The sequence below is a fragment of the Carassius auratus genome, chromosome 8, assembly GCF_003368295.1.
Source record: "Carassius auratus strain Wakin chromosome 8, ASM336829v1, whole genome shotgun sequence".
Lineage (NCBI taxonomy): Eukaryota > Metazoa > Chordata > Actinopteri > Cypriniformes > Cyprinidae > Carassius > Carassius auratus.
The window spans coordinates 21,238,389-21,461,740 of NC_039250.1; the positions used below are offsets into that span (position 1 = coordinate 21,238,389).

Here is a 223,352-nt window from a genome sequence, read left to right on the forward strand (position 1 = left end):
GGATTTTTTTACTCTTTCACCTAGACTGTGTCAGTTCCCCGAACTAGAAAATACAAAAAACGTCCAAACCAAGTTAAGATTAACAATTTAATTGAGGTTCAAAAAATAAAAAACAGATGCAATATGGATAAACAAATGATAAAGCTTGGCTTATTAATTATCAGATCCCTTTCTACGAAAACACTTTTCGTAAATAATATGATCACTGATCATAATATACATGTGCTCTGTTTTACAGAAAACCTGGCTAAAACCTGATGATTACATTATTTTAAATGAGTCCACCCCCCAAGATTAGTGTTATACTCATGAGCCGCGCCTAAAAGGCAAAGGGGGAGGTGTTGCTTCAATTTATAACAATGTTTTCAGGATTTCTCAGAGGGCAGGCTTCAAGTATAACTCGTCTGAAGTAATGGTGCTTCATATAACATTATCCAGAGAAACAAATGTTAATGATAAATCCTCTGTTATGTTTGTACTGGCTACTGTATACAGGCCACCAGGGCACCATACAGACTTTATTAAAGAGTTCGGTGATTTTACATCCGAGTTAGTTCTGGCTGCAGATAAAGTTTTAATAGTTGGTGATTTTAATATCCATGTTGATAATGAAAAAGATGCATTGGGATCATTATTTATAGACATTCTGAACTCTACTGGGGTTAGACAACACGTTTCAGTACTCATTGTCGAAATCATACTCTAGATTTAATACTGTCACATGGATTTGATGTTGATAGTGTTGCAATTATGCTGCCAAGTGATGATATCTCAGATCATTTTTTAGTTCTGTGCAAACTTCATATAGCCAACATTGTAAATTCTACTTCTTGTTACAAGTATGGAAGAACCATCACTTCTACAACAAAAGACTGCTTTTTAAGTTATCTTCCTGATGTGTCCAAATTCCTTAGCATATCCAAAACCTCAGAACAACTTGATGATGTAACAGAAACTATGGACTCTCTCTTTTCTAGCACTTTAAATACAGTTGCTCCTTTACGCTTAAGGAGGGTTAAGGAAAACAGATTGACACCATGGTATAATGAGCATACTCGCACCCTAAAGAGAGCAGACCCTATCCCATCTAAGCTACTAAAAGAGGTGCTTCCAGAAGTCATAGATCCTCTTCTGAATATTATTAATTCCTCATTGTCATTAGGATATGTCCCCAAAACCTTCAAACTGGCTGTTATTAAGCCTCTTATAAAAAAAAACACAATTTGACCCCAAAGAACTAGTTAATTATAGAGCAATCTCGAATCTCCCTTTTCTGTCCAAGATACTAGAAAAGGTGGTATCCTCACAATTATATTCCTTCCTAGAGAAAAATGGTATATGTGAGGATTTCCAGTCAGGATTTAGACCGTATCATAGTACTGAGACGGCTCTCCTTAGAGTTACAAATGATCTGCTCTTATCATCTGATTGTGGGTGTATCTCTATTAGTTTTATTGGATCTTAGTGCTGCGTTTGACACAATTGACCACAACATTCTTTTGCATAGACTTGAACACTTTGTTGGCATTAATAGAAGTGCATTAGCATGGTTTAAATCGTACTTATGTGACCACCATCAGTTCGTAGCAGTGAATGAAGATGTATGGAGTACCTCAAGGCTCAGTACTAGGGCCGCTACTCTTCATGCTTTATCTGTTACCCTTGTGAAATATCACCAGGAAACATGGTGTTAGCTTTCACTGTTATGCTGATGATACTCAGCTCTATATTTCTTTGCGGCCCGGTGAAACACACCAATTTGAAAAACTAATGGAATGAATAGTCAATATAAAAAACTGGATGACGAGCATTTTCTTACTGCTAAATTCTGAAAAAGCAGAAGTGTTAATTATAGTACCTAAAAAACTTCCCCACGGTGTCTGTCACTTTATGATCACATTCCTCACGTTCTCTGCTTAATTATCGCACCCAGCTGTCACTAGTTACCAATCATCACACTCTGTCTATTTCCCATTAGCGTTTGTCTCTCCTTGTGTATTTAACCCGGTCTATCTTAGCATGTGTCACGGAGTCCTTGTTAATTCATGTCCGTCAGTTCATGCCCTTGCCCTGTGTTCATGTTTAGTTTATGTTTGGATTGATGTTTTGGATTCAACTCATGCCTGGACTGTTTATTCTCTTTGGATTTCCCCTTAATAAAAACTTACTCTCAATTGGTTCTCTCTCCTTGAATCCTTGTATCCCGGTCGTGACAGAAGGACTCCGTCACACAGAGAACCAGGGGTATGTCTGCTTGTGTCTCCTCCCCAGCCACAGAGCGGAGGAGGAATGGGTTTGAGGGAACTCGCCTGGTGGTTTTTCGGGGGACCAGGGGAGGTCGCCGAGGCGGGAGTGGTCGAGTGGAGGCTCAGCATCGCTCTCAGCCATGGCCTCCCTTCGACCTGGGGCTCGTCTGGGATGGATCAGAGCCACCGTCTCACCATGCTGGAAGGAGAGGGGAGAAGAAGCGCACGTCCACCATTGTGGCGCCACTGCCCACGATGGCCGCTAGACCAGCGCCATGAGGCAGGATGGATGCCAACACAGCGCCACAGCACAAAGTGGTCACCAGTCCAGCACCACGGTGCAAGATGGCCGCCAGCTCATCGCCAACGCCCAAGATGGCCGCTGACACATTGCTGGATTATTTCTCCACGCTGTCAAAGGTCCTAGAGACTCCCAAAACTGTTCACGTCATTGCTGCTGAGCCAGCACCACAGCCCAAGATTGCCGCCAGCCCAGCGCCACAACACCAGGTGGTCGCCAGCCCAGCACCACAGCACAAGATGGCCGCTAACCCAGCGCCAATGCCCAAGATGGCCACTGGTCCAGAGCCATGGTCCAAGATGGCTGCCCGTCCAGAGTCATGGCCTAGGATGGCCGCCAATCCAGCGCCACAGCACAAGATGGCTGCCAGCCCAGTGCCACAGCACAAGATGGCCACTAACCCATCGCCAATGCCCAAGTTGGCCACCGGTCCAGAGCCACGGTCCAAGATGACCGCCCGTCCGGAGTCATGGCCCAAGATGGCCACCAATCCAGCACCATGGCACAAGATGGCCACCTGTCCAGAGTCATGGCCCAAGAGGGCTGCTTGCCCAGTGCCGCTGCACAAGATGACAGTCACAGCTGACCCTCCAGAGTCGAGTCAGGTTCCAGTTGACCCTCCAGAGTCGAGTCAGGTTCCAGTGAACTCTCCAGAGTCGAGTCAGGTTCCAGTGAACTCTACAGAGTCGAGTCAGATTCCAGTGAACTCTCCAGAGTTGAATCAGGTTCCTATTGACCCTCCAGAGTCGAGTCAGGTGTTCGTGGACCCTTCAGAGTAAGGGGCTAGTCACCGATGACCCTCCAGAGTCAGGGCTAGTCACCGATGACCTTCCAGAGTCAGGGCTAGTAACCGATGACCCTCCAGAGTCAGGGCTAGTCACTGATGACCCTCCAGAGTCAGGGCTACTCACCAGAGTCCAGTAGAAACACCAGGGTATTACCAGAGTTTCATCACACGGTTGTGGTCATCGAGTTTCATCACATGGTTGTGGTGGTCTTCTGTTCCACCCTGGGGGGCATTCATCTTGACCACATGGTTGTGGAGGTCTTCTGCCCTGCCCTGGGGGGCTCTCATCCTGGCCATACGGCTGTGGTGGTCTTCTGCTCCGCCCTGGGGGGCTTCTGCCCTGACCACATGGTTGTGGTGGTCTTCTGCTCCGCCCTGGGGGACTCTCGTCCTGACCACACGGTTGTGGTGCTCTTCTGTTCCACCCCGGGGGGCTACCGCCCTAAAACCAAGGTTGTGGTGGTCTTCTGATCCACCCTGGGGGGGACTCTGCCTTGACCACAGGGTTGTGGTCGCCTTCTGTTCCGCCCTGGTGGGCACCACGTGATGTCCTTAATGGACTTATGTTTTGTGGTTTTTGTTTTCTGTTGTGTTTTCTGTCTGTTCCCCTCTGTTAGCCTGGCGCTCTGTCCCTCCCCCTGAACCTCCTCCGGTCCACCTCCCTCCTGGTCTCCCTGTTTTTTGTCTGTTCCCCATGTTTTTTTTCTGGCCCTCCGTGCCTCCCCCTGAGCCTCCACCTGTCCTCCTCCCTCCTGGTCTCTGTTTTGTGTCATGGAGCATCTGGGAGCCGCTCCGTAGAGGGGGGGTATTGTCACAGTGTCTGGGTTGTGTTCCCTGGGAATCCACTAGATGTCCTCCTTCCCCACGGTGTCTGTCACTTTATGATCACATTCCTCATGTTCTCTGCTTAATTATCGCACCCAGCTGTCAATAGTTACCAATCATCACACTCTGTCTATTTCCCATTAGCGTTTGTCTCTCCTTGTGTATTTAACCCGGACTGTCTTAGCATGTGTCACTTTAAAATATTGCTTATTACTTATAAAGCCCTGAATGGTTTAGCACCTCAGTATTTGAATGAGCTCCTTTTATATTATAATCCTCTACGTCCGCTACGTTCTCAAAACTCAGGTATTTTTTTAATACCTATAATATCAAAATCAACTGCAGGGGCAGATCCTTTTCCTATTTGGCGCCTAAACTCTGGAATAACCTACCTAACATTGTTCGGGAGGCAGACACACACTTACAGTTTAAATCTAGATTGAAGACCCATCTCTTTAACCTGGCTTACACATAACATCCTAATATGCTTTTAATATCCAAATCCATTAAAGGGTTATTTCGCCCAAAAATGACCGGTTTATTGAATCGAACTGTCCGAAAGAACTACTGGTGATCCGAACACCGATGCAACCGGTTCTTCATTCCTGAAGGATTCAATCTATTGTTCGTTATCTGGCTCGGCTCGGTGTTCATCACAGCAGTTCAGTCAATGTACTGTTTGAGTACATTAATTACTCCGGGATATTGGTTTGTTTGAACTCAGAGGGAGTGTCAGCCACATTAAAAAAGTTAACAGCTTAAGTCATTTGTGGATTAATGCGTATTAGAGATGCGAACTGTTTAAAATGATTCAGTTCGATTTGGTGAACTGAATGATTTGTTCGCGAACCGGAAATCCAGCTGCTTTGATTTGAACTCTCTCTCACACAGACACGGAAAAGAAGACAATGCTGAATAAAGTCGTTGTTTTTGCTATTTTTGGACCAAAATGTATTTTCGATGCTTCAAAAAATTCCAACGGACCCTCTGATGTCACATGGACTACTTTGATGATGTTTTTCTTACCTTTCTGGACATGAACAGTATACCGTACACACAGCTTCAATGGAGGGACTGAGAGCTCTCTGACTAAATCTAAAATATCTTAAACTGTGTTCCGAAGATAAAAGAAGGCCTTACATGTTTGGAACAGCATAAGGGTGAGTTATTAATGACATAATTTTCATTTTTGGGCGAACTAACCCTTTAAAGGATTTTTAGGCTGCATTAATTAGGTAAACCGGTACCGGGAACACTTCCCATAACACCCTATGTACTTGCTACATCATTAGAAGAATGGCATCTACGCTAATATTTGTCTGTTTCTCTCTTATTCCGAGGTCACCGTAGCCACCAGATCCAGTCTGTATCCAGATCAGAGGGCCACTGCAGCCACCCGGATCCAGTACGTATCCAGACCAGATGGTGGATCAGCACCTAGAAAGGACCTCTACATCCCTGAAAGAAAGCGGAGACCAGGACAACTAGAGCCCCAGATACAGATCCCCTGTAAAGACCTTGTCTCAGAGGACCACCAGGACAAGACCACAGGAAACAGATGATTCTTCTGCACAATCTGACTTTGCTGCAGCCTGGAATTGAACTACTGGTTTCGTCTGGTCAGAGGAGAACTGGCCCCCCAACTGAGCCTGGTTTCTCCCAAGGTTTTTTTTCTCCATTCTGTCACCGATGGAGTTTCGGTTCCTTGCCGCTGTCGCCTCTGGCTTGCTTAGTTGGGGTCACTTCATCTACAGCGGTATCGTTGACTTATAAATGCACAGACACTATTTAAACTGAACAGAAATGACATCACTGATTTCAATAATGAACTGCCTTTTTTACTGCATTTTGCATTATTGACACATTGTTTTCCTAATGAATGTTGTTCAGTTGCTTTGACGCAATGTATTTTGTTTAAAGCGCTATATAAATAAAGGTGACTTGACTTGACTATAAAGTTGGGTTAGGGGTTATAAAATATGTGGGAGAAAGCAGGGGTTTGTGGGTAATTGTGTGTTGTGGTAAGAAGTGGGATTAGAAGATCAGTGCTTTGTTAAGGTTAACTGCAAGCATTTGGACAAAACCATTAGACATTGTAATCCATGTTAAGCAAACATGCTGTATTTTTTATTATTAATTTTAGACACCATTTTGTCACAATTTCAAGTCATTCATGGCCAAATATTTTCAAGCCTCAAGTTTGAGTGCAAATAAATCCAAAATCCCTTTTGATAGTTTAATGTGCTACAAGTTTTATGAACCAAGGCAATTAATTTAATGTATTTGTAATGTATAATTTCCTGATTAATTAAGTCATGTTTGTCAAAAAAAAAAGTGTGTGAAAAGTCAATAAATGGTTTTTACCAAAAACAGCTACTGTATTAGAAAGGTCAGGAATCTTCACTGAGACTATACACCACATAGCACAAGATGTAATTCCTATGCATATACTGTAAATCCATTTAAGGAGAGCAAAAGTATACGTTTTAAAGGTGTAATAAAGAAAACAAAGGCAAAGTATGAAAAACGGTATTCACACACACACACACGTTTGTTTTTGTGAAAAGTGGGTTCATCCCATAGGCGTAATGGTTTTTATACTGTACAAACTGTATATTCTATCGCCCTTCACCAACCCTACACCTAACCCTAACCCTCACAGGAAACTGTGTGCGTTTTTACTTTTTCCAAAAAAAAAATGGGGACATGGGTTATGTCCTCATAAGTCACCCTCTCCTTGTAATACCCGTGTCATACCCATGTCATTATACAGAGTTGTGTCCTGATATGTCACAAAAACAAGAGCACACACACACACACACACACACACAAGGCATTATGCCAGTGTTTGCAGGCACATTGCCATTTGGTCACATTTTAAGCTATAATAAAAATATTTATTTAAAAAATTTTGTGTGATTATCGTCATCAAACAAGATGTTGTCACACAAAGACTAGCATTTTGACACGAATTAGCTTATATGACACATGTGGGGCCTCAGTCACAGCAAGATATTGTTGTAATGCCTTGAAAGGTAAAACAAAGCTTTATACAGGCCTCAAAACACTAAGGGCCATATTTTAACGATCTAAACACAAAGTGTAAATAGCACAGCGCAGGTGCACTCAGGGCTTATCCAAATCCACTTTTGCTATTTTAACGACTGAAAAACAGTTGGCGCGCTCGGGCATATGGTCTAAACGTGTTGTCCCTATTCTCTTAAAGAGTAATGGGGTTTTTTTGGGCGTAACATGCAATAAACCAATTAGAGTCTCATCTTCCATTCCCATTCCCCAAGTCCTAGTTGTGCTTGTGCCATGATAGGTTTGCTATTTACATTTGGCAAGCGCAAAGACAGAACACGTCTCCAGGATGAAACGGAGTTGTTCGTGTGCGAGCAAATAGCCTAATTCTGATACATGTGATGACTATCCATTCATATATAAAAAAATCTTATGCATTGCAATCCTTTAATTTTTAATATTTGGCATGTTTGTGTACTGCTGTGCGTCCCTGTGTTTAATAAGCAGCATGTACGCTCCTTAAATAACAAAGAAAAAACATTGCGCCAGACTTTAGACCAGGTTTGAGTTGGTCTATGGCGCATTCTATTTTCCGCTCCTTAAAATAGCAATGCACCAGCAATGTGCCTGAACACACCTCTTTTTTAGACCAGCACACCCATGTGCGCAAAAATGAGAGTAAATGGGTGTGCTAATTAAACGATGTGGCGCTGGACGGGAAAATGCGAACGGTGCCGGACTGAAACTAGCAAACACACTTGCGCTGCGCCTTGCATCACATTGTGTCAGGTGTATTATAGAGTCCTAGATATTATAAAGTCTAATTGACTGAAATGGTATAACCGGTCACAAAGTACCATTACGTACTGTTGACGTGAAACACCTTTATGCCAAAGTGGAACTGAAATCCTACAGGTCTGATGCATTTTAAACCAGTAAAGTGGCTTTTGAAGCTCTGACTATATGTGGAAAACAAAACAGTTGCAAAGAAATGTGATGCATAATATTCAATCTTATTCCATCACTTCAACCACTATTCACCCCACATCCTGTCCACATCTCAAGTGAATCCAGTGAAGCTGAAATTTGTGTGTGAGAATTGGCATATAGTGCCACTGTAAACAAGGGATATTCAAATTTATATACTCGCGGATCTTAGGCAGAGTGACTGTTCTGTTGTGGACTACTCTATCGAATTCCGAACGCTGGCAGTAGAGTTCAAATGGAACGAGGAATCGGAGTGGGATATGTTCCTGCATGGTCTGTCCGACCTTGTTCAAAGAGATTTATATGCTGGATTTACCTCCTAGACTCAATGGATTGATTGACTTGGCTCTACGGGTTGATGCCCACATTGATCAGCTGCAGCAACGCACTCGATTCACACGCACTCCGGAAGCACTGGAGTTCGAGGCAGCAGTACGGAAAACACGGTCGATCCCGTCATCAATCACGAGCACATGCAGGTGGGGAGAGCTTGGCTCCCCAACATAACACTTACTACTGGTCCCATAAGCCTAATCACCTCCGGCACTCACACAGAGACCATTCCAGTCCTCCTCCTGGACTCCCCTGTTGCACCCATTGTTTTAGGCCATCCTTGGTTTGTGAAACATAATCCTCAGGTGGATTGGCGCTTGAACTCCATAACCATGTGGAGCGAACACTGTCACCAGTCCTGTCCGTTGTCTGCTTGTTTGCCTGTGTCTGGTTTTGTGTTTCAGGAGAAGGCACCGGTTCTGTCAAACGTTCCCGCAGAGTACCTGGACCTAAAGGAGGTGTTCAGTAAGCCTTGCACTGCTTCTCTTCCTCCTCATCATCCCTATGACTGTGCTATAGAGTTATTACTAGGGAAGTCTTCATCTAAATGTAAACTTCCCTTGCTTTCTATCCCTGAATAGAAAGCCACTTTCATCACCCCCAGAGGGCTTTTTGAATATTTGGTTATGACATTCAGGCTCTCCAAATCCCCAGCGGTTTTTCAGGCACTCGTAAATGACGTGTTGAGAGACATGGTAGATCAATTCATATGTTTACCTTGATGACATAGATTTTTTCTTTGTCTCTCCAGGAACAAGTTCAACACGTTAGGCGAGTGCTTCAGAGGTGGCTAGAAAATGGACTTTTTGTCAAGGCGGAGAAATGCATTTTTCATGCACAGTCTGTTTCATTTCTAGGTTACATATTCTCTTCTGAGGGAGTGCACATGGATCCTGACAAGGTTAAGGCTCTGGTAGATTGGCCAAGTCCAGATTCCCGTAAGGCCCTACAGCTGTGTCTGGGATTCGCCAACTTCTATTGGCGTTTCATTTTTAACTTCAGCCAACTAGCCACACCTCTGACCGCCTTGACCTCCCCCAGAATTATGTTCAGGTGGTCCGATACAGCCGCCCCTGATCCCACACGTCAGTTCATGGTGGAGGTCGATGCATTGGGGGGTAGGTGCAGTTCTTTCCCAACATGCTTCCTCAGACGACCAGAAGCATCCTTGTGTCTTTTTTGTCCTATCGTCTATCATCTGCCGAACATAACTATGACATTGGTTACAGAATTGCTGGCCGTGAAGTTGGCGGAATGGTGTCATTGGCGGAATGGTGTCATTGGTTAGAAGGGTCGGAGGTAACTTTTTATCATTTGGACCGACTAATCAGACTCTTTAATATATAGATCTGCTAAAAGACTCCATTCCCGGCAAGCTTGGTGGGCACTTTTTTTTTATTCGGATGTTTTGTTTTGATGAGTTGGGTACCTGCTAGGGACATCCTGGATCACTCCCTTATTGATGATTACAATCGACAGGTAGGTTCGTCTGGGAATTCCAGGAGGCGTTGTTTGTCAGATCGTTGTTTGAACGTCAACGTCAGATCGTTGTTTGAAGTCTCCCATGTTCGTGCCTGGTCTTTTAGTCCCTGTTTCCTGTCTCTCTCAAGATGGATCTACTCCCTCCCGTGCTCACCATTGGTTCTTCACTCGTCAGGATCACCCGTCTCAATCCCTGCATCACGCTCACCTGCTGTCTGGTTCTGGACCTGATCTCTGGCGGGGAGAGATCTGCTCTATATTCATCATGTGGCTTTCTGTTTATTCTCTGATGTTCTGTGTGAACTTGGTTCATTACACTTGCATTTGCTTCCGCTCCTATTTTGTAATTACATCTATATAAAGAAATCATTGGACAACTGTCCACTATGTTGTTTATTCTGACATAGTGTTGAGGGAATAACTGAGAGATAATGTAGTTTTCTTACCTTTTAATACTTTAATTACAGTTTTTCCTTAATTACAGTTAATACTGCAAACTAAACACACTCTTATGCTGGTGAAACCGTTAAGTATTCACTGTACAATGAAACACAGCATTTTGTTCTAGTAATGCATTTATTAAAATTCAATATTAACATCAAAACTAAAAGTGTGTTCTCTATTGATTTTATAACAAATTCAGCTAAAGATTCACAAAGAAATAAATGAAAATACATGTTTTTCATTAAGTTCTTTAATGAGGAGTTCAGGTGTATAACAATAAGTTGTCACGCCACACACACAAAAATATATATATAATGCAAATAAGTACATAGGTAAATAAAAAATAAAGTGATACATGTACTGCATTCATTGAATCAGTTATTTTATTGATCATGCCTCTCAATTACATCTGACCAGAGAGTTTCATCAACATCACAGAAAATATTTTCACGAGTCATGCTTGTACCCCAATATCTCCACAGGCCTCTTCCATTGCTTGAAGAAGACTTACTTGGTTGTAAGGGTTGCGATCATATACTTTCCATCTCCAAGAGGAGAAGAATTCCTCAGTAGGATTCAGGAAAGGAGAATATGGTGGAAGAAACACCATCCTGAATTGTGGGTGATTCTCAAACCACTCTCGCACTAGTGCTGAATGGTGGAATAGTATGGAGTAATTTTAACGCAGTATATATATATACGCAAAAATAATTATGTTTTGCAAAAGAAAATAAAGTTTTGCAAATGATAATAAAGTTTTTCAAACGAAAATTAAAGTATTAAGGAAAATAAATTTTCTTTTTGCAAACAAAAATTTTTAATTGCAAAACAATGATTTTAACACTTGATGATCACTTTTCTGCACGTCTCTCTTTGGCACTGTTTTGACGCGGGGGTGGAGTCAAGGGACGGGGACATGTACAACATGCCTCCCTGGAAGTGACGTCATGGGCCCGAGACGCAGCTCATTGATCCAGGTCCTGTCATGATGAGCAGAGACTTTCGAGTGGATCGTTTCATTTTATTCAATAGCATAAAACTGTAAAAAAAAAAATCAATATAGGGAACAAAAAAAATCTTCCAGTGTATATTAAAAAGAGAACAATTATGGTTTGGTACTCCTAGATGGTTCTTGAGTATGGCATCTAATACAGATAGATGTATTGAAAGGGAAAAGGGAGCTTTTAGCCATGCCTTCAGTTATGAAAAAAAGTGGGACTTCCAGTTTGTCTTGCCCGCCTTCTCAAGTCAGTTGTTCTGAATCTCATTTCTCTTTCTTTTTCTTTGTGTGTACATACCTAGGAAGCGAGCTAAATCAGACAAAACCTCATTATGAAGGAATCTTATTCTTGATTGGGAGAAAAAAAATTGACCATGTTCTGTTTAATTAAGGGCATCATCCAGGAATGTGAACTTTTTTTTCTAAATGTTTATTGTGAGCATTCTACTCACATTATTTGAAGTATTGAATAGTGCATAAATATGTGAATTGGGATAATCCTCTTCTGTTGCAGTTTTACTGCTTTTGGCTTTGTAAGGCAGAACAGTAAAGGAATGTGACGCTTCTGGCCAGGATTTTCAATGAAGCTCATTTATTTGGTATTTAACAGACAAACAGTAGGCTTGTAGAAGAGACAGTCTCTCAAGGGCACAGTGCTGAAAAGGCTCTCTGTAACTTTCCAGTCATCACCTCTCAAGGCATCTAGTCAGAAACCCCAAAAGCACCTCTTTACTAGTTCTATAAACTCATAGTTCTGCATGCAGAGAAAGGTGATATTTTAATTCTCCCATGCAACATTTATGTACAGTAGGCTGTGTCATCTAACATGGATAGATAAAAAATCTGTGGTGTATGGTAAAACCAAGAAGTTTCAAATCCTCATTATTTAAGGATCATCTTCATTTGCACAACTTTCTTAATATGTTACATTTGTTAAAAGCAGTATTCTCTCATCAACATAATAAGAAGCATGCATCTAATATTTAATTGTAAATGTATTTTGTCATACTGGTACACTTTAACAAAAGCTGTCACTGGGGTGGTAGTTACCCTCTTAAAATGTACTAACATTTGGGTACCGATATGTACATATTTAGGGACTGATATGTATCCTTTAGGTATTAATATTTACCTTCAGAGTACTAATATTGTACTCTTTAAATGTATCTTTTGATAGGGTACCACCCGAATCTTTGTACCTAATTCTTTCTGAGAGTGGAATGTTCTGCAGCTGTACCTCACCTGTCCGCGTGTGAATAGTCACTCATGATGGTTTGGAGGCTGATCTAGTGTCCAGACTTCTTTGAACAATAGCGCCCTCGGATGGGGATGTGTTAAATTGAACAGCTGTTACAGTTGTTACCACAGCAGTGGTTTCGATTCTTTTCAATCCTTCAGTCCTTCATACAAACCCTACTAAAACTAAAATAACTAAACGAAAATTCCAATATCACCATATTAAAAAACAAAAAAACAAAAAACAAAAACGTATCTATTGAAAAAATAAGTGACCTTGGTAAAACTGACATGACAAAGAGTCAGGTCGTTGTAAGTAGTTACGTGTTTTATTATGTTATACATTTACACATTTCTATTATTTATTATGATTTATTTATTTAATTTACCTAAAAAAAGCCTATTGTTTTTTTTCCCTTACATTGTTTTGTCAAGAACTTATTTTAATACATTTTACAAAGAAATATTTAGTCTGATAGCTATACCTTGAGTCCCTTCTGAAAATCATACATTTTTCTTCGATTTTATTCTTTGACCATATAAACAGAACTTTCTTCTGTTGTTGCTGCTATTGTTTTAGTCAAAAATGGGTATTTGTTTTACATTTCAATAAAACACAAACAAATATATACCTATATCAGTGTTCAGGCATAAAATAAAAAATGTATTTATAAAATGTATGGATGAAATGAAGAATAATTGTTTTCAGTAGGTCAGTTAATCAAGGAAATGTTGATAAAAAGTATCTAATTTTAATAATTATATTTTAGAAGACATAAAGGGGACTTTTATTTTCTTCTCTTTTCCACTCAAGCACAAACCCGGAAGACGGAAATAATGTCCGTCGTCGTCCACTAGAGCAAGTCAGTTTGAGGTCGAGTGGAAGGTAAGTAAACAAGGATTATTTCAAACAAACACATTGTTTACAAGAAGGTAATAGTTTGTTTTCGGTAGTTGTTTATACTTTGCCAAAGTCACTTGAGCTCTTATTAGAAATTAAGCTGGATCTCAGCCGTTTCACACTTTGCTTTGAGAGCAGACGACTCTGAACAGACAGTTAACGTTAGCGGCTGCTGCTAGCACACTGACAGTCTTACTAAGTGAGAATAGTTCTTGTGTTTTTACTTTACATAGTTTCTCTTTAGGACTGTAATTATTATAATTATAAGAATTTATTAGCCTTGGTTTTGCTTTTAAAACGGCATAAATGTTAAATAAAAAAAACCACTAAAAGCGTGGCTTTGCATGCACTGACAAACTTAAGTATGCGTGGTTACGGTGTTTGTTTCTGTCCGTTTTTCTGTTTGTTGTGTCTTTCCATGATGGACTTTATTAGTATTAAGTTTTGTTCATCCGATGGTATGTTTATGTCATTATGATATTCGTTGTCAACTTGGTTTCATTTCATTTTATTAGTCAGACGATTTATTCAGAGTAAAATTCCCCTTGCTGTCTGCAAACGCCTCTTCCCCAGACCTCAGTCTCAGTGACATCAGCTGTGGAAGTTGAGTCCGATGACAAATATAGCGTTTGTTTGAATTTCCAAGCAGAAATGTACACAAATGTACGTTTTTAGCCGGTATTTAATGCTTGTTTTGGCCACGGCGCAACAAAGGTCCAGTCAGACCTTACAGGCGTGGAGCTTCTGGGAAGTGGAAGATTGAGTGTTAAAAGACTGTGGCTTGCTGTGTAAATGTTGTTAAATGCTGCCTTTCACTTTCAAGAAGCCCCTGGGAAGCTGGTTATGGAAAGCATGGTGGTATTTGGGGGTCCATGGCATCTGAAAACCCCTCATAGATTGAAGACTGGGAGGCATTGTATCTAACCATATCAGATTCAGAGCTCTGATTTGTGAAGTGTTAAAACGACCTGGGCTATTTTGTGTCCTTTTTGTAGTTATAAACATGTCTAATTTTGTCCATTCTGATGTAACATGGTTTTCCTGTCCAGTTTACCATGGCGATGACAAGTCAGACGTCCTGCTCCTCGATGAGCAACCACACTAAGGAAAGGGTCACCATGGCCAAAGTGACTCTGGAGAATTTTTATAGCAACCTGATCTCACAGCATGAGGAAAGGGAAATGAGGTGAGACCCAAAAAGGCAAAAGACTTTTCATTTGTTTTCATGTTATTTTTAGATATAGACTTTTCCATTTTCCCATTTAACATTTGTTGTAGCCCATGTGCTAGTTAAAATAAGTGACACACATGTAGTTTTGAAACTTTCGCTAGTGAACAGGTTTGGCGGGTCTAAATGAATCCGTAAGCATTTGGACACATGCATATAATTCTTCACATACTGTAGGTTTGAGTCAATATGGTGTGACGACTATCTGTCATTATCACACATTGTTTCTTTAAGAACCTCCCAGATTCCAGGGGCCCTTTTAGACGTTCGGTTTTGTCCCTCTTGAAATGATGTCAGACTAGAAGACCACACCTTTCATTGGTGCGGTGAAGCAATCTGCCTCTTGCTGCTAGTGTTTCATCACATGTCTGAACGTTATTCTTTATGTCTTACAGGCAGCAGAAATTGGAGAAGGTCATGGACCAAGAGGGACTAGGTGATGAAGAGGTGAGCATTTCTGAAATGCTGGCCTTTTTTTCTGAAACCATTTCCTCGCTTACATTAACAAACATCTTGGTCTAGATACTGGTGGTTTTGTTACATTTTAAAGGTGGGGTAAGTGATTTCTGGTAGTCCAGTGTTGATATTTCAAATCACAGAAGATGGTTTCCCTTTTTATTTTTTGTTTTATCCGCCATCTCTATCTTTCTGTTGTCGCTCGGCTCGGCTGCACTCATGAGTAGACACGCCCCTTACTGCTGATTGGCTACAAGTTTGTTTTGGTATTTGGCCTGACTCCGTTTTCAAAAAGCGTTTTTGAAAAAATACACCCCATCGGTTAAAAAAAATCGGTTCAGAATGTAATTTCATGTGATCGGTCGATTTAATTTCTGCCTTTTCTGCTCCTGCAGAAGCGTCTCCGGCGGTCTGAGCATGCTAGGAAAGAGACAGAGTTCCTTCGTCTCAAACGAACACGGCTTGGATTAGAGGACTTTGAGTCACTCAAAGTGATTGGCCGAGGAGCTTTCGGAGAAGTATGAGTTTCTTTCTGTTATAGACCTCATTAAATTTTTTTTTTTTTTGTCGTATTTGGCATATATGTTATATATGTTTGTGTATACTCTGCCATCGTATTATAATTTTTTCAATATTAAAATAGAAAATTTTAACTATATATTACTGTTTTTACTGAATATAAATGCAGCTTTCGTGACCATGAAATACTTTTTCATAAAAAAAAAAAAAAAAAAACCAGAACTGTAGTGTATTTTGTGATTTTAGCACATTTAAAATCCTCTTTATTTCTCTAGGTGCGGTTAGTTCAGAAGAAGGACACAGGACACGTTTATGCCATGAAAATCTTGCGTAAGGCTGATATGCTTGAGAAAGAACAGGTAAGTCTTCACTGATGGAGTCACTTATGTTCAAAGATGTCATTTAAAATGTCATGAAACCCCCCTGTTTCAGCACTGGTCTTTCACCAGGGAAGCTTGCTCTGGTCTGGATGTGAACTATTATGATCCACACAGTGACTCATTACAGTGTTCTGCGCAGAAACCACTCATGCATGCTCCACATGTTGTTGCATATTAAATATTGTCAGATTTCAATTCTTTGTTGTAAAATAACCTCATGCATAATACAGCACAGTGATTGAATCAACATGGGAAAAACTTTGGAAACCGCTGACGTAGACACGTACTCTGCAGCCACGGCCGCCAATCACCACTCTGAACTAACACATATACATCACTTTTTGTATATGAAACTTTTCTTTTGCTCCAAAAAAATTTACAAATAACCACTTTTCCCTTAATAGACATAATGAGTGCTATTGTTGTTTTCACTGATGTGCAACCTGTCCACATATCAAAAAAATAGTTTTAGGGTTTCATGACACTTTAAAGTTCTTTGATCTGTTAACAGGTCTCTGTTTTCTGTTCAAGGTTGGCCATATTCGAGCAGAAAGAGACATCCTTGTAGAGGCAGACAGTCTTTGGGTGGTGAAGATGTTCTACAGCTTTCAGGATAAGATGAACCTCTACCTCATCATGGAGTTTCTGCCTGGAGGTGAGTGCAGGATGTCAGATCTCTTTACAGTCAAAATGATGGTAGGAAAGCCACCCCAAAGGATGACTGATATATGCATGTGTGTGTTTGCCCAGGTGATATGATGACTCTACTGATGAAGAAAGACACTTTAACAGAGGAGGCCACACAGTTTTATATCGCAGAGACTGTGCTGGCTATTGACTCCATTCACCAGATGGGCTTCATCCACAGAGACATCAAACCAGACAATCTCCTGCTGGACTCAAGGGTAAAAAGATATATATATATATATATATATATATATATATATATATTAAACTGTATTTGAATGTATATTGAAAATATAGGTAAAATGTGACAGTGTGACATTATAGCTCAATCTAATGGTCTAGCAGGGTCACATAGCTTTGATCTAATGAGTGATTCTCATTCACAATGTCATTTTGCTCTTTCAGGGTCACGTGAAGTTGTCTGATTTTGGCCTATGCACTGGTCTGAAGAAAGCTCACCGCACAGAGTTCTACAGAAACCTTAACCACAGCCTTCCCAGCGACTTCAGTAAGACTTATCACGGTCCATAACTCCTGTCACATTATCATTCAGAAATCATCCTAATGTCCTGATTTTCTGCTCAAGAAACTTTTCTGATTATTATCGATATTGAAAACCGTTGTGCTGCTTCATTTTTATGGAATCCATGATTCTTTTTTTTCTGGATGCTTAAAAACAAACTGCATTTATTTGAAATATATATTTTTGTAGCATTAAAACTGTCTTTTCAGCAGTTTAAATGTAATGCATGCTTGCTCAAAAAAAAAAATATATATATATATTTTTTTTTTCAGCATTACAGAACATGAACTCAAAGAGGAAAGCAGAAACATGGAAACGAAACCGGAGACAGTTGGTAAGAGATTCCTCTTGACCTAGCACTGTTCTATACACAGTGGGTGGGTACAGATTAATCCAGTGTTTTAGGAAGTTATTGTGAAATGAACATGTTCTTAATATGGTAGACGATTGTAGAAGTACCATGGAAGGGGTTACGATGTACTCTTGTGTAATCCAGTAGATCTCACAATGTTTCTTGTGTTGCATCAGAAGAAAAAGAGTAGACAAATTATTTGTGGTTTTTCAGGCTTTCTCCACTGTTGGAACCCCTGACTACATCGCTCCAGAAGTGTTTATGCAAAATGGGTACAACAAGCTTTGTGATTGGTGGAGTTTGGGCGTCATTATGTATGAAATGCTGATAGGTGAGTTGATTTTTGGTTCAAAAATAAAATGAGTATTTTAGATACCGTATATTGCTAAAGTGTTTGTGTGGGTTTTTTCAGGTTACCCTCCATTTTGCTCTGAGACGCCTCAGGAAACTTACAGGAAAGTGATGAACTGGAGGGAAACTTTGACATTTCCACCTGAGGTTCCCATTTCAGAAAAGGCCAAGGATCTTATCCTCAGGTTTAGCCTCGTCACTGCCTATCATTCTCCCATTCTTCATGTTCATCACTTTTTGCTGTGGTTATTTTGTACTCTATCTTAGCTGTAGCACTTCTCTCAACCCAGTGGATTTTGCTTTCATTAACCATGTTGTGAAACTACACCAGACGTGGTTTATATTTAGCAGGCTGTTTTTCTTCGTGTTTTGTTGTCTTCCACCAGGTTCTGCTGTGAGAGTGAACACAGGATTGGAGCCACTGGAGTGGAGGAGATCAAAACGAACCCTTTCTTTGAGGGAGTGGACTATGACCATATCAGGTAAACTGTCATCACACACAGATTAAACTGGAATCATCTTACTATTCATGCATAATGTCTTTTGCGTTTTAATTATAAATATTTTAAACCGTTAATATGCTACATTGTCAAATGATCCCTCTTAATTTGTCACATGACCTTGACACATTGCATGTTTAATTCAGCACGTAGTATCCAGTATCTAGTTATTCAAGAAATGGTTTTAAGTTATTTATTTAATTTATTTTTATTTTTTATTCCAGTTTTGTTCAAAAATTATTTTGTTCTAATAATCAGACAGGAAGAAAACAGTAATTTTAGGGCTTGTATTACTGCTCTTTCATTCATGCTACAATTAGAAGCTCAGGTAGAGCACATTGCACTGTGGGATACATTGTTTCATGCAGTGTGCTCTTTAAATGTGGATACTGCTTATTTTGCTGAATCTAGGTTATATGGCTACTCTATGTCTGACATCTGTAAAGCAAAAATTTTGTTTGAATAATTTTTTTTTCCAACAAGACTACATAGTCTTCAGTGTCACATGATCTTTCAGAAATCATTCCGGTATGCTTATTTGCTTCTCAATTTCCCCCCCTAGGGAGAGACCAGCGGCTATTCCAATTGAGATCAAAAGCATTGACGACACCTCCAACTTTGACGAGTTTCCTGATTCGGACATCCTCCAGCCTTCAGGTTTGTTTTTAGTGCTTTCTAAAGTACATAACATTTCTTTGGAGCTGTTATGTATTTCAAAACATCTTATTCTTACTGTCCCTCCCTCTTTCTCTAAAGTCGCTCCTGTGTCCAACCACACTGAGGCAGATCTGAAGAGTAAAGACTGGGTGTTCATCAACTACACATACAAGCGCTTTGAGGGGCTGACAGCACGAGGAGGCATCCCATCGTACATGAAAACTGGGAAGAGATAGGCTTCGACAGCACTTGAGAACTTGCTGCACTCTTTCAGTGGTTGTTTTCCCAAAATGAGACGTTCTCCATTGCTCCTCCTCGCATCTCTAGGATCCTACATCATCCGTTTCCTGTTTAGACTCGCCCATTTATGGATGTGGACTTCGCCCACACTCAATCCATAGAAAGACAAAAGTTTTATCTAAGGGCTTCTTTTCCTTTAACACCCTGAATGTGCTCATTTCATCCCTGAGCTTTTGGTTTTATACTTCTTAAGGATCTAACATTTAAGGCAATCATATTTTAGGTTGCCAGATTTTATACATTTTGGAATGGAGATATTTTAGTACTCTGACACTGGTAAAAAAAAAAAAAAAAAAAAAAAGGGCTTGACCAGAAGCTAGTTAAACCTCCTGCACTCATAATTGGTTTTAATTGCATTAGCAGAGGTGGATCATCAGTTGGTTATATCCATAAACTAGTATTTGTGGTAGAAGCCCTGTCTCAGCATTTTTCAAGTCCACGTCTGCTGTACACATTTTAAAGGCTGAAAACTTCCATTGTGTCCAATAAGATGGATTTTTTGAAAAATCCATACTTACTTTTTTTTCTCGTGGTCACCATCCAAGATCTCAGCGACAGTGGAAAACATGGGGCTTCATAATCAGTCTTTTCTGAATGTGATACACACAAACCCCCGGAGCTGCAGATGATGCCTTACATACGGATCCTTCCTATACACCAGCAGAAACATCATGAATGCATTTGCCAATCAAACCAAATTGTTCATCAGCTTGCTAGCAAACATTACCAGCTGATGTCAAAGACCAAGCAAACTCTAGCAAACGGACAAGCGTTTGTTTTTTATTTAATGGGTCATTTTAGCCACTGACTGATTCAGAAGTTGCTTGGTGCTAATACTGTCGTTTCTCTTGAGAAATGGTTTCATTGCTGATGTTTGGGGAACAAAGTCTCATTTTTTTGCATCTTGAGGAAAATAACAACACTATTCAGGGATTTGAATTTGATCGAGTCTTCCATTTTGATATTGGGGATGATATTACCAAAGAGGCGCCACTTTTGATCGGCTTTATGGGCTTGACTCTCGATGTTGTTTGGTCGTGGATGCTTAAGCTTTCATACAGCATTAATTATACGTTCTTAAGCTGTTAACGTATAAACTTGTAGCAAAAGATTCATTCCATAATGGTTCCAGTCAGTCTGCGTTATTGGATGCTGCTTGTATCAGCATGTTGCTTGTGATGGCTGACTTTGTAAAAAATCAAACAAAGGTGTCAAGTACAATTTTCAGAAGTGTGTGAGTTTCCAGACAGAGAATGACTGAGTCATATTTCAACAATCAGGACCCATATGTCTTCTTTCTGTGACCAAATTGAATGTATCTTGAAGATTTAAATAGGCTTCTAGAAGTTGCATTTGTTAAGGATTGGCTGCCCTGGAATGATCGGAGATTCCCCTGAATGCTTGAGTGAATGATTTGATGACTAAACAGCATGACAAAGGTTTTGTATATGGAATTGCTTGTTAGATCTCGAGCTGAGCAGCTGTTGAACACAATATACTGCAAGAGAAATATTATCACAAGTAACAGATTACTGTATCGCAGAATGCTACAAATAGAAGTAGCATGAAATTGTGATTGAATAGTGTTTTTTATCCTTAGAGCAATATGTGACCGTCTTAGGTCTGGATGTGTATTATTATTATTATTATTATTATTATTATCCTTTTTTAATATATAAGAGTGGCTGGAGATTTTCATGCTGTCTGAGAGTCGGCCTGTTGCATGTTTTTTTGTGCTGGACAAATCAAAAGAGCTATGAATGAGTTGGAGAATTTGTATTTAGATTTTTCTTTTTGCTGCTTTGTTTATTTGTTTCACTTGTTCTACTGTTTTTGAATGGGAATATGTGAGGGTGATTTCATGGTTATCGCTTATGAAAGATGGCTTGATGAAATGATACACTGTCTACAAGAAGCAGATCACAGGCTGGGCTGCTTTGTATCTCTTGATGCTGTATCTCGCATGCTGAAAATGACCATGAAACCAGCGTGTCATAATGATAGTGTGTCTGTTTTCAAATCTCACCTATTTTTCTGTGGGTTTCTTGCTTGCAACCTTGTCCTAATGTGAGGATACTCTCTTTGAATGAGAAAAATTACTTTTTCTTTTTTCTTTTCAAAGATTAACAATGCACCTTTTGCTAGTTGTGATGTCATGTATATTTAAAACACACACACACACATTGACACATGGCAGGTTGTTAAATACACACTGAATGACTGTTGTGTTGTTTGCCTGTAAAAGTTTGTATTTCTTTTTGCAACTTTTTTTCACCTAACCGGATGTAGACTAGTCTTAAGATTTCTGGGGTCTACATTTACTTGCTTAGAGCTAAAGAAATAACTACACCAATGTGTATAAAGGAGTTTATTCACACTGGCACTAGTCCTTACAAACTATCCAATGTTTTGCTGTTAATCCAGTGCTGATGGAGGAACTGCACTCCTGCTTCTGGATGGTTTGAACACCGTTCCAGTTTTCACTGATGTCACATTCTGCTGTGGGAGGTGGACGTTATTCCTCTCTCTGCCTTAAGTTTGAGTTGTAGAGTGTTTGTGGATTTTTCCTGCGCTCACAGAGCACCTTTCACTGGTTTATTTGTTTGATAGAGAGTTTGTTTTTGAGGTGTGGGCACACTTTGACCTATTAAACGTCCTGAATAAAATTCCAGTTCATTTAAATGAGTGTGAGGCTCTTCTGTTCCTCTTACATAGGAACATTTTGTTCCTTAAAACGTATATTATACATTTTTTATTCATTTTAAAAAGTCCCCTCAACTATTCTAACAAAGTGAATAAATCTATCTTATTAAGACTTTTTTTTTCTTCTTTTTGAAGAACATACCGTGCTAGAAATGTATTTTAATCTGAAAATCGTTATGGTTAATTTATCTTTTGTCAACTGAATTATCAACCGCTGTTATAATGCATGTGATTGTTTTAAAGTAAGGCTGCTTTAAGAACAATTTAAAGGGATAGTTTACCCAAAAAAGTTATTTGGTCATCATTTACTCAGCCTCAAGTTGTTCCAAACCTGTAGGAGTTTCTTTTGCTAAACACAAAAAAAGATAGTTTGAATACTGTTGATTAATCAAGTTAATGGCTACTGTCAACATTCTTAAAAATATATTTTGTGCTAAATGGAAAAAAGTAACTTGTGTACGTTTGGAACAACTTTTGAGGGTGAGCAAGTGAATATTTTAAGCATTCTTTCCTGGCATCCAAATTAGGAACCTGTGACTATACTCAACCCATTGTTGATGCCGTGAACTCTCTGACCTTTTAACACAAATGTAATGTGAATGTTTTCAGTTCACAGTTCATTAACAGCTCTGCTCTATAAATAGCACACAGATAGTCTGAACATGTTTTTCAATCGCATGCATTTATGACTTGGTCAAACTCATTCTTAACACTTTGCATCAGTGACTAAGGACTTTTTTAATCTTTTAAGCGTTTTCAAACATTGTTCTGGGAAAGTTGAGCTGTTCTTCTAAGTGTTATCCGGTAAAATCCCCACAAGAGCAGAAGGATGAGTGCTGCTATTGCAGCAGATACGGACACACTTATCAGTGCCATGTTTCGGACGATGCTGCTGGGATACGGGTTTCCTGTGCTCGTCGTGTTAGGAAACAGACTCTCAGGGTTTTCCCAGTGAATCAGACCTTTAGCAAAGTCTAAACTCACTTCTTTAGGTGATAAAACTTTCACCCCTTTATACATCCTCTTCACTCTTCGTTTGCCGGTGTCTAGTACGTCACAGCGGTATGTCCCAGAATCCTCTTCTCTAAGGGGGTCTAGCACCACCTTGTCCAGGCTCAGGGCTTCATAGCGGCTGAATAACGAGTCATCAGAAGTGATGATTCCACCGGCGAAGCGCCAAGACACCACAAATGCAAAGCGGCCCATGGCTTCCATCACTTCCTCTAAGCAGTCTAGCACCAGGCGCTGACCAGCAGTAGTTGTTTGGGTCTTTAGTCCACACTGCCAGGTGTCTAGGCAGCGGATGGTCCTCATCTTGCAGGAGGTGCTGGAGATGTTTCGGTTTCCCCCAGTAGGGCAGAGCTCTTGAGTGCGGAGGCCAAGTCCGCAGGTGGCACTGCAGGGAAAACTGCGGGTGATGACCCAGGTGCTGATCATCTCCAGTTCTTGCAGTTCGGCTTGGGTTAAATTGTTACACTTGCTTGGAGATTGGAGGAACATCCAGTGCAACAACACCAGCCAAAGTGCTGAATGTGCCATTGTGACTTCTGACACTGCTGCCAGAAAATATCCAGAATGAGAATCTGTAAGCCCAAATATTAATATTAATTAATGAATTAATGTATGTATATATAAATGTGTATATATATATATATATATATATATATATATATATATATATATATATATATATAAGATTCTGATCATCAAACCAGTTTTAATACCGCACAAAGATAATGCAAGTAAATACAAAATGCAGTTTTTAAATTATGATTTAATTTATTAAGGGAAAAAAGTTGTTTTAACATTTTAACATACCTGAAAAAAGAATTGCCCCCTTCTGTTAAATCATGAAAGAAATGTAAGTAACCCCATTATTTAAAAAAGCAGAGTAAAATTTCACTACCCACACCTGGGCATAATTACTGCCGGACCTGCTGAATCAAGAAATCATAAATAGAACCTGTCTGCCAAAGTGAAGCATGCTTGAAGAGCAACACATCATGACACGATCTAAAGAAATTCAAGAAGACATGAGAAAAAAAAAACAGTTTACATGTATCAGTCTGGAAAGGGTTATAAAGCCATTTCTAAGTTCAGAACCACGGTCAGAATCTTTATCCACAAATAGAGAAAACTTGGAACAGTGCTGAACCGTCCCAGGTGTGGCCGGCCTACCAAAATTACTCCAAGAGCGCACAGACGAAGAACACAACAACATCTAAAGAACTGCAGGCCTCACTTGCCTCAATTAAAGTCAGTGTTCATGATTCAACAATAAGAAAGAGTCTGAGCAAAAACGGCATCCATGGGAGAGTTCCAAATGAAATGGACTGATGAGACAAGTGTTTTTTTTTTGTTTTTTAAAAAAAAAATTTTATTTATGTATTTTTTGGGAAGGTGTTTGTACCATTACATCTGGCGTAAACCAACACAGCATTTCATAAAAAGAACATCATACCAACAGTCAAACGTGGTGTGATGGTCTGGGGCTGCTTTGCAGCTTCAGGACCTGAACGACTTGCCATAATTGATGGAACCATTAAGTCTGCAGTCTATCAGAAAATCCTGAAGGAGAATGTCCGGCCATCAGTTTGTGACCTCAACGTTGTGAAAGACTCATTGCCAGATATTGTAAATGCTGCAGTTGTTACTGCAAAGGGTGCAAACAACCAGTTATTATATTTAGGAAGCATTTACTTTTTCATGCAGGGCCAGGCAGGTTCTTAATAAATGAAGTAATTATTTCAAAACTGCATTTTCTACTTAAATAGGTTATATTTGTGTAATATTAAAATTTAATTTGTACAAACATTCTTAGCATACATGTATTAAATCAACATATTACCAAATGTAAACATATCTATAGCACACCTGAATATTTATAGTTGTGGCCATAAGTTTACATTATCTGCATTCTGTATACTGTGTTGTTACTTGGATGATCCTTGGATCAAGAATCATGTGTATGTAAACTTTTGAATGGGTTAATTTTTATGAGTTAAATTATTATTTTCTGTTGTGGATTATATGTTCATGTATTTTATGTGAAAAATCTTATACAGGTCAGTACTAAATAAAAAAAAAACATGCATTTTGTATGATCCCTCTAATTTTGGGAAAATAATTACAATTTTGCAGATATTGTGGAAAGAAAAAGATGTATTTGATATGTTCACTTATCATTCAAAAACAAGAATATATGGGCCTTACCTTAATTGCGGTGTTCAAAAGATATGAGAAGTTAAGATAAAAAAAAAAGATAAAAAGATAACCCTGCAACTTTTAAGATTCGATTCTGCATTCTCTTTATCGCGTCATATTGGACGTCTGTTGCGTCTATCACGTGCGCTTGGATTAAGTCGGGAAAGCACGTGCTTAAAATAATATTTTGCTGTAACTGTCGGATGAAACATGTTTATTTGTTGTTAACAGTTAATATATTTTATTTGATGAATATTGAATAGTGTTTTTTTTGTTTTTTTTTACAACGTTTGTTTTCGATCTTGCCACAAGATGGCGCTCAGTCTCACAGAACGAATGCAGTGTGATTAAATGGTTTGGATTACGGTTGTAGTCGTGATAAAATAACTGTTGATGATATTATCTCTGTGTCACCTATATTAGTTTAAGTTACTGGTAAATCACACATTTTTAAGTTATGTCAAAGCATGCAGTGGTAACTATAAGGCTACTCTACAGTTAGTGTAGGCAGCCCTTAAGCCAAGTAAAGCAGAACTAGAGGTTACTGACACCTCTCAAATGTCAGACAGCAATGATGCCTGGGGCTGAAAGACTCCTGTGGGGTAATAGTGATTCAGACCAGGCCAACGAGTCATTCTTACCCTTTAAATTTTTGCCCATTCATTTGGTGGAGCCTGGTGGTTTGGTGGCCATATAAGTTGTGTGTTAGAGAGGGATAGATAACTTAGTCTTTTGTGATGGGGTAAACAGGATGTGGACAGGCTCTGATGGCTGTTTTTTTATCATGCTGAGGAAGCATCACCTCAAGGGCACAGACAGTACGAAGAAAGAAAGACAGACCAAACAAGCATTAAAGGAGTAGTTCAGCCCCGAAGAAAATTCTGTCATCATTTACTCACCCTCATGTTCTTCCAAACCTGTATGTTTTTCAATGTTCTGTAAATCACAAAAGAACACACACACACACACACACATACATACACATACCGTATACATGCAAACAATGCTAAAATTAATTGTTTTCACTTTTCTCACTAGAACTAGTAAAAAAACTGGATTTTAAAACCTTCTTACTCTGTTTAGCCCTCTTACCATTAAGGAAAATACATTCTTGATGGCTTTAATGATTAAATTAAACATATCTGAGTGTTCATATTTAATTCTGTGGAAACTTTTTTTTTCACTTGATTTTTGCTTACAGAAGTGTTTTGAGCTTTGTCCAAAATAAAAAGCACATTTTAGATAGTATGATGAATGCATGTACTATGTAATACAGATGAAAGATACATTTGTCTTGTTGAAATTGTCATGTGGCCTGCAATTCCAGCATTGCTGCTCAGCAATTAAAACTTCTCTTCCATTGCCTCATGGGATAGTAAAGAATAGTAAAGTATAAACTCTTAAGAATCTTGCCAGAAGTATTCCAGATACTTTCTGTCTACTTTTTTATGAATACTGTAAATTCAGACATGCTGCCCCTTTTAAATACTCTTTTTTACCTTATATATATAGTATGAACGTGCATATTTGGAGGCAGCCTTTGTTCACATCACTGGTTCACATTTGTCTCAATAGTAGGCTACAAACAGGATTTAGGTTTAGATATACTGACACCTATTGGCCTGCATGCATTCAAGTTTATGCACCTCTAACTGCTGTGGTTTTACACCAAAACAGTTTGTTTACTCATTAAAAATTTCATTAAATTTTTGTTATTCATTATTGGCGTTTTGTGCTGGTACATGGAAGGTCATTTGATATTAACATGGTGGCACCATGTTAAAACAATTATGTCTAAACTAGAGTCTTCATCTCATGCTAGTGAATATCATTTTAAACGCTATTCACTTTTATTTTATTTTTTCTTAATATATTAAATAAATAAATAAATAAATAAAATACTGAATGCATCAGATGTGATGCCAGAGATGAAAAGAAACTATCTTCTCACAACACTTACACATCTAAAGATAGCAAGGGATCAGTTCATCAATTCAAGAAGACGTGATTTTTAAAGCGGTGCAACTTGCAGACGGTCCCTATAGCGGCAGACTCGCTTCTCTCTCTACAGCTCCCACAACCGACTCGCTTTTCATGTAGTCCACACTGAGCTCTCGTGATCTCACTATTTTGGCTTTTACTGCACGGTTTTGCCAGTGATTTCATGGTTGCTGATCGTTTCAAGTGCACTGCTTTTTTTATTTTTAACATCATTTCGCTCTGGCCACTTTCATCTTTTATGCTGCATGCAGTTGGTGGGCTACTTCTCTAGTTGATCTTTTAATCGGAAAGTGTTTTAATGAGATGCAATTTGCTTTACGATTGAATTCGATGTTGCGAGTTGCTACTTTTACAGAAGTTTCTTCAGTTTCAATATAACATTTTCCCTCGCCGCATCCTGGTTGTTTGCAGCGCGCGACGGATCAATGGATTAATTATCACATCTTCACATCAGTTTACACTCAACTGGCGTGTACTCTTGTTTGTTTGTAAGACTCTCTCTCTAAGGGTTTTTAAAAATGAGCGAAATAAACACCGAGGAGGACAGTCAACAAGAAAACGGAGACCTCGGCAGCAAGGACTCGGAGCGTCAGCTTCGCCTGAGACTGTGCGTTTTAAACGAGATATTGAACACTGAACGGGATTACGTGAGAAACTTGGCATTTCTGCAGTCGGTAAGTAGACTGAGTTCAATCTAAACTCTGTGAATGTTGCAGTTTGAGCACCCATGTGGCTGGTGACATGTTGCAGTGGTGCGGTTATTGTTACAGTCTCGTTTACAGTCTCATAAACTGGAGATAAGGTGAAGCTGTCAAGCTGTGTTTTAGTCACTGTACTGGCGTCAAGAAAGAGGAAGAGGGAGAATATGTGAAACGGACAGCTTTTCTAAAACAAACAGTGTTGTCAAGGGTTTTTTTGTGTGACATTTTATAACAAAACAAAAAAACAAGGGACTGTTTTGCAGAGGGACTTCTTGGGGGTTCATTAATGATGCTTTAAAAGGACTCGAATGTTGTTTTTCCAAGTGGGTGTTTTAACTCAACCTTATTTTGCTTCATATAGCCTACAGCCCAAACAATAAGGCACAAGTACCAATTCCAACATTTATTTTATTAAACACACACAAAAATGATTCTGTGGGTAAAACATTTTTCAAAAATTGAAATCAAAAGCCCCTTTAAACCGTATTACACACACATCTGATTAAGAATAACTTTTTAACTGACTCATTCTTATTTGTTGTACTTTTCCGTTCACCGTAGGTTGGAGATGACTGAAGTGTGAACACTTTCAAACCGAGAAACAAGAGTCTGTCACTTTTACTGCCTTTTTAGTCATTCAAACGAGCTCTCTTACATTAGAATATATTTCCTGGTCATGTGCCATTTCCTTTTATAAGCTCTATCTCATAAAATCAGCAGCGACTCACGTAAGAGGTGGGATTTTCAGGGTCTAGTAAATCCCCTGTAACTTTCAGAACACTTCTTTTTTCTTTTTTTTGGTAAGACCGGTTGTGCTCAGCTCAGAGCCTGTGTTCTATAGTGACAACCCTCCTGGAGCATCACTGACCCTCCACAGTATTTCAATGCCCTGATAACGTTTCTTAACAAGTAAAAAAATAAACACAGAAAATGTTTGAAGTCTCCAGATAGTAATTTGGCACACTTGACATGTGTTTTCTTGCTCTGATTAGCATCTGATCAAGACATAGCATGCCTGGATTTAAGAACAGACAATCGTGAGCCCATTCATATTCCAACCTTACTACATATTTCAGTGTTTCAGAACTTAAATAAACCCTGTTCTTCAGTTTTTCGTGCGTTCTCAAATGCATTTCTCACATTCCACACCAGCACATTTGTCCCAGTCCAAAACCTCTTGATCCTGGGATAAATTTAACAAGATCAAAGCAACTTGAGGGGTTTTACAAACACGCCAATGAAGGGTTAGCAGCCTTACAGTTATTAAACCAGTTTTATAACAATCCCTCATAATCATATTGGCCTGTTAAGCTTCTGGAGTACAGTGGCTTTGTGTGGAAGCTGCCAGTTGATGACGTCGAGACGACTGTGGCAGTTTAAGATTTAGGAAAGGCACTGTTTCTGGTTTGCTGTGAGAGGATGGGTTCACTTGTCCTAGTTATTGTTCTTTCTCTGCATATGGGAAGAATCTTAGGTCCCTGTCATCTGCTGAGTCTCAGAGGGATTCATCTCCCAAGCGGTGCGTTTGATGTTATCTGATCTGGAAGCATTAAGTGAAGCGCGACCAATCAAATTAGTCCCTGCAGATGCACCTGACGGCCTCTCGTCAAGATGTGCTGACGCAGGTGAAGCGAAGCGGACAGGGGTGCATCAGGTGAAAGGGAGAGGAAGCCGCTTCGTCTTTCAGCATCTGTGTCTTTCCAAGGGCCTCGGTGTGAAAAACAAGGCCATGCTTGAGATCGATATCAGAGACGTCTGCCTTTCAACTCATGGATGGCACTCTTGGTGGTCTTAATGCTCCTTTGTCAGCACGCACAGTCATTCCAAACTTCACTGGCTGCCACACTCTAGGGAGACTGATAATTGCTTCATGAATTTGTTTAGATATTTAAGTAAGATACCCAAACAACTTTTATTAGACCGAAAGGTTTCAGGGCTGTGGCTTTGTTGCTCCCTGAATGGCTCTTCATGCATCTGTTTATCTGTGGAATTCCTCAAGGAATCGCAAAGATATCACAAAAGGATAATGTCATGGTTTCAAAGCAAGAAACCAGGCTGTGATGTGAAAACAGTTGGCAGAACCAAATATTCCCTGATGAGTCTTGTTTAGGCATTATGCCAAATAATGATTTTTTTTTTAATTTTGTATATATATACATACAGAGTAAGGTTTAGATTTTAGGATTAGGAAAACATTCTAACCAGCACATTTTTAATGTTTTTTAGAATGTGCAATCTTCTATTTACTCTGAGTGAGATGTAGGGAAAGGGGTGTGTAGAAGAATTGAGTCAAAAGTTCAAGTTGCTTCCAGAGTGACCTGTCCAATCAATGGCATTTTTTTTTTACTCCAATGATCAAAATTTTTGGCAATATTATTAAGAAAAGCAGATGGCAAATGCTTTTTACAATTAAAATATTATTAATAATTTATTATAATTTATTGCTTTAGTATTTTGAATAATTGATTAAATATTGTAATGTTAAATTATTTATTTGAAAATGAATTATATTGTTTTATTTAAACAAGCTTTTTTGAGCATCTACAGCGTTCACGTGGCCATGTAAAACTGTAGCCTTTTTATTTTTATGTGTGAATTATTTAATTGATAAATCATTACTACATCTTATCCTTGAAAAAAAGTGAAGGAAATAGTGAATGCATTACAATTCAAAACTTTGTTTTTTGAAAAGATCTCTTATATGCTCAACAAAGCTTCATGAATTTGATCAAAAATACTGTAAAAACTGTGATATTGTGAAATATTATTTTAATATGAGAATTTATATTAATATTTTGATGGTAAAGCTGAATATCCAGCAGTCATGCCTACAGTCTTCAGTGTCACATAATCCTTCACAAATCATTTTAATATGCTGCTTTGGTGCTCCGAAATTAATAATAATTTGTGCCATTATCAGTAATATTTACTTTCACTTTCATCAATTTAATGCATCCTTATGCATGAGCCCAATATTAAATCCTTTATTAGTAGGCTACATCCCATTCAACAGACCTTTTAAACAATTAAGATAAGCTGATTTCAGGGAAAGTTTCCCTGGAGAAACCTGAGGGTTAACGGTCTTCCACGGGTAAAAAAAAAAAAAGTAGGAGATTGTGATTCAGTTAACTTTTGAGTTCCTAAATGTAAGAGCTTCAGTGTTTGTATATGACCGGGATCCGTTTCCTGTGTTGGGATCTGTGCCCCCTCTAATATCTTTGCTGCCTGTGCAGCTGTTGTTAGTTTGTGTGGCCCAGCTGGGCTCCTGTGGACAAGAGTCTGTTCACCCAAACAGAATGACATGAATGTATAGAGGAGCAGGGGAGGAAGCCAACCTGGCGCTTCCCGCTTGCTGATGATGTCTCTGTCTGAGTCCTTGCAGGAGGGACGCACAAGTGTAGGCTTTCTGTTTTCATTTACAGACTTGATCAGCACCACAGTGTCACAACCTGCTATCCAGCAACCATATGGCTCAGCGGGATACACGTCTGCGCCCGCCAAACTATGGAAACAATCCTCAGCTTAGATAAACTGGTATTTTATATTTTCTGTGTAAGCTGCAACTCTATAGACCAGATGCCCAAACCAGGGCCTGTGGGCCAGAGTTAGCCTGTGATGACATGTGTCATTCCATTGTCTTGAGGACCTGTTTCTCTATGCATTTATAAGTAGTTCAGATTTATAAACCGTTAATTGCCGGTCCTTTGCAGTTATTTATGAAATTTACTACACCAGATTGTTTCAGTGTATTATTGCCTGCCTGATGTGTTTTAGAGGCTTAGATGGATGTACAGAATTAATCCATAAGAAGCTTAGATGGATGTATAGAATTAATCCATGAGAAGTTTTTTGCATGCTAAACTTGGGTTCTCTGACCCCTGTGGACCCTCCAGATGCACAGTAGTACTGATGATCATCAGTAGCGGCACCTGTATTAAAACAGTCTGCAGCTGTGAGCTCCTGCCGCAAGCTCTGCCGATTACTCTACTATATCCTTTAAAATGTCAGATTATCAGTGTTTTAAAGCTGTGACAAATCATGCGTTATAAGCCTAGCCCAGGACACAGAGGAACAAGTCAGCACCAGGAATTTCAGGAATCCCTTTAACTTTTCCTGAGTTCAGTTAGCTTGGTAGACCTTTCCTCGTGTTCAAGCATCTGATATCAAACAAACACAGGGATAATGTTGCTAATTATAGCCTCATTTTTAATGCTGACAAGATTTGTGGAGGGGGTTGAGTTTCCTCATGTTCTACTCTGATAACGCATCACTTGAGGGAAAAACAGTTGAAGGAAAAGTGCTTTTGTAGTTTGAGCTGTTTCCGATGACTTTTATGATGTCTGTACTCCGTAACACCCAAAGACCCAAGGATATCTGGAAAAGAACCAAACACAAGCATTCATTTCTACAGTAGTCGTTTGGTTCTGGAGAATTCTATAATCAGTCACCTGAGCCATCTCTGTAATGCAGGGATGTCCAAACCTGCTCATAGAAGTCTAGTGTCCTGCAAAGTGTAGCACTAATTTGTCACAATATACTATACCTGCCTGGAAGATTTGATTAATTATGAAGAATTTGATCAGCAGGTTCTGGTGTGTGTAATTGGGGTTGGACACTGACCCTCCAAAAACAGGATTTTATACCCCTGCTGTAATTAGATAAATCACTCGAGAGCCACAGGACTGTGTGAAAACTGATTGGTTGATGGTATCCCAGGAATGCACACAGTCCCAATCTACAGCATAGACCTTACAGATAACAATCTAATATGCTGATTTGATGCTCAAGAAACATTTATTTTCAGTATGAATGTTGAAAACAGTTCTTTGATGAATAGAAGGTTCAGAAAACCATTTATTTGAAATATAAATCTTTTTACATTTCTTAAAGCATTGTACATTTCTTTATTTGACACTTTTGATCAATTTATCACATCCTAGCTGAATAAAAAATAATAAGCATACTGCCTCCAAATTTATGAATGGTAGTGTATGTTCCCTGCAAGTGATTTTATCAGAAAACACAGCTAATTTTGAATTGTCTATGGAGCGAAGAGTTTGTGGTGTCTACCATCGAATCCGCACAGTCAAACATATTTAATATTCTGTTATGTGTTGAAAGATTTTGGGCCAATGATTGTTTGGCTGTTATACAGTATTAACGCCTGTATAGCTGAGTGGATTAAGCGTGCAGCGGTGGAAAATACACAAGCTTATACAATATACATTTAATTACTGAAAACTTTATAATTCAGTCGTATATGTGAAAAACAAGTAAGTAAAACAATGCACAAGTTACTTAACAGTAGTGAGGAAGAAAGGGAGGGAGAGAGAGAGAGAGAGAGGGAGAGAGAGCACACTCACGCACTTCTGTTGTGTGATCTTTGATGTTCACTCACTTAGCACACATTTGGATTATAACTAAATCGTAAAAAAAAAAAAAAGACAGTTTATAGGGGCATTCACTAAAAATATCATTTATTTTCAACCTTAGGCAGACTCTGGCAAAAGTGTATCTATCAACCTGTGTGTAATGCGCTAGACAGTACGTTACCACTGTCCCTATCGTATGCCCAGGAGACTACAGGCTGTCATTAAGGCTAAGGGTTGCCCGTCTAAGTATTGATAGTAAATACTAACAGCTGTATGAATAATTTTTTGTTCATTGTAATCCATTGCATACCTTTCTATCACAGTTATCAAACATTATCAAGATGAATTTGTTCTGAGACAGTTTAACTATGAGTTCTTGTCATATTTTATTACCATCTTCTAAGCTATAGAGAATAAATTGTGATCATGTAAAATGTTGAAGGTGTCTGAACAAATTTTGGTTTGACTATATATTTAACAAATTAAGTTGACCAGCTTTTTACAAATGTAATAAAAATATCGGTATCAGTACTCGGTATCGGCAATTACCAAAAATAAAAGTATCGTATTGGGCGAGTACTGGAAAAAGTGGTATCGGTGCATCGCTACTGATTGGTGAGTCACTGTGAGGTAACGAGCACAGCATGAAACTGATACAGTCATCTGTGTTCCTGACCACGCTGACAGAGGCCTGAGAGAGGTGTCGATGAGTTATTTATTCAGATATCAAAAACAGAAACACATTTGGATATGTAACCAGCCAATGGTGTAATAACTGTCCCCTGCTCTCACTAGATTCACACCTCTGATTTAATCGCATCTACCTAAACATGTGAATAAGGTATGCCTGTTGGCACCTCTTCATCTTTAACAAAAAAGCTGACAGCAAACAAAGCCATGTGTTCGATATTATGAATGCTATCAGACGGAGGAGAGGTATGCAGACCACAGGCATATGGGATAAGACTTTTAGCAGATGTTCCCAAAATGTTCAATAAACTTCGGATTACGGCTTGCAGCATTACACTGACACTTACATAACTCTGCTTTAAGCAGGTCTGTTTTATGTTCCTGGCTGTTTAATTATTTAGGTGATGAGGATTTATGTGCATGTATGGGGTTTGTTTTCCTTTGGATCTCTTTGTGGGATAGTGGCTGTGATTATTTACTTGAATCTGATACAATACTTGTGCTTTCTCACTCTCTCTTGACCGCCAATAGCCTTGATTGTGACCCCATCACAAACATTACTTTTGCAGCTATAGACAATAGCCACCTACTGGAGAGGCATGTTTTGCAAAGAGAAAGGCAGCAGTAAATAAAAGGCCATAATTGAAGTATCGACCCTTGACACCTTTGTCCAGAAGAGCTCTAAGGAATTCCTCAGTTGTCCTCAGGGAATTGCCCCTGCGGTTTGTGGCCAGGGGCCGGCCGTAGTGTCATGACTCTTGAGATATTTTTTGCGGGGGGATCTTCAGATGTAGGCTATAGCTTATTCAGTTGCTTCTGAAAGGGAAGAAATATGAACAGCGTGATGTTAACTTATCCCACTTACCTCATCATTGGACAAACAAAGGAGCGTGTAGTATTGATGGATGTGAATTGTGTCAGAATGATTGGAACTGAATTATTTACTTGAGTCCTAAAGAACACTTGAAGATGGAATTAGGCCAGTTAGCTTGAACTAATGCTTGCTTAAAAATTCATTAAAGGTCATTAATTTAGGTAACTAAATAAGATATATATCAGAGAGCTTAACTAAAGTAAGCCATTGGAATTCATTGACATAATGTTTACTGATTCTTAAAAAAAAAGGGATATTTCACCTAAAAATTGGTCTTCTTTTTGTATTTTTTTTGTATTTATTTTTTAATTGAATCACTTTCATGTTATTCATGTCACTTTTATTTTTAGGAAGCGATTGATAAAGGATAAAGAAAGCAGCGGTGAATTTGAAAACTGTGAATCAGACTTCTCACAACATATTCCAAATGTATTATGTTTCAGATCAGTAGGCGGAGAATAGACTTTTGGGTTTGAACACATTTAGTCACAAGTGTTTCTGTGCTATGAAAGAAAACCTCTGAAAGTGGAAAATCTCAAATGGTTTTAGACACCGTTCACACTTAGATTTTGTTGTGTCGATTTACATATGTATATTAATACCAAGTGTAAACAGGGCTATTGTGTCAACGAGTTCAAGGCTGGATCAAGTCCAATTTGTGAACAAATCATTTGTTTGCGCTAGTTCTAGTTTGCTCAGGTTCCAAAATTAGAAGAACCATTTGTGCACAAATGAATTAGTTGTTAATGGCTTAAATTTGGGGTTGTTCCCCATGTAATGATACTGCATATAATCAAAAAGCCTGGAATCTACTAGAAAAACAAGGAATTCTTTAGTTATTTTTGGAGCTTATTACAAGTGTGGAAAAAATCTAAATGAAGATTATTTAAAATATTAAATCATATCAGTCATGTGGAATTAGTGAACTGTCATTTTTGTATCATATATAGAACTTCAAGCAAAACCTGCTGTTTGATTGAATTATTACTGTTTGATAATGAATGAACTCATTCAATCTGTACTTTAATCTGTCATAACCCTTTAACGGATGTAAAGCATCCGATGTTTTGTAATCTTGTGGGTGTATTTCCTGTGGTAAGATGGAAGAGTCTTGTCCAGCCACCAAAGCCACTCTTAGGATGATAATCAATGAAGAAATGACAGAAATCGTGCATTTGTAATTTGACTCTAATGAAGCAATACTGCAATAATGATGATACACTTTGTGGCTTTTGGGCTGAATGTGCGTCAGTGATATTGAATCCATTATTCTAGAGGGAAGTAGGAATGACACATCAGTAAATTAGATAATATGCACACACGCATATGAGCCTGTGGTAAATGACAAAGTAAGCTGCTGCAGTTGTTCAAGGCCAAATAAATACCATTATGCGTCAGTACACTCCAAAGGTAATTAAACAGTATGTGTTTGTTTGAGTACTCATGCAAGTGTCTCTCTATGTGAAGTGATAATGATTGCTGTCTGTTGTTGTCGTATGGGCTAGCTCAGGGACCACTCTGTCCTTTCCCCCCTGTGGTGATTGAACCCCTGGCTCTCATGGCACCTTTCCATGTGCTCAATCACTCTTCCATGGAGAGGAGCCCAAATGCCTTCCAGATGGCCAATCCAATCTGAACTGAGATCTTATCTGTACTACCACATGTCAGCACCAATCGTTTGTAGCATTACTGTTCAACGGTCAACCAGTGTTGGATTTTCCATACCCTCAAGCTTCTTAATGATATAGTAGGGTCACAGACAGGAGTTTTTCTTGTGAATGAAGCCATTTTGCGTAATGCAATGTACACAACTACCTCACATTGGAAGCATATCTTTAATTATTTTTGCTTGGCAGATGAGAGAAAACAGGTGGAAAAATCTCATTACATTAAAGGGTAGATCAAAACCATATTCCATAGGGCTGTGACGGTGGCAGATTTTTACTACTGTTGTGGTAATGGATCAACAACCGCTGGTGGAGTGGTGTTGATATTAGTGGTCAACTGATATGTGTTTTTTGACAGATAATGCTGATGTCTTGGAAAGCAGGGGGGGCGATACAACAAAATACTTATTATAATCACTGATGCTACACTGAATACACTTGTCCTATTTATGAGCTACTGACAAATGTCCTGTAGACACAAGACAGACTCAACCTGTAGTGACGCGGCGGTGTCAGGTGCCAGTCATTTGCATCTTGGGAACTTATACAAACGCGGATGTGTGAACCACTCAAACCATCCTAGCAACAACTCAGAAGATCATAGGCAAGCACCACTCACAACATCCTCAGAGAATCTAGTTTGGAAAGTCATCTTAATCGGGCCTTGTCCAGATTGCCATTAGGTTATGTAGCATAATCTCGCTCCGTGCATCAGTGCTGAGTGTCTCGTCCCTTGTCACCCTCATTTTTTTCTGTCTCTCTTCATGTCATGTCGTGCCATGGCTCGTTTCCACCCATGTGTGCAGCTCAAACAGCCGTGAACTTTGAAGCCCCTCATAGCGGAAGTGCGTGACAGGGGGTCGAACTCAAAGAGGACTTTGTTACAGCAGCCGCTGCTTGAGGGGTGGTGGGGAATCAGAGTCATGAAGAAAGAGGGCAGAGCTCGGATCCCCTCTTTCAAACCTCATCCTCCTGTTACTGGGCTCTTTGTCTCCATTAGCTGGGTTGCGGCCACAAAGAGGAACCCCCCACCCCACCACCCCAGTTTATTTATTCAATTTCACGCCATGCCGGCCAAAATGGCCCCTTCCTTGCGTCCAAAACTACTTCATACCCTTTTGCAGCTAGGCAGATTCTCACAGAGAGCCATGAAAGGGCCCTTTGGAATGGCTGGGGTGTGTTTTTAGCTGGGCATTCACAGGAAGCGTGAGCATCAGATTCAGTGTATTTTGCTGTTGCTCACGTTGTGGGAACCAGTTCGGGTTGTAAAGATTCTCCTCACTTGTTCTGGAAAAAGAGGACAAATGTGTGGTTTTGAGAACCTCGGGGTTCTTATGTGACCCTTTATTGTTCATTCAAAGTTAAAGTACTAGCAAGTAAACACCACTGTTTGTATAAAGCTGGAAAAATCACCTTTAGGCAGGATGCTGTTAGTCCTGACATGTGCTGAGACATTTAACTTGAGGAAGGCTGAGTGAGTTAATGTCTAAGGATGTCCTAGAGTGGACATCCTATAGGTTAACATCCTGTCACTTAGCAGTACCCATAATATCAGACTGGATGAGTTTTTCATCAGGTACCTTCAGCCCTCATAGTGACACACATGGTGCTGTGGGTTTATAGTCAACATGAAATCAAAACTAACCATCTTTACTTTCATTACATATTCCTGGGCTTTTTGCAAGTGGTTCAGCAGTACGTTATTCCAAAGAAAAAATGTGTTTTTTTTCTTTCTAATGTTCTTCTTCTGAAATGACTTTCTTTTTCCACTGATGTCAAGCACGTTGCACAGGCCAGTGGATGATGTTGACATTTAGACATTGTTTTATTAAACACACATTTGATCTGACTTTATTCTGGTATGTAACGCCCACTTTTCACAATCCAATCAGTTCCTGATGGGTCACTGAATATCCTTATCCATTGTTAAATAAATCAAATTATAGTGTTGGTGTTTCACTTTGTAAAGTAAGGTGGGTTGGTTTTGTTGTCTTTTCAGTTATTTACTCTACTGTACATGTGCAATTTTTGTAGCCTGGTGAATTCTGAACATTCAGATGAATTTGGCTTTTATTTCAAACTTTTTATTATATGCATGTATGTACATGTATTTCCTTCAAACTGTCTTAGTTTTTTTCAGAATGCCTGAGCTCACTTTCTTGTTGTGCATTTGAAACTCCTCATTGTTGCTGCTGTAAAATTACTGCTGAATGAAAGCAACTATCAGGCAAATTGACTGTTAGCAAAGTGTCTGCAGAAATGTCTGCCGTCTATTTCTGCCTGAACGCTGAGTAATCACATTCAGTTTGTGATTGCTATAGAGTCTGAGACAGTAGTCTAAAGGTACTATACTTTGAACGTAGAACTTTTGATTTATTCATACAACGATTAATTGTTATTGGAAAAAGTGTTGCCAATATTCAGGGTTGCTATGTTTACATTCACTGGAGATGATCTGGGGTTGTAAATGTGAAGATATGTGTAAATGTGAAACATTCATGTTTGATGTGTCAATATACATTAGTCTTACCCTGACAGAGAAAGAAGTTTGACATGCTTTTATATCATCTCAGCCCCTTAATAGTAGTGTAAGACATGGTTCACTTTGGTTCTCGCTTTTTAGTGTAAACGTGATAAAATGAACTGAGAAACCAAAATTCTCTTGATCTTTTGACATATAAGAGGTCATTGTGTTATAAAAACATCCTGTAAGTTCCAGAACTCAAAACTTTGACTCAAACTTTTGACAAAAACATTTTATATTGAAGGAAGTCTGCCAAAACAACAGATTGTGGAATGTTCTACTCTATGATGTAATGGGTGTGGATAAACCCGGCCTCTTGATTCGCACATAATGTTTAAGAGGGGGGTGAATACGCAGGTCTATGTGGAAACCAAAAGATAAAGATGGCTCTGAAGGAAAGAAGATGCTGTGCATTGCCAAGTTGTGGGAAAAAACTGTCTTTGCATTGCATTCCTTCTGATCCCAACTTTAGGAAAGATTGAATGAACTTTACTCAACCTTTTTTTAAATGAAGTTCTAGACTGTCAGTAAGAACTCTGTGTGTTCACTTCTTTTTTTACTGCGGATTTGTTTACAATACAAGGCACAATTAGACGCAGAATTTTCAAAAATAAAATTAACATTATTATGTGATTTATTATTGCTTTGTCTGTTAAACAGATCATTTGATATGTCGTGAGTATTTATGCATCTATCTGTGAAGGATGTAGACTTTCAAACATACACAAGTGTTAGCCAGTTACTGCAGTGGGGGTTTACTTTCGAGTCTACTATCTGCCACGCCTATTCAAACAGAGCGTTCAGATGAGGGGGGTCAAAAACAGGACAGAAAATTACTATTACTTCTAAATCATGATGTTTTTTCTGTGTAAAAGTCTTGATAACATTTTAAGTGGGCCTCTGAGAACAATACAAAAAAAAACTCCTTTTAAAGTCATATGATGCGATTTCAAATTTTCCTTTCTCTTTGGAGTTTTACAAGTTGTTCGTGAATAGATAAGGTGTAAAGTTGCAAAGACTAAAATCTCAAACACAAAGAGATATTCTTTCTAAAAGTTAAGACTTGTCCATGCCCTCCTAAAATGCCTCATTTAACCATTCTAACCATGTCTACATCTATGTCACTGTGTGGGAAGATTTGCATAACACCACCCAAATGTTTACGCAAAGAAAGAAGGCGTAACTTTTATTCTTGCTGTAGTATTGTTGTTGCCGCCACAGCAATGTTGTGGAGACCCTGTGTGTTTCATTGTGAAAACTAAACTACTTTGTTTAGCCTTCTAAAAGAGGACGATATCTGCTTTATCATGCCTATATCTGATCCATGCTGGTCACTGAGGAAATACATCAACTTCGCTTCGACTTTAACCATGGACGGAATGGAGTCCAGCCCCAGGGTCATCACATGTGGTTGCTGCAAGCCTGCCGGCCACTCCTTTGTCGAATCTGCCGGCCGCGCCATTCTCAAGCCCACCATGTGTGACACTGTGTGTTTAGTCTTCCAAAAGAGGACACAACTAGAAATCAGTGGTTAAGTTGTATTTACAACGCCGTTCCAGAACAGGTTAACCCAAATATTCAGATGTGTGCAGCGCATTTTATGAACCTGTTTCCTGAACCTGCAGAGTAGCAGGTTCAGGAAAAGTTCGTTCTGTGAAGTGGGGCAGTTCCAACTTTGCAAGGGCAGTCTGGCGCATCTGAGTCACAGTCTGTAAGTAAGTTTTTTATATTTAAAGAATTTGACACTGACAATTCAAACACAAGTTTTGAGCAGTGTGGAGTAGTGCTTGTTGTTTGTCGTTTCTCCAATCACAAATGCAGAGAAGGTTTTAAGTTTATGCTGAGCGATATGGAACACGTAAAAAGACATTATAATCCATAATTTTGTCCCGACTGTATGCTACAATTGCCTCATTTGTAATGGGTTTTATTGTTTTTGTTTCATCTTGCTGGGACATGGAAATTTATTTAATTTTTTTATTTTTTACTTTAAACCACATAAACGCACTGCATTACACCAAATACACAACATAATCTACTTTGAAGCAACGTCATGTGACCCCTTAAAATGGGCCATTTTTGCATCTTATTTGAAAGCTTAAAGTATTAGAATATAATTTGATTATCATTTGTTGGACCAGGATGTGACCTGTAGGCTTAATGTTTAGCTTTGTTAGTTCAGAAATTGTACTTGTACACATTGTTCTGTGTAGCGCCTGTTAAAACCGCATATCACGGTTTTTCAAATGTCTCACTTCTGTTTCTTTGTTCAATTTAGTTGAAATCACATGCTACAGTAAAGGCTTAGAAGTGTGCCTTAATGCTTTTGCGTTTCTGCATCTTTTTTCCTGATCTGTAGCTTCCCTTGTGGTGTTGAGCAATTTAGGCTCATCCAGACCAATGTTTTCTTGCTGATTTTGATCAGAATCTGACAGTTTCTTTTCTTTTCTCTTCTTTTCTTTTCTTTTGTCAACCAATAGGTAGGTACAAAGGTAACAATCCCAAATGCAATACCTTTTGACCACTTGTTTTAGTCAATGACTTGGAGTGACCATCTCGTTTAAAGAAATTGCTGAATTTACCCTAGTTTCACAATAAGAGGTTTAAAAAGAGCATGTTGCAATAGCCAGACTTTCCTGATTTCAATAGAGTGCCACTGTACTTGCCCTGTGTGACAGAGTTCATGCGCTTTTATGTACGTACATGTGGTAAAAAAATAGGATCTCAGTAGCACATAAGAGAATATTCTAGAAGTCAAATAGCTTTGATATCCCCGGACATGTTGATTGTCCACCACACTTTCTTTCACCGTCTGTGTACTGGTCCTGCTAGGTCAACCAGAACAGTGCTAGTCTCGACGCCTGCTGATGGCAGAAGTGTTGGCAGCGGGCTCTTGACCATCAGTCCTGTTTGGAGAGGTTGAAGTCCATGACAACATATGGCCAGTCTGGTTTGGTTCACCTTACTGTCTGACCATCTTTGCCTGACTGCTTCACATCAAACAAAAGGCTTGTTGCCCATGTCTGACCTTCTGTCACTCCGAAATTCCGCATGGCTGATGGGTTTGATCTCCAGCGATGTGAGACAGTAAAGTATGTCAATCAAACTTTCACCCCTTTAGAATAATAGTGTGAATTCACAATGATTTTCTCTGTAAAAATATTTTTTGTTGCTCTGGTCAGAGTCTTTACTTTTGTCAAATCAAGAAGGGCTACAAACACACTATACCCTAAAGGATTGAAGTCTTAGGGTTAGGGTCTAACCCTAACCCTAACCCTAAAGGATTGAAGTCTTTGAGCCTGAACGATACCTCAAGTCTGAGATGCATTTGTCCTCACTGCCTCAAGTTGTTTCTCTGTTTTAGCAGCACACTGGCATGCATGTGGCCTTATTTTTCTGCACTGACCACACAAAGCTTGTCAGACCGCACCGTTTCCTATCTAGAGTCATATCCTTCCTCTTTTTGTTTTTTTGTAAAGAGAACTCAACTTTATTTCCCCCTTCCTCACAAGTATCACCTCAATTCATACATTGCTATGATTTCGAGGGTGTTCTTTCTTTAAAAAGGGTTATATTTTTAGAGGAAGGTTCTCATTTCCTAATTGCACTCACCATTTACTAATCAGTAGAAAGTGAAAACCAGATTGTCTTTCCTGAAGATTCTTAAAACAGAACATACACGTTGCAGTATTAGCTAGCTGTTTTACAAATTGCCTTTGTTCAGAATCAAAATATAATGCAATATACATTTTATACCGTATATAAACGTATATATGTTTATATGACGATAGCTTTACTTAAAAGAAACAGTAAAAAGCTCATGAAGTGACTCTCATGGTAACTCTAGAGATTATGTCCATATGTTCATGTACTCATATATTGAGGTGGCAAAGGCCAAAAACACATTGAGCGTCACACGTGCTTCAGTATGTGTGTCGAAACTGTGTGTCTGCTTTATTCATTTACATAGAGACCTGCAGAACATGCAATATTCTTATTTAAAAGGTATATGTGGCTAAATATATTCAAAAAGTGGCCCATATCGCATTTTGAGTGTTCTGATCTACTCTTGTTTTATCCATCCAAAATTAGGCACATTCCATATTATTGCATTATAAAATAAAGTTTTTTTTTATGACTGGATCCCACAATTCTGTCTGCATTTTCCAAATCTCGGAAATCATAGGGCCCTATAAACATTTCAAACAGCTGAATTATGGATTATTACATAACAGCACTGTTTGTCACATGGCCTCACCACATATTGCTTTATTGCATATATCTTGAAATTTTTTCCTGACATTTGGTATTCTGATGAAATGATGTTTTGAGAGTGAAAAATCCCAGTTGTTATTACTTCCTGTTCACTTCACATACTGGAAATGGAAGGTCAGGTTAAGCACATTGCAAGCAGTATTTCAGACTCAAGCAATAATAAGGTTTTATTTATCCGTACCGGCAGAAGGCAGCACATTGGCATTGCTAATATCAGCTAATTGAGTTGCAGTGGTGTTTGTTTATCAGAGAGGGACTAAGTGGTGTGTCTGTTTGCATGATAATGAACACCTCTCGTCTGTGAGAGAGGCCGTAAAGGAGGTTATTAGAGTGGCCCATCGCTGTTCAGTGTCTGACTCCTCCAGGAGCAAGCAAGTGTGACAGAAATGACTCTTCAGGCTCTTGAGGACATAGATGTGCTGGACCAAAGTGAATGGTTTTCACTCAAGTCCTCTGTTCTGAGACCCTGGTAAGATCTGCCCATGTGTCATTGTTAGAACTGAACTGATGCTGGTTATAGCTGCACCTCAGCTGGAAAGTTACATCTGAAGGGTTCAGTTTGTAAGTTGTTTTTACATTTAACACTGTGGGTTGACATTTTTTCTTTCGTGGAAAAGTGTATAAAATACTTATAAAAATAAAAAAAGACTTAAAGATAAAGCTATATATCCTTACACAAGGACAAAAGAGGTTTTGTATTTTGTATTTTTATTTTGTGTGCATTATTTATTGGTACTTTTGTATCTGATATGTTTTTTGTATTTGATCCATAGATGTTCATACTGAGATTTAGTTAAATTGAAGATAAAATTGTGATTTAATTTAAAGATTAAATGTAAGATTAATTTGAGATAAATCTTCATATTTTCATAAATAAAATAATTTTTTTCAGGGGCAATTACTGCACTTAATAAAAAAATATTTCCTTGTACATACTGAATATGGTTACTTATTGATACTTTTTTATGTTTGTGACTGTGATTGTTGTGACATTTGTTCAAGTTTCAGACCAGCAAAACAAATTAGTTCTAGTTCTGGATGTGAATTTATCATAGTGAGAGATAGAACTAAGAACATGAGCAAGTTTTGAACAAATCTTATGGGTTAATGGTAATTACAGGCCGTATAATGTCACCACAAGTACATATACTTTACATTGATGTTTTGTCCAGGCACATGCGTTTTTAAGGGGCTTACAGGAATTAGTTTACTGTGTGGTGGTAAAAACTGCGGTGGACATCATACATGGCTGTGGTTTGTCAGATGCACTAATGAGTGCATATTCAGTGCTCTGTGAGTGTTTATGTGCAAGTATTACTTCACAGTTTCCATGCGTATATTGTTTTTGGCAGTAGTCCATCCTCAATACAAGGGTGAAAGGCTGTGCAAGCTTCCGAGTCTTTTTTTTTCTTTTTCCTCTGTCTCAATAATGACAATCATTGTTTGATAACGTGCTAACTTAAAGGAAAGCGCTCTAAACAATGAACAGTGTTGATGTATTGTGTGTGTGGGAAACAGCAGCCTTTTTGTTACGGAAAAGGTTCGCTCTGCCTTTTCCTTCCTGAAATGCAAGAGGCCAGGGTCTCGCTCCTGTCATTGAATTAGTGTCAGTGTTTGGTTAAGGTCACCCTGTTTTGCAGGTGGCAAAATTATAATGTCTGTTTCCTGGCAAAGCTTTTAATTGAGGGGGGAAAAGAATCAGCGAACAGCTTGTTTCCTTTGTGGGGACATATGGACACATTGCTGCTCTTCTACATCTAACAGCCTGTGGCTATTCTACTGTGTGTAATTCTATTCCCCTGTCCCTCTTACCAGCTGGACAGAACAGACAGTCACAGTCTTCAGATATGTAAACCTCATCAGAGTTCTTACAGTTTGTCAGTTTGCCTGTAGACTATAGATTTTCACTCTTTTCCTCGCTCTCAGTTGCATCTGTAATGTCTGGAGCCCTCACACACTTGAAGATTCCATTTGAGAGTTCTGTCCTCTTTTTTTTTTTTTTTTTGTTCCAGCTGAAATAAAACGCCGGATCATCTCATTACTGAAAGAGATTGAAGTCACAACAAAATAGCTTGTAAAGGTTGATGTGCAATATTTCATTAGCTCAGTGGCTCTTTGAATCAGAATGAATGAATTCAATTTTCATTTCACACACATGCCCCCGGTCGCACCTGTCATCCTCTGCTGCTGACTTCACACTCTCCGTTGCCCAGAGAAACAGGAACCGTTGCCATGGAATCATAATGCAGCCTTGAAGTATCTGTTTATTTACTTGATTTTTTTGACGTGAGCATGATGCAGGGAAAGGCCAGAGAAGGGCCAAATCATCCCTAGGAAGGAAACTCTTAAACACTCGTCAAGGTGAATGAAGTGTACCTTTTTTCAATGTAACAGTTTCACATATCCCGTCTTACAGAGATGGCTGTATGTAACCCATCTATTAAAATTGTTTGTTGAGCATCATGACCATCCCAACAAAGCAACACGGTCTCAACCAATGGCATGAGTTTGGGCGTGGGGTTTAGGAAACCACTATTCATTATTTTTTGAAAATATTTAGAAATCTTTTCCATAAACTCAATCCATGTCATGCAAACACTTCTTTTACTCTTTACACCCTTCGTTCTGTTTGTGTGGCATTTTGGAGATTCGCATCCTGTCTATAACTCCACCAGCCCCTCGGGCTGAGTCACATGGATGACCATTTTATGGATTACTGTGTATGGGCCATATGAGAGATTAAATTAGCACACGCCTGAGGGACGGGCCCCTCGCATTGCCGCCAGGAACTGCAATGAACAATAAGACCACCATCATCACTACCCATATTACACTAGGTGTCAGTTACAAGTGAGTTCAGGTCCCTTCTGGGAAATCTGACTTGCAAAACATTTCATTCCAAACCTGTATGACTTTCTTTTTTCTTAAGAACACAGAAGGATAATTATTTTGACTAATGTTTAGACCGCTTTTGTCCATACAATGAAAGTCAATGGGATCCAAAACAATGTATAGACAACAAACGCTTTCTTCAAAAATATAGTTTTTGTTTTACAGAAAATAGAAAACCATGGAGGTTTGGAACAATAGAAGTGAGTAAATGACAAAATTGTCATTTTTGGGTGAACTGTCCCTTTAAGTTGAATTGAGCATTTCTTGAGTGCAAGCATGTGATTTCAGATGATGTTTACAGCTAAATGTGTTGGAGAGTTTCTACAAACAAACACTCTTCTGAGCATAAGCTGCCATCCTAAATGTCTTCCAGAGACACAGAAGTGTGACCGAGAGTTGGTCTGTCATTATCAGAAGGATGCCAGGAGGAGATACAGCCAGTGCTTCTCATTAGTGAACTTTTCCTCCTGTTATGTGGTAAAGGAAAAAGAGGCGTGACAGCCTGCATTTAAGCTCTCACTCGCCTTTTATAATCTATGAGACTGGCGACGAGAGATTTTTCTACCAAAACAATCAGCCCTACGCTGACGCACAAAATCACCTCACATGCTAATAAAAGAATCAAAGAGAAAGATGGAATGAAAAAAAAAAACAATAGCAGAGGTGGCAAAGGTGAAACCGCTCAGGATAAGTCTTTAGCTTTGTGGTGGTGCTGTTGGAGATTGTCTGAGTGACAGGTAATTTAACAGACGCTGGGGCGGAGCGAGTCGAGCGCACTGTTAACAGATCGCCTCATTGCCACTGCTGCTGCTGATGATGAGAAGTGTTTTACAGAGCCAGAATTAGAAACAGTCAGTGAGTGGCAGACTGTCTTTCTCCAGGGGAGACTCTTCTAAAACTGTGCAAATCAGTGATGAAGATATTTATAAATCTCTCTCAACTCTCTGCTTCTGTTTGTATCTGCTTCTCAGCAAGCGAAATGAAGATTATGGGTAATGTGCCTGTCCACAGTTCACCATATATACTGTTTATTCACAGAGTTGGTCTAAACGTGTGTATATCAAAGCTTCTCAGGGAGCCGGGACCCACTAAGGGCCTCAGCAAACTTTCAAGGGGGCTTTAAGATGATTGAAAAGTACTTCAGTTATTTTAAAACAACAAAAAAATCTGGATATTTATTATGTTTTTCATAATAACATTTTTTTTAAGAATCAGTGTTCCCATCCATTGAAGTCATATAAATTAATAAAATCGTATAACTCCATGTGCATTTCTATAATGAATATGTATTTTACAGGGTAGAAATTGTTAGTACAAAATATAAAAAAAAATATATAAAAAATGTTTTGCCCTTAATCCTTATCCAGTGAATAACAAAAAACTGTAAAGGTCATATTGTAGTTGATAATAGGGGCCCTGGATTCAGCAGTTTATATGTATATACAGTGTAGGCTGAAGATTTGATGATGACTCCAAGTTTATAATGAGTTTTGCTATATTTAAATGCAGATATAAATCATTAGTTTGAGATTTGTGTTTGTTTTGATAGTTTAGTGTGCATGTTTGTGTAAAGGTCTACCGTCCTTACAGTTTTAACACATAGTCTGTATGCACAGCAGGGTAAAGTGCTGTTAAGATCTCTTTGTAAAGACTCTAAAGACTAAAATTAGTCTATGGCACTTCTGTTTATTCTCCCATCTCCGGTACACAGTGCAGTATGTGCTTGGGTTTGGCTTCATGTGTGTTTGTCACTGAAGGTTTGGTCTCTAGTCAGAGTTACAGACAGGAGGGTGTAAACCTACAGGAAGTGTTACAGCTTTCAAACATTCACATAAGTGTGGGGACCATACAAATCTACCCACCTTTATTTCACACCGCAGTGATTCCTTGTGTAAACACTAACTTTTTTCCCTTTGTGTCTCTCTCTATTTTTTTTTTTTAATCAACAGGCTTTTCTCCAGAGAATAAGGCAGACTGCAGAAAACCAACAATGTCTCACTCCAGAGCAGTTTAAGGTAAAAAAAAAAAAAAAAAAGATTAATTGGATTACAAATGGTGTTATTTTTGGTGATTTAAAAATAAATAAAAAAATCTTCCTTTCACGCAGATCTTATTTTCCAACATTGAGTCCATTTTGGAAGTCCATCGTGATTTTCTTTCCACTCTGGATGCCAGTTTGCAGCCTGAACCCCAAGCACACCATTCTCTTGGACATGTGTTCCTCAAGTTTGTGAGTCCATGAGATTGCATTAAAATCATCATTGAACTAGTGCTTCTCCGATTAGCAATTGATTTATTATGGCTTTTGGACTTTTTAAACCCTTAACCATTTAAAAATCTGAGCCCCAATCCATCCCAGTGTGGGATCATTCCCAGTATCCTAGATCTGTTTGCGTTCACCTCCATTCTCTCAAAATACAATCAGCCCCCGAGACTACCTGCCCTCCATGTGGTCTTTCTCAAAAGTCAACAGTAGTTCAATAAAAAGTGTAGAAAATGCAGTTTCACTCACAGTTTCAATTTTAGCAACAAATGTTCATTTGAAACAAAGGAAAGAAAAGTATTTAATGATTAAGGTTTAGAAGAAGATCTGTCTGCTTCACTTTATTTTGGATCTCAGTCCAAATGCATTAAGAAAACAATACACCTGTTAACTGGTTTGTTACATTTTTCTGTTTCTGAAAGGATTGATATGACATTATGTGGGTTACTATTTTATTTTTATTAGAATTTTGGGGTATTAAATAAAAAATTACAAACAATTAATAAAAAATAAAAAATTTTCACATGCATTAAAGTTGCAATTTTATGGAAGCATTTATAATTTTGTCTAAATAGCTGTCTACAATTCTAGCTTCTTTATCAATTCAAACAGTTAAAAAATGAAAATATTTTCCCTCTCTGGAAATATGGTCATAATGATGATTTGTGATCTGAACAGTGATTTAATTTATTTCCTAATGTTGGCTGTCAACCATGCATATTAATTCTGGCACTTTAACTCTTTCTATGGTTCCCACAAGAAGCCATTTTGGGTTTGGCATTTGTATGTGACCTTCGACCAAGTTCACTGAAACATTCTGAGGTTTTAACCTCAAACTGGAATGAATTTCCTCTTAATTGGACTCAGTGTGAATGTGTGTGTTTTTTGGATGAACGGTGCTCTAAAGCATATGCCAGGACAGATGTTCGCCTCGTTCATGGATGAGGTTGTGTGATGCTGCCAAACTCTCTCATTACAGGTGCTGAGGTCTGGAGCCCTGAGGGCCCAACCAGAGTACTGACACACACACACACAAACACACACACACGTTTGTTTTTGTGAAAAGTGGGGACATCCCATAGGCGTAATGGTTTTTATACTGTACAAACTGTATTATCTATGGCCCTACACCTAAACCTACACCTAACCCTCACAGGAAACTTTGTGCATTTTTACTTTCTCAAAAAAACTCATTCTGTATGGTTTATAAGCATTTTGAAAAATGGGGACAAGGGTTATGTCCTCATAAGTCACCCTCTCCTTGTAATACCTGTGTCATACCCATGTCATTATACAGAGTTGTGTCCTGATATGACACACACACACACACACACACATTAATGCAAATACCAAACCCTCTCTAGACATATACACACAAACATATATAGATAACATCTTTTCATATAGACAACATGCACAGACAAATGAAGAGGGTAAATGGAGAAAGAAAAGAGGAAAACACACAATTGCTCTCTAACCACACAATGCCTGTGGAATCCCAGTATTGGTTTCCTTCTCTGTCAGGATGCCTCAAGCTCCCTCATCTGTCAGGATTCACAGTGTCCCTGTCAAGGTTACAGTGCCTACACAGACTGTTCCTGTGGAACTCGGATAAATGACATCCTACCCTCACCACATGCATCTTTAATAAACTGTCGTCACAGCCCTGATTTAAACCAGATGAACAGTTCTTCTTGACTTATTTTAGCCAGACCCAACAGATCCTGTTTAATGTAATGTAATTTATTTTTTGTATATTTTTTTATATAAAGGTTAAGTTGGACCAGCATTTCTTTACAAGCATTTATTTATTTATAGGTCACTAAAGCTGTGCACTGCTCACTTTTAAATGTCTGAAGATGAGCTGCTTTTCTTTTTAGCTTATACCCTATTTCCACCTAGCTTTGCACACCACCGAGAAGGTGTGGCTTTCAGTCAAAACCTATGCACTTTGATTTCATTTCCTGTGTTGTTTCAAATAATGTAGGGCAAAATGACAGGGCCTTGTTGCTTCTCTGGCAGTTTCACTGCCTGAAATCACCCCCCATGTCACTTCACAGCTCGGTATTTGAGAGAATTGTTAAAGGAAGAGGCATATTGAGCTATGTAAAATTTATTTAAATATTTATTACACGTTCAGTATTTCCCATACGAGCTAAGCTCAGGTCCTAGGTGGATCAGAGGGCCTGTCAGCCTGGGACAAAGTTTATACCTGAACATGAGATTTCTAAATTGGAATGTGCAAAAACAGACCTCCTTTCTAATAAAAGAAAGTTTGACTCTTGAGTGTTTTGAAGTGTTTTGACTCTCCTCTCTTTACTGCAGAGGGACCGTTTCTCTGTGTATGGCGAGTACTGTAGTAACCACGAGAAAGCACTCAGACTACTGATGGAGCTTAACAAGATCCCTCACGTACGGACTTTCCTACTGGTAAGCACCTTTCCTTTTCAAAAAGTCCAGTGTATTTTATTTAGATTTTATCATATTCTGATGAAGATCCCTCACACATCTTGTGACCGTGCTGGCACGGATAAGTTTCACATATGAAGCCCTGCAACAGATTTCATTAGTGATAAGATCACATAAACATTAGTGACTAGATCAGTTCGTCATCTCCAAAATTGATTGAAGTGAAAGTTATACCCAAACTTATTTTACTGTACAAACCAGGATGTGAGAGTGTGCCTTTCAATGTTTTCTATGGAAACCCACTGTATTCTCAACATAAATCAGTTTAAAGGGGATGTTGTGCAAATCCAATCATGTGTTTGTTTTTTCAGCACCTCATGTTGTTAGGAGGAAAAAAGAGCACAGATGTTCCTCTTGAGGGGTATCTCCTCTCTCCCATTCAGAGGATCTGTAAATACCCTTTGCTACTAAAGGTACAACTTCCCTTTTTCCACAATGGCTATTGTCAAGCATGTGCATTATGAGTTGATTATTTCTTCCATATATATAGTACTACTTTGCAACATTATTAAAGCTATACATTAACAGTAGCTTTGTGTATAACGGGACAAACAAATATAAAACTAAACATAAAATTACATTTGCAACACATTTTACTTCAATAATTAGACATATCCAAATGAAAGAAGACTTAGTTTTTTTTAAATGGCTGTTACTATTTAGAACTTTAGTTATAAGTTAACATTTTGTAGTGTCCTTAATGATGCCAGAGGAAAAGAAAAGAGCAGCGGTGTACATTTATAATTACTGAGATGTTGTCTTTCTTGGGAGTAAGATCATGAAAGTATTAAAAGGGGTAAATTTTTTTTTTACTGTTCATTTTAAACACCCCTTTATAGCCCAACATATCAGCAGATAGTTGATGTGTAACTGTGTAACACAGGCATGTACATGCTGTTTGTCCTTCAGGAACTCTTGAAGAGGACCCCTAAGAAGCATTCAGACTACCCAGCGGTAGAGGAAGCTCTGCAGGCCATGAAAGCCGTGTGCTGCAACATCAACGAGACCAAGCGACAGATGGAGAAACTAGAGGCTCTTGAGATATTACAGTCCCGCATAGAGGGCTGGGAGGTGAGTCAGATACATGATCACTCATTGTCATAGATGATGCACTTGGTGGATGGTTTTAAAGGAAAAGAGCAGCACCAGTTAGTTTGGTTTAATGTTTCTTTAAAAAACCTCTTTGTTTTTGGGAAGCTCGTCTTTGACAGAATGCTTTGTGTTTATGAGCATTTTTTAAGCGTAGCCTCAAAAGAATCACTGATGTGGACATGATCAGCGTCGCATTCTGTCTGCTGATGACATTTTCTCAGGACAGGAAGAGGATGTCTTAACACAAAGGCCCGTTACTATAGAGATCTGTTAGTTTTGTGTGCCACCACAAACTTTGTGGGCCACTCTCTCTCTTTGCTCGTCTTTCATTGCTTGTCTCTCCCCGCCTCCTTTTTTTCCATCATCTTCTCTATGCCATAGTTACTTTGTCTCCATCCTCTCTTTCTCTCACTCTTTGTACCCTGTCCATTAACCCTCTTTATTGATTTATCTGATGCAGTACTGAGTGGTTGGACAAAGTGAGGCGTTTTCTATAGCTGGCGTTAAGCTTTAAGTGTTGCTTAGATGGTTAAAATTTTCACCATTTAATGCAAACAGTGCATTTTTGGTTTCTGTTGTGTTATTTTCCAGTCAAATCATGCTCCTGAGAACATTCAAGATTCCTGCAAAGCATGACAGGATGGGCGTTATTTAACATATTTTAAAGTAGAAATAGGAATAGTCTGCCCATAAAAATAGAATTTTCATTGTTTACTCAATCTGATAAATGCAAAATGTACAAGAAATAAAAAGAAAATACAAAAGATAGGTTTTTAATACTTCAGAAAACTTGGAATATAGAATATGTTGGAATATAGTGGAATGTATCTTTTTTTTATATATACAAAGCTTGACATTCTGGGTATCACTGTACAATCCTGAACATTTCACAGAAGAAAGCAAATAATATGAGTTTGGAATGACAGAATTATTCCTTCAAGGTTTCAGTTCTTCGGTTCTCCAGAGATCATGTATAGATAACTATTAAACATTTAACACAACATAAAATAAGGGCTTCAAGATCAGGCTTTATGTAACCCCAGACACAGAGTGTTTCAGGATGTGGGGTCTGATTGAAAAGCAAATGCATTAAGTTTCCATTTAGTCCAGAGTGTTTCACCTTTATAGGTAAATAGTGCAGAACAAGCGGAAAGCAGATTCCCATCTCTCTAATTGACCCGTCTGGGCATGCCATTGATTAAGCAGAGAAGATGGAGTCTGCTTATCAAACACACTCACAAACGCCCACACCTGCCGAGCATAGAAAATCACATCCTGTACAGAGTCAGCACGAACCGCAGCATCAGAGTCGAATCGGTTTTAAATGGTACTGGGTATTGAACAGGTCTGTGCTAACATGTCGGGCTTCCTCTGGCCCTTTAAAGAGAAAGGGGATGCTCCTATCTGAGGCACAGATGGAAGGTCTGGTTTAGTGACCAGATTGAAGTTGTTTTAAATGAAATTTGACATTCTGACAACACAAAAAGATTGCAAATATAATGTCCACTTCAACTTGATAAAATAAATTGATGTATAAATCTTGGCAGCATCTTCATAATTTTTTTTCCAACTGCCACTACAAGAACAGCTAATCACTTCTAAATAAAACATTTATCATGGAGTGTTTATAGGTGAAACCCTTATACTGTTCTTTTTCATGGAACTTGTGAAGATGTGCGTTTATCAAAATCAATGTAATGTTCCTTTGTTTTGTTCTCCAGGGGACGAACTTGACTGATATATGCACCGAACTGTTGCTCCAAGGCAACCTTTTGAAGATATCAGCTGGAAACATCCAGGAACGGGTCTTCTTCCTGTTTGACAACCTCCTAGTTTACTGCAAGAGGAAGTCCCGGTTAGGCCTTTAAGATGCTTTTGAGTTTTATATTAATCTTGTCTAAAATATTTGTAACCTATCTGCATAAACATGCATAAACGTGATTTCTTGTAGATTACTGTTATCCCCTGTAAAACTTCACTGAAACAGCTATCAGAATCATGTGTAGAAACCAAACAATATTGGTCTCATTTTGTTCCCTCTTTAAAAACCCAGAGTCTCTGGGAAGAAATCCACCAAAAGGACAAAATCCATCAACGGGCCGCAGTACGTGTTCAGAGGCCGCATCAACACGGAGGTCATGGAGGTCGAGAATGTGGAAGACGGAACTGGTAGGTTGGAGTTTGTTAGTGCTTTTAAAGTGTCTTGTATGTGTCATGTATTTCCATGCTGCTTAAAGTATCGAATTGTTAGCTTAGCAACATGCTAACTTCAAACTCTGTTCAAATCAGTTGAGTTTCCTGTGCAGCTAAGTAGATTTTGAAACTATTGTGTTTGTTTCCTGCCACACAAATATTCATGTTTTAAAGATTTTTAAAGTAAAAAAAAAGGTCTGTGATGCTCTTCATTGCATAAATGTCCATAAAAATACAGTAAAAAGTAATATTGTGAAATATTACAAAATTTATAAATGTAATTTATTCTTGTTAAAAACAGATTTTTTTTTTACATTTTTATCAGCCATTAATCCAGTCCTTAGTGTCTCATGATCCTTCAGAAATCATTCTAATATCCTGATTCGGTGCTCAAAAAACACATTTCTTATTATTGTCAGTGATGAAACAGCTGCACTGCTTTATATTTTTGTGGAAAACCTGATTTTTTTTTTTTTTTCAGAATTCTTTGATGTATAGAAATTTCAAAATTAATCTAAAGTATTAATAATGCAATTCTGATCATGTTAAAAAAGTAAATAAAATAATTAAACGATCTAAACTTTTACAGTACAAAGCAACATTTTTCTTGGGATGTTTAAGGGAGTTTCCTGTATGATGTCCTTGTTTTTGTTCCATCTGATCACCATGTGATACTTCTGAACTTCACAAGAAACAAACAGAACCATTTAAAGGGAACTTCAGCTGATGCAGTAGAAATTAGCGCCTCTATTTCCTAAAGATAAATTCATGCAGGGTTGGTTTCTCAGAATCGAGCGCTTTGCATTTAGCACCTCTTTTGCGCTGACAGCCGAGGGAACTCGTCAAAGGGGGCCGTTCAGCTGTCGGGCCGAGCATGAAATTCAACTCTCAGGAGAAGTAACGGCTGCTCTTCTCACCTTTTGCTCTTAGTCTTTCACCACACCTTAAGTAGCAGGGTGGAAGCGCAACTTTTCTCTCTTTTTCTCTGAGCCACATAGAAAAACATCCTTTCTGAAAAACAAGGCATAGGGCTGTCACAGTACCAGCCTAAACCACACGTGCCTTCAGTTGAACTGTGTTTCAGTCTCTCAATGTCATGTTTATTAGGGCTTGTGTCACATGACGCTCCACATCTTTGTAATTGCATCATTTAACTGCTGTGTTTTGCCTTATTGAATGAGGTTACAGATAAAATGACTTGCATGCTGGGGGTGAAGATTGAAGATAATGAGTTTGAAATTCAGATATTTGGCCTAATTGCAGTTTTATGATTACAGTGTTGTTTCAAGGGAGATTTCAAGACAGTTTAGTGATGAATAATTATTAGACGTGGTAGGTGTTATGACTAAAATCTTATATTAAGCTATGAGTAATTTTATGTGCCAGTCATTTTAATTTAAGCAGTCATATTTTTTTGTGCTTGAACTGATGGTAAAACAAAGGACATTATTAACTGTCTTTATATGTATTTTAAAAGATGAAGCTCATGATTGTGGAAAGGGGCATTACATTTACAACAAGTGCTTGTGGTGATTGGCCAATCACAATGCACTGTGTCAGTTGGCCAATCAGAGCAGACTGCGCTTGTCGGAAGGAGGGACTTTGTAGAAAACAACACGTTTGAGAGAGGTGGAGAATAAAGGACCTACATTAATTTACAGTATTTGAAAAATAATGTGTTTTTTTAAATTAAAGCATGTCAACATAATCTGTACACCAAATGCACAAAATAATGATCTTTAAAAAAGCATCATATGATCCCTTTAATATTTTATGCTGTTAGGGTTAGTAAACCATAAGATTTATATGTAAACCATATGTAATGGTCATAATATGTAATATGTCTTGAGTGGAAAAAACTAAAGTAATGAAATATATAGTTCTGACTCAAAATATTTATTTAGATCAGTCACATTTAAAGCAGTAATAAAATGGCACATAATTTGTGGCAACAGGAAATAAAGTGTGGCAGCCTTAAACATCTCATTTTTATTTTTTAACAATACTCCATGTTTCTTTATTGCTCTCCCATGCAAAGCTTGGCAATCTGATCTGCTTGCATTGACTGAGCTATTGCTTTAATTGGAAAACAATCAGATAATGCTTAGGTGGTGTTTATTACTGAACCAGACGTGTGCCAAATACGATTACCCATAAATTCTCTCCAGTTTACATGAGCTAAAAGCCTTTGTCAAATCCTCTCAGTGCTCTGAAATCTATTTATACTACCGCACATTAAACACTGCTCATTACCTATTCCATACCTCATTCATTTCTCCATATAATTCACCTGCTGTCAGGTCTGGGATAAAATTGGACCATGAGTAACAGTCTGAACCGCTCACTCAGACAGTCTCTTGTCAGGCTTTGGTTTAATGGTGGGAGAGAAGTGCCATGTGCCGAAATGCATCTTTAATGATTTCTGACACTAATAGGACAGTTGAACCTTTTTTACATTATTAATGCTTCTAGATTGTTGAAGATAATCTTATCTTATTATCTGTGTCAGCATTTGTGTTTGGGTCAGTAACTCATTTAGTAATGGTTAGAGGGAACCTTTTTAACCTTGGTAATAAGCTGTCAAAATGATATCTCATGTTATTAGCTTTGATGGATATTTTCTAACCTTTTTTGTCTTTTTTGTGTTCTTTTACTTTGTCTTTCCAGCGGACTACCACAGTAACAACTACACAGTGACCAGTGGCTGGAAGATTCACAACACGGCTAAAAACAAGTGGTTTGTGTGCATGGCCAAGAACGCTGAGGATAAGCAGAAATGGCTTGATGCCATTTTAAAGGAACGTGAACAGCGAGAGAGTGAGAAATTTTTCTTTGGTTTATAATTATGGAGTATGCAACATATGAGCATAAAATAACAGTTAAATGAAAAAAATAAATAAATAAAAAAATTAAACCGTTATAATTCATACAAAATGTTTTGAATCAAACAAATGATAAAACAAATTCTGATGGCATGATGACTGGTTTTACAATTTAACATGTTGATTTAGTAAATATTTCTGTAAAACTGCTAATTATGTTTAAACTGGCCATATGATGTGATTTCAAGTTTTCCTTTCTCTATGGAGTGTTACAAGCCCTTGGTGCATAAAGAAGATCTGTAAAGTTGCAAAGACTAACGGGACATGAATCATATTACTTGAGGCATTTGGCCAATCACAAAGCCCTGAATAGCTGGCCAATCAGAGCACACCTCGCTTTTCAGAGCGATGAGTTTTGTAAGAATCAACGCGTTTCAGGAAGGCGGGCATAGAGCACATTGCATTACGCCAAATACACAAAATAATGTTCTTTTTAATAACATCATATGAAACCTTTAAATGATTGTATAGTGGTGATTTTCAAAAGTGATTTTAAATTATTTAAAAAATAATTTCTCAATAGCCAGTCCTAGTCACAACATTTACTAAATAATCATACTTGTCAAAGCAAATATTTTTACATCTATTGAATAGGAATGAACTAATTTCTGCTGTGCTTTGTAATTTAGCATCCTTGATTCTGCTATATCTTTTTGTTCTGTTGTGATATGAAGCACCTGTCCTCGGCTGGGACACCTGTTCTTGTTTTATCTTATGAGGCCTGTGTTTTATTAACAGGGTTGTTCTGGTTGTTAGGTCACATGATCATAGCAGTAAAACCCCAAATATACCACAGAGCTCATTCTGATCGCAGCTCTTATGTTTCAGCATGAAGTATTAGTCTGCAGGATCGGTTTGCCAGTGTCCAAGGCAAAGTCCTCAGCCAGAGTATTGTAATGTGGTGTGAGTTGGCGGTAGGGCGAGACGTAACTTTAATGCTGCGTTTCCAGATGAAAGCAGTTTATGGAGCGTATCAGGTTTTTCCAATGTTTGAAATTGGAGCCCATTTCAACAGGTGCTGCATCCGTCACACCTCTCTGACCTTCCAGATCTTTAGCCAGCGCCCCCTTCGTTCCCCTGTGCAAGTCAAAGACGTCATTGAATTACATGTTCCAATTAATACTTAGCTTGGCATTCAAAAGTGGCTCCAATTTAGGAATTCTGGTCATCTAGAGTTTAAGATCAGAAATATATTTAATTCAAACTAAAATAATATGAATCATGCATTACAAGTACATGGTCTCCTTAAAATATACTTTTAAATAATTAACGATTTTTTAAAATAATTATTAGTAATAAAAAAATGCATGTTAAATGGTAGCATTATTTAACATTTTTCATTTAAAACAAAGTATTTATTTATTTTTGAAGAATGAAGAATATTGGTGAACATTCCCTGAATTTATACCTATGTTCATCCATTTCGTGTTTGTGTGCACTGTTTGAAATCAGCAGTTCAAAATAAGTGGAAAAAAAAAACAATCAAGATTTAGGGTTTGAAATGAAGGCTTGCTCATTTCTAAAATTGCAATTCAGCATCAGACCTACAGGTGCCACGGTGGAAATTACACTTCAGCAGGGTTATTTCTGAGGAGCCATTTTTAATGATGTGTTGCCTCTTTACTGAGACTTGATTGAATTGGAGCCTCGTACAGCTGCCACGAACACCTCCTCAAAAAAGTCTTTGTGAGCGAGAGCTGCAGCTGCCGGTGGCTTCCCTCTCTCCGGGGTCTCAGACACAGTAAAGAGCTCTGAATGAGAGCCATGCCAGCTGCCGACACATCTGAGCACGTCCCACCTCCTGCATCAGCTGCAATCCCATTGATAGTCTCTCTTTAACACCACCTTTTGTTTAAATGTATGGTAAAAACATGAATGTTTTCTTTGACTGAACGGTTCTTTGCATTAAGCAACATACAAACAGCATCGGACTACTTATGAAGAGGTTTTTTTTAGCCAGCATACTTTGTGCGAAGCTCCTGTTTCCGTTGCAGCTTGACTCATTGCACTATTACACAGTTTTTAATATGCAACGTTGTTGTCTTCAGGTCTTTTCAGGAAACTGCAAACATTTTGGTAGAGGTCTTTATCTGCATTTTCTTCTCCCCTTATTAACCACGTCACGCCACTCGACCAGAAGTGCAGCAAGAAAATTAATTTGAGTAGTTTATTGGGGGACTTGTCTTTAGTAATATGTGATAAGCAGTCACAGTTTAATTTTTAAAGACTTGCTAATGCTACCTTTTATTATTTGATGGAATTTGACAAATAGAATTAATGGTTTAATTTTGTGTATGGTGTGTGGCTTGTTTGTACTGTAGAATGCTGATACCGTTTTTTTTTTTTTTTTTTGATTGAGCCTCAGCCCTTCAACCACCAAAATACCTCAAATAGCAGCATGCATGTGCAAGTGTGAACACACAAACACTTGCAAACCTGTGTCTTATAATAAAATCAGTTAAACCAGTGTTTCCTTTCAGCCTCACCTAAATGTTAACTCACACAGTAACACCCACACTGATTCAGTGAAACAGCTAGTAAGTGACGCTCGAGGAATAAACTGTATTTAAACAGCAGTACAGTCTAAAATGTTTTTTTTACATTCAGACCAGTTCAGTTCCTTCCAAAAATTTGCTATTAAAAATGATTTCTCCCAGCCTTAAGTCCATTTATGCTTGCCAAATATGACTTATGATTTCTATGAAAAATAATGCACATCTGACTTGTGTTGCAGGTGGAACAAACTGAGATAAAAAAAATAAAATAATTCATGCACATTTGGATTTATTCATTAAATAACTTTTACAAAATCATTTATAAATTATAATTTAAGAATTTATTTATATATATATATATATATATATATATATATATATATATATATATATATATATATATATATGTGTGTATGTGTGTATTTGTGTGTGTATATATATATATATATATATATATGTGTATAAATGTTTTTTATTCACCAAAAAGTTATACAGTATAAACAGTTATACTATTATAAAATTAAATTAAACAGTTTACTTGTTTCATGAATGAAGCACATTGTTATTGTTGCTCTTGGATGTGTATTTCTCAATTTGTATCAATATTGTTTTTGCAAAATATACTAATGTTACTGATGTTTTTTTATATATATATATATATAATGTAGATATTTTTTTCATGTGTATACATGTTCTACATGTCAAAACATTTTTTTTTTTTTATATAATTTTTATTACAATAAATTGCTGATTTTTTCACTTTTATTAGGAGTTCTTGACTCTTTTTCTCTCATATTTATTGTCAGGTTTGAAGCTTGGGATGGAACGTGATGCCTACGTCATGATCGCAGGGAAGGGAGAAAAGCTCTACCATATGATGATGACCAAGAGCCGCCACCTCATCAAAGACCGCCGCAGGAAACTCACCAATGTACCCAAGTGCTTTTTGGGAAAGTAAGTTTGAGCATTATGTAATGCGTTTTAGAGATTCTCATTTACAGAGGGGTTCACCTTATGACTGGTCAGTTCCCATGCCAGTGATTGGTTCGCTCCGTGCTGTATGCGGCACCTTCCCTCGGCGGCTTTTACACCGTTTGACTGTCTCCTGAATATCTTGCAAGTCATCCTAATCCAAGAGGCCCTGCATGAATGAAAATGCATGCACACACACATACACACTCACTTAGCACTTGTAGATGCTTTCCCAAGCTCACTGCCAAGCACCCCATTGGACACAGACATTCCCAGCAAAAAAGCCTTCATTAGAGAGAACTCTGCATTCAGTCTCTCTCTCTCTCTCTCTCTCTCTCTCTGTGTGTATCTCTCTTTTTTTCCCTCTCTCTTTCTTTCTGTCGCTTGCTCACCCAGTCTTTCAACACCATGAATGAACAATGAGTGCTATGTACGCCATTAAACTTCCAAATACAGTGTGTGTGTGTGTGTTTGGGAGTTGAGAGGAGAGATTCCTCACACCAATTAAAATTCCCTTTTTGCCCTGCACTAGTAGATAAGGGAAAAACACTGTGGTCCATTTAAAGCTATTATATTGATGCAATCTAGTTTATAAGGCCACAAAAATTCACAAGTTCAGATATGAGCGACGTTAAATTGATTCATAAATCTGCAGGGCCTTTCTGCGGTGCAGTGTTGGGAGCCAGTAACTCAAAGTAACAAATGCTGCTAACTTTATCTACATTTTCAGCAACACGAGTAGCTAACATATAGCTTACAGTCACGAGCCGATTTAACCAGTGAATAACAATATTATGCAACAAAATGCTGTCCTCACAATTGCAAATTCACTTCATTATAGTGAATTTCAGTTGGAGAAAAGAAGAGAGGAATCATTTTTAAACTCATTTATTCATTGACTTATTCGTAATTTGTATTATTCTTTTGTAGTTAGATGCTGCTGTACCATTTTTCCAGTTCTAGACCTAGTTTTATTTAGTATTATAGTATTTAATTTAAAACTATATATTTCAGTTTACACAGAAATATATACTCTCATTGAGATCCTCACTGGTTCTAGGCAGATTAATTACTGATTAAAAACAACAGTGTACTGTTTGATTTTAAAGTACCCCCCTATATGGCCCTTTTATTTCTTAACATCTTGTAGTGTACAGTAGCTAGGTTAACTTGACTATACAGTTCAAATACAGTTGAAGTAGCACTTCCGCTGAAGTGGCTTAATAGCGAACTGTCGCTGGGCTTACGGCCTCAGCTGTGCTGTTGTTCTCCTGTCAACACCTGACTGGAGGAATTTCGTACTGCTCCCTCAGAACACAATTGTTTGTGCGTTTCAGCCTCGGTGGTCCAGGTGAAAGCAGCTGTGATTGGCTTCTGTTGTTCGCTGGCTTGCGCATCCATCTCAGAATAGAACACAATCCGACTCCTTCCAGGAACAGCCGAGCAGTTCAGCTGTTAATATGAACAAACGCTCTGCTACTGCTACTGCTCAGACTCTGGCTCCTTCTCTCATCTCTGTCTAGCTTGAACCACTGTTTTGTTTTCCCCTGTTGTGCTTATGTTGAAGAATTCACAGCAAAATTTGATGAGATTTTGCATCAGCATCTGTTGTCTGAATACACAGAAATAATTTTGACTTGTCCCTCAGTTTGCAAAAACAAACAAAAAGTTGTGTTTATTAGACTGGTGCAGTATTTTAAAATTGTTCACTAATTATCCAGTTATTCGACTCCAATAACAATTTGGTTGTGACCAAATATCCATGATAAATCCTGCCATTGTTGCATAACAATTATAAGGATATAAATAAGTCTGTTTAGATGAAGGTGAATGATGAGTGAAAAATCAACCCACAAGAAAAACATTGGATAATGCACAACTTTAAGTTCATCCATTCAGAACATCAGCTCCACTGTTAAAGTTTTTTTTTTCTTTTGCAGTTCAAATAACACTGTTTTCTAACGAAGGGTTAATACTGCTTTTCATACATATGCAAGCTTTACTTTTCTGTCTTGCATCACTGAACTCTAAGCATATTTCTGTTAACATGTATATTATTACTACATTTCATCTAATTTCTTTCAAACTAAGGGCCACATCCAAACTATTTGCCGTGGTAATCAAGCTTCACTTGTATTCAGTAAACTGTTATATCCTAGTCATCCATCCATCCATCAGACAGATATAGATAAAAGCTTAAGAAATTCTCACACACATATAAGGCGTGTGAGAGGGCTCTGTGTGCATTAGCTGTGGAGAATATTAATGAGTTACATAAACACTAATTAATTCACCCCAGGGACGCCCACCTCCACCCCTTCCCTTTCCTGCCAATCTGAATTAGAGACTTATGTAATCACAGCAGACTCACTGTCTGTTTCATTTCACTGCTCTCTTTCATGGGCCTGACCGCTCTCTCCTCTGTGAACTTCCTCTGCAGAGCTGCACATAAAATACATAACCCACATCATAAACATCTATTGTCTGGATTTTGTGTAAAGGGCAGGATTATGCGATTACTATCCTTTTATTGATATAAACAGCTTGACAGTTTTTTTTATTAGTGGTCAGTGCAGCTGCTTAATGCATCTCTAATTGGTTTAGAGCTGCAGCTAACGATTATTTTGGTAATCGATTTGTTGGCCAATTATTTTTTAAGATTAATCAATTAATCTGATTAAAATCCCTATTTTCTGTATTTTGATTTTATTGGGAAAAAGACACCATTCCACATTCTGCCCAATGTCCTTAAAACAAATGTGCTAACTGAATGCTATGAAAACATACAGTGCTTAATTTATTACACCACCTGTCATAAGACACAAATATTTTAGGAATCTGACAAAAAAAAAACAATGTTCTAAAAATTTTATTGTAATTTTTTGGTCAAATACCAAATTGAAAAACAATATAAAGCACTTGACAATTTTTTTCTGCCTTTCACAGATAACAGCAATAATTATATTATAGCATTAAAAATAGCTTACTACTGTTACTAAAAAGCAAAAAATATATATTTTGGTAATTACCAATACAGTTAATTACCAATACGTTTAACGCACACGCCGGCGGTCTTTCAGTAAGATTTCATCTTAATGCAGCCTGTCAGGACGGGCCTTTATGCAAAAATGGAAAGGCTTGCATGAATTTGTGACATTTACAGATAAGGATATGACTGTTAAGTAAAAGTTATATTTGCACCGAAGATGCACACATGTATCTGTAAAAGCGCCTGACAGGCAAGCCATTACGCTAATGCATCAGCTTAAAGCTTAAAATAAAGATGTATCATGTTTTGAGCAGCTTGGATCACATACTTTTCCTGCGGAAGCTCATTCGGTTTCCTCCAATATGTGTAGATGCATTTTGTCCACAGAAATGCGTTATTCAGTTATGTAATTTGATGTGACCGGCTGCAGTTGTACGTGCACTGTGGGCAGACCTGAATAATCGACAATGAGAATTATTGACGATGATTTTCATTATCGATAATAATCGATTTTATCGATAAGTTGTTGCAGCCCTAAATCGGTTAATATTATTTCCCTTTGTGGTAGCACACTGTTTGTGTTTAGGGGATTGGTATACTGTTGAGTTGCATAGACAATCGAAGTGGTATTAGCTAGTATTGTCATCGCTGTCTAGTGTTTAATGGTGAAGGGTAAAGATTTATCCAGGTTAAGTATTTTAAAAGAGTTAATAAAGTTTTGCGTGTCGTCAGCTGATTTGGAGGAGATATGGAGGGCAGGTCAGTTGAGTAGTCAGGTGGGATATGAGTGGAGAATCTGGTCGTCTTACTGTACTGGGTGGATGTGGGGCACATTTGGCACCCGCATCTTCTCTTCTCCTCCTGCTCCATCTGTTAACCCGTCCTTTTATCCGACCCCTCTACCCTCACTGCTGTCGCTCAACATTTCAAGGACAGACACACACACACACACACACACACACATACACACACCCTTCTCAGTTCTCACATTTCCTTTAAGGCGTCATAATTGTTTATACGTTGGTTATTTCTGTCACTGAATCTAATGGGATTTACAGTTTCTCACGCAGCACATTTCAGGCATGAAGTCACGCAAATGCAATCATACACAACATTAGATTCACCACTAAACCACTTCACACATGTAAGTGCTGAAATTTCTCCTCAGCCCTCATCAGAACCCATTTATAATTGAATTACTCCTCTTCAAAATGTAATTTGGCAGTTGATCAGACTAGCTAGCATATACAGTATAGTAGCTACAGAAGTGTGTGTATATGTGTGTGTATAATATATTATATGAAGTTTATTTGCAAGAGAAAAAAAAAAAAAAAAAAAAAAAAATATATATATATATATATATATATATATATATATATATATATATATATATATATATATTTTGTGTGTGTGTGTGTGTGTTTTAATGTCAATATGTTTTATTGTGTTATCTGTGTATTTTAGTTATTTTAATTGTGCAAAGAAATACACAATGAAAAAACATGTTTTTTGAAAATTGTTTTTTATCTGTTTTTGTTATTTGACGTACAGTGTTATATTATATTATATATTATATTAAATTATATATTTTATTATAGTATAATATATTATATTATATTATAAACAAAACTACTGGATATTAACAAAATTCTTATCAAATGTGATTATATTTCATGTATTTTTTTAATTTATTAAAATTTTAGCTTGAAGTAATTTCCTGAAACTAAAGCACTATGTGAACCCTGCTTGTGATGTTTGAACTTTTAAGTCCTTAAGAGGGTGGAATGCAGCTTGACATCATCATGATTTGTGTGACATCTTGGTGAACTTTTTACCATTCTTGACCAGTCACTCTGGAGGACTGAGGGAATCCAAGTTCCCAAGTACCTTTGACTAGGGGCTCATAAATCCTTTCTTTATCATGCTTGCAGCATTGCGTTATGTGCGGCCTGACACAGCCGTTGTCTCTGTGTGTCCTCAGTGAGTTTGTCTCATGGCTTTTGGAGAGTGGAGAGATCAGTAAGGCTGAGGAGGGAATCAACCTGGGTCAAGCTCTCCTGGAGAACGGCATCATCCATCACGGTAAGAGAAGGTTCTCCCGTGAAGAAAACGGTGTTGTTTCCTTGATTCTGTTAGACATGGTATTCCAGTGGTTGAATTTTTAATTACTTTAGGGTAATGTAAATGTGAACACAGTACAATGGTATTCAAATACCATAGTTGATCTCAGGATGTGCAAAACCAGCATATGTTCAAAATCATTTCAACTGGCTAAATGTATACATAAACAAGACTAATGATTGATTCAACCATTGTGACCCATCACTGTAAAATTACTAATTATAATCACTATTTCTTCATACAACTCCATTATTCTTTTTCACTCTCCATGTTTTCTTCCATTTATTCTTTTCACCTCTTTCAGCTCTGTTTCATCACCAAAATGCAACTGCTGTCTGTTCTGTTTTTTTTGATACGGTCTTGCCAAATGAAACCCAATCCATTAACAGTTTATACAAACGTTGGACTGTTACAAATCACAATTTGACAGATTTACACACTACGATTCTGGCAAATATCCTTGTTGGCTGGCACTCGCTGAAATCCCCTACAGATGATCGGCAGTCTGGATAGTAACATGACATGAAATGCTGGTAGAGAACAGCGTTCTTCTGCATTATTCAAGAGGTGCAGTGTTTGCCTGAGATTTTGGGAGCATCATACCTCTATTTTACAGCCAGGGGATTGTAACAAGTATTGTGACAAACACCAGAAGGGATTGAAGTGATGAATTCAAGTATGAGGGCTCAGGGGCTCGATCAATAATATGGTGGCGGCATTCAAGGAGAGGTCAAAAAGGCTTTTGTGGAGTGATGGCATTCACAAACTTCCATTAATCACAGACCTTCACGTACGTGTTTATAAGCCTGAGTCCGTGAGCAGCAAAGTGAGAGAAACAAATAGACCACACACTCAATTCCAGCTCATGGTGCTTTGTTATGTTAGAGGTGAAGTTTACTGTTTATGCAAAACATAACCAACATTTAACTCTATCTATATGTGTTTTTTCCATCATAGTGTCAGATAAACATCAGTTCAAGAATGAGCAAGTGTTGTACCGCTTCCGGTATGATGACGGCACTTATAAAGCCAGGAGTGAAATGGAGGACATCATCTCAAAGGTATTTCCCCTGGAATAAAATGATAGCTCATGTACAAATGATACATCCTTTTGTTTTTTGGTGATGAGCTCAGCAAAAGAATCAATCCAAGGCAGACAAGATGAGAGAAATGTGATTTAGAAATACACTTAAAATTCACTAAATATTGTAAAGTGACTTTAAAAAGTTGCATTGCATTATATTACTCAGTATATGTGTGTGCTGTGCTAACATCAAACTCTACTGGAATCAATATAGAGTCAAGTTTCATGTGGAAAAACTGTTTGTGTAGGCAGCTCACTAGGTTTGGTCCGTTTGAACCAGTCAGTTTACAGATTTAAATCAACAGAATCTTGAGTGCCATATGATCTCGATAAATAAAGACTACAAAATGGTCTACTTAACAATTGTTGTCAACAACTCAATCAAGCAGTGATTTCAACAGTAAATGAAAGGAAGAAAGCATTGCAGCTGTTGGTACAAATGCTTTATGTGAGTGTATGTGTGTCCGACAGGGTTTGAGACTTTACTGTCGTCTCCACAGTCTCTTCACACCTGTTATCAAGTAAGTGACACATGTTCTATGACATACTTCACTCTCCAAACAAGTGACAAAACTATTACTTAATTAACACTGTTAGGATTTGTATTCAAGTTTCTGATAATATGTGTTGTTAACACCCTTTTCTTGCACATGGACAGTAGCATTACCATTTGTTTACAGTATTGTCTTTTTCAGATATAAATCCAGTTCATAGTTAAACATCTTTTTGACAGCAAATACAAATGACTTTTAATAAACAGTTTAATTTCAACTGTTGTAAAAGGTGAGACGTGTCTGTTTGTACTTCATAGATTCACCTTGGCCAGCTGCACATGATAGACTGTGTGTGTGTGTGTGTGTGTGTGTGTGTGTGTGTGTGTGTGTGTGTGTGTGTGTGTGTGTGAGGACTGCAGGGTCATATTGCTTTGCTGTCACCATTCACCTTTGATATCTCACATAATGAGCGAGGAGAGGCCATTGAACTGCAGTTGGGACCAAATCTGATCTCAGATCCACAAATTAACACCGAACGTGTTAGTTACTTGCCCTTTAGCATATACTTTTTATCTTTTTAAGTGACTTACTAATTACATTATACTAATTGCGAAGGACAGACCACCCTGGAGCAAACTGGGTCCTAGTGGTAATAAAAGATCTCAGTTGATAGAAGATATTTTCAGATTATTGATCTCCATTAGCTTGGCTTGAACCCATCTTTATCACTAAATTGTTTAGTACCCACTTCAACACGATCACTGAATTGGGACATTTCTATTTTTATTATATCAATTACATTAGAAATATAAAAGGCCTAATTTGGGTTTTTCCAGTGGTATATCTTGTTAGAAATTCCCTGCTCTTTTGCTTTGTCTTGTAGTCAGATGTCCGATGTTGTTTATGTTACCGTCTGGACAGTTGTGAACATTTTTAAACTCTTCTTTATGTACAGAGACCGAGATCATCATCTGAAAACCTTCAAATCGGTCATACCAGCAAGCAAACTGGTGGATTGGCTTGTGTCACAGGTAATATGAGGAAGGACACACACACACACACACAAATCAGTTTATTGCTTGCACATGCACACACAAACACACACTTTTTGTACATCGTTCAGCTCAGGGTTTTTGGGTTTCTGTACACATTTAATATCCCATTTCTGGTCTAATTGAATGCCTACTTATTTACAGTTCAGTGTTCACAGCTGCTTCATTATGTAATTTCATTCCAAACACAGAAGTCATTTAGCATGATTTTCCTTCTTCAGGGTGACAGCACAGCCCGTGAAGATGCAGTGACCCTCGGTGTCGGACTCTGCAATGCTGGTTTCATGCACCACGGTCAGTCTCTATGTCCACATATTAATTGTAGTTCATATAAAATCCTGATGTGGTTTTCGATCAGTTATTGTTATAATGTTAGTCGATTTGCCAATAACTGCTATGTTTGGACACCTAAAATTAGTTTTAAAGAGTGCCATAAAATACTTTGTTACCCAAATTTTATCCAGTCATTTAGTTCACTTAAACCCTGAACCTTTGTTGCAATCTATTGCAAACTTTGACATAATCCAATCCATAACTGTTGGATTGAAGTCCCAGCTACAAATTTTCTTTTCGTTTATCCATTTCACTCAGGATATAAAAGACATCTCACTGTGATTTTAAAGGTCAAATGTACAGTTTCTGTGCTCTGATGAAATCAGATGGAATTGCAGAAAGTATCATGAAAATGTTACATGTGTAAACTTCAGATTTTTCCATTTTGTTGCCTTTTCTGTTTGCCATTGCAACACATGTGGTGTCCAGAGCAAAGCTTTGAGAGTGAAAGCCTTTTTTTAAAAAAACAATAAGCCCCAAGAAGCTATGGTTTACAGAAATAAGCAACACATAGATGCAGTGGTGCAGTAGTACTGAGGTAACATACATTTTTGTTTTTTTTGTGTAGTATTTTACATTTTCAATCACGACTCAGCTGATCAGAATCAAGAGCTAGAACTATTTAATGACGAAGTGTTATCTTTTTTCTCTCTAAATTCATTGATCAGTGCATTAAGAGCAGCACAGTTTTAAACACTAGTGTGGGGTTTTACAGTTATGGATTCTTAACATCACCCTGAATGTGTCTGCCAGAGGTCTAATTTGTTAGTATGAGAGACACAGAAAAGTCAAATGAAGAGAGATGAGTGTGCTTTAGATGTAAACAGCTGCTGCAATAACATCTGGGGCCTCTGATGGAACAGAAATAGTCACAATATTGGAAAAGATCATTTTCAGATGAGATACACATGCTCACAGGCACAAGCGTCCTGTCAGAGTAATTGAAGTGTTTTGCAGCCACGTTGGATCTCAACTTCCAAAATAGTCCAAAACAATGTTTTGTTTGGAATTCATAGATCAAAGTTACAGAAAGCACACACACACACACTCAATGTCACATCTCTTCCTGAGAGGGAAAAACACAGCAGATCTCCCATTAAAACCTCTGCCTTCATCCTTCGCCTCAGATTTGCCCAAACATCAATCCCACAGACATCATGAGTTGTTTTGACGGGAACTGAAGGGTGATGCAATCGGCCCATTTCACACTGTCAAATCATTTTGTCTTCAGCAGATATGACCAGCACTGAGTGTTTGGTTTACCTGTTTCTAAATGTGTGAAATAGTTTTTTAAAATTAAATTCCAGTTGAATTAAATTCAAACTTTGCCTTACAGTTCTGGAGAAAAGCGAATTTAAGGACGAGTCACAGTTCTTCCGCTTCTACGCCGATGAGGAGACAGAGGGTACGAGCTCCAAGAGTAAACAGCTCCGCAGTGACTTCAGACTCATCGAGAACATCCTTGCCAAATCCTTAGTGGTGAGATACACAGACACACACACACAGCCGGGGAGAGCAGTGTTGACGGATAACTAGCAATACCACTAACTTAACCAAATTTTTCAGTAGCTGAACTTATTTCGAAATGCTGTAGCTTTTGCAATAACGCGAGCGTAGTTGTTTAGATGTTGCTTTATAGCTCAAGTGACCTATGATCAAACCTTCTGTCAAGTCATTTCTCTCTCAAAGATCCTGTTCTCAAAGTAAAATTAATTTCGACTACATAAATTATGTGTAGCCTGACAAGATACAGGAGATATCAGATTTAGATCATTCTCAGTTTGACAAACTGGCCCCAATATCAACAATACTAACATAAAAGGAAACAGAAAACCCAATAATTTCATGTTGAAAGTAACATATTTACAAAACACACCCCTTTATTTATAGGCACACACTCAAGCACAACCATCAGCCATGCATTGATTTTTCTCCTCCGTGCCAATTAAGACCCTCCTCGTCCATCAGTAATTACCCTAACCTTTACAAACTACTCTTTCGTCCCTTATAGACTGACAGATTCCTCCTCCAGATCATGTCCTCTTAGATGCTAAGAGCTTTCAGACGTCAGGACCTTACGCCACTGCAGATTTTCAGAGAAAATAGGGGTTGAAAGATAGAGAAAAAACAAAGGAAGGCATTTAGACTGCTGGTAAACATGTTCTTATTAAAAGCTCTTAGATAATAAAAGCACATAAAATCCCATCTCATGTATAGCTGTGAAGAAACTGAGCATTATATCCTTGTAATGTTCCAGACGTGACCTAAAACCAGTATACTTTCAACCGTGATAACACCTTTAGCACCTGCGCTGGCCTATTAGCATGCAGCTGTGGCACATTTGAACAAATTATTGTTTGGATATTTTTAGAAGAAAAGACTTAACACCTCAAACAGCTTTTGGACTACAGAAAGCATCGCTTGTTCACACATTTGCACAAACGCTGATGCTCTCTCAATGTGGCACCGAGCTGCTAAATCATAAATTGAGTCCCGAAAGTAACACCTTTTTTCCATTCCGTTCTTCATTTATTTTGAGAGGCAACCAGCTCTTGTGATGATATTGTGTTTCTCTTGTCCATGCACAGATCCACCCTGAAGAGGAGGACTATGGGTTTGAGATTGAAGAGAAGAACAAGGCCATCGTAGTGAAGAGTGTGACCAAGGGCTCATATGCAGAGGTAAGAGTTTGGTTAACCGCATCCTAGTTCTCCACATTTCTCTGACCTATACAAATAATATCAGTGAAAGAACAAACCCAAAATACATGTTAACATTTGGCCCGAGTCCCACAGTCTGCCACATTTGGGATTTTCCCTAGTAAGTGGTGTTTTCTTTCTTATAAGGCATTTTCACCCAAATTCTGTCCATATGTGTGAGCCGGTAGTCTTTAGAGAGAAAGAAAACCTAAACCATTGTTTTCACAAGTTTCACTGTCTGATCATCGGTCACATTTAGCACTGGTTCATTGAAGTAAGTTAGTAATACTGTATGATTACAATAGGTTCAAAAACTATATAAAATGTAATTGCTAAATGAGGCTTAGTTTTATATTTAGAACCTTTTTTTGTTAACATGAAGGTTACATTCGTATTTGAACTGTGCAATTTCACAAAAACTGTCAAAAAAAATGACCCAGTTCTATTTCAAAAATGTTAATCTATCTGACTTATTCAAGGTCCACATGGTTTTACATATTTACTAATATAATGCAAAATGTGTCAGCCTGATAGATGTCCATTTATTTTTATCCAGTGTGTTGTATAATAATGTGACTTAAACTCTTCTTGATATCTCTCAAGGACTCTTTTTGCATCTAATCTAACCTTGATTGTTTCCCCGGTCTTTTGTTGGATATGTAGTGTGGATCTAATATGATGAATCTGCCTATGGGAAATAAAGCTTGATCATTATCTCTCATTTGAAAGAGGACCTGTTCAGCTCGAATGCATTAATTTCAGTGCACAGGGTTATTTGTGTTCATGCTCTGCCAGATATTTATGGAAGATTGGTAGGTAATTATGGTTAAGATCTAAACCACCACTCATTTTATCCCCACTGTGCCTGTTAGACCTGACACGAGACATTTTGTTCATATTCAGGATTCACACTGCTGCTCACAGGAGCATCTGCAGAAGATGAGAGTGTGATGGTAATGGTGATTAATCCAGTGAATGAGAGGAAGTGATGTATGTCCTGACACTTGCGTCACAGGCTGCTCAGATCATGTGTCAGGTCCAGGACACGCTTGCTTAATTCATTCCTCTCCCCCTGTCTTCACAGCTCTGCTCTCTGGAGATCCGGGAGAAGAAATTAAGCATGTCCCATCATATTCTCCTCAGAGTCTTCACACTTAACTTATTAACCATCTCTTTCTTCAAAACTTTTCTTTCTTGTTTTTTTCATCCCATTTTTTTCTGTTTCTTATAGATTACAAGGCTTTCTTCCTTCATTTTTGATTGTTTGTTCTGGATTCGTGGTATTCATTTCCTTTGTTTTCATCTTTATATCTTTGGTGCAGATGGCAGGCCTGCAGCCGGGTAGAAAGATCTACTCCATTAATGAAGACCTGGTGTTCCTAAGAGCTTTTTCTGAGGTGGAGACCATGATCAACCAGTCCTTCTGTATACGCCGCTCGCTCAGACTGCTGGTGGCCACCAAGAACAAAGAGTAAATCCATGTTTATTACAGAAATCAAATACTTATGCCCAGACACACAGAAGTGTTAACTGTAGCCGGGTACAGTGTAAAAAGACTGGTATCAGAGTTACATGCAGGACAGCAGCACACCGCAAAACAGTTGTTTTCAAATGACTGTTCATTAATGTTTAAGGCACTTCTTGTTCCTCAGTCTAGACACAATGTTGTTCTTGGAAAAAAAGATATTCTGTTTAGTAAAACAGAAGGCATCCAGTACAGCAATACTCTTGCTCATGTAATGTTGCTTAAATAAAAGGGACAAAAGAACCTAACTTATGTGCTTATATCCTGTCTTTGTGTGTGTGTGTGTGTGTATGACAGGATTGTGAAGATCCCAGATGTTCATGGCACTCTTCCTTTTGTTCTCTGTGGTTCTTGTCCACCTTACGTTCATGCAGTTAAGAAAGGTGAGTCCTCATTGTTTGTAATGATCAAAACAAGCATACACGTAATATCACATTCATATGCAAAGTGATTATGGCCTCAAAACCCTAGAGCCATTCTGATTTTTTCCATAAAAATTCACATGTGTTATTCTGAATCGGGGAATGCATTGTCTGCCTGACAGATGTTAATGTACTATAAAAAGCTTTCAAATAAAGCAAATTCATGACACCAGGCTGCTGTGGTCATGTGATCAACATCTGGTGCTCTTCAGCATTTGAACCCAAACTCGGGATGCCTGCACACGTTTCTGGATTTAAAAAGCGCACTCTAGGAGCTTTTTGAAGTCAAAGCCGTTAGCTCATCTTCACGGCACTTAGACAAAAGTAGAGATTTATGACGTGTCATTATGGGAGCTTTCATCACTTCAAGTGCCCCTGAATGCAGGGGGTGTAAATTCCAGAATAAGTGGTCTATTCAAAGCAGAGTCAAGAATACATGAAATCATCCTGTTAATAAACAATAATCATAAGTTCTTGTCTCATAAATCTTCCCGTTGCTGCAACATGTTTAAATTTCAAATTTTATTAGCACTCAAGTGAATTTTTTTTCTTTATCTTACGATATAATTATGATACTAAATTTATAATCATAAATTCATATAAAAAGATGCGCAATTAAAAATAAAGGTTCCAAATAGTTGTTTTTATTTTTGATTTTCCAAAGAACCTTTCAATAAACTGTTCTCTGTACATCATAGGCATATTTTTGTGTTTACAGGCTCTGAGGCGGCGTCAGCGGGTCTTCAGCCCGGTCAGTGTGTCCTTAAAGTCAATGGCAACAACATGAACCAGAGCAGTTACCAGGAAGTCCTGGAGCACTTTAGTGGCCATCAGCCTGTCCTGGAGCAGCAAGATACTGTGAGAATCAACACTGCATTATGTGTTTTTTTTTAATACACTATGTGGTCCACATATGGTGATCCCAGAGGTTACTTGCTTCTGACACTCTATACAGTGCCTGTTTCCTCCCTTTGTGATATTGTTCTTTTCTTCTGCCGCAGAGCTGTGGTCAGTGGGCGTACCGTGTGTATGAGGATGTGGAAGAGCAGATGTCTTTTAGGGGGTGTGAGAATGGCTCAGATTCAGAGGATGGCTGCACTAATGGAACAGGTTGTGTGTGTGTGTGTGTTTTTGGCAAATTACTCGGTGCGACAGGTGTACCCAAAAAGTTATTGTCGTTAACGGAAACTATTATGAATACAAAAGCCATTGGAACTTTAGATCCAGTGTCATACGCATTTGTGAATTCAAGCTTGTGTGAAGACATTTTGTCCTCGGCTAAGTACCAAAGACTTTTGACCAGTGGTGGATCATTGACGTCATTGACCTCTTGTGTGAATTCACATTAATTACGAACAGATATATCTCTCAAACCCTACTAAAAGCAAAAGATGTTTGAACTATTTATGAATATGTCAGGTGATGTCCTGTACACATTTATTTGTGTTTCCATTTGATCCTTTACACTTGTGTGTTCTTTGGATTTCCTAGGCTCTGTAAGAAGGCTGGAACAGTTGTCCATCTCTGACGATGTTCCTTCAGTCAGTCTGAATGTGGATAATGTTCATGTGGAACATGGGGTTGTGTACGAGTACGTCAGCACGGCAGGAATCAAACACTGTGTGCTGGAGAAGATGGTGGAACCCAAGGGCTGCTTCAACCTTGCTGCAAAGGTCAGACCACATTTTAATACTAAATATTTCATTTTATGAATTTTGAATTTTGATGACCCATAATTGTGCTTGTGCGTATACTATACATATAACATTTCTAGAGGGACATTCAAAGGAAGTTGTTTTCTCTGACCTACCACATGTTCATGTTCTCAGATACTGCAGGCCTTTGTGAAGGACGACAGTCTGTTTGTGAAGAGCTGCCGACAGCTAATGGCTCAGAATGAGAAGGTGGTGACCATGCCACAGTTTGAGTTTCGGAGCATCTGTGACACCAAGCTGGAGAGCATAGAAAAACGCATTTGCAGCTACAAACAGGTGTGACATCTGTCTTACTGTTACTACTTTATCGTTTTCTCAATGCTCTATGGATTATACAATATCTCCGTGTTTCGAGACATGAATGACCCTTTTTTATTAATCTAATTGATATTTAAAAATTAAATAAAAGGCATTAAAAACAATGCAAATGCTGTCTCATAGTACTTTACTATTCTTTTCTTATCAGTTTGTGGAGGAATTGCAGACGAAGGCCTGGCCCACGTTTAAGCAGGCGAGCACTAAACCTCATGTTCTGGGCTGCATGGACTTCGTCCCCACCAACTGTCATCTGAACCTGATGCAGGTGTCCTGTCCGAAGAACACCTCCTCATCAATCCGAGGCTTCAGCATCCGCTTCGGACGCAAGAACTCCTTCTTTGGCCTTGATCCTGATCAAGGTACATATAGTCATGTTACCATTTATAACTGAAGGGATTTATTCTAGTGCTGTCAAACAATTAGTCACATTCAAAAGAAAAGTTTTTGTTTACATAATAAATATTTTTTATGTATATATAAATACAAACACATGCATGTATATATTGAAAAAAGAAATTGTTTATATATTAAATATATTTATATATAATATACATTCTATGAATATTATTTTATACATGCACACAGATGTAAGTATTTTCATTATATATACTGTATGTGTGTTTATTTATATATACATAATAAATGTGTACACAGTACCCATACATATATCATAATAAACAAAAACTTTTCTTTTGGAAGCGATTAATCGGTTGACAGCACTTATTATATCAAATTTAAGTATTTTAGTTAAATATTAGATATTTTTTATAATCCATGTTAATATTTCTGTTTCTTGTAAAGGCTAAATAAAATCAGTTAAAGAGAATATGTAATGTTTAAGTCTTAGAATGACTTGATTAAATACTACGATTCAGCTCATTGGCTCAGTTAACCAAATCTCCATGTTACAATTATTGAAAGTTGTAAAAAAGTAATTAAGCTTTATGGTGAAAACCTCCCAGGTCTTGTAAAAATCATGGCCTGCTATTCCCAAAGCAATCCAGAACCTTTTAAAGCATCTCCATCAGACCTCCATTAAGACACCATTAGACCATGATAAGTAGCTTTTAGTGATGTCATCCCCACTGTCCCATAGGTCTATAGTCATCCAGCGTCCGCATCTCTCTCTCTTAGTATGACTGTTTGGTTTTTGTTTATGAGGCCTGATGCTTTATTTAAGAGGATAAACCTTAAGACATTTTAGCTTTATTATCAAATACAACAAATTGGCAAACTCAACTGTGAAGCAATTGTTCAGATTTGTCCAGATTCTTCTTGGAGCAAAACAATTATAACATTTATAAATAGCCATTTTCATTTCATTTTGTTTTATTTTATAATTTAGTTATCTTTATTTAAAATATATCATTAGCAACAATAACGATAAATGATGCAACTTTAATCAAACAGCTTTAAACTTGTAAAAAAAAAAAAAAATTTTCCTGGATTTTAATGAATTACTTTAAAACCAAAGCCATTCTGTACTTGTCCAAAAATTTCAAGACCTTTAACATTTAGCTAAGTTTTAAAATTCAACTGGGCATCCCTAGAACTTAGAGCCAAAGAAGCTGGCTTTCATTTTTGGCTTCACCTGCACAGACTGCTGCGGCCCAACTTTCTGTCTAGCCGCCACGTGTAGCTGGGAATGAACCACATAATGCTTTGTTTCTTATGCTCTGCAGCACGAGAGCTTTTTATTTATCAGTATCTGCTACACATCTGCTCTGCAGTTGTCTCACGGTCTGAGATGTTTAAAATTCCTCTGCTACACTTCTCTGCAGCCTACAGCCTCATGTTCCATGGCTTTACCACATACAAGTGTATCCCTCACTGCTTTTCAGTCATTCGATTCTTCTGTGTTGTTGAGTCACAAAAACTCCAAAATTAGTATGTTGCATCCCTAAACAGCATTTTAAGGCATGCGCCCAGCATGAAGGGCTGTTGCAAAGTCTGAGTACCATAATTATGTCTTCTAAGATGACTTCTTTAGGCCAGATTGTAAGGTGGCATTACTTATATTCCCAGATTGCAAACTCAGTGACTCAAACTCAAGAAATCCAGGGTGTGAATCAAGAAGGGTGACACTCTTTTAAATTTTGATTAATGTCACTTATTTTCTTCCTGCAGCTAATTTGAATCCCATGTCCCACGCTGTGCATTGTGTGACCAGCATGGCAGCCCCCTCCTGGAGTTGCCAGAGTTTAGATGAAGAGACAGAGGAGGGTGAAGGGAGCATAGAGGACGGCAGGAAGTATGAAGAGGGAGGTCTCAGCTTCCTTCTCAAACAGGAAGACATGGAGAGCCAGGATAAATACATCTGCCTCTATAACCGCCTGGACATTTCAGTGCGAGAGATGAAGCAATATGTGGCCCAGATAGATGTGTAAGTGGTGAAGTAATTTAACAGTGTTCGATCAATCAATGTTTCAAATAGATTTAATGTGATGTGTGATGAGCTCTTTAAAATGTAAAAAAATAAAAATATAAATCTATAGTTAATATACATGTAATCTAATCATTAAGATAAAATATTTAATAATCTACAAAAATGTTCTCAAATTCTCATCTGATAGTTTAGAGTAGGTTTTAGTGGCCTCCTCTTTGAGTTCTTCGAGTTCAAAACTTCAGGATGTTCTTTTATTACAGTCTAAAAATATTTATGGCTTTTATTTCATTTAAGCCATAACAGACGACTGCAGAGAAGACATTTCAACAGCCTCTCAGGAGGAACGAATGTTTGTTATTCAGTGGCTAGCATGTGCTTAAGTTAATTGTCAGTGAAATGGATTTAATTTCCCAATCCCGTTCCCCCGTCTCTTTCCCAGTGCCTTTCTGTCAGTCTACACTTCCTTGTCACATAAAATAACAAAGATCATTAGTAAAACAAAAGGGTGTTTCTTCAACTAGAGACAGTTTTGTCCTTATTGTCTTAAAATACCCTTAAATAGACTAAGCTCTCTTATAACGTTTGATATGGTTACTAGTTTAATTTATTCGTTAACGTCATTTATTTGATCAAATTTAAAATGAAACCATAAAATAGATCAATATTATTGCAAACTAAAATATCTGTTTTCTGTTTTTGTGTATGTTTTTAAAATGTTATATATTCCTGTGAGATCAAAAGCAGTATTTTCAGGATTCTTTAAAGTTCTATAGAAATCTTTCATAACAATGTAAAGGTTTTTACCCTTTATTTTGATTAATTAAATGCATACTAATTTCTTTGTTTTTTTTTAAACGTCTAATATATGATTCAAATTTTAATTACGTTAAGAATGAATAATCAGATAATGATGTCTTATTCTCATAATTTTTTATCTGTTGATCTGCTCCAACATTAATAACATGAATCATTATTGAGCGAATCAACTCATAACTCACATAGTGTTCAATGTCAAAACATTCTCATAATTCATTATAACAGTTCAAATCTATCGGTTTCCAAACCTCTCTAATTATGTTTCATCTTAGACTTCTGTCATCAATAACTGGACCGACCCAGCCGCAGGGCTCAGAGCCGCCCTCGTTTGAGAGCGCCCCCCCAACCTCTCCCATACCAGAAGAGACGGACCAAGACAAGACAGAGCATGGTGGGAACAAGAAAGTGTGCTTCAAAGTCAACGAAGATGATCAGGAGGACTCTGGACATGACACCATGAGCTACAGAGACTCCTACAGGTGAGGAAACGATGTTTATAAAACATGTTGGAGCCTGGGTTCTTAAATGAGGAACACAGGTTCAAGTCCAACCTGCAACTTTCCCATTACCCATTACCACACTGTTAATAAGTATACATCGGTAATGAGTATAAGTTTTTTTAAAATGCCAATATTGATACAAGTACCAATTGTCATTATTGACTTTAATAATAACATTTTGTATTCTGTGAAATGACAGATTGACATTCAATAAAAGATGATTTAAAATCCCAGTTTTCCTCCAGCACATGTGAAGCAGAGAGCTAGACAGGCATCTGGGCTCCTGTCTGCTTCTCCTGTCAAACAGACACGTAGGGAGATGATTAACATCCCTTACAAAGAACCTGTAGTGCCACAGCAACCCAGACGCCCTCTTTAAATGCTGAAGAATACAGTCAGTCTGTGTTGTTTTGTCATCATTATATGGAGCAAAGTATGTGTGATCTAGACCTGACGGAGCAGGGCAAAGCTGGGGCTGACCACAGCCGAGTGGATTTTATGCTTCTGTCGGGATAAATGGATGCCCTCTTTAGCACCCTCTATCATTATGTGGCGTTCCACTTTAAAATCCTGCTACTCTGTGATAGGGTGAGCTCATGAACAGCTGCAGCCGTCATGTTTTATAGATAGAAGCACTTTTTCTTCTATTTAGGCTCTTACAGTAAGTAACTGGATTTGTCTGTGGGATGTAGGTAGGCCGTCTGTTCTTGTTATCTTGAGAAGAGGGCTGGATGTTGGAGGGAGATGTATTTTCAAGGGTTCAGGAGGTTGAATGGTAAAATATGAGGGAATGCTCCTCTTTCCACTTTCTGCTTCTGGGAGTTTTGCAACCTGCTGGTCATGAGCAGGATCTGCTTCCATTCTTGGCTTGTGGTGGCACTAAATTTGGCCTCCCCTCTCATTGTGGGGTGGGGAAAGGGAATTACTTCTACTCTTTCTACTACTAGTGGGTTTAAGTACAGTGTTTTCCCCTCTCAAGCTTTTTGGAGCAAAAAAAGACATTTAGAAAGTTTTATTCTGTCTCAGAATAAACATTTTAAGGATGGCAAGATGACATCCACCTAAACTCTGAAAATGTTGAAGTTTGTTGATGTTTAAATTGTTTCTAAATCACTTTCAATTGTTTGTAAACATTTTCTTCAAGGGATGGTTTATTATTTAATTACCTTTGTTTCTTCTGTAGGAAAAAAAATAAATTCAACATTGTCCATGCAATGCAAGTCTTCTACTTATCTTTTGATTCCAACAGAATAAAAATCATATCAATAAAATCATGGAGCAGCCCTTTAGGTATTTTGCAATCATGTGATAATACGAATGAATGTGAATTTAACCAGTTTAATTTAAACGTTTGTGGAAGCATTTATTTACTTCCCCCTTTTTGCAATTGTTCTAAAAAGAAAAGTTATTAGCTCATCAAAATGTGTTCTTCTGAGCCCAAACTAAATGAATAATAGGTGTTCAACCACTGTCCTGCCACTGCATTGCAGTACATTTCATGATAAAATGAACAGGAATGAATCAGCCATACACAGATCCTGGAGAGTTGTTTGTTTCAGCAAAGCTTTCCTTTACAATTGTAATTTTTCTTTAGCTTTGAATAATTACTGAACTTTGCATCTGTTGCATTGGCTATACATATTTATAAATCTGGAAGTGGTCTGTGCAGGCATCCTTCTCATCACATGAAAACATTTGTGTTTGTGTTTTCACAGTGAATGTAACAGTAACCGAGACTCAGTGCTGTCATACACCAGCGTCCGGAGCAACAGTTCTTACCTGGGCAGTGATGAGATGGGCTCAGGTAACTGTCGTCTGTTAGATACGGTTACAATGCTGAAATTTAGGACAATAACTAACAGGACATCGCTATTTTTATTGGGTTTTTTGTTGTTGTTGTATTCAGGAGATGAGTTGCCATGTGATATGCAGATTCCTTTAGACAAGCAGGATAAACTTCACGGATGTCTGGAACACCTTTTCAATCAGGTATATTGAGTTCCCCTTTTGCCAATTTTAACTTGATATTCCTTTTGTAACTGTTGCCCTTTGTCTGACTCCACTCACCTCATTATTGTCTTCTATTTTTGCTCTTCATCAATACATCCCCTCTTTAATTTCCCTCTCTTCTCCCAGAGTGTCGTTTATCACATTACCATCATCTCTTGTAAGCACTCTTTGACCTCTGCACCTCTGCTCTCTGACCTCAAAATCTATCGTCTTCTGGAGGTCACCAGATTTCGACCCCCTCTCAGTTTCCCAGATATCAATAATGAGTTCTTTCATCCACTGCAGACAGGTTACACGTGAACAGACTGAAAGCAGCAGGCCTGGTGTTAGCAAGGGCGTTAGCCGGTCTTCAGTTAGCACAGGATGTTTGTGGTGACGGGGTTAACTGTATCTTTTTCATTCTCAGGTTGACTCGATCAACAGTCTCCTGAAGGGCCCTATCATGAGCAGAGCCTGCGAGGAAACCAAACATTTCCACAACGACCACAGTCAGCCAGGTACCGCCCGGTCGGGTGTGCGTGTGCGCTATATTTGAAACTCGTTTGAGGGATGTGTGTATTTGGGTTCTCTGTTGGTGCGTTTGGGGGTGACTTTTATAGGTGGGGTAGGGGTGTGTGAATGTTTCTGTTTGCATCTGTACGTTATTACCTCTGCATGTGAGAATACCACAGTAGTTTCTCCTATGTGTTTTATGTATTTTAGGGGAGTAGTATAATTAGCTTGTGTTTAACTATGGGGTTCTGACAACAGTTATGTATTATGTGGGTTTTTGTGAGAGTTCACAGTGCCAGCTACATCTTTTGACCTGTTAAAATGTTTGAAAGATATTGCAAAGCACATTCGCTTTATAGATTATATTGTCCCCTATATGCATATATTTATATTGTGTATATAAATGTATATAAATATATAAATTTGTATATATTTTTAGTCCTTAACTTATAATGTCTATTAACTATAATAGAGTTTCGGCACACGGATGAGTGGACTGCACATTGGCGGTATGTCTTGCACAAGAATATCCAGGAGGACCCTTGGAATCTGCCTATTTCAATTAAATCTTTAGTTAACAGCCTTCATCGCTTCGTAGAAGGTAAGTCAGTAACTATTTACTTTTCTGAACATGTTTTATAGTGCACAAATCATCATCGTGCATTATTTTAATGATGATTCATGCAATAAAATCTGCAGTAATAATTGCAAATAAAAATAGATTTAAAAAATTACCATTGGAATAATGGCTGAACAAAATACTTTAAATTGTTTTGTGAAGTTAAAAACTTTAACAAAATTGAAACTTTAAGTTGAGCTGGCATCACGTCTATCATAGAAAAGCGATGGAAAAGCAGTGCAGTGGAAATGCAGAAAACATGCTGTGTGAACAGCCCATACACCAGTAAACTGGATTAGAAAAGCGTTTCATGTTCAAGTTGTTCAGGCTATAATGTCCTGTATTATTGTGCATTGGGTTGTATTCATGTCTGTTTGTAACTGTTGCAGATGGAAGGAGTCAACTCTTGTTGGCGTTGCTTAAATGCACTGGTAAGTTACTCTAGATTTGCAACTTTCCCTTGTTGAACTTGACCATTGTAGATCATTTCAAATAGTTATTGAAAGGCAACCCAGAATGTTTACATGGTCCCGCACATCATCTGTGTGAGACTTCAGAAAGGCAACTGCATTGTGTGTGATTTATCATCCCGACTACTGTTCTGGACTGAGCTGTATTTACAGACACCTTCATGTGCTGTGATAAGGGAGTGTTTTATTGGAATTCTGTAGCAGGGAGTGTGTGCATATGTTTGTGTGCGTGCAGTCAAGCTGCAGTGGGGTGTGTCTGTAGACACAGATAAAGTGAGAGTGGGTTTGTCTCGTGGGGTCTGTGGTGGGAGACATATGGAAGCTGTTGAGTGTTTGCTTTGGAACCTGATCTAGAGCCCTTATCCCTACTGCTCCACACAGACAGCAGCTCAGCTCCAATCTCTGTTCCCACCCAGCACTGCTGTGAAACCCACCATCTGCTTAAAGTATTACACACTCTGAACATGGCTTACAACTGTTTTAGGACATTCAGGATTCCCCTCAGGCCACTGATTGGGACATATGCTGATCTGTGAACAGTAAATTAAACAGTCTTAGCAACATCTGCCAATAAAACTTTAAATTAGAGTAATTACAATTTATAAAATAGTAGTTAAAACAGTAAAATTAACCAGGTAATAATGGCTTCTGACACATACATGTCAATTTCAGAGGAATTATCATCATCATTTGGAGCATTTTCTCAACAAATATTAATATTTGTTTGGTGTCAACAAGAAAGTATTTAACCAAGTAATGCATTTATTTTTTTAAAGTATTTAAGCAAGTAATGCATGAATTGTAAAAATTAAATTGATTAAAAGTGATCACAAGTGACAGTAAATTCATTGTTAACCTGTTAGCCAGCACCACACAAATGTTTTAGCATCTTTCCATTTATCAGAGAATCCAGAAATAAATGTATCATGATTTCCACCAAAATATTAAGCAGCACAACCTTTTTGAGCATTAATAATAAAACAAAAAGTTTCTTAAGCAGCAAATCAGCATTAGAACAATTTATGATCATGTGACACTAAAGATGGGAGAAAATACATTTTAAAATATATGAATAATTGTAATAATGTTTGAAAATATTGCTGTTTTTACTGTATTTTTAATCAAATAAATTCAGCCTTGATGAGCTCAAGAGGCTTCTTCCAAAAACATTAAAACATCCAAACATAATACAAACATATGGAAAAATAATTACATATTTTCCATGCATAATGAATAAATTTGAGTGTACACACATATGTACATATATTTATACTACTCTTCTGTCCCAGACACAGAACTCCAGCTGCGGCGGGACGTCATATTCTGCCAGTCTCTGGTGGGGGCGCTGTGTGCATTGGCCGAGCAGCTTGTGAATGCTCTGAACCTGCGGTTCAACAATAACGGAGAGTATGAGGAGGACAGTAAAGAGGTCAGCCGGAAATGGCTGGAGCAAATTTCCACCATCGGAGTGCTCTTTAACTTACAGTCAACACTTTCTCCACATGTGGTAAGACTATTAGACATGACATCTTATCATAGCTGATTCAGTGACGGTCATCCCACAGTGGCTCAGTGCTTTCTACTAATACACACAAGCATGATGATAAAGTTTTAGAATTGAATCCTGAGACTGTTAGGACTAAATACAGAACCAAAGCCATCATATCCGGGATTCTCCTGGATGTGTTCAGGATTATTTCAATCATATACTCTCCTGCTTGAAGATCTTGATTATTTTGGGTTCACAAACTGTTTTCTTGAACAGAGAGAAGAGCGAATCATGCTGGAAGATACAAAAGCAGCACTGCAAGATCTGGATAAAGTCACCGTGCTGTTCCGCCCGCTGGAGAACGAGTGTCTCGTCCCAAGTATGACACCACACCACATATATGAACACATCGAGTACTAGCTTGTCTACACAGTGCAAACAGAAGAATACATGCAAGCGTGTTGTGTGTGTGTGTTTGTGTGATTATATAAAAACACACAGCTTAGAAATGGTATAAATATTTATTAAACGTGTATGTTGAGTAAATTAAAGTTTTCAAATGTTTTCTTTAAACCACTGTAACTCCAGCAACAATGACCACAGATTCCTTTCCTTTATAAATAGTTAGATCTAGGGTCCCTCCCTTTCTCTGATAAAGCTGTGTGATTCCACTAAAAAGTGAAAGCCAAAACTCTCGTCCTTATATAGCAGCACCTCCTTCCCCTCCTCACATACACACACATACACACACCCTCCAGATGTCCTCTTCAGGAATGTCAGATAGGAGAACAGCTTTATCTGCCCTCTTCTGTTTTGGTTTGACTAAATCTGAGGGAGGATGTTCTGCTCTGTGGTTTGTTCCTGCCACAAAGGTGTTCTATTTAGGTCATCTCTGTGTTGTACAAATGTGAACAGCTTGACTTTTTCTCTTCCACACATCTGTGAGGTTTTTGCCTTTACTCATCTAATTACAACATAATTAACCTGACAAGATTCCCAGTGTCTTCACACATAAAGAATACCTTATACAGTATGTAAGGATGCAAACGAAGTAGTGCAAAGGACCAAGATTGAAATTGGATAGAATTTTAAATATTCTCTTCCTGTGACTCATGCATCCTTCAATGCTCTTTTTCCAGACACATCTGTGCATTACCAGGTGGAAGGCAGTCGGCAGGCCATCAGGGTGACAATGTTCTTGGACAGCTGTCATTTCAGTGAGCTGCCAACAAGACTGCAGAACGGAGGCTCTTTGAAGCTTCAATCCGTCCTCTTCACTAGAGGTGAGAGCAGACAAAAGGAACAACACAAATGACTCTTTCCATTCTAAATGGGTTTCATTTGTAATTTACAATTCTCAAACTTTGTGAGCTGCCTACAGAGGTTATATTTTAAGGCACTATATGCTATTCAAAAAGGTAGCCTTCTTAATTATGCTGCCTCTTAAGATGCCAGGCATGCTTCTTTTGAGGAAACACCTATCCCAAAATATAATGTGATAAGAATAAATCAAGGCAAGAGAAGTGTCTTTTATTTTGTAATTTGTTTTTGTTATTTTGAATATGGTTATATCAGTTTTACTTCTAGTTATTTGTTGAGAAATGATTCCTTGTCATCTAGCTGAAACAAAATGAGTTTATTTCGAGTAACAAAAAAATAAAATAATGGTTTTAATTTGGTTTATTTTACTTAAAAACAATAACCTTGGTAATATCATTGCATTATTTTACTAGTTTTTTTTTTGTCTTTGTGCTGTGTATTTTTATGCCAAGGTTTTTGTTCAACTTGCAAGCCTGGTATCAGAAAACTATCAAAATCAATTTAGGTTCTTACAAAATATGAAAATGAGTGATGTTCCAAATCGGTCACTTGTGTGGTTCCATGACGTTTAGGGTTCTGCTTTATAAGAGGCATTTATAGCTAAAATCCAAATATGGCCTTGTTTTAAAACTTAAAAAGGTAATACTTTAGAATGAGGTTCCAATAGTTATTGTTAGTTATTGTCTTAATTAACATGAACAAACAAAGAAACAATAGATTTCTTACTGTATTTATTCATCTTTGTTAATGTTAGTTATGAAAATACAGTCATTCATTGTTAGTTCATGCTAATTCATGGTGCATTAACTAATTTTAACAAGCACAACTTTTGATTTGAATAATGCATTAGTAAATGTTGAAATTAACATTAATATTAGTAAATGCTGTAGAAGGATTGGGTAACACTTTAGAATAAGGTTCCATTAGTTAATGTTAGTTAACTACTTTCGTTAACATGAACTAAGCAAGAACAATCCTTCTACAGCATTTATAAGTCTTAGTTCATGTTAATTTCAACATTTACTAATGCATTATTTAAATCAAAAGTTGTGCTTGTTAACATTAGTTAATGCACTGTGAATTACCATGAACTAACAATGAATAACTGTATTTTCATTAACTAACATTAACGAAGATGAATAAATACAGTAATAAATGTATTATTCATTGTTTGTTCATGTTAATTAATACATTAACTAATGGAACCTTATTCTAAAGTGTTACCAAGGATGGTTCTTCCTTGGTTCATGTTAACTAAAGTAGTTAAGTAACATTAACTAATGGAACCTTATTCTAAAGTGTTACCAAGGATTGTTCTTCCTTGGTTCATGTTAACTAAAGTAGTTAAGTAACATTAACTAATGGAACCTTATTCTAAAGTGTTACCCTTTTAAAATCTAGACTTTCAAGGGGATTGCCTATTCAGATGTCACAGAGAGAGTGTTAGAATTAGTCATGGTCCTTATCTAATGTGCTCATTTAGAACTAATTGAAGCCTCGATGTTTCCTTTATGAGGCTTGGTCTCCATCTAGTGGCATGTTGAGAGTACTGCAGCATGATATTGATCTACATTTTCTTAATCCTCATCAGGGCTGGAGAAGCCAGAAGGTGTTTTGTCTCAGGATTTTGTTGCCATGGAAGAGTTTCAGCAGCGTACAAATGCTCTGTCACTGGAGAAGGTCAAAGGTTATTACCGCAAACTCAGGTACATTTGGCCATCACTGACTGACCTTTGCTTGAAGTATTGATTGATTTTGATTTTGCTGTTAAGCTATCTTTATATTTAAAGTAATAACATGGTTTAAAAAGATAACTTTAAAAAAATATAAGTTAAACATGTTATTAAGTAAATAATTTACGTAATACATAGATTTTTATATTTAAATGGCAAAAGAAAAGTGTTAATTGTTTTTATAATGTCTTTCTTTTTTCTAGGGCTTTTTATCTGGAGAAATCAAATTCAGACTCAAATTCCACTGCAGTGAAAATAGACCAGGTAACATGGTTGTTATTAAACATTGTTTGGTCATTTATTTTTGTTTAAATGTTTTTATTCTGCAAAGATGCATTAAATTGATCAATAGTGCAAGTAAATACATTTACATTGTTACAAAAGATTTCTGTTTAAAATAAAATCTATTCTTTTGAACTTCCTAATCATTAAAAAATCTTGAAGAAATATAACATTTTCCAAAAAAAAAGAAAGAAATAATAAAAATCATCATTGATATTGTTCCAAAAAAAACAAACAAACATGTTAATCACATATAAAATAAAAGTTTTTGTTTACATAATATATGTGTGTTCTGTATATACTTATTATGTATGAAATAATAATCATTCATTTCATTATTTGAATCTCCAGCTCCTCCGGCCGCTTAACACCTTGGATGACCTCTGTCGGCTCATGCAGACGTATATGAATGTAAAACCCGGCTCTGCGGGTCAGCCCTCTGGAGTCAGTGTTCTTTTGGTGTCCTCCGAACTCTGCAGCCGGCTGGGAGCCTGTCACATCACCATGTGTGCCACTGGGATGCAGAGGTATCTGCAGTGAAATGTTGTTTTCATGTTGCTCTTGATCCAGTAGTCAAGCGTGAATCCACAGATGGGAATAGAGTTTTATAGAGTGACGGCTCATAACACGCGCTTCTTACAGTATCTTTAAGCCTATTACTACTGAAGTACAGCCACAGTCTAATAATTTATTTTTACTTTCATTTATTCTTGCTCAAATGTGCATCTAATCCAGGTGATTTGTATCCTAGGTTACTGCTACAGTGAGATAAATCTGTAACAGATTGTCTAAACTGCCTCTTGATGAAGGTTTTTATTCTGTGTAGATGTACTCTGACTGTGTCACTGGAGCAGGCTGTTACTCTATCCAGAAACCATGGCCTCATGCCCCGCTGCCTAATGCAGACCATGGACATCATGCGCAAACAGGTACAGCTTATGACATATAACTCAAACTGATCACCTTATGTCTTTAAATCTTTCCAAATCAATCCTGTGGTCTGGTAGGAAATGTTCTACATCTATACCTGCTGCCAAACAGGCCACTCCAGACTAAGTCTGAAGCATGACTTACCGTGCATCACTGTATGCATTTTGCCCAGTAGGTGGCCACTAAAATGCTTCTGTACTGTACACTTAAAGGACAACTTCATAGATTTTCAACCAGCTTTTTATGTTACCTGCTCTCAGATATCTGTGTGTATTTGTCAGTAAAATCTGCCAGATGGTGCAAAACACTGACAGACTTTTGCTAACAAATAAACAGAGATATCTGGATGCATGTAACATAGAAAGAGTACACATTGTTTATTTACATGTACTCCTGACTTTGACAATAAAAGAATAGTAAAAAAATTGGTTAATATTTCCCCTCAAAAATGTAATGGTAATTATATACAGCAATTTTTATGTCAGTTTGCAAAGATATGCATTTAAAAGTAGTGCTGTCAAACGATTAATCATGATAAATAGCATCCAAAGGTTTGTTTACGCAATATATCACTATTAATCGTTTGACTACTATTTAGAAGACATGTTTGAACTTTCTCGGTTTGTTGAATTGTAAGCAATATCAAAAAGCTTTTGACTGGCATTAACTCACTTGGATGAAAACTGTAGGAGTTTGAATAAAAAGATTTGTTTAAAAAACTAAATCTAGTTTTGAGAGACTGACTCCAAAACTCTGCTTAATCAGTATGCTAAATCTCACAACTTTTAGCATACAGCTCTATAGGTCTACTTATTATGCGAGAAGTACAGTAGAATAACAAGAAGAACTTTAACAGATACAATACAGGCCTACACACCTGCAGTGCTTGACATATGCTTGAATATATCAGTAAAAATGTGTGGGCAAGTAGTCTAAAGGATAGAGTTGTTGGTATTTCGAGCAACAAACTAGTAATATACACTCAGAAACTTAGGGAACTAAATATTTTGATGAGACGTTTTAGAACGTTTTAAGGTATTCTGATAGTATTCCAACCATCAATAATAACTATCTTTATTTATAGGGCACCAGAGTGGAGATCTCTGCCAAAAATCTCAGAGTAATGGACCAGATGCCACCGTGTGCTCCCAGGTATGAATGACTCTTGCTATATAACTATGAAAAGTGATTATTCCTAGTGTGGCTTTGGAGTTGAATGAAACTTCTCTTTTGAATCCTCATCACAGGCTCTTCAGGTTGTGTTTACCCCCCTCCGATGGAGATCTTTGAATGAGGTGATGTCTGTCTCTCAGACCTTCTAGATGCTGGGAGATATCAAGACTGGCTAATCATTTTGAGACCATGCCTCAGCCAATATCAACTCCCGGCCAGCCTCATCCAGAGAGGTCTGGCTGAGGTCAACACAACGAGGACTGAGAACCATCCGGCCACTTTTATCTCCTGCTCTGGCAGCTGAGAAAATCGCTAATGCTAACGACGCTAATCTTGGCTAGCAGTGTCTGCCCACATTGCTACATTGTTTGGCCTCCTAATGGATCTGGACTGGCATGTGAATGGCTAAATCTAACTGTATTATCTCTTCTTTCACCTCTGACTGCAATCTTGCGTCAGCGAATAGGTTGGTTTGGTATGGATGGCGACGTTATGTTCAGATACGTGGTGATTATGTGCAATTACTGTAGCTTAGCATGCATGTGTCTGCACTGTGTCATGGGAGGTGGAGCCCTCAGAGCGCTGTTGCGATTCTCTCACTCATATCAGGTATTTCAAAAGTACTGAAATCATTCCAGCCTACATGGACCAGTTTCAATATCCTAATTCTCATCCGTCATTGTGTTTAAAATTCGCTTCATTTTGTTTAACAACACAATTTTTTTGTGAAGTTCTAGCACCGGCGCATTTATGATAATAGCAGGGAAACATTTGGTGGCTATAAGCTTCTCAAACAATACAAAAATACAAGATTTCACTCCAATCAAAATGTTGATATTGAAGGTTGAAACCATTATTGATCAACTGGGTGAAAAAAAGGGGATATAGCACTTTTTAAACATGAATCAGTGCTGTGTACAGTGTGTGACTGTCCCGGCTGTTTGGAAAAGCACAATAAAAAATGCTTGTGTTCTTCAGTGTTTATTAAAAGTACTGTACATTTTAGAAGAGAAAGAAAAGCAAAGGGATCATGTGAAGAATCAATAGATATAGTAGGATTTTATTGAAGTTTTGTTATTTAGGTAAATATATGTGTATGTATCAGAGGGATAAGCAAATGCTCTTTGGGAACAGCAGTGCTATAATTTAAAAAGTATTAATAATGTTAAAACATATAATATTGTACATCTTTCATTTTGTATACTTAGTGTATATTCGAATAGGAAACGGTATTGTGCTTTTACACAGTGTGTTCGATGTTTAATTTTCTAACTTCAGCTGTGTGGTCAGTAACCAAGAAGGCCTGGAAATTGAACCGTGTTCCTGGATCAGTTAAGCTAGTATGTACAGTATGTGACCGCTTTTGTAACATGCAAAGTCTGCGTTTCTCTTAACATATATATAATTATACAGTATATGTTCATTTCAGTAGTCCTGACAGTTGACAGTATTTGCTCAAATTTGACACAATTTTAAGAAGTCCAACAAAGATTTGAGTAAATAAGGTCACTTAAAGACAATAATGCAACAAAGCATCATGTCTTAATGAAATCTTGATGAGATGTTCATTGTGTTTGTATTGTAGCTCATAACACGTCACTGTCTGTTACATATCAGCATGGAAGTTAGAAACTGCAATTTAAAACCATGAAATATTTTAAACAATACTTGAATTTATGCTAATAAATAGTGTTTTTTCCCTCCTTGTATCTACACAAATTGAAGCCCAGTGCTGGTAAAATTCTGATTTTAACATTTTATTTGGTCCTCAAAGCAAATGGTTTTTAAACTGGAAACAAGTGTTTTTAATCCACAGAATCTGTGCGGTGTCATGATATATTTTGAAGGTCTTTGTTGTTGCTTGTTATTATGCTTTATAATGTCCACATGAAACCTATCATTTCTGTATGATAGACCTAAATCTAGTAAAACCCAAAGACATAGCATTAGCGTTAGCATGTTTCTGTCACTGTATATTAAAATCTCAGGTTTCTGCACTATTTCGGTCCATTATTGTGCGATTAGCTTCCCCTTTCAAAAGTTGTGACTGAATAATTTAACCTCACTAATCAGTCAGCTGAAACATGCTATGCTTGTAATCAAATGTGCTTTTTTTTGTTTTGTTTTTTTTTACTTTAAACTTCTGTCCTGTTTTCAGTACTATTTTAAGTTTATTATTGCCAGTTGTTAACTTCTTGACATGATTTCAACTGTACCTTTTAGCTCAAAGAGCAAAACATTTTCAGTGGTGCTTACAAATCAAGCCTTTTTTGGGAGGGCCTTATAGTTTCTTGGTCTTTACCTCTTGTTTTTTTTTTCAGTTCCAAATTGTTCTCTTAATTTGACAAATTCTGTTGGTTTCTATTAATAAGAGCAGTTTAATCAAAACCTCACTGGTGGAGTGAAGAAGTAGATCTAATCTGCATCTTTAAATATTTAACTTTAATGTTTGACTGTGATGTCTCTGTCTATATGCTGTCCTGAACTTTTAATGATAAATACATTAAATGGCTCTTAAACTTACCTTGCTGATAATGTAAGAATGTATCCAATTGTTTTTAACTCAAGTGTTGAATTAAAAGCATTGTTTAAGCTCTCCTTTCTGAAGTAATGTAATATCTATATTTCCTCCAAGAATGCACCTTCAGTTAAAACTAATGTCCTGCAGTAAATCCAGCGGTCCGAAGCTTCAGAATTGTCTAATTAGGGATGTATAATTGCCTTATACCCTAAAGCTCAGCGTGTCACCCTCATTTCCAAATGCAACCTGACATAGGCTAACTGTTAATTGTATATATAAGTGGGCATGGAGAGAGGTTAAGAGCAGTGAAACGTCCTGTTTATTGCACTTTCAATTAAACCACAACTTTTGTTTGGTTTGCCTTAACCATTTTTCCCCATTATTGACTGTCTAGTTGCACACCTGTGCAGAAATAAGCCCTATGGAGATTTTATAATGTTTTAAGGTAAGCATCACCCTTTTTAACATGACACCGACCTGGAATAACCTACTGCTCGTCTCCATTGTGCTGTTAAAGGCATTAAGATTTCAGCATGGCAAAGTTCTAGTTCCTTTTCTTCATGAATGATTTAACTAGCTTTCTAATTATTTACTACTTGCAACAATTTGTTACATCAGCCCCTTCTTTCAAAATCCGACAGCTGAAACATTAAATATAGAGGCTCGTGCAGGAGCCGGAAGGCGTAAAGATATAGGACTACCCCATTGCAGTTTCGCCTTAGCGTTTCAATTGGCTTTTAGTACGAGACCACCGCACTACAGAACACACCCCGGTTCGGCGATGTCTGCCCACGATTACTTTATACACTCGTTTGAATCCTTCAAACTGTAAGGATGGCGAAAAAATCTGCTAACGGTGAAGTTTATCACCCTCCCGCAGGGGAGAAGAAACTGAAAGTCGGCTTTGTGGGACTGGACCCCGGGGCTGCGGAGACGAGCCGAGACGGGGCACTTCTCATTGCCGGTTCCGAGAGCACAAAACGGGGCAGCATCCTGAGCAGACCGAGGTCCAGCATCTCCAGGGGGAGAATCGCTCACAAAAGAAACGCACGTTACCGCAGACTGCAAAATTTCCTTTACAATGCGCTGGAAAGACCCCGAGGCTGGGCGTTCATTTACCACGCTTATGTGTGAGTATCTGCTTTTCTGCGTGACGTGGGAATCACCCACCTTTACTGACACAGATGCTGTGCTGCACCGCCCAGAATGCTGAAAGTTTGACATGGTTGTCGGCCTGCCTGCAGCTTTTGTCGCAGAGCGTCAGTCAAACAGTGGGGAAATATGTAAAAGTTTTGTCTGGTAGCAAATGTCTATACATTTAGAGCCAGGCCGCCAAATGAGCTTTTCACAGCTGTGCATATTTCTGAGTCGTTGGAAAGTGTTCACAGATTATTAGCCGACTGTAGGGTATCATCAGGCAGCGGTTTCAGAACCGGTCAGCTCCTGTAGTACCGCGTCAGCGCGCTCGATCGTGTTTGCCGCGGCAACAAATCCGTGATGCTTGCCAAGAGGGAAAACCGTGCCAGAGGTTCACGGTTTCGCCGGTGGCATGCAAACGCGGCCGTCGCTGGGTTCTTTATTGTGGCACAAGGGTGTAGGAACAATCTGGAAAGTGAGGAAACTAATTTTCTCACCATCTTACTCTGGCTTATGAATATTAATCGGTTGACGTAACTTTCGCGTAAATAATTGGCTGAAAGGCAGTTAATGATCCGAGCGTTTAAAACAAGGCGAGTTTTTTCTTTCAAAACTAGCTAGACAACTAGAATAATGTTATGTAAATGGTTCTTTTTTCATTCTAAGTGATTTTACAGTGTCTTGGCTACTTAAACTTGACAGTCATGGGCGAGACCGTCAAAAATATATATTTTTACTACAGTAGCCTATGTAATGTGTATTATATTAGTGTATGTGTCTGCTGTCTATTTCAAAAGCATGGATGTCAATCTAAATTATTCGAACATCTCACCACACTGAATTGTGTGCTGAGTCTTTTTCAGCTCTTAAAATACATGACAGAGACAGATAAGGGGAAAGAGCACTGGATGAAGAAGATATTTATCTAGAATCAACTGAAAAGCCGTACTGTATGCGTGCCAGAAAGTCTTAATTCACTCTAACCAATGCATTTCCAATCAATGAGAATCAAAACAATACACAACACGGAAGTACCAAGTACTACTACAATTATTAGACATTAAGACATTATTAGTAGCATTTACTGTAAATACTGTACCATTCATTGTACATTAATGTAGTAGTTTATCTATATGATTATTGGTTGGAATGTAAATCACTGTACTGTTTGCTAACAACATATGAGCAGTACACTGATGAAATGCTAGAAATGCTTTTGACAAAGCTTCCAATGTTCCCTCTTCTGACTAGCCTTTTGTGAATCCTTATGAGGCTTTATTTTATTTTCTACTGGTGTGTATTATATGACTCCATCATTATCTTGCTGAGTGGTCCCTAATCAAGAATCTTTACAGATTAAAATTTCTAATAAGTAATTTGGAGCATGTCCTAAAGGATTCTAATAGGAATGTAATCAAATAAGATCCTACAGGATAAACTTAAGTTCTTGCAGGAAGTTATTTATTATTATTTTTTTGAGCCTGAAATTGTGTAATCATTATAACCCTAAATACAGTTTTTCTGCTGGGTATTGGGAGCTTAAACACTTAAGACCGTTATATAGGAGTTATAAAGATTTTCTTTAATTTTATTTTTGGTGTCTTTCAGCTACATGATATTCCTTTTGATTTTATATTCCTAAATATCCTATAGGATTGATTTCAAATGATAACACTTATAAACCTCTGTATCTTTTGGTTGGAGAGATGAGATTGGTCCTGTGATTAAATCTTTAATCAAGGCGTGTACAGCATCTCTTATTCTGTAGCCTTTTAGAAACACAAAGAGCTCCATTACCTCAAATGTCATCTCTTATGATGCATCTAAACCAGTCTGTCATAATGCAGCATCATAACCTCAGACTGTATCATGGATGCTGGAGTATGAGCTGTCTAATCTTCTGAGTGGCTGTAAATGTCTTTGTCCGCTCTGCTGGTCATGCAACCCTCATAGAAGACTCCCACTTCAGCCTGAGACTAGAATGTGAGTTCTGAAGATACATTATTTATACAGCCACCATCCTTATTTTACTCTGTCTAGTGTGCCCACACACACACACACACACACACACACACACACACACAGAGTGCAGTGCAGTGTGCTGACTTTGGCCTCTTACGTTAAGTGTTTTTTCTCTCTCTTTCACAAGCATTAAATGCAGAGATAGCACTTTGCATGCTGTACAGACTCAGCTAAGTCCTTATTTCTAAAGCTTAAGGAAAGGGGTACAAGGAGATATTTAGAAGTGGTGAATGCTTTGATATGCAAGTATTTGATATGATATGGGAGTATTTGTGCCTTATTGTATATGCAACTTTATTTTGCTGCTAGTTAGTTGTTGATAGCTAATGCAAACAAAAGGGGAAGAATATAATAATCTATTATGAATTACACAACAATATATACACTCACAACTCTATAAAATAACAGTATTTTATAAATAAAATTCTATAAAAATTCAAATGAATGAAAAAAATGATAAAACGACAATAAAGACATTAGTGATCATACAGAAAATTTCAAATGAATGTTTTATTTAAAAAAAATACTGTTAATAAGTTTTTTTGTAAACCAAATCAACATGTTATAATTATTTTGTGACATTGAAGACAATATTTTAAATGTATTTTTAATTAAAATTGAATGGTATTGTAAACTTTTAAGACATTACTTAATTGTTATTTAACGTGAATTAAGATTTGATGTCACCTAATAACAAATCATTGTATATGTCCTTGGTTCAGTCTGGAGTTTCGTTTTGAGAGAATTGTGCTAATAGGGTGAATGAGGTAAATCGATTGCTCTATTACCTATTCACTGCTGACTCAAAGAATGTGTCCTTGTCTCTGTTTGACAGGCCCGTATAGTCTACTCCGCCTTACAATTTCCAGATTAGTCTGTGGCTGTTGCCAACATCAGGAGCAATAACCAGCCTGACAAAGACAAAAGGGCTTAATGACTATCTATTTATCGTGTTTATGTAATTGGTTTGTACTGTAGGTTTTTTACATTTGATATTCAGATATTTAGTATCACAAACAGTGAGTGTCAAAATGCTGTATTGTTGCTGAAGTAATTGCAGTCTTGTGTTTGATGCCTCTGTGGTCAGTTTGACTGTTTGTGAAAATCTTATTAGATTTTCTTGGGTTGCACTTTCAAAGCACAAAGTTTGTAAAGCCCCTTACCTGAAGGCAGTACATTAAGATCTGCATGTCAGCAAACATCAGCATCAGTGACGTACAAAACTCCAGTGTAGCTGTGTTAATGTCAAGTTTGTAATAAATGACTTCATCCTCTGAAGACACTACGTGGCCATAAAGTCCACACCATCTGAGAGCAGGAAGGTGAGCAATCATTTCTCATAATGTGATGTGTTGTTCCTGTAAGCCACGTCAGGTGTCTGATGTCACTGGTCCTGCACGACTCAGCATTTTATGGCCATGCGTAATGAGTAAAGATTAGATTTCCTGTGAGAATTCTCATTTGATCTGATTTACTTACCATTGACTTTCTAATCCTCTGTCTCCCACCTTTATTAATGCAGCCCACATTTATTCACCTCTGGCCTCATTCCCTTTAGGACCAGTCTGTTTTACTGATCTCCTTCTGTTAGATTGTTCCAAATTAGCAGATTAGTTTCTGTTATGACATATAATATTAATACCTGGGGCAAGAAGCAGCTTACTCAGCAACTCAGATTTTATATAAGATCTTCTAAAAGAACAGCAAAAGTTTGTCATTTAAAATCAATACAGATCTATTGAATATTAATACAGGTAGTTTTTTTTTTTTATCATAATGGTTTTCTTTGCATATTGAAGAAGTCTGGAATCCTGGCTCATTTATTACTCTCGCAGGGCTTAAGTCCAAAATTTGAGATTCAGACAGACTCAGGGCCAAAGACTAAATAAATATTGTCTGCTTTGTAAAGTGAAACTGTCCACTGCAATGGAATAAAAAAATAGATAAATAGTTTAGTTAAAAGACTACATTTGAAACAAATGTCACTTTAAACAAACAAAAAGGAATTCAAACAACACAAGAACATGTACACTACCGTTTAAAAGAAGAATGACACATTTTTTAATGTATTTTAAAGTGAGTATGTTATAGATCAAATAACAGTGATCAGGGTTTTGTTTTTGTCTCGGAGAAAATAGAATGAAATGGGCACCTTTTATTTTCATTGTCACCCTCATGATCTCAGACTGACCTCTTCTCCGAAGGCATTGCGCTGGTCATTTGAGTGCCTTCACTGATTGTGTGATGATGGTCGAGATTCCCTGACATTTAACTTTATCACACAGCGCCACATCACTGCTTGTTGCCTTTGTAAGTGAATCATTAGGCATCAATGTTTTGGAAGTCTCCAGGTAGCTTTGGTTGTCAGTTTAGAGTATTTCTGGTTTCCCCCAAAGTTTTATCTCAATGTTTTTATCCGTCATTGTTTCTCTTTCTCTCTCTCATTGTACATGGGTGTGAGGCCCAGAGAGGTTTTATGCTAATGAGACTTTCAGCTATTTTAGTCTCATTTCCCTTCACTCTCCTTCTCTCTCTTGAGGGATTTATCTCTTGAGTTTAACTGCAGAGTGTCAGGAACTCTCACAAAACCAACGATGGGCCCAAGAGGGCCCAATTCTAATTAAGTGTCTAAACTCAATGTCCTTCATGAATATGCATCAACTACTTTATCCAAAACAAATAATATCAATGAATAACTTCTAATACTGAAGCTTCCTGTATCAGTTGGAGCTTGTAGAGTTGCTTCGATATCTCACGTGAGAGAACAAGCCAGCGTTCCATTATTGGTTTGATTTACTGCTCTCCTGTCTTGCAGGTTTCTGCTGGTGTTTTCCTGTCTGGTTCTGTCAGTGTTCGCAACAATCAAAGAATACAAGAAAAGCTCTGAGAGTGCCTTGTACATCCTGGTTTGTATCTGATCCTCGTTTAACATGATTTACAGGCAGAAGCTGATACATGTAGTGATGCTGTCAGGGTTTTATATCAAACACTTGTGTGTGCACATTGTAAACACTGTAGATCACAGTAGATCCTGTTCCACATTCTAACAGAACGTGACGAGTAGGACATTATCCAGTGGTGATGTGAACATGAAACTTTATAGATCTGTTTGGATCAGTGTAACAGTAGCCATCAAGCACTTACATACTGCTCTCATAAAAAGATTGTACGTGCTGTGTTCTGTGTATTTTTGATTTGTTACTATTTTTGTAAAAAATGTGTTTTATAGTAATAAGTTTTATATCTATTTGTTACGTTTTGTTTTTCTCATTTGTTAACAATTTGACTTTTATGTTATATTATATTATATTATATTATACAACTAAGTTTTAGAATATCTGTCGAATACCAAATTTGAATGAAACATGAATGATCATTTATTCAATTTTATTTTATTTTATTTAATTGTATTTATCATTGGGCATTATATTACATTCTAACTATATAACTATAATATGGCAGCACAAATAAATGTCAGTAAGTGGATGTGTCTGCTGTCTGTCCAGGAAATTGTGACAATCGTGGTGTTTGGTGTGGAATATATTGTGCGGATTTGGGCAGCCGGCTGCTGCTGTCGCTACAGAGGATGGAGAGGAAGGCTGAGATTTGCACGCAAACCCTTCTGTATCATCGGTTAGAAAATCAATTCAGTTTTATTTGGTCTGTTCTGATTTTCTTCTATAATGCATGTTTCCTCCTCTCTCTCTTCTCTTTCTGTGTGTGTCTCTTTATTCTTTTTGCTCAAGAGACAATAAAATCTGCTTTGCCAACTTTTTGGGGGGCAGTAAATGAGAAAACTCTCTGAATTGTGACACTTGATAGACTGGAACCAGTGCTACAGTAGAATAATGTGAACTCCATTAGTGCATGATTTAAACGAATATAACATAAAGAATTATCTTGTTCTGCAGATATCATGGTCCTTTTTGCCTCTGTGTCAGTGCTGGCCGCTGGCTCACAGGGAAATGTTTTTGCCACCTCTGCCATTCGGAGTCTGAGGTTTCTTCAGATCCTTCGAATGCTGCGTATGGACCGCCGCGGTGGCACATGGAAGCTCCTGGGATCTGTGGTTTACGCACACAGCAAGGTGACCAGTAACATGGCTGTATTCATTTTTCTGTCCACATTGAAAGCAGAAATTATGTGCAATGCAAAACAATCACTGTATCAAACTGTGGATAGTTAGAACAAAGTGTTAAACACCAGATCATTTCATGTATTGATTGTCTGTCAATACACTAATGTTTATTTTTTGTTTACTTATGAATTTGTGTGCTGAATGGGTAGTAAATGTGTACTAATTGAAGACAGAGACTGCTAAAGTTCACATTAAGTAGGTTACTGAGTGAACATATTTCCACCAGTCTGCAATTCGGGTCAGTGGGCAGCAAATTCATTACTATTTATTAGTTTCTATTACTGGAGAAACTGTATCACTCCGTTTAGTCTGCAGCTATTAACACTATTCAGGGCTTTAAGCACCCCATGAAATGGTTTGAAAGCACATTTCTTTGCTGTATTCAGAGATTTGGACAAAACCATTTGAAGTAGTCTTTTAATTTACATCATAACCATAGCTTGCTACTTGCTATTGATGGTCAGTGAAAGATTGTATTGTGTAGCGGGACACTATTATTTTAGAGAGCATTTTATTTTGCAAAATGTGGTCCAGTATATGTTACAAAATATTAGTTTTTAAATAAATGTTTTCTTTTAAACGTTTTATTTATAAAAGAATCCTGAAAATGTATCACAGTTTCTACAAAATATTATGCTGCACATCTGTTTTAACTTTGATATAATAGAATATGTTTCTTGACAATCAATTCAGCATATTAGAATGATTTCTGAAGAATCATGTGACGTGAAGATTGGAGTAATTCAGCTCTGGAATTCATTCCAGGAATCCGCAATTACAGAAATGAATTACATTTCAAATATATTCAAATAGAAAGCTCTTTATTTTTCCAGTTGTAAAAGTATTTCGCAGTATTACTCTTTTCACTTGGCTATGATATGCTGATATGCTGAACACTGAAGACTTTTTTCTAAAACATTTAAAAATCTTACTAGCTTCAAACTTCTGGTCTCAAAGGAAAAGATGTGGACTAAAAGGCACAGATGAATTCTTTATTTAGGCATCCATGGAGCAGTTTGAAAAATTATCTTTATATGGGATTGCATGTAGTTAGCGTGTATTATTTTAAGTAAGAAATTAATCACATGTTCTTGATGTTCCTAACATTTCTGAATCCCTAAATGTAGGAACTCATTACGGCGTGGTATATTGGATTCCTTTGTCTTATCCTGGCATCTTTCTTGGTGTACTCAGTGGAGAAGGATGACAATGCAGAGATGTTCGAGACCTACGCTGACGCCCTCTGGTGGGGGCTGGTAAGTGCTACAGCTTCAGCCAAGCTCCATCTAATCAGATCAAATGAGAAGATAAGACACAGTGAAACAAGACACTGCTCATGGATCCATTTCACAAGTGGACCAGTGCACTAAAAGAACTGGCAGCTCCTCTTAGGCTCCTTTGGCAGATAATTTCACTCCAGAGTAACTTAGCGTAAACTAATTGTGGACATTACTCCATGAACTCTGCTCAAGGACCCAACAGGATCCCTACATGGGTTGAAATTATAACCTCTACATGAGCTTATATTATTAGTATATACAGTACATAAGCTATGCCATTGTTAAGGAAAATTATTTCTCTTCTCTAGATCACTCTCACAACTATCGGTTATGGGGACAAGTATCCTGTCACGTGGAATGGGCGTCTAATCGCTGCCATGTTCAGTTTGATCGGTGTAGCTTTCTTCGCTCTTCCTGCGGTGAGTTTAAAGCGATATGATGTCATCTCTAGTGCCTGACTTCAGACATGGCTCACAAACAGGTGTATTTCTGCACTGTTTTCTCTGTTGCAGGGTATCCTGGGCTCAGGCTTTGCTCTAAAGGTTCAAGAGCAGCACAGACAGAAGCATTTTGAGAAGCGTCGTAACCCTGCTGCATCTCTTATCCAGGTCAGACCTGGAACGCGTGTAATTCACACCACACACATTTCGAGTGGATCAGCATTCTGCTGTCTGTAAATGTGCTTACTTATATCTTTTCATATTTAGTTGATGTTGACTTTGCTATGTTTAAAAATATATGAGGATCGTCTTTTAACTTACACACTCTCATCAGGTTTTCTTTGATTTCAAAGGCTTGAAATGTTGGTGGTTACTGCATAGAGTTATGTATTACTATATGGAAGTCATGTGCTATCTTAGAAGTTAATTTCAGTTATTTTTTCCCCACATCAGGCAGCTTGGAGATTTTATGCCACTAATCTTTCCAGGACAGACCTGCTGTCCACATGGGACTTTTATGAGCAGACTGTGTCGGTCCCAATGTACAGGTAGTCAGTCATCTTATAGACCACTGTAACTGTAGATACTGTATTTTAAAGACCCATTTCTTGCTCGTTTGTATGCTGTTTTTCTATTTATTTGAATTCTCAACCGTGTTTTTTTCTATTTTAAAAGTCTTTTCTCTGTTCTGCCTCTACTTAAAGACTCATTCCTCCTGTAAATCAGCTCGACATATTAAGAAGCCTGACGGGGAAATCTGGTTTCAGGTCTGGTAATTTTACCAAAGAGCATTTGAAATATTAAAATATCAATGTAAATAATATTATAATTATCATATCTCAGAGGGGTCTAAAGTCTCAGCCCACATTGATAATCTGTAAATAATCTAATGTTTTAAATCTTGTGAAACAAAGAAAAGTTAATGACCATGCAGAAGAAATTCTTCAGATTCAGCACTATTTCTAGCTCATTAATCAAAGTGATTGATTATGTGACTTTGTTGCACATGGTCAGATGCTTTTTTTTTGCTTCCATTGCTCTTTAGATCACATCATGCTTGAGAACATAGGCTTTACACAAATTGTAGTTTATGCAGCTGAAATGCTAATAATTTGCACTCAAATTATGCTGATAATATAATAATACAAATACAAATATATTAGAAAAGGATGGAAAAAAAGAAAAAAAGAAAGGCAGCCTTATCATTAATTCTCTCTGCCTTTTGGCCTTGACTGTATTTGTGAATGTAATTCCTGTTTAAAATGTTTGTTTGTGGTGTTGCCTGCTTCAATCTCCTGTCTTTATCGCTTCTGTCTTTCTAAAGGAAGGACTCGCAGCTAGAAGTCACTCCAAGGTTTGTTGCCCTGGATTATCCCATAGAAACTTGACTTTTCCCAAATCACGTCAATCAAAAACTCATTCAGACACATAGAGAATCGTAGTTTCAGATCACCATCATCATTCTTCAAATGAGAAAGCAGCCCGTATCGCTGTGTTTGAAGTCATTTGAAATCACAAGTGTTATTCAAAGACAACCTGGTTGCACTTTATACTACAGTACCTTCAAGTGGTATTTACACAACATAATAAATGCAGTTTAAAGGAACGAACATCTCATTAAAAAGAAAACAATCACACTTTTGTGGTCTGCTCTGTAAAATACCTGCTATAGCAATCCTGTAAAATCAAGTGCAACCTATGACCCATTCCATTCATTTCATTCGGTGTAACAGTGTTGGCTATTTTTAGGGGGTTTAAGGGGGGAATAACTCTGATTTTAGGTCCCACACTTGGACATGGCCTAAACCATTTTTGACCACTGCTTGTATAATCTTTTCTCTCTCATGACCCACTCCAACCACATTCGCAGTAGTGAGATTTCACACAAAGACACCCTGTGTGGGTGCTGCCCGAGAAGCAATAGGTACCGTTGCACACAGATACTAACATCTGCACGCCCAGATCTCTCTCTCTCTCCAGCATTTGAATTGATCTCTTTCCTTTCTGACTTTGATTTCCCCCCTATTTCTAAATGTATTCCTTCAGTGTGTATCATCATCGGCTCAAGTGAAATATTGCAACATATTTTGAGACATACAGCATAGTGCACATTCATATCTCTCGTCAGCTCAGGTGGGCTGAGAAATGTTCTGCTCTCCAGCATCTAAAAATGTTGTCTTGTTTGAACCAGAGATGCAGACATTTGTTTAGCTTTGTTGAAAGAGTTTTGCTTTGCGGATCAACTTTCCCACTTAGCACCTGGAAGCACTTCCCATCGCTTCTTACCTCAATCCCATGAGACCATCCTCCTCTGCAAGCTGCCTTGTGTTGTATTAGGGTCTCTCACTTTTTCATTTATTCACTTGGCTGTTTTTGAAAAGGTGTTTAATTAACAGTTGTGTATTTTTTCAGCATGCCCGACAACATGCATGTGTTTCATTGCTTTGTTGTTGAAAAGTTTCCGCTGTGGCAGCATGTGGGTCTGCTGTTGCATCCTGAAGTTGTGGATTGCATTGCATGACTGAGAAGCACCATTATCCATATCTTTGCCCATGTAAGTCTGATCTTCAATAAAATAGAAGAATGCAGAAACCATACATTCAGTGTTTGCTAAGGAATTCAAATGTGTTTTAATGTACAGTTGTGAAATTGCTTACCGATTACATGTTTCAGTCCTTTTTAGAAATGTACAGAACTGAATTCTCAAGCAGTTATTTGATTATTTATTATATTTCAGTGTTTTCTTTTTAGTGGCTTCAGCTGAACATTCCTAAAGCAATATTTACATATCAGTAAATATGTTGTTCTTTTAATATTTTTTGTAACATGCAATTATGAAATTATGAAATCCATCTGCACTTAGTTTTAGTTTATAATTTTCTTAGTAATGTGAATTGTTATGTATTTAATTATGTATTTGTTATTTTGTTTGTTTATGTTGTACTGGGCGTTAGATTTGTACAGATGTGTAGAATGGACTCATATTCAGTGACGTGAATTTTTAAGCAAAAACAAGTACATATATATTTCTGTATAATAATATAATTTAAAAAAAGGTACAGCTATAGAAATCACTTTTTTTGTAAGATTTATGCATTTTGTAATATTTTTTTTAAATCTTACAAAATGCATAAATCTTACAAAAAAAGTTCATGCCTAAAACAGAAATTTCAATCAGTGCTAGACATACAAAAATACTTTTTTTCTGCAGTGTATGGTCATTAATATAATTTACTGGGTATTTTCTTTTTAGCACTGGATGGTTTCCACACTGGAAAAATATTTCTAAGTGTGTGGGCTCAAGATGATTTGTCTGTTTCCTTTGTTTTTTTTTTTTGTTTGTCTTGTTGTGCTTCATTGTGTCTGCTGTGCAGTCGTAAGGCCAGCTTGAAAGAGAAAGGCAGTCCCTCTAAGAGCACCGGGGGGAAGACCCCGAAGCCAGAGGAGGGAGTCAAAGAGAGTCCAAGCAAAGTGACCAAGAGCTTGAGCTTCACAGAGCGGAACAAAGCAAAACACGCTTTCAGAATGAAAGATGGAGCTTCTCGGCAGAACTCTGAAGGTCAGAGAATGTTGTTATGTGCACATACACAGGAATATTGGTATACACACTCTGTTATTGTGAGTGGAAAGTGTAAACTGCTTCCAAACGTACATTCACCTGTACATTACATACTTACTCTGCATACTGTAGGTGTCTTTTCTTTTGTGTTCGTTTTTTTTTTTTGGAGTGAGATTTTAGCAGCTAGCAAGAGTAGTTTGTTATTTCCTGGCACAGAAGCAGATGCCACACTAGATTGCTTAATGTGTCGTAGCACAAAAGATGGTGTCAGTGATAGTCGATTCATTAGAATCCATAAGACGGCAGGTGTGAGTTTCTATTTAAAGAAATAGCCTAAAAGAAGAACTGATCTTTTTTTCATGAGTTTAGTCCCCTTGCTTTGACACATAATGTTTCAAATCATGTTTTGCAGTGCAACATTGTATATTGTCTAAAGATGCTTTTGGATGCTGTACCATTTGTGGCTTTTCAGTTGAAGTTAGGAGCGGGTTTATGCCCTTAGACGCTCGATCCCCGCAAAATATTTCATGCACGGTGAAAATGCTTTGCGGGAATTCACTAAGAATCAATTGCATCTGCTGATATTGTTGTTGTTTTTTTGCACATGCTACTGCATTTGTATTGTTTAGTATCTGATTCAGTACAGGAACTGCAAATCAGGCAACAGTGTAAACGGCTGAAGATTTCATGCTAAATGAAATTTGCACAGGAGCATGTGCTGATTTTCCCTGGAATGACTGTCAGTTAAACTGTATTTTGGGTGGTCAATGAATGAGACGTATTACTCTCATTACCTGTTTTATGCTCTTGGCAAAACTCTGTAGTGCTCAACTTCATTATATATATATATATATAAATATAAATGGATCCATTTTATGTCTTTCACTTCCTGCACACTCACCAGTTTCTCTCTCATTTCTCTCTACTGGAAAAAATAAAGTGCTGATTGAGTTGCAAGACGAGGACTTCGCCATGAAGAGTTCTCCAGGTTAGGCCATGATCCAGAAATATGATCCAAAACGTACAGAGATGACAGAGCAGTTTCTCTTAAAAGTAGACTTTATTAAATCTGAATCTGTAAGTACACTAATGCAGCAATAACAGCTCGCAAATGCCACCTGGTAGAAATGACAAAATATTGTGTTTGATAATTAATGAACAGTATCACAGACCTCAGCTAAATGAATTTGTATAAATAACTTATGTAGCAGTGACCCCACAGCATAAGCAATACGAGAAATAGATTTGGGGTTTGTGGTTTTTCCATGAATATGATATAAAAAAAAAGGCAAACAACATATTCTGTCCAGTTCAGTTTCTATAAGGTTTGCCATTTTGGCAGCCCTAATATTAAAATTTAGACATTTAAATAAATAAATAGGAATACAATTCTAAAATGTGTGCTTTTGTTTTGTACTAGCAGCAGACATAAATAAATAAATAAATAAATAAATAAATAAATAAATAAATTATTAAAAGTAAAATTCATAATAGGTATGCCACAATGAGTATTGGAAAAAAAAAACAGACGTGACAAATTATATTAATGAAAAACAATTTTTTTATGATTATTATTATTATTTTTTTTATGAAGTCATTTGACAATGAAGTATATGATTTTCATGGAAAGTGCTTTATAATGATGCCTAAGCAAATCTCCCCATTCATAATGTAAAAGAAGTCTAATATAAGTGACGCCATGTGTTATACAGTTGCATAGTTGAAGTCATTGTCATCTTTGACCATCTCTCTCTCTCTCTCATCTCTCTTTCTCTATTTCTTTCTCTCTATCTTTCACATTTTCTCTTTTTCTCTTCCCATTTTGGCAGCGATTGAGGGCTTAATCAGTAAGACAAACTATGTTGTCTGGGGCTGCATCTCTTTAGCACTAGTCCAAAAAAATCTCAACACCAGTCTGCTAAATATACCCAATGCATGTTTTAAATATGGCTCCTTAATTACCAAACTGCAGCATATCTTTACAGATCTGCCCATCATCCAACACTCTCTGTCATGAACGCTTGGCTGGAAGTTTCATCTCACTTGAAGCATCACGCAAAATATCAATTCTGTCACTGATGCTTGGATAGTTTTTACAGCAGCTATATTAGCCTTATTTGTCAACATATGACCGTGAAGTGAGACAGTAGAGCAAAGATGATCGGTCTCAGGCTCATCCCATGACAGAATGTGTTCCATGAAGGTGTTAATGAAACACTTTGCAACTTACACTTTCCATCAAGTACTTTGCACTAACCTGCATGAAAGAATCTCTCAGCTTATGAAGGAAACCAGTTTGTTTCCAGAAATCGGCAGTTTTAACTAGCTGGTTGTTACTGTCATTTGAATAGGATATGCTTTTTCGGCTGTCACATCCTCATTCATATGGCATAAGGATGACACATGTAGTACCAATATTTAAGCTTTTTTTGTCCCAGCTTTACGTTAACCAGCATTTTTCAGGGAGTTGAAATTTGTTAGATTTTGTTAGGTGGACAAACATTTCTCTCACATGTGCTACTGCAGTAAATGCTCAGGCTAGCAGGTTCTGGTAAGTACGGCATGCATGAGTTGTTACAATGTTGTTTCAGCTCCAAATGCACATTGAAATATTAAAAGCATGTCTGAAGCTTCTGACTAATGCTGACATAGTGATCATGAGATCAGGAGGGATATAAGTTTCACAGCCGCAGAAATTTGACCGTGCTCAACTCTTTTTCATCTATTTTTTTCCCCTGAGCATTTCTGAAGTGTGGAATATATTAAATTCAGTTTTTGGAAAATCTCAGTAGTGATTTAGCATTATTTTCAAGGGAAGTCACTCTGGGGAAATTTGTGATTTAAGTGCCTTAGTCAAGGACATACTCTGACTCCATATGCTTTTAAAAGGACAGTCTCACAAAAAAATTACATTTACTCATGTCGTTTCAAACCTGTACGGTGATCAATAATGGGTTTTACTCTAGCAATATCATACGAGCAACTATTGTAATGAATTTCAGCATAGCTAGGCAAAGTCTCATTCCTACAGTCATGCTGATATTCAGAACAACATCATCATTTGCAAGTGTGATATTGATTTTATACAACAGTTTTGTAAATAAGATGTTATTTCAAGAAACTTCACACAACATCAACTTGATACTCGGTGGGAATGCAGACAGGCAGAGTGATATTAACAGTGAAAAGTCACAGTGTTGTTGGACTGCTGTAAATATCACTCTTGGAGCGCTGCTCAGCCAATCGAATTCAAGAACTGGAACTAACTGTTGTATAACGTGGAGTGCAGTTTATCGAGCATGTCTGCCATGGCAGATGTTTTCTGTCATCTTTGATCTTGTCACAGGGCTGTTCTTTGTTAACATTAGGACTCTTTACATTGGGAGCAGCCTGTTGTTTTGTGTGTTGTAGAGGCAAGTCTTCCAGAAGATTTTGGGGATGACAGAGGTTTCCCCTGTGAGTTTGCGCCGGATCTGTCTCCGGGACTCAAGGTCACCATCAGATCAATCTGGTAAGAGTCACCAATCTCTAGGCTAGAAAAAACTAGGGGTATAAATATTTGCGAAATAAATTACAAAATATTTATGCATAATAATTATACAAAAATGCTGAAACAATAATTTAACTACTGGGACAATCAAATGTTTATTAAAGGGCTCATGAACTGTCTGTTTTTATTTTGCACTGTTCTCTGATGTCCACTAATGTTATCAAGATTTTTAAATTAAAAAAAAAACCTTCATAATTTAGAAGTAATAGGCTTTTGTCTGTACTGTTTTTTACCCCCTCATCGGAACGCTCTGTTTGAATAAGCGTGGCAGATTGTAGACTCGGACGTACAGTAAAGAGCCACTGATATGATTGGATAACACTTATATATATTTGACAGTCTTCGTCCGGACACTGCTAATGTTAAAAACACATAAACACTCAAATGATCTGTAATATCAGACAAAGCAATAGTGATCACGCAATAAAAACAGTTACTAACTCTTGTGAGGGGCGACATCGCATCCAATATATTTGAAATAGTATTGTCTCTTAGTTTCAATCTTTCTGAAAATCCTGTGCTGAACTGTGGCTTGTTTGTAAGTGAATCTGCGGGAATATAAAGTGAACAAAGGACCAAGTTTTTACTGGTGCAGTCTGGCACTTCATTAAAAATGAAGATCATCAAATAAATGTATCATTTTGTGTGTGTGTAGACCTGCGTTTGCCACTCTGTGCATCAATCAGTGGGCGGGGCTAAACTGACAGTGATGTAGAGGCAGGTGTTTATCATCTTCTGTGAGGCGATGCATCATAAAGTGGCACAACCTGTCATTTTGGCAGATTGGCTTCAAAATAAGCAGTTTTTAGATTAATGAGAAGGTTTTGAGTTCTGAAACGTACAGAATGTTTTTTTTTATAGCACAATGACATCTCGAAACATCAAGGGAATTTTGATTTCTCAGTTCATGACCCCTTTAAATTCTGTCATTTTTGCTTTGAATTGTAATTTTAGACATGTTCCACCCTAATTAAAGTCTCATTCGGTCTTCCCCAGTGTTATGCGGTTCCTGGTGTCTAAGAGGAGATTTAAAGAGAGCCTCAGGCCTTATGATGTGATGGATGTGATAGAGCAGTATTCAGCAGGCCATCTGGACATGCTGTCACGCATCAAAAACCTTCAGTCCAGGCAAGACTTCAGACTGTCTAGAATAAAAGTTTTCACCATTGCAGTGACCTAACAGTGACAGGATCAACAAAACTCTAAAGCAGGATGAGATTTCAACACTGCTCAATCAAAATCACATTCACAGTGGGTTTCTTTTTTGTGTCACATTCAAAATGATTTGAATTCAGATTCACTCCTTCTCCAGATTCACAATAAGCCTCATATATGTTGTGAAATTACATCCACACATATACTGATATATTCCAACAGCAAAAACCATTTCTGTCATACATGTAAACATGAGACACTGTTCCTAGAAGCGGGTGAAAAGTGAACAGACATGTATGGAATATATTCTTTCTTATTTGTGGACGGTCCTCACTGGGGTTCAGGGAGTGGTTTCCATGTGTTGCTTGATGATGCTTGGTATCCATGTTCTCTCTGTGTACTTTGCCAGGATAGATTTGATTGTGGGTCCCCCTCCCCCCTCGACCCCTCGCCACAAGAAGTACGTAATCATTCACCATTAGTTTTCCCAGGCTGCATGGGTTTATTATTGGACAGCATTTGATTAAAAACTGCAGTGTTGTGTCAGTTTATTGTCACTAACTGGATGGATGGTTTCGATTGGTTATTCTCTGTTCATCCTTGAGAAAGATTTACATTTTTGATAGATATAATAATCTATAAATAACACACTGCTTTAGAAAGGAGCATATGAAAAGTTAATTTATGATTAATAAAAAGTGTTTTTGCTGCACAATAATTCAACACATTATGGTGTGACCATGCAGTCTGTTTAACGGGGGAAGGATGTTACTGTGCATGTTTTCCCAGGGTATTAAGAAGAGAGAATAACTTAAATGTACAGTGTGTAACACACAAAGCATCATAAGGCATGGAACCCGGTGCCTTTTTGGATTATTTTTCATTTAACACCTTATTCCCCACATTATTTATTATATACTGTAAGTCAATTTCCCTGCCATTGATGCAGTATTGTCTGACTAACATTGTTGGGAAGCTACTTTAAGGGTACAGAATCTTTCTAAATAAAACTATCTGATGATATCATTTATAATTTAATCTGAGATATTTTACAGGATTTTTGAACAAATTAATATGAATCTCAATTAAGATGACAGTACCAAACTAATTATTATTATTATTTAATATACAAATAATATCAACTAACAACAGAATTTAACACTATATTCTGTTATAAAAAAGTAGACAAAATATGTAGCACAGGCACTTGAATTTATGAAGCTATTTTATTATTAATTTACATAAACCAATTTAACAGATTTTGCTAGATAGTTTCAGACAGTGTTATTGTACTATTAGTTATTTTAGTATTTATATACTATTGTAGCTTTACATTTTAAAAATAGCTTTTATTTGTATATGTTTGGTTTAAGAATTGTATTTGATTTATTATGTGCTTATGCCCTTTTCATTTTTGTTAAGTTTTTTTATAAATGTAATTAAATAATTCATTTATTTAAATGTTATTTTATTTCATTTTCAGCTTTAGTGTTGGTTAACTATAACAAAACAAAAAGATTAGACTATACCAACATTACAGTATAATTGAGAACCATCAATTTTAACATTTATTAGACTTAAAAAAAATTAACTTTATAATTTAAGTGAACTTAAAACAATCTTCACATAAATCCATTATAATAAATGTCATGTTTACTTCTGCCCTTCAACAAGTAGGAAATATACAGAAATTAAATAAAGGTATCAACACTAAATTCTAAATTAAATATAGATGAATCCTTAAAGCTACAGAAGTTATTATTTTTTTCTTTTGTTCTTTGATTAACAGATGTCACAGCACAGCTGGGTTATTAGGTTATTTGGCTGCTATTACTTTAAGAGCGTGCTGCTGAACGTGAAGCACTTTAATAAGAAGTGATAGAGACTACAGTGCGTTCCGTCATAATTGTGTGTGCAATCGAAGAGCGTGTATTACGAGCACAGTATAACGGCTGACAGCACAGTAAAATGTATTTTTACTGACATATGGCTTGTCAAAATCTCATCTGACCACAGTTCTCTCGCGATTTCAATTGACTTGCATCTGATGCTGAGGTGAATTGGAGTGCACATCTGAAAAGTCTCCCATTTGATGTGGTCATATAGACCTTCTGTGTCTAAATAAATGCAATCCTTTTCAAGAAAAGAGACAGAAGCAGTTGTGAGTGGGGTGGCCAACCCTAGCGTCGGCCATGCATTAACTGCATTAAACTGTAAAAATTAATCACCTGTATTAATGCTAATTTTGACAGCACAACTTGGTAGATGAGGCCTTTTAGGACAAATTATTTACTAGATTAATCAGATTTCCATGCTGAAAAAGGTAGTTAATTTATTTTTTCTAAGTGTAATGCTGCAGCTTTGAAAGAGTCACATTTCCAAGATTCCAAGAGTCATCTTGATTTGTGGAGTCCCAAGTCCCTGACGAATGCATGCTGATCAGCAACTTTGCAGTATTGCATGCAGCATGCAATATGGCAAATATTCACTTTCAGCAAATCAGGCGTCAATCATCTTCCCTCTTATTTCAATCCTGCTGTCCTATGTTTGCATTCGCATGCTTGAGTTCTCCTCCATAAAGCTAATTTCTGTTAACTTGACAAGGTACAGTGCACAGTTAACCACTGAATCTCAGTGTGGATGAGGGTGTATTGACTATGTGTCGAAGTGATGGTCTATTGGATCATTAGAGTGGACCAGATTGTGGGAAAGGGAGCCACGGCAGGAGAAAAGGACAAGTCCAAAAGCGACACGGAGATGGCTGAGGACCCAAGCATGATGGGACGTCTGAACAAGATGGAAAAGCAGGTGAAGTATGTTATATCAAGTTCATTTAGTGGAGGACAGTACACCCTTTAAATAAAGGTCCTTTATTAGAGTCTTTGGTTCCATAAAGAACATTTAGCATCCATGGGACCTTTCCATTCCGCAGAACATTCCACCAAAAGCTAATTTAATTATTTGCATGAGTAGATTACATATAAAGTCAATGCAAAGATGCAAAGAGAAATGAATTCTCAAACACACAATATACGCCTCAAACACATCTTATGCTCAAGTTGTAAAATTTGAACATGTAGAAAGTTCTCATAACGTGTTGTAATGCTAGCCAATAAGCGAAAAGCTTTTTGACATGTCTGATTGTATAAAAAAATGTAAGAGATCATTATGGCATGTTTTTATTCACACGGGTGAGGAAAAAAACATCCCAGAAGTAATCTAGAGGAATAATGCGATGAGAATATTCACTTTGTGTTTGGTGTGCTCACACCATTAAAAAGAAAGGTTCTTTAAAGGGGTCATCGAATGCCCATTTTCCACAAGTTGATATGATTCTTTAGGGTCTTAATGAAAAGTCTATAACATACTGTGGTTAAAATTTCTCAATGGTTGTATAAAACAACTAGGGATGCACGATAATATCGGCACAACATCGGTATCTGCCGATAAAAGCTTAAAATGACCATTATCGGTATCGGCCGATATGAATATTTCTGCCGATGAGCCAAACCGATATTCTCCAAGTGAAATAATTGACCTGTTTTTCAGATGTGAATGTCTGTCTACATTTGTAAAATCATAAATTTATGGTAGAATCAGTACAGAAGAGATACATGGATTTCTCTTCAGTAAAATTAAAGTTTAAATTTATCAGTATATATTTGTATATATATCGATATAGGTATCGGCATCGGCCAAAATTATTTAGAAAATATCGGCATATCGAATATCGGCCAAAATCCAATATCGTGCATCCCTAAAAACAACACCTTTTTACCTGGTCAAAAACAGCTCTTTTAAGAACAAGCTGTTTTGTTGCATGCCGCTTTAAATGCTAATGAGCTCTGCTCACCCTGCCCCTCTCTTCCGAGCCGCTCTCTGAGAGACGGTAAACTTTAACTGCATATGTATAGGTCAGTGCTAAAGGACTTCACTGTTTCTCCTTGTGCAGGTGGGGGCAATGGATCTCAAACTCAACTTTTTGGTCAGCATGTACACCACACATATGGGCATCCCACGATCTGAGACCGAAGCCCTCCTAGGCTTTAAAATCCCTTACCCTGCTCCTCCCTACCACAGCCCTGATGATAAGAGTGAGAAAGCACAGGATGAGAACGAGGATGAGGATAAAAAGAGTGTGTCCCCTGTCCATCCTGGTCCCAACGGGACTCCCACCGATAGCCAGTGTCGGCCCTCTGTCTCATGGCATCATCAGGATGACCACCCCCTCAATGTGCCTCTCTGGAACAACAGCCGAGGAGTTTCACCAATAGGCACAGACGACCCCTCGCTGTACCGCCTCCCGCCTCCACCATTCCATGAGATCGGGGACAGCAGCCGCTCACGTAGGTCCAGGAAATCTGTCCAGCAGCAGACGGCCATCGAGAGTGACACGTCCCTCTCTATTCCCTCAGTGGACCATGAGGAACTGGAGCGCTCTTTTAGCGGCTTTAGCATTTCTCAGGCCAGGGAAGAGGATTATGTGCCACCGGTGAGACTGGGGCTTTTTGGTAGAGGCGGCGGGACACCGTGCACCCATCTCAGGCCTAATCTGGCTGAAGGGGAGTCGGATACAGACTCTGACCTCTATACGCCGGGAGCGCCATCCCCTCTTTCGTTTACTGGAGAGGGGCCTTTCGGTGACAGGATGTGGCCTGGTCTGAAATAGTTCGGAGTTTGTTTAATGGACCAGTATCCTGGATGTAGCTGATGGATGTGTATGTGGCCATTTGGACTTGATGGAGTGAATCGTTTTCAGTGTCAAAAAACTAAAATGTGGGAGTGATTACCGACTGCATAGATGCCACAGAATCGAGAATGAATCATAAACACTGCAATTAAAAAAAGACCCCAAACATGGAGGCTAAGGAAAAGATTGTGTGTATTCAATTACTGGCATGGAAATAAAAAAGGCACCTCGTCTTTATTACTTTGCGTAGTCACCACAGCTAATGCAGTATCAAATGCACTTTACCTTTAAACTGTAATTTTAATTCATGAGATATTTATTTATTTATTTACATTGTTTTTTCCTGAAATGCGTTATGAGACTGTTATGAAAACGAGTAGTTAATCAGGGCATGTTCTATAGTAAGCATTTAATTAACATTTTAAAATGAAAGGTTCCTTTGGAGAAAATTAATTCAGCCAAAGAAAAAGAAGGCAGAAAGCTGAGCATGCCATACAGGTCATTTTCCCTCTTACATTTCTTATCTCTGTAGAATGGAAAGATGAATTAATTTGTTATGAAAACACTTATGGAGAGAGACACATACTTTTGGAGGAGCTATTAATATTTTCAGGAACCCTGGTGATGATCAGAGGACAAATATCCATGCTATTGTATGCAATCAGTTTTAATTTTCTAGAATTGGTAAGCTGCACTATGATATCAAGTTTTATGCTGTAGTGAAGAAGGCACTGAATAATAATCAGAACTAAAAATACATTAACTGCATGGCATGTTTATGGAATATAGCTTGTTGACAACCTAATAGGACGACAAATGAGATAGCAATGAAAGAAAGTCCCTTCAGCTGCAGTCAGATATAGTCAGGGATGAAGGAATTGAAAATGTATCAATTGTATTTATTTGTTTTGTTTTTCAAGGTCAGTTTTACATTGAAACCACTTGTTTGTACAGGTTTCTTGTTGGGCCCAGAGACCACACATGTCTGCAAATGTAGCACTTTTCCTAGTAAAAAGGAGGAAAATTAATCTATTTAGATGTGGTTTACATAAGAAAACAGGGATAATCATGTTAAAAGATATGAACATTTTTCAAAGCGCTGTTCAAACATTACAATATTAGGTTGCACACTGTAAGGAAATAAAGTTGGTTTTGTCTCAGACTTCTGGTTTGTCCGTGTCGTGAGATTTCGCATGGCCTTATGCAATGGTTTCTCTATCATACTTGCAGAGGCCTTGATTTCTTTGTGTGTGTGTGTGTGTGTGTTTTGAATTCAGTAGATCCAGTCCAGGTTTTCTGAGGCCCACCAGTAAGACAGCACACCCACCGTCGTCACTAGACCCACTGCTAGCACTGAACGCAGCAGGGCAAGACACTATCGAGAGGTCGAAACAGAGTTAGGCTAGATTATTGGCTTTATTTATGAATGACTTTAATGCTGTTGTGCTCAAGGCTGATAGACTAACTGTAACTTAAATTCTACATTAATAATGACAGGATCAGAACTGACATTTCTATGAAAAATATGAACAATTTATACATAAAAAGTGTGCCATGAGCATGTTGTTTTTCATATTTCAATTCATATTTACCTTATTTCTCTTGGGTTGTTCCTTCAGCTGCTTGTCTGCCTTCTGTAACCCCTTTGATAAGACTTTGTACCTTCCTGTGTACAAGCGTCTCTCGGTTGGTTCATCAGAATCACTTTGCTCCTGAATCATGTGGATAGCAGTAACACAATGACTGGTTACTATTATTTGATCATTTTATTAGTTTGCTTGATGATCTGCTGTTCTCACCTCAGTCTTCAGGATGCTGACAGTGTCATCTTCAGTGTTTGATTCCTGTTCACTGCTGCAGGACAACATAAAATGCAAGCTTACAAATCCGAAATATAAACGCTATTGAAGCTGAATGAAATCCATCTTACCTATCATTATCTTCCTCGTTTTGAGAAGATTGTTGGCGAAATCTTAACATTTCTTTGTGGGTCCTGTCTGGGGCTGTTAAGAGTGACGCACATATTTATTCATTTAGCAGCCATTTTTATCTGAAACCAAGATCTTGATACTAACACCATTTGAGCTACAAAAACTATTTTCCCAGCAATATATGTAGCTAATTTGGGAGTCATTTCTTAGTATTTTCAACATCAATGATGAAAATATTTCAACTTAATCATAATCAATATTTTCTGGATTCTGAAAGAATAGTATTTATTTGAATTTGAAATCTTTTGTAGTATTATAAACGTATACTGTCTCTTTTGATCAATTTAATGCATCCTTGCTGAATAAAATATTCAGTTTTAATTTATTTTAAAAAAATCTTACCGACCCCCAAAGTTTAGAACGGCTGTGAAATTCTATAGTAAATGTCACACTTACCCTCATTTTGTTCCTCTTCATAATATCTGTTAGATGCATCAGTTCTCGCTTGTTCCTGCTTCATTTCCCTCTCTATTTCACTTTTCAGCTTCTCCAGGAAATCGTTATCATCATCACCGATCATTGTACCTGAGTTCACTTGAACTTCTTCATTAATATCACAGTCATAATCCTCAAGTTTCATGTTGTCCTCATCCATCAGAAGGGCGCTGATATTGTCTATGATGTGTGAGGGTTCACGGCTGTCTTCCTCGTTGCTTTGGTCTCGTTTGATTGAACTGGACTCTGGAGGATGCAACTCACTGATGCAACTTACTGTGCTCGGTTCCTCTTCACTGCTGTGTGGAAATATCACATGCAAATCGAATTTATGAGCTTGTATGGTGCACTTAAGTATAAGATATGTATGTAACACAAAACCAAACTTTCCTTTTCAATCGTCAAATCTTGAAATTTGTCTTACCTGTAACTATCCTCCTCATACTGAGAGGATTCTGGCTCCAAACAAAATGTCACTTTGTGGCTCCTCCCTGTTGTTGTTGTTGTTGGGTAAGAAATTACCAAAATTAAAAAAAATGATTTTAATGAAATTGTGGTAAGTTAAGATGGTTCACAAATGAGCATTTACCCTTGGTTTCCTCGTCTTCGACAGACTCGTAGTATCTGTTAAATGCTTCAATTCTTGCCTTTTCTTTCTCCCAGTCCCTCTCGGTGTCTTCCTCATCATTCTCCAGCTCTTCCAGGTAATTGTCCTCCTCATCACAGATCACCTCTCCTCTATTAATCTCCCAGTCATATTCATCGAGCTTCAGAATGTCCTGGGACCAAAACATCCCGGGTAACAGAGTGTTGATATTTGTATCTCCAGTTTCTGAAAGTTCTGAATGTTCACTGTTATGTTCTCTGTTGTCCTGGTCTGTTTCCACTGATGGATGTGACTCAGCAACACTTATGTTTTCAGGTGAATCAGTCTCAGAAGACTCTTCCACTACAGTTCCACGAGATGCTGGAATGCTTGATAAACCTTCTACATCACACATCTCTGGTTTGAAGCTATCTTTGACCACCCCATCTACTCCTTCGTGCTCAACACTGTGCCAGTCTGTAGCAAAGTCCTTCGTGAAGGTGTGTGTGTTTTTGTCCTCTGTGTCAGTATGTGAAATGAAATCGGGTGTATCTTCTTGGTTTTTGCAGTAGTCGTCCCCATCACTGCTGAAATCACTGTCATAGTCCGGCTGCTCATTCATGTAGGATTCATTGGAATTGAATTTGAAATTCTCAGAGATTCCATAATCAGAACTTTCCCCAATGTTTGAAATCTCGCGATGATATTCAACATCTGACTGGAACAAGATGTCATCATCGGATTTCCCAGTTGTTGTCTCCACATACAGATCCTCATTCTTGACACGAGTGAGCATGTCTGCAGGATCCATAAATTCAGCTTTCTTTTGGACATCATCGTCATCTTTCCTTGAAGTTACAACACTGTACGGCTGGAGATGTTCTTCTGGGCCTACAGCCTGCACCTCAGCTTGCTTGGTGTCCATTTGATCGGGTTGTCCTTCACTGCTGTCCCCACTGTCAGTTTGAGACAGATCAGAGGGATACTCTGCTAAACCTTCCTCGTCTCTCTCATGGTCCTCATGATCTTCTTCTGTAAACTCTTTTATCTCATCCATAGACTCAACCTCCGCTGATGCACTGTTGTCTTGCAATGTTGACTGTATGGCACTTAAATGATTGAGCTGCTTATCATCTGGTGCATGCTGAAGGACACATCCCTCAGTGCTGTCAGGCTCCATTCTTTCCTCTTTTAATGTTGAGCACTCATTTTCGGTTTTATCCACCATCTGGGAGGCCAGGAGACGAGATGTGGTCTCCTCCTGAGTCCATGTGCTCATTGTATCCAGACCATATTGAGTTCCTTTTGGGAGAACCATTTCCAGCACATTGACATCTTCAGCTTGTTCCTTGTTCATTTGATGGATATCTTCATGTATCTCAAATTCATTCTCTCTGCAATCCTCTTCATGCAAGCTTAATTGCTGGTTTTGGGTTTGTGTCTTCTTTTCGACTGCGTCGTTGTCATCCCGTGAACCACAAAGCGTAGATCCTGCCTTCGAGCTTTGTTCATCTAAAGAGAAGTTCCTATTGTTCTCAAAACAGTGCTCAGTTTCCTCTTCCCTATTCGTCCACTCTAAATCTAAGTCAGAATCAGAGTCCTCCTCCATGTCTGGCTTATTTTGAAGTACATTAATGCTGTGTGCGGTTGCTGTGTCATCATCAAAGTTCAGATGCTCAAAGTTTGCCTCGGTTTCTATAAAATAAAAATAAAGGAGTACACACATCAGTACTTATTACACTGTAAGAAAAAAATCAGTATAAAAACAGATCACATCCTGGTAGAAAATACCAGTACCTATTCTGTAAAGTTTAACTTTAAACACAACACATCTCATCAATGCGCAATTCAAAACATGTGCTAAACACCTGTGAAAAATCAATACACAAAATGCAGCATGGTACACTGATGTTTTTATGGACTTTTCTTTTAAATAGGTGAAATTGCATTCCTTAACCCAGAATATTTATGGAATACCACAGTTTAGTAGTGAGATCATTTGATATGATATGCGCAAATGTACATTATACAAAAAGTGTTCTTACCTTTGAATGCATCGTTCAGAATATCAGCCATGTTTTGATCCATCTTGTTGTTGACACAGCAGGAGGTGGAAAGTGTTTAATTTCATCCCATACAGACAAAATCAGATTCAAACATGACAGACACTCTGAATGTTTTAACACTTGACAAAATGAGAGTGTGTGTTACGTACTGCTTTGTGTCATAGCTGCTTCCTGTTTAAACAGGGTCATGCTAACAAGAACATCAACACAGAATTTACTAAACAAAAAACAGTCACATGAACATACGATTTAAATCAACATTTTTAAAATAACAAAAGTTTATTCATCAAACATGTCAACTTATATTTGCTCTATTTATTATTATTTACATATTTTATGTGTGTGTGTGTGTGTGTGTGTGTGTGAGTGTGAGTGGGTTAGTGCAGCAGGAACGCAGTCTTGTATGACATTTTGTAGGTTGTGGTTTGAGAAGCACAAGCACACCACACATCTCCTCTAAATTGATACATCCTCCGCATGAGTCACATGCCAATTTTATTCAAAACGCTGCTATGGCTTTCCATCAGATAATGTAAAATGTTATCAAAATGAACTAGATGCTTGATATCCATTCTGAGAGGTTTCTTTTTAAGTGAGCCACTGTAGTGCTGCGTTTACGTCGATTTTATAGTAAAATTACAGAATGAAAGAACACAAGAGCATAGTTTCGACTCCTTTTGATCAAAACATGCAACCTGACTAATCATGACCCTTTCATGTGTATATAGTATGATCGTTTTGTGTTTTTTTTTCCTTAGAATTTCAGTTAAAATGGTGTGACTGGAAATATGAGGACACTGCTTATTATTTAACTTTGACTATAAGCAACTTCAATATAGGACACTATAGCAAAGCACAAAGACACCATAAATCCAAAGTTTATTAAAAAATAATTTGTACACATAATATTAATGAATGATCATTAGAAAAAATGGCATAAATAGTGTATTAAACAGCTCGTTTTTCCTGAAAACAGCATAATAAAATATATGATGAAAAAATATAAGCTTTTACTTTCCATTATCTATTCAGATTTTCTATCAGTTCAGAGCCTTTAAACATTGTTTATGTTTTCTGATGCTGATGTTTTCATGCATGACAACACAGTAAATGTGTGTAATAATTGTACATGCTGCACATGTGGTATTGGACACTGAACTGGTAAATGATCACTATGCAATACTATTAGAATTGATACTTTGTAGGTCATATTAACAGAGATTTTCATTTCACAGTTCATGACGCAGGAGGTAGCGATGGTTTGATTTCAGATCCACCTCGACAGGATAGTGGTCACTGACTTCCAAAGCCTAGAGGCAAAAAATGTCAAAGATTTTATAATACATTTGACGCAGTTCTATGAATGAACTCTGTTTTGCTGTACTGTTTACCTCTTCCTCAGATAGATTGAATTCTTCTTTGAAGTTGAATGGTAGAGCAGATTCCGGAACTATTCCAGAAATTAGTTCTTTGCCATGAATAATAATCCTAAAGGGGGTTTCCACAAAGATTCTACTATTAGACCATCTAACATTGACTAGTATACCATTGTAAAGTTGTAGTTTAGACTGAGAATGCTATAGAGTGCTGCAGGAATGAGTCCTAAAACTTGGGCTTTTTAACTTCTGGTGACTGTATTTTTCTCTGATCAAAACGTGAAAGAATAGAGTTAGAATAGAGCTTGTTTTCTGGAATAATCCAAAAGTCAATACTAAGGAACTGGTGTAATGGTAACCTTTGGGTTGGTCTTCGAAATTATGCCATCCATGTAGCACTCTATTGTTCCTGTGGTTACTGGATTGGTATGCTATAAGAAAGTCAGACCTGTCATAAGCGCAGCGTGTTTTTTCACGCACTGTAGTGTCTTGTTCATCTCTGATCAGCCAGTGGAGCTTTGGGTCACTCCTGAGACGCACGTTTTTCAGTCCTTTATTGGTAACATAGCTGCAAGCTGCATTTAAGTCCCCCAGAAACATCACATTCTAAATCAGAAGGGTAAAAAAAGAAATGAAATAGAATCTAGGAATGAATATACAATATATCATTTTATCTAATGTGTTCCGTGTACCTCAGTTTTCCATTTCTTCCTGACTGTTTGGAAGACCTCATACAGTCCCTCCATTTCTTTCATTGCACTCTTAGGACAGGTGTGCTGACCGATAAGGACAAAGTTCTTCACCACTGTAAGATAATGCAACCAGTCAGATTCAATGTGAATGCATCTGAGATCTAATGTACTTTGGTGGTACTAGAAATGCTCTGTGGAGTGTTTATGACGTACAGGTAGTTGGAGAATGGATCCGTATGATGAACGGCTCTCTGGCGAATACTGTGCTCTCGTTGAACTCTGGGTGCTGGTATTGCTCTTGCACCTGTAGCATGTCTTTTCTGTGAATACAGAAGTTTATCATCATCACTCCTGGTGTTTGCAAAATTCAGGTACAGTATGTTCACAGACGATCACTTACAATGTGTTAGTGACAGCGCACATTACCTGTAAATGTACACATACTGCTCTTTATATGTTTTCTTCCCCATTCTTTTGCTCTCTAAATGTGTGTAAATGTGAGATTTGTCAAATCTGGAGGAAGGAAAATGAAAACATTATTATATGACACATTAGGCGTGTGTCACGTGTGTCAGTAAATGCTGTGAATATACCTGTTTAGGTTCATCAACAGTGCAGGTACAGCTTCGCCTCTAGAATCTCGAACTTCCTGAATCAAACTCAGGTCACAGCGAGAAATGATCTACAAGTTCAAAATGTTTTATTTATTGGTTTATAAAATTATTCATATTCTCAATTATTCTTTATCTTTGTTAAAATAAGCCATTTTGTTCATTGTATTCATTGGACAGGTATGATAATCAGTGAGGACATTTAATTTTTAGTCATATTCTCAAATATGATCTATATACCTTTATCAAAATCCCCATAACTCTCTTATTGCTGGCCTTTGCTTCCCCATAGCTCTGGATGTTGAAGGCACAGATCTTCAGTGACATGACAGAAGTCCAAAAACACAGTCCAACAAAACATATCAAAAGAGACGACTTCATTTATCAGGACACCTAGAAATACAGAAAATGTCATTAATCTAACACCACTTATTTGTCTTTTTGGATAGTGTAGTAGTATATAGCATATACTGTATAATTTAATAACCCTAAATGATGTCAATAAAGCCATCTTCTTGTTGTACAGCCCATGTCTTTAGCCAGCTTATGTTAAAACACCTCAGGCCTACAGTAAATACTGTTTGTGTCACACTGTGCCATTCTACTTCCATTTTTACGTCATGTTAAAGCTGTAAGTCATCAGAAAGTTCCTCTATAATTCAAAACTATGAGACACAGATGCATTTCTGTAAAAGCGTATTAAAATGACTCACCCCGTATGACGACTGTCAAGCTATTACCGCCGTTTTTTAGGCTGGAGTGAATGTTTTAATGGCCTCTGGTTATCTTTACACAGGAAACCATGGTAAAAAGTAGTGTTAGGCAAGGGGAGGGGCAGAGTGTGAATGTGTTGAAACAAGCTGTGTCAGATCTCCATTAATGTGTGGGTCAGTCTGGAACGCTAAAGAGAGTGACCTGTCATGACAATGTGCTTTTTCAGCCATTCAACACGACAGTATTGTGTTTTTATCCTCATTGAGTGCTAACTGAAAGAAGTTTACGTTACCCTATCTGGCAACAATCTTATGCAATCGTTCAGTAAAAAAAGAGATGCAGTTCAAAATACAAATGTCTTGTTGTACACAGTAAATTTATTTCAGGCTTAATCTAAAACAATTCTTTAAAAGTACCGTTTTGAATTCCAATAATCAGTTAAAAACTGTACAATACAGATTCAGATACAGACACAAGAAATTCATTCTAACATCTTTGTTTTGCAACATGATACAAGTATTTATACAGGCAGGTTGGTCTGTTTTTGATACTAATACAAAGAAACATGGAAAATCTTAGCAAAATAATAAAGACTTTATATGCGTAACTTTAAAAATCATTTTTATGTACAAAAAAATCAATGATAAATGTAAAATAAAAAAATAAATATCAAGTCAAAAATCTCTTGGTTTTGCTATTAGCTTTTATCACACAGGTCTAAAGCAGGCTCCATGCTGTGCTGAAGCTGTCTGGATGAGGTAGTCCTCCATACGCTGCTCCAGGACGGAGTAAACCTGGCGGAGCTGCTCTCTGGCAGGTGGATGATACAACCACAGGGCTGCCAGCACCACCACCGCCATCAGGAGCAGGAGGAAGAGAAACAGACAGAGCCAGGACCCACAACTTCGTCTCTGTTCAGGGAGATGAAGGTGGAAAATGGTTTATGGCGTTAATGGAAACCAAATGAAAGCGGGGGGAATCTTGATCTTAACCAACTTCATTTTGAAAACAGCTCACTGCAGCTGTCAGAATATGTGGCATTCAAAATATATTAATCTGAAAGAAAGTTCAAAGAAAACCTGACTGAAACTAGACTTATAGTCATGCATTATGTTGGTAGAATCTCACCCTGCTTTTGTTCTGGCGTGTCGTCAGTGTGTTCAGTTCTTCTCTGCATTGGGTCAGTCGGGACTGATAGCTGTAACACTCTTGCTCCAGGGCTTCAAGATCCGCCTGCAGCTCCATGCACTGCCACAGCAGCCAGGCAATCAAGACAACAATATGTTAAACTGTGTCTTACATTAATGTATACAAACTTTTTTTTTAATTGTTGGTTTAACTTTTTATTTTATTGCCCCCCTAACAGTCCATGTATGATCATCCTTGTGCACTGAATTGCAATGCTACTCTACAGCATCTAAAACAAACACACACACATTTATTTATTTCATATATATATTTAATAATTTATTAGTAATCATTTTAGGCAAGAATAATTAAAAGGTAAAAGTGAATTAATAGGTAAGAAATAAAAAAAAGAAATCAATCAATCCCCATACGTCCTTGTGTTTATTAAATGAGTGATTACAGTACATTAAGGTACTGTTTTTTATTACAAGTTTTCTAAATGTTTAAATGCAAATGAAACATTAATATAATGAAGAGTTTAATTATTATACAACAGAATCATATCATCACAATCTAAACACTGGATAAATCTACCCTCAAAATGTTTTCATTTTGTTTCTATATTAGAGTTATGTTTTATTTTTGATTTTATGCATAGAAATTAATATAATATATGCCATAGAAATAACTTTTAATTCATATTTCTAGGGGAAAAAAAATAAAAATCAGGCAAAGGGTATATGAACAAACCCTCTATATTCAGAATATAGATAAAAAATAAAAACCATTAAGTTTGCTTAATGCAAAATGCCTATAAAGATATGTATTCTAATATTGAAATATGAAAATAGTTAAAAAGTAATAAAATAAAAACTTATATGTGTATTTCATACCATAATATGTGTGAAAGAAGATGTTATGGAAGCAAAATCCCAAAATTGACCAAAGGTTTTGCCTGTAGTGTCTTGTCTTATTTTGAATTCCTTTACCTTTTTTTCTTTCATTCTGAGTCTATGTTCAGTCTCTCTCAGTTGTCTCGCTGTGCTGCTATCTGTCCGCAGGAGCTGCTCCAGTCCTGAAGCATCTTCCTGTATTTCTGTGCTATTGTGCCAAAACTCATGGTTGTGTCCTGTGAGTGTGTATAAGAAAGAGAGACAGATAAAAAAAAGATATCAAACTGCAAGCAATATGAGAGCTTAAAGAAATACAGTATAGTACAGTGTATTCCATAAATTCTAAAGATCTGAATGAAAGTGAAGTGAAAGTCAGTTTTCCCTCACCTGTCAGTTCCTGTAGATGTTCTCTCAGGTTGAGGTTCTCGTCCTCCAGCTCTGAGATGAAGGAGTGAAGCTCTGCTCTCTCCTGCTGCAGAGATTCAGTATGTTTCCTCAGCATCTCCTCCTGTTCCACAGAACGCTGCACAAACACAGTTCTAAGTTATACAACAAATATAAATGACATTTCAGTGTAGTTATGATGGGGTCTACAGAACACAGGGTCTTGTGGTTTGTCAGCTTTTGCTAAATTTTATGATGTGTCATCCAAGTCCTTTGATACTCTCATGATGGTTTCTGTGACAGTGGCTTTGGTGTACCTCCAAGTGACCCTGCAGCTGTAGCAACTGATCAGTGCACTCATCCTGCCTCTTCTTCAGCTGACTCGAACCCTCTTTCAGCTCCTCACACAGCCTCCGCCAGTGCTCTGACTCTGCCTGTGCCGTCTGCAGCGCCCCCTGGTGGAAGGGAAGAATGGGAATGAAAAATGGATTCTTGGAACACATCTATGTGTTGTTCTTCTATTCTAAAAGAAAAACCCAGTGCGATTCACAACTATAAATGTGGAGGTAATGTTGGTTATTTGTATTACATTTTATAACTGTGGTAATGACTTTGACCAAGGCATTTGCTTACTTACCTGGAGGTACTCCATCTTACTCTGAGCATCTGCCTTCTCATTCTCTGCCCTGTGAATAGCCTTCATAGCCTTCTGTTCATATTCCTCCCTCTGTTTTTCCATCTTTAACACTACTTTTTTCACTCCATCCTGAGGAACCTTCTGAAAAAGACAAATAAGAGCTTCTATCATGCTATGTCAAAAAGTTTTTTAAACTCTTTGACCTGTACTTATCAAGGGCCAAGTTAAACCAATATGCTATTTTATAAATTAAAAGCAGAAAAACATATCCAACAAACCGCAGCTTGGTTTGGTTTTGCTGCAGAGATGCCGCACTGCAAGACTTACCTTGATGCAAACCTGCAGCTGGGCCTCCAAAGCTTTGATCTTGTTCTTCAGCAAGTCTTCATCACAGCGTGTCTGTGGGAGGAAAAGGAAATGTCTGTTTGTGTGTTTGTCAGTTAGAGAGATAGAGAGAACCACCGAAGCAAGAGTTTTCAGTTTCTGTACATGCATTACATCCTGTCTTATAACTGCCGCCTTAGCATTTTGTTAAAAGCAAACAACCTTTACTATTTATAATTCTACATTTGATTGCTACAGTATATTGCCTCTTGAAATAAATAAAGATTGAGCTAAAAATGGAAAAGTCTGAATGAGGGGTGAGATTGAAGCATTGCAAAAGCGCAAACAAACCCCTCTCTGACGCCTACACTGCTCTCCATTTTGTATGTGTGAGCTAGAAAAATAACCTTTCGGGGTTTTTTTTCTTTCTTCTGAACGAGCCATATAGAGCTGGATGTTGGCAACCACAAGACCAACCCCCAACGTCTCTCTGTATTACTGCTGTGACCAAACCAGGAAATTCAGCAACTCATGAATCCAGTATTATGCAGTGACATTTTAGCTAATGTATCAGTAATGACCAAGAAGAATGCCTTTGAATATGGTTTGTCTCATTTTTATTTAATAACCACAGCTTTTGAGCTCTATGAACTCCACAAAGCCCAATAATCATGTTCTACAGCAGATTTACGAATGATCCAAAGATCATCTTGTGCTTCAATGGAAGCAAGAACATCTGACAGTCTGTATGAAGGATTTCATGTGGTCAGTGTGTTTGATTAGATTTCATAATGTACAGGGGTGTGTTTGCCTCTAAACGATGGTGCAGGGCTTCAGCAGGAAGTAGTTGACTAATGTACCTTCCACAGGAGCTCTGTAGAGTGCAGTAATGTGGCGGCGCTCTTCTGGAGGTTGGAGAGCTTCTTTTTAAGAGCCTCTTCTCTTTGTAAGGCCTCCTGCATAGAGATGTCACATGTCACATTCATCAGTAACAGGATGAGCTGGTGTTTATAAATGTAAACATAATGGGTTGTCTTACTTCTAAATAGTCAGCCAACTGGTGTACATCCTAAAAACAAAAGGAGAGGGAAAAAAATATGATTTTTTTTTTTAAATAAGTGAAACAACATTAGCATATTGAGCTATATGTTTTTAAACAAGCATAAAATTTCTTACTGCTTCTTTGACAGTTACAAATCCAGACCTGATGGAAGAAAGTTCATAAAGCTGCATTAATATTTAGAAAGCGGGTGCATTATGATTACATTTTTCATTTTCAAATATACAGTAAATGTAACGTAACTCACTCAGTCTGAATGCTGGCGCTTTGCAATGTCTTCTGGGTGTTTGAAAGCTGAGTGATGTCTTTAAGCAGAACTGTGATTTATAAACACAATATCATATGCTTAATATTATAATATTTTGTCATGTATCATTTTTTCAAATCCTAACACATATAACAAAACACTTTGAAAAACTGATTATTTTTATTTCTAGCATCCCGCAGTGCATAACACTAATGTGTTTTGTTATATCATCTCACTGTTACTTGTTACAGTAAGTATAATTTAAGTTTTCATGTCTTGGATTCATTTAAAGTGATGTGAGGCATGACTTGGTTGGACCTATGGTTATTCATCAGAAAACCCACTAACCTCGTTCCTTTCTCATTTTCCCATGAAGCTGAATAGAATTGAGGACTGGTACATCCCATCCATCTGATTTCAGGTCATGTTCATCATTCATTGGATCCATGGAGACTGTCTTTGGGATTTTGACATTTGATTTCAATGTTATTATAGAGAATGTCATTAAATAATATTAAAAAAAAATACATCCTGGATTTATGCAATTCATTTAAATATTTAACAAATATAAAACTGGTGATCAATCAGTCACAAGCCAAAGACCTGGTTAATAATTGCTCTACCTGCTTTGTAAAGTTAATGCCATCTCTCTGGAGCTTCACATTTCGACTTGTTATCAAGGGCCGTCTGATTGACGTTAATGTTTGCGTCATATACTCTGATGCATGCAGGGTTTCCCTTGAGTATCTGTGCCTTGGCACAGGAGATAACAGTGCATATGTGCCATGGTCCACTGGTCTTCTTTTGAAGAACTCAAACTGTCTTTTGCGATGCAGTTCATTTTTAATCCTCCTTGTGTCCAGATCTCTCGTAGGACTGCGACATGATGTGGTGTTATTCCGATGGCTGATTTCTCTGTGCTTCACTGCACGCTGCTCCACTTTATACTCGTAATTTGCAGCCGGTGACCTTCTTTTGTCGTGAGCACCCTCCATTCTGTCCAACTCTGAATTAGTTGAAAACATTGTGGGATATTTCAGGGCACTGGAATGTCACCTCACACTGTAAGTGTATGGTTCTTGAAGTGCCAATTTCCTGTAATTGAAAAACAACATACTGTATATCCATCCTTTAGTGGTACTATATCATTAGATCTTAAAAATAGACCATCCAAAATGAGGATAATCAACAACTGCTGTCATAAAACAAGCAAAAACTTATGCTGTTGTGGGTCACACTTGTTGTGTGTCCTTATTATTTCCAGAGCTAGAATAAATTCATGTTTATAGTCACATATAAGATTATAAGAGCTTATTTAAACATACTGTAAGATGACGTGTGTCCAGTCATTCACTTCCGTTGTCATATTGTTTCAAAACAGGCATGAACTGAGCTACATGCAGCTGAAAAAAAGGTTGAACCGTCAATGATTCTTTAGAATGCAAACGGTGTTCATATATATGCAGATATCTGCTTAATAATGACTGAAAAATGTCTCTGAGACACAGCATGCAATGCTCCCATATATAGATTTGCAACAATTTTATGCACTACGTTGACTGAAAATCTTTTAATTTTTTTTATTATTATTTTAAAAAGCTATAAATATTTTCTTTCTGAAAGCATCATTTAAATAAATTGACTTCAAATATAAACAAGTTGGAACCAAATAACAAGTTGCAACTGAATAAAGAGTCTGCATTCAAACAGTTAAACCAACATCTTGTATGTTGTGAGAATGCAAGAAAACTACAAGATTAACTCCAAATGCAAGATAAACTACAACAAGTTTTAGCATATTTGTCACTTTACATCCTTTTAATTAAAGTACCTGTTCTGAGATGAGTCCCTGGAGTCAAAAATAATGGTGAAAGCCGAGTTTGAACACTTTGAAGTCTACATGGCATTTGAAAACTAGTTCATTCAACAAAGGGCGGTCTACTTTGTTTGCCTTGCTTGCTTAACAGGAAGTAAGATGAACCTCACAACTTGTATGAGTTCCTCTATCTCAGCAGCCATGCATATTGAAACTGATGTCACACACGGATGGGCCCTAAGATTAGGACGGATGGGCCCTGTTTAGATGTAGCAAAAGTGGACGGGGAGGGACTAGAGAGAAAGAGAAAGATGACAGAATATATTCAGTATATCAAAGCAATTCAAGCAAAAACAATTGGACTCATGTTGATGTTCCTACTTGAAAACAAATTTATTTGAGTTGAAGACAAAAATATAAAGTAAACACTTAATCTAAGTTTAAGTGGGTGAAGAAATAGACTATATAATAAGTAAAGTTTAAAATACCATATTGTTAGTCTGTAAATCCACCTATGTTCAGTGTATTGAGCCTACAGTTTAAAATTGGGCAAATTCCCATTGATTATAAAAAAAAATAAAATGAACAGTGTTTATCTATTTTAAGACGTATATATATTTTTTATTGATACTAATTATAACCAGCAATATGTTCAAATAGGCTATTTACGCTAGCAACAACTTACAAGCGTCAACGTTTCTTTTATTGTTTTTATGGTGAACTGGCGCCACATGCTGGCTCCCTCTCAGAGTGCAGAGTTTCCCGGATGTGACAGATCGCTGTGTTTTTTTTGTTTTTTTTTTGGAAATTCTCGCGATATCTGAGGCGAGAATTCATCATCCTTGGTCTAGAAGGGCACAGAGAGACCGGTACAGCGACGCTTCGGCCAGGGATCCTGACATTGACCGGTTAAAAATGTTGTCGAGACTGGTGCTCGTATCGGGTAGGTGGTTTATCTAATGAACGATACTCTAATCCTTCGCGTTGAATATGTTGATTAAATAGACGTTTTTATGGAGGAATGTGAAGTTGAAGGGTAAAATTAGGCCGCACGGTTTGAATGGTCACACATGAAACTGCAGAGAAACGTGTTTATCTGCTCTGATGAATTTATGTTTAAAATGCAATGAAGTCCAGCTTTCATGCTCAAACAGTGATTGCTGTATGAGAACGATCGCGGAGTTGTTGTGCTTTCAGTAATAGTTATGTCCTTGTATTGAGTTGTTTAGCTATTAGCTGAAAGCTAACGCCACATTCAGACTTTACCACTTATCATATTAGCTGCGCAATAATTTACATTTAATGTATAATAACATTTATTGAATGTTCATGTAGGGGTGCAAATGAATACATTTAATCTTAGGTTTTTGCTAGCCTGGTAAGATTCACAGCTTCACTTCTGTTATGTATGCAGAGACGTTTATTTGATCATATCTGCACTATGAACCAAAATCATTACGAATCAAAAAACGAAATTTGGAGTCTATATAAAATATTGTTTAACTAATGATTTGTTGACAACAGGTTTTAAAAGTGACAGCTGCAAAAGAATAGTTCATAAAATATTTCTTAAACAAACATTAATTCTTTAGATGAAATCACAGCTGCATTTTATAATTCATAATTACAAGCACTAATGAAAGGTTTAGTCTTTAAACAGTTGACACTGAGATTATTTTCAATCATTTTCTAAATTCTCTGTGTTCTGTTTCTTGTAGGTCATACCCTGAAAAACAGTGGATCCTTTGGCGCTTGGTATGTAAAAACTTTCTTTTTTTGGTCAGTGCTGTGTATTTCAGTCTGGGGTTGAAGAGAACTGGAAAACAAATGACATCTGCAGACCTCTAAACTGCTGCTTTTACTCCTCAGCCTGGTTCAGGCCTCTCGCTCCTTTCACCAGTCCTCCCAGAGTCTTGCACCAGTTCCCCCTCTGCCCGAGAAGGGAGGAAAGGTCCGACATGGCATCTTCCCAGAGGAGCTTTTCACACTGCTGTATCCAAAAACCGGTGTGACAGGTGGGGTTGTCCGCTTTATTGCCTCATTTCTAAGCATTTCCCTGTTATCCAGATTCCTTTTTGTCTTTTTAAAAGTGCACTCTATGTAGAATTATCAAAAAATCTTTATGCAAAATTTTACAAGAATCATTCATAATCTATCGTGCTCCAAAATTAACATTCACATGGTTTTTTGAATTGTACATAACAATTCAGTTTTATTTAGATGCAGTCCTAGCTTATTTGATGAGTTCATTTATAATAACATTGTTATTCATCCAAAAGATCTGTGCAAAGATTATTTTCTGTTACCAGGGAGCGAGAGCCAGTACATTGATACACAGGTTTGTGTTCTTTTCTGTTTGCAGGGCCTTATATGCTGGGCACCGGTCTGCTACTGTACATGCTGTCTAAGGAAATCTACGTAATCAATCACGAGACATTTGCTGCCGCATCAATCGGTGCAGTCGTCATTTATGGCATCAAGAAGTTTGGGCCCAGTGTGGCCGCCTTCGCCGATAAAATCAATGAGGTGCAGAAAGAGTTTAGTGTTCAGAAGAAGTGAAATTGTGTAGATAAACACTGAAATTTTGATTTGGACTGAAATATGATCTGCTGATAAATGGTTCTGTTTGACTAATAGTTTGTTCTCTCTCTTCCTCTGCAGGATAAAGTGGCAAAGGCTCAGGAAGTGAAGGATCAGGCCATGGCTAGCCTAACTCAAGGCATTGAGGATGAGAAGAAGGAGCAGTGGAGAGTGGAAGGAAGACACATGCTCTTTGATGCCAAGAGGGTGAGAAGGACAAAAGACTGTGATGTTTTTCCAGTGACCGATCATCTCTGCCTTCATTTACCATCCAGAAATGAAGACATCCACTAGATTATTCGTAATTAACATTTAAAATGTGCCACTAGTTCTAGGTTTGTGATGCTCCTCTTCCCATCTTCCACCAGAACAATGTGGCTATGCTGCTGGAGACCAATTACAGGGAGCGGCTCCACATGGTGACCAATGAGGTGAAGAAGAGGCTGGACTACCAGGTGGAGCTTCAGAACCTGCACCGCCGCATGGAGCAGGAGCACATGGTGAACTGGGTAGAGCAGAGCGTCATCAAGAGCATAACCCCACTGCAGGTACAGGGAATATGGTTACTCCATTGACACTTCATTGTATTTGTATTATAAAAGGAAGCATTTGTTTAAAACTAAAGGCCTTTTTTGTACTGATTAGATGCGCATGATCATATCGTTAGATATATCGCCCAACCCTAATCAACACCCTCCACAAGGAGGGTAAGTCAAAGAAGGTTATTGTTGAAAGGGCTGGCTGTTCACAGAGTGCTGTATCAAAACACTCATAGCAAGTTGACTGGAAGAAAAGCGTGTGGTAGGAAAAAGTTGCACATGCAGCAGGGATGACCACAGCCTTGGGAAGATTGTCAGGAAAAGCCGATTCAAGAACTTGGGAGAGCTTCACAAGGAGTGGACTGAAGCCGGAGTCAGTGCATCAATAGTCACCACAATCAGATGTCTACAGGAAAAGGGCTAAAGCTGTCACATCCCTAGAACCAAGCCACTGCTGAACCAGAAAAAAATGTCAGAAGCATTTCACCTGGGATAAGGAGAAGAAGAACTGGTACTCATTGGTCCAACTGTTACTCATTGGTCCAAAGTTCTCTTTTCAGATGAAAGTAAATTTAGCATTTCATTTGGAAATCTGGAGGAAGACTGGAGAGGCACAGAATCGAAAGTCCAGTGTGAAGTTTCTGAAGTCAGTGATGATTTGGGTGCCATGTTGTCTGTTGGTGTTGCTCCATTGTGTTTTATCAAGTCCAAAGTCAATGTAGCCATCTACCAGGAGATTTTGGAGCACTTTATGCTTCCATCTGCTGACAATCCTTATGGAGATGCTGATTTCATTTTGCAGCAGGACTTTAGCACCTGCCCACAATACCAAAACCACTACTAAGTAGTTTGCTGACCATAATATTACTGTTCTTGATTGGCCAGCCAACTCACCTGACCTGAACCTCACAGAGAATCTATGGGGTATTGTGAAGAGGAAGATAAGTAACATCTGACAAACAATACAGAGGAGCTGAAGACCGCTATCAAAGCAGCCTGGACTTCAATAACGCCTCAGCAGTGCCACAGGCTGATGGCCACCATGCCACACTGCATTGAAGCAGTAATTTGTGCAAAAGTAGCCCCAAACAAGTATGGAATGCATAATTAAACCTGCTTTTGAGATCTTGAACGTCTTTTTTTTGATTGAGAAGATATTAAAATGTTTTTGAGATACTGATTTTTTCCCCCTAAGCTGTTAGTCATAAACAAAAAAACTATTGAAATATTTCAGTTTGTGTGCAGTGAATCTAGAATATAAGAAAGTTTAATTAAATTACAAAAAATAAAGAACTTTTCCATGATATTACATTTTTTAAATGCTACTATAATAATGTTTTAGCTTGGCCTCTAGATGGAGACTTTGTACTCAACAGTTTCTCAGCAGTTATAGTAACATTGTAATTGATACATAATGTGGACATGAGATTTTGATGGAAAAGGTTTTTTTTAATGTATTTTTTTTATTTTTTTACACTTTATTTTAAGATGTCCTTAATACAGTGTAAATATTTATACATTTACGTACTGAGTGATGTTACATATATTTACTTATGGTTTGGCTTTGGTTTAATAGTAAGTATATGTAAAATGTAATAAGGACACCTTAAAATAAAGTGTTACCCTTACCCCTGTTTCACACTGCAAGCATGAGCGGTGCGCGAGCAGCGCGTCCGCGCAACTACACCGTCACTGCAGCAGCAGACTCGTGAGTATTCACACTGGATGCGTATAAGTACAGCATCACACCGGCGGCTGCAAAGCATGTTCGGCAGACAGTATAACTCCTGCTTGACGCTCACGCGCTGCTCCTGGTCCCGGTGTGAACGCACTCATTGGTTAACATGGACACCGAAAAAAAATTTGCGCGCCGCTCACGTTACAATGTCACTTTTTGTTTGTGTCTTTCAGGAAAAGGAAAGCATCGCCAAGTGCATTGCAGATCTGAAGGTCCTGGCCAAGGCCACTCAGGCTCGGGCTACAGTATAGGTCTCTGTCACTGTCCACACTAAAGCCTCTTGTTTTCATTCTAAATGAACCCTTTCCTTGTGAACATGCCAGTCTGGCAGTGTCCTTAGAAGTGTACATACCCGTATTAAATAAAAGATTTGGTTATTCACTAAATTCTTTTTCTGTCCTTTTTGTGTGATGATTTGAAGAACTCTATTTCTTTGTCTTGTAGTTCTGACATTAATAGTTTAATGTTTTCTTGAGGTATGAGGTGACATTAGTAAGATGATTATAACTTCACAATAGTAAGCCATATCTTTCACAATGCGTCTACAAACAAAGATTTGTCCTCCTATGGTCCAAATAGTTCATTTAAAAGGGTTGAAACCTTCTCATCTTTCTTTTTAAAATATGCCGTTTGGTTTATGTTTTGTTATGGTAATACAGCAACATACATTTAGTGTGACGTAAGTGTATAAATTACTTCAGGGGTCACTGTGCACCACTTTGTTGTACATGTGCCAATGGCTGTCTATTAATGGCAAAACCTTTGTACTCAAGGAAGTAAATGTAAAACCTACCTGCTGCTACCTGATTTATTATTATTCAGGATCTCGACTTTGACCTCAGCTTTTCCAAGCAGGAAGTCCAGAATATATTCTCTCAAGCAGTTCACGAAGAAGACAGTCTTGAGAATGTGTCTAAATCCTGGAGTGATCTAAACCTAGGACTGGAGATTTGCAGTTAAACTTTGGATTTTCTTTAAGGTATGTACGATCATTAATTTGTATAATAACAAGGTTGATTTCAGCTATCCTTCTTTTATAACCGAAACCACTGTAGAGGCACTGAAACATGGTGTTTTACACACAGATTGATAAGGCAGTGATTAATCTGAAAAGCATGGTTATATCACGATTTTTCAAACTTTTGTTGTCTTTTATAGATGTCATTAGTGTTTTTTTCTTATTAATTTTTTCTGGTTTGCTCTGCACATATTGCTTTTGCACTTTTTTCTTCTCGCCAAGCCAAACATGTTAAGTTGTTATAGAGAAAGTTCCAGCTTTGTGTTGTCAGCAGTTTTTTCTGTTTATTCGTCAAGCACTTCATGACTGGACAGTCATGGCTTCTTTTTGGAGAAAAACAAAATCCTTGACCATAAGTTTCTTCATTCTTGTATTGTAATTGGCTTATGAAAGCCAGTGATTCTGCCATGATGAAATACTGACCTCATTTTAATAATCTGACATTGATTATATATAATTTCTACTACTCAAATTTAAAAATAAATGTCAAGTTATGTGATATTGCAAGTATGTTCAACTTGTCGACTATACTTTCACCTCCTTTTGAAAAGTCAAGTGGTGTCAAACCACAACTGATGAACAGATACTTCTTCTAACTAATGTTTCTGCCTGGCATAGATTCTCAGATGTTTATCTGACATTTTTCTGAGTGGTTTTATGACTGATAACTTTATTATTACAGGTGTTAAATATCACAGGCAAGAATGTATGGGGGGAACCCTGTCCCAGTTTTCCAGTCAAGGTACATATCTTTAACTCACCTTCACCTCCTTCAGTGGTTTTTTCACTGTGTGCGAGTGGAATTTGTACCAGTGGTGCGTCATGTCCTGCATTCTCTCATTGGTTGTCATAACAGGTGTCAGGCAGGTCGTTGTTACACAACGTTGTGAGGCAGGGTTGTTCAAGTTTAGATTTTTTTTAGTTGTGCATTTTATTCCTTATGAAGTTTCTTATGCTCATCAGTACCTATTCGAATTAAAAATACAGGGGAAAAAATATTTTGTGAAATATTATTGCAATCTAAAATAAGTTTTATTTTTTTTATATACTTTATAATATAATTTATTCCTCTGAAGGGAAATTGTATTTTCAGCATCATTACTCCAGTTTCAGTGATCCTTCAGAAATCATTCCAATGTGTAAAAGAGTATACTGTACCACAACATTTCTATTTGGACAAAACACTGTTCTTTTTTAACTTTTTATTCATCAAAAAAGTATTACAGATTCCAAAAAAAAAAAAAAATAATAATTATATATATATATATATATATATATATATATATATATATATATATATATATAATAAGCAAAAGAAGAGTTTCAACAGTGATAATAAATCAGCTATATTATAATGGTTTAAATCATGTCATGCCTTGATGAGCATAAGAGATTCCATTAAAACATAAAAATCTGACTGATTAATCACAAACATTTGAACGCCATTTTTGAACATTGTTTTATTTTATTGTTGTTAGTTAAGTAAATCATGTAAATACATTAACCCTTTCCAAGTAATGTCACTCATTACTTCTAATACAGTTTTGTTGATATCTGGTGTGGATGAGGTTGACTTTGTTGTAAATCAAAAAAAAAAGTAACATCAACTGGTGCAGTTTTTCTTTTCACTGACATTACAGAAATCGCCAAAGTAGTTTATCCGAAATAGATGTCCATGTACTTTGTGACCATATCCTGCATATTGCAACAGCATTCAGCTGACTATGAGTTTTTTTGTTAAGAATAGTTCAATTTAGAATAAACTCAATTTAGAATTAATATTAGAAATAACAAGAAATGTTACTGATTACATTGTGTTTTGTGACCATACTCAGGATTTATTGAAAATCTGTTAACTTTTAATATTATTACACTTATAAAATTATAAAAATACTTTGATATTATTTGATATTACTAAATTTACAAGATATATTTACAGTCCATAAAGACATATTGTGTTGTGACTATATTATAGAGGCTTCTCACCTGAGCCGCCGTCCCAGGGGCCTGGCATGTCTCGTCCTAGTGCCAAATCCATCTACAGTAAGTACAAATCCCATTTAAACAACATATGTTAAAATAATTCTATATACAATATTTAAGTTGACTTTTATGCAGTGCAAAGGAAGGAGTATGCAGAATCAATCACCAGACAACAAGACAACTTTCAGTACAGAGTAGAGGTAAGATTGAATCCATTTCATGTTAACTACACTTAATAATTAATATATATTATATAATATATTAATAAATAATAATCATTTTATAATGTTCATTTGTGCTGACTGCATATTACTGATCTTAATCTGTTAGAGCAAAGCCAACACCCTTCACTAATGTGTGTTATAGAAATTAACTGACAACCAGTGCTTATCTAACATGTACTGCACTATAGAGATTTCCCGACAAACTGAACTGGAAAATCTGATGACGTAGCAAGGCTGAATTTCACAATAGCATCCGTGTGAATCATATGTGATCATAAAACAACATAACATCTAATTCTCCTTCCATCCCCTAGCACCTGTTCACCTGTGTGTTAGATGGCAGAGAGGTGAGCAGCATTGATGACTGTGTGAACCGGCTGAAGAATATGGACAGTAAAGGGAAAGTGTGGGGTCAGGACATGAACATGCAGATCCAGGCCAACCAGCTACAGCTGTGTGACATAGAGACCAAGGTCACTCATCTGATACACTGATCTAATCAAATACTTTGGCCTTTTTTACATGGTTACATTATACAACACTTAGTTCCAGTACTAAACACTCAGCTCTTCCTCTGTTTCCTGGATTTGTAGGAGGTTTTGGAGTCGGTGCACTTGAGTAGCATCAGAGCGACAAAAGCTGTTCTCGACAGTTGTGTGTATGACTCCCTTCTCATAATCTCAGTTCAGGATCCTGGCCAGAGAGCTCCACAGGCCTTCCTGTTCCAGTGTGAGGAGATTGGGGTGAGAAACAACACTCTGATGTATAGTCAAAAATGTAGGGTAGATAGTGCTGCATCTGACCAGTATAAATCTGTCTTAATATCTTGTGGGCTGACGTGGGAGTTTCCATTCCACTCCCTCTGTCAGTGCCTTGAATTCTATGAAGGTATGTGTGATGTTTTAAATCACTAGGCTCAGGAGGTGGCAAATGATCTGGAAAAGGTAATACAGCAAGGAGGGGATGCCACACCACCGCTTAAAGAACCACAGATGGACATCAGGTCCGCTGCTGAACTTTTTCCCTTTAAATGTGCTAAAATGCAATGTTTTAAATAGACGTTGTTGATTATTTGGTATAATGAACTAAATATCAAAGATCTATGATTTATCTTCTCAGTTTTTAGCAGTGCTGTACTGTGATATATTTTGTATTACTCAGGAGCCATCTGGAAAGCATCATTGGTCAGGGTTATCCAGGAAGTATGAAGAGACCAGGTCTCATGCAACCAAACCCTCCTCCCCCAGAATTCCCACCTCCACAGTACAACAACTATGAAGAATATGGTGATCACTTGAAGAGTTCATTTCACTCAGAAAATTACTTTTTTTTTTTTTTTTAGGCAGACTTTAATGTGATTTTTTGTATTGGGTCTGTTATACTGTAACAGTGATTTTGATTGTTTTTGTTGTAAGGTGTCCATAAGTGTCATGAAAGGAACCTATAAATAAAATGAAATAATAATAATAAAAATAAATAGCCTAAAATGTTCTGAAATTGAGTGTTCTCAGTCATTTTAGACTGAAAAAAAAAACGTTTTTAAATTTTTTAATTTGTATTATTATTTTTTAACAGAATGGTACGAAGCTTAATGATGTCTGTTGCGCTTGCTATTTGAACACACAAAAAAGTGTGGATCTTCATAGTCAAAAATATTCACCATGTTAAATGGGAAATACAAAAATACATATACATAATCTTTGTGGCGTACAGTCAACAAATCAGCCACAGTGAAGTAGTGTTTCCTGAATATAGATCCAAATTCAGATAGATTCTAATCTTTTCCTAGAAGACAGACGGCCTTCACCCACTATGCCGTTTCCCAGAGATGAAGTGCCCTACAGGCCAATGCAGTCTGAGCAGGAGCAGGCTCCACCTTCATTACATGATGTGGAGAGAGATTCGGTTGGTTGTTTTTACTGACAGTTTTATCACACCATGCTATTAATCCATCTAATTCAGAACACGTCCCCAATCCATTTACTTTTCTCTACAGGAGATTTTTAACCATGTAGCAGCCGACATTGAGATCTTTGTTTATAAAGTAGGCTCAGCTTTGCCAAAAGAAGATGGAAGCAAGAAAAAGAAAAAGAAAAATGCTGCAAAACAAATGGGTGAACAATTTGGGTGTTTTAATAATTTAATTAATTTCCTAAAAGGATATTAGAAATCTACATGATGTCAACATGATAAGATTTATTATTTTTATAGTTGCAAGTGTTCCCCCTGTGGAGGAGTACATATCTTTTCTGCAGAAAATAAAGTATGGCTTCAACCTTCTTGTAAGTTACACATTCCATTTCTGTGATCATTTCCTAAGAGTAGTAGACCACTTCAATGTATACTTTCAAATAAAATTGTTATTACTACTACTTTAGTTTTGGCATGTTCCTTAAGTACAATGGAATTAATTATATATTTTTTCAGTGGTCTCTAAATGGCTTCTCAATAAAAAATAATAATGTTTAATATGAGACATACTGTTTTTTATTCGTTGCATATATCTGTTTTCACACTCTTCTCTACTTGTGACAGGGCAAACTGGATGGTCACCTAAAAAATCCTCCTGCTTCTGATTTTGTTCACAGTCTCTTTTCTTCCCTTGCTTTTGTAAGTATATGTTTGTTCAGTCTGTTTGCATTGCAGTCACATTTCATAATTTTTTTTTCATTGTGCAATGAAAATGGCTGCGAATACTTTCAGAAAAGCAGTTTTTTTTCTCCTGAAGCTTCAGAGGGTGAGTCAGTAGGACCCACCTGACCTGTTATCTGTTTACACAAGTATAGCAATGTTTTAGAAAGCACAAGTTGTATAGTTTTGTATTGGCATCTATGGTTCCATAAAGAACCTTTTACATCCATAAGACGTTTCCATGACACAGAAGGTTCTTTATTGTGGACAAAGGTTCTTCAGATTTTCACAGTATACTTCATACTAAGAAAAACTGAGAACCCAAAAAGGTTCTTCTATGGTATCGCAACAGAAGGTTCCAAATGTTAGTTTCCCCTTTTCAAACTTTTATTTTCAAGAGTGTACTTTATGTCCAGAGAAAAGGCTTTACTTTTGATGATTTAGCAAATTGTTCACCACTGAAATCTGACAACATATCACAAAGTTAAAGGTCAGGAGATGCACCATATCAGCCCTCATCACACTCAGTTCCTGACTGTTTCTTCATGCTTCAGACGGTGAGTCCGTATCCTCCCAACATCCCTCCCACGGTGCTGAGTCCACTGCTCACAGAAAAAGCCCTGCACCTCCTGGGAAGATCTGTCACACCAAAGGAGGACGTAATGTGGAGCAGTTTGGGTGATGCGTGGAGCATCCCAAGGTCTTCTATTCTACAAATAATTTCCTCACAAATTAGCAAACAAAGGAGAAAAGCTCACAATTTTTCTGTGTTTTCGAATCAGATCTAAATGGCCAAACGGGGATCAGATCCCTCCATATTATCCCGAATTTTACGATGGTTGGCAGCCTCTTCCACCCGGCCCTTCCCTGTCCCCTCCCGCCAGCAGGCCGCTGTCCCGCAGCAACAGTGAGCGCGTCCCACCCGGGAATGCCATGCAGAGGCCACCTGAACAGGTAAAATCTCTCAGAGGGCAAACTTCAACTGATTTAAGCGTGAGGATGTCATAAAATACGTCAAGTGTTTGACATATACATCCTAACCTAAGGTATAATAAAGTGAATGAGCACAAATTACTGTTTACCTTCTCTTCCAGAACAACAGACCCTGGAACGCCCCACCCATGCGGTGAGACATATCATGTGAACTCCCTTTGAAATACCCAGATAATATAAAGGCAGTTGTAACAGCAATATAAAACATTGTTTATTTCACTTTATAAGTATGTAGCTTTTAATGGACAGATGAGTTCACTAAAGAATTTAAGAGGTAAATTTATAGTAACGTTTTCGTCTTATTTTATACCAGGTCATCTGAGCCGCCAATCTACATGAGGGTAATCTATGACTTTATGGCAAGAAACAGTCAGGAACTGAGTGTGATGAAGAGTGACATGGTGCAGGTAATCACATGACCTATAACATACTGGTATTTAAAAACACACCCCACACACAAGAAATTGTGCAACTTCAGGGTGAACAAAGTGACTAAATCAGTAACTTTTTCTGTTACCACTAGTTAATAGTTCAAAGAGTAAGCAATACATTGGTTAAAGCATTTATTAATCTTTGTTAAAGTTGATTACAATACAACTGTTAGTTCATTTGTAACAAGTACAACTTTTTTTTATTTTAATAATTTTAGAAAATGTTTAAATTTAACTAATGTTAACTAATGTTAACAAATATGATACCTTTTTTCAGTGAGCAGAAAATGCATACAGATAGTTTGTTCTTGTTTATAAACTTCTATGCTTATGTTAACAGGTAACCGACAGGTCTGGCCAATGGTGGAAAGTGAAAAACAGTCGTAATGAGGAGGGCTATGTGCCTCAGAATGTTCTAGAGCCTGCTGATGGACAAAGACCGACAGTAAGTCATGGTCAATGGACATATTTTCTCTTTTTTTTTCTTTCTATATATATAGCTTATTGTTACAAAAAAACTCTACAATTTTATTTAAAAACAATTATTTCAATAATGTGTTAAGGACATACTAAACAATGGCTTAAATCTTTTTTTTTTTTTTTTTTACATCAGCTATATGAATAAAAAATAGTCGGTCAATATGTCATCCAATTTTTCATCACTGTTGGGTCAGGACATGTATTGCTGTATATTTCACTAACTAATTGATATTTGCTACACACAATTCATTGTGTTGCCCTCTATGTTCTCAGCAAAATATGAGTGGACCTCCATCTCTAGATATGAGATCTAGACCTGAGGACGTCAAAGCCTGGTTACAGTACAAAGGCTTTTCTAAAATGTAAGAAACCATTTCTAATCATCTTTCATTTTATTCTTTAAAATGGTCAAAAATACCAAAAACGTTGGCACCTAAAAAATGTTAGATTTATATAACATTTGTACGACCTTTTTTGTATTTTGACTGTGGATTTATTGGTCTTCACATTTAATTAGCTGGAAGAGCACACTGATTCTAGACTACACACTCTACAAGAGAAATAGCTTAACATGCACCAAGAAGTCATTTTCCAACCTGTTGTCACCCTTGATTCATCTTGTATTTTTGTAGGACAGTCCAGACTCTTGGGGTGTTTAATGGAGCAATGTTGCTGGGAATGAAACAGGATGATATCAGAGCAATATGTCCTGAGGAAGGAGGTCGAGTATTCTTCCAGCTGCAGAGCGTCCGATCGAGTGTTGCAGTAAGTCATGCAGCTCTATTTGTTCAAAGTAAACTCCCGCCTTGTACAAATTCTGTTATTTAAGGAACACTTTTCATTGTGGTGAAGTGGACAGTCTTTTAATGACTGAGGTAGTGCTCACAAATGTCATCAATCTCAAATTCCTTTGCAGCTTGCCAGAGAGGCTGAGTACAGCCAGTATGGTGGTCGCTGATAAACTAAGGACACCGGTGAATTTTGATAGCAAGAATCTGAACATGTCTGGACCTGAATGAACAGGAGCTAATCAGTAAACCCCTCAGCATTCCCATCAACAAGCCAAGGCTAATGCCTACAGACTTGTTCAGTTATATTACCCTTCATACATGCAAATGATGAATACATTTAATGCATTCATTTTATTTATTTGATACAGATTGTTCCATTTAAATTGATTTCCACTGATGACACTGTGGTGGTGGGCACTTGTCTAATTGTACTGTATGTTATTTAGCTGTTATATGTCTTAAATTAAAACAAACTACATCTGTAACACTCTGATTGTGTTTGCTAATTGTGCACTGTGTATTAATAAATCGTCAGTAATCAACACATTAGTAGCCATCATTTATTGGTCTTAAAGTAAGCTTTTGATTTTGGGGCTAAATATGTGTTGTTACATCTAAGTTTCAGTTTTAGTCAACAGTCCAGTTGTAGGTTTGTGTTTTACCTCACAACAGTAATAAAGTTAATTTAATCACAATGCCTTTGGTTTAAAAACCTGTTTTTCATTTGCATTGCCATTCATGACCATTTCTAATCAATAAGGGCTAAATGCACAGAACTCAACAATGCTCTGCTTTATTGGGTCAAAATAAGGTCAAGGTCATGTTTTTTTTTTTTTTTACAATTTAAACATAGGAAACCTGAACAGTGAAATAGCTAATCCTTTTTTTTTTTTTATTGGGAAGGTTAAAATGTTGTACCAAAAAAATAAATCAAGACAAAATCTCATCATTTTCACTCCTTCTTGTTTCCCCATTTGGCCATCTTGTTGTTCACAGGTGTTTTTATGAACTTGCCCGACTTCATGTACTCTGCAATCTTCTCAAGGCTCTGACAGGGAACACAGTTCATATCAGAATCACCGTGTAAATCATACAATTTACATAAGAATATCAAATTATAGTGTGTTTGACAAACTCAATCCAAACCTCAAAGTGATCCAGGAAAGATCTCAGGTTTCTGTAATCATCCAGGCACTCCGGGTGAAACATACGATGCAAATCCAACAGCTCATACATGATGAAGTCCACAAATGTGATCTAAAGGATGAGCCAAAACTGGGATGAGCTTGTCAAACAAATTATCTCTTTCCTATCACAAAATGGACAAATTTAAATGCTTCCAAACACTGTGCCTATTTACCTTGTCCCCAGTAAACCACTTCCTGTTACCAAGGAAGTCAGAAAACTGCTTTAGAGTTCCTGGCAATTTCTCATTGTAACATGGTTTGTTTTTGTCCTGTGAAATATTACAAATCACTCGTTATCAATTTACAAAAAAACAAAAACAATCAATTAGCACTTAAATAGTTAGTTCACCCCAAAATGAAAATTAGCCAATAAATTATTCACCCTCAAGTCATCCTAGGTGAATATGAGTTTCTTCTTTCCAGTCAGAGTTATATTAAAACTTGTATTTGATATTTCAAGCTGTTTAATGCCATTCAGTGGGTGTTGCAGTGCTTCATTCAAAAAGGCCTCCTGTAGCGAATTGATGCATTTTTGTAAAATAAATAACCACATTTAAAACGTAATAATCACTAATCTAGCTGATTAGGGTGGGTGACGTATGGAGGTCGGCTTTGTGCATGCACCATTTAGAAGTGACAGACGCAGAAGTGCAGGGGTGAGATCAAAACAAACCAACGGTCACTAATTTGAAGTAAAAAACGATGATTGTAAAGAAGAATGTCAGAAGATTTCAATAGAGGCCTAGAGGAGCCTGGTTTTCCTTTGCTAAAGTAAGGAAACTTTGCTGCTTTTGCTCTAGTTAACAAACAACTGTTGGTGCAATTTACATTAAAGTGATAATTATGTTTTGAATATGGATATTTGAATATGGAAAAAAACACTTTGACTCGCAAAAGGAGGACTTTTTTCACCCCCCGGAGCTTTGTGAGACACTTTTTATTAATGGATGGGCACTTTTTAATTAACTTTTCTTGGACTGATGCACTGCAACACCCGCTCAGTGCCATTAAACAGCTTAAAATATCAAAGATTTCTAATATAACTCTGACTGGATTAGTCTGAAAGAAGAAAGTCATATACAACCTAGGGTGACTTGAGGGTTAGTAATTTATGGGCTTTATTTAAATTTTTGAGTAAATTAACCCTTTAAGACAGTCTACTAAAGCTGTTCATGGGCACTCACAAAGTCTCCATAGCAGAGCTGGGCAAAACCATTGCGGAAATCCATCGCCTGGTTTTCCAAGATGTCAACTCTCATCTGCTCCTCTTCAGTTTCCCCACCTAGAAACATTAGAGAGAGTTTAACATTAGTTATTTTCAGTTTTGCATTTTTAAATAAAGAAAAGAAAGTACTCACAGAGGTTGTGCTTGCGGGCGATGTATCTCAATATGGCATTGCTTTGGACCACTTTCCTGTCTCCATCCTCTAGGTAGGGCTACTGGTGAAGGATGATGATGGTTAGTCATTGCATGTTATACTGAACAACACTATGTGATTAACCATGTAACTTACATTAGGAAAGTCCATCCCAAGTTTCTCTTTCTCATTAAACCAGCAGCTTTTGTCATAGTTGGGAGCTGCAAAGCAAGAATATAGAATCAACTCAATGTGCTTTTATATGGACAATCTGACTGTGTCTGCTACTGTATGTTATAATAATCATCACTTACCATCGCCACAAGAATAGAACTTCTCCTCATACTTAGTACCAGTGTACTCCAACAGCAGACGGATTGGTTGAGCAAGCTTTAATCAAATGGAAAATCATGAAATATAGCAAACTTCAACTTCTGTGAAACATGTTTTTCTCACTCTTGGAATAATGAACTGATGGTCAAGATATTACACTGTATATTAAAAAAACTAAAGTTAATATCTTTGCATATTCAAGAGATTGGCAACGTTAATACATTTAACTGAAATATCAAAAGAGAAAAAAAGGACGAGGTTTGTTTTTTATGCACTTTCTTATCTCTAGCTTGCACCAGACTGATTGATGGAGGATGGTCAAGAATGTTTGCTTTTGTGTGTTTTAACACAACATTTAAGTGCATGGAATAATCATAATAAAAACTGCAATACTGCAATGAAAACAGTGTATTCCAATTTCATGGTGACTTTAGATCTTCAGAAACATTGTGAATTCAAATACCCTTGATGATGCTCTTATTTAACGGGAAAAGCACAGTGGAAAGTGGAATGTTGGACATTTTATTCACTTGGAACTGCATTCTGCTTTTTCTATAGAACCCATGTTGTTTTCATAATGTTGTTGAATTTTTCATTAATACAATGTTGATTCTGGGTAAATTCTTTATACATAAAAGCGTGTAATTGATAGACCTATAAGATTATATTATGATGATGTTAAGTGTATCTTATTTCTCTGTATTAAAAGTGAATTTCTTTGTAGTTATTTTCAATCATTAATTTGAATGAAGAGAAACCTTTGCCCAGGGATTTAAAATCGCGTGATAAACACTTATTAAAATAACACCGCAGGCATTTAGTCTTAATTTGTGGTAACACTTTATGCAACGGTGTAACCACATCCGAAGCCGCTTCAGGTATGGCGAGAAAAAACATAGCATGTTACATTTATCCACAAATACTTTAAAGACCCCTGACTAGTTCTGAAGCCCACGTATAAAGTATAAAGGTTCGGTACCAAACTTTGCTAACTAGTTCAATAGAGTATTGACTTACCGTCCACTTAAAATGTAACTTTAAGCAAACTGTATATATATTAAGTATAAATGTGTGTATATTTAGACATGACAAACCACACCGAGTGATATCATATATTCTATTCTTCTGTGATGCAAGTTATGCAGCATACATTCTGCAGATATTAAAACAAAATTAATTAAATGTCTAACCATACACACCTTACACAATACACACATATATATATATTTATATTTCTTACCCCGCGTATATCCCAGTATGCCAATTTTATTGCCATCTTGCCACATGCAACGAACACCTCTGTGCAGAAGCAGAATGTGAGGAGAGTGGATGGCGGAGGCGCGAGCACGCCAGAGTGCGATGTATGTGAACAACGACGGGAGGGGTAAAACGTCACTTTGGGGCGCGTCCAAAAATCACGCAAACTGTGTCAACCCCTCATGTTGTTCTAAGCATAGACATATAAGCTCGTACGAGTTCCCTTTCTTCAGCGGAACATTTCTGTGCAGCGTCCCACAATTTCTTTGCTAAACAGTATGCAAGTTTTTATTAGTCTTTTTCAGCAAATACGTATCAGGGCTCGACATCTCTTCTGGGATAAGTGAATTCTGTGAAGGGGCAAGTGAAAGAGAATTTTACTTGCCTGACCGGACAAGTAACCTGATTAAAATGTTACCTAGGACAGCACCGAAACTTTGGCGAGAATTATTCTGATTTTATTACTTTCAGTGTAAACGGTGACTAATAACGGATAATGTACCGACAGCTTCAAGGTCGCGTCAGTTCAGTTGAGGCTGCTCGTGCAGTCGGACTCGTGGAGAAATCAACAGCACACACAAAGAAACAAACATGACATACTGCGGTAGAAAAATATAAATATTCTATATAATATATGCAACATCACACGACCAGGAGTGATGTTTTCCCGACTTTCAACTTGATTGCACGTGATATTGATTTTATACAACTTGCGTTAAATAACCAAATAATATTAACTTATATTTTAGACACATTATGGATCTTTTTTGCTCCATTTCGCTAACAAAAATCATTCTATAGCCATTTATAAAAACGGTTACTTGCATCATTTATTGAATGAATCAGCTTTTGAACAAATCGGTTGAATCAATTATTCACTCATCAAGACAGTTACTTGCCACCACCTACTGGTGGTTTAATTTCATATTTAAAAGAATCATTGCATTTTTCCAACATTTGCATGTCAAAAAAGTAAAACATTAATCTAATAACATTATTTATGCATTTGGACAGATGGAGTTTGTTGATACTGAGTTCAATTAAATAGTAACAACCATAGTCTCTTATTATTCTAACTTAATGTATTGATAACATGTAAGAATTCAACGTAAATGGAGACATGTACATTAAATCAGTTTAGGAAAATATTGTCCTTCATAAAGTTAAAAGGTGTAAAAGCAATCAATTTAAGGCAAATATCAAAAATATGGTGATTAAATTAATATCTGATAGAGCACTGATGAGACTGCTTCAGAATAAATTACATTTGTAAAAAAAAAAAAAAAAAGATTCTCCTGGACAAGTAACTTTTTTACTCAGACAAGTGAATGATTGATTGATTAATGTCGAGCCCTGCATATGCATTACAAATCCAAACATGTTTTAGCATTAGTGAGGTTTCCCCAGTAAGAAAAAAGGAACTTGTTTTTTTATTGAACAAAACGGTACTGTGCTTTTATTGGGTCAAAATAAGGTACTGCATTTAATGCTTTGCTTTCAAATGTAGAATCACAATCCAAACAGTGAGATCCACAAAATAACAATGAAATGCTTTTCTTTTCATGGCATCAAACGGTCAAAAATCAAAATCAATACTAATAATAACTGTCGCTTTGTTAGTTACTGAAAGGTTTAAAATAGTGATCCCCAAAACAATTATTAGTGTGCAGTTCAACTGCATCGACCTTATAACCAAAGCAGAAGATGTTGCACCTTATGATGCTTTATCAAGACACAATCTTGTTCGCTTCACTCCTTCTTGTTTCCCCATTTGGCCATCTTGTTGTTCACTGGTGTTTTCATGAACCTGTTTGACTTCATGTATTCCGCAATCTTCTCAAGACTCTGATAGGGAATAATTCATATCAGTCACAATATGGTTTATCTTTTATCAAACAAATTAGGTGAGACTATCAAATAATTCTGTGACAAAAGCTGAATCCGAACCTCAAAGCGTTCAAGAAAGCATCTAAGGTTTTTGTAGTCATCCAGGCACGCTGGGTCAAACATACGATGCTGATCCAACAACTCATACATGGTGAAGTCCACAAATGTGATCTACAGGATGAGAAAACAGGATGCGCATGTCAAACGAATTATTTTATTAGATAATACTTTTTAAATCCTGCCACTTTAAATGGACAAACTGAAGTGCTTCCAAACATTATGCCTATTTACCTTGTCCCCAGCAAACCACTTCCTGTCACCAAGGAAGTTGGAGAACTGCTTTAGAGTTCCTGGCAGTTTGTCAGTGTAGCATGATTTGTTTTTGTCCTGTTATCAAGTACAAATGCATTACAAATCATTCGTGTTATCAATTAACAAGTAAATTCATATTATTAGTTGCAAATTTCTCAATGCTGTGCATATTTCTATACATTTAATCACTCACAAAGTCTCCATAGCAGAGCTGGACAAAACCATTGCGGAAGTCCATCGCCTGGTTTTCCAAGATGTCAACTCTCACCTGCTCCTCTTCAGTTTCCCCACCTAGATACATGTTAGAAAGAGAAGTTTAACATTACTTGGATGCCTATTTTCAGTGATGCTTGAGAAAATATATTATATATTTATATATATATTTTTTTTAAATGAAAGAATAAATTAATCAAGTACTCACAGAGGTTGTGCTTGCGGGCGATGTATCTCAATATGGCATTGCTTTGGACCACTTTCCTGTCTCCATCCTCTAGGTAGGGCAACTGGTGAAGGATGATGGTGGTTAGTCATTGCATGTTATACTGAACAACACTATGTGATTAACCATATAACTTACATTAGGAAAGTCCATCCCAAGTTTCTCTTTCTCATTAAACCAACAGCTTTTGTCATAGTTGGGAGCTGCAAAGCAAGAATATAGAATCAACTCAATGTGCTTTTATATGGACAACCGGACTGTGTCTGCTACTGTATGTTATAATAATCATCACTTACCATCGCCACAAGAATAGAACTTCTCCTCATACTTAGTACCAGTGTACTCCAACAGCAGACGGATTGGTTGAGCAAGCTTTAATCACATCAAATGACATACATAACATTCTGTAAAAATAATTCCAGCAGCTGTAAAATGTTTTTCACTCTTGAAATTATTAACCTGATATTTCACACAGCATATTCATAAACCCTGGCTTAATATTCTTATTTTCATATTAGTAAGGCGAACAACACTGATTAGACAAATAATATAACAAGCAGTTCAACCCTCTGGCGCTATTTGGTCATTTTTTTACTGAAAAGGTTTTGTTTAAGAATTTTTGGCTTCATTGGAATGGTACGAAACTTGGTAAAGTTACACTAGAAAAAAAAAATACACTTGTAACGTTACTGATCGTGGTAAAAAAAATAACCACATTGGAAATTCATGTGAAGCGAATTAAATCTAGTGGAAACGTTTGGTTCAGCCTCCAAACAAAATGTTACTGAAAACACTTTTGAGACATCAACCTCAAATTTGGAACACAACTTGTTTTACATTTATGGCTTTTACTTTCATGCCATTTAGAGTCCACGGAGGAGACGAAACAAGAAACGAGAATGTTCTGCGTTAGCACCAAAGCAGTTTTTCACAACTCAAAACATTGTGGCAAAGTGGCTCTCAGTGACGTTTATACCCAAGTTAAAACTGGCTTTTCCCCGGTCCTTTAACAAAGTGTTTAATTGTAGCTCTTATGAACTCAAAGAATACAGCAAGTGTTAATTCGTAGTAATTTCGCATATTGGGGTGTAACGTTAAATTAACCAAAACCAAGCTGTAGTAACGTTAGATAGACATAAATTACATAATAGCAACATCTGTGGGCTTGGCAAACAGATAATGTTAACGTTAAGTTACCCGCTAAACGACAAAAGCACTTAAGGTAACGTTATTTTAACTCCTATTTATCGCTCCAAACAATCAGTGAACGCTTTTTAGGTATAAAACGTTATTTTAAAGAATGGACCATAAAAATACTTACAAAAAACAAAATAACAGATTTTTGTTTTAGGTCAGTGTCACATCAGACGACCGTCTAAACCTACTAAACCGGTATCAAAGAGCACATTTGACCCTTTTTAGACATGGCAAACCACACTGACTGCGATGACTCCATGACGAAGTTATCAAATATGAATCAATTACAGGTCTAACTATGCATAATTAGTATAAAATAGGTATGCAAAAAAATACCACTGTTTCTTACCCCACGAATATCCCAGTATGCCAATTTCATTGCCATTTTGCAACAAGAGTGTGCAGCGTTGCGCTTCAAAATGAGGAGCAGCGGAATGGAGGAAGGGGGCGTGTGTGCGCGCGCACGTGGGTTCTGTGCGGTTTCTGGTTAAAGACATAGTACACCCACAAAATTAATATTCTGTCACGTTCTGAGTATTATGGTCATGCTAAATAAAATAATAATAAAAAAAGAAGATTACCAAGCAATAGGTCGAAGTGCATTCTAAACGCATGCGCATGTTTTCGAAGGGGGAAAATATCTTATTGGGACCTGTTTTTATACAGTCTATGATTGGGACCAAAAGGTCAACTTGTTCTTGTTATTATATCTATATGAGGCTTTTAATTAGAAATAGTTTAGAACGCATTTACATCGTATACACATATAAAATGTACCATAATTTAACAAAAAAGTGTTTGTCTTGTATTTTATATCCCAACAGTCTATATGTATATATGTATTTACTGTAGGCTATTGTTTTTTGCTTTTTCTTATTTAAAATTAACAATAGAAGGTTTCCAGTTAGCAGTTCCAGTTAAACTTTTGATAATGCTTGATCCTTTTCCCAGATTTTCAGAAACGACCAAAACACTACAGTTATTTGATTAAAAACGAATATAAAAAATGAATCTGCACCAAACAGCAATGTGATCCAACATGCAAGTCATAAATCTGATGTTTTAATGCACTAAGTTTAGGCATAAGTTACAGTCCCAACACTACAGGGATGAAGGGCACAGGAAAAAAAGCTGGTCAAAAGCACAAAACACACTGGTTTATAACAAAAATAGTTTCACTGTTTACATTGTTATTGCTCTAGTTATTTCTCTATATAGGTTAAAAATCTTGCAGCTTACTTATGCTTTGAAAAATACAGTGAATAGTATATGTACAATATTACATCCACAGACTCTCAGAATTATATTTTAATTTTGAGATACAGAATACAGAGGAAAAATAAACTTCACTTTGATATTATCATGTCTGATTTACAATAAATAGCACTAATAATTATTCAATTACAGACACACATAAAAATGGTCAAATGACAAAGGTTACAAGCACTATAAAACAAATATCACAGTAATAAACTTATTAGAACAGAACCTGTTCAAATCAAGAATATAAAGGAGATAAAAATCCATTTAAAATGACATGATTTTGATGGCTCATGGCAGAGATGTGCGTAGATACTTGAGCCAAAGAACAAATGTTTATGGTTGTTAGCGTTCAGAGCAAGTGTACAAGCTACACCAAACATTTATAATCTATGATAGTGTAAACCATTTCACAGATCTTCATGCTGGACTGCAGGTTAAGGACAGTGTAAGGTCCACAGTAACAGAGGGGGAGACTTCTGGGGTTTCCTGATGCTTGACTGGATATCTGGAGAAATCTAAAAGTTCACAGATACTGTAAGTGTTTCCAGTTGGTATTCTGAAAAATATTTATGTGCTTTTGTCAAACACAACATTGGAATTTCCTTTGTGCAAATTCTCTTGAGACCTTTAAACCGGCACTTCACAACTGAAAAAAACAACAGGACATTTCTAGCAAATACCTAAATAAAGTCAAATAAAAACATTTAGTTGAACACCAGCGGAATCAAACACAGTATGACTGTGTCCCATTTCCCTGAATCAACCTTTCACTCACATTCTGCACTGGGTGAATAATTGAGAGTGTATGACACCGCTAACGTCTGGCCGGTCCTGCATCCATGCTCAGGGAGCCCTGCTCTTCAACCGTCTCCAGCTCCTCTGACCGCACGGCCTGGGTGATCAGATTCAACTCCTCGCACAGCGTCTCAAAGCGGTATGCCACTCGGATGTCTGGAACATTAGTGCGTCTGATGTCGTTGCCCTCCTGCCCCTCTTTGAGATAATGTGGCCCCAGCCAATAGCTTTTCACCTGGACACAAGACATGTGCATGCATTAGTCATGTTTTTCTCTTTGATTACTTGTATTTTAATTGTCTTCATCAGTGGTTTGGCTTCAGGATGCACACTTGACATAAAGTGTGACCAAAAAAAGGTGCCATATGCCATATCCTCAATGCAAAAGAAGCCATATATAATGTAAAATAATCTGAGTCATATTTTCCTTTATTCACTGTAGTTTTGGTCAGGGTTTTAGAGAATGAGGTCGTGTTATGCAATTTGCTTATGCTGGCTTTTAATTACTTTACTGTAATTTGACTAGATACAGATAGACTTGAGCCAAATTGGTTGCCATGTTCAAAGAAACAAGAAACAACAAGCCTACTCTACACTGCTCAAAACTGGCGTTTGAATCATCAGTAGCAATTATTTAAAATATGTAAATGTACTTACAGACTGTGAGTATGAAGCAAAGTTGGAACTGCCCCACTTTATACAAACAGCCGTTGTGCCACAGACAAATTGTATGCTACTACGTTAAGAAACAGTCCTCATCTTCCATAAAATGCGCTGCACATGTCTGAATATTTGGGTTGAACTGTTCGGGAACAGTGTTGTAAATACAACTTAAGGACTGATTTCTAGTCATGTCCTCTTTTGGAAGACAAAACAAAGTAGTTTCACTTTCACAACAAAACGCACAGTGTCTTCACAACATAGCGGCGGCAACATGAGAATAAGTTATGCCTTCTTTCTTTGTGTGTATATTTGGGTGGTAATGAGCAAATATTTCCACATCGTGACGTAGACATGTGGAGGTGTGTTTAAATGAGCCGTTTTATGTAGGCGTGGAGGACTTAATTTTTATAAAGAATATCTCTTTGGATTTGAGACTTTAGTCTTTGCAACTTCACAGATCTTCTTTATGCACCAAGAGCTTGTAACACTCCAAAGAGAAATGAAAAATTTAAATCACATCACATGACCCCTTTAAAAGAAGTCTCTTATGCTCACTAAGGCTGCATTTATTTGATCAAAAATATAGTAAAAAGAGTAATGCTGTGAAATATTATTAAAATATAAATACAATATAAGTTTTTATTTATTCCTGTGAAGACACCATTCAGTAGTCTTCAGTGACACATGATCCTTCAGAAACCATTCTATTATGCTGATTTGTTACTCAAGAAACATTTTTTTTTTATTTTTATAAAATGTTGCTGTGCTACTTAATATTTTCGTGGAAACTGTGATACATTCAAGAATATAATTTTTAAAGAACAGCACGTATTGTAAATATAAATCTTTTAAATGTCATTTTATTTGCATTTTTCTTGATAGGACAGTAGAAATCTGACAGGAAGTGAGTGGGAGAGAGAGGTGGACTGGATCGGGAAAGGTCCACGAGACGGGATTCAATCTCGGGACACCTGAAGCACAACTGTGCCATATGTCGACTCTCTCCCAAGTCACTTTTGATCAATTAATGCATCCTTGCTAAATAAAAGTATTATTTAAAAAAAAAGTAGTGTGTGTAGAAATGAACAAAATTAATATAATTTTTTTAGGCCATGTTACCTTGTGCTTTAATGTTAACAAATTTAACCTTATAGTCAAGTGTTCCCAAAATAGTGAAAGTAAAATGTGTAGCTTACTAAACAACACAAAACTGACTTCTGCCATGCTAACAGAGGTGTATGTGTAGATGTGAGCACCTGGTGAGAAAATCCACTCATGAGGACACTGTTTCGGGCCAGCTCACACATGTCACATGAGCTCAGCTTCCACACCTGAGCAGCGATGCTGTACTCCTCCATCAGCGGCTCCTGAACAGCCACACACACATACACTAGGTCAAACACATTACAGACCTAACAGATGCAATTAAAAACATTATAATATCTGATGGTATAGTTCGGCTTGTAACCTTTGTGAAGTGGAACTGCAGTGGGTCATCAGTGGACAAAGACACCATGAGGCCTCTAGACAGGTACTCAGGCAGAGGATTCCGATGGTAACTGAGGAAAAGGCTGTTGTTGCTGAGTGGGGACATGGCAATGCCGATCTGAGCCAGGTAATACAGATACTGCAGTACAGGAGCCTGAGGAAAATACACAAACATCTCACTCTAAAGCTCTGGATGGAAGGATAAGCTCTTGACTTTTAAGATAAGAAAATTAGCTCTAAAATATCCAGTGTGAAAAGACACGATGTTGTTCTATCAAAATTGTTCAATATAGATCAAAGCTGAAGAAAGGATATCAATGTTTGAATGGCTGTTGTATACTGGCACCTTTCAAAAATCGTCTGTTATGTTTGTTTACTGCATTGGACTGATACTAAACAATATGAACATTCTTTATATCTGAGCAGAACAGATTTACAAGGACAAGCTAAATTCAGTACAAGTATGTAAAGTTCCTTTACTTTTCTCAGAAGCAGGCCATGGGAAATATTTTCTGACAGCATAAATCCTGACACAAGGTGGTGAATAGGCCCTGCCTCTCCACAGTGGGGACGCAATACAAACGAATTCAAGTTTCTTTGCCTGTTGTAGAAAGAGGTGACATTTAACCATTTAACCACATTTATCCTGGAGCTAAAACATCTTTAAATTCAGTAACCTACACATTGATTTTATTCCACCTTTCAAAGAAGAAAATCTGAAAATGAGTATTAAATACATACATTTTTACCTTAATTAATATGATGTATTGTGGTAAGGAAAAAGTGTACTTGGGTGCATCAAATACCTGCGCAGGTGGTTGAGTACAGTCATATTTGCATACATGTAGTACAGATAATATGAGTATGGAGGATTGTCTTCAACCATCCAGTTCACAGGTTTTGGACTGTCCAGGTTAAAAATGTGATGCTCAGGTTTGGACTCATCATCCACACTATCAAATCCCACAACCTAAAGGGCACATCAACATTCAGTCTTACAATTCACTTCAACTGTGATCGATCATACATGTTGACAGTCTAATTTTAACACAAAGGGTGTATATGGATGGATGCATATTTTTGGAGTAAAGCTGGATGTTTGATTTAACCACAAATGTTAAACTTTAATGGCAAACTCTTTCTTATCTAAAGCACCTTACAAAGCAATTTACAGAAGTTGTATAGGGACATTAATACTGTACATGTATGAGCTAAATGTTTGATTCTGTGAGTTTACAAGCCATATCTTTAACCACTGGGAATAAGGAGTGTGAAATCAAATATACTTCCACTCCACACCAATTTACATATTATTTTACACTAAAACAAGGTTTACTACATTACTAAAAGTTCACTCACATGTTGCAGAAAGAGATGTAGCTGTGGGTGGCTGCTGGGATTGACTGTGACTTCAAACAGAGGCATAAAGATGTTCTCTAGCATCTCCTGGAAGTTAGATAGCTGCTTTTTGGTGTGGTACACATCACTGTAGAGGAAAGAAACAGCTTTGTTATGCCAGTGATGGCTTTAATGTAGTCTCACTTTTATATTTTCTGTTCAGTGAAAATATTTTTCTTCATTTCTGATATATGTCCAACTATTTAGGGGCTTAATTTAAATTGATTTTTATGTAATAATAATAATAATAACAGCCTTCAAAAGTTTGGGGTCTGAAAATTTACACATTGATCAAAAGTGAAAAAATATATCGTGGTATCCACAAAAATATGAATTAGCACAAAGGTTTACAACATTGATAATGATAAGATCTTACCAACCCAAAACTTTTAAACAAGAGTGTAAATATTTGTATTTCTTAATTTGATCAAAGATTTAGGCCTACTGTAGACAGCAGATAATTAATTGCTACTTCACATAATAATTAAATAATAAGTACTCACAATAACCGGGGCACCTGCACCAGCCAGCGCACGTTATCTGAATAAACTTTGTGTTTGACAGCCCACTGAGCCAGTTTATCCCATTCATCTCGTGAGCGGCCGTAGATGGAGAGCCGCAGCTCCACATTCTGATATTTGCTCTCCTCCAGGTCCGCCATCACCTCCTGAAATACACCAACATACAACTATCAGCAGGGGGCGCACTTTACCATACGTTTGTTTTGTTTAACTCAAAGATTATATGGAGTAGATACCTTGATCATGTGCCCGAAGTATTTCCCCTCAACATGGTTGTCAGTCTTGATAAAGATTTCTCGGAGGATGGACTCTCCAATGGGGTTGTATTTGGAGTTGAATTTATCAAAGCGGTGAAACGTGTTACGGTCCTACAGGAAAGAGAGAATATTTTTAATCTTTAAAAAAGCTTTTTTCCCCTCATCTTCCATTCCAAAACAATTTCTTCAATGTTGCCCAATTATTTCCACATACAATCTAGAGAACAAATCTCTTTTAGTAAATATTTTGATTCACATGGTTTAGGGACCCAATAAACTGTGTGCAATGTTACAGCATTCAAGAGCCACAGTTTGCATTGAGTAGAGAACAACAGGTCATTCATCAGCTTATTCAGTTCTCACTTAAGTGTAAACCTGCTGAGATTGTGAGACTGCATCTGCGACTCTGTGCTACATATTTGGAGTGAGAGTGACCTAGATCCCACACAAACTCATGAAGTCTGGAACTCCCACTGAATATTTTCCTTGGTATCTACTGGGAAACAACTAAGTTCTTTTAAAACTATTTCACGGTTCTGTGTTATTTCAGTTTTCTGTTCTTTTATGCTCATATTTTGTTAATAGTCACTTTATAAAGGTTTTAATGAATAATTAAGTTGACAAGACATAATTTACCAAGCACTACTTTCACTACTATTCAAAAGTTTGTGGTGGTTATTTATTTTATTTTTATTTTTAGAAGAAATTAATATAACAGAAATTCAACAATGGACAAAAAGCAACAGCAAAGACATTTATAATGTTATGAAATATTTCTATTTTAAATACTCTATTCAACAAAGGACCATGAAAAAAATATTTGGTAACACTTTCTATGAAGCCCGTATTTATAATGCATTATAAGTGTATTCTTAAGGCATTATAATATTTTTTCACATAATATTATAGCAGCACGACTGTTGATAATAAAAACATGTTATCAACATTCATAATTAAAAATGTTTCTTGAGCACCAAATCAGAATATTAGAATGATTTCTGAAGGATCATGTGACACTGAAGACTGGAGTGATGATGCTGAAAATTCAGCTTTGCCAATCAAAAATGGCAATAACATTATAATATTACACAATATTACTGTTTTTCCAGTAGTTTTAATTAAATCTATGTGAACACAAGAGAAGTCTTGCAGGCCCCAAACATTTTAAGAAGTGTATTCACAAGTGAAGCGGACATTCAGTTTATTTCTTCTGTTTATTATTATGTCTAATAGCTGGTGATGGTAGAAGTATTTTCCCAACAACTTATGGCAGGTATATAACTACAGTACAGTACCTCTACAGTTCTTACCGCATGCATATCCAGAGTGTCTACGCTGAGGTCAAAGGCCGTCAGGTTCATGCTCTCAAACACCTCTGATAGAGTCTGTCCTCGGCCTTGTTCTACATGGACGATTTCACCGGGATATTTCTTCATGGCTCTTTTAATGAAGCGCAGCAGGTGCTTCTGGTTCATACAGGATGAGGCATGGATGTGTGTGTCCACCTGAAGGTCAAGACGTCAAAGTTCAATAGTGATTGATCAAATAATTTTTCCTAATAAATTTAACGAACTTCAATGAAACATATTTGTGCGGACAGCAGACCTTCCTGATGTTGTAGAAATCACGGTGAGGGACTTTCTTCTGTGCTGCCAACTCTTTCATCTCGTTTAAGAGAATGTGCATCTGGAACTTGGAGCTGAGGTATTGCAGCCGGCGATAGCAGAAAGATTTCCTGTTTGAAAAATGTGCAATCAGGAATCCACATGCCAAACCTAAGGCAGATCAGAGCAGTTCTTGCTATTTTTAGGGTCAGATTTAATCAGACTTTTCCACTTCTTCATCTTCGTGACATTTATCATATTACAAATTAATTACACATCTTTATATCAGTGAGGATGGGTTTATTTTTACATTTCATCCACAGGTTCAAACTGAGGTCAGTGCATAATGATTTCAGTCACTCAGGGATCAGCTCACATTTACAGAATGAGCCGTTTCAATCAACAATTTGATCATCTTTTCCTGACTCTGCTGCATCAGAATGGAAACAAACCTCACAGTGTTTGGGACAACTTACACTGGCCCGTTAATGATGAGCGCCATCATCATGTTCATATCAGCGATGTATTCCTGCAGGTCTGGGTACGGCAAGTCTAGCTCTGAGGAACTGATGGACATTGAGAAAGAATATATTAAAAAAGAAAGTACAACTACCACCACTTTCCAAAGATATTTTAATTATGTATCACTGGAAGAAGTCTTACTTCTGCGTGTACACATGAACAACACCATCCACCATCTTGCAAGTGTAGCCCAAACCTGGGGGCATGCTGGCAGGGTCTAGCACCTCATAGGGGTGGGTTTCTGACACCGGTGGGTGGACCGTCGCATCTATGGAGAACATATGATATAAGAGAGAGAAACATATTCAGTCGTCCTGTTTTCTGAATACTGATCACCACCACCACCACCACCAAAAAAATAAAAAAAATACAGATTTTTTATTTTTTTGAAAAAAGTATCTTATCCTTACCAATGCTGAATTTATTTCACCAAGCATACAGTAAAACCAGTAATATTGAGAAATATTATTACAAATTGAAATAACTGTTTTCTATTAATATAACAAATGAATTTGAAATATCTGACTATTTCATAAGTAGAGCATTGCTATTTTCCCATGACCAAATCAAGTAGAGCTATGGCAGATGTCAAGATTTTATAATAATAAAAAAAAAAAATTCTGTTCCTCACTTTGTTATATTTCGTAATTGTGGAGGTAATGATGACAAAATGAAAGCGCTGTGGTTTAACTGATCATCTGTGGTTCATAAACAGATTCTGAATCTGCAAACAAAACGCCTGGTATTAATATTAAGTTAACAGTTCAATTCCATGAAAACATTCTGCTGTAAATTATTCCACTCTCCTACATGCAGATCAATCCAGTGTTTCTCTATTTACAATCTGAAACTTTTCCATTTATTGTACATTCTGAGTATAAGGTCCTGGTTCTTGGACATAAATCAATCCTCAGAATACATGCTTCAGAAAACTCTGGTTCCACCCACCTGCAGATACAGAGGACTCCGGCATCTCCTCGAAGGTGTCGAGGTCCAGAGGTCGGTCACCTAGCTCCTCCTGCAGGTAATGTGCTGTGGTCCTGCAGAAGCTCTGCATGGACAGAGAGACGTACTTCTCTCTGATGAACAGAGCTTTCACCACACATTTAGCAGCATCCAGTAGGTCAGTGAATGGAACCTGTGGTGTGTGAGAGAAGAAGACTAACTCAAACATTGTCTGTCTGCCCATCTATCTATCTACGGTATCTATCAGAGATGGGGATTTTTCAGTGACCCCTTTCTGCAGGTCAGTGATTCATTCACTCAAACGATTTGTTCAACAGTACTGATTCATTCAGTTAGGTATGTGTTGGCCAATGATTCATTCACTTAATCATTTCATTATAAAACACTGAAGATACTTATTAAAATCATTTGCTGTATAATAGGTAGGTAGCACATTTAGTTTTAAGCTTACTTCACAACCATTACAAAAATACATTCTATAAAGTATGAATATGGGTATGAATGAAATTTGGACATACTACATCCACCATATTGTCGCTGTCATGGGACCTACTAGTGTCAGTCATGATGCTTTATTGCCAAATACTGTTCCATCACTTCATGGGATTGTAAAGTGTCCATTGAATGTGGAAGTTTGGCTACTTTGAGAACAATATGAATTCAGAAATACTACTCTTTTGGCGTACTGTTTTCTGCATACTATGTATATAGTATGGAAGCAGCAGGTTTCATTCAGGGAGGAAATATTTAAATTTAAGTGAATCACTGAATCTTTCACTCAATCGATTATTTTAAAAACGCTGATTCATTCAAAAATGAAACCTCATTTCTTAAAGTCTGTCTGGTAAATGCTTGAGATGCTCAGCAGTATGCTTTGACTTTAAAACTAATTTCTTTGTCAAAACTAAAACGTTCCTCACAATATTGTGTCTGAAATGAAAGTTACTGAATATTTACTTTCTTAATAATTTTACTTATTTTAAAATAATATCCCGTTTCTACTTTCTACTCTTGTTTTTCTGAGTATCACTATCGACTGTAAAATTGCAGGTGTGATTACGTAAATCTATCTACATCTTTCTAACCTTTCTCAGGAGACAGTTTTACAGTATAGTGTTATAGTGGAGCAGAAGTCAATTTCTCTTCCAGATACACAGAACTTTAGGTGAAAAAAGTAAAAAGCTGTTCTAAAATGTTTTATTTATTTATTTACTATTAATATTCTGTATTTGTTTCTTTCTTTCAGCTCCTCCCTCAGCTGTGTTGCGGTCACCTCATGCTTCCCTCAAGAGTTTGTGTATTTGTGTGGGAATGTGTGAAACTTGGTTCTCCCTCAGGACTTTATGTAATGTCTGTAGTGTCCACTTCAGCTCTGTCAGCAACAGCTTGTTTTTATATAACAAACAAAACAGCAAAGTGAAAAGGGAGCTGTTGCTACCCCACATTTCTCCTCTCCAGAGATGGCGACTCTCTGATACTCCCTCTCAGGGACGAGTTCTCTCTCGGGATAGGGTTCTTTGGGAGCCTGGTTTTGTTCTTTCATATACCTGAGACAGAGTAAAGGTACAGCATGCTGACACTAGTTTAAAAAAAAACACTGTATCTCACATGAATGATCTTAAAGACACTCACTCCAGATCTGTCGCACTGTCAGTTTTCATGAAGTCCTGTTTGGCTCGCAGCAGGATATCAGGCTCAAACCTTAAGAGAAATGGCATTTAATTAACTCACTTTGGGTCAAAGGTCACATTTTACATACAGAGCATCGAATGTATAGGACTAATATTGGCACAATTTAATTTTTTTATTACACATGCCCAGCTGTAAAGACTAGTACAGTTGGACATCAGCATGTATGTTGTGCTTCAGTTGCTGGTAACAAAAAAAACAAAAAACTACAAAACGAGGTAAATGGAGAAAATTAAGAAAAAAGACAGAGGATTTTGATATAAGCCACAAGGAGACTGGTTTTCCTTTGCTGTAAACAAAACCTGGTTCTAGAATATTCTCACCAGAGCTTACACCCATGTCATCCTCTGAAACTATACTCTCGTGTACTGTACGACTAATAGATATGGATATTTTTCTTTCAAAAGTGCATTGATTCACTTCAGAAGGCCTTTATTAACCCCCAGAGCACTGTGGAGTACTTTTTATGATGGATGGATTCACTTTATTGAACTTCAAAATATTATAAAGCTCGGAAGAGCCAGGATATTTTTAATATTTAACTGTGATTGTATTAGTCTGAAAGAAGAAAGTCAAATACACCTAGGATGGCTTGAGGGTGAGTAAATCATGAGGTCATTTTCATTTTTGGGTGAACTATCCCTTTAACTAGCAAGTGTACATCCGTTGGTTGACTAGCTTTACTAGTTGACTAGTTTGCTGGCTATCTAGCTCTAGGAACAGAGAATGTTGGGTTAATGAAAATGTGTAATTTTAGGTCATAAAGTTTGTGTATTGTAAGCACTACAGCTACTTTCAATGGTCAAGTTTCATGATGGGATGTAGTACTTGATATCCTGGCTGATTTGTCGCTCCAGTCGGTGCCGCCTCTCCTCCAGCTGCTCAATAGGGCTGTCCTCAGGGAACTCATATGGAGCGCTCCGCATCTCACTCTCCGCCAGGCTGCGGGAGAACAGCTCCTAAACGCACACAATTAAGCACTCATTTACATAACAGCAGAAACAAACACCAAAAATGCATTAAAGCATCGTGATTATTCTGATTGCTGCGTTGTTTACCTCTGCAATCTCTTTGTATTTGCCATCCATGGATGTGCGCAGGTCAATGTGGCTGTGCTTGGTTACAGGGTTGCCAGGCAAAGAATACTGGGATGTGAGGAGGTGTCGGCCAACACGGAGATCTACTAGAATGATCATGAGGGAAAAGATCTTTATACTTCAACATAGATGGCGTGACTGGCTTTCATTTTTAAAACGTTTAGATTTTTTAGAGGTAAATATGAAGAAAACATTTGAGGAAAAATGGCAATACATTGTGATCCATTTTATTTAGCCTTGTTTTTCTGCTGTCCAGAGAAAGGCAGGATCAGAAAGCTGCTGAAGATCCACAACCGTTTGTCTCACCAAACAATGGAGCATTTAGGTGGAAGGCATTAGTTTGTATGTGAGTGTGTTTGCCTCAGTCTTAGTATGCCCACTTAACTTGTGGGCAATTACAGACAAAATAGTTCTAGTGCCCACTCAAATTATAGCATTTCTACACTGCAAAAAGTCACAGCAATCAATATCCAAACCTTTTTAAAACAAGATAAATGTACTACTTAAAGTAAGATACTGAGAATTAGATATACGCATGTTAAGAATGTTTTTGACAACTAGATTGTTATACTCACCATGGCTGCATTTATTTGATTAAAATACAGTTAAAAAAACAGTTTTATTGTAAAATATTATTTTGATTTAAAACAACTCTTTTATTTATTTATTTTAAAATGTAAAAATTAAATCATATTGGGAATAATTGTTTAAGGATAAATAATTAAGATACAATTTTATTAAATATTTTGATTAAGGATCTATAGATATTTTCACAAGAAAACAAGGCCAAAATACTGAATTATTTTTTTTTCAGTATAGTGTAAGCCAAAGTAAAGTTCTCACGGATCAGAAATATTATAATATCACATTTGGTGTTGCGAAAAGTTATTTTTAAAAGTAATGCGTTACAATATTGCATTACTCCCTAAAAAAGTAACTAATTACATTACTTGGAAAGTAATGCGTTACGTGACTTTTGAGTTAATTTTTAAATCTTGCTTGTTTGTTTCTGATATATAAAAAGTTATTCTTTTACAAATATGAAAGCCCTTTCACAATTAAATGAATACGTCTCAGGCTGAAGGAAATTTAAATTCATGTTCAACAAGATTCAGTGATAACACAAATGTTTCATTTTTTGCTTATTATGGTTAAATTTGATCATCGAAGTTCAATTTACAATTTACTTCAATTTACAATTTACTTTTGTAATGCGTTACCCGCAACACTGGTCACAATATAGTGCTTCACAAACAAATGCATTCAACACTTTTACTTAGCAAGTGAAGCCCGTCCCTTCTGCTCGAGTTCCATAGTTCCTGTGAGTGATATCAATCTTCCTAAACTCTGATGCTTGATCAAATATTCATAAGCCTGATAAATAATTAAGCACTGCGGAGAACTGGACATCTCGTTCCACCATGAAAGCACACAGGAAATGGGCAAAGTATAGATGGATTCCTGTAGTTGCACCCATCAGCAGAATTTCAAAACAGTTACAGTAGCAGCACTTCAGAGCAAGCGACTAGTGTGTGGGCTACAGTATAGATCTGCAGTAGTCAAAATACAGAGAACAGCTGTTTTCTGGACCTGAATTCATCCGAGATCATTTGCTGAGCTCAAAAGTTGGTATATTGACTTATTCATCACCGTTTTACTAAGAGCAGAAACTTCCCATTTTAAGTATGAGAGAAATCCATCATCATGAAAAGCTACACTTAAAATTAGGGGTTTTTTTGTCTATGGAAGCACTTTTTATTGTGGCAGCACAATCACTTACAGTACTCTCGTAATTTAAATCCCTTGCATATAATTCTTAATCTGTATAAATGTATGTCATTGTTGATCGCTGTTATTTTGATCTCCTGGTTATACAGCTTCACCCTTAATGAATTACTCATGAAAATTAAACCATATGACTTCCTCTACACTGGATTGTTTAGATACTGCACTACAATTTAAAAAATGTTTTATTTAACAAAAAAAATACCTTAACCTACTTAAATAAAACATTGTTAAAATAAATTCAAATCGAGAAGCAAAACGTAAATGTGACTGAGATATTAAGATATTAAAAAAACAATAGTGAATATTTTCAGAATAGTAAAAAAAAAGTTTGAAGGGGTCATATGATGCGATTTAAATGTTTTCTTTTGCTTTGGAGTGTTACAAGCTCCTGGTGCATAAAGAAGTTCTGTGAAGATGCAAAGACTAAAGTCTCAAATCAAAAGTGATATTCTATATAAAAGTTAAGAGTCATCCACGTCTACATAAAACGGCTCGTTCTAACACGCCTCCACATGTCTACATCATGATGTAGGAAGATTTGCATAACACCGCCCAAATGTTCACGCAAAGAAAGAACGAGTTACTTTTATTATCGCTGTAGTATTGTTGCCGCCGCTATGTTGTGAAGACACTGTGTGTTTCGTTGTGAAAGCAAAACTACTTTGTTTGGTCTTCCAGGATAGGACACAACTAGAAATCAGTGGTTAAGTTGTATTTACAACACTGTTCCAGAACAGTTCAACCCAAATATTCAGATGTGTGCATCGCATTTTATGGAGGACAAGGAAGGTTTCCTGAAGCAAGAGCCTACAATGCATCTGTGGCAAAAAGGCTGTTTCTATGAAGTGGGGGCAGTTCCAACTTTGCAAAGACAGTCTGATGCTTCTGACTCACAATCTGTAAGTATGTTTTTTTATATCTAAATAATTTGCCAATGATGATTCAAACGCCAGTTTTGAGCAGTGTTGAGTATTGCTTATTGTTTGTCATTTCTCTAATCACAAATGCAGACCTGGTTTTATGTTTAAGCAGCACGATAAGCAATGTTACGCGTAAAAAGACAGTATAAGTCATTATAATCAGTAATTATGTCCCCAATGGATGCAACAAATGCATTGTTTGTAATGGGTTTTATTGGTTTTGTCTTGTCTAATGATGTCCAGACCACAAACAAATCTTTCTATTTATCCGGATCTTCTTGGTGAACTGGTTGAACTGAATCATTTGAAAATATTTGTATCTCCAGTATGCACTAATCCACAAATTACTTAAATTATTCAGTTAATAAACGTGCCTGACACTCCCTCTGATGCAAAATAAACCAATACACATTGACTGAACTGCTAAAAGAGAACCGATGATGGGATGTGCACGAGTATCATGTTAAAAAAGATCAAAATATGTACTCCAGACTAATGTGCATAAAATGCACTGTGACATAATAAACATGGTTTGAGTAGATAAAACACATTGGTACAGCAGATTTTGAGGATACAATACTTTCTCAATAAACAAACTTGAGTCACTGTCATCCCCTAAGGGACTGACGTCTGTTGTTTTTCTAGAGCTTTACCATGATTCCTATTCATAGACTCAATAACAACCACTTTGTTATAACACTGCCATTTGATGTAATACATGCATTCTCCCAGCGGAAAGTATGAATCGCCATCCACCTGCTTAGAATCCTGTACTAAGTACAAACCACTGCCATGTAATTATCCACAGCGCTCAAACACAAACAAGAGTAGCAGAACTGAATAATTTAAAGTTTGGTATCAGTGGATGTGGCCCATAGCTGCCGGAATGGAGTCATGTTATACTAACCCTCATTCTACTGCAGTTTACATAATGCTTTATAAGGCCCTGCTCATTGTTTTACTGTTCTGGCAAAGTTAATGTGCAACATACTTATCAGTGAGTTTATTGAAGGTAATTACCGACAGGATTGTCTTGGAAATGAACTCACTGCTAAAATCTGTGTGGCCTTTTCACAGGCCCAGATGGGTTGACTAATTATGACAATGACAGTTCATTAGCACACAACACAGACAGACACAGCATGAGATGCACACACAACCTCACACACTTATAATCACGCTGTGGGTTTTCACACTTCTCTTTTACCTCCACACGATCACGGCCTACACATTTTACACTTCAATGAAAGCTAAAGCATAAAAAAAAGAGTATAGCAAGAGATTTTGTCAGGATTTTGGATGTGCATGTGCATGCATAGAACAATGCAAAAACAGAAGTAGAGACTTCTGTATCCACTGGCTTGTGTATAATCTTCTCATGTGTGTTATTTTGGTTGTTTCATGCTTAGTTACATAACCACCAATCCCCCAGGATCACTACACAAACAGCAAATCAGAAAAACACTCAAAACCAGTCAGAGTGGCTAACCTCTACTGGGTACGGATGAGATTCAACCGTGCAATTACACAACACAGGTAATGGAGTTATTGATTCTGATGGTAAACATTCTAGAATGAGGGTCTATAAATGCCACAGAGAGGAGAATAATCACTGTAGTGAGATACAGAGCTGAGAGATAAGAGCAGCACTAGAATGACCCGTGCAGGAGCTGAGGTCAAAGATCAAACCCACTGCTAGGCTTACTTGTAAGTTAGACACCATCCCGCTCAACAACAAATTCATTTTCATTTGAAAGTTGTGTAACATTTGTGCATTTATCTGCTTTATATTTGACAAAATATTTTAGGTTTAAATGTTAGCTTTTGAAAATAATTACATTTTAATACATTTGTTATTACATTTTATTTGAATTAATTCTGTTTTCTATCAAATATCATGCATGTGCACTAGTAACAAATGACTACTGTTATTCAGCAAGAATACATTTAATTGATCAAAAAGAGATTTAAGATGTCACTAACAGATTTCTGTTTCACATAAATGCTGTTCTTTTGAACTTTCTATGCAACAAAGAATCCTGAAAAAGATGTATCCAGTTCACACAAAAATATTAAGCAGCTCAACAGTTTTCACCAGCAAATCAGCATATGAAAATGATTTCTGAAGGATCACGTGATGCTGAAAACTGGTGTAATGACTGCTGACAGGTCAGCTTAGCCACCATAGGACTAAATTATACTTTAAATTCTTTTAATATGTTTATTTTTTACTATATTGTACACTGTTCTTATCTATTAATTTATTTGAAGGTTTTCATGTTATGTTTTTGTACTGCAGTTTTTATTGTAATACTTTTTTTACAGTATTTTTAATAAAATATATGCAGTCTTGGTGAGCATAAGAGGCTTTTTTCAAAAACATTTGTAAAATATTCTGAACAGTACTGTATATTTACAGCATTTAGTATTATCATAAAAGTTCAGATAATGAAACATCTCACATGTTCCATAAATACAGAAATAGGTTATACAAACATAATTGGGGAAGCTGTCTTTCCTTACAATACCCAATATGTGGTCTAAAATTATATTACCAGCTGGTTCTAATGCAAACAGTAACATACTTCATGAAATCCTGAGCAAAACCGAGCCACACTGAGGATTACAGTTACCTCACTAACTCCAATCAGGGCCAGTCACTGTCACCATGGCAACCTAATGTGCATCCCTTTGTTCACTCACTTAACACCTGACATGACCCTTCAAGATAGGTGTAAATTAAACTGGAACTGGCAGAGAACATACAAATATGAAACACATTCATGGTTTATGTGAAATCACATGACTACCACTATAGCTTGCAGTGTTCCATTTAGAATAATGAACTCCTGTCTTTGGGTCTCCTGTTGGAAAATCATTGCGTTTTGGAACACAGTAAATGGTTTCTAACTGGTCTCGCTAAATCAAGCCTGGTAGCTGGTTTTCTTATCACCCAAGATTATCCACCAGTGTGTAGCTAAAGTATTAGAAACCAAAACACATCGACCAGCTCAAACTGGATTTCCCAGCAGGGTTTGGAGGCCTCATAACCTCTTTTCCTTTAAACAGACACAATCTCATACACAGAACAATCAGCATCCTTCTCTACTACTCCTTCAACTGTCCAATTAATCTGTCACCTGTGAAACACAACGCTGACCACCACACCTTCAAAACAGGACAATACTGAGGGCAATCAATATATCCACACACCATCTTTCAGCCACACACACACACACAAGTGCAAGACTCCCGAGGGAAAAACATGAGCTGACAGCAACACAGCTGAGAGCTTAGAGATGGAGAGACACAGAATGAAAGGGCATAGAAGGAAATAAACATCTCAGATGAAATGATGCGTGCAAACTATTGCTGGAAATCTCCCAAAACAGGTCAGAAAAGGCAGGCAGAATAAAAGAAGAGAGACAGAAAGAACATGTAGCAAACACAAAGCTACAATTTGTCCAGCAAAGCATGCCTGTCATTCATTAATTAATTCACTCACTCACTCACACACACACATTGTCTTGTGATTCAGTCTGTCCCACATACATACAGTAAACACAGCTGATGCAGCCGAAGCATCCACTCTCCCCTCCCTCCTCTTCCTGGTTCCTGCCAGCTGTCTGGGCTATAGCCACTGTCATCCCCCTCTCGTTTAAATATCCCTGACACATGGCTGGACCATACCACTTGGTCTTGAGGGGCAGGGGAGCTCAACAGCATCACTGTGTTGTCTCTGTGACAGAGTGAGCTAGACAGTGTCTCTCTACACCCCCCGTCCTTCACCTCAGTGACGCGTTAGACTGCAGTGCATGCGAAAACGCTGGAGGATGTTTTGAGAAAAGGACAGAGAAAGAGAGACTCCCTTGGAAGCTGAAATAGAGGTCATCTCAAACACAATTTTTGGTTGTTGTTGTTGTTGTTAACAGAATAAGAAACTAGTCTTGGACGACGAGACTGATATAAGATCTGGCCCATTTAAACAGTCATCACGAGCTATTATACTGGAGCTGTCACCAAACCAGCACTGTCAACAGAATATTGAGCTGAGCATTACTGTGGATGAAGTGTGTTATCTGCTTTGTCGCTTAAGCCCACACTGTAAAAAATAAGTGTAATTTTAACTGTAAAATTTTGTAAAAACGCTACGGAAAAAAACTGATAATAGGTTAACAGTAAGTTCCCGTACTATATACAGGGAAAAACTGTAAAAGATCTAACAAAGCATTTAATGTAAATTTACAGTAAAATTCTGTTAATTATACAGCTTTTAGAAGTAAAAAAAGAACAAATCAATGTATAATTTACAGTCTAAAACTGTAAACTGATATTCCCAGAATTCCCTGCGTGACACTCCACGTTTGAAAGTATTTTGTTTAAATAATCATGTTTTTAAATAGTTCTTGTTATCAGTTATGTACATTTGAGCTTTATGTTACATCTTCTGTTGCTTAATGAAAGTTTTTTGCATTATTTAAGTATCACGTGTGTTACCATGATGGTGTTTTGTGTTTCCATAAATGTGCACCTTCTATATGTTAATATATACTTCTGCTTGTGGTGAAGCTACTTGTGATGAGCTTTGATACTTCATGTGGCTTTCTCTTATACAGTACCATCTTTATTATTATGGTGGTTGTCAGTATTTTCAAGGTACAAAACAGATTTAATTTTGTGTGTTGTTGAATTTACTGGTTTATATTCACATTTTCTTGTTTGTAAATTACAGCTTTATATTGTAAAATTAACAGTTTTTGACGTAAATGTGTTTACAGTTTTCTGTATTTTTACAAAATTATTCTGGCAACCACAGCTGCCAAAAAGTTTTTGTAAAAACAACAAGAAATTTTTTACAGTGCATAAAAACCTATATAGAGTGTAAATGATTCTGCTCTTGTATCCAGAGGGGTTGAGAGGTGTTTCTGATCATCTGAAGCTGTTTAATCAGAGGGAACAATAGCATCCATGAATCCTGCTCCTCTTTTGGAGGAAAAAGGCTTTGATGGAAACATCAGAGAGAGAAAAAGAGACAAAGATTGCACTGATGAGGTTTTGTGAGCCTCTTGAGACCAATTGCTTTTTTTTTTCTTTTTTTTTTCTGTGATTGAAGGCCTTTGTTTGGGGGAAATAAAATAAAATAAGCAAAATAAAATAAAAAATTAATCAAATAAAATGTTCACATTTTATGTTGCAGCATTATGTTAAACTGCTTTAAATTACTTTTTTCCACATCAGTATACCCTCCATACACCAAAATGGCAAAGCAAAAGAACGGTCACAACTTAATCCCCTAAAATTAAAAAAAGCCTGTGTTTTACTCACCCTTTGAGCCATCCTAGGTGTATATGACTTTCTTTTTTCAGACAAATCCAATCAGAGTTATATTAAAAATTGTACTGCCTCTTCTAAGCTCCATCATTGTAGTGGACGGGTGTTTCTGTTCAACAGTTCAAAACACTTTAAATAAAGTGTGCACATCCATAATAAAATGTGCCTCACACAGCCCTTCTGTAGCGAATCCATGCGTTTTTGTAAGACAAATATCCAGATTTCAAATGTAATAAACACTTTATCCGATGACATAGTACATATACGTTGTATGTGCCTCTGAGATAGTTTCACAATTTTTTTAAGGAAGCAAGTTTCCTTACTTTAGCAAACGAAAAACAGTCTCATTTTGTGCTTCTAATTCATGACCAGCATTTTACTTTGTTCTCTCTCTGTGTTCGTCGCTAATCATGCAACGCTGACATCCTACGTCATCTGCCTGAACTGCTTCCATGAATGACAGATAATAGAAGTTATAGAAAAGTGTTTATTACGTTCAAAATATGGATATTTTCAAATTCGCTACATGAGGCCTTCATTCACCCCCCAGAGCCGTGTGAGGCACATTTTATTACGGATGCACACGTTATATTCAACGTGTTTTGGACTGTTGAATAGAAACACCCAACCACTACAATGATAAAGCTTAGAAGAGGGAGGAAAAATTTTATAACTCCAATTGGATTCGTCTGAAAGAAGAAAGTCACATACACCTAGGATGGCTTGAGGGTGAGTAAAACACAGGCTAATTTTCATTTTTTTGGGTGAACTAACCCTTTAACTCAGTACTTAGCTGAAGCACCTTTACAGCCTATATTTGGGGTATTTACAAAAGTATTTTTGGTATGATGTGATAGCGACAAGCTATGCACATCAGCATTTTGCAATTATCTGCCATTCTTCAGCTCACCTGTTCACCTTTCAAGCTCTGTGAGGTTGGATGGGGAGAACACACATTAATAAATATATATATATATATATATATATATATATATATATATATATATATATATATATATATATTTACTTTAAATTGTACAGTAGATAAGAACACTCCAAGAAAACAAACAGAAGAAGGGCAAAAACGCACATTTAAAATCTTGAGACAAAGCAAAGGAATATCAAGTATGCTTGCTTGGAAAAATGTCTCGCTAGTTCCACCTAGTGGACAATGTTAAACTGTGTGTTTTTTTGGATTGGACGATCATAGAAAAACTCATTCTTTCAACTGACTTTCACAACTACTGTCTTAATTCAGTCCACAAACAATTGACAGTACACAAGTACATATACACCTACACATATTAATAGTCTAACGAACCTTTCATAAAAGAGTCTTTAAGAATCCACAAACTTCCCACCTCATCAGTGAAGTCCCTGGGAATCTTGGGAAGTGAAGGGTTGGGTGGATTTGGAAAAAACAACTCTAAATATATGGTGGCTGAGGGGGAGGCAGTAAAAGGGCTCCTTTAAAGAAGCCCTCCTCTTCCATACCACACTGAAGGCAAAGGGAGGCGCCACGGGGTCAATGTTTAAAGCATTGCAACGTGATGTGTGGTATACAGAAATCTGGAGGCTGAAACATGAACTTCAACTATGATCAAGTTATACCAGTAACATTCTCATCTTATCTCTACTAAGAAGAGAACTAATTGGTTACACACAAACATCTGTGCCTTTAAGGATAGTTTAAGTAACCATAGTCAATAAGGTCAGCCTTATATTTTCCATTCTAAATGATCAGAGGAAAAAAGTGAGAAGGTTATGAAACATTTGAGCGAACATAATGTAACAGAGACAGGGTCCCAAGTGACATAATGGGAAGAGCTCTGTGTACAGACCTCAAGTGACACATGGCGAAACACTCATAGCGGTTATAAATAAAATAAAAACAATATCATTGTACATTGAATGCTGGGGTGTTAAACATAATGTTAGTCAAAGGTTATTCAAGGTATGTTATTAGAGCCTCTAAAATGTAAGGTAAACGCAAAGAAACATGTTCGCTTTATGATGCTGTAATTCAATGAAACCTGTAAGAATAAAAAAACCTATGGATGCACCTTAATTTTGCTCAATGTGATAAATAGTCAATAGTTATAAAATATTTGGTAACACTTTAGTATAGGGTCCAATTCACAGTAATAACTACTTGCTTATTAGCATGTCTATTATTATCATATGGGCTGTTTATTACTGCTTATAAAGTACATATAATGCATGACATCCATAATCCTACCCAATACCCTAAACTTAACAACTACCTTATAAACTATTAATAAGCAGCAAATAAGGGGTTAATTGAGGCAAAGGTCATAGTTTATGGTTAGTTAATAGTGAGAATTGGACCCTAAAATAAAGTGTGACCAAATATTTTTACTACATATCAATCAGTATTTTGACTGATTGCTTAAGTCCAAATGTATTATAAAATATTATAATAAAGAAACAAAATGGAACATTTATCCAAACCTTTTATTTTTTACTGCGGTCTTTCAAATCATTCCATGCATTTGCATATTTAGAGTCGATTAACATGTCAAGAATGAGCCACAGTAAAAGCGCATGCAGCCTTTCAGTAATCAGACACTTGATTGCTGCTGAAATGCGAGAGGAATTTTAAATATTGCATGTTGTAGTGTCACAAAAAACACTGTTTAAAGGACTTTTCATTTAAAGCAAAGCAGTGGCTATAATTTATTACTGCATGTGTACATATGAATGTGAAGGTTTTGTGGCTGTCAGGAACTGTGTGGTTTCAATTTTGCATCATTTTTTTAAAGACAGCAGCAATATGCCTCTATGCTCATTTAATTTCTCCATCTCTGTGGAGAAGATGTTTTTTGATAATGTCTTCTGCCTTGGGCTCTCGAAAGTCAAATGAGTCTGGTTTTGCACTCAGCCAACACTGTTTCAGGTTTTCATCAGAGGCACAAATGTCTAATGAATACATGCAACACCTAAGTAAAGTGTTTGTGTTTTTCTGCGAGAGAAAGGTGTGAAATGGTTTTTGGATGGGATCTTATGTAAGCCTTATGCAATGCTGGCCTGACCACAAACAATGTGTTGCATGCATTTTATGGATGTGGTCTAGACTGTAACTGGTGCATGTTTGATTTCCCTTGTCTGGCATTCTTGCAATTGAATCAGGAACATTATCCGGATGAATTTATTCAGCAATTGAGGCGTTGTGGTCATAAACACAATCAGCTAAGTAGTGCAAATGTGATTATGGCTAAGAAAATCATGTATAATACATAACTTCCTCTTTCTGCGCATCAGAGAAATATCAAATACAGACCCAGGAGCTATTACTCCATTTCAAAGAGAAAAACATTCATGTAAAGTATTCGTTTTAGCTCTTCTTGGACCCATAAGAAAAAGAGAGACAAAAAAAAGAGCATAGTCTTGAAAAGCTGCAACAGTTTTCCTTATATCAACAGGTATAAAAGTTTCTACATTAAACGGAAGCTGTATTACAGAAACTCTTCCAAACAACTGGTATATAAGAATCAAATGTGAGGAACTAACATGCAAATATGTTGAATATATACAGATGTACATGTACAAATGTACACATAATGACATATTCTGTTCTCCTTTCCATTAAATTTACACCGCACTCTCTCTCTCTCTCTCTCTCTCTCACACACACACACACACTTTTATAAATCCATATTGTTTTTGAATAAACACACTTACCTCCACTGGCTGTGTACTGCAGGCTGCCTCTCTTCCTGAAAGGGGACGTGGGTTTGCCTGAAGGTAGCTTAGAAGACATTTTGGCTTGAGATTCACCAGAGACGGACAATACACTGGTTGATTTAGACACTGAGGATTCCTAGCGGGGGGGCACACACTCGGTCCAGAGGGGATTTGACTGCAGTAAGGAGGATGTTCAGTTGTGTTTGTGAAAGAGAGATCCCCGCTCTTCGGATGCTGCAGTGGGGGAACTGGCTCCTCCCCACACCTCCCAGTGCCCACTCACACGCTGCCTGCATGCTGTCACTCCGCAGCGTTTCCATGGAAACCCCAGAGCCAGGTGGAACGTGACCGGAGAGTACGGCAGGCATCTGATTAATGCTGGGATGATGATAAAGGAATGTTCCTCATTCTCACAGCCCCAGGAGACAAGAGGAAACATGAGCCAGATGCTAGCTCAGGGCTCAAAAGGTTTAGCAGATCACATATGAGAGATGCACAGTATCAAAACTTGGGGGGAAAAGCCACTACAGACTGCAGAGCAGCTTTGAGATGATTGTATGGATCATAACAATTAGATTCAACATGAAAATGTGCTTAAACAGTCAAGATTGGGCAAATTTCAGAAATCTAAAATAGAATCTGATTAAAATTCTATTAATTGCAATTAAAAAGAATTTAACAAAATCACACAACAGATTTTGAACAAAACATAATTATATAGATTTGAGCTATTAATTATATATTTTTATTCCCAAATATTTTTTTCATAACGGATAAACTGAAAATTTACATTTTTTTATAATGCGTATTATTCAAACAGTTATATTTTATAATTATATTTTAAGCATCATATATGTGCATTATATGTATGTGTGTGAGCTTGAAATTAAAGTTCATTAAACATAATGAAATATTTAAATACAAACTTATTTATTGATTATTAATATCATCTAATGTTACAGAAAATATGGCATATGTTGTGTTATATTATGAGCATCATAATGTATATGTATTGATTTCGAGTAATGTTACTGAAAATATAAATTTTCATGAATACATTATTGCACAGATAACATATGCCAGTGGTGTGTGTGCAATATTGTATTCATGGAAAATGTTATTAAAATTGTATTTTTAAAAATTAGATACCGTATTTTAACATTTTAATTTAATTCTACCTAAATTCTAATTTGCTGCCTAATTCTGCATCTTGACAGGTACTGCAATTCAAATTCAGCCAATTCAGTTCATGAGCTGCTCATTTTTACATAATGAGAATGCCTGTGAAATGCTAGTGACAGCATACACTGACCCTCATCAGCAATGTACAGCGAGGGGTCTTTACATAACAAAAGAATCTTTCTGTCTCTGTGCTGACTGGACATTTCAGCATGGTAAAAATCCAGCTCCAATGGGCCCTGGAAACTTTAGTATAAGCTTTCATTCAGAACCAAAGGCGAAAAATTAACTTTATATTATACCATGCATTAAAAAAAAAAGTGTTTTATGCCAAGTTAAGTTACAGTACATAATGGTCTTAAGATGAAATCAGTATATTAACTCTGAATTATGAAGAGATGGCTGTTAAGATTTTCTTTCTCCTACACTAATGTGTATATCAGGTAGAGGGCATTAAAGTGTTAGCTTACACCTCACTGTTGTGGAAACTGAGAGTGATGCGTTCATGTTTGTTCAAGGATACCCTAACCCTACTGTGGCGAGTGGGGCGGGGCCGAGGGACGTGGGAACAGGAGTGAGGCCGGCGGAATGATTGGGAAATCAGCCACACCTGCGTCCCACCGCCAGTCTCGAGTCCCACGTAGGAAATGGAAGGATATAAAACTGGAGCGACGATAGTGAAGGACGAGAGAGGACCAGGCCTGGGCGTTTAGTTGTGTTTTGGTTTTTATTTGAGCGCACCAGTCGTCAGTGAGGGGCTGGTGCGCTGTTTTGTGTTTATTTTTAATTATTAAAGTTTCATTTTGATTGTGCGCCGGTTCCCACCTCCTTCTTCCGGATGAATATGGAGTTTATATTATTACAGTGGTGCCGAAGCCCGGGAGAAGGAGGGACGCGCTGCTGAAGATCCCTCGCCGCTGTGGTGAATCCGCGGTGCCCTCAAGCTGGCGAGGAAGTGTGCTGCCATGGACACTCGAGGCGGTGGGTTGGAGCAAGTTGCCGTGATCGGACGAGCTCACTGCCAGCCGCCCACGATATGGAGGGGCGGCTGCCGTCCGTGAGGGAGCGGAGGAGTCGGCGCCGTTCGCCAGGGGGCCGGAGCCTGCTGCCTCCGTGAAGGAATCCGGAGGAGCAGGGAACGGGGAACTCCTGCCGGCTGCCCAAAACCGGAGAAGTCATCCTCCGGGCGGCGGAGGAGTGTCGTGCCGTCCACCGAGGGCCGTCCAGGGCCACCGCCAGGCACCGCGGAGGAGATCACCCAGCAGGTGGAGGGCCGAGCAGCAGTGCGTCTGGGAACAGGATTTTTTTTTTTTTCCTCTCTCCCCTCTCTCGTCTCTGTCGCTCCTCCTTCCATCTCCTTTTCTCTCGCCTCGTCTGTCCTATCCCCAGGTTCCCGCAGGTTCCCGTGAGCGGTCCCCCCCGGAGGGAGGGGGGGGAGTAGAGCGCAGTCTCGAGGGTACCCCCCGGCCTGCGAGGGGCGATGGGGGTATGTGGCGAGTGGGGAGGGGCCGAAGGACGTTTAGTTGTGTTTTGGTTTTTATTTGAGCGCACCAGTCGTCCGTGAGGGGCTGGTGCGCTGTTTTGTGTTTATTTTGAATTATTAAAGTTTCATTTTGATTGTGCGCCGGTTCCCGCCTCCTTCTTCCGGATGAATATGGAGATTTTATCATTACACCTACATTTGCAAGATTGAATCAAAAAATTAAATAAAATACCCCAAAAAAAAAAATAATAATACCAACATCAATATTACTGTAAATCAACATATAAAAAACGTTATTTGCTAAAAAAAAAAAAAAAAAAAAAAAAAAAACAACCAACAATCTATTAAGACAGAGCATTTTACTGATTTTTTACAAGCACTGTACGATGACCAATAGTGATCCTACTAGAGACTGTAGGCGAACTGTACACACTACACCTTTATAAGAGTGCAAGAATGAGTCATTAATGATTAAAAAAATCCTTCCACTAGGAAAACCGCTCATGCTTTTTAAAATCTGTGTCAGTCTTGAATGCAGATCAGATCAGGTCTCTGCAAAAGCATGCATTTAGCTATTCCGTTTGAAAGGGTTGAGATTCTCCTGTATCTCTATCACATATTTATTGAATTGAAGTGCATTAATATTAGCATGAAAAATGGTGACAACACTGTTTATGCATAATCAGGATTAAAACAACTTGCATGCTGGATTGAGCAATTTATACAGCCTGAAGGGAAAAGTCAAAAATATGTTTATGTAATGCAATTTTCAACTCAAATAATTTTTATGCTGTATAACATATACTTTAGATGGAAATAACCATCTAAAACAATCCCAGTCCACTGTCAGCCACCCTGACCCACGAGGGCCTCGGCTAGTAAGCCGTGCTGGAGTGTTAGAGGCAGGCCTGGACCACAGAAACCCTAATGAGATTGGCTCTGATGAAGAGAAGGACACCATGATTAGCTTGCTATATTCCTCTTGGAAGCATTTAGGGATTTGGGTGCTCACAACCTGCCACAAGCAGTAAGAAAAAATCTGCTTACCTAAAGTGACGTGGATTGAAATCTCGCTTTCACAGAGAAGTGTTTCTTTCCCATCATCCATCTGGGGAAGCAGCATGCGCTACGAGTGGGAAGGTCTGATATGTTTCTGGTTTTAGATAAGTGTAAACAGATTTGTTTCAAATCAACTGAAAGCAGAGTTAATGATTCACTGTGGAGCAATTGTTGATTTCTGGTTTACATGTAGGCCAATTTATTTTGTGGAGAGTTAGCGCTGGTTGATGGTCAGAACGTGACTTTGCGTTAACTAAATTTTAGATGAATCTCTTTTGATGAGATTTTTTGATGATTTTTACATTCCTAAATATTAATAACAATGCTGTGAAAACTAATTTATTAATTATTTAAATGTTTAGCCAGGGGTAATAATTGTACATTTTGTGCATGACAACTAAATAATTATTCTATGTATTTTCCTTAATAATGCATTGGCTGATGCATCATTGCTAAACTTAAATCTAAGCAATGCACACACACACACACACACACAAAATAATAATAATACACATTGTTCATAAGCATGGCATAAATGATACCCTACTTGTTTTTTCTATTTAGAGATTTGCTTTAATAAACACGTTTGCAAGAGCTAATTTTTATATTAATCCTTGGGACATTCCATTAAAAGTATAGTTTATGTCGCTATTCAAAACTGACAAACAAAACCACCAAATGAAATTGGTTTATTTCACATCAAAGACATACACACAGAAATAAATATGAAACAACTGTCTAATATTGAATGTATATGAAAAGTTGAATCAGGTAGAATGAATCATTTAATACAAGCTTTAAGCCAGGATAAAAATAAATCAGTTTTCACAGCCCAATGAGAATAAATACTATTGATGAGTTATAGTGGAAAGTTAATGCACATTCATTCTCTTAAGCGCAGTGGGTGGAGGAGATAAAGTTCAATTCAGTGGGCTCAAAGATGATGTTAGAGAAGAGAACGGTGATCGGATGGCAACTTCAGCGCTGACTTTACCACTCCCATCTCCCGGAAACAAGACACACTGACCTGTAAGCTCTCCTACTTTACCCCCAAGCTTGGGGTTACATAACAAATGAAGCTGTGTGTGTGTGTGTGTGTGTGTGTGTGTCAAATGGAGAATGCTATACACGTGTCAAGAAAAAAAAAGTCCAGCAAGGACAAGAGCAAAACCCTTCATCCTATGACCTCTAAGAACTAAATCAACATCAAAGTTTAACCGACTGAAATATTGTTAAGAAAATTGTTGACTTTGTGGTGCCAATGATCTAAAAATTCTGAAGAAGAACTGGATTTTATACATGCATATTACTGTAAAAGCTCAAGATGATTTTTCTAAAACTTCAGATATTGTGAAGCAGTTCTAGAACACACAAAAGCTTCATCATATCAGCCACAAATCCAAACAAGCCCCAACTGATCACACATTATCATCTGATCAATGTCAAAAGCTAATTCACTAGAAGCATTGGTCCTAATTTTTACAACCTTCACTTCTGTCCTTGTTAGCCGATCTAATAGGATTGGCTGGTTCACACAGGAAGATCAGCAAAGCCCTCCCCAATCCTAAGCTAAGACTTTTGAGGTGGACAAGGAGGAATTAGAGGGGATAGAGCGACCAAAGGAGGAAGCAGGGCATTCCGCTTCAGTCTCTTTGCCTGTCTCTATCCACTCGTCCATCCCGAGGTAGGTCAGTCACAGAGGAATCAACACTTTTGCGACCTTCCTCCTGCCAGGTGATCCAAAGTACAGGGCTGCCTGTATCCATTTCTTTCTCCGCAAAGCACAGGGGAAGCCGTCAAAATTTCTTTCCTTGAGGAACTTGACCGGGAAGCGTCAGACGACGAGATGGGTAGCGGAGCGAGCGCAGAGGATAAGGAAATGGCCAAGAAGTCCAAAGAGCTGGAAAAACAGCTCCAGGAAGATGCAGATAAAGAAGCAAAAACTGTCAAACTTCTGCTGCTGGGTAAGAAATTGGTGTTCGTTAGATTCCTCAGTCCACTGGTGCTGAGTTAAGAGATTCTGCATCCAGAATGAGCTTCTCATGCTGTCTGTACATTTGTGCCTGCAACAGGTGGTCACTACTATAGTACTTTGGAAGAAGTTGCTGCAGATCTTAGCATTTTAAAATAACTTTAGTTTTTTTTTCTGAACATAAGATATATGCATCCTTGATGAATGACATTAACTTGTACTGAACAGAATAAAGTGAATGGTCAACACTATGAGAAAGTGTTGTTTTCAGGGATTAAGAGTTATAGAAGCACTGAGGTAGAGCATTAAGACAAATCTGACTTACAAGAAGTTATGTAATTATATTCTAAATGACATAATTGTAATCAGTTGGCATGTTTGACTTCATAATGCAGTAGCATTAAAATAAAACAACAGAGATTGCATACATTTTTTTTACAAGTGATTATGCCATTTTGCACCATATAACACCTATTTGATGGCATTTACAACACTAGCAAGTGCTAATGCATTTCAGATGAATTTGCATGTGAATTAAGTGACGCACATCAGCTCTTTTTCTGTCTGATTGAAAGTTTATATTAAATTAACTTTTAAACTGTTCAATTCCTGCTTGACTTCAGCAACACACCCACATTTTCACTGCAAATGAAGTCGCCTTAGAAGATCACAACGCGAGGAACACTGAACTGTGGCATATTGACAATAAGACCAGAATCCGATTACTGTGATGATTTAAGCCCCGATCCTCTTAAGCTCAGGTTCAGTTTATCTTCCGATGGAAATGGAAAGCGAAGGAGGCCAGTCTGAGTGCTCCCAACAGTTTATTACATCAAGACACCTTACATCAGTGAGCCATTTCAGCAAATCACCGACCAGCTTGACAAGTCACTTCCTGTCTGAACAGGAAGTTCATAACCTGCTGTTCTCAGATAATAATAACAACATTAAAATACTTAATTAGAAGTTAAACTTATTATAGATACTTACTCTTCCATCCCTGTGTAGTAGATTATCGAAATTAGTTTTCTCAATAAATAAGCAAATCACTTTTTGTTTTTACTTTTTTTGCACAATAAAAGCAAAAAGGGTGTGGTAATAGCAGCATAAAGTAGACAGCATAATTTAATATAGTTGCTAAACTAAGCATTCGAATGGAGCAGCTGGGATGATGAATGTTCTCTTTATGGCTAGCATTAACTTAGGAAGTAAAGGGCATGTAAGAGTGACAGTTGCCATGGGAGATGGTTGAGCCCCACCCCCTTGCCCTGGACTGACTGAAGCTCCAAGACGAATCAAATGTCAGTGATCTTCTGAGAGGCTTTCCCTAACACAAATCCAATTGGGTCACTTTATAAGCAGGTTAAAGAGCCTTTCTCTGACCTGGCCATCAATGACAATCTATAAGTTTATTCTAACAGATCGTCTACCGCTTAACATTGTCCTCATTATGAAAATCAAAATCCATAGAGCAGAAAATAATCAATTCAAATAACAAAATTCAGGCATTATGGAACACATAAGACCTACAGTAAACATCATGTACACTGTAAAAATGATTAGAAAATCATTGGAGTATGTTTTACAAGAAAATACTATTTCATTCTTTCTGCTTCAAAACTTCACATTTAATTCAGTGTGTTACTTGCTGTGGCTTTGTAATTATGTGTGAATTTTACTAGCAGTTTAAAAGCTAACCATCATAGAGGGAATATAGCCATGGAGATTGTCTGAAGTTCAGTTTAAGAGCATTTGAGGGCTCCTCGTTTTTTCTTTTGTTGCTCATATATTGTTGTACATCATATTTTTCTTTCTGTCTTGTAGGTGCTGGTGAGTCAGGGAAGAGCACCATTGTAAAACAGATGAAGTGAGTTGCTACATCCAAAATGTATCCTCAGAATAGTCTGTTTGTATCTTTACAGGCTGTGAAAGCACAGAATTCCAGATATATATTTTATCCAACCTAAAGTGAAAGTAAAATCTCATCCATGCATTCTAGTTGAAATTTTCTTTAACAATTGATGTGCATACAATGTTTTACCTCTTGAACACTTTTAAAAGTGAAGGTACTTCATGGTGCCATAGAAGAACCTTTTTGTTTAACAAAAAAAAAAAAGAAGAAGGTGAAAGAAAGTTCTTCAGATTATGAAAAGTTAAGAAAGAGATGGTTCTTTAAAGAACCTTTGACTGAATGGTTCTTTGTCAAACCAAAATTGGTTTTTCTATGGCAATCGCTTTGAAGAACCTGTTAAGCGCCTTTATTTTTAAGAGTGTAATCCTAATGCATGACCAGCAGATGGTAGTGAATGTGAAGCCTGCCCTGTATGTACTGTATGTACAGTACTTCAAAACATTAATCAAAACACTCTGTTGTTCCCCCCAAGAATTCTCCATCAAGGTGGTTATACAAAAGAAGAACAAATGGAGTTTCGATCTATTATTTTTGGCAACATCCTGCAATCTGCTCTGGCCATCATCAGAGGCATGGAGATGTTGGACATCAACTATGGGTCACCAGCAGCACAGGTCTGCAAAACATCTCCGAAACACAAAAAGACCAATGATTAGTGCCTAGACATTCACATGCCAACAAAACACACACACTGAAACACAACAACATGCACAATTTTGACATGAAATTAAAATTCACCCTTTCCTTTTTTTTTTTTTTTTTACATTTTTAAAAATGAAACATTATGCATGGATGAACTGTTCACAATCTACACTCTCTAGAAAAAAAGTTACAAAAGTTTGCACCCTTCCTTACCTTTAAAGGGTGTACTGTATATTAGTGGCTAATTGAAATCGACAGGCTTTTTTTCTGCTGATACCAGACTTCTCCGATCATTTAGATCGCTTAAACCCTGCCCCTGCAAACTTTACATCTTAAAATCAATTCAACAACTGATGCATAGAACCAAGTCTTTGGTTCTACTTTTTTTTTAATTTTCGATAATCCATTACACTTGGATTTATGTCACAGTTAGGAAGAAAAGATATGTTGCTACTTCCTTTTTTTTAGCATGACTAATTAAATAATAGAAAGAAATAATAACTCACTGCATGATGGCTAACAGTGCCCCATTTCTTTGTCTCATGCAGGAGGACGGTCAGAAGCTCCAGAACCTGTCTGACTCCATTGAGGAGGGCTCCATGCCCCCAGAGCTGGCAGACGTCATCAAGAGGCTATGGAAGGATTCGGTGTGCAGGCCTCGTTTGACAGAGCTGCTGAGTACCAGCTGAACGACTCTGCTGGATAGTGAGTACAACACTCAACAGGGACAGCAAAACCTACAGTTCATTGGCACCTGAGGATGTGGTTACATTGGGCATAATTCGATCTGTATTATGGGAATGCAGTACACCAGGGCTTAGAACTTCTGGAGGGCCGCAGTCATGCAGAGTTTAGTTCAAACCCTGCTTCAACAAACATGCCTTTAGTTTACAACTAATCCTGAGGGCTTGATTTTCTGGATCAGGTATGTTTAATTAAGCTTGAAGCCTAAACTGACACCCCTACAGTACAGAGTTGTTATGCTTTGGAGATTTTCAGGACTTTAACAAATGGACAGTTAAGGTGTGTCTGTAAATGTATGGCTTATCTCCAACAGCTACTTGAGCGAAATGGACAGAATCTGCAAACCTGACTACCTCCCCACTGAGCAGGATGTGCTGAGATCTCGAGTCAAGACTACTGGTATAATTGAGGAACAGTTCTCCTGCAAAGAGCTCCACTTCAGGTGTGTCTTACATGGCTAATGTTATTGAATCAACTACTCTACAGTATATTAAAACTGAGATCCACAAAAACTACTAGTGTAAAGAAACTCAAGAAGACTTCAACGTGTCACTGTCCATGTGAGAGATTCAGGTTCTTGTGTAATTAGAGTAAAAAGAACCAGGATTTTGAATAAACCGTTTCATGGTTTTTCACTGGGCTGCAGGATGTTTGATGTGGGTGGCCAGAGGTCAGAGAGGAAGAAATGGATTCATTGTTTCGAAGGAGTGACTTGCATCATCTTCTGTGGAGCCCTGAGTGCTTATGACATGGTGTTGGTAGAAGATGATGAAGTGGTAAGTGCTCATCTTTAGGCAACGCTCTTTATTGTCGTCTATGCTTCCATAAAGAACCTTTAACATCTATGGAGTCTTTCGATTGAACAAAAGATTCTTTATAGAGGAATAAGGTTCTTTTGAGTTTTTTTTACATGTTCTTCACACTAAGAAAAAATGGTTATTTTAAAAATTGCTCACTGAAACATTCTTTGTGGAACCACAAATTGTTCTTCAATGGCATTGGAGAGTGGAGAGCAGTCCTTACACATCTTTTAATCAGCAAAGAACACAAGATCATTCACATACAAATATCACAGAGACCAATCGATGGACTTGATGCTGCTGTTTTAAGCTTTACCAGTGCATCTCAACTTATACCGTTGTCTTGTTTTCCATGTTTCCCCCAGAACCGCATGCATGAGAGTCTCCATCTCTTCAACAGTATCTGCAACCACAGGTTCTTCGCCACAACTTCCATTGTGCTTTTCCTCAATAAGAAAGATCTTTTCCAGGAGAAGATCAAGAAAGTCCACCTGAGTATCTGTTTTCCTGACTATGATGGTGAGTGAGGTCTCGATAAAAATAAACACACCACCTTTAAACTGTAATTTAATTTATGTTGGTAATCTTGATTTGCCCTTGCTGTAGCTCTCCTTGGCACATTCATGAGACAAATGAATAATTGTTTTGAATATTTCTTTTTTTAATAAACTCAATGAACTATTCAACTGTTCACAATGGGTACCAGTGCATAATAAATCATGATTTAAATTCAGTCTTCTTCTGGTGTGGCTCCCTATGGCTGGTATGGATCTTTTATTGTGCTTTTGCATTGTGTAACTTCACAGTCATTCACATCATTATACTGAAATAGTCATCAGAATATTCTTCAGAAATTCCTCTCAACAGAAGGTAAATAAAGTAAATAGTAAATAAATGAAATGATTAGTAAATAAGAAGTAAATAAATGAAATGATTTTTCCTCTTTAACAGTATGCATGACCATCATACCTCATAGCAAACACCTGGTGGTAATGGAACTGTAAATACAAATGTAAAACACTTTTAACAATATGCCTAGCAAATATGATGCTAAATATCCTAATTTTACAGGTCCAAACACATATGAAGATGCCAGCAACTACATCAAGACTCAATTTCAAGATCTGAACATGAAGAAGGGAGTGAAGGAGATCTATGCACACATGACCTGTGCCACGGACACAAAGAACGTCGAGATCGTGTTCAACGCTGTGACAGATATTATCATAAAAGAAAACCTTAAGGACTGCGGTCTCTTCTAAACACAATCTACTTTTTCAAAGGTATGTTCCCTAAAATTGCAAAGCAGATTCTTACTCCATCTACACTGGATGCAAACGAAACATTATATAAGTAAATAACTCCCATCACTTCAGTAGTAGTAGTTTTTTTATTATCTATACTTCTAACATCAGCATGGTCCGTGGTAGTAAACATATTTAGATGCATAACACTTCCAGACTTCCAGTGCAGATGGATTTCAGAGTGTTCTATAAAATAATTTCAACAATAATTTTTTTAATAATTGACTTTAAAACATTTATTTTCAGATCTTTCTGCCGTATCCCCACCAGCACGATTGGATTTACTCTGGCGAAGTTGCTACAGTAACAAAAGAATATCCACAGTGGCACAAAGGTGAACTCTACAGCAAGCAGTCAAGTGTGGTCAGTGGATCCCCGGCCAAAAAAACAACCTCAAAAACTTAACCAACCCTCAGAGACTAGATCCAGATTAGACTAATGGACTCTGCCCTGTCAAACCACTAGTAGAGACGAGAGAAGGATTACCAAAGAAAGGGGACTTTTGATGCTATGAGTTATTGATGCTTGTGGAGAAGCTTCCTCTCAATGTGTTTAATGTTAAACCTTATAGAGGTTTCACTGTTAGATTTTTTTTTTTTCTCCATTCATTTCCAGAAAAAGAAAAGTAAATATAATGCAATTAAATAATGCTGTATCAAAGAAACTGAAGTGGGGCCCTATCAGATCCCATGGTAGCAATTAGAAACATTCTTATATGTAAAGCATCTGGTTTCCTTTTGAGAGATTCAAACTTGCATATTAGCATGATTCTGCCAGCTCACACAATATATGAAAGACGTTTCTTTTTCAGCCCCAAATACAGTAGGGCAGTATGTTTTGTAAATAAGAGTAGGAAAAAAGATTCTATATAAAATGTATATGGAGACATACATCTATATATTTATGATACAGTGTTACAGTAACAAGTGAAAATTCTAGAATGGCCCGTTGCTTTGTTTAAAACCAGAGTTATGAATTCGTGGAGATGTTCTGGAATGTTAATGTAGGCACATGAAATAAAGACTTGCATCAATTTCACTGGTTGCTGGTGTTGAATTACTATCGTGTGCTGCAAGTGGCTGGCTATTAGTGCTACTGTAATTGTGCACCTTCACAAAACGCTGACCTTAAATTGTTTTAATTGGGATTTTAAAACACCGACCCTTGGTATCAGAGCTAATTTTGAATGAACCAGAGTACAAAACACTCTTTTTGCTAAGAGTATTATATAATCAAAAAGAGGTGTCTTCATGACAGCAGAAATGTGTAGTAAAGATATTGAAAAATTGTGAGACTACACATATATACATATTTAGAGTCACAGGCACCTTCAGAGAAACAACTGGAATAGTAGGAAATAAAAGATCCAAAAATGACAATTACACATTTGAAGAATTAGATCAGATAAAAAGTCTCATTAAAACAAGACAAATTAAATACATTTAGGCATGATTATTAGTCAGAATTTGCCTTCCTTGTTGGACTAAAATTAAAAGATTATTTTCAACTCAAGTGTTGTAGATCTTTTCTGATCATGATTATGATCATGTGTTTCCTTAAACAAAGGTAATTTGATAATATATGAATTTTCTCAAAACTGTAGCAATTGTTTACATTATACTTTTGGAGAGTTACATATGATTATACAAGTCCATAAAACAAAACAGGTTTTAAATCATACTCAATAAAAGTTTTTTTTTTTATTATTATTATTAAACAAACCAGGCTATTAGCATATTAGTGATTCAGTGCTATCATTAAAGTTAGTTGTTCATTTGCACTTTCATGTTTCAAATAGCTGAAATAGTTAAATAAAAGAACGCAAAGTAATATAGAAAAGAAATCACAGATTGTTGCATAAATCCAGACTGAGTTCATGAATGTACCAGAAATGGAATACCATACTTTTTACATAATATATGGATAATATCTTTCTTGCACATGCAGCTAACTCTGGCTGTTTGGTATGTTCTGGAAGCAACATCTGACTTGATGTCAACACTTTTCATATTAAATACAGGCATTAAAAAACAGATCACATCGTGTCAGTTTGCTTAAAAATACTGAAATCCACAGGATTAAACAAAAGCACATCAAACAAGTCTTGTCAAATCTGTACTCCATCAAAAATGCAAATCTGGCCATCGTGTTCTGTTTTCATGGCATTTGTTCCCATGTGGTCTTGACCCAACAGAGAGTCATTGTTTCTGAACCATTCAGAGATGTATCTGTGAGAAAAACTTTTGTTCACACCTTTACTGGGATACTTTTTAGAGATGCCATCATAGTGAGTTACCGTATATGAAGTGTTATATAAAGTGATCCATGTTTGATTAGTGAAAAAATAAACAGTGTACAGTTGCTGTGTGACTGGGCTGTGAATTACTAAAGGTATGACAACAATATAACACAATATACACCAATAGTTCTTAAGTATGAAGTATGCAAACTTAAACATTTATAAATTAGCTAAGTAATTGCTATGAAAATCCTGGCAAAATATGAACTTTCCCATAAGAACTGATCCATTGTTATTAAAAGCACTCAGATCATAATCTTGCTGTGTTAAAAAAAAGAAAAGAAAAAAAAAGATATTTGATTCAACTGAGGTTAGTTTGTTGACACATATTACTGTATATTGTGGATTATGTTCTATGCATAGTGGTTTTATGTAATACCTACAGAGGATACAAAAAATGAACAGAATGAAGCTGTATTGGCAATAAAATAATGACTACAAGGAAGTGGCAAAGATATAATGTCCATAACAGATTGTCATTAAGAATGATATGGGAACAAAATGTCCATGGGCATAGGTACTGCATTTAGTGTGAAGAGTGCATGCAGTGGGGAGGAAGTCTCTCTCGCTTATTCACCAACAGAGGAAACTGACAAAACCAGGAACACCCAGTCACTGAAACCTTCCACGAATAACTGTAAATAAAAAAACATGTCTTATTAATAATGATAAAATATATGAAACACATCTCAATGGACCACATTTCATGCTTTTACAATTACCAGGGGTCTTTGGGTTTCAATATGTATGCTTTTATATTCTACATTTAGAAAAAAAACAAGTACATTGTGAAAACGCTCCATTGAGTTCCTCATATTCTCTTCTGGAGGCCCTTTTCTCTTTCGCTGCACTTACCTTCTGCTTCAATAGAGGCCACACTCTATGAGGTTATTCTTGATAATGACATCAGTGACCGCGTCAAACACAAACTGTACGTTCTTTGTGTCCGTGGCACAAGTGAAGTGTGTGTAGATCTCCTTTGTGTCCTTTCTTCGGTTCAGATCCTCAAACTGGCACTGGATGTATGCTGCGGCCTCCTCATATGTGCTTGTTCCTGAATGTCAGACAACAGTGATGAGTGTAAGATTTGTGTGATTTCCATAAACGTTCAAAAGCTTGGTTTAAAAGATATTTATTTATTTTACTTTTATTCAGCATGGAGGCACTGAATTGTGAAAAAGTGACAGAAAAAGAATTTTAAATGATTACATAAGAGTTCTACTTTAAATAAATGCTGTTCTTTTTTAACTTTTTATTACTAAACTAAGTGTTTTCAGCATTGAAATGTCTTTTGACCAGAATATTAGAATGATTTCTGAAGGATCATGTTGCACTTAAGACTGGAATAATGATGACCGCTGAGAATTCAGTTTTACTATCACAGAAATAAATTAATTACATACTAAAATACATTTCAAATAGAAAGAGTACTTACTCCAGCAACTTTTTAAGTGGGGATATGCAACGCTATCTCACGGCCAATTTGTACGTATTTTACGAGGTGGCTTATTCGTACGAATTTGTACGACCTCACTCGTACGATTTTATACGATTTGTCTAACGGTTAGGTTTAGGGGAGGGGTTAGGTGTAGGTCATTCGTACAAATTCATACGAATTGTGCAACTCGTAAAATACGTACGATTTGGCAACAATCGTATGAATTTCTACGAGTGTGGTTGTACGAATTCGTACGAATAAGCCACCTTGTGAAAAATGTACGAAGATCGGGTTGGGATATGGAGAATAAACAAGACATTGCACGAGACATAACACGATTATTCAGGGCGCAGAATAAAAATACTCTGTTATTTTTGGAGGAGTATATTAAAGCATCTCAGTGATTCAATGTTTGAAAAACAACACTTATTCATCATTTTGAAAAATGAAGTGAGGCAAAAGTTTCTGCTAATTGTCCAGTCCATTGGCAAAATAAACTGTGGCACTTTTCATACATGAATGATTTCAATGAAATACACTGAGGACAAACCAACATCTGTAAATGTAAAATATAAAGACTGAGAGAGCCATTAAAACATCTTTCTCCCAGCCATGAAGGATAATGACTAGCAGACAAAAAACAGAGGTTTTTCCACAGTGCTTAGACGACGAATAGCTCCGCTGCTCTGATAGGCTGTTCAAACTCAACCTCACATAGTCCCTACTTCATTTTATAACTTTTTATAAACAAGCAATAACTCATGCACTCTGCCTTTTGCCCTAAAGGCTGTACCAATATAATGATGCTCGCTCAAGTAGAAATACGACTTACTGATTATCTGCAGATCCACCTAATTTTAGACATAATTCAAATAGGTCATGTTTTCCAGGACTGAAACCCAAAACAGATCAAGCTATCAGGAATAATACAAGATTTGTTGAACATAGTCTACTGTCCTGAAACAACCTTCTTCCTGACCATGCATCATCATTCACAAGTTTAAGTGCAAAATATTAATGTACTGTATGTATGTATGTTATTTAAACCACTAAATATCCTTTCACTCATAAAGACAATGTTCTTACCAGAGTATTCTGGGTAGCATATCGTAAGTGGACTCCTTTTGATCTTCTCCTCGAACAGATCCTTCTTGTTGAGGAAGAGAATGATGGATGTGTCTGTGAACCATTTGTTATTGCAGATGCTGTCAAAAAGCTTCATGCTCTCATGCATACGGTTCTGTGGACACATCGAGATCACCACATGACTAATGTTCACATTTGCTCGGACGTTGCTTGGTTTGACAAGTGAGAGCTGAGATTTTCAAAAAGTACACATGAAAAAAAAGTTATAAACACAGTGCCGCAATAGAATCAAGGGTTATGTAACATTGTGCATATTGACTCCAAGGAAAATCAATATGCAACCTCAAATCATCCTTGTATGGAAAAACAGTCAGTGTATTTTAAGAAATTAGGTCTCATGAGGAAACTATGCGCCCTTTCCAGGAGCTAGGAGGAAATCACTTTAACACAACCAGGACAAATGGAACATCCCCTGTGGAACTGAAATACTGAGATCTGGAAGTAGCTTTTCTCAGTGATTATAATACTTGACTATATTTTCATTTACCCATCATATCAAATGAATTGGCCCTATAGTCTATAACGGACTAGTGTGCCACTCTGATTTAGTTTTATAGGGCTCACTTCAGGATGATGATGGAAACTCACCATCTCTTCGTCCTCAGCCAGCACCAGGTCATAGTCGCTGAGTGCCACACAGAAGATAATAGCCGTGACGCCTTCAAAACAATGGATCCATTTCTTCCGTTCTGAACGCTGGCCACCAACATCAAACATCCTGTGCAGACACAAGCAGTTTACAGTGATCAGGAAGGAAGAAAAGAGAGAGAGAGAAAGGTACTTACTTGAAGTAGAGCTCTTTGAAGGTGAAGTGTGTTTCTACAATGCCAGTGGTCTTGACTCGAGTCCTCAGCACATCTTGTTGAGTGGGCATGTAGGTGGGCTGGGATATCCTATCCAGATCGTTCAGATAGCTGGACAGGAGACAAAGCGTACTGAGCATTTGGATTGAAACCATTTTAAAAACAACACTGAAAATGTCAGGATGATTTAAAGAGCATTTAGAAGAACATAAAAAAAAAAAATCAAATCACCAAATCAAAACCTGTTTATTTTCTCTTCATTTTCTTTGGGAGTTAATATGACTACCACATTATCACGCAGTGTCGATTACGTAAACAGTCTCAGTAGTTGGGAGGAACACATTTAAAAAGGTTGCACCTGTTCTGAGATCTGCGTGCATATTTAATATATTTGTATGTTTTTGGAGCAACAGCCCTTTTTTATTAATTTAACAGAAGACATAATATAAAAACATACACTGCCATTCAAAAGTGTGGGGTCAGTACAATTTTAAAAATGTTTTTGAAAGAAGTTTCTTATGCTCACCAAGGAAGTGTACTTTTCTGCTAATACTGTAGGAATAACAAATGATTATGGTGGTGGATCTTTCATATTCAGGAAACCAAAAAAAATCCTGTGACTCTCTTGAGTGTTTCAAAACTCATTTGAAGAAGGCTCTCTATTCTTTTGCATATAACTGTCCTTAGATGCACTGAAATGGATAGTGATGTGTTGTGTGTTTTACTTTTTTTTGGTGTGCAAAGCACCTTTGTCAGCCTGTGTCATTTTTAAATGCACTATAGAAATAAACACTAATTGACTGATTGGTGTGTGGGGGGGGGGGGGGGGCAAAAATGAGAATCACTGCAATACAGGCCTGATGTTCCCAAAAGCACTGCTGTTGCATATATACTGTATAGAGGTTTCCATCACAACAACCCACCCTTCTGATTTCACTAGAACACTGGAGCACATGGCTTTTCTCTCAATAGAAGATTCAGCTCTATAGTTCCACTGCATGAAAAGCATGAGTTCACTGAGAGGAAAGAACTTCGCTCTTGATTATTATCACTGGAAACATTCTTAGTGGCTACCAAAGCTGAAAACAGAGTGCAAGAATGACTGGAAAACATGGAAAAATCTGAGGGGAAAAAGTGGTACAATTCAGAAAGCCACAAATTTCCCTGTAGTCAGTGAGCTGGAATCTACCAGGTAAGAAATGCTGAACAAGTTTGCACAAGCAAGATGGATCTCGATCAGCTGTACACTTGTGCCTCGACCTGAATCATTTCCTTTTAGGAAACCAAAAACTAATTTCTTGTTAATCAATCACTTTCGAACAAAAGCATGATTCTCTGGAGACAAATTATGATACAATAAATCAAATGTACTGTGGGTAAAAATAACATCTGCTAAAATTAAAAACCAAAACCTCAAGTGCACTTACTAGGCTGCTGAATCATTGAGCTGATACTCTCGTGATCTGACGAAACACGTCTGCACTCCTTCGTCCTTCCACAGCCGACGGATGACCCCAGAGAGCTCGGGGGTCATGACTCCTTCCTCTGCAGTGCCGGCGAGCACAAAGAGCTGCCGAGCATCGTCCTGATGTTAAACAGAACACCATTAGAAGATCGATTCAAATATACCTCACAAGTTCATGACTGAAGCTACACTAGATCTAGCTCGATCTTTATTTTTGTGTGGTAGCAGTTAGAAATAAAAATATGTTACATTTATAGTCAATTTATTTATATTATTTTGTTGGACTCAATTCAGGTATAATTTATTTTTTGAACTGAAAAAAATATATATTTATTGTTTCCATCAAAAATGTTTCCTCCATGGCATTTCTTATAAACTTTTTTTATTTCTAACATTTGTGGGTAAATAATGCTATTTATTTGTATGCATATAGCTGAATATAATATTATTCTTTCATGTTAATTTGGTGAAAAACATTGTGGGAAAACATCACTGGATTCATAGTGTATTTAGAAATGGTGACCAATTATGGTGGTACATAGCGTCGTGATTTTATAAATGATCCAAAATACTTTTGTCTTGGGAAGGCTGAAAAAATAAACATTTTTCCAAGAACTAAACTCTTTATGGGTTGACCAGAGGGGGAATAATTTTATAAGCAACCATGTACTCAAATTCCAGCACTACACAGTCTAGACGAAAAAAAAAGTGTTTTTATCTATTTATCTTACCGCTCTTGCTGGATCCCCAAAGTCGATCTTTAAGCGGCCCATGGCCCTGATAATGGCAATGATGGACTGAATAGTGTTGCTATAAACCACGACTTTATACTGTTTGCACTCCTCATCTGAGTAGCCATCTTCATGAATGATCCTTAAGTAAAACAAATAAGATAATGCATCTACTGTACTGCACATCAAAAAGAACAATTAAATCAATAAGATCTCATTATAACTGCAAGTAATATTCCCTCTAAGCCGTGTGCACAGGCGGCCTTCATGATGAATTCTAATGGTGGTGCTGCACAAACTAAAAAATGTATTACGTACGATGATTTTACATTTGATGACAATTACTTACATCTAATTTTTATATATGTTCTATTAATTAATTATGAAGAGTTTATTTGTAAAAAAAAAAGAAAATAATAATAATAATAATTTTCATAAATCATGTTTTTTATTGTGTTAGTTAGCAGATTTATTTAGGTATTTTTATGTAATCAAAATGATCCATCTGTAGTTTATGGTAGTTTACGGTACATATATATATATATACATACATACAAATATTTCTGTGTGTGTGTGTGTGTATACAGCATGTGTGTATACACTTACCGGCCACTTTATTAGGTACACCTGTTTAATTGCTTGGTAACACAAATTGCTAATCAAACCAAGCATCAGATTGGGGAAGAGAGGGGATTTTAAGTGACTTTGAACGTGGAGTCATAGTGTATTTCACTATGACTGGTTGTTTATGCCAGATGGGCTGGTCTGAGTATTTCTAAAACTGCTGATCTACTGGGATTTTCATCACAGCCATCTCTAAATTATAATTATTATATTATACATATTTTTTTATTATAATCATATAATAATTACATTTTTATGCTGTCAAAATTAATGTTAACTCTCTCTCTGTCTCTGTCTCTATATATATATATATATAATTATGAACCAAAATTTGACTGTATATATTTATAATGCATATGCATGTGTATATATATATATATATATATATATATATATATATATATATATATATATATATTATTCATATATAATTATATTCAATGTAACTCTTTAATCATTATACTGTATATCATGGTGGCCGAGTGAGAACACTAGAGGGAACATTGACTACCAGTATCAATCTTGCATGTCAGCATAAAGATAATTAAAAGATAAAAAAAAAAAAAAATCAAAACACTCACTTCATTTGCTTAACTATTGTGCTCTTCCCTGATTCCCCAGCACCTAAAAGAGCACAAACAACACAGAACCTAGCTGATGAGGTTGATATGACAAATCGATAAATGCAGTTTATTCGCCTGACCCCAAACATCACAAGCTCAGGAGAAGGTCTGCATGAGATGAATAGAAGCTTTCAACCTCTGCCTCCCACATCACAAGCCCAGCATGAGCTGCAGAACGAGCTCTCTATTTCGGGTTGTGCTTGCCATACGGTGAGATTCAGTGCCCTGAAGATGAAAGGTCTGTGTGATGTTAGTTCCCCCAGCTCAAGTGTTTGTGAGGACAGCGGGAGCTACGATAGGTGAACTTTTTTTAACCAAGTCAAATGACTCATTTAATTGGCTTATTAACTAACACACCAGAAAGAGATGTTTGTACAAACATCAGCAAACAGGCCAGTGGACACATGGCGTGTACATAATCCAACGTTTTACTTCTCCGCTAACAAGTCAAAGGAATATTAGTGTAGTTTACATAACACTTTACATTAATATGCTGTTTAGCAGGTAATGCATTACATTTTTAGCACGTCTCATGGATATGGAGTAACCTACAAATCACTTTTACATACCTACATTTTTGTATTGAAATGAATAAGACTTGAATAAAAAACCTCCTTTGGCTTTCTGGTCAAAAAAAATTCAGTCCAATAACAGTTGGTCAACTGTTCAATCTTCAGGATCATTTGTGCCGGCGGTTACATGCAGCAAATCTACTGTGGGACGCATTAAGAGTTAGATCAATAATGTTTGCTTCTGAGGTGTGGCTTGCTGCCATACTAGCCCAAATTATAGCATGGTGAAGGAATAACTGTGGGTCTTGGGGGGTAGAGGATCATGTGGAAAATTTCTTCTGAGAGTCTTGAACCGCAGGCAATCTGCAGCTGAGAGCGAGACGGCCAAAACGTCCTGCCACGTCTGATGAGGAATTGGCACAAGTAAAAGGTCAATGAGTTATTAATGGCTGAACCAAACAAAGTTTTCATGAAAATCAGTTCTGGGATTGTCAAACAGATTGAGAACACACAAACCTATTGACCTTTCCACCAGTGTACAGGTAAGCTAGCCGTATGTGGGTTTGCATTTTTTTAAAGGAGTAGTTCACCCCCCAAAAAGTTGAACCAGTTCAGTTTGTGCATGAAACATTACATGGGAAGTTCACCCAAAAATTTAGATTCTATTTCCTCATCCTCAAGTTGACTTAAACCTGTATTAGTTTATTTCTTATGTTAAATACAAAAGAATATATTTTGAAGAATACAAGGCAACCAAACAGTTGCTGGTTCCCGTTGACTTCCATGGTACTTAAAAAGAAAGTCAATGGGGATCTGTTTGGTTACCCACATTCTTCAAAATATCTTCTTTTAGGTTATTCAGAAATTTGTATGAACTGGATAAAATGATTCACTGAAGACACACATTTGGCATTTGAAACGGTTAGTTCTTTCATTAACATACTGTAAAATCAGCAATGGAAAACAATAGACATGGATTTTTCATCTTCAGATCAAATATGTATATAAAGTGCATTATGTATTATTGCAGAACTGTTAAAAACGGGAAAATGTGTTTCAAAGTAAAATAAACAAGCAACGGGAATGAATAAATGAATGAATTAATGAATTAATGAATTTTAGGTTCACATTTTTAAGTTCACATTTTTAAGTAAATGTATTCCTTCATTTCACATAAACTGGATCCCAGATCAAAGGTTCCACACTTTTCCCGATAACCACAGCTCTGTATTTACAGTCACTTCAGCGAGAGCCGCACACGGTCTGGATGCCAACCGAGAATCAGGTCTTGCACTGGTTCTGTGCGGCACAGCCACAAAATCTCCACATACACATCTGTGAACGTTTGAATAGGTATGTTGTAAATGTCTTACTCCTGCTGTAATTATACAGTTAGCTGCAGTGGCATGTGCAGTGTGGTTAAAATGGCCGCTATTATCAACCCCAGCTGAGCAGAGCCGTTCTTTATGATTTATATCTTTTTTATGTAGCTATTTATTTTCAATAGTGCAGGTTTACACTGAGCAGTAAGCTGAGCCTTGAGGACAAACCCCCTACCGAGCAATTTCCTCATGTGGGATAATCATGGAGTTATCAAAAACGGAAACTAATTTTACACTGAGAAATCATCCCGCAGCTGACAAGAAAAACTTTTTTTAAGAAACGTACAAATAAAAATTATGTTCATTTATTTTATTTTTTGGGGGGTGGAGTACCCCTTTAAACAGCCCACTTGAATTGCAGCTCAGCCAGAAGTAAATAGTAGAGTCATCTCATCAAAGCCTCATGCATCTGAATCTGCTGATGTCAGGAGAATCACAGAGAACACAAAGGAAAAGCCACAAGTGAGTTTCCACAGTGTGATTAAGCTCAGAGCTCATTGTGCAATGCTAATTACAACTCATCCATAGTCAACTCTGCTAGACAGTTGCAATCCTCTTGCCTACAGGGACGTAGCCATGCTGTCTAATCTCGCCAGCAGTATTAAAACAACAAGATCGTATAAAAAGAATCAGTAATTCAGGATGACTCGCTAGTTCACTGTGATCACTCAGGCCACGGAAGTTGGTCTTCGTCCAGCTGTAACCTCAGAAGTCGCCGTCCTCGGACAGTTCTTTCAGAGCAGCTTTTATTTATGAACGGCATTCTGTTTAATGAAGCGTGTAATATTCGGCTCATTGAAATGCTCGCCCCACTTCCAGCATACCGTGGGTTTCCACATCCAGTGTAAAAAGCCAAACCCCCCTCCACCCCACAACATGCCCCAATGCACGACTTAAATGCCAAGAAGAGAATGGTTTCATTACTTCATTAAAAAAAGACTAAAAGTAGTTTTTTTACGCATCCACTGACAGGAATGCTGTCTTGGATATCCAAGTCTAATCTGTCTGAAACATTACATAAGAATTTGACAACATCACCAACAGACAAAGTTGCTGATCATAACTTAGATTGTGTAATCTACTGCAATAGTTTTAACCTGTTTTGACAGAGAATCTGGACGTAGAGAAATATCAGAGTCCTAAGGAATACAATCCCACACAGAAATCACAAATGTCATTCCATATTTGACCACTCCTTAACAAACCACAGTATGATTTACTCAGAGGAACCACCTCGCTGTCACAAGGCATTTTCTACTTTATGAGAATATTTATTTATGTTCATTAATTCAGCACTGTTTTCCAAAGCAAACAGAAGCAATTAATACAACTAAATGGATCAAAAGATTTATCTAGGGTGCCTCTGTCTCTAAAAATTGGTATGCTACCGAAAAAGGATTCACAAACCAAACAGACAGACGATACACCAGTATTTTATCCAAATCAGCTATTATCTCCTGCATTTTATCAAGCTTTGATAGCTGGAATACTGCCATAATCACACCATTGCTTTCCACTGTTTTGCTGTGAGTGTGTGAGTGTGTGGGTTTGCTTCTCATGTCACACAGAGCAGCCAAATGCTGCAGGTTAAATATGGTAATAAAATGTGATGCTCACTGGATGTTTTGCGACACTGGGGGAGGATTTGCAAGGGAAACATGTTTTGACAGCACACTGAGCCAAGACTAGTGCAAACAGAACACATTCTGAATCCACTTTATAATTTAGTCGACAGCTTTGAATAATGGTCAACAGGCTGTCGATCTTTGTTCTAGACTAAGATATTTCAGCCTATTACAGATGAATGCTTAAGTTTAATTGCCGTCTTAAATTTTAACATGACAATCTGCAATGACAAGTTCACTTTTTGGACTGAACAATCGACAAGCGCGAAAACGATGGTGAAAGAGAAAAAAACGACAGAAAAACAAAATAGCATGCATTTGCGTTTTTAAACACTGATATTAAGAAAGTCTAGTGTATCATACCGAGCAGCAGTAGTTTGACTTCTCTAGATGCTTTCTCTCCGTCCTCTCGCAGGTTTCGATCAATCATCTTACTCCTCTCCATCGCTGCTTTATCTTCAGCACTTAACGTGCAACCCATTTTGCAAAGCGTTAATACAACGATTAATAAGAACCTTTGAAACTGGACGTTGTAAGTTAGTAATTTTCCTTCAGCTTGAAGAATAAAGAAGCCAAGGAGAGAAAGGCGTTGGCAGGTTCGCACGAGATGATGCCAGCCTATGAAAACAGATACTTCAAAACATTTTAAAAATGCGGTTCTGGTCACACCAAGTCTAAACGGGACCGCGATCCACCGAAACTACATTGACTGGGACAGAGCAAAGGATCCAAAACCAGGAACCCAGATGAACAATGTTTCCGTGACTAGAAAGTTTCCACTGCTGAGGCTTTGTAGTCTTCGGCAAACGCCAGTTAAATTTTTTTAATGCATAAACGGTATCCAAGACTGTCCAAAATATGTGGATCACAATTAGAGCTGTCAACGAATCGTTGTTTTTGAACGAGTCTTTGAAATGAACGAATCGTTCTCGTTCAGTTCCATGCACTGACTCGCATGTTTCGTTCGCTGTAGGCTCTCCCGTTTGAAGCGCGTGACTGACGTCGGAACCATCAGAACTCGACCGCGGTTTGTGAGGAAGCAATGTTATTGGTTGGACCTACTGTACGAACACGCCCACTTCAACGGACGAGTCAGTTTGGAGTCTGAACGACAGTCGAGCGGCTCTTATCGAGACCGATTTGGTTTGTGAATAATTGAGCTGACACATCTCGTTCTTGAACGGAGATTTTTTATATTAGTGTGTAAACTGATTAACTTCTATACAATTAAAATAGCCTACCGGAGTAGCGTTATCAAAACAAATTGAAACGATTTGAAAATATGGAAGATGTTCATATAAGCTTGTTTCGTTTTTAAACATTATTTTAAGCAATCGGTTAATTAATGATTCGCTGATAACCCACAAAAATGCACTTGTCGCTACTTATGCTGCAGAATGAATCACTGAACGAATCAGTGAATCTTTTAACGGCATGATTCAAGATTCGACTCACCTGAAATTCAAAATCGAATTTATGTATTCATTTATTTTATAAACCTTGTGTGTGTGTGTGTGTGTGTTAAGAAATGCTTCCAAGAGTTTAGGCCTTTGGAACAAACGAAGGCCATATAATAGCTTTGCATAACATTTTGATTATTTAGGATAGCTTCAATATGAGCATTTTTAAATACAAACTGCCATGTCATCTCAGTGCATGTTTACAGACAGAGATACAAACTTATGCATTGTTGTTTTGTAAAGTGATGCAGCAGGTTATGATTAGGGCCTTTTGCTCATGAATGCACTCCCTAGCCAGAGAAATGTCACAGAGGATAAGTTACCATGGAAACACCAAGTCCCACAGTGGTTGAGAATAAAGCCTGTGTTCCTCCACTGAATCACGGTCGAGCTGGGTTTGTTTAGTTGCACTGTGGATCTCGGACTTAAGAACAGGAATGTTCCTTACCTGCCATCAAGAGCAATATACGGGTACTTTCACACAGTGGCAGGTCCCAAAATTAGCTGAATTATTTTAAACAGTAACACTTTTAATTGGCGGATCCCTGAATTAATCCTTAACCCCTGCATAAGATCACATGAATCCAGGCTTTATTGATTATTTGTTGATTATCATCTGATGCCATCTGTTTAGTTTATCTCTGGAATTTATAATGTCCCAATATTATGATCTAGATGCATGCAGATTTTTAACATTTAAAACTCCCATTGCTTCTAATATTGATTAATCAAAGCATAAATTTTGATAATATAGCAAACAATGGTTAGAAACCTTGATTCATTTTTCATAGAGATTTAAAAGCAGTTTATTTGGATTGTAATGAAGTCATTATCTTTTGTGAATCTAAAACAGCTACTGAAAACTGTCTGAGTTAAGCGGACGCACAGACTGATCTCTAATCAGCGGCGAGGAGAGCCTCCCCCAGTGCTGCAGATGACTTCACAGAGCTCTCAACACCTTCATCTCTCAGCAGAGCTAGAAGGTCAGCTTGTTTGAACTTCACCACTAGGGGCCTCCCTCTTACTTACCAAACATCAAAGTACACTGATGTGAGTCGCACTGATGTGTGTATGTGTACATGAGTGTGTGTCTACGTCTGTTTGTGTGTGCATGTTCGTAAATATGTGAATATATATATATATATATATCCTGTAGGTGAATGTGTGGGGAGGAGAAGAGAGAGAACAACACAATGTGAATAGGAAATATTTTCATCAGTAGCACTGTATTTGATATAAATGGAATTTGCCGTCTTATTAAAGGGATTCTCCGCCCCAAAATTCAAATTTTTGTCATTAATCAGTTACCCCCATGTCGCTCCAAACCAGTAAAAGCTTTTTTTCATCTTCGGAACTCAATTTAAGATATTTGTGGATGAAAACTGGGAGGCTTGTGACTGTCCCATAGACTGCCAAGTAAATTACACTGTCAAGTTCCAGAAAAGTATGAAAGACCATCTGCCATCAATGGTTCAACTGTAACGTTATAAAGCGACAAGAATACTTTTTGTACATGAAGAAAACAAAAATAACAACTTTATTCAAAAAATGTGTCTCCTCTGTGTCTCTACGCATCACCGTAGCGCCTTTTTGGAGAACATAATCTGTATGCAATCAGCATACGTTCTTCTGTGTGAGCCGTGCTGCACGGATGCACGGTTTTCATTCAAATCAATGGGTAAATACCCATAGAAAAAGTATCCTTGTGTCATATCTGACACGGAATAGCTTACATGGATGTTCTCCAAAATGGCCATATGGTGATGCGGAGAGACAAAGAGGAGACGCATTGTTGAATAAAGTCGTTATTTATGTTTTCTTTGAGTACAAAAAGTATTCTTGTCACTTGATAAAATTCAGATTGAACCACTGATGGCAGATGGAGTATTCTGACGATGTCTTTCATACTTTTCTGGACTTTGAAATTGTAACTTACTTGGCAGTTTATGGGACAGTCACAAGCCTCCCAGTTTTCATCCAAAATATAGTAAATTGTGTCCTGAATTGAAATTGTCATTTTGGGGTGGAGTATCCCTTTAAATGATGGTTTGTTATATTGAGTCACTTTCTGTCAAGATATGTTTACTGAATTATTTCGAGATGTCCTTCAAGCCAGTTATTAAGAGTTGAAGAGCATACATGTTATAATTGTATCTTTACCATTCATGCAGGCAGAAGTCTAGGAGGTGAATAAATTTGTTTTAATTATAATTTATGTTAATAATAAAAAAAAAAAAAAAAAAAAAAAATCTAAGACATTTAGAATTATAAATTATATACACTACTGTTCAAAAAACCTGGGGTCTGTAAGGGTTTATTTTATTTAAATCTAAAACAGCAAATGTGAAAAATCATTATAATTTAAAATAAATACTTTTCTATTTTATCATATTTTAAAATGTTTAGTCACGTGAGTAACTTCAGTGTCACATGATCCTTCAGAAATAATTTTAATATTTTATTATTCGTTATTATATGTTGAAAACTGCTGTACTTCACAATATTTTTATGTAAACCCTGATACCATTCTTTTAGGATTCAAGTTCAAAATAACAAAATTTATTATAAACAATATAATAAAAGTTGTTGATGTTTTTGTTCATATTTTAGATGCTTTGTTACTTTTTTTACCCAGTATACTTCTTTCCTCTTGATTTTAACGAAATAGCACTAATGTCATTACAATGGAAAATTAGAAACCGTGTCTTTAATGCCTTTCATCTCAAACGCTCAAAATAGCAACCACCAAAATAGCAACCACCGAATTTGGTTATATGGAAATTAACTTTACTTATTTTTGTATGCTGCTCATTCTGCTTATGGCTAAACATAGCAGGGCACACAGTCACTGACACAGGAACGCATGCTAGGTTTACCTGTAAACAAACAGCCATTGACATCTAGATGAGTCTTGTCTGTATCACAAGAACAATAAAGAAACAAAAACCTTTTTTTAATAATGCAAAGGTTGTTTAGAATATTATCTTGTTGTTATAAACTTTTTTCATTCCTAAAAATATTACCATGCATGTCCAAAAGATTAAACAGTCTGTACAGCTACTTTAATATTTTGATTATATAAAATAAGGAATATGTGTATCTGTATCTTATCTTAAACTAATTTTAAGACATTTTGCATAAACTGTTCTGTTTTTGAACTGGCTGATATCTCTGTCTGGACTTTTTATGGTCCCTGCAGTGAGGAGAGAGAAATTAAGTCCCATCATTTTCTACCAATATTTGAGAACTCAGCTGATGATTCAGATCTGATGTGAAACTTGCTAATGAGTGAAACAACGCAGGTGTAGTAGGTGTATGTAAGAAATGAAAAAATTATAATAATAGCAGTGTTGCCAGAGTTGGGAGTGGGTGGAGAATACTAAATCTAAAAGGACATCTGTAGTGGCACATGTTTGCAGCTGACCCGATTGTTAACCTTTTGTCAGAGACTATCTGATTGTCCCTCGCCATGTTGTGGATCAGGTGCTTGAGCAAACCCAAGGCCCCGAGGTGGAAGCCGCCATCTTCATGTCACAAGTTCTGGAAAATGTGACTGAATAAACCAACACAGATTTGACTCTCTGTAAACACACTTCACCTTTTTTTTCCAATCTGAGATTATCTCTTTATGGATGATAAGCAAGGCTTGCTGCATGAATGTGCACCTTGATAAATGTTCAGAACTTTTTACAATTTGGGAATTTATCACGTTCTGCTAGGGTTGTTCTTTTACATATCCTTCAATGTTCAAATGACCTGAATAACACAACTCGGCGTGTAAACTTTTTTTGGATTGGAGTATACTGTTCAATACTTTGGGGAAATAGGAAGAAATTAATACTTTTATCTAACAAAGATGCATTAAATTGTCAGTAAAGACATTTATGATGTTACAGAATAAAATTCTATTTCAAATAAATGTTATTTTAACTTTGCAATCAAGGAATCCTGAAAGCAAATGTTTCTACAAAAACATTGTTTTCAACATGAAATCAAATAATCACTTGGTGCTCATCACATAAATAAATCACAGGAATAAATTATATTTTAAAAATATATAAAATTATATATATTACAAAATATTTCAATATATATATTCTGTAATATTAATGAAATTAATAAAAATGTTAATGTCCCCAAACTTTTAAACAGTACTATTGATAGAAAGGATGAAAGCCCTTGTACACCACAACATCCACAGACTATATGTGTTTCAATGTTTTAATTCATTTTTGAAGAAAAAACAAAATATTCAAAATATGACAGCCATAATTTTACGGCAACTAAAGAATTAAAATCTACCCACCACACAAAATACCTTGCTTCAATATTAGTGCATGCTCCAAATTTTGTTGGTACAATAATATTTAGTTATTAACCAATTTTATACTAATTTGTTGTCTGAATTAACATTAGGAGCATTAAAAGTTTGTAACATTGACCACTTGCGGTTCATACCGCTTTTTGAATACAGATTCGACGTCACAATGTTGCTTCCGTGTTACATTGTTCGGACAAATGTTGCTGAATCTATATAAATAAGTTTCTGTCTAGTGGTAATGTGTTGAAATGAGGTAATTTCATCAGTCCAACATATCTTCTCTAATGAAAAAAATATGTTTGGGTATGACAGAAACCAACCAAAAATTTTAAACAAGCTATATACAAACTTGTCGGCAGAGTATAAAAAGATCCTGTGGTAAAACAGAGAAACAATATATGATACATTAAATATAGATGTCACATCTGAAAATATCAACCTTGCATTTCCGATTTTGTCTTGATACAATTGTCTGATATATTAAGGTCGTTCATGTGTTGGTGCTCTATGAACTCCGAGGTCTCCTCCATGATCTGGCCAGGAATGTGGAAGTCAACAGATGGCTGGTGGAGCTCGGTGGAGAGAGGATTGTCCTCCTCCTGTTGAGGGATGGAGATGCTTTGGGAATTCCTTGGCCGCATACCTGTGCCCTGAAGAAACTGGAGAAAGTTCTCCTCGATAGAAGCCTCTCGACTGGGCAGCTGTTCTTCTTCACCAGGATGCCCCCACTTAAAAACGAAGGCCAGGTTTCTGGCCAGCTCTTCCCTGATCTGCCGATTCAGAAAGCCGTAGAAAAAAGGATTGGAGGTGAAGCAGAAGTACCCGATCCAAGTGAAGACGTCCTCCAGCTGGGCCATGCGTGCGAGGGATTCGTGAGAGGACGGCATGACGGCGCAGTACAGGTGGAAGGAGAAATAAGGCAGCCAGCACCCAAGGAACTGACCTCCTACAGCGACTAGGACCACCGCAGCCTTGCCCCCGCTGAAAGTCCTCTGGGGGGTGGTTCGAGCTCCGCTGAGGCTGGCCGCCATGCTGGAGTAGCTGCTCAGAGATTCAGAGCGCGGCCTGGGAGTCTCCATCCAAGTGGGGACTGGCCCTTGCTGCATGGCGGCAACCCTGGCCACCTTAAACATGTTGCAGTACACCACAAAGATGATGAGGACAGGACATAGGAAGTACATCAGGGTAAAAAGGACCATGAATACCAGTCGTTGGGGCCCTTCCTCCATCCAGTAAAGCGAGCAGCACTTTGGTTCAACGATTTTCCCCATAACTTTCCCCACAGCCATTCCCGGCTCCTCTGTATCGAGCGCCCAGCCGAGTAAAGGAAACGCGGACATGAGGATGGCTTTGATCCATATTCCAATCAGAACTGAAACCACCAACCCTACAGTCATTTTCACCTCATAGCGCATGGGATGAACGACGTAGTAGTATCTCTCAACATTGATGGCTGAGATAGTGAGGATAGCAGCACTGATCAGTCCCACGCTCAGACACAAGTAACCCTGACAAAGAGCCTTGTTGAAAAAGCCCTGACCTGACAGCATACCCAGAGGCATTAACACCAGGGCCGCGATGAGATCCACCAGGCAGAGATGGAAGACGAACACAAATTTACGTAGTCGCGGCGTTCTGGCGATGACTGTCATTACGGCTAAGTTGCCCACTATAGCTAGTACGTCCATCAGGAGCATGGTGCACAGGCCGAGCGTCTGCAAGAGGTGTCCATCTCTGGGCTCACTCAGTCCTGAGGCGCTAGGCTGGGTTGTGTTTGGACGCCAAGAGGTGGTGTGGGTGATGTTCCACGTTGTGTTGAAGGCGGCTGTATGCTCCATGAGAGGATGGAATGAGAATTGTGGGCGGAGGTGATTCTCATGGGACTATCACCCATTCTCCCCTGCTGAAGAGTGGCATCCAGCAGTACCGTTCAATGGGGGAGTTCTGTCGGCGTTACGACATGCTGGTAGAGGTCGGACTTCAAATATTCTCCTCTGAAATCCCTGGAACTCGACTGTGCTCTAAGTCCAGCAGCACCAAATGAGACATGATGGGACTGTGAAGAGAGACAATAATGTTAGCAAACAACTTTTAAGGATAAAAATACTGACTTTGCAATTAATCGCGATATTCATTTAAACAAACTTGATATCTATTCTTAAAATCCTAATATGGTCACCAAGACAAAATAAATTATATTTTACTCAAGTTTGCAGTCCTAATTGAATGTGGTACAATGTGTGTTTCTATTGAGTCCTGACAGGCTGCCAGTAATAACAATCCAGTTCACAAACTGTTTCAGTTTAGCGGATCAAAAAACTAGTGTAGTCCAATTCTCAAACAACTGACTCTCATTATCTGGTCTAGGTTTGGGTGATGTGCCAAAATATTATTTCATGATATGAGTAATTTTATTTCACGGTAACAATATATATCATGACATAATTATTTGATCATATTTTTTTGATATCATAGAAAGGTCATAATTCTTGTTACCAGTGAAAACCTCACAAAAAAACTACTACTAGCCAGTTATTTTTTTTTTAAACAAGCTCACTGAAGATTAAATAAGAATAAGAAAATAATTACAAGCAATAGCACCAAAAAACTACAGTTTCTTCTGATCAAAGCAACAAAAGTGATTTAGTCAAGAGCAGTGAGAGTCTTTCTCGGTTTTGTTGTTTTGTTAACATGCATGACAGACAGCAGGAATATTAGACTACTGTCACTTTAAGAGCTGCCTAGATTGAATATAGTGTTAAACATGTGTTTTCTTTCTCAGTTTGCTTCCACTTAAGACCTAAATTTTGTTTGTGTTTATGGGGATACTTTACAAAGACAGGCATTTTGACCTACAAGTGTGTGTATTTAACCTTTCCAAGGCCTATAAAGTGGTAAAAATAAGCACTGTATACTGCAAAATGAGTTCTCTTTCGCGGCTGATTGCATTTCAGTGGTTTAAGATCACTTGTTTTATGACTGTAATGCTTAAAAACACATGCAAACTACAAGTTTTCATGCCAACGTAGCACAGCAACATCACTTGATGGTGTAATCGTGACTGAGACGATAGTCCAAAATCTCTAATGACTGACAAATTTCTACCAGTCAGTTGTGTCTTCCGGTATATCACCCACCCAATAGCAGGTCATTTAAATCAATCATTCAAAAAAATAATAACAATTAAGAGTTAATGTTTGAATCAGTCTGAAGGATCCTTCATTAAATTTACTTACTGAATGCATTATAGCAGTTATTAAATCAGCAATAAGGTATCCTTGCAAGTTACTGCATTTTCATACATTCATATGTAAATAAAATGGATTATTATAACTTCTTAACCTTAATTTAAACAGGAAGACACATTGAGGTTAAAACCTCTTTTACTAAAATATATGCCCAAATGGAATTGGAAATTGGAATCAAGTCAAAATGAATCAAAATTATGATTCGGAATCAAATTCAATAATGAAATCTACACATGGCGTCGGATAGGGGACCTGGAGGTCTACCTTCGACCCGAGTTTGGTGGGGTTCAGCCAAAGCACCCTTTAAAGCTCTTTACACTGTTGGCAATCATGTGCTCTGTGTTTATGGTCATGACCTCACCTTGCACACTAATTCACATGCATCATTTCTCAAATTTACAATATCATATTTTACTGTAAAAACACTGGACCAGCTTTGTTTCTCCACATCCTCAATCCATCCAGTTTTTCTCTGAGGGCACAAACTCTCCCTTGTGATACAATGTGGTCAGTGTTGTGACAAGCTCAAAAGCATCTCTAATTCAGCTATAAACTGTTGTTTTAGGACATCTCTGTGTTTTCTGCCCGAGGCTTGTGACTACAATGATCTCATGGTTTACTGATTGATTGTAGTAGTGAAGGCTGTACCTAGAAGATCTCAAAGCAGTTAGAGCTACAGTGGCATGATTATCCACATGACTATGATGAGCTTGATTGTGATGATAATAATGATAACGTTTACCCTTCTTCTTCATCATAAGATTTCCGTGCTTTAGAATGTTTTTTTTATTTTTTATAAGTTAGCATTAAAAAAATCCAAAGCTCAAAATAGTAGGGTATTTGGAGTTAAAGGGATAGTTCATCCAAAATAAAAAATTCTGCCACCCTTGTGTTGTTCCATTTCTATATGACTTACTTTCTTCTGTGGAACACATAAAGATATTTTGAAGATTATTTCAACTGTTTTTGTCAGCTGGACCCCATTGGCATTCATTGTATGGACAGAAATACAGAGACATGTTTCCACAAAACAATCATACAGGTTTTGAACAAAATGAGTAAATATAAATACAAAGTGAAAAAAGGTGAAAAAAAGCTCTGAACATCATTCACAGGATAATAATGACTAAACATACTTTCAAAGAATGAAAAAACTACTTTTAGATCTGATGAAGGGGCTCAATGACACAATAGTTATTGGTCAACTCAATACATTTCCAGGTAACCTCTTGTGATGTTTACATAACTAGGCCAGAACCATTAGGATACCACTAGGCTGGGATTTTAGTTGTGCTAGGCAATCCAGCACTGTTAAAAGTGAATACAGGAAGTTTTACCTTAAAGGTGAAGTGTAATTTGTGGTTAAAATACTTCCTTCTGTCACAGTTAAATGTGCATAAACTTTCACAAAAGGTTCTTTCACAAAATAGACTGCATTTACATGCACAGTTATAATTGAGCTGCAGTAAGCTTTCGAGTGTACTGTCCATGACAGAAAGCTAATACATTTTTTGAAGGATTAACACACATGAAGCATACTCTTTGTCTTTCTGAGCAAGCACGCACTTCCAAAGTTAGATAGTTCACCTAAATATGCAAATTGTTCATACAGTGTATTATTCACCCTCATGTCGTTTCTAACCTGTAGGACTGACTTTCTTCTGTGGAACAAGATTAGAGTTTTCTCTTTTTTTATACAATGTAAACAAAACAGTTTGGTGACCAACATTCTCCAGAATATCTTCTTTTATGTTACTCAAAACAAAGAAAGTCATACAGGAATGAAATGACATTAACATGAGTAAGCGATGGCAGAATTGTAATTTTTGGGGTGAACTATCTCTTGTAGTCATATTAACATGTTTACACCACCATTCAGTGGTTTGTGGTTGGTATGACTGTTTGATGTTTCTAAAGTCTCTTTGCTCACCTAGGCTGCATCAATCTGATCAAGATAAAACAAAAACAGTAATGTGAATTATTATTAAAATGTAAAATATTTTGTAATGCTATTTCTGTGATTGCACAGCTGAATTTTCAGAAGCCATTATTCCAGTCTTCAGTGTCACATGATCCTTCAAAAATCATTCTAATACTGTATGCTGATTTGGTATTGAAGAAACACTTCTTATTATTATACATTTTGAGAACTGTGCTTCTTAATTTTTTTTGTGGAAACTGTGATACTTTTCCCCAGAATGTTTGATGAATAAAAAATAAATTTTAAAAAAAGCATTTATTTGAAATATAAATGTTTTTACAGTGACTTCTATAAACATTATTGCATTATTGCATCTTTTCTTAAAAATTCATATATTACTAATCCTAACTAGACAAAGCAGACCTACGATCACACTATCTAGACCTAACTAAACAAATATCAGATCCATAAGGTTTCCGTCAAACTGAATTATTTACAAGAAATTTTAAAAAGACAACTCAGTTGTTTGAACTTTTAAAATGAATATAAACTATTTTTTTATTTGAGACTTTCGACCACCTGGACACAAACGGTAGTGGTGCACACTTTACATGTAAGGACCCATTTCTACATTTGTGATTTAAAAAGTCACTTTCATTGGCAGAGCCTAATGTATTCCAGTCGAGTCATATTAAATATAATAGGCTATTTGAATAATAAAACCAACTATTTAAGATTTTTAAGTTCTTACAAGCTTTGATTTTGGTTTACGGTCACTATAGCTCCATACTGAGCACTACCGAGAAATACTAATTCATTATGTCAAGATCTGTGATCTAGAAACCTACATATCCAATACCCATGTCATGCCATACTGTAAATTATCAACATGAAAAACATTTCTATGCAAGTTTGCAATCATCAGCCTGTGAGGATTCTAATGTTCATGCACATGATGAGAAACAGTTTCTGGGGGTTTCATTTGTGGGTTTGATTAATTTTAGGGGGTTAAAAACAACCTGTGCTTTCTATAGGAAAGGAGTGGGATTAGCGTTCATGCTCATAAATGCATCTGCAGGGCCAAGATGAAGACAGCAAATGCATTTTAAAACGGTCGACTTTCTGTGAACCCTCCTGTACTTTGTGAGACAAAAATCGGCAAGCAACTGACAATCTCAGGGGCTGCCAACTGAGAAACATATGACCCTGTAATATGCACATGACTCAGTATTTACAGCGATGAAAACTAGCTCTGTTGTTCAAAAACCTCGTGTTTTCCCCCTCTCTTCTTCTTCTTCTTCTCCTTTCCTCCCTCAGGGTGACCAGTGCTTGCACTTTACAACTAATAGCCCACACTTCTAAACATGATGTCTGCTGTCATCACCTAAATAATCCACTATCACCCCAACGACCGCCCAGTTCATTGTCTGCTTCCAAACAGTTCCCATAATCCCCTGAGGTGAGCTGATTCAGTGCTACATTACACATATGTCATGTATGTCAACACCTTCATTCAAGGCAACCTCTGGTTTATAATCTACAAAAAATATACAAACAGCTATTCCTCCATGTCACTGCCTGGTGATGGAGCCTACAAAGCAAGACCAGAGAAACGTCTTACTGCAAGAGCGAGATCTTGAAACCCATTTCCAACTCATCCGTCTGGAAATTCTACAACATATGCATGTCTTCTAGGATGCACAAGTTTAAGCAGGCGTCGGTGTGAGGTATGGAGTTAAAGGAACCGTAGCTCCATGAGATGTAGATGGGGAGAACGTACCTGTAGTGGAGAGGTCCAGCAGCGAGGATCTCCTCTTCAGCTTCCAGGGTTAGTGTCGCGCGACAGGGAGAGAGGGATAAAAAGAGGGGGAGAGAGAGCGAGCGAGAAAGCGAGAGAGAGATACCCAATACCCCTCCTCACCTGGCCCTTTCATCTCTCCGCCCCTCACCCTTTCACCCGCCCACACACATGTTCACACACACACATTCACACAAACACACACAGAGAGAGAGATATCGCCCCCTCCCCCGTCAGCGATGCTTCAGGCAGGCGGCTGGTCCAGGTGGTCAGGCTGATGTTCACGCTGCCGAGAAGACGGAAAGATAACAAAAAAGCGGTCTCTCTTTAGGCGGTGATGTATGAAACCCACTCTCGCCCCTTTTCCGACACACACACATCCACACAAATACACATAAACATGTGCTCTCCCTCACATGCACACAGGGCAACTGCAGAGCAGAATGGAGAGGAGACAGGGATGCAGGCAGGCAACCCTCCTCGCTTCACCAGGTCCTAGTGCCCTCCCGTTCCTGATGCGTTCGTCTGAAGGCCCTGAGGCGCATACGCTCGCACACATGGGCTGCAGTGCCTTACGGTGTCACTTCGGGTTTCTGGGAGCCATGGGGTGTTGCTTTTTTCTCATTCAATCTCTTATTTGGGCTAGGGTTTATTCTATATGTCCAAACCGTTAAAAGCCCTCTCATGAGACCCTCATTATTGTTTTTTGTGGTTGCAAAATCTGCCAAAGGTGCAAAGGGACTGCGAGAAACACAAGAAATTATTCTAAAACCGGGTTTTGGAGGACATTGTGTGTCAAATGAAAATCAGTTCAATTAAAATGTATATTTAATATGAAGAGGAGTTAATAGGCCTTTTTTTTTTTAAATCAAACCGTTATTTGTTCTACAGAATATTGAAAGAATAGAATATATTACAAAAACATTTTAAATTAGTTTTTTTTTATTTGAGCATTTAGTTGAGGTATTTCATGCAGTGTGTCTAGGTAAAATAGCGTACCCATAATAGTGCATAAAAAAACATAATTAAAAAATATGCAGACATAAAATATCCATACAGTTTCTTTGTCAGCAAGATATATTTTTAAAAGTTCATTTTCTGACTCTATCTTAGGGTGTTCTGACATTTTAATTGTTGTCTTTAAATTTCAATTTCAGCAGGAATTTCCTCGTCAAATTATTGGGGCAAACATTAGTGTGCAGCAAATTTATGGCAGTTAAATCTTATTTGCATATGAGCGTACAGAAACATAGCAGCCATGTCTGTCTGAACGTTGCATTTCAGTAAGTGGTTCTATATACCTTTCTAGCACAGCTTTGCACAGGAATCATCTAGGATGCAAGATATTGTATAAAAATCACTAAAACAGCTACAAGCACAAAAGTGAGAGAAAACATTCAGCTGACACCACTGGACACGAAACTCTTGTCGCATATGGAGCTGTCTTAAATGAATGACTCGTGTATTTATTTCAGCAAACCGGACAAACTACAGCACCAAATAAACAAATACCTGATGCCTTGTTTTCCTCTTATTTATTAGCATCAGATAAACAATGCCTAACTTCTAACATAAGCTCAAAGTATCCACTGAAATCAAACTCACACTGAAGTTTTGGATAACACTCAAAGAAAAACTGGTTGCACTCTAATCTGCTTCTTTGTGATTTAAAGGTCCCGTTTTTTTGTGCTTTTTTTGAAGCTTTGATTGTGTTTACAGTGTGCAATATAACATGTGTTCATGTTTCACGTCGAAAAAAAACACAGTATTTTTCACACAATTCACCTATCTGTATACCGCTGTTTTCACTGTCATAAAAACGGGCTGATGACTTCCTTGTTCTACAAAGTCCCTCCTTCAGAAATACGTGACAAATTCTGATTGTGCCAGAGGTTCCTGTGTTGTGATTCGACAGCGTCTTAGCGCACGCGGCCCTCCTGGAAACCATAGACAGTCAAAGAAATGGACACAGCAACCCCATTGGTTTCAACGGAGACAAGTCAATTAGAAGCACGCACTTCCTGGGGGTCGGGCATACTGCGCAGACTCAAACTAAGCTTGATGACATAGATGTCATGTGAGCAACCTGTAAATCTTCTAAACGCTGTGCCAAGAGAAATCTGAATCACCCACTGAATCTTCCAGAGAAGGTGAGCGTGAACAGGAGCAAATTTTGGAAGGTATTCTGATGAATTATCTCCCTTGACTTAATGCCTCCACGTCCCCCCGATAGCCTCATAGACAGTAAAAGATTGCCTGCGAGCTTCTCCTCCTGTCCATACGGTAATTTCTCCACTGTGCGACAGAGAGTCGCAAGTTATGACGCAATCGTTAGCCTATTTTTTACAAAAACTGCTTCAACAGGACCATAACGTAAGATACAAGGTAATGAAGCTTTTATACATTTTCATGTTTCTTTAGAAATAATTAATGGACAAATGGAGTCTTTAAATGTTATTCGCTGTCAAAGTGACGCCAAAATGAATGGGATTCAATGGAATGCTAACAGCAGGTGGGGGTCCGCTAGCCAATGGCGGCGCCCAGGGGTACTTCAAAAAAATATGAAACCCTGCCCCCCTGCTGGAAACACGATTGGCCTAGTTTTGAGAAGCATGTGCTGGAGATGTACTTATATTCACAGGAGCGTTTTTACTGACGAGATGCACATGAAATCGCATTCGATTTTTTTGCACAGCCCTACCATCTAGTTAACAAAGCTAAACAGCGTTGCCCTTTGTGTAATAAGTTACAGAAACTGTTAAACGCAACAACTTAAATAATAAAATACACTTACCGGTTGTGATCCATAAACAACGCCTTCTCCAGACAAAGAGGGAACTGCTCCATCTTTCAGGAATAATCTTTGTGCTAAACTGATTGAGATTGAGAAAGCTGTCCTCAGCAAAATGTGCTGCACATAGTTTTACATGTGGATTATAATTTTCGGGAAACGAGTTAAACATAAATTGTAACCATTAATCTCCAAGTACAGCGTCCCTGGGAAGCCAAAACAAAGATGATTGGACTCTGAGATGAAAATAACAGCGTTTCGGCGACAAACGCAAACGCAACTCTTCCTCTTCTCCGTCGGAACGCAACAAGACCACGCCTGTGTATTTATTTTTGTGTATTCCTGTGGGCGGAGGTTAGTCAAAAAACTGTTTTAGTGACATCATTACTGCAGGAAATAGAGTGATGTAGTCAAAACAGGTCTTTTTTTTTGTAGGCGAATTCTGTTAAATAAAATATCTTGCTTGGCATTGAACTTTGAGCTTTAGAATTTTACAGATATTATTTATACTCTACCAACATCATTACACACTAACTAAAGTTTAAAACATGGAATCACAAAGAACAGGACCTTTAAGGCATTTCTTGCCTTTTCAAGACTTGAAATTTGGTCACATTAGTGACATTCTGGCAAAATTCCACAGACAAAAAAGTCCACTGTCTATTGTCAATAGCATGGTGTATGAAGCAGAACTTACAAAGAAGTGACTTTCAAATTTAGCAACTTTATATTGGGCAATGCACTGAAGCAATGTGACCAACTTAAACCTGTTTTTATTATTATTATTATTATTTATTTTTGCCATATTTATGCCTTTAGGACAGTAAGTGGACAGGAGATAGAGGGGGGGGATGGAATCTGGAAAGGTAAGCGAGCCAGGACTCAAACTTGGGATGCCCGAAGCACAAACGCGATACATGTCGGTGCGCTGCCTGTTTGTAATTTTTTAAATAAGTATCCTTATTTAAAAATAAATTTTGTTCTATAACAAAACTTAAACACTGTGTATAATTTACAAATCACATAAACTGACAATACTTCCGTAGCAATGACATTGTATAAAATCACATGGACTCATGTTCATGTGTGCTGAGGTATGACTGAGTAATTTATGAGTAAATGTCTCTTCAAGTAATGTTCACCGCAGTCCTTTACTAATAAATCAAAAACGGCTAATCTAAAAACCCATTAGAAATTCCCAAGGGAAGCCATTCTCTTCAGGGTTTTAGGGCTACAAACTTACAAACTGAATCGCTCTGTAGGACTGAACACTCTCTTTCTGTGAGAGTAAAACTCACCTAGAGAAGAAATTATAATAAAACTCTTATGAATAATTGATAGAATGATGAACAAGACTGCAGGACTTGCAATTAGACAATTTTAGTCTAGTCTCATTCATTTTTTAGTGCAAGAACCACATATATTTAGTTATTACAACACAAGGGTGAGTTCTTTTAAAGAAAACAAACATTTATGAGAACAATATGATTGTAATGTAAGCTTAGCTGAAAGAATGTATTGTTTTAGCTCCACTGCCATGTAAACAAAGCATATTGACAGACCAGCCCTGAGACATAGGGGGGTTGCAAGGCAACGCATTCAGGCACAGGAGACCCCTCTTTTGTAACTTTTTGCTCAAGGGAAAACACAGCCACAAGGGCTCAGAGATGTTGTTGGTTGATCAGGATCCACGACTAAAAGATGAGTCTAGATGCCAGGAATGAATGGCTTGATCACGTTTTCGGTGCACTGACACAAGTCTTCCTCGCTTTGTTTGCACACAACAAGTACAGCAGCTTACATGGGATCGCAGCACCGATTAATCAATAGATCATTAGCTAGACATCCAGAAAGACAGTTAGTGGGCTGACTGTCATTGAAGGGATTAATGGAATGGGAAAAGATAACAATAGGAGGGAAACAAGAACACTTGTATGTGAGTGAGGGCAGAGAAAGACAGCAGGCTGAAGGTGTTGGAAACGACAGAAATAGCATATACTTGCTCAACCCGGCAGCACCAATCACGGGAGAGGCAAAATACAATGGTCTCCATGACAACCCAGGAGACCAAAGACTCCAGGCTGCCTCTGAGCAATAACAGTCCAACCATCTCCCTGTGCAACCCACTGTATTTTTAGCACGTTGCTCCAAAAATAAATACATACAAACATAAACGCCCTGTATGAGGTATGACTCATCCTTGATATCTTTATTACCACCAATTGTTCGTGGCTGATGGTGATATTGCTGCAATTACAAATTTCTTCAAATGAAAAAGCACTCAATAATGATTTATGCACAAAGCATGTTTGATACCTGTCGAGATATTTAAAAATGGAATGGCAATTCATGCATTGTATTTGGCTGAAACAGCATACACATAATAATGCATAAAAATGATTATTAACATACATGGCAATGTGAGAATAAAAGGGATTACATTTTTTATCATAACAAACAATCTACAAGTCTAGATGTAACCATTTTTGTACAATAGAGTATCTTGACTGCAGGGGGCGCTCTTACATTAGAGAAATTGGGTAACGCAGCTCTGAAGGATTGTTAAAACACATTACAGTGCTTCTCATCTGTGCCACTATCAGACAATACAGGTGCATCTCAATAGATTCGTTTATTTCAGTAATTCAACTCAAAGTGTGAAACTATTGTGTTAAATAAATTCAATGCACACAGACTTAAGTAGTTTAAGTCTTTGTTGTTTTAAATTGAGATGATTGGCTCACATTCAACAAAAACCCACCAATTTCAACAAATTAGAATACTTCATAAGACCAATACAAAAAAACATTTTTTGTGAACTGTTGGCCTTCTGGAAAGTATGTTCATTTACTGTACATGTACTCAATACTTGGTAGGGGCTCCTTTTGCTTTAATTACTGCCTCGATTCGGGTTGGCATGGAGGTGATCAGTTTGTGGCACTGCTGAGGTGATATGGAAGCCAAGGTTTCTTTGACAGTGGCCTTCAGCTCATCTGCATTCTTTGGTCTCTTGTTTCTCATTTTCCTCTTGACAATTGCCCATAGATTCTCTATGGGGTTCAGGTCTGGTGAGTTTGCTGGCCAGTCAAGCACACCAACACCATGGTCATTAACCAACTTTTGGTGCTTTTTGCAGTGTGGGCAGGTGCCAAATCCTGCTGGAAAATGAAATCAGCATCTTTAAAAAGCTGGTCAGCAGAAAGAAGCATGAAGTGCTCAAAGATTTCTTGGTAAACGGGTGCAGTGACTTTTGTTTAAAAAAACACACACAATGGACCAACACCAGCAGATGACACTGCATCTAAAATCATCGCAGACTGTGGAAACTTAACACTGGACTTCAAGCACATTGGGCTATGAGCTTCTCCACCCTTCCTCCAGACTCTAGGACCTTGGTTTACAAATCAAATACAAAACTTGCTCTCATCTGAAAAGAGGACTTTGGACCACTGGGCAACAGTCCAGTTCTTCTTCTCCTTAGCCCAGGTAAGACTCCTCTGACATTGTCTGTGGTTCAGGAGTGGCTTAACAAGAGGAATACGACAACTGTAGCCAAATTCCTTGACACGTCTGTATGCCTTGACCCCAGCCTCAGTCCATTCCTTGTGAAGGTTACTCAAATTCTTGAATCAATTTTGCTTGACTATCCTCATAAGGCTGCCGTTCTCTTGGTTGGTTGTGCATCTTTTTCTTCCACGTCCTTTCACTCAACCTTCTGTTAACATGCTTGGATACAGCACTCTGTGAACAGCCAGCTTCTTTGGCAATGAATGTTTGTGGCTTACCCTCCTTGTGAAGGGTGTCGATGAATGTCTTCTGGACAACTGTCAGATCAGCAGTCTTCCCCATGATTGTGTAGCGCAGTGTTTCTCAAACTTTTTCAGCACAAGGACCACTTTATCTTCCAATTTTTTTCTGAGGACCACCTAACAGAATCCCACTCTAACACGCCCCCAAAAACCAACAAAATAGGAAGGATAAGCTAAATTTAAGTTTAATATGCAACTGTTTCAAGTAAAAAACTAATTATTCAAACACAAATGCAATAATATGATCAGAAATTATTATATACATTTTTATTTAATTTGAAAAAGTAAATGTGAAATGAGTTGCAGCTTAATATGAACAACAAACTGCACATGTGGAAAAAAACTGCAATTAAACATACTGTAACAGCCTAGGTCCCACTTAATGCCATTCCAAAGAGCCATTAGTTTAAAACTGAGGTGGTGGGTATAGGAAGTTTATGGTTGTAACTATGGTAACAATAAAATGCTGAAAAGAATGTTCCCCTTAATGTCCAATATCACTGAAATTACTGGGATTTTACACATGAAACAAAAACTAGTACATTACAAAACTAATAGATCTGTGGATTCTAGATTTTGAGATTTCCATCTAAAACTTAACGTGAATATTAATGAGACGGGTGGTGCTGCTTATCACACATCAATTTCTGGCTCCAAACACTTGCCTAGTTTAGGTCATCGTTTCGCGGACCACTAGGGGGCGATGCGCGGACCACACTTTGAGAATTACTGGTGTAGCGTATTGAACCAAACTGAGAGACCATTTTGAAGGCTCAGCAAACCTTTGCAGATGTTTTGAGTAGATTAGCTGATTGGCATGTCACCATATTCTAATTTGTTGAGAGTGAATTGGTAGGTTTTTGTTAAATGTGAGCCAAAATCATCACAATTAAATGAACCAAAGACTTAAACTACTTCAGTCTATGTGCACTGAATTTATTTAATACACGAGTTTCACAATTTTAGTTGAATTACTGAAATAAATGAACTTTTCAACCACATATATGTATGTTTGTGAGAAATTAGTGTCAAAATAGGTAAATACATGTACATTATCATAAGATCAGTCCATTCATCATCAATAGGGCAAACCAAACAAATTAAATTAAAAGCATTTAACTGCATGGTAGCTCCTATAGCTCACCATCTGAAAGAAACGAGGTAATAGCATTATTTTTTAATAATTATTCTATATTCAATTATGAGTATTAACCTTATAACTGTCATTGCCACAATTACAGACAACTACCATTTAAAGCTTTTAAAGTTTTTTTTTTTTTAACTGATGTCCAAGAGTGACCTGAGTGAGTGAAAGTGGACAGCATTTCAACATACACATACACAGAGGAACACACACAGCATTGCCCCTGCTGGTCAGATGGACTTTACACACAACTCCTCCCATCTCCTCCCATCTCGTCCTCCTCCCAGCATACACTCAAATACATCCTATTCCTTCATAGGAACATAATGCATCTATTCAAAGTCAAATCAAACTACATAGAAGTTATTTTAACAACTACATTTTATATACAATCTACATAATTATATTCTAAATAAAATGGATATATATATATATATATATATATATATATATATATATATATAAACATTAAGTTTAATATCAATTCAAAAAAAAGGCACATGCTAACTTGCAAATTAGAAGGGGGAAGGGGGATTTATGTAAGGTTTAACAGAGGGCAAATGTCTTTCAACAAAATATTTTGTTGCATTATATATAATGCCAGTAATAAGCGTTAAAAGGGCACATTTTCTGCCTGCATGGGAGCCTGTGTAATTATTTTAATTGTTTTGTATAGAGCAGGCAGTGAATCCATTGGCAACAGCTAAAGCCCAAGGGAGCCTGTGTGAAGTCCACAGGATTGCACTCACTGCATTAATGCCTGAGCAACACAGAGAAACTGTAATTATTTAAAGAAAAAAGAGAAAACAAGACCCATCCTGTCACAGACACAGAGGTAATAACGATTAAAAGACCAGTCTTAAGTAATGAATTACCCCTGTTCTGTATGCGCACTGTGTTAGGTAATGTGTTGGATGGCCCAGCACCACCTTCCAGCAAATATACCCACATCCAAGCATCCATGCATGGGTGCACTATATGTCTACACTGTTTAGAAAGCTATTTCCATAGAGTATGACATATTCTAATGTTCATATACACAGTTTTCTTATATGTAGCTTTTTAATCCAACCACAGTGTTTATAGTGGTCTCAAAACTAAAAATTTATAAAAAAATGTTTTGAATGTTTTTTGTTGTTGTTTGTTTGTTTGTTTTTTGAATGTATTTCCATAACAAAAGAAAATGAAGTCCCACTTTATATAAGGTGGCCTTAACTATGTAATTACATAAAAAAATATTGTATTGTAAAACACTTTTGCTGCTATTGAGGATTTAAGGTGGGATATGGGTAAGGTAAGGACCAGTATGAGTAGGTTTAAGGGTGGGTTAAAGTATAAGGGATGGTTCAACAGTGTAATATAATTATAAATGTAATTACAGAAATAAATTACAGATGTAATTGCATGCAGGTATTTTGGTTGCACTTTATTTTACAGTACGTGTACTACAGTAGCATGTACTTATAGTGTATTTACAGTGTATTTATCTAAGAAAGTCCTGGTATTACAAGGTAACTACATGGGGTAGGGTTAGGTTTATGGGTAGGTTCAGGGTTAGTACCTAGTTATTACATAGTTATTGTAATTACTATAATAAGTACATAGTATGTACCTGAGGAACAGGACTGTGAAATAAAGTGCTACCGGTATTTTTTAAATATAAGTACAATGTAAAAACATGTATGTAACGTTACACAATAAGTGTATTGTATCAAATTATTAATTTAAATGTATGCATACTGTAGTTAAGGCCACGTAATATAAAGTGGGACCAAAAAAAAAAAAACATCAAAGCAAGTGGCATTTATTTTAGAGCAAAATATAGCACTAAAACACATTGTATAGGTTATCCATAATTGATTAACATTTAAAAAGTTTTTTTGCATGGCCAATTTAATTACTGAGCCATTTATCACCTTAAGTCACCTGCATGAAAGGAAACATGCAAGTCTAGAGATGTTTTTACTGTACTCTATTACTGTACAGTAGTTCAAACGCGACTGAAACACATTTAGATAATATGGAGACTTCAGGGGTCCAGTGCTGGTCGCTTGACCAGCAGCATCTTAGTGATTATGAAGTTGTGTACCAGCCGAACAAAACTCCATGACCCTCATGACAGCTGCACATACTATACTGCTGCATCTAACCACATCCATAACAATCTACAAGTTCCTGTAATACAAAAAGACAGATCAGCAGGATTTCTACGTCTATCTCTCATCTACAACTTTGTGACTGATCGATGGCAATGGCTATTTTAAAGAAGCAACTCAAGCGAGTGGAACTGGCTGACAGTGGGAGACAGATGACAGAGAACCAACACTGGAACAACCAGATCAGCAAGAATGTCAAGCCTTTATGAATGAGACCATGCACTCAGAAAGAACTAGATGAAGAGGCCAGTGAAAACCATACTACAAATGAGTGATTAACCACAGTTTGAAAAGCAAAGGCACCGTACGCAGATGAAGCTAAAGAGAGCATCTCATTCAGTTCCCTCTCAGAGCATTATAATTATTTGCAGCACTTCACACCTCACATACCTCTTAAGTGACTAAATACCTCTTGTCTAAACACCGAGGCGGTCATTGAGAGATTCTCAATACTCCTTGTATTTATTTATGAGCCAGTGTCAAGATCTACATCATTCTGTTTTGCATTATCTTACAGAATAGGGTCTGGTAAATTCACTCTGGCCTTCTTTTAACACATTTCTAACCTGACTGCCATGTGGAATTTCATTTTTTAATTGCCATACGCTTAGAATACCAATGCTATTCTGCTTGTGAGGATCTCATTAGCAAACATTTTACCTTAAAGAGATTTTAAGCTGTTTTATGTTCCAGTCAGAAATGACTAAAGGGCAATGTCAATAAGAAACTATTGTTGGGTAAAGTGATATATGTTACAGAACTACCAGAAATAAAGAAATTGAGGACACAGGAAAAGCAAATATATTTTGAAACGATCAAAATAATATCTCCAAGATAACATCTTTAGTTTGAAGCATTTTAAGAATAGACAGGGGGGGGGGGGGGGGATTGTAACATCAACTGAATGTAGTAAATTTAATTATAATTTAACTGTTATTCACTTAGAAAATTACCACAGTTTCCATAATAAAAAAAAACAAACAACCAAAAAAAACAATATGTAATCTGTAATTTTATGCTTGAAGTACTTTGAGAAGTTTGGGGTTGTTATGATTAATATTTCTCAAAAAGTAGCTTTTTGATGCTCAACAAGGCTGCATTTATTTGATTAATATATATATATATATTTCTGTGATTGCATTGCTGATTTTTCAGCAGCAATTACTCTTACTTCTTCAGTTTCATATGATGAAATACTGTAAATTGGTGCTCAAAAAAGAGCAATATTTTTTTAAAATACTTTTTTTATTCATTTTCAGTGTTGAAAATGCTTAATATTTTTGTGGATAATGTTATATAATTTTCATAATTTTTTCAATAAATTGAAATCTTTTTTTAACATTTGTAAATATTTTACAGTCGCTTTTGATAAATTTAATGATACCTGAATAAAAAAGTAATAATATTAAGTATCAGTTTCTTTTTAAAAATCTTACTGACCCCAATCTTTTTAACAGTAATATAAGAGGACACGTAATAATAATTAAATGTTACATAATAACATAATAGTTAAATGTTATACATTTAAAATGATCTCTACTTCAGAATCATCATCTCTAAATTTGGGAAAAATCATCTCATTTCTGGGGAACCAAACTTGAGTCATTGAATTGAATACAATAAATACATGAATCAAAAACAAGATATTCCAGTGGCCTAAATTTGAAAACTTGCAGTAAGAAAAGAGCCCATTTCACATTCTGACTGTAATGGAGAGAAAACGAGCAGTGACATCATTAGCCTTTGTGTTTATAAGGGCTGTGTTTCAATGCTTTTAGTTCTTAACCAAAGCCCTGTAAGATGAGTATGATGGGAAATGTTTGCTGAGACTTTGGAGAGAGATGACAGACAAGCAGAGCTACATTACATGGTGTGTTTTATACTTTGATAATTCCTCAACTTGGGCTGAATTCTCTTTAATCCCTGGGTATGATCAGGTTACCAGAATGACTCAATTTAGTCTAGTGCAACACAGTGACTGGTTCTCCCATCATCCTAGATGACTGTGCACTTCTCTAGCTCGCTGTACTACTCAATTTTTCTCTAGGGGGCGCCCATATTAACAGCATGTAAGGGTTGAAGATATTGCACAGTATATACTAAAGTACCAACACAGGACAACTGAACAATGTCAATTCAAATTATACCAATGGGTTGGAATAAAAACCTATAACTGAAACATATAATCCTAAAAACACAGATTATTCCACTATCATCAGTCACAAGGCATAATCAGTCTGGAAACATCAGGCATTTAATTTTGCATTTAAAGTTGCTTTGGTTACTAGTCAAAAATCACTTTTTATTAATTATGTGAGCAATAGGTAGGCTTTAGTTAGAAGCGGTTTGAGTACTAAATGTGTC

The 223,352-nt window shown here is 37.4% G+C and overlaps 14 protein-coding genes and 1 pseudogene across 19 annotated transcripts; 6 read left to right on the forward strand and 9 right to left on the reverse strand.

The window, feature by feature from the left end:
- The first annotated feature begins 13,475 nt into the window (after positions 1-13,475).
- Positions 13,476-22,201, forward strand: LOC113107595 (serine/threonine-protein kinase 38). Its single transcript, XM_026270218.1, has 14 exons — positions 13,476-13,551; positions 14,616-14,752; positions 15,190-15,241; positions 15,646-15,768; positions 16,045-16,128; positions 16,681-16,804; positions 16,900-17,054; positions 17,242-17,344; positions 17,632-17,693; positions 17,925-18,042; positions 18,124-18,247; positions 18,449-18,544; positions 19,125-19,219; positions 19,319-22,201. The coding sequence occupies exons 2-14, from the start codon at positions 14,622-14,624 to the stop codon at positions 19,453-19,455; spliced, it is 1,404 nt and encodes a 467-aa protein (XP_026126003.1). The 5' UTR covers positions 13,476-13,551; positions 14,616-14,621; the 3' UTR covers positions 19,456-22,201.
- Positions 22,202-22,891: 690 nt separating this feature from the next.
- On the reverse strand, positions 22,892-25,525 carry LOC113106771 (transmembrane protein 81-like). Of its 2 annotated transcripts, none has more exons than XM_026268796.1 (2): positions 25,436-25,525; positions 22,892-23,805 (listed from the first exon to the last, which is right to left on the reverse strand). In XM_026268796.1, exon 2 carries the CDS (start codon positions 23,759-23,761, stop codon positions 22,979-22,981), a length of 783 nt encoding a protein of 260 aa, XP_026124581.1. In that variant the 5' UTR covers positions 23,762-23,805; positions 25,436-25,525; the 3' UTR covers positions 22,892-22,978. The 2 variants fall into 2 exon arrangements, 1 of the variants encoding a protein (XP_026124581.1); XR_003292572.1 differs by lacking the exon at positions 22,892-23,805 and adding an exon at positions 24,596-24,875.
- Positions 25,526-27,461: 1,936 nt separating this feature from the next.
- On the forward strand, positions 27,462-92,358 carry LOC113107596 (phosphatidylinositol 3,4,5-trisphosphate-dependent Rac exchanger 1 protein-like). Its single transcript, XM_026270220.1, has 40 exons — positions 27,462-28,101; positions 48,372-48,437; positions 48,530-48,652; positions 51,011-51,115; positions 51,466-51,567; positions 52,064-52,225; positions 53,968-54,101; positions 54,300-54,415; positions 57,107-57,256; positions 60,623-60,770; positions 65,759-65,859; positions 66,856-66,959; positions 67,454-67,503; positions 68,432-68,507; positions 68,750-68,822; positions 70,198-70,340; positions 71,450-71,542; positions 72,883-73,031; positions 73,383-73,468; positions 74,226-74,365; positions 74,509-74,617; positions 74,999-75,180; positions 75,337-75,498; positions 75,689-75,899; positions 77,668-77,923; positions 79,015-79,221; positions 80,958-81,046; positions 81,149-81,231; positions 81,659-81,749; positions 82,217-82,345; positions 82,753-82,794; positions 84,123-84,340; positions 84,599-84,701; positions 85,462-85,605; positions 87,234-87,348; positions 87,579-87,639; positions 88,009-88,184; positions 88,484-88,586; positions 89,672-89,739; positions 89,835-92,358. The coding sequence occupies exons 1-40, from the start codon at positions 27,946-27,948 to the stop codon at positions 89,875-89,877; spliced, it is 4,869 nt and encodes a 1,622-aa protein (XP_026126005.1). The 5' UTR covers positions 27,462-27,945; the 3' UTR covers positions 89,878-92,358.
- A 581-nt stretch (positions 92,359-92,939) lies between these two features.
- LOC113107598 (potassium voltage-gated channel subfamily KQT member 2) lies at positions 92,940-115,414 on the forward strand. The gene is made up of 15 exons (XM_026270223.1): positions 92,940-93,411; positions 98,256-98,346; positions 98,947-99,073; positions 99,352-99,527; positions 100,706-100,834; positions 101,167-101,277; positions 101,371-101,466; positions 101,752-101,846; positions 102,003-102,065; positions 102,623-102,652; positions 104,673-104,857; positions 108,269-108,368; positions 109,404-109,535; positions 112,253-112,370; positions 113,515-115,414. Exons 1-15 carry the CDS (start codon positions 93,116-93,118, stop codon positions 114,229-114,231), a joined length of 2,466 nt encoding a protein of 821 aa, XP_026126008.1. The 5' UTR covers positions 92,940-93,115; the 3' UTR covers positions 114,232-115,414.
- Positions 115,415-115,503: 89 nt separating this feature from the next.
- Positions 115,504-119,490, reverse strand: LOC113107597 (uncharacterized). Of its 2 annotated transcripts, none has more exons than XM_026270222.1 (8): positions 119,310-119,490; positions 117,268-118,959; positions 117,103-117,169; positions 116,640-116,974; positions 116,183-116,255; positions 116,052-116,106; positions 115,845-115,964; positions 115,504-115,627 (listed from the first exon to the last, which is right to left on the reverse strand). In XM_026270222.1, exons 1-8 carry the CDS (start codon positions 119,350-119,352, stop codon positions 115,526-115,528), a joined length of 2,487 nt encoding a protein of 828 aa, XP_026126007.1. In that variant the 5' UTR covers positions 119,353-119,490; the 3' UTR covers positions 115,504-115,525. The 2 variants fall into 2 exon arrangements, with proteins under 2 accessions (XP_026126007.1, XP_026126006.1); XM_026270221.1 differs by having other exon boundaries at positions 116,640-116,977; positions 119,310-119,488.
- Positions 119,491-120,509: 1,019 nt separating this feature from the next.
- On the reverse strand, positions 120,510-122,999 carry dnase1l1l (deoxyribonuclease I-like 1-like). Of its 2 annotated transcripts, none has more exons than XM_026268799.1 (9): positions 122,723-122,999; positions 122,250-122,324; positions 121,992-122,080; positions 121,825-121,911; positions 121,612-121,718; positions 121,399-121,511; positions 121,155-121,312; positions 120,722-120,818; positions 120,510-120,640 (listed from the first exon to the last, which is right to left on the reverse strand). In XM_026268799.1, exons 2-9 carry the CDS (start codon positions 122,265-122,267, stop codon positions 120,560-120,562), a joined length of 750 nt encoding a protein of 249 aa, XP_026124584.1. In that variant the 5' UTR covers positions 122,268-122,324; positions 122,723-122,999; the 3' UTR covers positions 120,510-120,559. The 2 variants fall into 2 exon arrangements, with proteins under 2 accessions (XP_026124584.1, XP_026124583.1); XM_026268798.1 differs by having other exon boundaries at positions 122,250-122,402; positions 122,723-122,996.
- Positions 123,000-123,140: 141 nt separating this feature from the next.
- On the reverse strand, positions 123,141-129,400 carry traf3ip3 (TRAF3 interacting protein 3). 2 transcript variants are annotated; one of them, XM_026270224.1, is made up of 15 exons: positions 129,228-129,400; positions 128,722-128,799; positions 128,020-128,491; positions 127,745-127,853; positions 127,397-127,466; positions 127,266-127,293; positions 127,129-127,158; positions 126,950-127,045; positions 126,093-126,164; positions 125,766-125,906; positions 125,446-125,583; positions 125,132-125,267; positions 124,841-124,980; positions 123,852-123,971; positions 123,141-123,634 (listed from the first exon to the last, which is right to left on the reverse strand). In XM_026270224.1, exons 3-15 carry the CDS (start codon positions 128,419-128,421, stop codon positions 123,431-123,433), a joined length of 1,686 nt encoding a protein of 561 aa, XP_026126009.1. In that variant the 5' UTR covers positions 128,422-128,491; positions 128,722-128,799; positions 129,228-129,400; the 3' UTR covers positions 123,141-123,430. The 2 variants fall into 2 exon arrangements, with proteins under 2 accessions (XP_026126009.1, XP_026126010.1); XM_026270225.1 differs by lacking the exon at positions 128,722-128,799.
- A 639-nt stretch (positions 129,401-130,039) lies between these two features.
- Positions 130,040-134,440, forward strand: LOC113107600 (ATP synthase F(0) complex subunit B1, mitochondrial-like). The gene is made up of 7 exons (XM_026270226.1): positions 130,040-130,155; positions 130,931-130,967; positions 131,082-131,227; positions 131,575-131,738; positions 131,874-131,999; positions 132,161-132,340; positions 134,243-134,440. The coding sequence occupies exons 1-7, from the start codon at positions 130,128-130,130 to the stop codon at positions 134,318-134,320; spliced, it is 759 nt and encodes a 252-aa protein (XP_026126011.1). The 5' UTR covers positions 130,040-130,127; the 3' UTR covers positions 134,321-134,440.
- A 465-nt stretch (positions 134,441-134,905) lies between these two features.
- On the forward strand, positions 134,906-143,108 carry LOC113107601 (epidermal growth factor receptor kinase substrate 8-like protein 3). Its single transcript, XM_026270227.1, has 20 exons — positions 134,906-135,048; positions 135,770-135,829; positions 137,063-137,130; positions 137,206-137,270; positions 137,609-137,767; positions 137,888-138,037; positions 138,209-138,297; positions 138,456-138,580; positions 139,084-139,199; positions 139,291-139,408; positions 139,506-139,576; positions 139,830-139,904; positions 140,480-140,625; positions 140,708-140,879; positions 141,020-141,051; positions 141,232-141,325; positions 141,690-141,794; positions 142,103-142,191; positions 142,462-142,594; positions 142,746-143,108. The coding sequence occupies exons 2-20, from the start codon at positions 135,792-135,794 to the stop codon at positions 142,785-142,787; spliced, it is 1,887 nt and encodes a 628-aa protein (XP_026126012.1). The 5' UTR covers positions 134,906-135,048; positions 135,770-135,791; the 3' UTR covers positions 142,788-143,108.
- Positions 143,109-143,397: 289 nt separating this feature from the next.
- Positions 143,398-146,890, reverse strand: LOC113107604 (glutathione S-transferase Mu 3-like). Its single transcript, XM_026270229.1, has 8 exons — positions 146,739-146,890; positions 145,480-145,555; positions 145,322-145,386; positions 145,166-145,247; positions 144,992-145,089; positions 143,981-144,076; positions 143,767-143,877; positions 143,398-143,668 (listed from the first exon to the last, which is right to left on the reverse strand). The coding sequence occupies exons 5-8, from the start codon at positions 145,064-145,066 to the stop codon at positions 143,573-143,575; spliced, it is 378 nt and encodes a 125-aa protein (XP_026126014.1). The 5' UTR covers positions 145,067-145,089; positions 145,166-145,247; positions 145,322-145,386; positions 145,480-145,555; positions 146,739-146,890; the 3' UTR covers positions 143,398-143,572.
- On the reverse strand, positions 144,991-151,061 carry LOC113107603 (glutathione S-transferase Mu 3-like). Of its 2 annotated transcripts, XR_003292684.1 has the most exons (12): positions 150,940-151,061; positions 149,690-149,765; positions 149,532-149,596; positions 149,376-149,457; positions 149,148-149,245; positions 148,934-149,029; positions 148,703-148,813; positions 148,469-148,600; positions 145,480-145,555; positions 145,322-145,386; positions 145,166-145,247; positions 144,991-145,089 (listed from the first exon to the last, which is right to left on the reverse strand). XR_003292684.1 is itself a non-coding variant. In XM_026270228.1 (8 exons), the coding sequence occupies exons 1-8, from the start codon at positions 150,973-150,975 to the stop codon at positions 148,505-148,507; spliced, it is 660 nt and encodes a 219-aa protein (XP_026126013.1). In that variant the 5' UTR covers positions 150,976-151,061; the 3' UTR covers positions 148,343-148,504. The 2 variants fall into 2 exon arrangements, 1 of the variants encoding a protein (XP_026126013.1); XM_026270228.1 differs by lacking the exons at positions 144,991-145,089; positions 145,166-145,247; positions 145,322-145,386; positions 145,480-145,555 and having other exon boundaries at positions 148,343-148,600.
- A 570-nt stretch (positions 151,062-151,631) lies between these two features.
- Positions 151,632-174,856, reverse strand: LOC113107605 (AMP deaminase 2-like). The gene is made up of 19 exons (XM_026270231.1): positions 174,595-174,856; positions 162,815-162,939; positions 162,585-162,715; positions 161,700-161,768; positions 161,506-161,614; positions 160,050-160,239; positions 159,243-159,369; positions 159,056-159,145; positions 158,581-158,710; positions 158,286-158,480; positions 156,955-157,086; positions 156,701-156,864; positions 156,159-156,285; positions 155,606-155,769; positions 155,280-155,400; positions 154,780-154,953; positions 154,568-154,678; positions 152,629-152,883; positions 151,632-152,368 (listed from the first exon to the last, which is right to left on the reverse strand). Exons 1-18 carry the CDS (start codon positions 174,671-174,673, stop codon positions 152,668-152,670), a joined length of 2,454 nt encoding a protein of 817 aa, XP_026126016.1. The 5' UTR covers positions 174,674-174,856; the 3' UTR covers positions 151,632-152,368; positions 152,629-152,667.
- Positions 174,857-179,917: 5,061 nt separating this feature from the next.
- Positions 179,918-186,733, forward strand: LOC113107606 (guanine nucleotide-binding protein G(t) subunit alpha-2-like; annotated as a pseudogene).
- Positions 186,734-187,406: 673 nt separating this feature from the next.
- Positions 187,407-199,302, reverse strand: LOC113107607 (guanine nucleotide-binding protein G(k) subunit alpha-like). Its single transcript, XM_026270232.1, has 9 exons — positions 198,704-199,302; positions 194,780-194,822; positions 193,575-193,716; positions 192,806-192,963; positions 191,361-191,489; positions 191,164-191,293; positions 190,516-190,669; positions 188,847-189,045; positions 187,407-188,626 (listed from the first exon to the last, which is right to left on the reverse strand). The coding sequence occupies exons 1-8, from the start codon at positions 198,819-198,821 to the stop codon at positions 188,855-188,857; spliced, it is 1,065 nt and encodes a 354-aa protein (XP_026126017.1). The 5' UTR covers positions 198,822-199,302; the 3' UTR covers positions 187,407-188,626; positions 188,847-188,854.
- A 5,188-nt stretch (positions 199,303-204,490) lies between these two features.
- On the reverse strand, positions 204,491-211,564 carry LOC113107608 (G-protein coupled receptor 61-like). Its single transcript, XM_026270233.1, has 2 exons — positions 211,071-211,564; positions 204,491-206,177 (listed from the first exon to the last, which is right to left on the reverse strand). The coding sequence occupies exon 2, from the start codon at positions 205,957-205,959 to the stop codon at positions 204,556-204,558; it is 1,404 nt and encodes a 467-aa protein (XP_026126018.1). The 5' UTR covers positions 205,960-206,177; positions 211,071-211,564; the 3' UTR covers positions 204,491-204,555.
- Positions 211,565-223,352: the final 11,788 nt, after the last annotated feature.

Bases quoted from the DNA above. Each gene is read 5' to 3' on its own strand.
- LOC113107595 (XM_026270218.1), top strand. From the start codon at position 14,622: ATGGCGATGACAAGTCAGACGTCCTGCTCCTCGATGAGCAACCACACT. The intron at 16,129-16,680 runs GTAAGTCTTCAC...TTTCTGTTCAAG, and splicing joins ATATGCTTGAGAAAGAACAG to GTTGGCCATATTCGAGCAGA. The intron at 17,055-17,241 runs GTAAAAAGATAT...TTGCTCTTTCAG, and splicing joins ATCTCCTGCTGGACTCAAGG to GGTCACGTGAAGTTGTCTGA.
- LOC113106771 (XM_026268796.1), bottom strand. From the start codon at position 23,761: ATGGCACATTCAGCACTTTGGCTGGTGTTGTTGCACTGGATGTTCCTC.
- LOC113107596 (XM_026270220.1), top strand. From the start codon at position 27,946: ATGAGCGAAATAAACACCGAGGAGGACAGTCAACAAGAAAACGGAGAC. The intron at 51,568-52,063 runs GTACAACTTCCC...TTTGTCCTTCAG, and splicing joins AATACCCTTTGCTACTAAAG to GAACTCTTGAAGAGGACCCC. The intron at 68,508-68,749 runs GTAATATGAGGA...TTCCTTCTTCAG, and splicing joins TGGATTGGCTTGTGTCACAG to GGTGACAGCACAGCCCGTGA.
- LOC113107598 (XM_026270223.1), top strand. From the start codon at position 93,116: ATGGCGAAAAAATCTGCTAACGGTGAAGTTTATCACCCTCCCGCAGGG. The intron at 101,847-102,002 runs GTAGTCAGTCAT...CTCTACTTAAAG, and splicing joins GTGTCGGTCCCAATGTACAG to ACTCATTCCTCCTGTAAATC. The intron at 102,653-104,672 runs GTTTGTTGCCCT...TCTGCTGTGCAG, and splicing joins CAGCTAGAAGTCACTCCAAG to TCGTAAGGCCAGCTTGAAAG.
- LOC113107597 (XM_026270221.1), bottom strand. From the start codon at position 119,352: ATGGATCAAAACATGGCTGATATTCTGAACGATGCATTCAAAG. The intron at 116,978-117,102 runs GTAAGACAAATT...ATTTCCACACAG, and splicing joins TATGAGGAGGATAGTTACAG to CAGTGAAGAGGAACCGAGCA. The intron at 116,256-116,639 runs GTAAGTGTGACA...CACTCTTAACAG, and splicing joins TGAAGAGGAACAAAATGAGG to CCCCAGACAGGACCCACAAA.
- dnase1l1l (XM_026268798.1), bottom strand. From the start codon at position 122,390: ATGAAGTCGTCTCTTTTGATATGTTTTGTTGGACTGTGTTTTTGGACT. The intron at 122,081-122,249 runs GTATATAGATCA...TTGAACTTGTAG, and splicing joins TTATGGGGATTTTGATAAAG to ATCATTTCTCGCTGTGACCT. The intron at 120,819-121,154 runs GTCTGACTTTCT...AACCCCCTTTAG, and splicing joins ACACGCTGCGCTTATGACAG to GATTATTATTCATGGCAAAG.
- traf3ip3 (XM_026270225.1), bottom strand. From the start codon at position 128,421: ATGTTTTCAACTAATTCAGAGTTGGACAGAATGGAGGGTGCTCACGAC. The intron at 127,294-127,396 runs GTGAGTTACGTT...TTCTTCCATCAG, and splicing joins AGCGCCAGCATTCAGACTGA to GTCTGGATTTGTAACTGTCA. The intron at 125,584-125,765 runs GTAAGTAAGCAA...CCCTTCCACCAG, and splicing joins GTAAGATGGAGTACCTCCAG to GGGGCGCTGCAGACGGCACA.
- LOC113107600 (XM_026270226.1), top strand. From the start codon at position 130,128: ATGTTGTCGAGACTGGTGCTCGTATCGG. The intron at 130,156-130,930 runs GTAGGTGGTTTA...TGTTTCTTGTAG, and splicing joins GAGACTGGTGCTCGTATCGG to GTCATACCCTGAAAAACAGT. The intron at 130,968-131,081 runs GTATGTAAAAAC...TTTACTCCTCAG, and splicing joins AGTGGATCCTTTGGCGCTTG to CCTGGTTCAGGCCTCTCGCT.
- LOC113107601 (XM_026270227.1), top strand. From the start codon at position 135,792: ATGTATGGGGGGAACCCTGTCCCAGTTTTCCAGTCAAG. The intron at 137,271-137,608 runs GTAAGATTGAAT...TCCATCCCCTAG, and splicing joins ACTTTCAGTACAGAGTAGAG to CACCTGTTCACCTGTGTGTT. The intron at 138,298-138,455 runs GTCCGCTGCTGA...TGTATTACTCAG, and splicing joins GAACCACAGATGGACATCAG to GAGCCATCTGGAAAGCATCA.
- LOC113107604 (XM_026270229.1), bottom strand. From the start codon at position 145,066: ATGAGAGTTGACATCTTGGAAAACCAGGCGATGGATTTCCGCAATGGT. The intron at 144,077-144,991 runs GTGAGTGCCCAT...AATATTTCACAG, and splicing joins AGCTCTGCTATGGAGACTTT to GACAAAAACAAACCATGTTA. The intron at 143,878-143,980 runs GTAAATAGGCAC...CTCATCCTTTAG, and splicing joins AGTGGTTTACTGGGGACAAG to ATCACATTTGTGGACTTCAT.
- LOC113107603 (XM_026270228.1), bottom strand. From the start codon at position 150,975: ATGGCAATGAAATTGGCATACTGGGATATTCGTGGG. The intron at 149,597-149,689 runs GTAAGTGATGAT...CTTGCTTTGCAG, and splicing joins GTTCTATTCTTGTGGCGATG to CTCCCAACTATGACAAAAGC. The intron at 149,246-149,375 runs GTGAGTACTTGA...ACATGTATCTAG, and splicing joins CGCCCGCAAGCACAACCTCT to GTGGGGAAACTGAAGAGGAG.
- LOC113107605 (XM_026270231.1), bottom strand. From the start codon at position 174,673: ATGTCTTCTAAGCTACCTTCAGGCAAACCCACGTCCCCTTTCAGGAAG. The intron at 155,401-155,605 runs GTATTTGATGCA...TTTCTACAACAG, and splicing joins GTACTCAACCACCTGCGCAG to GCAAAGAAACTTGAATTCGT. The intron at 154,679-154,779 runs GTTACAAGCCGA...GTGGCTGTTCAG, and splicing joins TGCAGTTCCACTTCACAAAG to GAGCCGCTGATGGAGGAGTA.
- LOC113107607 (XM_026270232.1), bottom strand. From the start codon at position 198,821: ATGGGTTGCACGTTAAGTGCTGAAGATAAAGCAGCGATGGAGAGGAGT. The intron at 191,294-191,360 runs GTAAGTACCTTT...GTGTCTGCACAG, and splicing joins TTCAAAGAGCTCTACTTCAA to GATGTTTGATGTTGGTGGCC. The intron at 190,670-191,163 runs GTGAGTTTCCAT...ATGTGTCCACAG, and splicing joins TGGCTGAGGACGAAGAGATG to AACCGTATGCATGAGAGCAT.
- LOC113107608 (XM_026270233.1), bottom strand. From the start codon at position 205,959: ATGGAGCATACAGCCGCCTTCAACACAACGTGGAACATCACCCACACC.